We start from the raw sequence: 236660 nt of genomic DNA, 5'->3' as shown, positions 1-236660 counted from the left end.
TCACCAGTTAGCACTTGGAGAGCTGAGCACCCAGGTCACCCAGTCACAGAGATGTACTGTATCTCTACTTACATTATGCCAATTATTTCTAGATTTCTTCTTATTTATTACATCTCTATACCGCCCCATAGCTGAAGCTCTCTGGGCGGTTCACAGCTATAGTGGGCCCACACCCCAGCAGGGGCCCACTGACAAGAGTCCCGAGGACATGCTCCTCCTCTTCATCACTGCAACCTGCTTCCCCCCTGCCTCTCACTCTGCCCCAGACAATGGCGGTGGTGAGACGAAGGAGCAGCTGGCACCGGTGTGACCTTTTGGAGGAGGGCCGAGAACCCTGGTGGGTCTGCGGACACAGTGGACCAAGCCCTGGGCTACAGCTCAGTTAGCCTATGCGTTAATCCAGCCTTGGAAACAGGGCAGAGCGCATGCTCTTATCCCTCCAGCAGCCTTCTGTGTAGGATGGGTGTCAGTGGAACAAATATTCTGCCACTCATAAGAACATCAGAGGAGCCCTGCTGGATCAGAGTGAGGGTCCATCTTGCCCAGCATTCTGTGCACACGGCGGCTAACCAGCTGCCCACGGAAACCCCCAAGCATAATACGAGTGCAGCAGCACCCTCCCGCCCATGTTCCCCAGCAACCGGTGTGTATAGGCATACTGCCTCTGATATTGGAGGTGGCAAACAGCCAACAGGACTAGTAGCTTTCGATAGCTTTCTCCTCCATGAATTTGTCTAATCCCTTTTTACAGCCATCCACTTTGGTGGCTATCACTACATCTTGTGGTAGCGAATTCCATAGTTTAACCATGCGCTGTGTGAAGAAGTCCTTCCTTTTATCTGTCCTGAATCTCCCACCAGTCAGCTTCAGGGGATGACCCCACTGGGTTTTAGTATTATGCAGGGGGGAGAGAGAGAGAGATGACTCCCTATCCCGTAAACCTTTCCTCAGAGGGAAGTTGCTCCAGCCCCTTGATCATTTTAGTTGCTCTTTTCTGCACTTTTCCCAACTCTACCCAGTCTGTGCAGGGCAGGCAGAAATCTAACTGGTAATACTTCCCTCCCAGCATTCCCCAGGTTTCCATATTGGGGAAAACAACATATATCTGCTGGTTTTTGCAGCAGAAAATGACAGCCCAACTCTAGGGTTCCCACTCCCCCACCCTTTGCCTTTTTGTGGGGTGGACATTGATCCGAGGGCCAAAACTGCACACATTACCCAGAAGATCTGTAACTTTTGTAAAGGCTTCAAAGCAGTGGTGGGCCAAAACAGACATTCCTTTAAATGTGTGTCTAGCATATCTTTTTTTAAAAAAAAATTAATTCCAGAATAAGCAGTGATGCAGCTGGGTAATTTTAGACCCTGGATGTAATCGTTTTATAGGGTGTGTATGTGTGTGTGTGGGGGGGCAGGGTTAAGGGGGGGCGTATTACAACTTCAGTTGTGAAGCAGTCAATTTCATTCATTTCACTGATTATTTCTATACTGCCCATAGCTGACGCTCTCTGGGTGGATCACAAAAATTAAAGACCATTAAAATACATTACATGAAGTACAAAAAAGCATTTGCATAAAAACATGTAGACAGATAACACACACACGGACAAGATATATCTAAAAACAGTTTTTAAACAATTGGCTAATTAAAACTCATTTTGTTGTTGTTGTTCAGCCCTTAAGTCGTGTCCAACTCTTCGTGACCCCATGGATCATAGCACGCCAGGCCTTCCTGTCCTCCGCTCTCTCCCGGAGTGTGCTCAAGTTCATATTCCTTGCATCAGTGATGCTGTCCAGCCCTCTCATCCTCTGTCGTTCCTTTCTCCTTTTGCCTTCAGTCTTTCCCAGCATCAGGGTCTTTTCCAGGGAGTTTTCTCTTCGCATTAGGTGGCCAAAATATTTGAGCTTCAGCTTCAGTCTCTGTCCTTCCAATGAGCAGTCGAGGTTGATTTCCTTGACTGATTGACGGATTTGACCTCCTTGCAGTCCAGGGGACTCGTAAGAGTCTTCTCCAGCACCACAGTTTGAAAGCATACATTCTTCGGTGCTCAGCCTTCCTTATAGTCCAGCTCTCACAGCCATACGTTACTACTGGGAAAACCATAGCTTTGATTAGACGGACCTTTGTCAGCAAGGTGTTTCTCTGCTTCTTACTATGCTGTCTAGGTTTGCCATAGCTTTCCTCCCAAGGAGCAAGCGTTTTTCACCCCAGGACTACTAGTCTCCAAACATTTTTTTGTTCCTGTATGGCAGGGGTTAGGGACTCCGGCCCTCAGGATGCCCCTTCTCTTGGTCCACCTCCCTTTCCCCCAACTACCAATTGTTTGGTAGTTTCCCCATGGGGCATGGGGGAGGGAGGCGCATAGTGCCAGCCAATCCCCCCGCTCACTAATGGAGGGGATGTGAAGGCCTGGCCAGGGGAAGGGAAAGGCGGTGGCCTCCCCCTCACTCCTTCTCCAGGCAGAGAGCATGTGAATGTACATAATGGGCTATGTAAAGGTCAAGTTAACAGAAAATGTAGTATGAACACCAGGAATGAAATGACTGGCATATTTTTTTGTGCTTCATAAGGAGAAAGGATATTAAGGATACAATGAACAAGGGGATACCAAAAGGTGTCAAACAGAACAAAATAGTTTATGCTGTAACTAAGAAGTTAAAAACTAGGGTGGAGCTTGTTTTCTCAAAAATTCAGTTTTAATCTTGTATCACAACAACCTCAATACAAAAAAAACCACACCAGGTTTAGAAACAGAATAAGAGCTACTATGATTGTGAGTAGAGAGAGAGTGCTTTAAAAAGAGTAAAGGGTAACTTAGGGTAGATTTTTTTCAGATCACCCTTTAGCAATTGGGTGCTTCTTGCTGTACTCATCATAACTGCAGTATAAACAAACTGCTACTTCTTACTGCAGGCAAACAAACATGCTTCTTTATTGCTGGCTGGGTAGAGAACATAACTGAAACTGAAAAGCAGAGCAAAGGAAAGTCCAAGGGGTGGATTCAAACTCTAGCCCATAATAAAAAGTTCTAATACTTAACTCTTCAAGGGTCATGTTACTATATAGGATGTTTTTCTTTCAGGAACACTTAAGTAATTGTGGGGTGACTGTGATCATGAAAAATCCACCGTCGGTCAGGGGAAGTCTTGAGTGAGCAGACTTCGGGGGGCTCTTCCAGATGAGGCTTTTAGTGTGCACTTGCCCTGCCTCATTCACTTAATTTTTCAGAGGGCCCTATTCTTAAATTGCTCCTGTTCTTAAAACAAGCTGTCATTCTTTAAATGGAGGCTGTCATTGTCTGTCATGTCACAAATTTAAAAAAAAATCTTGGGTGTGGGTGAAGCACGGCTCCGGGGGGGAGGGGAGCAGTGGCGGTGCACCCATTTGCCCCACCCTGGCTACAGGGCTGTTCCAGACTCTCCACCAAAGATATTTCCTAGAGACTAGAACCTAGACACTGCAGAAAACCCTGGAGTCTGTCCCCACCTTCAGAACTGATGGGCCAGGAGTGGGGGCCATTGTTTTACATAATCTACTGGAAAGGAAAAGACTGTGGTTGAAAGGACCACAGCAGTAATGGAAGCCCTCTAAAATGTCAGGAAAAGGTTGACGTTCCCCAGCCAAGTGTCACATGCGGTCAAACAACACAGGCCAGAAACTCTTACCGTGCTTTTGCAAACTGTGCTTGGTTCTCACAACATCCCTTCCAAATGCAGATATTCACATACAAAGGCGCACACAAAGGACCTCATGGGAGAGTGCCCCCCATTTTAAGAACCCTGCATGTTAAAATCCTTGCCCCAAATTCTACTGCCAACCCCAGATTTTAGCAGAGTTGAAGTTACTGCAAGCAACATCTTGTGCACGCTGCAAGTCACACTAGGGAGAGAGGAGCAAAAAGGCCCAGGGAGGTACTTCAACAAGCCATGTCAGGTGTGGAGCACTCTTGCTAGACTTTGTCCGGAGTGGATTCAGCACCAGCCTTCCTGGAGGAGAGGGACCGGTTGGCCTCCATCATCTTCTCTTCCTTGTAGAACCCTCTCTGCATGGTGGCTGCCAGGTATTGGAAGAGGCTCTTGGGGGGAAAGAGGAAAAGGGGGGGGGGGAGACAAAACATTTACCACTCTTTGCATCCCGCTTGGGTGAACCAAAATAGGGGAGGAGCAAGTTGCATTATGATCTAGGGCAGAGCTATGAGCCAAAAGGGTCCGACAGGCTGTTTCACACATTCCAAAGATGCACTCGCAACGTCCCACACACACTCGTCATTTGGCACAAGTCCAGAATTTGCTATAGCCTCGTTCACATAAACAACAGCTGTTTCTGGACCTCAGGTGGAAGGAATCACACCACCCAGTCTTCCCCAAGCTGGTGTCCTCCAGATGTGTTAGACTGCAACTGCTATGGCTGTTGGCCAAACTGTCCAGGAATGATGGGAGTTGCAGTCCAACACATCTGGACGGCCAGCATCACTGAACTCTCTTCCATCTTAAAAAAGACAAAACAAAGACACACCTCCCTGCATGCTATATATGTCAGGGAGAAGAGTGGAGCTGCTTCCTTCGCATTCTCACTCTGCCCCTGCTCCTCCAGTTCATCCTGTCTGGCCTGGCGGGGCAGGGGGGAGCCCTGCCGGCCTCCATCTGCAAAGGCTGCTGCTCCTGCTGAAGGTGCCAAGAGACCATCTTGTGAGTCCTGGGACACCTGGGCCCGGCTTCTCTGGCTTATTCTGTCTGGCTGCAAAGGGTCGGCTGCAACCATTGCTGCCCTGCTGCTGTTTTTTGCACCTTTAAAAAAAATCCGCCTCTGTTTGACTTTTGTATGAATAACGATTGGATTGTTTAATCCTAGTTCCTATTTGTTAATGTGAGATGTTTTCATGCATATGACTATTTAAACCTTGTTATGACTTGAAATGGTTAGATCATTATTTGGACATGTTGCTACATTTTAGTGTGATTTTTCATGTTGCCGAAAGCCGCTTTGAGCATTTTTTCCCCATGGAAAAGCGGCGTACAAATAAATGTATGAGGATGATTCTTTACACCAGGGATGGGGAATCTCAGGCCCAAGAGCCCACTCCAGCCCTCCTGGGTTCCCCAGCTGGCCACGCCTCCCCCCCAGTTGGTGGTTTCCTAGTTTCAGTGCAATTCTAAAAGGTCAAAATGCCTCTCCTCAGGCTTAGTTCCTGGCAGTAGGAGCCTTAAGATACAGCATGCTGGCATTTTTTGAATGTTGGGATCTGCCCGTTTGCCTTGGGCCCCACCCACCACTGGAATGCAGCCCCAGAGACCTTCTCTGAAATTGAATTTGGCCTGCGGGCTGAAAGAGATTCCCCACTCCTGCTTTACACTCATAGAGCGATATTACGCTGGGCAGAGGGGAGAATCTGTGACGTCATTTTCACCACTTCTTATTCCCTGCTGGCTCATTACAGTGGGGTGTGGGGAAGGTTGTTTGGCCTTTTCACTGCCTCAGCCGTTAAAAACACCCCCTCCTATTGACATCAATAGGGCTGAAGGGCAGGAGTATGGCGGGGGAATAGGAGTGGCTTGGTGATGGGATAATGAATGTACTATAACCTATTCATTCTTTGTAATGCAAAGGCACTGAGATAATACTGACACACGCTAGGCACATATGGATAAAAATGTTATTTGATTAATATTTTAAAATACAATGAAATAAATGTACCAGACCACCTATACTGTGGTGGTTCTGCACCCAGTCACACATTCTCTCTCTCTCTCTCTCTCTCCTTTGACCCCCCTAAGAAAAGATTTCTAGCTAGAGGCCCAGATGGCTAGAAGTTATGCTAGGGAATATTCTGGGAAAGGGGCCAGTAATCCTGCAAGACTTCCTTACCTCCCAGGCCGTCTCGACCTCTGGGGTCCACTCTTCTTTTAGAATGGGCTGGACCGCTTGGATGAACTGAGTGCCAACATACTGGGAAAAAATTAAGAGAAGGAAGAGTAATTCTGAAGCAGGAAGAGTGATAGACAGGTAGGCAAGATTATTAAAATGAAACCTTACAAAAGTCAACATGCTAACCTGGTTTGCACATAATATTAACCTAATTTAATCCATAGGTTGCTGAATTCTAGGTTGTTGTGATTTGTGAACTGAGCTGCAATAATAGACCATTGTTTGTTAATTATAAACAACCCAGAAGTGAACCCATGGACCCAGTTCAAACATTTCTTTTAGACTGTAGTTTTAAGCTTTTATATTATATCTTATGTTGTATTTTATGGTTTTAATTGTTGTGCACCATCCAGAGAGCTTTGGCTACTGCGTGGTATAGAAATGTAATAAATAAATACAATCATGACAGCAATTTCTGGGTTGTTCAATCCAGAAATTGTGGGGATGAGTGGAATGTGTGAGCCACGTGCAAGCCATTTTTGCTTTCAATTAACATTCCTGGGTTGTTTCATGACATGTGAACCTGGAAACTCTGGGTTCTTTATTATTAAACAACCTAGAGTTAATCCAACAACTACCCAGGAATTGCTGCTCTGACATGTGAACTGGATCATGGTTTGTCATTGGGTGTGAACTCTAGGCTGTTTAAACCATGTGTTATCATTATGTGTTAACCTGGAATCATGGGTTGTTCATGAGTTGTTTCACCAGACTACAGAGGTGAGTGGTAAGAAAAACCAGCCACTTCACATGCCAGTACTACAGTGCCTCAGAGGCATTTGGGATACAGGGAGGGAGCAGGAGGAGGAAACAACCAACCCAGGAATTGAGAAAACAAACCACAGTTCGTTTGATCGTCTGCCAGACAAACCCTGGGTAAGGCAACAAATCATGACTTAACAATGGGTTAAATAAATAATGGGTTAGTGCTATGTGTAAACCAGGTCAAGGAATTCCCCACCTAGTCCTCCCTTTGATTCTGAAGAGGAAATAAAAGCCATCCATCTTGGACAGAATTTGGGGATCAGTCATGGCTATTTTTCCTGGATCATTCAGCCACTGTTGTAAAGCCCCGTGGCTATCCTGCTATTGCAGGGGAAGACGTTGTCTTTCCTTGCCTTTCTCACCTCATAATACTTGGGGGGAGCTTTATAGCGGCAGTGACTCCTGCCCAACTCGAAGGCCAACTGCTCCAGCTTGTCCTCCTCGCCCAGCCGTGCCACGCTCTTCTCGATGAACGACATCACCCTGGCAACAGAGGGACAGTGTGGAAGAGAAAAAGAATAAATCTGGCTTTGAGAACAAAGAAAGATGTGCAGGAAACCAGCTGGCAGGACAGGTGTCAGGATTTTGGGGGGTCCTGGCTAAGGATGTATGGATTTTGTTAAACCTATTCCATCTTTGTTTCATGGATTGCAGGCATCTTTCATTCTGTCACCCACCCATTGATGGGATGAATTAATTAGCAATTAATTTGTAATTAGTTAATGCAAATTAACTAATGCAGATTGGCACATTAGAGCAAATGCGCATTAGCAATGCATCTCCCGATAGAGGGAAGACTGTGACCAGGTGTGAAGACCAGACAGAGGTGTATAAAATGATGCATGGTGTGGAGAAAGTGGATAGGGAGACATTTTTCTCCTTCTCTCATAATACTAGAACCCAATGGGGTCATTCATGAAGTATGAGATCCAGGACAGATCAAAGGAAGTCCTTCTTCACACAGCACATAGTCAAACTATGGAATCTGCTATCACAAGACGTAGTGATGGCCACCACTTTGGATGGCTTTGAAAGGGGATTGGACAAATTCCTGGAGGAGAAGGCCATCAATGGCTGTTAGTCCTGATGGATATATGCTAGCTCCAGAATCAGAGGCAGTATGCCTATGTACACCAGTTGCTGGGGAACATGGGTGGGAGGGTGCTGTTGTGCTCATGCCCTGCTTGTGAGTCCCTGGTCAACAGCTGGTTGGCCACTGTGTGAACAGAATGCTGGACTAGAGGGACCCTTGGTCTGATCCAGCAGGGCTCTTCTGATGTTCTTATGTGAGCTGTGTGCCGGCTCAGTCTGCTGCCCAGGATGGGAAACTTCAAGGTCCCTGCTCCGCTCTCCTTTCTTATGCTTCTTTATCTTTAAACCAGGCTTGAACTGAACAGCTCTTCAAACAGAGGACCATCCTCTGACCACTCTTCAAATAGAGGACTGTCCTCTGTAAAGTCAGAGGATTATGGGATTTTATTTGCTGTAGAGTTAAATTCAGCAGCGTGGCTAGAACAGATAAGGGCCAACAGCTGGCTATTGCCCTGTGGTTTTCGCCCTGTATCAGAAACAAGAAAACACAAGCTGGGGCACCATAATTTCAGAAGGATACCAAGTAACTGGGGTGTGTCTAGAGGATGGTGACAAAGATCGGGAGAGGCCTGGAGACCAAGTCCTATGAGGAAAGGTTGAAGGAGCTGAGAATGTTTAGGCTGGAGAAGAAGACACTTAAGAGGTAATATGAGAGCCATCTTCATATATTTGAAGGGGGCTTTGCATAGATGAGGGGGCAAATTTGTTCTCTGGTGCTCCAGGGGGTAGGATCCGAACCAACGGGTTTGGATTGCAAGAAGGTTTCTTTTGACTAAACATTATGAACTTCCTGGTGGTACGGGCTGCTGTTTGACAGTAGAGCAGATGGCCACAGGGAGGTGGGGGGTAGGGTGGCATCTCCTTCGTTAGAGGTTTTTAAGCAGAGGCTGGATGGCTACCTGCATTGGCAGGGGTTGGACTAAATGATCTTTGAGACCCCTTCCAACTCTGATTCTATAATTCATTTTTTAGAAATCTATTTAAAAATAGTCAAGGAAATGGCAATATTAGTATTGCCACTGAAACCAGAGATCCTGTTCTTAGGATTATATGAACAGAACGTAAAAAAGAAAAGATCATCAATGCTTTTTAAAATAATCTCTTGAGTACAGCACACATTTTGGTATCAAAGTTTTGAAAAAACAAGACGTATGGTTTGGTTAAGAGTCCATGGCAAAACCTAATTATATTATCTTCTATTTATATAAAAGTCAAAAATTGTGTGTGGGTCTGTGGCTGGCTGCAGGGCCGTCTGTAACGCAGGGGATAAGGGGGAGCTGCCCTGGGTGTAGTCGCGCTGCAGGGGCCCACTGAGCCTATCATTTGGGCCCTGCAGTTGCTGCCCCTTTTACTTCACATTCTCACTTGCCAGAGTGTATGACAAGAGTCACTGGGTTACATTATTACGTTGACTATACTTTCCCTTACTAACAGGTACACCCTCTCAGTCCTGGCGCAGGCCAGGTTTCTGATTTCAGCTACCGGCCATCCCATTGGCCATCTTTCATTCTATTGGTCTCTCTCCCAGTCACTCTGACTTCCTTCACCTTGGCTTGGCTGGCCACTTGCCCCCCCCTACTCATGGTTTCTTTTCTGACTGTGCAGACCATTTAGTTTCTCTCCCCTCTTCCTGCAATATCCAGCGAGCAAGCGAGTTGGTGTTAAATATCTTTACCCCTTTCAATGCCGGATGTATCTGTTGGTAGCGTGTGATTAACACTACTGTGAAATGTGGTGCGGTGTGCGCTCGCCTGTCTGAGGGGCTGGGATGACACACTGGAATGGAGACTTGGGGCTTTATTCTCCATGTTTCTCCCATGGGCAGTTATATGTTGCGTGTTCTAGGGTGGGTTCCCCGAATCAGTTGTATACCTTTGCTCCAACTGGAAAAACAACAAATGTTGTTTATAAACAAGCCTTACAATGAACTTCTGCTTTCCTAATATTTAACTTTAGGTCCATAGTTGTTGGTGCCATCGCCATCATGTCGCGCATCGTGCTGCTCGGGAATCTCCATGTTCTTCCCATGTACAGTTATACCTTCCAGAATTAGTTTGTAACAATAAGTGAAAATTGTGTTGTGTCCTCTTTATAAGAATTTTTAAAATATATATATATATAAACAAAAAATCTCCTCAATTTTCCTTTTCACCTTTCTTACGGAGCCTTTCCAAGAAGCGTAAACCTACCTTAATGTGTTTCTAACAAATAGTGCCTATGACAGTTTTACATCCCAGGCAACGCCAGGTCTATCAGCTAGTAATATCTATTATATAATATATCGGGAAAAAGTAAGGGAAAACAAGCCATCTTTATTATTGGATACCTGGAGCCTTTTCATGATATATTGGTACAATCTAAATTCATAGGAAGGGATCCAGAAAGACATCAGATATTGTGTAAATATCTCTTCTCACTATGGGGAAATATATACAAATTGCTCCTTCCCGTCATTTTGTTTTATTTGGGGATTTACCTCAGTCTTGGATGTTGTTTATGAAATTACTTTTTGTTTTATAAAAATAAAATTATGAATAAACATTTTTGACAGATGGCAATGTGGGCGATGTAACATGTTTGCAGAGAAAAGCACGGGCGGCACTCATGGAGAAAAGACAAGGGGCCAACCCGCACAAGGTGCTTAGGCAAATAGTATGTTTTATTTTCAAAAGCACTTCAATTTTATATTGTTATACACCTAATGCATTTTGAGTACAGGAAGGGTTCGTGAGAGTCAACAGTTCCTTTTTGTCTCCTGACTTAGGAGTTTCTTTGTCTCTCAGGAGAGCACATAACAGAATATTAAAGGTGGAGGAACTACAGGGAAAAGACTCTGAGCTTTTATCCTGCTATTGAGATGGCTCTCTCATGGAAGTTTGAGGGCTCTTTACATGACGCCGTGACCCTCCAGGGCGTCTCCTGCACTAAATGCCCTTTGTTCCATTTTTAAATAGACTGCAGATAATAAGCTATCAAATTACCCCATTGTGTTCCGCTTGAGTTCCCTCCGTGAAAAGAGGAAAAGCGTCAAGAAGAGGAGCGAGATCAATGAAAGATATGGAAGACTTGGATACGGGGAGAGGGAGGGGAAAGGGGGTGGGGGAAAAGGAAACACGTGAAAAAGGGAGTTGTTGTGATCCTGCATTTAAAACGAAAGCAGAAAGCCACATTTTAAATGCAGGATTTTAGGCTTTTGTAGAGGTGCCTGACTGGTGTCTTATGGATACAAAAGTGAGCGAATGAAGTGTGGCAATTCCACACTAAATGTTGAGTCTGAAAATACCTCAGGTTCTTTGGGGGCTGGGGAGTGGGTGTCATCATCAGTGAGGAGTATTTATTTATTTATTTATTTATTTCTATGCTGCCCCATAGCCGAAGCTCTCTGGGCGGTTCACAAAATTAAAACCACACAGCGCAGCATAAAACAAAAAATAGGAAAGCTTGAAACTACAATATAACAGTACAACCAAGAATTAAACCTAGCAGCAATGCTGAGATTTGAAATACAGATTTAAAACACCAAAGCTCAAAGACTAGGAAGCTAAAATGCTAAAATACTGGGAGAATGAAAAAGTCTTCACCTGATGCTGGAAGGAGAACAATGGAGGTGCCAGGCGAACCTCTCTAGGGAGCTCATTGCACAGGAGCTCATTTTGGGGAAGTATTTAAACAACCTGTCCTTAGTGTCTGCAGTGGTGGAGCGGAGGCAGGGCTCGCAGGGATGCAGCCCCCGCACTTTTCCATGAGCAGGGACTCTGATGTCATCTGCCACCCCCCTCAGAATTCCCTGCTCCCTCTGAGCATAGCTGCGATCTTCACTGTAGCTGAGGGGAGAATGAATTTTCCAAGCAACACTACATTGTTCCATGTTGGAACGCAAAGTATTTGGAATGACTTGGTCTGGAACGGGCAATTAAGACCTATCCACTTCACCAAAGACGTGCTCCTGGTGGAGATGAAAACTCCTAGACCTGGTTGGTTGATATGGATCGACACAGCTGCCTGAAATTTTTGGACTGCCCTTGGAGACTGTCACAAAGAGCTCCTGCATTTCCAAATTTACCACTACACCAGTGTGTGTGTGTGTGTGTGTGTGTGTGGTTCAATCCAGCTGGGTGTGTGGACGTTTCAGTTGGAGGGGAGCGGGGAGATATAATGAAGGAACTTAGGGAAGGCTAGTAGGTAATGTTGGGGTGCTACGGGAGTGTGCAAGGGGGCTGTTTAAATGACAAGGGATCTATCCATGAGGGCTGAGCTGAGAGGGTGAAGCTTCCAGAGGGTATCATATTTTGAAAACCTAAAGTGTTTGAGTGAGTGAGTGAGTGAGTGAGTGAGTGAGTGAGTGACAGGGTGGGTGGGTGAAAAATTTTAACACTCCGGCATTTTTTCTCAGACGTCCAATTGAAATACCCCTGCCTTACTCTGAGCTGCACTGTTTTTGGGTCCCAGTTGAAGGCTGTATATCTTACAAGGTTGTACAATCTTAGAAGGGGCGTGGCTGTGAGGGGGCGTGGCTGTGACTGTCACAGAGGGACCCTGCGCTTCTGGCTTCACCACTACGCTACTGAGTGTCTGTCTGCCATTTAGTGGGCATATTACACCTCCCCCAGAACAGCAGCAACAAAAAGGCAAAGGGGCCAATGCCACAAGCTGCTGAAGACTAGGACAAAAATGCAAGTTATGCAAGGGGAAGCTTATTTTCATCAACTGTTCAACTATGGGACAGACAGAATAGTTGATTTACATGTTGAAATAAAATCCCCAAGATTGTCTGAGACTAATCCATGACCTTGGCTTAAATGTAATCAAAGAACGTGACGTGGAGAAAGCGGCGCCAGTGGGGTCATGCTGACTTCATAGAATTTTCCAGTAACGTTCACTGACGGGCTCCTGTCTGAGCAAAGCTGTTCTTATATATAAACAACGTATGGAATGATTCCACCAGGTTAGGAGAGGCACGTGACTCTCCCAATAGAAGCAAAAGGACCCTAGTAATGATTGCTCATTGAGCCCATTAGACATTGCTTCTGAAGGTTATTCTTGGTTCTTATTAAACCAACTGGGAGAAGGGGCTACTCTCAACAATGCCTTTGCTGAAGAGCAGGATGGGTTTCAAAAGCAGTGGAACCATTGAACATTGTTACGTCCTTAATCACCTGATCAGAAAATAGCCAACAGGACAGTTATATGCAGCCTTTGTTGACCTGACTTCTGTTTGACTGGACTGATGGGCAAACTGTGGTTAAAATTATGGCATATTGTCAGGGGTGGCCAAAGCAATGGTTTGGACGTCACGACTACACGCTGCTTTTTAAAACATTGGGTAGTGGTGAATGAGTGGGAGGAAGTGTACTGGCTCCTGGCTGTCCGATCGCCCCTGCTGAGCTAAACAGTCCTGGGTTATCATGACATCTGAACCTGGAACACTGGGTTAGCTATGGGTTCTAACTAGCGCTGTGCCAAACATTTCTCCCACATTTTTTTGACCATTCTCATTAAACTTGATAGAAAAGAAATTGCTTTCAGACAGAAATCCAAAGGAGAAAAAACTTTGGAGAAATTATCTTGGGTTGGGTTTGGGGTTCTTGTGCTTACTTTACTTATGAGGTGGTTAAGTCGTGTGCATGAGTGTCCTGTCTGTCTTTGAACAAGAATCTCTGTGGCAATAATTGTGCAATAATCTCTTCCCACACTTCAGTTAATGCCATCATGAGGAAGACATCATGAGGTGATTCCTCCCATGGGGCTTTTTCAGTTCAGGAAGTGCAGGTGGCCTGGGAGGCTGCAGAGCAATGGAAAGATGTGTAATAGAGAGAGAAAACAGACACGGCACCCTCGGCCACCTCGCAGTAAGCTCAAAAATACCACCAAAAGAAATTCAAAATTCTGCCTCAGAAAAGTGGAAGCCTCAACACAGTTGAAGCTGTTGCCACCTACAGAAGCAGTGCAAGAAACCAAAAACCCCTAGGAGAAAAGAAAGCACATCAGCTACAACCCCTGCCAGTAGTGAGCCCTGTCTGTGAGAAACTGTTGGAGAATGTCTCTCCCCCATGAGAAATCCCCCCAATTCCAACTGGAGAATTTTGAGAGGCCATTTGTGCGTGGCTCTAGTTCTAACTCTGAGTTATCTCTCCCTGAACAACCCAGAGTTCAGGGTTTGGACATCTTAACAAACAACCTAAGGGCAGAGCACCTCTGGGTTGTTTAGCTCTTCCTGGTTGCAGTGGGAGCAATCACTTGCTCCAGCTCATTCACCACCACCAAGGGTTTTTTTGAAAAACACTGGACAGTGGCAGTGTGTGGCCCAAGTGGAGTTAACAGACAAGGATTAATTGGCTGCAGAAAATGACAAGCCAGGAATCAGGACTGAAGAGCAAGCCTAGAGACAGCACCAAAGCATACAGTGGCGCACCAGAGGAATGCACCAGCACTCAGGCAAGGCTTACGTTAAGCAGGAAGCCCTGCGAGAGCCATCCCGCCCAGGAGATCCAATGGCCAGCATCGGTCTGTGGGGCCAGTTGAGTGCTTGAGAGCCCTTCGTGGCCAGGTTGGTGCTCAGCTGCAAAGCGATTATGTATCTGTGGAGCCCAAGCTACGAAGACGGTTTGCTATGACAGACTTTCTTGGTCTATTTCCGTGAAGCCTCATCACAAATAAATTGAGACCTTGCTCATGGGAGGTGGATAACTTTGATCATTCTGTAAACATCTGTTTCCTTGTCAAACCAGGAGAAATGTGTTACTCGTAGGGCAGCAATATGTACAGCAGCTGTTCAGTGATCTAGGCAAAAGACTGTAAACACACGCATTCAAACTAGGCCTCCTTGTTTGTTTGCTTATATGTGTACCTCTGTTCCTTGACATCTCCATGTTTCTATGTTTTGGTTAAACAATGCGGTGATCTGACCCAGGAGTCCTCTGCTAGATGACATGTGCAAGAATGTCAAGCCATGTGCCACATTCATTTTGAATGAATGCTGGGTGGCATTAACCACACGGAAGACTCACCCGTCATTAATGCATCCCTCCAGTTACATGGTATATGGTAAGACTAAATGGGAAGGAGAAATTGTGCAATGCCTTTGGTGGAAAGATATCCCCAGTCAGGCCCCTGGCAGCCTCAGAAACCCAGTCTCGCCTCCACCTTGTTGCTCTCTGGAACTGGGCATGCAGCCAAATTCAAGCCATGGGGGAGGAACCCCCTGGGTGACTGGGGGAAAATCCTCCAAAACATGGCCTAGCTCAGCCTTCCCCAACCTGTTGCCCTCCAGATGTGCTGGACTGCAAAACTGGAAAACCCTCCTAATTGGGGGAAAAAACCCTGGAAAAAATTACTGGGAAAAAACGAATGGATAAAAACTAAAAACTAAAATGAAAAACGAAAACTAAAAAGCTAATGGAAAAAACTACTGGAAAAAACCACTGGAAAAAACCTGGAAAACCCTCCAGATGTGCTAGACTGCAAAACTGGAAAACCTTCCTAATGGGAAAAAAAACTGGAAAAAAACCTAATGGAAAAAAACTAAAACTAAAAATGAAAAACTAATGGGAAAAAACTGGAAAACCCTCCAGATGTGCTGGACTGCAAAACTGGAAAACCCTCCTAAGCAACCCAACATGATGTAGCTCAGCCTTCCCCAACCCGGTACCCTCTAGATGTGCTGGACTACAACTCCCATCATTCCCAGCCAGCATGGTCAACGTTCATGAGAGGCTGTCCGAAGGAAACTGTGGTCCACCGAAGATGATGCTGTAATAATTCCGTTAGTCTGTAAGGTGCCACCAGGGTCTTTGTTGCTTTTGCTGCAGCAGACGAACACGGCTACTTTGCTGGAAACCATCTTCTGAAGCAAGCCTGCCTCTTTGGGGACTAGCTCCTGCATTTCAGCGCAGCGTGGGCGAATGGGGCATTAGCCCGCCTGTGAAGGGAAAAAGAAGCCGAGCAGAACCCAGACAGATGGGGAAGGCCTCGCGTACCCACAAAAAGCCACTGAACGGTGGATAAACACGAGGCCACCACCAGGCAGCCTTTCTGTGTGGGTCCCACAGGCCGTTCTGTTTGTTTCTTCCCTGGACACCAACAGATCAGCTGTTGCACTTTGGAAGAGGCTGGCAATGGAGCCAGTGGGAGCAGCAGATAAGTGAACATAATAATATAAGAAGAGACATGCAGTACTATTTCCCATAGTTTGGAAAATAGTTTAACTATGCGCTGTGTGAAGATAAACTTCCTTTCATCTGTCCTGAATCTTCCACCATTAATGGATGATGCCAGTTCTAGTATTGTGAGAATCTACTTCCTCCACACCACACATAATTCTATACACTTTTACGATGCCCCCTCCCACCACCAAGGCATTTGAGGGCAATGTCCTTTGGTCCATCCACCCGTGAGGAAGCCCTGACTGCTAATACAGATATTTAAACATCTTAAAGAAGTGTGAGGAAGCCCTTTCTTTTGTCTCTCCTGAAACTCCCCCCACTTAGCTTCATTGGATGACTTCACGGGGTTCTAGAATTAAGAGAGGAACTATCCACTTTCTCCACACCATGCACAAATTTATAAACCTCTATCATCTCTCCCCTTACTCAACTTTTTCTGCAAAGCTAAACAAACCTAAGGGTGCCGCATGTTAAGTTACTGAGTGTACGTGTGTGTGTGTGTGTGCGCGCGCACCTACTGGGGGGGGTGTTAATTAATGGAACCAAGGATTACCATTTGGATTCTCCTAAGAAGTTGTATTTTATTTCAAAATAAAGTTAACAAAACAAAGCCAACAAAAAGAAGAACATCATCATTATTATTATTATTATTAAATTTATTAATCGCCCATCTGGCTGGTCACCCAGCCACTCTGGGCGATGTACAGCATACAATAAAACAGTTTAAAACAATAAAATTCTACAGTAAAAACATTTTCTAAAATACCCTAACCCACCCCAAATGCCTGCCTGAACAACCACGTTTTTAATGCACGGCGGAAGCTCATTAAAGAGGGGGCATGGTGGAGTTCCCTAGGGAGGGAGTTCCACAGAGTGGGGGCCACCACAGAGAAGGCCCTCTCCCTTGTCCCCACCAGTCTAGCTGTCCTGGCTGATGGGACAGAGAGAAGGCCATCCGAGGCTGATCTTGTTAAGCGGCCTGTCTGGTGCTGCTGGAGGCGCTCCTTAAGATAGGCTGGGCCGGAACCATACAGGGTTTTAAAGGTCAAAACCAACACCTTGAATTTGGCCCGGAAAACAACTGGTAACCAGTGCAACTCCTTCAGCACTGGAGTGATGTGATCTCGCCGGCGGCTGCCTTTAATCAGGCGAGCTGCCACGTTCTGTACCAGCTGCAGCTTCCGAACCATCTTCAAGAGTAACCCCACGTAGAGCACATTACAGTAGTCTAAACGAGAGGAGACCAGGGCACGTACTACCAATGGGAGCAGATGGTCGGGAAGGAAGGGGCGCAGTCGCCGTATCAGATGGAGTTGACATACCTCATAATATAATAAGACCACTAAAGAAATAAATTAATTCACTAATTATAATTCTTAGTCTGTAATTGATTGCTTGTGGAACATCTACATTAAAATGGCCTAAGTAGGAGCTCTGAATGTAATGAAATAAAAATACAAGTTATACAGCATATAGAAGGAGTGTGTGTGAGTGTGTGATATTTTGTGTGTAGGTATTTGCATGTGTGTAGGGGGGTGCAATCCTATGTCCCCCAGACTGTGTCTGAGGGACGTAGGATTTTTCAGTATCTGGGCTCCGAAGCAGGAACCAGGGCTTTGACCTCAGAGCCCAGAAACAGTGCCCCTCCACCTCCTAGCCAGCGCGGTTCTCTCCGTGCTGGCTACACCTCTGTGTGTGGAAACGGAGCACAGAGATGGGGAAAACGGGGCGGTCCCGGGGGAGGGGAGGAGATTGTAGAAGCCATGGTACGCAGCTCCCTATGCGCCTCACAGCCTACCCCACCCCCCGAAGCTCTCTGGCTAGACAGGCAAAATTTCCTGTCTAGCCAGAAATGCGGGGCAAGGATCGCCTCTGTGTTCCAGCCACTTGGAATTGGATAGTCGTCAGCCTCCGAGTCTGACAATGATCTCCATAGAATTGCACCCTTAGTCAAACAAAATATAGGCAACTGTACTTGGTTGGAATTTGATCAAAAGTTTGAAGGACTTTAACATAGGAAATATATAGAAACCGTGATGCCATAATATCTTCAGTAAAGTTGGGATTCCTTGTGTGCTGCACTTTCTGAGTAAGTTTTTACATAATCATAGTCTCCCCAATTTTATCAATCTGCTGCTCTTTAGTTGCTTGCTTTGGAGACTTCCCTTTGCATGCTATGCATGACACTGCAGCTGTATACAATTGCTTAAGAAGGTCTTCCTGCAGGAATCCAGGGTCATTAGGTTCAAAAAGATGAAGAAGCATAGCTTTAAGGGGGGTGGATTTTATCAAAATGTTTTGGGCTGGCCTAGCAATTCCCAGTACAGGGGGACTAAGCTTCATGCACTGCCTCACACCTACCCATGGAAGGCCACAGAATTTGTTGCAGGAGAAGGCGGTGGGGGGGGGGGGATAGGAAGCACTATGTGTTTCCTAGCAGCCCCCAGGAGAGGAACACAGAGCAGCATCCAGCTGGGGCCTAGCAACTGCAGCAGCATTAAGCCAGCCTTGCTGGTGACACCAGAAACTCTGTTAGCCATCCAAGGTAGGGCTAACATAACTGGCGAGAAGTCAGACACGTGACTTGGACCAAGAAAAGATGGTTCTTAGGCCTACCTGAGGCCATGAGCTTGCAGTTCTTTGCTCATCCTCAGCTGTTGCAGGTCATCGATGTCACGGAAGAGGAAGAAGGCATCTTTGCACTCAGGGTGGGTCTCGAAGAGCCTGGAGAAGGAACAGGAGGCAGTCAAGACGACAAGCAGAGCGTTTGATTCTTGGGATAAGACCCAAGTCTCCACCCCCTTTAGCAAAACACTCTTTATTCAGGGCAGCTGTCCCCAGGCAGGCTCCTTGCAGATCACTGGGAGTTGCAGTCCAACACATCTGGAGGGCATCTGGTTGGGGAAGGCCAAATTAGGGCATTTATATACCACTCTTCATAACAGCTGTCCCAGGGCAGTTTACCATGCAGTTAAAACAAAACCCACAGCAATAAAATCTCAAACATCTCAAGTAAAGCCAAACAATGATTAACAGTCATTAAAACAGTAGAGTTTAAACACAGCATCTTTTGAATATTAAAAATACAAGCCACTGAAATAAAAATGCTGCCGCATGACACCTAAAGGGTAACATGATGGGTGCCAGGAGGGCCTCTGTGAGGAGGGAGGTCCAAATGGGGTGCCATGGATGATCCCTCGTGATCCTTTATTGCCACCCGTTGGTCTGTGATGTTGGGGGCACCCTGAGGAGGCCTCAGTGGTGGATCTCGGTGTTTGAGGAGGTCGATATAGAAGGAGGCAGTCCGTAAGAGGCCCGGGTTCCAAGCAACAAAGGGCTTTAAAAATGAAAACTAGCTCCTTGAATTGGGCTCGGAAGCAGTGGAGGCTGGTGGCTCCAATGTCAGTGGGCCTCCACTGCTCGGAAGCAAACCGGCCACTGGTACAGATCTCTCAAAACGGGAAAGATATTCAAATGCCCCCCTCTAGCAAAGAGCTCACAGGGCAGCTCATAACATAAAAACAACAGATGAAAAACAATAGCAATGGAATATGCAATACAATAAGTATAATGTCGCATTAAAACACCAGAAAGGGTTGAAGTGCCAATAATGTTGAACATGAGCATTCCTAGTGACTCGGCCTTTGGCATGTCCCCCCACTCCCGGAAAAAAAAAATCAGGTTCAAATGCAGCCTTTGGAATTGGGTGTTTTGTTTAGTTATTGCACCTAAGGACTAGCGACCTACTAATCATGTTAATCAATGTATGGCTCCTGAGAGTAATATCTTGACTGGGTTTTGTAGGCTGGTGTAGAGCACAGTAATTAACCCAGCAATCCTATGGTCACTGGGAGAGCATCCCAAGGACTATAGGATATGCTGCATTCCCCCTCCAGAGGCCATAGACGCTCATACGACCTCAGCAAGGCGAAGAGGACGTCAGGCCATTGTCCCGCTGCAGCCACCGTGGAAAGCCCTGCGCTGGCTGCTCCACTGAAGTTGTAAGAGCGACCTTGGAAGACCTCGGGGAGATGAAAAGGGGGTTGGGAGAGTGAGCGGGGAGGGGAGGGGAGAGGCAAGGAACTAGAGGATCCTGTCAGGAATTAATCTGAGCATGTGGAGATAGTTAGCAGCTCAGACTCAGGATGGGAACAGCCAGAACCGGGGGGAGGCTCCCTCCCTCGTTCTTCTCTAGACTTTGGCATACAGATGGCTCAGCCTGAAGGCCCCCCCCCCCTCCATGAGAACCCAGGTCTCGGTGGAGGAGGAGAGCAAGGTGCATGACTTGAGGGATGCCAGGGTCTGTCACAGAGTGAAGCGGGAAAAGTTAGAGGCGGAGCTCAGATGCTCGTCCAGGGTGGCTATGCATGATAGCCTATGTAGGAGGGAGCCACTGTAAGGGAGGGGCGTCCCCCCTAAGCTAGGCTGGCCGGGAAGCTCTTGTTCAAACTGCAGGTAACGTCTCTAACTTCCACTTCTGCTCCTCTCTTGGCATTCATAGTTAGGTGGAATAGCTGTTTCCTTTGTAGCCTGAGAGTTTCCTAGAATTTGCATTTGTAAAGAACCTGGTTGTTAACTAATAAAGTAGGGAGCCTAAAGCCTGGTATCTTGGAGTGTGTTGATTGTGAAGAGAGAAAGGACGAAAGAACTTGACAGATCCTACCGAGAGAGGCCTGTCTAGCTGACATTTTTATTTCAAAGAGGAATGGGGAGTGAGATCACCTCTGGCCTCCTCCCGCCCTGCCTGGCTCCTGCCGGCAGGGCACAGGATAGACAGAAGGCTCCAAGATCGGCACAGCAATCCATGGGATGTTTTTAATGTTGGCCAGTCCTAATGAATGAAAAATGTGTAAGCAATGAGATTGCTTTGAGAGTGATTGTGCAATTGACTTGGGGCTCTGTTCATGTGATAGAATGTAGCCTGAGGCTAGTTCATGGGAAATGTGCAAAAAACATGTGCAGTCCTCAAATATTTGGAAGTGTGCCATTAACCAATTTGATTTCATGAGCCTCGCTGCTTCTGACCAAAAGTCTATGTAGTCCAGCATGCTGTTGTCCATAGTGATGAACCAGATGAGTCTGGGAGGTCCAGAAACAGGACAATGTCTCTCTCCCACTCTTGTTCCCTAGCAACTGGTATTCAGAGACATGTTGCTTCTGATCCTGATGGCGGCAGAATAACTCATCATAATTGTAGCCATTGATAGCCATATCCTCCATGAATCGGTATAATACTCATTTAAAGCCATGCAAGTTGGTGGCCATTGCTACATCTTGTGGTAGTGAATGCCATAGTTTAACTATGCTCTGTGTGAAGATGAACTTCCTTTTATCTCTCCTGAATCTTCTGCCATTATTCGACGATCCCAGGTTCTAGTATTTTGAGAATCCACTTCCTCCACACCATACATAATTCTATGCACTTTTACGATGCCCACTCCCACTACCAAGGCATTTGAGGGCAATGTCTTTTGGTCCCTTCAGCTGTGAGCAAACCCTAACTGCTGATATGGATATTTAAAATTTTATCAAGCAATTGTCCAGCACCTTAGACCCTTTTTGGTCTAAGCTAAGCAATTTAGGGCTCAATCCTATGCATGTTTAGACAGAAAAAAGTCCTACAAGTCCCAGCATTCCCCAGCCAGCCATGCATAGGATTAAGCCTTTCATCTAATTCAAGCCACATTGAATGGTGAGTATATGATCATGAATGTAGAAACACCAAGACAATTCCCAGCATCTGCATAATGATGGGATGGAAAACTCTTTTCGATCCTCTGCTGTTTTTGCACTCGTCTTGTAAGATGTTGTGAAATAAACAAAAGAATTTGCTGAACAGCAATGGAAAGAATTCAGGCTAGCTTTTCTAGAGAAGAAAGGCCCGTTTTGCAGATTTATCAGACTCCTAGCTGGTGCAGAGATTGGTACAAACATTACAGACATTTTTGAGGTTTCTGTTGTCCCCTTCGGAATGTGGACAGACTTCCTTTTCAAATAACAAATATACTCCCATGGCCACTGTTCCAGTAGGTGAGATAGAGAGCTTCTTACTTCCCCAGGCACTGAGCTTCCCCAGGTACAGAGCCAGCTGTGCTGCTCCACCTGCCCCTCCCTGGAGGGGCTACATAAGCTGGCTGGCTGAAGTGGCCTGGGAGAGCCAGGGCCTGCAGGAGAAGCCACCACCACCACCACCGGGGAAGAGGCGTGCCTGCTGCTGCTGGGCCTGCTGCCGCCGCCGCCGCCACCACCACCACCAGGCTTCCCTGTGGACTCCTGCCTGGCATTATTTTTAAGGGGATTTTTAATTGTTTTTGTTTTGTTTGTTTTATTTTGTTGGGGGGGATTTTGTTGTGTTTTTAGGGGTGGGTAGCCTGCCTGATAGGCGGGAGCGAGGGGGCATGTGTCCACCTGATGGAGGCAGTGGGGGGAGTGTTGGGGGCCAGAACATACCGAGGCTGGGCGGCAGGCACTGGCGGAGCGCTAGGGGCAGGCCATGCCAGGTAAGGGGTACAAGGGAGAGTTGTGTAATATCTGTCCCCTGCTCCGGGCCTGTCCAGAGCCAAAGGATGGCTGCGGGAGGCGTGACCCCATCTTCTGGCCTTCGTTTGCTGCTCTGCAATGCCAGGTCCGTTACCCAGAAAACCTCCCTCATCCATGACATGATCCTGGATGAGGGTGCAGACCTGGCATGTGTTACGGAGACCTGGCTGGCCGAGGCTGCTGCTCCAACCCTTGCAGCCATGTGTCGAGCCGGATTTTCGTATGCACAGCAGCCGAGGGCTGGGGATCGGGGAGGGGGAGTGGATGTTATCTACCAAGAGTCCTTGGTCTTCACCAGACCCCCTGTCCGGGAGACCAAGGATGCTGAGTGCATGTACTGGAGGTTGGGCCTGAAGGGCAGTCTGGGGATTCTGCTCGTGTACCGCCCACCCCGCTGCACGACTGACTCCCTGGCCGAGGTGCTTGAGGTGGTCTCTGATGTGCGTGTACAGTCCCCTAACTTATTGGTGTTGGGGAACTTCAACGTACATTCGGAGGCCATCCTCACAGGAGCACCTCGGGACTTCATGGAGACCATGGCCTCCTGGGAGCTGCACCATATTCTAACTGGGCCCACCCATGTAGCCGGTCATGCGCTAGACCTTGTGTTTGTTTCTGGAGAAGCAGGGAGTGATCTGGAAGTCGGGGTATATCCACCACCCCCTTGTCATGGTCAGATCACTATCTGGTGATGTTGGACTTCTCGGTTCCACAACCCCTCCGCAGGGGTGGAGGACCCATTAAAATGGTCCGCCCCAGGCGTCTTATGGATCCAAATGGATTCCTGAACGCGCTTGGGGATTCTCTGGGGCACGCCAACACTCTGTCAAGACCCTGGTGGGTGGCTGGAATGCCGTAATCACTGGGGCATTAGATCGGGTGGCTCAGAAACGCCCTCTCCCCCTGAACAGGGCTCAGACTGCACCATGGTTCAATCCGCGGTTACGAGCTCTGAAACAGGAGGTGAGATGGCTAGAGCGCCGGTGGCGGAAGTCTCGCTTCAAAGACGATCAGACACGGGCTAGAGCTGTATCTTCAGCCTATCACGTGGCGGTGAAGGCAGCAAAAAAGGAATATTATGCTGCCTCCATCGTGTCTGCAGAGTGCTGTCCCAGGAGGCTGTTCCAAGTGGTCCGGAGCCTGGTCGGTCCTGTGGCTCCAGAACCACTGGAGCATTCTAAGGCCTCCTGTGAGGCCTTGGCAAGGCACTTTGCAGATAAAATTGATCAGATTAGGTGTGTTACTCTGCACGCTGTGGATACAGTTAGTGAGCAAGAGGCGGCCTGTGGCAAACCGGTTTTGTGGGATCGGTTCCAGCTTCTTCCTCCTGATGAAGTGGACAAGGTGCTTTCATCTGTACGGCCGACCACCTGCTTACTTGATCCTTGCCCATCTTGGCTCATTATGGGCTGCAGAGAGAGACTGGGTGAGGGGATCAGGGCGGTGGTGAACGCCTCCCTTGAGGAGGGGGTGATGCCATCAGCCCTCAAGGAGGCAGTGATAAGACCACTCTTAAAGAAGCCCTCCTTGGATCCCCAAGTTCTGAACAACTTTCGCCCAGTCTCAAATCTGCCATTTTGGGGCGAGGTGATTGAGCGGGTGGTGGCGGTGCAGTTGAAGGCACACTTGGAAGAAACTGATTATCTAGACCCATTTCAGTCGGGCTTCAGACTTGGGCATGGGACAGAAACGGCCTTGGTCGCCTTGGTAGATGATATGTGGAGGGCTCTGGATAGGGGTGAATGCTCCTTCCTTGTTCTCCTCGACCTCTCAGCGGCTTTTGATACCGTTGACCACGGTATCCTCCTGGACCGCTTGGAGGGGTTGGGCATTGGAGACACTGTATTGCGGTGGTTCCGGTCCTTCCTCTCCGGCAGGTACCAGAGGGTAGCACTGGAAGAGGAGGTTTCGGACCCATGGCCACTTACTTGTGGGGTGCCACAGGGTTCCATCCTCTCCCCGATGCTATTTAACATCTATGTGAAGCCGCTGGGGGCTATCATCAGGAGGTTTGGGGTGCAGTGTCATCAATATGGGGATGACACGCAGCTCTACCTCTTGTTTAAATCTTCACCAAGGTTGGCCGTAGAATCCCTGTCCAAATGTCTGGAGACGGTGAGTGGCTGGATGGGGAGGAATAAGCTGAACCCTCACCACACCGAGGTACTTTTGGTGGGAGACAAGACTAGGTTGGGGGATGTTGACCTGGTGTTAAATGGGGTACGGCTACCCTTGAAAGACCAGGTCCGCAGCCTGGGGGTCATTTTGGACTCCCAGCTGTCCATGGAGGCTCAGGTGTCAGCTGTGAGCCGGACAGCGCTGTATCAACTCCATCTGATACAGCGGCTGCGCCCCTTCCTTCCCGACCATCTGCTCCCATTGGTAGTACGTGCCCTGGTCTCCTCTTGTTTAGACTACTGTAATGCGCTCTACGTGGGGTTACCCTTGAAGACGGTTCGGAAGCTGCAGCTGGTACAGAACGCGGCGGCTCGCCTGATTAAAGGCAGCCGCCGGCGAGATCACATCACTCCAGTGCTGAAGGAGTTGCACTGGTTACCAGTTGTTTTCCAGGCCAAATTCAAGGTGTTGGTTTTGACCTTTAAAACCCTATATGGTTCCGGCCCAGCCTATCTTAAGGAGCGCCTCCAGCAGCACCAGACAGGCCGCTTCACAAGATCAGCCTCGGATGGCCTTCTCTCTGTCCCATCAGCCAGGACAGCTAGACTGGTGGGGACGAGGGAGAGGGCCTTTTCTGTGGTGGCCCCCACTCTGTGGTACTCCCTCCCTAGGGAACTCCGCCATGCCCCCTCTTTAATGAGCTTCCGCCATGCATTAAAAACGTGGTTGTTCAGGCAGGCATTTGGGGTGGGTTAGGGTATTTTAGAAAATGTTTTTATTGTAGAATTTTATTGTTTTAAACTGTTTTATTGTGTGTTGTACATCGCCCAGAGTGGCTGGGTGACCAGCCAGATGGGCGATTAATAAATTTAATAATAAATTTAATAATAAATACTCCATCAAGCCATCCGAGGTACTTCCAGACAGGGCTTTTATCATTCCTCTGCTGTGCCTCATTCATAGAATTTTGCAGGGGAGCCAGACATTGTCACCTTCTTCTGGTAACCCTCCTGTCTTTTCCCACTGCTTCTTTCATCTCTCCCCTCCCCGAAAATCCATTACAGAGAGGAAGACAATAGCTGTATAATGATTGGTAATGTCAGGAACCCACGGTCTGGAAGCCCATTCAGTGAAGACATGAAGCCTCCAGAACCATATGAACAATGTCCTGACTGGTGGCTGAACTGTTTTCACAGATTAGAAGGGCGGGTGTGATCCCAGTTGGTTGGAAAACAATGTATAGTCCTTCCAATATTTAAAAAGTGCCGCGAACAGAACAAAAAAATTATTAGTATTTTGTGTGTCATGGCGTTTCTAAGTTATATGGCAAGTTGGAAGAACTTAATCATATTATCTGCTCTGAAGACACTGACTTATGAAGGGGCCGGTGTAAAATTGACCAATGTATAGCCTAGGGGTGCAGAACCTCTTTCAGCTCAAGGGCCAAATTCCATTTCAGAGGAACTCTGGCGGGCTGCATTCCAGTGGTGGGCAGGGCCAAAGGCAAAAGGGGCAGGATCAAAATACAAAAAACACACACCAGAAATACCAGCATATGTTCACTTAAAGCTCTAGTTGCCAGTAAGCAAGCAAGCATTAGGGGAGGCCTTTAGAATGCAGGGCAAATATGCACAAAAGCCAGGAAATCCCCAAACAATTGGTCATTGGGGGGAAAGGCTGTGAGGCCAGGGAAAGGGGGAGTGGCCTTCGGGGGACCCCTGGAGGGCCCAGTTTGGCCCCCGTGGCTGAGGTTCTGCTCCTCTGGTATGACCCTTTGCTATCTTGCCCTGCAGTACAACAAGGCAAATATTTATACTTTTCTTTCATAGACTTGGCCACAGCTTTTGATTGTCAATAGAAACCGTCTCCAGCATAAATGAGCCAATAGCAGTATCAGCAAGTATTGTTTATTCTTGCTTCAAGAACTCCTTAATAACACAACTGCCAAAGTGAAACTAGGGGTTTCCAGCTCTTGGATCGACAGTTACAGTATTCCTACCAGTTGGACGCCCTCTAGCTCCATTCCCCTTCCAGCCCTATCTGAAGGATGGAATTCTGAGATTATCTGGTTGAGAATTTCTTCCACCCTCAGTCAGTTTTTGTCATGTCTCTATTCTTTTGTACACTGTTGATATGATCTTATGACTCTAACCTGTGTAGGTCTAAAAAAGTGGTTATCCAAACTCTGTGAATACTGTAAAGAGGAAAATTTAATAGCAAATGACTAAACAAACTCCCAAAGTGACTGTCTGTGAAAAAAAGCTCTTCAAATGTCATTGATTAATAGATAACTATCCATTCAATACTAAGTCTTAAATATTTTGGGACATATTTTTACAAGATGTTTTCTTGGAAGGATCATGTGGAAATAATAAAAGTCCCCAGTCTTTAGAACTACAGGCGCCATACTGCAAATTTACTGCACTAAGGGCTGGCGATTTGATTGATCCAGCCTCAAGATGCTTTCAGAGTATAGCAGTAGCTCAAATTCTCTACCGAGCACAAATATTGGGCTGGGATGATTCTCTGATGGCAAAAATGGAAACGTTGCAAAATTATTTTAGGCTCCATTGGCTGGGTAGGGAAATAACACAAACGTCCCAATTTTTGTCTTTGTTTTAGCACAGGGGCCAGAAGGTACATGGCAAGTTGTATTGCATTTCTATTTAAATTATAGTAGTTATTTCTAAGTTTCCATCTCTCTCTCTCTCTCTAGATAGACAGACAGACAGACAGGCAAGCAGACAGACAGATATAACCATATGCAAATTGTATCCTCTCTTATCCTCTTTTTTGGGTGAGGCATTTAGGCAGTGTGTCAGTGGTCACCCTAGATATCATCATTTTGGCTACATAAGGGTCCCCACTTGCTCCTGATGATAGACCAAGAACAGGAACAGAATGGTTCCTGAAAAGCAACATAGATTTTGGATGTGGTTACAAAGAAACTGGGCCTCCAAGGACACAACAGAAATGGAAACATCTTTGGCCTTTGTACAACTGAAACTCAAATTAGTAGTAAATCTTAGGCTGGTTAGGAAGAAATAAGGAATGGCTAATCCATCTAATAAGAACAAGAGATAGAGTCCTGAACAATAATCATGATAACATTATGAGGGATTTTTGTGTGTGTGCAAAATTAACAAAGTTTCTGCACCAAATAAGTATTTTTCTCATGAGTTACAGCTGCCATGGATCTCAGGGAGAAACTGAGTGCTACAGTTAGCAGTGATGAAGTTTCAGACAAAGAAAAGACCTTGGAGCAGGGGCTCCCCATCCTTTTTGGAATTTTGGGGAAGTGTTCTGGGCACTGTCACAAAATGGCTGTAACAGGGCAGGCACTGCCACACAATGGCTGCTGTGGTGTGTGTGGGTAGGCACATACCACCCATTTCACAGAAGGCAAGCTGGCGACCCTAAGAGACAAGTAACTTGCACCAGACCCTGTGCAAGGCAGAGGTAAGGTCTGATCCCCAACATTCAAAACCACTCTTCTGAACCCACAGTTCTCCACTTTCAGGATGACTACCCCAAAATGTTCACTCTCTCTCAAACACACAACCAACACATGAATCCACTCAGTTCATGCCCTTAACTCACAAAATCCACTCAGCACTCTCTCTCTCTCTCTTTTTCTCTCTCTCTCTCACACACACACACACTTTCTCCCCCCCACATACCACTTCCACCCCCTTTTCAGGTCACCTCACACACCCTCACCTCTCCTCTTGCTCTCCTCAGTCCTCCCCACCCTGGTCGACACGTGTACTCCCCCTGTCCTGTCACGTCCAGCTTTCCTCCTCCTCCTCCCACCACCACGAGGTTGTATGCAGCTTCCTCCCGCAATCAAGGCACTCTCAGCCCCCCACCCTCCAATGGATCACCCCTTCCCTCCCCTGTTTGCCCTGCTGCTAAGGCACTGGCCTACAACCACAGAGAAAGACTCAAAGCTCAGTGGTGGAGCCCCTGCTTTGCCTGCACATGGCCCCAGGTTTGATCACCAACATCTCCAGGTAGGGCTGGAAGAATCCCTGCCTGAAACCCTGGAGAGCCGCTGCTGCCGGTCAGTGTCGACAGTTCTAGATGGACCCAGGGTCTGACTCAGGACAATGGAGCTTCCGATGTTCCTTGGTGCTGCTGAGACAAAAATCAGGACACTGGACAGAGGCTTCAGTTCAGAGGCCAGGGGCTACTTACAGGACCATGGGCAGCAATCCTGCAGCTGGGACAAAAGAAACAAGTTGCCTCTGGCACTGGCCTGCAGCAATCGCAGGAGCGCTCTAGTCCAGTCTGCAGAGTCAAAGCAAAGACTTGCCCGGCTCAGAGTGCTGCATCCGGCCAGGTTGAGCTCCAGTGCCTATCAATGCAGCCATTGGCTTCTTCCAGGCACTGGTGCTTTGAGTTGTGGCAACTTATTTGTTGCTCATCAGGACTTTCCTGATTCCCCAAGGTCCATTTATCAGAGCCCAATAGCAGAGGCACCTCATCAGGTGCCTGAACCTCGTGGTTCAGGGTGCGCAGTTTGGTGCTGGCAGATCTACTCGGGAAGGGCCAGGGAGCAGGCCTGTCTCCCCGGAGCGGCTATTATCTGATGACTCTTGATCCAGCCCAATGTCAGAGTGCTGCCATCTGTTTGAAGTCATGGGGAGGTTTGGTTTGGATGGGCCTTTTTGTAGATGGATGCAGTCTTTTGAATGAAAGTCATATAAGCCAAAATCCTGCAGTCAATCCCTTGGCAGGGGGGAATCAGTATCTGCCCATGCTTCAGATTCCATATGTCTCTGAGGATGAAGCATCTTAACAAGGTCTGCTACCTCTGCAGATGGGAAAAGCCAGTGTAAACCTCACCAGGGAATGCTCTGGCCAAGGGAACAGGGCTGTAGACCTCCCTCACCATCAATTCCAGGCCACCATCGTCTCACCCACTCAGGAATATTAGGTCTTAGAGTGTGTCCTGCAGAATGTGTAGGGACAGAGATATATTGAGACAGCCCCATGGTTGTCAGTGCTGGGCAAAGCTCATTAAAACAGCCTCTGTGCAAATATTGAAGTTTTCCAAGACAAGTACCTTATCTGGAGTACTGCGTCCAGTTCTGGGCACCACACTGTAAGAAGGATGCAGACAAGCTGGAGAGGGTTCAGAGGAGGGCAACAAAGATGATTAGGGGACTGGAAACAAAGCCCTCTGAGGAGAGACTGAAAGAACTGGGCATGTTTAGCCTTGAGAAGAGACTACTGAGGGGAGTTAGGATAGCGCTCTTCAAGTACTTGAAAGGCTGCCACAGAGAGGAAGGCCAGGATCTCTTCTCGATCATCCCAGAATGCAGGACATGGAATAATGGGCTCAAGTGACAGGAAGCCAGATTCTGGCTGAATATAAGGAAAACTTCCTGACTGTTAGAGCAATACGACAATGGAACCAATTACCTAGGGAGGTGATGGGCTCTCCCACACTGGAGGCATTCAAGATGAAGCTGGACAGCCATCTGTCAGGGATGTCTGACTTGGATTCCTGCACTGAGTGGGGGGTTGGACTCGATGGTCTTGAAGGCCCTTTCCAACCCTACTATTTTATGAATTTCTCAGAAATCAGGGGAGAGTCCAGAGGGCCAAATCTTTGCAGGATTTGCCTGTTCCCTCAAACAACTTCTGGGCCCTGGTTTCACCTTCAGGTACAGATAACTTCAGCTGGATTAGAGCCAAAGTAGATGAAGCTGCATTCTAAACCCTTCTCCAGGGACCATAATAATCTAATCACCTCCATGAACAGCAGGAAAAACTTCCTGACTATTAGAGCAATACGACAATGGGACCCATGACCTAGGGAGGTGGTGGGCTCTCTCACACTGGAGGCATTCAAAATGAGGCTGGACAGCCATCTGTCAAAGCATCCCTGACTGTCAAAGCATCCATCTCAGTGGATTCCTGCACTGAGCAGGGGGTTGGACTCGATGGTCTTATAGGCCCCTTCCATCCCTACTATTCTATGATTCTATAAGTATGCTGGGTTTTCCCCTGTAGCATTCTATGCTACAGGCCAGCTCAATGAGGACATCGGGTTTGTGGCAACTGCGAGAAATGCAAATTCCATGTTAGGGGTCATTAGCAAAGGGACTGAAAAACAGAACTGCCAAAATTGTGATGCCTTTATACAAGTCTGTGGTGTGACCACACTTAGAATACTGTGTATGGTTCTGGACACCCCACCTAAAAAGGTAGAGCTGGAGGAGGTGTAGAACAAGGCAACCAAAATGATCAAGGGGCTGGAGCAACTCCCCTAGTGGGAAAGGTTACATCAGTTTGGGCTTTTGAACTTAGAAAAAGGTGAGTAAGGGGAGAACAGGATAGAGGTGTATAACATTATGCATGGCATAGAGAAGTTGGATAGGAAGATATTTTTCTCCCTCTCTCAGATATACTAGAACCCAGTGGTGGGAGATTCAGGACAGACAAGAGGAAGTAGAGAAAAGGAAAGGGGCTGGGCCTTTGGTCTGACCCAACAAAGCTCTTCTTGTGTTCTTATAATCCATAACTGTCTGGGAGGGGCAGCAACCTTGAGCTCTATGTCTTGTTTTGATTTATAGGCCAATATCATTCTTGCCAAGTTGGTGGTTTGTTTGTTAGATTGTTTCTGGTGGAGTCTTGGTTCTTATTGTTCATATTGTTTCAATTCATTTTATTTGGTGTTTGAAGATATAGTTAAATTATTACTTTTTGCAACTGCTTTGGCAGCCTGTTTGGATCAAAAAGGATAAAATCTCTTCAATAAATAAAGGCATACTCAGTTCAAATATATGAAGTGACATGTATGTGGGTAGTTTATGAAATAATTTTGGTAAGAATGATTAAATATTGTTGTTTTGTAATAAAAAGGTAAAGGTGTCCCCAACCAGTCGTGTCCAACTCTAGGGTGCGGTGCTCATCCCCGTTTCAAAGCCGAAGAGCCAGCGCTGTCCAAAGACACTTCCGTGGTCATGTGGCCGGCATGACTGAACACCGAGGTGCACGGAACGCTGTTACCTTTCCCGCCGAAGCGGTACCTATTTATCTACTTGCAATTTCTTGCTTTCGAACTGCTAGGTTGGCAGGAGCTGGGACTGAAGACGGGAGCTCACTTCGTCACGCGGCACTCGGGTCTCGAACTGCTGACCTGCCGACCTTCCAGTCTGCAGTTCAGCGTCTTAACCACTAAGCCACTGCGGCCCCTTTAGCCACCACGGCCCCTTTAGCCACCGCGGCCCCTTTGTAATAGACAGCCTTTAAATTAATTCTACAAAGTCATAAAAAATATCATGCACAAAGTTCTTAACAAAAATCTGTTCGTAGTTGGCAAGAGGACAATTGCAAAAGATGGGCTATCTAATGCAAGGGTCCCCAACCCTTTGGGGCTGGTGGGCACATTTGGACTTTTGAAAGAGGGTGAGGCACTATCAAAAATTGCTGCAATGGGGGCCTTGCCCATTCACAAAAATGGCTGCCAGAGTGGGTGTGGCAAGTCCCAAGGTACCCATTTCCCAGAAGGCAAACTGGTGAGGCTAAACATAAAATAACTTGTTCAAGAACCCTAGAGGCCCTTCTCCGGGTTCCCCTGCCAAATTACGTGAGGTGGGTGGCTACTGCAGAGAGGGCCTTTGCAGTTGTGGCATCTCGGTTGTGGGATGCTCTCACCAGAGAGATTCACTGGGCACCTATGCTGTGGCCTTTTCGTCACCAGGTGAAGATCCTCGTATTCTCCCAGGCATTTCACGTTCTTCAGTTTGTATCATTTTAAATCTGTTATTATATTTTTAGATCTTTACATTGCTGCTGGTTTTTATTCTGGTTTTATACTGTAGTTTTAAACTTTTAAACGTTTTATATTCTGATTTATCATGTTGCTATATTGTATGCGTTTTAACTGTTGTGAACTGTCCAGAGAGTTGCCTATGGGTGGTACAGGAATGTAATTAATAAATAAAATAACTAAGAGTACAAGTCAAAAGTGGGGTCTGAGCTCCAAAACACAGAGCCACTCCTCTGAAACCCAAAGTATTCTGCTCCCGCACCCATTTCATAAAAGGCAAATGAATGAGGCTCGAAGACAAGTAACTTGGCCAAGAGACTGAGTAGAAGGCAGAGGGCATGTGTGCATGTGGGTGTGTCTCAGCTCCACATTCTCAGAAAAATACACACCCCACACAAAAATGCAGAACAAATTCTAGATGAAACACAGGCAAACACTACACTAAAAAAAATAATAAAAATGGCTCCCCACACCCCCAAAATACACCTCATGATAGGGATGTATGGGTTTTGTTAAATCTGTTCTGTTGTATTTCACAAATTGACAGGCATCTTTCATTCCAACATCTGCTCATTGACAGAATCAATTTTTTTAAATCTGAGTTTCGTTTTACTTGTGTGAATTCACATTAGCGCTAATGCGCACTTGTGCAAATCCCCTCCTCACAAGTTAAAAACCAGTCTGCAAGTCCGCGTGTCTCGGAAAAAGACACACACAGTTGAATCTGTGGCAGATTTCTCTGACAACCCTAGCTCTCTCTCTCTCTCTCTCTCTCTCTCACACACACACACAGTAAGATAGGCACGTGTGTGCACATGCACACACACACACACACCCCTCTACTCTCTGCAGTGTCTCAGCATTCTCCCCGCCACTGCCCCAAGACCTGCAGGATACTTCCTCCCGGCTGTCCCTCCTGCCCCAGGAAACTCACTGCAACCCCCTCAGCTTACCATTTTAATTCCCTTGTGGGCAGCTGGGTGCCCTTCAAAATGAAACATTTCCATTTTTTAAAGAATGCCTCTGGGAGTCTTGTGGGGCTTAGAGGTGTTCTTTTAAATAAAGAAGGTGCTGGGGGAGGTCAGCACTTTGCTTTGCAGCATACCAGCCTGCAGGTTTAAATAATAATAATAATAATAATAATAATAATATCAAGAGGGGTATGGGGGCTAGAAGGCACCAAGGGAGTCACCTGGAAGCACCCTGTTGGACACCCTAGATCCAAGGGATCACTGATAATTTTGGACGGCTTCAGTAAACCTCTTACTCTATCTGGAGTGGACACGTTAAGTGGATTGGTATGAATGCACCATGGAAAGGAGCCGAACTATTTGCAGAGAAGGGGGTCATTCTGTTCTAGCTTGGAATAATCACTTGCAAGGATCTCTGGCTGGAAGCACATCTGTTCGCTGTCTGATAATGTACAGTTTTAATACATTTTTATTTAGAAAAACAAATGAACCCGAGAACCAGTGAAGGAGTTAAAAACGTGAAACCACTTCCTTTCACCTCTTCCACAATCCATCCAGTTATGCTTGTTAATTAAAAAACAAATTAATAAGTAATCTACTACCATGCAAATCAGCTCAAACAATTGCGAGAGCAAGAGGATCGATCAAGTGCTGTTGCAGGGAGAGAAGCAGGAAAGAGAGGCCAGAATTAGGGGACAGCCATGCCACTGGTGCCTGTTGCAGCCAGGTGGCCCTGGGGTGAATCCCGAGGAGGTGCGCTTTGCGCAACAGCGCTTGTTCCAGATGCAGTGTGCTAATTGGGTGGAGGATGCATGCAATTGTCCTGGGGTGCCAAAAAGCTGAGGGTTGAAGAGGTGTTGATTGATATAAAGCAGGCACCGTGCACACCCAAGGGAGCATCAGCAGGGGGCAGAAAAGAGTCAACGAGGAAGATGCTTCTATATTATATGATTATTTGACCGCTATTTGCAGCCAGAAGAGTTTCGATCTCCCTCCCTCCCCATATCCCCTGCATTTTTCAACAAGGACTGTGTCCAGCAGATGGTTGAGCAAGCTTAGAATCCTATAAAGGGGACACAGAATTTGGCAACAGGAGGTTAATTTTTCCCCCCCATAAAAAACAAGTTTCTAACTCTGATATTTTGTAAGTTTCTCAATGCAACAGTTATCAAGTTTTGTAAGTTTAACAAGTTTTGTAAGTTTATCAATACAACAGGGCAACAGTTCCCCAAACCTCAGAGCAGTACATACTCTGTATCTGTGCTTATGTGCTTGGAAACAATTTGGCAGCCCTGGCTTTCCTCCAGAGAATCCTGGGAATCCTAGCCTGCCAAGGATGCCGAGAATTCCCTGGTGGAGGTCCTTCACACCCCCACTCAGAGAACTACAGGGGGAGAAATAACCATTAGCCCCAATAGAGACAGCCTAAGTGATTTCCTCACTTCACAACTGTTTGCATTTAAGGAGACGGACAGCTTTTCTACATGAGGCATTTATCATGCACTCATCATTCCCTCCTCACGGTTGTTTACGGGTTCTGTAAGTGATGTCGTGAACCTACAGTTCTGCTTCTGTTTACAAACAGCAATTTTGGCAATTTTTTTTAGAACACGGAAAATGGGGTATTATTTCTGATGGCAAAAGAAAGTGAGAATACCTCTTGTGTATCTGTGCTATTCTGCTGTACCACAGTGCCACCTAGAGGTTATGTAAGACAGAAAAGAAATGCTCCTCATGTTGAACGCTGTATCTACTTTTAGTTTCATCACAGAATTGAGATCTGAGCACTACATGGAAACCATTTCCTTTCCTGCTTTTCAGCTAGATAACCTATAGGTGGCACTGTGGTATAGTGGAATAGCACAAATACACAAGTGTAAAAAATATTTTCTTTCGCTTTCACAAATGATACTGCATTTTCCCTGCTCTAAAAAAAAATTGCCAGAAGTGCCATTTACAAACAGAAGCAAAACTGGAGAGTCATGATGTCATCTAAAGAACCCATAGACAACCGTGAGTAAGGAATGATGAGTGTACAATGAACACCTTGTGCAGAAATGCCAGTAATGCTTGGATCTCAATCCTGCGACGAAACTGAAAGTAGATGCAGCGGATTAACAGCCTTGTGCAGAAAAGTCCCGAAAAGCTCTGGTCTGCAATCTCTGGACATCTCCTATCTCATTTGATCTAAGCAAGGCCAGCCTAATGACACAGGTGGTCCAAGAGATCACTTAGGGATAGCAAAAAAGAAGCAGATGCCATCCAAGAGGTAAGCCTCCAGAAGACTATTTCCTCCCTCCTGTCGTCTAGTTATATAAACATATGAGGTTGTCCTATATCGGGGAAAGCCACATGTTCCCTATCTCTGTCCTATGTGGATCATATGAACCCTACGTGGCTCATTTAGGGCGCACAATCCTATGCATGTTTAGACAGAAAAAAGTCCTACAACTCCCAGCATTTCCCAGCCAGCACAGCTGGAAGTTGTAGGACTTTTTTCTGTCTAAACATGCATAGGATTGCACCTTTAGTCTGCCCTGACCAGCAGCGGTCATCCAGGTTCTCTGGGACAGGGAGGTCTTTTCCAGCGCCTGGTGCTCAAGTTCCTTTCAATTCGAGATCAGACTTTGCTGGTGCCTTATCCATGCAAAGCACGGGGAGAGACCTTAAATCAATGGCAGAGCAGATGTGTGCATGCAGAAGGCGGCAGGTTCTATCTTTGGCGTCTTCAGTGAAAAGGGTCATGCAGCAGCCAATGGAATTATACTTCCAAAGAACTTGGTGGAGCCAGTTTTCCCAGGAATAAATAAAGGGTTCGCTGCCATAAAAACAAATCGGGATCACCCCACCCTGCCTGAGCAAAGCAGAGGACAGGTCATGTTCCAGAAGACTGGGGCAGATTATTCTCTCCCTTCCCCCAACCGTCCTCCTTCAAAGCCACCTTGACTTAGCCAGACACAAAACAGACCCCCTGCAAAAACACGGTGCAGGTCAAAAGCAATTGCTCATGCCAAGAGACTCCTCAAAGAGAGAAGTTGGGGGGGGGGAGAAGGCAACTCATTTCAGCTCAGGATGTCTTGGTTCCTACCCAAACACGAGGCCATCTTCCCAGGGTTCCATCCAAGCCAGGATTCAGCCCTACAACCTGCTGCTGTGCAAGAATACCTCTGAGCATGTGCAAACTACACCACCCATCCACACTAATGAATCACTATAGCCTACTGCCAAACTCCCTGCATCTGGGACTAAAAGCTGTTTCTTTTAAGCTTCCTTCCTTCCTTAAGCCCTTCCTTCAGCCTGGCGCTGTTCCTCTTTAGAAGTTAAAATATAAGCAGTTTCAAAACAAAATCAAGAAGGGAGGGTGCGGTATTGGATGAGGTGGGAGCTGGCATTCCACCCGCAGCCTTTAATAACGTTCAAGAGACTATCTGTTTGGTGGCAATCTGTACAGTGCTCTCCCTAGCGCCCCCATGCTATGCAAGCACATTATCTTTATTCCTACTTTGCAAAAGGAAAACTGAAGCAGAAAGAGAGTGAAATGGTCCGAAGATGCACAGTGAGTCTATGGCACTGGTGGAACTTGAATTCAGGTCTCCTAAACCTGGCTTAGCCCACTGGACCACACTGCCTCTGCAAGAAAAATGAGACCCAAGAAACTGAGCTACACTCAGGAAGGCACGAGTTCAAATCTCACCTCTGCCATCAATTCGCCAAGGTAGGAAGCAACCCCCTCTCACCCTTTCTATCTGCAATCTGGGGATAATGTTACTGACCTACCTTGCATGGTTGTTGCAAGGACTACTGATGTTATGTATATGACGTGTTTTGAGCCCTTCTAAAATGCTAAGAATGACAGTTATTAACGGTTAGAACAAAAGGGTGGAGAGCGGCGGCTTGTTCTCTGCTGTACCAGAGGACAGGAGTACATCTCATGGGCTTAAGTTCCAGGAAGGCAGATTTCGGTGGGACATTAGGAAAAGCATCTCAATAATGGGAGCAGCTTGATGGTGGAACCGATGCCCAATCTCCCTTGCGGGAAGTCTGCAGGCAGCGGCTGGGCAGTCATCGGTTGGGTTACTTGGGCTCTGGATTTCCTACAAGGCTCTCTCCAGTTCAATGAAATGGGGAGGTTCAGATCTCTGCATATTGATAGTTTTGGGTGTAACTGCTCCCTTCTTGCACAAATGTGCCATGCCTCCTCACATCCTCCTAATTTCTTAGTTTGAGTTTCTTGATTTGAATGTGACAAATGCTTTCTCTTCAAGTAAATACAGGGGTCGAGCAATGCAGGGAGAAGCTATTTATTTAGGGGGTCTTAACTCCTTGTCTGACACTGACTCGGTTCACACAACACGCCAACATGAACTCAGTGGTCAAGGGTGGGTTGTTTGTTGAACTGTGGGTTAGCATGTTGTCTGAACCCAGGACATTTGCCTCAGGCTGGCTTGTGAACCATGCAGTGTGGCTTATTTTTCTCAAACAAGCCACCCTGAGAACCCATGGTTTGTTGTTGGGTTGTTCAGGGTGGTCAACAAGCCACACTGCATGGTTTGTTTGTTTGTTTGTTCATTCATTCATTCATTACATTTCTATACCGCCCAATAGCCAGAGCTCTGTGGGCAGTTTACAAAGATTAAAAACATTAAAAATACAATGTACAGAGATTAAAAATCGCTTACATAAAAAAGTGAACAGACAATATACACAAAAGAAACATATATCTAAAACAACTTCAATCAAACAATCTCAAAAGCAAACAACCAGAAACATAAGACATTCCAGGATCGATTAAAAACTTATCATATGCTGCCGAATGGTGGTTTACAAACCACCCTGTGGAAAATGTCCTGGGTTCAGACAACATGCCAACCCACGGTTCAACAAACTACCCACACTCTGAGTGTGGGTTAGTGTGTTGTGTGAACTGCCCATGCTAGGTATCTGGCAGGCGGGAAGGCCATTCAGAAAGAGGCTATAAGATGCTAGACAAGAGATGGCCTGAGGTTAGACAAGAATGTGGCAGGAGCTCTTGCAGATATTAAGAAGAGATAACTGGCCGGAAGAGAGATGTTTGCCTGTAGCCACATGCAATTTTGCACCAATGTGAAATCCTTCCCGGGTGTTCAAAAACTCAGATTTGAACAACACTTGAAGGTTACTTTTGTCAAATTTTGTCATCTTCAAAACTATTCACAATATTGTTAAAATGGTGAAGAACGATCTTGAAAAAAAAAACAGTATTTTATAACACAGGGGGCCAAATGAGAGGTGAAATGTATGTTTGCATTGGCAGGAAATTGCCCGCCCCTTGGTGCCCTCCTCCCCATGCAAAGAGTAGCTTCAAAGGAACAATTTTCATCAGGAGGGCAGCGCGGGAGGAAAGGGTTGAGCTCACTCCTCTCTGCTGAGATCCTGATAATTATCACCCCACCCCCAGCTGCTGCTATCTGCCTTTTTTTTTTTTTTAAGCGCACACATAAACTGTAAAAATGCATTTTCCACCTTAAGATCTAGCTTGGCCCCTCAGGCTGGAGAGAGACAAGGCAGAGGCTTGGAAAACATCTTGAAGGAGGGTAGGCAACTGCAGTGTGCATTTTTGCCTCCATCAACACATTTCTGTATTGTTTCAAGAGGCAAACCCTGGGGCAAAAGAAATCTAAGACACACACCATGGGAAGCAAAGCCTCTCCCAAGCCACTGTCAACCATCTCAGCCTCATTTCCTAAAAGCCCAGAACTTAACTGCTGCATTCCTGCAAGGTCAGAAGTGGTTGCAAGTCCATCCGTTTAGCAAGGACAGAAGGGTGCCTGTGAAAGTGCCCTTTGGCCTGGAGGAAGGTACCACCACTGCTTGGAAGGGAGCACCATTTCGCCCCTTGACTGGTTGCCCATTCTAATTCATTTGAGAGTTCTGCATTTCAAAGTGCATCCTACATTTGAAGTGTCAGACAAATGCACACGCCCCTCCACCCCCCCCCCTCCCGAGTGAAATCCAGACTCACAGATCTTTGGCTCTGACCGTTATACTCAGCAACCCAAGCATTGTTATCCATGCTTCCTGAGTGGTAACCACAGAAGTTCAATTTCCCCTGGAATCGATCCTTCTAATGCAAACACACACACACACACACACACACACACACACACAGGGAAGATCAATTCATCCCTGGCCAGAGGCCAGGAGGAGATTTCCCTTGCATTCTCAGCATCTCTGGATCTCTCAATGTGTGGCATTCGCACAGCGACTTCTGTGGAAGGTGAAGGGCCACTGCTTAATAGCAGACCATGGCATAGCAGTACATTTGCAGGCGCTCATCGTGACAGTCCCCCCAGCCACACCCTCAGGGAGAATAAAGACACGCAGGAGGGCCAGCCCATGACATTTTGCTGCCTGAGGCAAAGAACAAGGTGGCATCCCTTCCCATGTCATGTGCAAAAGGTGACTGGGCTGGCAGGTGAATCTTTCTTCAATACTGGCAATGGGACAACAGGTCACGTCCTCCATGTGGCATACAGCACCCTCTTCCAACACCTCGCTGCTGTCTCTCAGCATCTGCTGCTGCCTGAGGTGACTGCCTCACTCTGCCTAATGGCAGGGCCGGCCCTGAAATGCAGGCAGCTGGGTTGCTGCATCTCTCTCTCTCTCTCTCTCTCTCTCTCTGTGTTTTATTATCTATGTCTTTTGTGAAGCTAATGGGCCTTCCTTACCCATTCAGGACCCAGCCCACCCCAAAATACTTTGCATTGCAACAGGAAACAATGCAGTGTTGCTGGGGATATTCGTTTTCCCCTCCAGGTACTGTGAAGATTGCAGCTGAGCTCAGAGGGAGCGAGGAAGTCCGAGGAAGGGGGCAGAGGACTGCTAACACAAAAGCCCCAGGGCCTCAGCCCCCAAGCCCGGGCTCCTCTGCGCCCCTGGAGGCCGAGCACTTGCTTTGCCCGTGGAAGGTGCCAGGGGCTGACTCAGCGATCTCAAGGTCGGCCTGGGAAAGGCTGCCGGGGAACCACCACTGGTCTGTGCAGAGTGGACAATGCTCAGCTAGCCGGACTAAGGGTCTGACGTGGCCTAAGCCAGCTTCCCATGTTCCTAGCAGCTTCCATGCGGCCCCACGCTTGTTGCAGAGGCGCTTGCAGAACAACACCCGATGCCAGGCAAGCAGTCAGGAAAAGACATCTCGGGCAGACACGGCACCTGCCGCAGAGCCTCCGTCGGGCCCATCCCGCGGTGGACGTCCCTTGCAATCCTCCCGAAGGGATCCCAAGACACTGGGACTCCGCACAGCGGGCCTCGGGCCAGACACTGTGGATACTAGAGAAACCTCCTGAGCCAGGGCATCAGCGGAACCTGTGCAATTCCAACACACGCCAGGGCTGTCCGACTCTGAGCGCCGCCTCAGACTTTTGCCTGCAAAGAAAGCAAGAAACTGGCCCTTACCTGATGAAGACGATGATCCCGACTCGTGCAATGTCTTTGTGCAGGATTTTCCAGGACTCCTGGACCAGCTCCTTCTGAGCCTCTGAAAGCGGGAACAATTCAGGCATCTCCCTATGGCTCATGCACTCCGCTTCCACATTCAAATCCACACCGCCATCCAGAGACGAGCATCTCTTCTCTTCAGAGGCCGCGGGATCCGATGTGATGCCTGGGGTGGATAAGGCACACCCCATCTCTCTCCAAAGGCCGGGCACTCACAATTCTTCAGTGCCACCCAAAAGAGACACAACATTTTTTAAAAGACAGCTGGTTATGGAATGAACCAGAATCCAGCGGAGGTTGGTGGCTCTGATTTCGGTGAGGCTGCGAATCCATGCTGGGTTTCAGTCAGAACCAGCCAGAACTCTAAAGGAGCTCTCCAAAGTGCGGAACCCTGTCCCCAAAATGGGTTCAGCACCTTGGATAGCTCCTTTAGAGTTCTGGCTGGTTCTGGCTGAAACCCAGCATGGATTCACAACCTCACCAAAATCGGAGCCACCAGCCTCCACTGTCAGGATAACCAAAGAGAGCTCTCCTCATATCTTGGAGGGGAAAGGAGATGCAACAATAGCTATTGCTTGGCTGCATATATCAAGCATCTTTGAAATGTTTGCAAATTCAAAATGGTCCACAGAATGATTCCCAGCACCCCCCAGCAGGATTCGTTTTTATCCAGTCCTTTCCTTACAGAGCCGAGGGAAGCATACACAAATTTCTCTGTCTCCCCATGCCCACCCCATCCCCCTTAGAACTGTCAGCTTGAGAGATAAGCAGCTGAGCCAAGGATTGCCCAGCGAGCTTCATAGATGAGTGGGGGATTTGAACTCAGGACTTAAATTTTAAAAAAGAAATACAAAGAGAGAGAGAGAGAGAGAGAGAAAGAGAGAGGGGGGGAGAGAAATGGGGAAAGGAAATCTTCAGGCTGGTGGAGACCCTGGCATGCAACAGGTCAACATCAAGAAAGCAAATAATCCAGCCTTCTCCAATCCGGCGCCCTCCAGATTTGTTAGACTGAAACTCCCATCATTCCCAGAATGATGGGAGCTGCAGTCCAACACATCTGGAAAGCGTCAGATTGGAGAAGGCTGAATCCAATGAGGGGAGGACAAATTAACAGATCTCTGGATGCAAGGTGGCCTTCTCCTTCCTATGAAATGCGCACCCCAAAGAGGCCAGAAATGCCTACCGTGTCATCCTTTGGGCATCAGGGGAAGACCTTTCAAACATTTTTTCCAGGCCTAGTAATCCACTCCAACTCTAATCTGTTTTGAAGCTTTGCCACTTGTTTTTATGCTGCTTTTATAGTTTATTTTAATTTTTTATCATTGATCTGTTTTATTGCATGTATTTTTAATAGGCTTTATTGTAAGTCACCAGGTGCCCCATGAACCCAGTTGTAGGGCAGCATATGACTGTCTAAAACAAATGAATATTACAAATTAAAAGGTATTCTTACAGTTCCAAATTGTTTGAGATTTTGCAGTGGGTGGCTGGGAAATAGTTGGCTCCTGCAGGAGGTAACAATTTCTTGCCTTCCACCCACCACCTCTGCTGGTACATGCGGACATTGGAGGGATGCTTCTCGCCTGGGAACAGAAGCCTCTGTACCGCCGGGGGAAGATCTCTCCAACACCGGCAGTGTGTTAGGTTGAAGTGATGCCAGTTCCTGCCCCACATGGCGTGCAACATACACTGGGTAAAGACAAGGATGGATGGGAGATATCAGGGAATCTCCTGGATCAAGAAATAGCATGGAGGTGGAAACAGCGGGGGGGGGGGGGGAGAGAAAACAGTCCCAAAGATTGGAAAGAACAGAGAGAAGACAGCGTCATTTATCACTTTACACAGCAAAAAACCTTGGTTTGTCCCTGGGCATAAATGCAGTTATAGCTACAGTCAATGCCAGCTTTATTTAGCTATTTAAAGCTTGACATCGTGAGAACTCTAAGCAATTTACATTAAAAATACATAAAACATAAAAGTCAATGTAAAATAATACATGCATTAAGGGTGCAATATTCTGCATGTTTAGACAGAAAAGAGTCCTACAGCTCCCAGCATTCCCCTGCCAGCATGGAAGCTGTAGGAGTTTTTTCTGGCTAAATATGCATAAGATTGCACCCTAAAAACATTACAACAAGAACAGTAAAACAGAGCAATGTCATGGTAGATTACAAGTCAAGGAAAGCCGGAGTACCCAAATGCACCTTCAAGAGGCATTTGAAGCTTGCCACAGTTTCTGCCTTTTGAACCACATATGGGAGAGCACTCCAGAGGGTACTACTCTTGAGAAGGCCCACTTATGTGCCATTACCTGATGACACACTGTTAGTCATGGGACAACCAGTAAAGCCTTCTTTCCAGCAAGCATACCTGCAGGATACATGAGTTTTTGAACACCTGCCTGGCACATCCACAGTTTAAATATTTAGGTGTACACCAAATGTATGAAGAAGTTAGGTGGCAGCCAAAGGAGGAAATACTGTCACAGCCAGAAGTGCTCAATAAATTCAGACTGTTTTAAAAAGATACCTGTGCATGTTGTGGCTGCAGTTATTAGGGCTTCTCTACACAAGGCTGTTCATCCTCTGCATCTGCTTTCAGTTTCATTGCAGAATTGAGATCTGTGCACTACACTAGAAGCATTTGCTTTTCTGCCACATAACCTCTAGGTGGCACTGTGGTATATAGCAGAATAGTGGAAATACATAAGAGGAAATTGTGCTCTCTTTCACCATCAGAAATAATACCCTATTTTCTTTACTCTAAAAAACCTCATGGAAAGTGCTGTTTACAAACAGAAGTGAAACCGGAGGGTCCCAATGTCATCTAAAGAGCCTGTAAACTCATTCCATGAGTAGGGAATGATGAGTGCACAACAAATGCCTTGTGTAGAAAAGCTCTAATTGACAAATCAGACTACTAAATGCTTAGTTTATTAATAATTAGAAAGGCTGAGAATTGTGTTTTTTTAATGCTGTTTTGTTTCTAGTGTGTTGCTTTAAGGTCCCTTAAGTGCCATTTATTGGTGAGCTAAGAAGGAACCTATACTGAGACTTTGGTAGTGTGTAGGTGTATTTAATTGTAATTAATTAGTTTAAAAGATAGGTGATTTAATCAACTTCAGATCTCTTAACTGCTAGCCAAACCCTAGCAGGCACCCTCTGCTATTCAGCTAGCACCAATAGCATACAAGGCAGCGTATTGAGTCCGGGAGCAACTAAGTCCCTGTAGAGGGCTTACAAACTACATTAGGTAGACAGGACAGTTGACTTTGGTGGGGAATCAAGAAACTGACAACTGAGGACTGAGCTTGCAACAGAGCAGCACATGGTTTGAGACCATCCAGGTGAGGTTTGGCTTAACTGAGGGGACTTAAGAGGGCATATCCTGAAGGAAGAGAGGATGTTTAAGATGGCAGTCCCATGCACATTTACGCTGAACTCAGTGAGGCTTGCTTCTGAGAAAACATGCATAGGATGCATTTACCTGCGTCATAATGCAATCCTGAACAGGAATAAAATTTGGAAGCAGAAACAGCTTCACTCCATTTTTCTTACCCATTGTCAACATTTAGTTTGTAAAAAGCAAAGGTAGCTGGGTTCACCATAAGTAAAATTCCAAAATCCACATCAGTGTGATACCTTCATTAGGCCAAGCGAAAGATCACAAAAAAAAGGTCCAGTGCTCTTCATCAGGGACTTGATGGTGAAGTTACATTGTCTGCATGTTCACAGTCCCAAGATGGAATGCGGCAGAAGGGGTCTGTGGACATTCATTTTAGGCTCAGCAGGTTTGTAAGTTCTTTGGGGCAGAACGCTGTCCCACCCTTCCTTTGGCTGATTGTGCTCTATAGAGCACTATGCACATCGGTAGTGCTATAGAACTAGACCAATACCATATTAGAGTTACAGCCAACATTTGAGGAACCTCATCCCCCGGTGATGAAATGAGGACCGGACGGCCTACTTACCAGTGCAAGTTCTTCTATTCAATGAGAAAAGAAGAGATGCGCGATCCAGTGCTCCAGGTGGAAATTCCCACGTGGGGAGAAGCAGCAGTAGGTTTCTTTTGGGAGAAGCAAAAAGATTCTCCTCCTGCCGCTTGGATTCCTCGCCGAGACTCTTCCAAAGCAGGTGAATCTCATATGTAGACAGCAGCACACACAGGCATCCTCGGGGTCTTAGAGCCTGCCTCGTTTTGGCCTGCCTGTTCCTCCCCCTACCCCTGTTCCTCCACTTCCTGGAGACCTGGAAAACATCAGCTGCTGCTCCATTTGAAAACAGATAGATCATCCCTTTCATCTCTACCCGGTGCATGAAAGCCGCATTCAATTAATGGACTGAAGATGGGGGTGCATTTGTTAGTGCTCCTCTGTGGACAAAGGCCTTGGCTACACTCATAGCTGCCTGGGAGATAACGGTTTGCTGGCACCAGGAATGAGCGCCATAGGCGAGAGGCAGAAAGAAAAAGAAGCTTATGGAGGAACAGTAGCCATAAAGCTATTACACACTTGGCATTTGGACTGCATTTCTCCTAGTACTTTTGCATATTTTATCTTAGCACTCCTTACAATAGCCCTGTGCAGCAGGCCAGTATTATTATTCCCATACTGGGGTTTGTTGGTGGGGCGGGGATAGGTGTTGAGGTTGAGAAGACAGTAGCCTGCCTGAAGACACCTTAGTGCTGTTTGTGATGGAGGTGAGATGCGGACCAAGGATTTCCTGGCTCACACACATGCTGCCGGATGCTTTGCATGCTTACTCAGAAGAAAGACATCTGATTTCAACGGGACCTACTTCCAAGTGAGTGTGCATGGGATCATGCACACAACCGTATGCATCCCTGCTCAGAAATAAGTCTGTCGGGGCTCACTCTTAAGTAAATGTCAATGCGATTGCATTTTTTGCTGCTACAGAGAGCTGCTCAGTGGAGGGTGGTGTTCTGATATCAGTGGGGTGGTGAATCTGCTCTGGGTTTCAGTCAGAACCAGACAGAACTCTAAAGGAGCCAGCCAAGGTGCTTCTCCTTTAGAGTTCTGACTGAAACCCAGAGCGAATTCAACGCCCCATTGACATCGGAGCCACCAGCCTCCACTGGAGCTGCTGTAGCATAGATGGGGAGATTTTGAGCAGCGGCTCAGGAAATCCTCCAGCGCTAATCTATCTTCAGCCCCATTCCCACTGGGGATGGGTGGTGGGTGGAGCACAGACAAGGGACAGTTCTCTCAGCCCCAGCCTTCCACCTGCAATGGCAGGAAGAATGCCTGGACTACCTTGCAAGACTATTGTTAGGATTACTGAAATACTGTATGTGAAGTTCTTTGATCACTTAAATGAGGTATACAAAAAGCTTGGAGTAGACTGAATTATTCAGTAAAGCAGCATATGTCCCCTACTCACAAGATCTGTGTAATGATTCTCAGACATAAGGGTACAGGCCTAGGGATGCTGGAGAAATCCGCCACGGACTCCAGTGGATTCCAAAGTGGACTCCAGTGGATTCCAAAGAATCCAGCCCCCCAGAGTCTGTGGCGGAATGGACTACCTCCCCAAAATCCCCCCGGGACGGACCTACCTGGTGGTGGATGCAGCGGTGGCAGATGCGGCAGCGGCGGCTCCAGCTCATCTTCCGGCCACTGCCGGGCTGCTGCGGCCGCCATTTGCGTGCCTGCATTAGACCATGATAGGCTACGTATATACTTACGTAGCCTATCAGGGCAAAGAGCAGGGGTGCAATAGCGGCCATTTGCGTCCCTGCCTTTTGCCATGATAGGCTACGTAAATACTTAATGTAGCCTATCATGGCCTAATGTAAGGATGCAAATGGCGGCCGCTACGACAGCCGACATTTGTGGCCGCAGCAGCCCGGCAGTGGCTGAAATTCTGGCTGCAGTGGGCCCCAGCCGGTGGCTCCGCAGCCTTGCCGCGGAGCGGAGCTGGCTGGGGAGGATTCCGGGGGGAGGGACGGATTGCCTCCCCGACAACGCGGATGCCCCAGACCGGAACAAGGTAAGGGATTCGTACATCCCTAGGTGCAGCTTTGTGTGATGTGAGAAGCCCATGATGTGAGAAGCCCTTATCTTCACTGCAGACATATTGGAGTTTTCTGCTATTTCTCCATGTGTTCCTGTAAAGAATCCCCAGAACTGTGGTAAGGAGAGATCCTCAGCCCGCTCCCCAGATCACACAATTTCCAGGATCCCATATGAAGAAGCAATTATTTTTAGAAGAAGTTTACGTCTGTAGTGTGAGGCTTCGCCTTTCATCTCCTTTTTTTTTTTTTTTGGAAAAGTTAATTGTCCATGTGGGGACCCCCTGAATCAGATTTAGACCACTGTGCCACGGAGTGCGATGCTCATTCTGAGGGGAAAGCTTTTGCTGTGGAAGACACAATTTAGCAGATGTGTGCTCCCTTCGCCCTCTGCTTTCACACCTATTGTCTGTCTCTGTATTTTTACTCCCAGCTTTGGACTGTGGTCCTGCGTGGTTTGACATACTTACCCCCACACTGCAGCTATTAATCTTTTTAAAAACCACAGGAAATCCTGATGATGTCTCGGTAGGCCAAGTAATGATCATTGCTCTTTCTTTCTTTTCTTCCCTGTGTGTTGTTAGAAAATATTACTTTGAAGTGCCCAGACCTTAAGCACTTGACTGCTGCTCCCACTGGCTCCGTTCCTGGCCTCTTCTGAAGTGCAACAGCTGATCTGTTGGTGTCCAGGGAAGAAACAAACACAACGGCCTGTGGGACCCATGTGGAAAGGCTGCCTGGTGGAGGCCTTGTGTTTGTCCACCGTTCAGTGGCTTTTTGTGGGTACGCGAGGCCTTCCCCATCTGTCTGGGTTCTGCTCAACATCTCTCTCCTTTCACAGATGGACTAAGGCCCCATTCTCCCAAGCTGCACAGAAACGCAAGAGCTAGTCCCCAAAGAGGCAGGCTTGCCTCAGAAGATGGTTTCCAGCATTTCAGAGATGAAAATAGGAATGTACATGCGTCACCCCTATTCTCATACCAGACTGTGGTGCACCTGCCCCCCCAGCTCTTACATACACACAACTTATGTACTCCTGAGGTGCTATCCTGCCTGAATTCACTCCCACTGGGATAGCCTCCCCTCCTCTCCACTGATTTAAATGCCAAAATGGTGATTTGTTCTTTTGGTTCAAGGAATTTCAGAAAAACACGCTTCTCTGGCAATGTGCTCAAATAAATCTCAGCAGCTACAGTGCTTGCGAAAGGGCAGGCTGCACACTGCATGGGACCTTAGTGCTCATGTGCACACATTTATTTACTTACTTACTTACTTACTTACTTACTTACTTACTAATTAGATTTCTCAGCTGCCCATCTGGCCAGCTGCCTGGCCACCCTAGGCAGCATACAATACTAATAAATTTACATAATCAACTGAACAAAACAACATAACAAAACAAAACAACACTGCTCTAAAAAACCCTAACCCACCCCAAATGCCCTCCCAAACCACCATGTTTTCAACGCATGGCAGAAGCTCATTAAAGAGGGGGCATGGCGGAGGTCACTAGGGAGGGAATTACACAGAGTGGGGGCCACCACAGAAAAGGCCCTCTCCCTAGTCCTCACCAGCCTAGCTGTCCTGGCTGATGGGACAGATAGAAGGCCTACCAATGTCAATCTTGTTGAGAGGCATCCCTGGTGTTGTTGGAGGTGCTCCTTAAGATAGACTAGGCCAGAACCATATAGGGTTTTAATGGTCAATGCCAACACCTTGAATTGGGCCCAGAAAACAACTGGTAACCAGTGCAACTCCTTCAGCACTGGAGTGATGTGGTCTTGCTGATGGCTGCCTTTAATCAGGTGGGCTGCCACATTCTGCACCAGCTGCAACTTCCAAACCATCTTCAAGGATAGCCCCACATACAGCGTATTACAGTAGTCTAGGTGAGACGAGACCAGGGCATGAACTACTGATGGGAGCAGATGGTTAGGGAGATAGGGGCACAGCCGCCATATCAGATGGAGTTGGTACAGCACTGCCCAGCTCACGGCTGACACCTGAGCCTCCATGGACAGCTGGGAATCTAAAATGACCCCTAGACTGTAGACCTGGTCCTTCAGGGGTAGCCTCCCCCATTAAACACCAGGTCAACATCACCCAACCTCCCGTTGTCTCCCACAAAAAGTACTTAAGTTTAGTTGGGGTTCAGTTTCAGCGTAGTCCTTTCCATCCAGCCACTCACCATCTCCAGACACTTGGATGGGGTTTCTACAGCCAACCTTGGTGAGGATTTAAACGAGAGGTAGAGCTGCGTGTCATCTGCATATTGGTGACACCGCACCCCAAAACGCCTGATGACAGCCCCCAGAGGCTTCACATAGATGTTAAATAACATCGAGGAGAGAATGGAACCCTGTGGCACCCCGCAAGTGAGCAGCCAAGGGCCTGAAGTCTCCTCCCCCAGAGCTACCCTCCGGTACCTGCCAGAGAGGAAGGCACAGAACCACCACAATACGGTGTCCCCTATGCCCAACCCCTTCAGGCGGTCTAGGAGGATACTGTGGTCAATGGTATCAAAAGCCACTGAGAGGTTGAGGAGAACAAGGAAGGAGCATTCGCCCCTATCCAGAGCTCTCCCCGTATCATCCACCAAGGTGACCAAGGCTGTTTCTGTCCCATGTCCAGGCCTGAAGCCCAATTGAAATGGATCCAGAGAAGCGGCTTCTTCCAAGTGTGCCCGCAACTGCAAAGCCAGCAGCCACTCAATCACCTTGCCCCAAAACGGCAGATTCGAGACCTGGTGAAAGTTGTTCAAGTCTTGGGGATCCAAGGAGGGCTCCTTGTACCTACATGTGTGCTACAGACAAGGTGCATCCATTTCCCACTCAAGAGATTTCATGTTGGGAGACTCTGGGGAGGGAGGTGAGCCCTGAAGAATGACAACTCAAGCACCTTACACAAAGGCCTCTTCCACAGCACCCCCACGGCTTCCCGACTTCTGTTGTTACAGTGCGATGCCAAGGATAAAATCAGTACAAGGGCTTGGAAACCACAAATGCCTGTCTTGTCTTAGCCACTGCCAGAAGGCATGCAAAGGGCTCACCTAAATGGCAGAGCCATTGAGCCTGGAGACTTTGCAAAGGAAGAGTGACACCAAACACATTGATCAGAATTTGCATGTTTATTTGCTCTCTGATTCCCTGCACTTCCCTTTCCAGATCCACATTTCCTTTAAAAAGCACCATTATAAATTTATTTTATGTACATCCCATGAGGGAAAGACAATGGAAAGAAAGGCATTGATACAAAGCGGGAGGCTAACATTATCAAAGTTTATTTACAAGGGTGGAATGGGGATATTAAAAAGCAAACAAATCAATCAGTACCAATTCTGAGGAGGGTGAGAGAATCCCCTGCATTTAAATTAAAAAGCAACTGTGTCACTATAAATAGACAATTTTTAAAAACAAAAACACACCATGTGTTAAGTGAGCATGTTTACCTAGAAAAGGCAGCCTGTCCCGTAAAAAAAAAGTGCACACATTCATTTCCCAGCAAGGTATGGTTGGATTCAGGGGCCCCTTTCAGCCCCAGGGCCAAATTCCATTTCAGAGAAACTCTCAGGGACCATGTTCCAGTGGTGGGCATGGCTGAAGGCAAAAGGAGAAGGACCAAGATCCCAAAAATATCTGCATATTTTGGTTTAAAACTCTGACTGCCAGTAACCAAGCCTTAGGAGAGGCATTTCAACTTTATAGAACGGAGGGAAAACTTCACAAAAGCCAGGAAGCCACCAAACCATAGGTAGTTGGGGGAAAGGGGTGTGGCTTTGGGAAGGTGGCATGGTCACCTGGGGAACCTCAGAGGACCAGATGGTCCCCATCCAGCCCGAGGTTCTGCACCTCTGCTTTAATTAAAGGAACTCCACAGGCTTCTGGACAGTAATGTAGGAAGGTCAATGGTCGAGTCTTTTAACAGCAAAAACATATTCCAGAGCTGTGATTCCTGAGCCTAACAACGCATTGAAATGGCAGAAAATCTGAAGTATAACACACACATACCTGCCCCTCACACGCACACACTGAAGCAAGGCAGAATCCAGCAGGACATTCTCCTGTGCAAGCCCTCCCTTTACTCTAGACGAGGCTTGTGCAGGAAAACGTCCTGCTGGATTGTGTCCCATGGGCCAGATCTGTCGAGCTCCCACTCTGCAGCCCACTTCACGGCTCTCAGAGTTTGCTGCCCGAGACCGCTGTGTTGCTTTGCGCCACGGCCATAGACGCCTGATGTGCCCTGTCTGCACACGCAGCGTACGCCCATATCGCATCCCAGCACATCGACTTCCACCTCACCGCTCTCACACGTTCTCTCCCTTGCACTCAAATTGGAAATGTACCCAATCTGAACTCTTTCCCGCCCCGTAGCCTGGAAAACTCTCTCCCTCTCCACGAGAGAGACGCTCAAGCAGACTCGGACAAAGCTGGCTGGCCATCTTCATGGCATCCCTGAAATGCCGGACAAGCAACGCAGAAAGGCGGAGTTTCCCAGCCACATCACTGTCTCACAAACCAGTCCATGCACAGACAGCATTTTGCCAGTCCGCACTTCGAAGGCTGATGCTGCAAATTGGAGAAGGCCCATCACTCAGTGGAAGAGTACCAGCTTTTCACACAAAACACCTCAGGTGCAATCCCCAGCATTTCCAGGGAGGGCTGGAAAAGACTCCTGTGTGAGATCTGGGCAAGCTGCTGCCAGTGCCAGTCCGGCCTGTAGAACAGTGGTGGGCAGAAGGCAGATTTGGATCTACTGCAGTGGAAGCGGGTGGCTCCGACGTCGCTGGGGCGGTAAATCCACTCCGGGTTTCAGTCAGAACCAGTCAGCACTCTAAAGGAGCTATCCAAGGTGCTCTGCAGGATAGCTTCTTTAGAGTTCTGACTGAAACCCGGAGCAGATTCACCACCCCACTGATGTCGGAGCCACTGATCTATTGGTAGGTGTCTGTGCGATTTGTAGTAGATCGACAAGGATTTCAGACTCCCAGTTCTTTAACAATAGCAGCAGTGAGATCACTCCCTGCACCCAGTCATGCTGCTGAAAGAGCAGACGCTAGAGCTAGCCAGGAGTGAACTTTTGCATGGAAGCACGTCATGCTCGATTCAGTCCTGCAGCTCTAGACAAATCCCCGGACTCAGGGTTCTTTAATTCTACGTGTGCGTCCGCATGCATCTTTTGCGGCAGCTTTTCCTTTGGTGGACCTTGGAGTTCTAGTAAAGACCAAAGCAGATCCTGCACGCCCGAAGTCTGCCCACCCCTGCTGGAGGCAACACTGAGCTGGACGTATCAGCAGCCTGACACAGTCTAAGGCGGCTTCCGATGTTTCTAACCAGGTGGAAAGCTGGAGAAGGCACCACCCCGAAAGGCAGGGGAAGAAGGCCAGGCAATGGCCGCAGTCTCTTGAATGATCCCGGACACCTCACAGCTGTCAGGACTGGGAGGGGCTCCGTGGTCGAGCCCCTGCTTTGCACACAGAAGGCCCCACATTCGATCCCTGGCAGGATCTCCAGGCTAGGAAAGTTCCTGCCTGAGACCCTGGAGAGCCACGGCTGCCAGTCAGCGTCGACAATACCGGACTAGATGGACTCAGGATTATGCAGCTTCCTGTGTTCACCCTATGACCAATCAGCCGAACCTTGGGAGCTGCCTCCTACTGAGCCTGGCTATTGGTCCAGCAGGCCAGTACTGTCTGCTTGAACTGGCCATGAGAGAGGCCCTTCTGAGCTGTGCTTGCCAAGAACCTTAGGTGGGGATGTCAGGACTGAAGCGGGGAACTTCTGCCTGAAAAGCAGGTGCTCTGTGACTCCCCAAGTCATGGAGTTGCAGCTAACTCAGCCCCCTGGTTTTTGGAGTCGGTCTCACAGGTTTCAATGGGAATTACATTCACATATGCCTGCAAACCCCTTCATGGATCGCTGCCTTGTTGTGGCGAAGGGGCTTGCGTAACTCAGTGAAGCCATAAGCTATGCTGTGCAGGGCCGTCCAAGACGGACAGGTCATGGCGGAGAGTTCTGACAAAATGTGGTCCACTGGAGAAGGAAATGGCAACCCACTCCAGTATTCTTGCCAAGAAAACCCCATGGAACGTATCACAAGGCTAAAAGAGATGACACCGGAAGATGAGCCCCTCAGGTCGGAAGGTGTCCAATATACCACTGGGGAAGAGCAGAGGGAATTTCCAAGTAGCGCCAGAAAGAGTGAAGCGGTCGGGCCAAAGCCGAAAGGACACTCAGCTGTGGATGTGTCTGGTGGTGAAAAGAAAATCCGATGCTGTAAAGAACAATATTGTTTAGGAACTGGAATGTAAGATCAATGAATCAAGGTAAGCTGGAGGTGGTCAGACATGAGATGGCAAGATTGAACATCGACATCTTGGGAATCAGCGAACTAAAATGTACAAGCATGGGCGAATGTAATTCAGGTGACCATCATATCTACTACTGTGGGCAAGAATCCCTTAGAAGAAATGGAGTAGCACAAAAGGGTGGGAAAAGCAGTACTGGGGAACAATCTCAGAAACGATACAATGATCTCAGTACGAATCCAAGGCAAACCATTCAACATCACAGTAATTCAAGTCTATGCCCCAACCACTGAGGCCGAAGAAGCTGAGGTTGATGGGTTCTATGAAGACCTACAACACCTTCTAGAACTAACACCAAAAAAAGATGTCCTCTTCATCATAGGGGATTGGAATGCTAAAGTAGAAAGTCAAGAAATCACCGGGATAACAGGCAAGCATGGCCTTGGTGTACAAAATGAAGCAGGACAAAGGCTAATAGAGTTTTGCCAAGAGAACACGCTGATCAGAGCAAACACTCTTTTCCAACAACACAAGAGGCGACTCTACACATGGACATCACCAGATGGTCAATACCGAAATCAGATTGATTATGTCCTTTGCAGCCAAAGATGGAGAAGCTCTATACAGTCAGTAAAAACAAGACCTGGAGCTGACTGTGGCTCAGATCATGAGCTTCTTATTGCAAAATTTCAGCTTAAATTGAAGAATGTAGGGAAAATCACTAAACCATTCAGGTTTGACCTAAATCATATCCCTTATGAATATACAGTGGAGGTGACGAATAGATTTCAGGGATTAGACCTGATAGACAGAGTGCCTGAGGAACTATGGACGGAGGTCCGTAACATTGTTCAGGAGGCAGCAACTCAATCCATCCCAAAGAAAAAGAAATGCAAGAAAGCAAAGTGGCTGTCTGATGAGGCTTTACAAGTAGCTGAGGAAAGAAGGGAAGTGAAAAGCAAGGGAGAAAGGGGAAGATATACCCAACTGAATGCAGAGTTCCAGAGAATAGCAAGGAGAGACAAGAAGGCCTTCTTAAATGAACAATGCAAAGAAATGGAGGAAAACAATAGAATGGGAAAGACTAGAGATCTTTTCAAGAAAATCGGAGATCTCAAGGGAACGTTTTGTGCCAAGACGGGCATGATAAAGGACAAAGAAGGCAGGGACCTAACAGAAGCCGATGAGATTAAGAAGAGGTGGAAAGAATACACAGAAGAACTATACAGGAAAGATCTGAATGTCCCTGATAGCCATGATAGTGCTGTCACTGAACCTGAGCCGGACACCCTAGAGAGTGGGCCTTAGGAAGCATTACTAACAACAAAGCTAGTGGAGATGACAGTATTCCAGCTGAGCTATTTAAGATCCTAAAAGATGATGCTGTTAAAGTGCTGCACTCAATATGCCAACAAATTTGGAACACTCAACAGTGGCCACAAGACTGGAAAAGGTCAGTTTACATTCCAATTCCAAAGAAGGGCAATGCCAAAGAGTGTTCAAACTACCATACAATTGCGTTCATTTCACATGCCAGCAAGGTTATGCTCAAAATCATACAAGCTAGGCTTCAGCAGCATGTGAACCGAGAACTACCGGAAGTACAAGCTGGGTTTCGAAGAGGCAGAGGAACTAGAGATCAAATCGCCAACATTCGCTGGATCATGGAAAAAGCAAGAGAATTCCAGAAAAAGGTCTATTTCTGCTTTGTTGACTATGCTAAAGCCTTTGATTGTGTGGATCACAACAAACTGTGGCAAATTCTTCAAGAGATGGGAGTACCAGACCACCTTACCTGTCTCCTGAGAAACCTGTACGAGGGTCAAGAAGCAACAGTAAGAACCGGATATGGAACAACTGATTGGTTCAAAATTGGGAAAGGAGTACGACAAGGCTGTATATTGTCGCCCTGCTTATTTAATTTATATGCAGAGTACATCATGAGAAAAGCTGGGTTGGATGAATCGCAGGTCGGAATTAAGATTGCCAGGAGAATTATCAACAACCTCAGATATGCAGACGATACCACCCTAGCGGCAGAAAGCGAAGAGGATCTAAAGAGCCTCTTATTGAGGGTGAAAGTGGAGAGTGCAAAAGCTGGTCTGAAACTCAACATTAAAAAAGCTAAGATCATGGCATCTGGCCCCATCACTTCCTGGCATATAGAAGGGGAAGAAATGGAAGCAGTGACAGATTTTACTTTCTTGGGCTCCAAGATCACCGCAGACGGTGACTGTAGCCATGAAATTAAAAGACGCTTGCTCCTTGGGAGGAAAGCTATGGCAAACCTAGACAGCATTGTAAGAAGCAGAGACACCACCTTGCCGACAAAGGTCCGTATAATCAAAGCTATGGTTTTCCCAGTAGCAACGTATGGCTGTGAGAGCTGGACTATGAGGAAGGCTGAGCGCCGAAGAATCAATGCTTTCGAACTGTGGTGCTGGAGAAAACTCTTACGAGTCCCCTGGACTGCAAGGAGGTCAAATCTGTCCATCCTATAAGAAAACAACCCTGACTGCTCATTGGAAGGACAGATACTGAAGCTGAAGCTCCAATATTTTGGCCACCTAATGCGAGGAGAAAACTCCCTGGAAAAGACCCTGATGCTGGGAAAGATCGAAGGCCAAAGGAGGAGGGGACGGCAGACGATGAGATGGCTAGATAGCATCACCGATGCAATGAATATGAACTTGAGCACACTCTGGGAGAGAGCGGAGGACAGGAAGGCCTGGCGTGCTATGGTCCATGGGGTCACAAGGAGTCAGACACGACTGAACGACTGAACAACAGCAATGCCTGCAAAGGCTTGCCACCTTAGCCTGCCAGTAGCTCTGTAATCTGTTTGAGCAGCTGTACTGCCGTAATGTAGGAAGAGCCCAATAAAAGATATATGAGAGAAGATGAGATCATGTTCTAATCAAATGGCGGAAGACTTCCCAGTGCCTGACTTGTGAAGCAATCTTCCCCTTGAGAAGGCCAACATTCAGACACGTGTTGGAACTTGACAAAGCTGTTTCATCTACACAGCTGTGGCTGTTTTTTTCCTTGTACTTTTGCACAGCTGCTGGATCCCTTTTGCTGCTTCCAAACAGGCATTCCCACAACCTGAATTAACAGAGGTCATGTGCACACAAGGAGAGAAAAGCAGAGCAGGCAGGCGCGAGGGCTGCTTGACCTTCCCTCCTTCACAAACGCTATCCCCCAACCTGGTTTGCCATTTTACCCTCAGCTGGGATTACTTGATTTTGGAATCTGGCTGCAGGAAGAAATGATTTAAACTACGTTTCTAAGAAGGACCTGGTAAGGGAGGGGTGAAGTACCCCTCCCCTCCCCTCCCCTCCCCTCCCCTCCCCTCCCGCCCCGACGTCCTCCCTTCCGAGGGAGCGGGGGCAGGAGCCTCCTGCTTCCCTCGGAGTCTCTAGTTCCACCTTCAGGCACAGCTGACTTCAGCTGGCCTGGAGCCGCGTAGATGAAGGGCGGCTTCTAGGAGGCTTCTGGCCTGGAGACTCCCCCTTCGCGCTGGAAAGGGCCCCACAGCTGTTTTCACAACTGTGAAAGAAAATAAGAGTGATTCGGCTCATAAATGAAGACACTGGAATGTTTGCTTGGCTCCCTGCATGATAGGTAAGGGGCCAGATGATACAGATTACAGCAAAAGAAAGGGGTGGTGGGGAGACGTAAACTTAGGGAGACTGGGGCCTGTGAAACTTGCAATACATTTTTCAAAAAGGAAATACTCAAACCTGTTTCAAATGAGAAATTTCTCAAAAATCAGGGGACCAGTTGAAAGGGAGAGTCAAGAGGGCCAAATCTTTGCAGGATTCTTGGAGGTTATTAAAACTAAATAAATAGAAGCCCCACTAGAAAGTATACTGCCAATTAGGAAAGGAGCCAACAAGCCACAGAGGATGCCAGCAAGGTTAAGGAACACAGTCAAAGAAGCTTTAAAAGGTATGAAATGGAGCCCAAAGGAGAACAAACATGAGTACAAGTTCTGGCACAACAATGCCAGTTGACAATAAGACAGGGGGGAGGAGGAGGAGGAGGAGGAGGAGGAGGAGAATTATTATTATTATTATTATTATTATTTGAGGGGCATATTGCCAACACCACTGAAGTCAAGAATAAACATTTCTTTAAATAGATGAGAAGCAGGAAAATGGCCAAGTAGGTGGTTGGACTGTTAGATGCTAAAGGAGCAAAAGGTGTGCTAAAGGGAATGGGGAGACTGCAGCTGAATGAATCATTTGCATCCATCTTCCCAGTGGAAGAAGTTGGACAGACAGCCATGCATGAACTGATTTTTGCTGGGGGGGGGCAGGGGGAGTCTGAAGACCTAAGCCAAACAAGAGGTCACATTCCAGAGCTGAGAAATAAAAAAGTAACAAATCACCAGGTCCAGACAGAACACAGCTTATTGGTGTCAAGTGTGAATTTACTAATCTTTCGAAAATTATCAATAAAATTGGCCACTGAAAACATGTCACTAAAATTAGCCTGACAGGAGGATTGGAAAGTAGCCAATGTAATGCTGATTCTCTAAAATGTTTCTGGGGGGAGGGGGAAGGGAGGAACCTAGGAAATTATAACTCTGTTAGCTTAACAGAAGTCCTGCCTGACCAACCTTTTGGTGTTCTTTGACAGGGTCAAATAGTAGTGACAAGAGATGATGTTCTAGGCCAGGGGTCCCCAACCCCCAGGCTGCGGACTGGTACCAGTCCGTGGCCTGTTAGGAACTGGCCGTGAAGGGGTGTGCAAAACCCCCTTACCTTGGGTCTGTGGGGCTCTGCGGGGGAGGGGAGGTGATCCGTCCCTCCCCCCCGGAATCCTCGCCAGCCCCGGCTGGCTCCGCTCCGCAGCGAGTCCACAGAGCTGCCAGCCGCCCCGGCCGCTGGTGGACTTCCGGCCACTGGGATGCAAATGGTGTCCGCGTAGCAGACACCATTTGCGTCCCTGTTCTTCAAGTAATAGGCTACATAAATCTTTACGTAGCCTAATACTGCAAAGAACAGGGATGCCATTTGCGTCCTAGCGGCCAGAAGTCCGCCCGTGAAACCTCCCCCCTCCGGTCCATGGTGTAAAAAAGGTTGGGGACCGCTGTTCTAGGCCTTACTGACACATTTAAAATTAACACATCACCAGATCCAGATGGTATCCATCCAAGAGTTCTTAAAGAGCTCAAATGTGAAACTGCTGATCTGATCTCCTAACAAAAGTATGTAACTTGTCCCTAAGATCAGGTCTCTGTACCAGAAGACTCGGAAATGGCCAATGTAACACTAATTTTTAAAAAGGGATCTACGAAATTATAGGCTAATCAGCTTAATATCTATTCTGGATAATATGGTGAAAAGCATTATTCACCATTTAATCAAGCATACAGAAGAACAAGTCTTGCTGAAGAAGGATCAACATAGTTTCTGCAAAGAGAAGTCCTGTCTCTCATTAACCTTTCAGAGTTCAAGTGTCAACACGCGTGCAGATACAGGTTATCCGACACTGTATAGTTGGATTTTCAAAAAGCTTTTGACAAAGTCCCTCGCAAATGCCCATCAGTAAATGTAGCAGTCATGGGAGAAGAGGAGAGGTCCTCTTATGGATTGATAACTACTTAAAGAACAAGGAACAGAGGATAGTAGTAAACAGACAGTTCTCACCATGGAGGGAAGGAAGTAGCAAAATCCCCCAGGGATCTGTGCTGCGAGAGGGGGCCGCTTCGTAAATGATCTGGTGTCAGGAGTGAGCCGTGAGGAGGCCAAGTTTGTGGATGATATCGATATTCAGGATGTTAAAAACCAGGCAGACTGGAAACAGCTCCAAAGCGATCTCTCCAAACTGGGCGAGTGGGTAACAAAATAGCAAATACATAATGTGATGCATTTGGGGGCAATTGCCCCCACTTTGCATGTACACACACATGCTGATGAGGTCTAAACTGGTAGTGCCCATCCCGGGGTGAGATCTTGGGGGCACGGTGCATAGCTCAGTGAAAGTGCTGACTCAGTCAGCGGCAGCTGCAAAAAAGGCAAATTCCATTTTAGGGATAATTACGGAAGTGACTGAAAATAAAACTGCCTGTATCGTAATGCCTTTATAGAAATCTATGGTGCAGCTGTATTTGGAATACCGTGCACAGCCCTGGTGCCGCATCTCAAGAAAAATATCAGAGCTGGAGGATGTGCAGAAAAGAGCAACCAAAATGTGGAAAGGCTGAAGTGTTGGGGACTTTTTAGTTTAGAAAAATGATGATTAATGGTGTGTGTTAGAGAGAAATTGGGATTTATAAAATTATGCAAGTTGTAGAGAAAGCGGATAGAAGGACATGGTTGTCTCTGTCTCTTAACAGTAGAACTGTTGATCTACTAATGAAAATGAACAGTAGATTCAGGACAAAAGAAAGGAGCTTTTCACACAATGTATAATTAAGGTCTGGGATTTACTGCTGCAGGAGCTGGGGATTAGAAACGTTCAAGGAGGATGAGGAGAGGTCTATTAATGGGTATTAGCTAGGGCAGTTTTCTCTCAACCTGGCATCCCCCAGATGTGTTGAACTACAACTCCCAAAATCCCCACTGGTAGTGCTGATTGGGGTTGATGGGCATTATTGTCCAAGCAACCCATTCAGAGGGAGCAAGGTTGGGGAAGGCTGGGCTAGGGTAGCTCAATGGAACCTCCAGTCCAGAGGCAATTACCCCTGGAGAGCAGATGCCGAGGCTGAACGCCAAGGGAAAGTGTCCCCCATGGCCTGCTTGCAAGCCAACCAGACACAGTTGGCTATCTGCTGTTGGAAGCAGAATGCTGGACCTGATGGACCCGATCCAGCAAAGGCTGTGCTTCTGTGACTCTCAGATTGTGCACATCAGCCTCTCACTCTCACCCGTTTGATGGAGGCGGGGGGGTCAGCTGGTTCCTCACCTCATTCGTGACCGGGGAGCATAAGGAAGACAAAGAGTCACATGGCAAGGGTCCTAATGCCATGTTCACATATAAAAGACAGTGGAATCAGTAATGTATTCCTGGTGCATTTCAAGGGGGGAAAGGGAAATTGTTCACTTGCTTCTAGACCTTCCCACTCAGAACTACCTCACTTCTGGATGACCCAGGGAACTCTTGAGTAGCTTTTTAGGAAGCTTGAGAAGCAAGTGGAGAATTTCACCTGAGAAAGAGAGAGACATCTCAAGATGTGTCAGGAACGGTACGTTGGCATGGTGGCCTTTTTTGTTTGTTTGTGGCTTTTACTGCTATGCGTGTGTTTTAAAATCCATCTCATTGTTTCGAATGCCAAGTTCCAAACTCAGCCAGTGACCCAGAGCCCAGAGCTAGACTACGTTACCGGAAAATGGCCCAACCGCGCAATGGGGAGCAGAGTGGTCTGGCTTTGGTAAGGATCCCCTGCTGAGCATCTGGACCAGCTGTAAGGCTGGGGGCCAAGTCCTTCAGGAGTATTGGCCCCTTCAGTGTCTTCACACACACCCCTGTTCCATTGCAAATGCTTTACTATTTCGTTTCAGTGCCTCCCACTGCGTTCTGTGGGGCAATGTTGGTGCATGGGGTGGAACCAGGGACACGGTTGCGGGGGGCCCAAATCTAGTTCCTGCCTCAGAAGCTGTGATCACAATGGGTAAAAAGAGCAAGTTTAGCTCTTGCTCACCTGAGAATGGTGCCTGGGTTCAGGTATGATCTCAGAAGCCTTCAGCCCTGAAGTCATGATGACCGCTGAGCATAGAGAGAGCATCCTCTTCAAACCAAGGAGAAACCAAGTTGTTCTCAGTTCACCACAAGTGCAGTGAACACCAGGAATGTGGAACCTGTGTCTCCTAATGGGACTATCAGAAAAATGTTGCTTTGTGACCTGGCTGTGTTACATACAGGGGTGTGTGTGTGTGCTGCGGTAGCTTTCCCTCTTGGGACGGCTACATCCCTGTAACATCCACTCAACACATTGATTTATAAACAGAATTTACAAAGATGCCCTTAGTCTTCATGGCTCCCTCTTCTAAAAGAAACTGGAACCTGTTTGAAATGGGGGCTGGGGGAGAGAAACACTATAGGATTTTAAAATCCCAACAGCGTCCTCTGATTGCATGTTGGCTTTGGTTAACATTCCTCCCTCCTGTGCCAAACACACCTCCCCCTGCTGCCACCAATTCACTGAGATGGACTCAAACCAGCCTTCTTACTCTCTCCTGGCAGAGTGAGACCAAAAGATGCTACATTTGGGGCAGGGGGTAGCAGGAGGGGAGCTGATCTTTCCCTTGGCATATTGGATATATGTAAATTCACTCGCTCTCTGTTTTCATCCACCTCCAACCCAAAATGAGACTTCTATGCACAGCCAGCCTCTCTCATCTCAACTGAAACCCTCCCACACTTCCTGCCTTTTCACCCCTCTCTGAGTGCAGTGTTAGGATTGATCCCAGGTCTGGACAAGACCTGGAAGGTAGGGCCCGCTAGTACCTTGAGCCACTGATGCTGCCGCTTCACGTTTTCGGTGGCGTCTCCAAGGCACTGCAGTTGACCTTCCTGATGCTCAGTTGCTCCGGCGTGGCCAGGAGGGGATGAGTCAAGCTGACCTGGGCATTACTAAAGGAGGAGATCCTACCGCTCCCACCAATTTGGATGTTGACCGTAGTCGAGTAACTGGCCCTCTGCTGGCTCTTGTCTGTGGACTGAGCTGCGTCCAGAGTGACGGGGGACTCTGGCTTTTGGCAGCCCTCCCCACCAAGTTGCCCCCTCTGGGGACTTGACTTACGTCCTCTGCTCACATACTTCAGACACAGGCCGGGCACATTGGGCCACTTGATGCTGCCGAGGTCATGAGAACCAGGGTAACCGCCGAGGGCTGGGCCAGAGTTATTGTGGGGAGGCCCCAGGACACACCCTGATGACGCCTGCTCCCCGTTTGCGGCCAGGCTCTCCGTCGGGCCGCTGTTGGGTGGGCTGTTGCCGCGGGGCCTCAACCGAGCAAGGTGAGGTAACGCAGTCGCCTCTCTGACGGAGTTTGGCATCAGCGGCACTGGGGCTGCGATGCGGGCAGGCGGTTGCCCGGGAGGGTGGATGCACAAGGGAGTGAAGGTGGACGCACGGGACCCAGCTGGAGGAGGGGAGCAGACCCTGGGCCTGACAGGAGAGGGCGACTGCACTCGGGAGTTGGGCTCCGAGGCGGACGAGAAGGGAGTGTGGTGTTCAAAGGCTTGTGCTGCACATGACGCAGCCCTCTGGCGGGTCGGTGAGAGAGGCCCGGAGCCGAAGCCCGGGGAACCGGAACCAGCCGTGGAAGAGTCTCTCGGGAGCAAGGCTTCCGGGTTCCCCATGTTGCTGCGGGCCTTGGGTGCCGCCTTGGGGAGCAGAGCCAAAGGGTTTGCCGGGGCTCTTGTGAGGGCCCGGCTGGGGGAGAGGGGCCTGCATGGCACGTGCAGCTCCTCGTGCGGAGGCGTGCCGTTCTTCTTGGCCAAGCTCTGGCTGATGCAGGAGGCTGCGATGTACCTGGAAATCGCTGCGGCACTGGAGGAGAGGCACCTGCGGACTGGCGAGGGGGGAAGGAGCTTTGGGAGAGGTGCTGCTGGGCACTGCTCTTGGGCCGACGGTGGAGGCTCTGCTGCTGCCGGGGCCTGGAAATTGGGATGGCTTGTGGCAGGAGATTCCTGGGCGGGTGCCCCCACACCGGGGGGCGAGAGGGGCACAACCCCAGAGGAAGCAAGGGGCAAGGGAGTGGCGGCCTTCAACAGCTCCGGGACAGGGCTCGAATTTGGGGTCACCCAGCTGCAAACCCTGGACCGTGTTCTGGAGGCTTCCTGGCTCAAAACCAGCACCTCTTTGTCCGCTTTGCTGCTCTCGGCCCTCTCCAGGAAAGGAGAGGAATCTTTGCTCTTTGAGGTGCTTTCTGCCAGCTTCTCGGGGGCTGCGCTTCCCAGGGAAGGACACTCTTCCTGCATCTGCGGCGAGGCCCACGCTGCTGTAGGCACAGGCGAGGAGCCGGCTATCCTGGGCTTTGGGTCCTCTCTGGGCCCAGACAAGGTGGAGGGCTTTTCGGCCTCCGTGTCACTGAGACTCTGCTGCGACTCCAGGAGTAGGCCGGACATCCCTGTTTCTGCAGCTACCTCTGGCCGGATCCCAGGCCCACAAGAAGGCCGTGCCACTGCCTCCTCCACCTCCCTGCATGGCTTGGACGGACACGTGCTGCCCTCTGCTTCTGGGGCACCAAGCGCCATCCCAGTTGTAAATCTGGGGTACAGAGGAGGATCCCCCCTGCTGGCAGGGGCTGTTGGATCTGTGGTGCATTCAGGCGACAGGGAACGCTGGGGGCCTCCTGGGACTTCTCCACCTTGGGTGGGTGGAACCTCCTCAGTGCCGAGGGGCAGCGGACAGCCTGACCCCACGCTCACGGGATGCGGAAGGGGGCAGGGCAATTCCTGCCGCAGAGGACCCAGGAGATCTGGAGAAAGGAGCGGGCGGGGCCTTTCGCTGTGCAGCTCGAGGGCGGTCCCCCAGGTGGCGGCAACAAGCGGCGTGTTCTCCTGCACCCCGAGGACGTGCTGAAGGGGCTCGTGGATGAGGACGTGGCCGTAGATTCGAGGCTCACCTGTGAGGAGAGGGAGGCAAGAGGCAGCATGAAAAGCCCAGCTCCTCAGGGGGCAGAAAAACAACCAGGCCTGCGAGCTGTCATCCATTTAATCCACAGCTTAATCAACTAAAGCTAAAGTTGATTAATCTGTGGGGCAATTCTAACTGAGGATGTTGATGATAGCTAAGGGAACCCAGGTCTATTCGCAGAAGCTATTGTGGTCCTGATGTGTTGCTGTAATAAGGAACAAAGCCCATTTGAAAATGGCCCTTCCTTCTAACATGCGGTGGCTTTTTCAAAATTAGATTGTGAATCTCATACGTCTTTCAGTAGCTTAAGGAGGTGCCTGAGGTTCTAGTAATACGTGCACTGATGAAAATCTAGTGGGATAAAAGGCAAACCATTAGTCAACTAACGTCGCAATCCTATACGCACGTGTCTGGGAGTAAGTGGCATTGAACTTAATTGCTTTTGAGTAGAACGGCACGGTGTGTTCAAGACTAGACTGATCCCATCCTGACCTGGTCCTCTGCTAGGACAGAGATCCAAGAGAGAAGGCCTGTTCTGAAACGTTCCCAGAGGCCTTTCGTTCCACCTCTGAATCCCCTCGCCCACATCTGAACTCGCTCTCCACCATGGCCCACGCACCACCCTATGCATTTCAGGCCCCAGGGAAAGTGCAGGTGTCTCACCAAACCGCGCACTGTAGGGGGAGCCAGCCACTAAGCGGCAGCGTTGCAGATGTGTCCCTCCAGTCAGCTCCTGAGCATGAGCAAAAGTCTCCACCCACCCGGTGGGACTTTATGAGTTGAGAATCTCAGCCCCAAAATTTAGGAGCTCAAACCTCTCCCCAGGGCCAGAGGCTCAGCCCTGGTCCTATATGAAGCAATAAGGAGATAGTTCCTCTGGGCACATGCAGATTGCATTTCCTTTAGCACTGAGTAACCCTACCACCACACAAATAGGACACCAAGCCAGAAAGTATAAACTCCCGGCAGGCATTATTTGGGAGTGCCCTGGAAGTACCACATCCATCTCCCCTTCTCACTGTAGAGAGGGCCCTGGTGATGGGCAACATAGGTCCCGAACAGTGCTGAGTTCCTACTCTGATATTCATCAGTGGTGCAGCCATGGCATCTTCTGACAGGTTTGGTCTGCTCCTGTTTGTGAGATGCTTTTTCCAGAATTTTAGCATTCTAGTCTTTCAGCTCTGCATTGCTGCTAGGCTTTATTCTGGTTGCACTTTTATATTGTAGTTTTAAGCTTTTGTATTTTATATTGTTTTATGCCTTGTGGTTTTAATTTTTGTGAACCACCCAGAGAACTTTGGCTATGGGGCAGTATAGAAATGAAATGAATGAATCAATCAATACATATTTGTGATTAAGTTCTGCATCTCCATCCCCTGACCCCACCCCTGCTCTCATGTAAGATCACAAAATGTGCAAGAAAGCCAGAAAGCCGAGGAGACGGGGAGCACCCAGCTAGGTTTGTGTTGCAGATGTTTCTTGCACAGCTGCATAGAGGGGACGTGGTCAGCAACAGAGGCGGCAAAAACCAAGCTCACCACAGCCCAGCAGCATTGCATGTGTGTGCGGCGGGGGGAGCGCTCTTTCAAAACACCCAGCCTTTCCTGCTTGACTCAAAACGGCCTCCTCCAACAAGGGGTGAGGAACAGGGAGAAAAAATGGTTCAGGGGTGGGGGCGGCGTGACAAGACATGGGAGGCCAGGGAAAGAGTTAGATTTCCAGATTTATTTAATAAATTAAAAGGATCCCCAGATTGTAGAAGCAGGCTAAATTGTGCAGACTCAGAAGGAACATAAGAACAGTTCAAACTGCTGCAGCTAAGAGTGGTAGTGACGGGGTGGGGTGGGGTGGGGAACGAAGTCTGGCTGGGAGAACCGGATGGTAAGTCACACTGAGCTCCTTCGAGGAAGAGCAAAGCTATAAAATGGTAGTAAATAAATTAAACTGAGAGTTGCTCTCCAGACCGCAGCCAGTTACGAGAACTTATACTTGGAATACTCTGGAGACCAACAGAGAGTTAGTAACAAGCCAGAGCAATTAGGGTACCACTGCGAGAGTGGAAATGAATAGGCAAATATCCTGCCTCTGAGCATGTGCAGAGTGCCTTTCCTTTCCTCCCATTTGGGAAACCATAACCAGCCCCAATACATGTGGGGTCACCGGTGGCTACTTTTTAAGCTCAACCGTCTTTGACCTGGAGCGCTCCCAGATGGAGGCTTCACTCTGCCTCACTCATGGAATTTTGCAGGGAGTCCATTTTTAACCCTCCTGTGTTTTCCCACGGCTGCTTCCGACGTTTTTCTTACCAGAAAAAAAAAGTGTTCAGGAGGAAAAGTCAGAAGAGCTGCATGGTGCCTTCCGACAGATAGTGTTGAGAGCCTCCTGTCTGGAAGCCTCCCTGATCCCAGTTGCATGGAGAGGGGCACTACTGTGTGTTTGCCCACCTCCCCTTCGTTGTGCAAGAGAACGTCCCCACGGATCAGCTCTGTCTGACGCCCAAAATCCAGCACCTTGCCTTGTGATAGGGCTGCTTCTAAGTAGGGTAGGCAGAAGCCAGTACGGGGAACTGGTCTGAGACTCACAAGAATCAAAGATGGTTTCAAACCCGAGTGCGAATTCTGGCAGGAAAATGAATTTTAACCCCAGAAAAGGAATTCCTCCTCAACCTCCCAGATGTGACGAAGCCTCCAGAGGTCTCAAATGATTCCTCCTGTTTCTCTCTCACCATTTAGCTCCTGCATTTTAATGACGGTTTTGCTATCATGAGAGGCTGCAGCCCTCAAGTGCGTTATGTGACTGGCTGTGCTCACTTCAGTCAGGGCCACCACCCAGGCGCCTGTTGAGTGGCGCATCTCCCAACCAGGTGACAGACAGAGAGAGCTCTCTTGAGATGCTGCCACTGGGCGACACAGGCAGGTGGGGGCTCTGACAGCTCCCCATGACGCCCTGGCGGCCAGAGGGCTTCTTCTTGACTGCTTTGCGCTCCCCATGGCGAAGACAGGCACATGGCTGCATGTGCCCCCACAGAACCAGGAGGAGCGTTGAGGTCAGTGGAAAAGCAGGCGGGGGGCACTCTTGGAGAGGCTGCTGGAGAACATCTGAACACCGGAAGCTGCCTTATATGGAGTCAGACCATCCGTCCATCTAGCTCAGTGCTGTCGACCCGGGCTGGCAGCGGCTGTCCGAGATTTCCCAAAGGGGACTTTCCCAGTCCTACAGAGGGATGCCAAGGCCAGAACCTGGGTTCTTTTGCATGCAAAACCGGGGTTCTACCGCTCAGCTACAACCCACCTTCTAAGTTGATCACCAGCAACTTTGAATCTGCCCCCCTTTAACAGTCGATTGCTCCTCACGCTGTGCCCCCAGAAGGCATGGATACCCTCTGTTTTCCAGCACCAGGTCAAGATTTTGCTCGCAGGCATTTGACAGCATATGATAAGGTTGATTTTTTAAGGGGACCTGGGATTATTTTATTATTTCTGTAAAATTGTTTTATATATTTGTATATGAATGATTTTATATTATGTTACTATTTTGCATTTTAATGGTTTTAATCTTTGCAAACTGCCAAGAGAACTCTGGCTGCTGGGAGGTAGAGAAATGTAATCAATGTGAGTTTTTTCATACAAGCAGAAATACTCCCCCACCACCCGGCCCTGAAGAGTGATGGGAGAAAAAGCCCAGGAGTCCCTGGGGGGCAAGAGGGAGCAGTGGTGGGGCTTGCTAGGAAAGAGTTCCACCACGTGCCCGGGCCGTGTGTGGGTTCACTCACAGTGGGGTATGCTGGCTCCTTGCCTCCCCTCCTGCAGCCCGACCAGGCTCCGGCCAGGGATCCTCCGGTGGGGGCCCCGGGGTCGCATCCCTGGCCCCTCCAGCCCCCTCTTCTGCGCTTTCAGCCTGCTAATCTTCTCGCTGTACATCTTCGCCAGGGCTTGCACTTTGCTGATGATGCGTTCCGAGTTCTCCAGAAGACACGGGTCCCCGTTGTTCTCGTAAAGGTCCAAGGAGGGGAGGTAGCCAGGAGACCCATTGGCAACCTCAGTCCCCTGCTTCTCCTTTGCCTTGGCACTTCGGGCTCCACCCTCTGGATCTCTTTCTGGAACCAAAGGGGGTTCCTCCAGGTCTGAATCCTCCACAATGCACAGAGGTTCGGCGTACACTGGCATCTCAGGGGAGAGGTACAATCCCCTGTTCACCCCTTTACCCCCTTTTTGGGGGGTGTCCATGGTGCTCCGTTCCTTCTCCTGCCAAGCCCTCCGGATCTCTGCACAGGATTTGAACTCGGACTCCGCTGGCTCCTCCTCCAAGCCATGCCCACTTCTAGACCCTGGAGGGCTCCTTTCTCTCCCAGGATCTTCCGGGGTAGCACCTGACCGGATGGCATCAGACTGGCTCCACCCCTTATCAGGATTCTCACAGCAGGCATGGGTCTCGCTGCTGCTGGAATGTTCGGTGCTACCTAGCGCCTGGCCGCCGCCAGAACGGCTCCGCCCCCTCTTGGCCTGTTCCGGGCTCGTGGGCCGCTGGCTCTGCCCCTCCTCGGAGTCCTCCTGGCAGGAAGGCTGTTGGGCGTTGCATGACTGGGTCCGGCTCCTGCTGGAGTGTCCGTGGCGGGTGGCGTCATGCTGCAGGCGGGGCGTCCGATATTTGGCCCCGCCCACTTCCCAATCCGGAGCACTGTTCTGCCTCCAGATGCTATTGAACCGAAGGACGGACTCTCGCACCACGCCAGCGGGCACAGGGGGGGCACAGCCCTTCCTGCCCGGCTCTGGCGCCTCCCTCAGCACCTCCACCCCTTCGTAGTAGCTTCTGATCTCCTCGAGCAGGAGCCAACCAGTGCTGGTCAGCATGGAGTCCCGCCGGGTCCCGCCCGCCGCCTCGACCCTCGCCTCGTCTCCACTCAGGCCAGCTGCTGAGCTCCGGAGGCACGGGTCTGGCTGGCCGGACTGCTCGGGGGGCGGGCTCTCCCCGGCCATGGCCCCCTGCTCCACGCAGGCAGCGCCGCTGACCTCCTCTGGCCTCCCCTGGGCTTCCTCCGAGGCCAAGTCCTCCAGGACATGGAGAGGGGACGGGCCGCTCAGCTCCAGCTGTGGCTGCTGCTGCTCCTCCTCTTCCGAAGAGTCGCTGGCAAAAGGGTGGCGGCGCATTGGCGGGGGCTGCTCCTGGAGGGCGTCTCCTTTGGACGGGACGTGGCTGGCGCCCAAGGGCGTGTCCGCCCGGAAGTCCTCCTCCGCTTTCTCCTCCAGTTCTTCCAAGATATTGCTTCGCAGAGGTTGGTCCTGAAGGAGGACAAGAACACAAATGGAAGCGCTGAAGGGCAGCCCGAGGAACTCCACACGGCCCTACGCCAGCCTTCCCCAACTTGGCGCCCTCCAGATGTGTAGACCAATGCTTCCATCATTCCCAGCCAGGGTTGATAGCAGCTGAAGTCCAATACAGTTGGAGGGCGTCAGGCAGTGGAGGCGGGCGGCTCCAATGCCAGGGGGCGCCGAATCCACTCTGGGTCTCAGTCAGAGCCAGCCAGAACTCTAAAGGAGCTCCCCACGGGGCCCTAATCCATCAGCCAGTAGCTTGCTACAGTGACTGGGGCACTCCACCCCGCCCCCTGCCCAGGCATCAGTGCAGGCTGGTGCCTCGGATGTCATTGGGGGCTGTGCGTGTGCGCGTGTGAGATTCTGCTCCGGGTTTCAGCCAGAACTCCAGAGGAGCTATCCAAGATGCTTTGCAAGTCCACCTGGTTCACACCTGGGAGAGCTCCTTTAGAGTTCTGGCTGGTTCTGACTGAAGCCTAGAGCGGGTTCACCGCCCCACTGACAGCGGAGCCACCCGCCTCCACTGGCGCCACCCGGGGAAGACTGCCCCGGATGCTGTGGCAAGCTACTGGCTGTGCGCTGGGCCACGCTCCATGCAAACGGTAACTCTAGTTCGGGCTTCCCAACCCGGTGCCCTCCAGATGCTTGGGACTACAACTCCCATCAGCCTCGGTCAGCATGGCCAATGGCCAGGAATTATGGGAGTTACAGTCCGAAGCACCCGGAGGGCACCTGGTTGGAGAAGGCTTTTTCAGTTCAACAAACTCTTAGTCAGCGGTGCATGCTGGGAAAAAAACATCTTTCACAGTCACCTGTTGGTCTCGGCAGCCCTCCTCCTCTAGCCACAGCCCTTTGGTACCACCCACTCCCAGGCTGGCAACACCCCTTCTTTAAAGGAACTTATTAGGTAAGTGCCCCGAGCATGTGTGGGGTGCCTTTGCAGGATCCAAGAATTATGGAGCAGGGCTTCTGCCGAGGCCCTAAGTCAGGCTTCCTACATAGGTCTGAGCCTCTCTTGAGAAATGAAGGCCCATACCTGCCTTGATGGCGCTCTGGGAGCGCAGGCGCCCCCCTGCCCACCAGCACAGGGAGAACCTCCCATCCTGCCCCTCGACCTCAACCTTATGTCGACCCCCTGAGCCTGACCACACTGCTCACTTGCACATCTCCCCGTAACATGCTTTAACCAGGGCCAGGCCTGAGGTGTTTTACTGCCCCCTGATGGAAGCTTTGGGCTATCCAACAGCCACTTCCAGATGTGCATTTTCCAGCTCCTTTTTGTAAAGCTGGTCATCAAAAGATCTGGTGGCCAGGTGTTCCACGGGAAAGGAACCATGGCTCCTTCTGCCACCTGCAGTGATAGATCTGCTCCCATGGCTTTGGACAGGATCCACGGATCCTCCCCCACCGCACCCCACCCTGGAGTTGAGCCCGCACACCCTCGTGCCTTCTCCTTGGTTACCTGCGTTGGCAGACTGCTTGGCTCCAGGCTCCCTTCTCCCAGAAACGTCCCTTCCCTTCTGCCTTCCTTGTCCAGGCCCCGCTGGCTGAGCAGTTCCAGGATCTCTTCAGTGATGGACAGATTGGTGGGGATTGGCTCTTCGGCCAGAGAGAACTCCGCCTCCCCTTCATCCTGGTCGGACTCTTCAGCCTCTGCCCTGCTGGAGGCCAGAGTGCAGGAGCTGCCGGAGGGCCGGAGGGACTCAGTGGCTGGGAACAGCTCGCCGTCGCTGTCAGCGTGCTGCAAGGAGGCAATGCAGCATTACTGCTGGAGCGTTCGATGAGCTGCACAGCGTTATTTATTTTATTTGCATGTATTTATTTAGGGAGCAATCCTATCAGAATAGGTGGCTGCCTCCAAACCCAGAGGCGACCGCCTATCCAATGCAGGGCAGGCGGAGCGTGGAGGGGATCTTCTCTGCGCTCTGGCCACCCTGCATTCGTGGCTAGACGTCCGATTTCAGCTGTTTAGCTGTGGGACTTCAGAGCGGGGATGGGAGGTTGGGGGAAGGCTGGATGATGCATAGGAAGAGTCGTACCGGCACTTCCGCACTCCCCTCGGGCTCCAAGGTCGGTTCCCCAAAAAGGAACAATCCTATGGCCATCTAACCGCTGTCTAACAGCCATAGGATTGTGCCCTTAAAATATTTCTAGGTCAGCTTTCAGGACAGACGCCCTCCCAATGGAGCTTACAACATTCAAATTCATAAGATAAAAAAGCCAATACAATGATAAGGCAGCAAACACTCATAAAACAACAGACAGCAGCAACAAAACATGACTAGAACACTACAGTATAATTGCAGCTACAGAGCAGAACAGTCCAGTAAGGATAGAGTAAAGAAGTAGGTATTCAGGGCCACCCTAAAACCTTGCAATGATGGGGGCCTGGTGGATTCCCAGTGGCCACCCATTCCAGAGGAGTGAGGCCACTGCAGAAAAGGCCCTCTCTTGTGCTCCTAACTGCCCTCAAAGGTAGGCAAGTGAGAAGGGCCTCTATTGCTGATCTTAATGCATTGTTGATATCCATGGCACATCAGCAAAAACAAGATGTTCCTGCCCCGAGGAGCTTACTACTGACATCAGGGGACCTGAGCCTCCTTCAGCCTAAGGGACTGAATTCTATTTCAGAGGAGCTCTTGGGGGCCGCATTCCAGTGGTGGGCGGGGCCAAAGGCAAAAGGTCAAAATACCAAACATGCCAGGATATTGTAGTTTAAAGTTCTTACTGCCAGTAGCTAAGAGCTTTTCTGCATGAGGCTGTTTCAGTTTCGTTGCATAATTGAGGTCCGAGCTTGACACAAAGAGATGTTCATTTCCTGATTTTCTGCTACATAACCTCTAGGTGGCGCTGTGCTATAGTAGAATAGTGCAAATACACAAGGAGAAACAGCAGCATTTTCCCCATTCTAAAAAAAAAAGGGAAAGTACTCTGAAAAAACAGAAGTGAAACTGGAGGATCATGACGTCACTGAAAAAGCCCATGAACAACCATGAATAAGGAATCATGAGTGCACAGAAATGCCTCATGTAGAAAAGCTCTAAGCTTCCAACCTTTGGGAAGTGGCGGGGGGACTGCACAAAAGCTGGGAAAACACCAAATGATTGGTGGATGGGGGGAAGGGGGCGGGGCCATCTGGCAAACCCCACATGGTTAGATTGGGACCCTAGGTGGGCCGAATTTGGCCCTTGGTCTGGAGGTTCTGCACCCTGATCTACATTTGACAGTGAGGTGGGGAGGGAGAGACCAGGGCGACACAACAGACAGTGGGTTCTTAGCACTAACTATCTCAAAGCATTGTGCAGCTCTTCCTTTTTTTCTTCCTTAATGGATATTTTTCTGGTTTAAAAAAAAAAAGATGGGAAAATGGTGGGAAAACACCGGAAGGCTACAAATGGAAGGCAATGCTGTCTGGATCTCCTGTCAAATTTCACGGACAAGGCAGAGCAATGACACAATAAAAGCCCTGTCCTGAAGCGTAAAAGATGAATGCCAGCACATGCAGCTTTACACACTACACACGTTGGTTTTGTTTCAGCTGGGGGTAAGGATCCAGCCAAATGCTTTGAAGGATGGGTTTTGAGGAGGGGAAGGAGGAAGGGAAGGGGCATCCGGGGAAACTGCACCCGTTGGCTGCCTGCAGCCCACGACCCAACTGCATGTGGGGTGGCACACAGAGAGAATAAGAGACACGAGACTTCCCCAACCTGGCTCCCACCAGAGCTGCTGGACTAAGATAAAGCAGCTTTCCCTACTCCATTGGCCATGAGGCACGCTGGGAGTTGTGGTCCAACACATCTGGAGGGTCCCAGGAAGGGAAAGGCTGAGCTATGCAATCTTGCGGTGCTGCAAGCCCAGCCCACTTTTGGCTCTGGCTCCACCCACCACTGCCTGAAGCCCCCAATCAATTATTCCCACAGGTCAATGGCCCTCTGCAGGAAAAAGGTGCCTCCCATCGCGGTCCATGGTCCAAGAGTTCTGGGCATAAGGGATAGTAAGTGACAAAGGCTGGAGCTCCTCCAGCATGCAGGAGACGTCCTGGCACTTGAAGGTGGCGGGAGTAGAGATAAGCCAGCAAACCCTGGATCACCCCATCTTCTGCCACCTTATGGGGATGGCTCTAGCTTTCAGGCCCTCCCATTTCTGGGGAGGGCCATGGGTCAGTGGCAGAGCCCCTGCTTTGCGCACAGAAGGTTCCAGGCTCAATCCCGGGCAGCATCTCCGGGTAGGGCTGGAAACCCCTACCCGCTGCTGCCAGTTGGTGTCAACAACACTGAGCTAGAAGGACCCAGGGCCTGACTCAGTACGAGGCAGCTTCTGATGTTCTGATGTTTCCTGTGTTCCTATGACATCTGTTGGTCTTCTCCCAAGATGGCCTCCTGTGGGAGAACATCCAGACTAACTTCCTGGCCAGATCTAATCCAGACCTAGTGACTCAGTAATCTGGATTCTTTCGCTGTGGTTTGCCACACTGTGTTTTATAGCTGTTTTAAGCCATTGAAATTATATCTATGTCAAGGTATTAAGATTGTCTTTAGCTCTTTGCTAACATTTGAGAAAGTGTCAAGTCTTTGAAATTACAATGTTTTCTATTCCTGTTTGGTTTTATTATATGTTTTAGGTCCGCTACATAGTCTTCCTTTATACTTCCTAATAAATTGCATGTATACGGACATTTCTGGATTGTTCCTTTCTTTGGCAAAAGCACAAGGACTAAAAGCTTAGAAGGAAAAACAAATATTTTTCTCTGGCAAAGCTCCTTCCCACAAGTTACACCCAGGGATCCAAGATGTCATGCCCAAGTAACCTACCTTTAATGTAGTCATGTCTGAGAACATCCCCAATAGGGAACAGAAGAGGTGGCGGGGGGGGGGGTGAAGAAGAAAGAAAACCATGATCAGAGACTGTGATACAATAGGCAAATTTTCTTAAACATTTAAAATTCATGGGATCAGTTCTCAAGGTGTAGCAGCATCAATGTGTTGCAGGAAAAATCACCAAGAGATGTATTGTGGCAGAAGCTTTTAGGGACTGGCCCCGTTCCTCGGGGTATATAACTATGCCAGTGTATACAGATACTCCTGTCAGCTGAGGATAACACTTCACGCATCTGAAGACGTGGGCTCTGCCACAATAACGGCACAATCCTATGCATGTTTAGACAGGAAAAAGTATTTTTTCCTGTCTAAATATGCATAGGATTCCACCGTAAATGTGCTAGTCTTTAAGACCACCCTTTTTAATGGAATCAAGAGGCTAGATCTGCAGGAGGTGAAAAACCAGGAGGTGGGGTTGGTAGTCTTGAGCAAAGCCCCTTTATTGCAAATGATTTTTGCAATATCCATGATTTCTAAGAGAGCTGAAAGTGCTTCCAGAGGAGACTGCTTCCCAGGGGGTGGACGCCTTTAGGCCCACGCCATCTCCGGTCATGTTTTGGAGGCAAGGCAGAAACCTGAAAAACTTTTCATGAAATTGGACAAATAGATACACCATGAACAGTGATTCCCTCTTTCACGCTGCCTTCAGCCATCTGAAAAACACTGTCTCTTCTTCATCTCAGTTCCCTCATCAGGGAAAAGATTTTGTGCAAGTTATTCTTATTTCAACACAGGGAAAGCTAGGTGGGTAGGTGTGTTATACTCTTTGGAATACCTTGGCAAGGATCATGTCTGTGGGGGAAATTTGGGGTAATCAGGGCTAAGATAAGCTTTCCCTCTTCACAACAACATTGCAAGGTGGGACACTAAATATTCTCATTTGACAGATGGTGGCAGTGAGAGGGGTGGGGAATGTAAACTGAGGCTAACAGAAAGTGAGTCACCCAAGACTACCCAGTGAATCCTTGGCAGAGCAGAAACTCCAGGCATGGTCTGCAAGTCCGGCCTTGGACCATGGTGGATGCCAGGGTGCAATCCAAGGGACATGTGAAAAGCGAATCAGAGTTTACTTTACCACCCCTTCCCCACCAAACACACAGAACGGGGAGTGAGAGGGACTTACTCGCCTGATGAAATAGGACCTGCAACTCCTTGGCTGGCTCTGTGGAGAGGCAACAGAAGGAGAAATATTAATTTAGATCTAAGTGTGGGTGAAAGCAGAGGGAGAGATGGAAGATAAGGAAGATTACATTTATAATTGAATGGAAGCTTTCTCGAGTTGTTAAGAGTTTTATTCATCTGATGGGGAATAACCTGAGGTAACAGTTGTTTGAGTAAATCCAGACATGATGGTAAAGGCAGCTGACAGGGCAGAAGTCAAGAGGCAGGGCTTGCAGTATTTTTCATGCGTTCACAGATGGAAGAAAAATAATTCCCTTCCATTTCTGGCATTCCCTCCCTTGTGCTCTTGGCTACTCCCATCCAACCCTCCAGCATGCCCCTGAAATGCCCATTTTCTGATGCCTTCCATGGGGGCTTATGGGGAAACAGAATACTTCAAGGCAGTGTTCCTGTGAGGCTACGTACGCCTTGAAAGGTTATTCCGGAGCTGATTATCCACAGAGGTTTTCTGAGTTAAAATCTGGGAAGAGAACCACAGAGCCCTCTCCAGGCTCACCCCTGAAAACATTATATAACGGACCAATTTCCATGTACCTTTTCCAAGGGATCATTTCAAAGAGCATTATGTGCTGCGATGCCCTACATAATGCGGAAGGCGTTTGCGCTTGTAGCACAATGCCCTCTAGTGTCACAGCACCCTTTGGAAATGTTGACCACACAGTGAGCTCCCAGAGGAGGCATTTGTCCTGCAATTGCCATGCCTCATTCAGGGAATCTACAGGGTGTGGTGGGGGTGTCCGAACAACAACGTCTTCAACTTATAACCTTTCCATATTCTTCCACGACTACTTCCGTCTTTTGTCTTCCCCACAAATATCCGTTAAGGAGGAAAAGACGGAATGGAGGCACAATGTCTTTAGATTGGGAGCAGCGGGAGTCCCCCGTCTGGAAGTGCGCAAGCTGGCCAGAGGCTTGGATCCACGCCCTTCCCCACATATCTATGTGCTTGCTGTGTGCCCTCACCAGACTGCCTGCGGCCACGACGATAAGAACCACTCTTCTCCAGCTGCAAGATGGGGCAGCTTCGCCGGGCCCTCTCGGGACTATACATGTATTCTGGAGGCTCTGGAAGAGGACAAGGAAGTCTGACCATATATGAGGTTGGCTTGGCTACCCAGCCCACGTGGACTCTGCTGTGATGACACTCCCACCCTTAAAAACCCATCCATTGAATATTGTCATTAATGGAGAAAGTAAATCTGGTATATACCGGTAGGTAAAGTAATTCATGTAATATTTACAGCCTTGTAAATCAGGAATTTTCCTGGTTACCTGTGGTGAGTAACAGTTGCCTCAAGGTGACTAGGCACTTCCTTATCCCCATGATAATTCTCCTCTCCCCCCACATCTGAGAATAGGGATGGGAGGAGGGGAATCAGGAGCAGTGAATTCAACTTCAGATTGTAAGAACTGGCACTTGGTCCCTGCTCTCTCTGCGTTCAGGAAGGGGGTCAAGCCACATCTTTTTAACTTGGTTTTTTAAATTATTGTCATTTTAAGGTTGTTGTTAAATGGTTTACTAGGTTTTTATTTGATTATGGTTTTTATTTTCTGAACTTTTTGGTTGCCTTTAGAAAGGTGGCATAGAAATACAATGCGATGTTGATGATGACAACAACAACTGCCTATACTGGATCAGGCCAAAGGGCCGTGAAGTTCAGTGCTCACAAGAAAGGCATGATAATAATAGACCTTCTCTTCTGTTTGTCCTCCCAGCATCTGGAACCCAGAGGTAAACTGCCTTTGAGAGCTTTACTACACGAGGCATTTATTGTATGCTCATCATTTCTTATTCATGATTATTTATGGGTTCTTTAGATGATGCCGTTACCTTCCAGTTTAGCTTCTGTTTTTTAAGAGCACTTTCACAGGGGGAGGGGGTGTTTAGAGCAGGAAAATGGAGTATTGAGCTTTTCTTCATGAGATTGTTAATCTGCTGTATCTACTTTCAGTTTCATCGCAGGATTGATACACAAAGAGCTTTTCTTTCCTGCTTTTCTGATGCGTAACCTTTAGGGGACGCTGTGCTATATAGCAGGATAATGCAATCACACAAGTAAGAAAATACATTTTCTTTTGCTTTTAGAAATAATACTTGATTTTTTCTGCTCTACCCCCCCCCCCCCCCCCCGGAAAGTGATCTTAAAAAACAGGAGCAAAACTCAAGGGTCACCACATGTCTAAAGAACCCATAAACAACTGTGAATAAGGAGGAAACCAACGGTAGATACAATGGATTAACAGTCTGATGTAGAAAAGTTCTGAAAGTGGAGCCTCCCTTCAGCTATCATGACTAGTAGCACCAAGATACCTCTCCACTTCCATGAAAGTGCCTGTTTTAATCCATTTCAGAAGCCATCTAAGCCAGTGGCTCTCACCATTTCTTGCAGCAGTGAATTTCTGACTGGACAGAACAAAGGGGATTTCTGTCCCTTCCCACGGGGCGCTGTATGCAACCCTCTGAACTGCCCGGCTCTTTCTCACCCGATTGCCGTCTGCTGTGAGTGCATGCCCTGGATGCATCCGGCCGTGGAGAAGGCAGGGGCTTCTTTGGGGACTCTGAGCTGAAGAAGACCTCTGGGGAACCTGCAGGGAGCAAACAAGCAAAACACCCTGGATGTGAACTGCGGCAGCCTTTGGCACAGAGTGCAGCCTGAGCACCAGAAATAGGTTCCGGGCCAGGGTCCTGTTGAAAATTCAGTCACTTACTCTGGAAGCTGTTCTCCAGCAGGACTTGCTTAGCCTATAACAAAAAGTGATAGAGAAAGAGCATCAGACAAGAGAAAGTGCGGCCATTCTGGGCTGGTGTATGACCACAGTTTCAAATGCCTTCCCTTTTTAAAAGATAACGTCTGAGAACTAAACAAGCAAAGTTAGCCTGTAAACAGGAACAAATCAGTGTGGTGTAGCAGTTAGAGTGTTGGACTGGGATTTGGAAGATCCAGGCTGTGGTTCTCACTCGACCATGAAGCTCACTGGGTGACTCTGGGCCAGCCGCTGACTCTCAGACTAACCTACCTCACAGGGTTGTTGTGAGGATAAAATGGAGACAAGGAGAACCAGGTAAGCTGCCCTGGACTCCTTTCAAGAGGAAAAAAGGCAGGATATAAACGTAATAAAAATTAAAATAAAATAAAGTCCTGGAATAGGCAACTATTTCAGTGGATATGTTGCTGGCACCCATGGATGAAATTGGCAGTTATCTTGAAAGTGGCAGCCATCTTGGATTTTCTGCTTTTCTTGAAAAAATGAGTCTCTGATGATAATGAAGTCAAGTCCCATGCCTGGGTTGAACTATTTACCCTTGGTAAAGTCCTTTATCTAATCCATGAAAAGACAAAACCTGATCTCTCACTCCCAGCTCCCCAAGCCATCTTGGTACCTCCACAGAGTCCTATAAGCCTCCAGACCCAATCCAACCAGCTGGTAAGACCTGAAACCACCACTTCTGAGTTACCTTCTGAGGAATGGATGCTGGGTGATTCTCCACTATTGACCGCTTCAGGTAATGGATCCAGAGTCGTTTTTCTTCCTGGGTTTTCACCTGCAGCACAGAATGCAAGTATTTGGGTGGATTTCCACGGGAGGAAATCCCAGAAGATATATTTTGTGTGGCCATTCCCCAACATAACATACATTTATAACTCTCTTATTATATTCTGCCAGAAACACTGCTGCCATTTTTTCCCAATTAACATTTCTCATAATCCCATCCCCTGCAGGCTTTTCCCTGTAGGATTATTAGCGCATGTGGGTGCCCTCTGCTGGCTACAAACGAATGTGCTACGGAGCAGGATAAAATTTCAATTTTTTGCTGCTGTGAAATAATAAGGAACAAAACCAGGGAACTGGAAGGCTGTTGTGAAAGTCTGCATTCTTTCAAACTTCGGTGAACATTCAAAATTTCAACCCAGGAATGTCAGGCTTTGGTATGTTCAAATTTCTACTGTCCATCTAATTTGAATATGTGGGCAACCCAAACTTAAGCACATTTACTCAGGTGTCTGAATGGCGCTTACTCCAAGATAATAAGGCTTCAATCCCTTGTGCACTTACTGGGGAGTAAGCCCCATTGCAGTCAGTGGGATTTGCTTCTGTGTAAACATTTATAGGATTGGGCAGCAAATCACGTTACTGGTGATCGGGGGTGGGAAGGCGATCATGCCATTTTACTAAACTGTAAAGATTATGCCCCATCTGTGGCCTCTCCCTGCACTCTCCCCTCCTGATCACTGCTCAACTCTTTTCCTGTTGCTCAGTTGAGCAGCACAGGAGCAGGGGGGAAGAGAGATCATGGGGAGGGGGCATTTAAATCTCTCCTCCCTGTGGTCTTCCCATGCTGTTCAGCTGATCATACACACGTGTGTGCATCCATGTGCACGAAAGGCAGGGGGGTGTATGTGTGAATGGGTGTATGTGTATGGAAGACGGCTGCGACAACTCCTTTGTAAGCAAGACTGCTTTGAAAGGGGTGGCGACAGAGATACTTTTTCACCTTCTCTCACAACACTAGAACTGGGGAGGTTAGCAGGAAGAAGAGGACAAGCTCTTGCAGCCGAGGCTGGTGGCTCAGATGTCAACGGGGTGGTAAATCCACTCCAGGTTTCAGTCAGAACCAGTCTGAACTGTAAAGGAGCCATCCAAGGTGTGAAGCGCCAGCCTCCGCTGAGTTCTTGCTCACACAACACAGCATTAACCTATGGAACTCCCTGCCACAAGAAGTGATGGGGGCCGCTGCCTTAGATGGCTTTAAAAATGGGAGCAGACCAATTCATGGGGGAAGGGTGTGTGTGTGGGGGTAGCATTTGATGGTTATTAGCCATGATGGCTAAGTGGAGATTCCATGCTCACAGGCAGTCTACCTCAGTGCCAGATTCTGATTGGGGGGGCCTCCATGCTCTGCTTTGGGGTTTCCCAGAGCCAAATGGTTGTCCGCTATTGGAAACAGGATGCTGGACGTGATGGATTTGTGGTGGTCTGATCCAGTAGAGGTGCAAGGGTGCAGAACCTCTTCCAGCCGGAGGGCCGAATCCCATTTCGGAGAAGGTTGCAGGGGCAACATTCCAGTGGTGGGTGGCACCAAAGGCAAAAGGGGGGAGGGGCAAAATATGAAAGATACCAGCCTATTTTAGCTTAGAGCTCTTGCTGCCAGGACCTGAACCTCCGGAGAGGCATTTCAACCTTTTAGAACGGGGGAAGAACTGCACAAAACCGGGAAGCCACCCAGGGGCTGGGGGAAAGGTGGTGGGGTCAGCACTATCCCTGCCCTGATTTAGAATGCTGTAAAAAAACCACCCCAAGCCATTTCACATTCTAAACAAATTCAGACTAGGCCTATGAACTGCCACTTCCTGCAAATCAGGTTCAGTTCTCTAAACCTCCCCTGCTACACCTGGTGCCTGGAGTCCGTACAGGCTGCCATTTGCAAAGCACAAGTGTGTGTGAGTTTCAATTGTGACACCCAACGTGGCCAGTGGAGGCTGGTGGCTCCGTTGTCAGCGGGGTGGTGAAGCCGCTCCGGGTTTCAGTCAGAACTCTGGTTCTACACCTTGGATGGCTCCTTTTGAGTTCTTATTGGTGCTGACTGAAACCTGGGGCAGATTTACCATCCTGCCGACGCGGAAGCCAGCAGCCTCTGCTGCACTCAGCTCAGTGTAGCTTTGATCCCGCTGGGATTCAAACTCAGCGGCTCACCTGGACCACGTGCTGCTGCTTGGGGATGGAAAGGTCGGAGATTCTGAAGCTCATTGGGTCCTTTGTGTTCTCCTGCAGGGCCAGATTGCAGCACTGTGGAGCCAGAGGCAAAAACAACAACAGGAAATGGCAGCATCTCATTCAGTCGCTACCCAATTCTCGGGGCGAAGGCAGACGTAACGTTTTTAGAGCCACTCTGGAAGCTTCCTCACTGCCTTCAGTCCAAAGGTACATTTTGTTCTCCAGGACTGAGTTCTGACTGGGTTTTTAAAAGAAACAGATGGAGATCTATGAAGCATGGGTGTGGGAGTGGAGGAACTGGTGGCTCAGTAGGCATCCGCTTCCCTGAGAATCACAGATCATAGAATAGCAGGGTTGGAAGAGGCCTACAAGGCCATCGAGTCCAACCCCTGCTCAGTGCAGAAATCCAAGTCAGATTGGATTCTTGTGCCTTGCTTGCACATCTGTCACTACGGGTGCAAGGCTGGGCGGAAGCCTTCATTGCACTTTCTATATTATGTCTGTCTTCAGCCTTGCACAGCACTTTTCCATTTGCAAAATGCTTCGCTATCCTTGTTATGCCCATCCACACAACAATCCTGTTCACATGTTACAAACAGGGGGAGCGGAGGCTGGGAGACTGGCTTGCCCCAGGCCACGCAACAAGTCCATGCCAGAGGTGGGACTTGAACCCAGAGCCCCTCTCTGGATCCAAGGCTGCTGTGTGATCTCCTAGACCAGAAATGGGGACCCTGTGGCCCTCCAGACACTGGGCATTTCTACATGAGGCTTATATCCTGCACCTTTACCAAGGCTTTTGCTTCCAGATTCTTTGCGGGATTAAGCTCAGTTCCTTTACATGTGCTTTTTTCTAGGGTTTTTCTTCCTCTGCCTTTCTATACGTTTCTCTATACAACCACTGGATGGCACTGTGGTATAGCAGAATCGCACAATTAAACAAGATTCTCATTCCGCTATTTCTAAATAATACCATTTCTAAATACCAGACTTTCCTCATCAGGAAAAAACCATCATAACAGTTGTAAAGCACAGGAAAGGCCTTGGAGGATGACGAAGTCATGTAAAGGACCCACAAACTACCATGTGTGAGCAATTGCGAGTGCACAATAAAAACCTCGTGTAGAAAGGCTCATGGTTACACTACATCTCCCGCACCATCCCTGACCATTGGCCATGCCTGCTGGGGCTGATGGGAATTGGTGTCCAACAACTTCTGGAGCACAACAGGTTCTCCAATCATATCCTAGTCCATGCTGGCTTATTTATAGGTAAATGCTTGGCTCCAAAGTTCCCTATGGAAGTATCGAAGGCATGTGTGGGCATGGGGCTTAAGAGCGTTGAGACCCAAACTATGGCAATTACTTTGAATCCCCCGCTACATGCCATAGGTTCAGTAGCCACTGGATCTACAACGATATACCTTCCTGGTGTTATGCGATTCGGGGCACTCCAAAAGTTCAGGGATCCAAGTCCCTCCGTGTCTCCTGCCCACCCATTCCGCCACCCCCCTGCCCCACGCATTCAACCCCTCTTACAAAGATGTGGCTCTTGTAGATGAAGGCTTCGCCACGCCGCTTGGCAATCAGGATCACCTTGCTGAGGAGGAAGACGACCCTCTCCTTGCGTGCACGCGGCACCCGGAACTGCCCTTCGAGGATCAGCTCCCCGAAAGCCCCCAGCTCTGGGCCAGTCCAGCCTACCAACAGCCCCTGGATCTCCTAGAAAGGACGGGGGGTGGAAGACAGGAGACAGATTGCAGCTCACAAGGAGGAAAGAGAAGAGCTACTGTTATTATTATTTATAGAGGCCTATCAAGCCTGTGTCCTCGGTGTCATACAAAATCTATTAAAATCAGAGCAGTAATACAATTAAAAGAAGCCCAGCAACAAAATTTGAAAATGCAACGTGGCATAAAAACCCAACGACACAAATACCAACACAATAAAATAGCGGGAGCTAAAAACAGCCAGTCAATACAGGAGCTAAAACCACCATAAACATCCAAGGGACGAAAGTAACAAGATTTTAAACAGCCTGGGAGAACACAGAAGTCTTAGCCTGGCAGTGAAAGGACAGTGGCGTGGGCACCAGGCAAGCTTCCCCAAAGAGAGCATTTCACAGCCAGGGGGCACCACCAAAGAGGCCCTCTCATCAGCCCTGTGCAGGCATTTTCATAGGGGGCTGCTGGCTTAGAAATCAAGGTAGCTGGAAATGATAGCATGGCTGGATCTAATGTTGAGTGACCTAGGCTCCTGGGAGGGACCAGATAATTTTGTATATATTCTAAAGTGCTGTGTACATTGATAGTACTGTATAAAGGACTCTCTCCTCCCACTTGCCCCAGGTCCCACATGCTCCATGTCTCATGGCCAACAGAGATGTGTCTGGCAAGAACCCAGGAGAGGGTCTTCTCTGTTGTAACACTCTGGCTATAGAACCCCTGCCCTGGGAGGTCCGGCCGGCCCCCTCCTTGATGGCATTTAGATACCAAATCTAAACCACTTAGAGATATTTGTAAATATGGTCAGCGGAATATAAACCTTAAATGAAGAAAAAAATAAAAATAAAGGTTGTTCATTTCATGTGTAAGGTATGACCAGCTCTTTGTGCGTGTCTGTTGTGTGTGTGAGTTTAATCCCCTGGCTTTTAAAATGTATGCTATTTGCTGTTTTTATCTATTTATTTGCTCTTTAAAAGTAGTATTATTGTTTCTTAATTGTTGCTCTTACCTGCCTTGGGCTTCCCAGTGATGGGATGGGAAGGTGGGATAGAAATATTTTAAATGAAATAAATAATATTAATGCTAATATTACATATTCTTATTTTTTCATTTTCTGCTCCTGAAGTTCCACAAAATAAAAACGCGAACGCTTCCCCAGGATAAAAGCCAGCCTTTCTGATTCAGGCAGATGTCTGGTGGCGGAGCATACACGGAGCTGTGAGTGTATCCCACAGTTTTACGAATCTACCATGCAAGTGCAGAAGTAGATATTGGGTGCGGAAGTCAGCAAGCTGGCCCTCCGTCTCCTTAAAAGAAGAGAAAGAAGTGCTTTTCTAGCCCTCATGGTTGCTTAGGTATGCTTGAAAGACGTGGATCTGGTGATATCTCAGAAGCCAAAGGAATTCCTGGATACAGTTCTTGGTGATCAGGACCCAGTACTCTTCGAGGGCCTTTCCCCCTTCCCCTGACCAGCAGGGGCAGAATAAATTATGCAAATAAGCAGACAGAGATACATTCACACAATTTATGCAGGGCAGAGAATCTAGGCTCCCTGGGCAGAAGCTGAATCACCCTGGTGCAGAATGCTGGCTTCCGTCAGGGGCCCCAGGCGGCCCCGTACCTGCAGCCGAGCGGCGTGTTCCTGCTTGCGCTTCATGTCGTTGATGTACCAAGCCACAGCTGTCATGGTGATGCTGGCCTCTTCCACGGCATCGTAGCCCGGGCTGTCCTTGTCATAATGTTTCACTAGTTCCTGGGGAAGAAAGGAAAGTTGGGGGAGGTTATGCACAGAGAGGAGAGCTGCTTACTGGGAGCTTCCTATGAATCTCAGTTTAGCTTAAAGTAAACAATGTGATGCTTCTAGTCCTCCTGGGGGGTGGAATCTGAAAAGAAGCTGGAATTTTCTGCAAAAACCCTTATTATTAAAAAAAACCCTTATAGTACTTTATAACAGATTTAGAGTATTTATTTATTTATTAAATTTCTTAATCCCCTGTCTGGCCGGTCACCCGGCCACTCCGGGCGATGTACAATGGTACAATTTCAAACAGTAAAATTATACATTAAAACATTATTTCATAGAATCATAGAATAGTAGGGTTGGAAGGGGCCTACAAGGCCATCGAGCCCAACCCCCGGCTCAATGCAGGAATCCAAGTCAGAGCATCCCCGACAGATGGCTGTCCAGCCTCGTCTTGAACGTCTCCAGTGTGGGACAGCCCACCACCTCCCGAGGTCATTGGTTCCATTGTCGTATTGCTGTAACAGACAGGACGTTTTTCCTGATGTTCAGCTGAAATCTGGCTTCCTGTCACTTGAGCCCATTCTTCCATGTCCTGCACTCTGGGATGATCCAGAAGAGATCCTGGCCTTTCTCTCTGTGACAACCTTTCAAGGACTTGAAGAGCGCTATCATATCTCCCCTCAGTCTTCTCTTCTCAAGGCTAAACATGCCCAGTTCTTTCAGCCTCTCTTCATAGGGCTTTGTTTCCGGTCCCCTGATCATCTTTGTTGCCCTCCTCTGAACCCTCTCCAGCTTGTCTGCATCCTTCTTCAAGTGTGGTGCCCAGAACTGGACACAGTACTCCAGATGGGGCCTAACCAGAGCTGAGCAGAGGGGAACTAGTACTTCCCGGGATTTGGAAGCTATGCTTCCATTAATGCAGCCCAAAATAGCATTGGCCTTTTTTGCAGCCACATCACATGGTTGGCTCATATTCAGCTTGTGATCGACAAGAATTCCAAGATCCTTCTCGCTTGTAGTGTTGTTCAGCCACGTATCCCCCATCTTGTAACTGTGCATTTGGTTTCTTTTTCGTAGGTGCAGAACTTGGCATTTATCCCTATGAAATGTCATTCTGTTGTTTTCTGCCCAGCGCTCCAGTCTATCAAGATCACTTTGAATTCTGTTTCTGTCTTCCAAAGTCTTAGTTATCCCGCCCAATTTTGTATCATCTGCAAATTTGATCAGCGTTCCCTGCACCTGCTCCTCCAAGTCATTAATACAAATGTTGAAGAGCACTGGGCCCAGGACTGAGCCCTGAGGTATCCCACTCGTTACCTCTCCCCAGTTTGAGAAGGTCCCAATGACAAGCACTCTTTGAGTCCGATTCTGTAGCCAACTGTGGACCCACTGGATCATTGTTTCATCTAGCCTACTTTGAGCTGGTTTGCTCATCAGGATATCGTGGGGCACTTTGTCGAAAGCTTTGCTGAAGTCAAGGTATATTATGTCTACAGCATTCCCACGGTCCACAGGGGAGGTGACTTGATCAAAAAATGAGATCAGATTTGTCTGGGAGGACTTGTTCTTGACAAATCCATGTTGGCTTCGCGTAATCACGGCATTGTTGTCAAGGTGCTTACAGATGGATTGCTTTATCATCTGCTCCAGAATTTTCCCAGGGATTGATGTCAGACTGACTGGTCTGTAGTTCCCAGGTTCCTCCTTTTTACCCTTTTTGAAGATATGGACAACATAGCCCTCCTCCAGTCATCTGGCACTTCCCCCGTCCTCCATGATTTCTCAAAGAGAATAGACAACGGTTCTGAGAGTTCTTCTGCCAGTTCCTTTATTCCTCTAGGATGCAGTTCATCTGGCCCTGGAGATCTGAACTCATTCCAAGTCATTAGGTGTTCCTTGACCATATACCTATCGATGTCAAGCTGCAATCCTGCCCCTTCAGCCTGTACTTTGCATTTGCCAGGGGGGTCATAGACCCTCTTTTGGGAGAAGACTGAGCCAAAGTAGGAATTGAGCACCTCTGCCTTTTCTTGGTCATCTGTTATCGTTTTGCTATCCTTATTTAACAGCTGAACAACCATTTCTTTCCTCTGCCTTTTACTATGCACGTAGCTGAAGAAAGCCTTTTTGTTGTTTTTAGCCTCCCATACTAACCTCAGCTCGTTCTCAGCTTTAGCCTTCCTGATGCCATCCCTGCAATTCTGTGCTACCTGCCTGTACTCTTCCTTTGTTGCTTGGCCTTCTTTCCACTTCCTATATGTGTCCTGTTTTGTTTTCAGGTCATCTCTAAGCTTTTTGTGAAGCCACATTGGCTTCTTCTGTTGTCTTCCACCTTTTTTCTTGTTGGAATTGTTTGTAATTGTGCCTTGAGAATTTCCTTTTTTAAAAGCTCCCACCCATCTTGGACTCCTTTTCTCGTTAGCGTCGCTTGCCATGGGACCTTACTGATCATTGTTCTGAGTTTATGAAAATCAGCTTTCCTAAAATCCAGGGTACGCGTTTGACTACACTTGGCTTTTGCTTCCCTTAGAACCAAGAACTCAAGTGCAACATGGTCGCTTTCCCCCAGAGTTCCTGTAACTGCTACTTTCTCCACTAAGTCATCTCTGTTGGTTAGGATCAAGTCAAGGATAGCCGATCTTCTAGTTCCTTCCTCTACTTGCTGTAGGAGGAAGTTATCCGCCACACAAGTCAGGAATTTCCTGGAGGGGCCATGTTTTGCAGAATGTGTCTCCCAACAAATATCGGGGAAATTGAAGTCCCCCATTACTACTACATCATGCTTCCTTGAAACACTGGCAATTTGCTTTTCAAAAGTTTCATCCTCGTCTTCTCCTTGATTGGGTGGCCGGTAGTAGACTCTGACCATCAGGTTCCTTTTATGCTTTGCTCCATTTATTTTGATCCAGATGCTCTCGATGGGGCTACCAAGCTCCTCCTCCTGTATTTCTGTGCAGAGATATGTATTTTTCACATACAGTGCAACCCCACCTCCCTTTCTGTTCCTTCTGTTCTTTTTGAACAAGTTATATCCTTCAATTGCTGTATTCCAGTCATGAGAGTCATCCCACCAAGTCTCAGTTATACCTATCAAGTCATAATTTCCCTCTTGTATTAAGAGTTCAAGTTGGTTCTGTTTGTTTCCCATACTCTGGGCATTAGTATATAGACATCGAAGACCATGTGCTTCATAGTCTGGCTTTCTTCCTACATGTGTCTGAAGACTATTATTGGGCGCTATTAGAGCTGTTCCCTCCGTTGCAGTGCCTGAGCCTATGTCCATTGTTACCCCCAACTTTACATCTCCCTTCCCCGTAGGATTCAGTTTAAAGCCCTCCTGATGAAGTTCTTCATGCTGTGGCCAAACACATTCTTCCCATCCTTTGTGAGGTGCAACCCGTCCCTTGCCAACAGCCCATCTTCCAGGAAGTATCGCCTGTGGTCCCAGAATCCAAATCTCTCTTGTCGGCACCACCTTCATAGACAGTCGTTCACCTGGAGTATTTTTCGTTCCCTTTCTATTCCTCTTCTAACTACTGGAAGGATGGATGAGAAAACTATCTGGGCCCCAAAGTCCTTGAGTTTCCTTCCCAAAGCTTCAAAGTCTGACGTGATCTCTTCGTAGCTCCGCTTGGCGGTATCATTTGTTCCCACATGGATGAGAAGAAAGGGATCCCTGTCAGTGGGCTTTATGAGTGCAGGCAACCTTTCAGTCACGTCTCTAATCCGTCCTCCCGGGAGACAACATACCTGGCGAGTCCATGGGTCTTCACAACATACTTGGATCTCGATCCCACGCAGCAAGGAGTCTCCCACTACTACCACTCTTCTCTTCTTCTTGTTGTAGGCCTGGGTTTCATCACCTCTGTCTGACTGACCTTCAGCCTCTTGCTCACTCTCATGTAGGTTCCCCTGTGATTCTTCCTCTGCAGGCTGTCCTCCAGTCTCATCCGCAAGTACCTGGAATTGGTTCCACAGCTCCACTGCTTCCACTGGTGCACAGTGGCGTCTAGTTCTTCTTCTCCTGTCACCCTTTTCCAAGGAGTATTCTCTACTCCATTTTTCTTCTCCTCAGCATTTCCCACTTCTGCCTCATCTTGCTGTTGCTCTTCAAGCTTCTGGTCTTCCCTTTGCTGCTGTAGTTCCCCCATTCTGTCCAAGAACTCTTCGTGTTCTCTTATTCCCTGGAGGGTCGACAGTCGCCGCTCCAGTCCACTTACTTTTTCTTCCAGAAGCGTGATCAGCTTGCACTTGTTGCAGGTGTAGGCCATGTTGTTTTCAGGCAAGAAAACAAACACTGCACACACCATGCAGGTCACCACCACTGGAGAGTCTTGTCCTTCCATAGCCTCTTTTCCCTTTTTGTGTCTAGCTTTGTGATTGTTCTAGACTAGCCTGTGCCTGCTCCTCTACTCAGTAGAGGTTAAGAGCAGAGTCCCACTAGTGTGGAAGTCTGTGTTACAAGACAAATAAATGAAAAAAAAAGTTAGTTAAAAAAGAAAAAATGTTAGGGGCCTCCCCCTTGACCTCCCCTGCCGAACTCCCCTGGCCAACTCCTGTTTGCTCCCCCTGTCTGCTCGCTCTGTTCGCTCGCTCACTCGCTCTCTGGGAGCTTGCTTGCTTCTGTAGTCCCTGGACCAGCTGGAGCAGCTTCCTCTGCTCCGCTCTGCTATGCTCAGCTGGGAGGCAGGAAACAGACTGAAGCTTCCCACCCACTCAGCTGCTGGGAGTACTCAGCCCCCCCCCCCCAATTCAGCTGGAGCTCTCAGAAGCACCTGGTGAGCTCACAGCCACTCAGTAGGATAAAGGGCAGCCCCCTGGGCTTCCTGCAGCCCACTTACCTCTTAGCCTCTGTCTCCTTTGTCTCCTTTGTCTCTTCTACCACTCTTCTACCATTTAAAATACTCTAACCCACCCCAAATGCCTGCTTGAATAATCAAGTTTTCAGTGCATGGCAGAAGCTCATTAAAGGGGGGGGGCATGGCGGAGTAATTATCTGAGGGCCAAACTAGACATCCCTGTGATGGTTTATTGTAATTTTGTTGCTTTACTCTAGTGAGCTTTGGTGCGGAGCAACTAATAAGCACTTTAAACAAGCATACACATAAAATAATGCACGAGAGCTGTGAGTGGATCTTTCAATGCTTTTGCTTTTACTGTAAAGCAACCACAAGAAGCTTGGAATTTTATCGGAGCAGAGGCGCTGGGAGAGGGGGTCCTTAACCCTGTTTGTTCCCTTGATCCATTTTTTTCTTAACTAAATCTCCATCCAAAAAGCATGCTCTTTGCCCCATGACTGCTTTAAAGTAAACATAAAAACCATCCCGTGTTCCAGTCACGGATCTCTTGTGTGATGTGTAGTTTGACCCTTAGTCATCTTCACAATAACCCTGCGAGGTAGGTCACTCATATTTACTTTTTTACAGGTGGTGCAGCAAGGCTGAGGGAAGCGTTTGACTCTTTCAAGGCCCTCCAGACAGTTTTGTGGCAGAGAAAAGATCTGACCAGCTTTCCCTGGCCCACATGGGATGCCATCTGCCTAACTTATTTGAGGAAGAATTTAAAAGCCACCTTTTTAAAGCGGCTGTTCCTTCACCTTCTTTGATCCCTTCTCCTCCTTTGTCTCCTAAGTGTCTGGCAGTGAAAGGCAACTGACAGCTTATGTGGCGAAGCCATCTTATTTATTTGCTGACTTATTCATTCATTCATTCACTCATTCAGTAAAAGCATTTTTACCCCACTCTTCAGATGAAAACATTCCCAGAAAGACTCACAAATTAAAAAAGCAACAACAGTTCCTGTCTTAAGGCATAATGATCTAATTTTGATGACCTCACAGTCTACTCGGAAGTAAGTCCCATTGAGGTCAACGGACATTAGGCTGTAATCCTATGCACACTGACCTGCCCTACTGGATACCATGGGAGTTACTCCCCGTGTATGTGCATAGGGCTGCGCTGTACATTACTTCTGCTAGGGCTGTGGCAAGCTGCCTAGAGGACCAATGGGCTGAAAATCCTCAGCCTAGCAAATAATAAAATACGATTCATTGACATTTGGAAATTTATTCATGTATTAGGATTTTTATCCCACTATTCCAATGGCTCAGAGTGGATCACCATACAAGTTACCCCACAAAAGGAACCTATAGTCAGACATTTTGTGGTGAGGGGATCAGGAACAATGGATGTGTTTACAGGATTGCATTGTTAATTAATTTTTATTGTTACAGATGAGTTTTAGCATTGATTCTAAGCTTTGAGGGCCATCTGCTGGCAGAAAAGTGACAAACAAATGCCAAAATAAGTAAGTAAATAAACACTACAGCTAGAACATAATTACAGGTAGCCCAATATGTTTAAAGTTATTTAATTGTAATAAATGTTAATGAAAGAAAGTGGAATTGCATCAAATGAAAAAATTAATAAAGGCAGAGTGCTTGTCAGTTATCCCACTGCTTTCGTATTTGTTGGCCAGAGTATTAGAAGGCAGGAACAAATTTACTCCTTAGTAAGCAGTGGGGCAGAACGCTCCCTTCTAGATCCACAAGTCAAAGGGACTAGAGACTTACTTAAAAAAAAAAAGTAAGCTGGAAATTGAGGAAGAGGACTGGAATCTGGGGAGGCCTGGCCCCTAGATGTTCCCTGTGGCTTCAGCCTGGCCCCCAAACCATATCAATGAACAACATTTAGGCTGCAATCCTACATGCACTTACCTATGAGTAAGACCCCAGTAGGATTTTGTTGCATGTAAACAGGCCTAGGTGTGTGCAGCTGTGCAGTGCAACCCCATGCCTGTTTTGTCAGAAGTATATTTCATTATATCTAACGGGGCCAATTCTCGAGTAAGTGTGTAAAGTCCTTTAGGCTTATAGCTTAGAATATTCCAAAAGATTCACAGTTCCAGAGCAGAAAACTGCAAGAGCAATTCAAAACTGCCACCGCCTTCCTCCCCATCACCTTCTCGCCCCTCCCACAAATTAGGAACATCCCACCCCCCACCCCACCCGGAAATAACAGGGGATGTTGCTAACCTGCAGCAGCAGATGGTACTTCAGGATCCGCTGGACGGGCTTCAACAGATATGTCTCCAGGGGCAGCGAATGTGACAGCGTGGCTTGCCTCTCGCGGAAGAATTTGGCCAGAGAGTCGTTCTCCATGCATTCTCGCAGCACTGAGACAGAGCTTGGGGAGGGGAAAGGGGAAGGGGGGGGTATGGTTACTTTTCTTCAAAAAGCAGTAGGGGCGGCAGGAAAGAAGGGGACAAAGTGGGGAAGGAGAGAGAGAGAAGGGGGTACGAGGAAGGTAGAGAATTTCCATGCCCATCTAGGATTTTGCTGAGCAAAAGTCCTCTTGACTTCGAATCGTTTTCACTTTTAAGGGGGGAATGGAAGTTTCTAGTCCTCAGGGATATAGTGAAGAAGACAAAGCTACTCCCAGGCATTTCACATGTGCAAAGCTGCAGCACAGCCTCTTGTTGCTGCTGCGTGATGTGCCTTCGGTGCAAATAGTGGGCTAGGTGCTGTTTGTAAAGCAGAAAACAGAAAATGTGGTCCAGCCTCTGCACAGAGAGCTTTAGGCAGAAAAAAACTGGGGATGGAGGAGAGCTCAGGAACTGGCAAGTGAGGGGTGGAGATTGAATAGAGGGAAGATGGATGGTGAGCAACAAATACAGTGGAATGAGGGTGGTTTGGGCAAAGTTTTGCCAAAGAACTAGTTCTTGAGGGGCAGGCAACCTGGTGCCCTCCAAATGTTTTGGACTACAATTCTCATATTCCCTGACCATTGGCCATACTGTCGGGGTCTGATGGGAGTTGTTGTACAAAGAAGGCTGCATTATGCCCTTGGTATCCAGGCCAGCATGGTTGGGCACCTCCAAGGGCCCCCACCTCAGCAGAGGGGCCACGGACAAGAACCCCCTGGGCTAGGCAGGGCTGGGAGTTCATTCTTACTTGGGGTAGTTCATGCAGTACAAGGTGTAGATATCAAATTCTTCACTCTGCAAGATGTAATTAAACAACAACACAATTGACTTAATAATTGATTTAGCTGAACAACACAACTGAACAACATTCAAGTGCACTGAAATGCATCTGGGTTGTCATTTTTTTAACTGCCAGAAGGCGGCACCCTAGCTTGTCTTATCACTTGGGATATATATATATAGGGACCATCAGGCTTGCTTCCCAGTGTACTTACACAGTGCTTCTGCTAGGAAGGACCTTGGCTCCAGGAGAAGTTGTGGGTTTGCTCTTTCCCTGTTCCCACGATAAGGAGGCTGTTATGCTCTCGTAAGAGGGCCAATCCAAAAAAACTATGTTTAATTCTGTGAAGCCACAGAAGATTAAGGGTGTAATTCTCTGACTGTGTGGGACAGAAATATGTCCTGGACCAGTTCCAGACACACCAGACAGTTATCTATTCTAGAATACTATTATTTATTTACTTATGAGGTCTTTACCCTGCCTTCTCACTAGAAAGCCCTCCCAGGGGCTTACAAGACCAATTAAAAGATGCAGGACTGATGTCAAGGTCAGGCACCTGCGGAGGGCCCACACCCCAGCAGGGGCCCCCTGACCAGAGCCCCCTGAACTTGCTCCTCCTCTTCCCCGCTGCAGCCTGCTTGCTCCCCTGCCTTCTGCTCTGGCCCAGACAACGGAGGTGGCGAGAAGGAGGCGCAGGAGACGCCCCGGCCCACTTGCGCCCTGGCGCTCTGCCTGGCAAGCCAGCAGTGATGAGACGGAGGAGGAGGAGCAGCTGGGGGCATTGGGGTGGGAGGGCGGACTCGCTGAGGGAGGAGGGGGCTCACTGAGGGTGTCTTGCCCAAGGCCCCTCCAACGCCTGGAGTCCCCACTGAAAACATGATAAAATACCGACCAAAGTCAAAACCAACGGACACACTGATCAAAACTCAAGAGGGAGGGCAGCACTGTTTCAAGCAAGGAAAGTGAGTCAATCTCAGTTTTAGATGCCAGGATGGAATTAACCTGGGATCTAAAAATGAATCAAGGAGGAGCCAGGCGAATCTGCCCAGGGAGGGAGTTCCACGGTTTGGGAGCCACCACAGAAAAAGCCCTCTCTCCAGAACCCACCTGCCAAACCCTTAAAAGTGGGAGCACTCAGAGGAGCGATTCAGTTGAATCTATGGGAGCCACAGGAAGGGCTGTAGATCAGTGGCTGAGCACCTGTTCTGCAGGTTCTCAGGTTTGATCCCCGGCATCTCCAGGTAGGGCTAGGAAAGAATCCTGCCTGAAAACCTGGAGAGATGCTGCCAGTCAGTGTCAAAAGTACTGGCGTAGATGGACCCGGGGTCTGACTTGGTATAAGGCAGCCTCCTGTGTTCCTAAGATCTCAATTGGCAGGCATGTTCTCATTGGAGAACCTAAGAAAAGTCCTGCTGGATCAGGCCAAAGGTCCAGCTAGTGCAGTATTTTCCTTCCCATGGTGAGCAACAAGATGCCTTTGAAGTTAGTGGCTATCACCAAAAGTTGATCCTTTAGATAGGATGGTGATGGTTCCAGCGTGTTTAAGGGCCTTGCAGGTTAAAACCCAGCACTTCGCATTATTTCCAGAAACAAAAGTGGAAGCTAATGAAGATCGTTTAAGTCCTGGGGCAATATGTGCTTCCATGGTGACTTCTGGTTAACAACCTGGCTACAATATTCTGGACCTGCCAAAGTTTCTGCACCCTCTGCCTGACATATGAGGGGATGCCCAAAAGCTGGAAGAAGTTAGCGTATTGCAAATGGAACTGGAAAGGTGCAGAAGAGCATTGAAGTACAAACAGAATGAAGCGAGACACTTACTCTTTGAACAAAGCACTCTGCCACAGCATGGGCACTGGTGTTTCGCTCCATGTCTTCCAGCAGTTCGCTGCTCAGGGAGAGAAACACAACACATGACAAACATGAAGGTTTCCTGGTCACATTCTCAGCTCCTACCTCCCCTGCCATCAACCCTGCCTTGCCCATGTAACTGGACTACCTTACAGGGCTGTTGTAAGGATTGACACCCATTTGCAGGTGAAGCATTTTGAGAACATAGGTGTGCACATAGGCACATTACAGTATTATCATTCATGATTAATTGCGATGGCAAGCGCATCAAGTGGCTACTCGTGACATAGCAGGGGTGGTCCTTTCCCTAAAGGGTTAACTGTGCTACATTGTAAGGGGTGGGTGGGCTCCGTCTGAGCAGAAGACCAGTCAATCCACTCTTTTCCTCCACCCTTCTCCGGGTATTCCATCTGTACCCCCCACTGGGCTTTGCTTAAGCTCTTAAACAGACCCAGATGGAAAAGCAGGTTGGTTGATGGAGAAATTGGCAGCAAACCAGCTTTTAAAGAAGCAAAAAAGCAGCAGGGGGTGGAGTGAGCGAAGAGGAAAGAAGAGAGGGACCGGTGCGAGACACTACAAGAAAAAGGGGAAACGTGGCTATTAGCCAAGAACCCCTGTTAAGGAACAATGCTTTCGCATTTTTAATGGCCATCTTCTACTGTAGGGTCACAGAGATCTTCCTTTCCTGATGGGGAATAAAAACTAAAACAACAAAAAAAGAATGAAAAAATGCGACTGTTCAATCTGTACATTTCCAAAGTTGTTTTGGAACACAGTTGAGGGTTGCGCACCCATTCTCACACACAGGAAAACTGAATCACAGAAGCCCCACTTCACCTAAGGCCAGTGGCTACTTCAAGCTGGACATGGGCACTCTCCTGCTCACCCATGACGAGTGAGAACTGTTTGCAGGCAACCAGAAGGGGCGTTTTTGTAAACTGGAGGAGTTACTTCCCTTTTCTCCCCTTTTTATATACCTCAAGTGATCTGCCATCAGGTTCGGTGGAGGCTGGGGGCTTCGATGTCAGTGGGGCAGTGAATCTGCTCCGAGTTTCAGTCAGAACCAGTTCTGACTGCTTCTGACTGAAACCTGGAGCAGATTCGTGCCCCACTGACATCAGAGCCACCAGCCTCCACTGATCAGGATATGTGGACTGATGGGCCAGTAAAAAGCTTTCTGGCTTGCACTGAGCAGGTGGTTGGAGTAGATAATCTTCTAGGTTCCTTCCAAGTCTATGATTCTATGATTCTTGTAACATTAGTGGATTTCTTTGCAACACTGGACCTAAACTGAGAGGTGTCAGATTTTGACTTGTCCTTACTGTCCAACCTTCTTGAACCTGGAAAGATAAGACCTATACCAGCCTTCCCCAACCTGATGTGTGCTGGATTACAACTCCCAGCATCCACCAGCCAGCATACCTGATGGGGCATGCTGAGAGTTGTAGTCCAACACGTATGGAGGGCACCAGGCTGGGGAAGGACGGCCTATATACATAGGACTTGGTAGTGGTTACTCAGTTGTGGAGGAAACACACTTAGTGCATGCCCAGAGGCATACTTCACATGTCCTAGTTCTGAATCTTGGCACTCCCAATGGTTTATGGGGGCTGACACAAATTAAGGCCTGGCTATAGTCCATAAATTAGTGAACTGGCAAAGTTGAAGGCAGAACCCAAGAAGGCATGCCATGAACCCCGTGATGATGGACACTCACCGGATGTGCTCAGGAGTGCTCTCTCTCTCTCTCATCTTTGCCGCTCTTTTACATGCAAAGTCTGGGATTAGGAATCAGGGGGGTCAGGAGGAGTAGAGAGATGAGCCTTTGCATCTCTCTTTCTAGAGAACTGAGGACCAATCCCCCCCCCCCCGACACTTTGGGTCTAGGGGTGTGCCCTTTCTGCAAAGACGATGCTCCTCCGAAAGCTACACACTCTTATGTCGCTTTCAGATGTCCATCGCCTCAAAAACACACATCCCCCTTCTAAGCCCCTCACATCCCCCCAAGCCCCGCTCAAATTACAGGCTCAGCAAATTCCAGGGCTAAAAGTATTTCCTTTTTGAGAAACCCACCATCCTCCTCTACTACGTTAATTGCTGCAAAAACAGATCCCGGATCACACAGAGTCCGGGAAAACAAACTCTGGGGCTAAATGGAGGGCTTCTACTGGGCCAGTTTAACATCGGTGTTACCATGACACCGCTCAACCCTGCCCTGGTATTGACTATTTAGGCAAGATGAGAAGAGTGGACTCATCCATTCACATTGATGGGTGAAACAGGAGTTCTAAGCCACTCTAGTGAGTGTGAACAATAACACAGGACTGGTTCACATGTGCCACGCTTATCACTCGATGACTGTGGCATCACATGGTGGCAGGAATGTGTGAATAAGTCTTTGCAGGCCGATGTCCATAGTGGGATTATTCATATACTTTGTGGCTAATCTAACTGATTAAGAGTGCATTCCTATGCATGTTTAGACAGAAAAAAGTCCTACAACTCCCAGTATGCTGGCTGGGGCATGCTGGGAGTTGTAGGACTTTTTTCTTTCTAAACATGCATAGGATTGCACCCTAATTGACTGAACATTGCAGCCCCAAGCCTACGTTTGAATTGCAGAGTACGAGAGTGGGATCTTATGTATGTAATGTAAGAGGAGTCTGTATTTATTTGTTTTCCCTAGGGATGTCTTGCATCTTGATTATACTAGCAACTGAACTTGCCATCTAACTACACTTATCCACTTGCCTATGCAATTTCCTTGCAATGTTCTCCAGATCTGAAATGGTCCAGGAGCAAGCTCTGAGAATGTGCAACAGTACACAAGACAGTAAGTGCTATGGGGGGACTTATCCTGATAACCAGTCAAATGCTCGTTCAGAGCAAGTATATCTCTGAATACTTGGGATTTGTTACTTCAACACCCTTCAGCTATTCCCTTGTACTGACAATTGTCGACAGCTGGTTGGCCACTGCGTGAACAGAATGTTGGACTAGATGGACCCTCGGTCTGATCCAGCAGGGCTCTCCTGATATTCTTATGTGCAATCCCTAAAAAGAGTAGACCCTGTTACCTACAGAAGTACCAGTATGTATTGGAAGGCTGCAGGAATAAGATATGGGGGTATCCACATTTTAGGAACTACTGGTTGGAAATCTGACCTGTAATGCAGGGCTGGGCAACTTGTGACCTGCCAGGTGTTTTGGCCTACAATGTCTATCATCCCTCACCACTGGCTATGTTGGCTTGGGCTGCTTGGATGTGTAGTCCAAAACCTCTGGAGGGTCACAAGTTTCCCACCTCAGCTGTAGTGGGGAGCATCATGGGGGTGAGTTACCAAATGGTCCAGAAGTATTGCTATTGTCCCAGACAATGTCAAGGGGCCAGCATCACAGTGTGATGCAACAAGAGAGCTTCGGCTATTGGGCAGTATAGAAATAAACAAACAAACAAACATGCTGGCAGCACCAAAGGTTTGTGCAGCCCAGATGCTGTTGGACTGCAGTTCCCATTAGCCCTTGCCAGCATAGCCAATGGTGAGGGATGATGGGAGCTGCTGTGCAAGAACATCTGGAGGGCCACATGTTCCCCATCCCTGTGTTAAAGTGAGAGTAGATGGTAATCAGATACATATGCTTCAAAATAAATAGCATTCTTCCCTTTAATTTTGGAGAATCTATGGGGCACAGCGCAGTGCTAGAGTACATACTTTGCACGCAGAAGGCTCCTGTTTCAACCTCTGGCTGGAAAAGACCCCTGTCTGAAACCCTGGACAAATGCTGCCCATCGGAGGAGGCGATCCTGAGCTATACGGATTGATGCTCTGACTTGGTAGAAGGCGGCTTCTGATGTCCCTAACTATATGGCTTAGGAAATACTCTCGCAGGAGTGGATAAATAATTTGCTATGATGTAATATTCTTTGCTTCTTTGTGATTTTTTAAAATATATATTGTAAAAAGAATACACAACAATCTCCTAAGACATATGGAACTCTATGGTGTGATCTATTAGGATAGGGAGTGATAACTTTTATCAGATCATCTTGCTTGTACCAAATAGAGATCTGGAGTGATCAGAAATACAGGTCTGCAACTGAGCAATGTTCAAGCGTGGCAAGATTCTCTGAACATCTGCTCACTGCTTGTCTCTCCTCGATTTGCACTTGCATTTGCGGTCACTGTTCATTTTGTGTGAACAGGAAAATTGCACAAAATGAACAGCTATTGAACATGAAAGTTGTACAAACAATTCACACATTTGCACAAATTTCCAAAAATGCACAACATTCCCCCATAGACGAAAGTGTGGATGATCTAAAATGTGTGCAGTTGTGCATTTTGAGAAATCTGCATATTTTGAGAATGTTGTGCATTTGGAGAAAGCTGTGCATTTGGAGAAAGCTGTGCATTTTCAAGTACACATTTGGTGAATATGAAGGCAAGTTTGTGAATTTGCAAACATTTTCAGAGAAAATGCTCCCCCATTCATGTTCAGGATTGTGAACAGGGCATTTTCAAGAGATTTGCAAACAGAAACAAAATTCTCTACATCCCTAATCAGAAAGACTGTAAAGAAATTGACTCACATGTAGTCTACTTAAATTTGTTAATGTTCATTGTTACTTTGAAAAACTTGCTAAAAAACAAACAAAAATATATTAAAACAAAAAGAGTAAAATCACCTACTCTCCTTCAATGCATGTTTATGAGTGAAATGGGGACTCTAACCAGCTCTAGTCACTACTGAACTTGGACTTACATTCCTAGATTCAGGCTGTTCTTAAAGGTGTTTAATTCATCAAGGTCACCTGGTCCTCCATCCCTTTAGGCTGGAAACCTTTTTTGAATTATTTTGGCTGCACATCATAGGAACATCGGAACATTTCTCGTCTTGGCCACAGCAGGCCTACAGCCCCACAAGCTCCCAGCCTACCTCAGGCGACTCCAAGTCCACAAAAGCTTCTGCCATCATAATAAATCTGTCCATTTTTTACGCGACCCAAGACTCTTTGGCTGCAGTCCTAAACTCACTCGCTCGGGAGTAAATCCCGTAGAACACATTGCAATGACTGCCTTCAGAGATTAGGACTGATTTCATTTCATGTTAAACATATATATGTATGCAAACACACCGCCCTTCATTTCTCAAGTCTAGGGCAGTTTACAATGAATTAAAAACACAAGAAGAAAATCCACTACCATAAAAGCATGAATTAAAAGAGCAGCTGTGGCAATTAAAAAATGTTGCTAGTGAGATTTTAAATGCCTGGGTGAATAAAAAGATCCTGGCACGTTGTCTCTAACAGCAAATACATTGAAATGTTATTTCAGCTATTAAAGATTTGTACATAACTTGATTTATGTTTGGAATCCCTGGCATGCACTATTAGAAAGAACAGTAATATTCACAGTTTTGTGCATGATTGTTCAGAATTTAAAATTATTATTTATGCTGATGATCTTTTATTGTTTACTTCGAAACTCCAGTCATCTGTATGTTGATTAATGAGATCTCACTGGGCATAGATAGATGGGTATCTTTAAGGCTGAGTTTGTGGGGTAAGGTAAATAAATTTAAGATGAATATTATACCTCAGATTGTTTATGTTATACATGGGATTATTTTATTTATACCTGGCAATATTAGGATGCGAAGAAATACCCAGCAATTTTTTTTTTTAATTTAATGCTTTGTTTTGTAAATGCGGGGGGGGGGGTCCTCCCCACCATGAATTGCAACTTCCAATTTAAAAAGTTGGGTTTGGCTTTCTGCATCTTGCTTTATATCATCAGGCCTATTTGTTGACCTGTACTAAATTTTGGTCTTTTCCACTAAGATTAGATTTTCCACCTTGATCAGTTTTGGAAACTTCCTGCCTGGACCCTCTCTCTAAGTGGGTGGCATTAGGTTCTCGGCACATTAAAATAGATAGGGTTCCTTCCACAGTTACAGCTGTTAAGAGACATGTGGCATATAATGTCATGTCAATTCCATGGATCCATTTTCTCATGCTTAATTGACTCTACAGGGAAATTTGGGGTGGGCTTGGGAAATTTTAGAAAATTATGTTTTAATGGGTAATTTTATTGTTTTTAAGCTGTTTGTACTATTGTACAACATCCAGAGTGGCCGGGTAACTGGCCAGATGGGCAATTAAGAAATTTAATTAATAAATAAATATCCAGATTTAAAAATTGGTCAGAAAGTGTTTTTGTGGCAGACTTGTACCAATAAGTTGATTTTTGCCTTTTGCCATCAGTGGGTGCGGATGATGAGCGTTTGTCATTCTCGGCTTTTTTGGCTTTGCATGCCAAATATGATTTGCCTGCTACATCTGAATGGGAATATTTGCAGTTGAAACATTTGCTAGAATCTAGGTTTGGCCCTGCGGCTTTTACAGCTTCAGGATATGCCACGACTTACCTGTTGAACTCATAAATGTCTTCGATGTTGCAAAACAAGGTGCTGACTTGTTCAGGTTTGAGGGGAAGCTGCCCGCAGTCAATGATGCAGCCCAGGTAATCCTGTGAGGGAGGGAAACACGGGGTGTCTGTGCATGTGGAACCAGCCGAATGACCCTGCATGATTAACACCCGCCCTACACCAGCCACCCCCAACCTGGTACCCTCCAGATGTGCTGGATTGCAATGGGGCTGATGGACGTTGCTGTCCAACACATCTGGGGGCATCAGGCTAGAGAAGGCTGCCCTACACCGCCACGATTATGATACAGAGAAGTAAGACAGCAGCAACAATTCCTTCGTAAGCAAGACTGCTTTGAAAGGGGTGGCGACAGAGATACTTTTTCACCTTCTCTCACAACACTAGAACTGGGGAGGTTAGCAGGAAGAAGAGGACAAGCTCTTGCAGCCGAGGCTGGTGGTTCCGATGTCAGCGGGGTGGTAAATCCACTCCAGGCTTCAGTCACAACCAGTCTGAACTGTAAAGGAGCCATCCAAGGTGCGAAGCGCCAGCCTCCGCTGAGTTCTTGCTCACACAACACAGCATTAACCTATGGAACTCCCTGCCACAAGAAGTGATGGGGGCCGCTGCCTTAGATGGCTTTAAAAATGGGAGCAGACCAATTCATGGGGGAAGGGTGTGTGTGTGTGGGGGTAGCATTCGATGGTTATTAGCCATGATGGCTAAGTGGAGATTCCATGCTCACAGGCAGTCTACCTCAGTGCCAGATTCTGATGGGGGGGGCCCTCCATGCTCTGCTTTGGGGTTTCCCAGAGCCAAATGGTTGTCCGCTATTGGAAACAGGATGCTGGACGTGATGGATCTGTGGTGGTCTGATCCAGTAGAGGTGCAGCGGTGCAGAAATGAATCCCATTTCGGATAAACTCTTGGGGGCAACATTCCGGTGGTGCGCGGGGCGGAAGGCAAAAGGGGCGGAGCCAAAAATACCAGCATGTTTTAGCTTAAGGGTGCAATCCTGTGCATGTTTAGACAGGTAGAAGTCCTACAACTTCCAGCATTCGCCAGCCAGCTATGCTGGCTGGGGAATGCTGGAAGTTGTAGGACTTCTGTCTGTCCAAATATGCATAGGATTGCAGTTTAAAGCTGTTACTGCCAGAAACTAAGCCTTAGAGAGGCATTTCAACCTTTCAGAATGGGGAAAAAGCTGCACAAAAGCCGGAAAACCCCAAATAGTCAAAGGTGGGGGCGAGCTGAAGTTCTGCAGCAGAGCTCTTCCGTTATTTGCTTAAATAACATTTGCATACGGATGCTTCTATTTTCCACAGTATTTTCAATTTGCAAATTGCCTGTGCTTTTGCAGGGACCCTGTGAGGAAGAGCGCTTCCCATTATTCTCGGAACAACAGTCGCTTCTGCCTGACAGGGTTGGGGCCGATTTAGTGTCATGGTTAGCATCCTGAACCCGAGGAGACATGTTCAACTCCCTGCTCTGCCACCAAGGGCCATTCACTCACTCATTGCTTAACCTTCCTCACAGGGTTTTTGTGAATGTAGGCGGTACACACTGCTACTCTACGCTCCTGGAAAGAAAGGTGAGACGAAAACGAAATAATTCTGCAGATGTGAAATTGGGAGACAGGGGCATGGCTGAAGTGTACCTATCAGAGGAACAGGTCAAGGTTCAGGGGGCATGGACGAGGATAGGGTGGCCTGGCAGGGCCTATTTTAGAGAAGCAGAAGAACGAGATGCCATCGCTCCGGCCAGACAGAGCCCAGTCTGCTTTGCCTTCCTGCTCTGTGGTCCCCGGAGAGACCAAAGAATTCCAGGAATTCTAACAGCAGGGAAGGCCGGACTGGCAGAGCGGGCCGGAAGGGAGAAAAAGGGCGGAGGACTTTCCCTGACAGCAGCAGAGGCTGGTGGCTTCAAGACCAGTGGGGTGATTAATCTGTTCCGTGTTTCAGCCAGAGCCAGTCCGAACTCTAAAGGAGCTCTCCAAGGTGGAGAGCTCCTTTAGGGTTCGGACTGGCTCTGGCTGAAACCCAGAGCAGGTCACCGCCCCGCTGACCTCGGAGCCACCAGCCTCCCCTGCCTGACCGTTCTTTCCATCCTCAGGGGTTGCGGAGTTAAAGGCTGACTACAGATACAGTGCTGCTGTGTGTGGAGAAGTTGGGTGCAGAGAGAACAGCAGCCTTTCCCAACCTGGTGCCCACTGGATATGTTGGACTCCAGCTTCTGTCATCCTCAGCCAGCATAGCTAAGCAGCCTCCTCCAACCTGGGCCCTCTAGGTCTGTTGGGCTATAATTCCCATCATCCTCAGCCAGCACAGTCATTGGGGGGGGCAGGTTGCGGGAGGCTGGATCAGAGCCTCTCCGCTCACCACCCCAGCTCGAAAAGAAGCACACGCACATGAGCACAGGGCTTGCGTGAACTGACACACAATCGGACCTTTAAACTAAATTTGGCTGTGCTGCTGCTGCTAACTGTAAGGCCACTGAGGAAAACATGCAGCCCAGTCCTCAGCTGAAGAATTTAGGAAGATCCCTGCTGGCTGAGGGCAAAGGTCCATTTCGGCTAGCATCCAGTTTCCGACAGTGGACAGCCAGATGCCTTCAGGAAGCCCACCAGGAGGGCCTGCGGAGGCAACCATCAGGCCTCTCTGGTTGTTTACAGGAGCGGGTATTCAGAGGCACACTGCGGTTGCAGAACCCCGCCACAGCAAAACTCAGCAAACCTCGCGAGTGGACTGGAAAACGGGAACCATCTGTTCGTCCTTTCTCAAGTATGAAAACCAAGAGCTGCCCGACTAATTTATGACACTGCTGCAGACTGAGAAGCAAATGCTGGATTTCAAACCCCGCCGAGGGAGGGGGGCGCATCTGACTGGCGCGAACGGGACAAGTCTTACTGCAGGCGTTAACTCTCGCTCTTCTGAAATGGCACATGCACACCGAATGGTTGGGAAACAAAAATAGCCCTTTTCCCAAGACTGTGGATTCCAGCACAGAAAACGAGGCCTGCGCAGCATCGCCGCCCGCTGGCTTTGTGGGAGCAGCACCATCAGGCCAGTGTGGCGTGAGCAGCATGCCGGAGTCGATCCGGGTTCAAATCCCCCTCAGCCACGCCGCTAAACCTAACTGTCTTTCAACCTTGCCTGCCTCGCAGGGTTGGTGTGCGGATATCAATGGGGAGAAAGACATGCTCCGTGGAGGGAGGGAGGGAGGGAGGGAGGGAGGGAGGGAGGTCAGGATTCAGAGACACAAGCCAGCCACAGACACGCACGCCTCTCACGCGGCCCTTCCCGCCTTACCTCCACGATACTCCGGAGGTCCCTGACGTAGGTCTGCTCGGTTTCCACGATCTCCAGCACCACCCAGTCCAGGTGGGAAAGCTTCATCCGGCGTCCCCTGGCCGACCAGCCGCAGGGCGCCATGCTGCCCCGCGGGGCTCCTCCCGGCCCACCCAGAAGGGCCACCGGCATGAGATCCAGGCTGATGTCGCTGCCATTTTGGTGGGGGTAGGACGGGGCGCAGCCCCCCAGCCCGCTGCTGCTGCCGAAAGCACTCTGGCTGTCCTGCAGGGAGGCCGAGGAGGCCGAGGAGCTGAGGCTGATGGGGCGGTCGCTGTCCGAACACACGGTGTTCACAGACGTACAGCTGCCCAAGATGGGGTCGGATGCCATGTCGGAGCCGATCCCACCCAGCGAGGAGACGGACGAAGGCCTGGGTGCTGCTGGGGGGGGGCAGAGGAGGAGACGAGGGGGGCGGGGAGACCAACAGGTTCTGCAATAAATTCACCCACTCGTTCCAACAAGGACACCCATCCCACACATCTCTGGCAGTATTCGGCTTCACAGCCGAAGAACCAATTCTACAGGGGCGGCTGTGCTGATCGCTCCCCCCCGCCTCACCTTCTGCTTCAGCCCTCCCCGCTCTTTCTGTTCTTTAAACCCCGCTTCCCTCCCTCTTCGACATCCTTTTGTGGCTTTTTCTCACCTTTTGAAGCTGTGGTTTCTCATGCAATGCATTCTGGGAGGAGGCAGTGTGCAAAGAAAGGGCCGCGCACCTTCTCCGGTCTCCCGCTCCCTCCCCCCATCTCAAGCTTACATCTAAAGCATTGCAGCTTGCAGGAGGGGTGTGTGTGCGGGGTGGGGGGAGGTGGAAGAAAGGGTTGACAAAAACTGGCCAGCAAACTTCAAAACTGAAACCAGATTCAAACCTTCCGAATTGGAGGGCTTCCTGCTGGGCCACGTTTCACACACAGGCGCACCGAAATCTGTTATGGGTACGGGAGCTGTGCAAGCTCCGAACACGATATTGGTGGCTTTCTTGTCTTTGGGGGTTTGGCGGTGGGGGTGGGAAAACACTGACCTGACTTGCCTCCTTTCTTGGTGCTGCCCCTGCGGGCTCCCTCGGGCATGATGATGTGGTCTTTGGCACCTGTCCTGCAAAGGATGGAATGGTTTATTGATTGATTGGCTGATTTATGTGCTGCCCCAGACCAGAGTTCTCTGGGCAGCTTACAATTAGATATTAAAAACAAGACCCCCAAACCAGAAAAACAAAAAACAAATAGAGCAGCCTTCCTCTATCTGGTGGGCTCCAGATGTGGTGGGACTGCAATTCCCATCCTCCCCAGCCACCTGGAGGGCACCAGGTTGGGGAAAGCTGAAACAGACCACAAAAACATTAGGCAGCAAAGAGTAAATCAAGGAGATTAGTCAGCACAGGAAAACTGACACGCCGGCCTTTAAAATGTCAGTTACAGAATTCTCCAAAAGCATTGAAAAGCCCTTAAAAAGCCTTTGAAAAGGCCCAGGCATTTTCAGCTGGCACTCCAAAGAGTACAGAAAGGAGGATGGGTGTCGGTAGCAGCTACAGATACCTCGCAAAGCACTGTTGGCAAATGACAATTGCCAAGGTGCTCTCGGGCAGCCTGCCCCAACCTGGTGCCCTCCAGTTGTGTTGGACTACAACTCCCAGCATGCCCCAGGCACCAGGTTGGGGCAGGCTGCTCTTGGGGAAGCCATCATGGATAAACTGTTATTAAATCGACAGACATTGCAATGCTGGTGAACTGAAGGTCATCTTTCTTCTTCTTCCTTTTGAAAGCTAAAACATGCTGGTATATTTGGCATATGGCCCTGCCCCTTTGCCTTTGGCACCACCCCTTTTGCTTTAGGCCCCGCCTGCCACTGGAATGCAGCCTCCGAGAGCTTGTCTGAAATTTAACGTCTCCTTAGGGTTGAAAGAGGTTCAACACCTAAAGGAAAAAGGAAATGGCGGCGGCGTTGTTGACCCAGCCTAGGTCCAGGCGCGACCCGCGTGTGCATGTCAACCCCAACAGCGGACGACCAGTGAACCAGAATCGGCTTGGTGACTGCTGCTGCGAGGGGCCGAGGAAGCTAGTGCCATAACAGCAATGGGAAGGGGAAGATGTGAACGCTCAGCAGGCTGGTTGCAGGAACACAGAGGGTGCACTGCTTCCCAAAGGCATCAACGGAGGACGCAGGGCCCTGACGTTTCTCCCAGGCACTGGTCTACTGTCTGTGCCTGGAACGGACAACTTTTCTCTCCTATCCAGCCCCCAAACGTACTTTCGTGCAGCCTGCAAAGCTCCCGTTCACAGTGTGAGAAAAACGGCTTCCACTTCAAAAAGTTTCTAGCCCTCATGACTAGGGCTGGAGTTGTTTTTGAAAATGCCATGGCAAAGTTCTGAAAACAGGTGTTGGAGGCCTGTGGTACATCATCGGACTGGTACATGAGTATATGACAGAAACCACCCAGTAAGACGCAGCCTGGGCCCAAATTTCTGCTAGATACACCATGGAGAAGCTTAAGACCTGAGCAGCAAAAAACAAAAGTAACAACAGCAAGACAGCCATTTCTCCAGCAATTCTGTGTTTAACGCCCTTTCTCAGAACAACCTGTGGACCTTAATGCCATCTGCGGTTGAAGTCCGCCATGCCCCCTCTTTAATGAGCTTCTGCTGCGCATTAAAAACATGGTTGTTCAGGCAGTCATTTGGGGTGGGTTAGGGTATTTTAGAAAATGATGTTTTTATTGTACAATTTTTTATTGTACAATTTATAAAATAAACAATTTTATTGTTTTAAACTGTTCAATTATATACTTTGTACATCACCCAGAGTGGCTGTGTGACCAGCCAGATGGGTGATTAATAAATTAACTAACTAACTAACTAACTAACTGTCCATACATTGCTGGGCTTGCGATGCTATTTGCAGAACACAAAGAGAAACTACTCAAAAAATGCAGACATTTGAAAAATGCATATGAAAAATGCGTTCTTTTGAAAAATGCACACAAAACATGCTTTAATCAATGGGATACAAATGTGTGCATTTTAAAAATGCTCACAATGGATGCGTACATGTGGGAAAATGTGCATGAAAATATGCACGGATTCTCGTGTGATAAGAAAAAAAACCCAATACTTCCAAGTTGATACAGACACAAGTCAGAATGAGCTTCCAGGTAGAATTCGGAAACCTCGACGATCTCACGCTTTGCTGATTCGCACATTTCTAGTGATTTCTCGCCCTTCCCCCTGTGCCATGAGGCCCACCAGTCCAGATCAGGATCCCTGGAGCTGCTGTTAGCCATGGAGAGGGAAACTGGCAGGCTTAACCCTTTAGAGGGCTCTCGAAAAGTTTGGCCCAGAGACGGCTTTCAAAAAACATGCATGGGAAAAGAGATCTATTAGCAGTGGTGTAGTGGAACCAGGGCTTGCAGGGACGCGGTGCCAGGATGCTTTTATCAGCAGGGGCACTGATGTCATCTGCCACCCTCTGAGGACTCCCTGTTCCCTCTGAGCTTAGCTGCAATCCTCACAGTAGCTGGGGGGGAATGAATTTTCCCAGCAACAATGTATTGTTCCTTGCTGTAATGTAAAGTATTTGGGGGCAGCTCAGTCTTAGCAGGGCAATTAAGACCCACTGGCTTTACAAAAGGCCTGCTCCTTGCAGGGGAAAACTCCTAGAACTGGTTTGTTGATATGGGTCAACCCCACTGCCTGCAATTTTGGACCCTCCCTGGGGGTGCAGTGACGGGGACTGTCGTGGCGAGCTCCTGCACGTCTAAATTTACCAGTACGCCACTGTCTGTTAGCCATGATGGCTAAACAGAACTTAATGTTGGGGGCAAATAGCAGGAAGCAGGATGTTGGGTTAGACAGACCTTTAGCCTGATGCAGTGTGGTAATTCTGGTGTTTTGACCAAGAGGGACCCTTGCATCACACATCGGAAGTTCTTATGGGCTTTGTCAACCGGGGCGAACGCCCAGCTGCTCTCTCTCTCTCTCTCTCTCTCTCTCTCTCTCTCTCTCACCAGTGGTTCTTGACTAAACAGCCAGCTCCTTGGATCTGCTCACTGGTCCTCCCCACACAAAGGCCTTTCTTTTGGCCCTGTCCCCCTGGAAGTCTTGTAAAAACCATAGCGGGTCGTCGGGTAAACGAACGGGATGTGTCACTCTATCCTGGAGCGGGGAGGGCAAAAGGTTGCTCCGTCTGGGAAACAATGAATTCATTCAAGAGAGGTGGCAGGTCAGGGAAAAAAGCAGAGCCCCCCCCCGCCCCCCTACCATATGAGAAGTTTTAACCATGCCGCAGGGAAGGGCAGGGGGCGCAGAACATGGAAGGAAAGCTGGTGCTTGTAAACAGAACCAAAGAGAAGGACTGGATGAAGGAAGAGGCTACGGACACTATGGAACTGGAGACCAATCCCCTCTCCACTCACTTCTGTCAAGACTTAATTTGTGTACAATCCATGTGATAGTATTCCATGATATATTTATTCTTTTTATTAGGGACCACTTGGGTCATTTACTGGAGGGCAGCATTTAAGCCCAGGGCCCAGCTGACTTTCGAACGCAGCTCTGGAACCCATTTCCAAAACAAGAGTTCAGTGCTGGAAGAGATGAAGCAATGACCAAAAAGAGAGCATCTCACTCTGAGCATATGCAGACAGCATGAGTGCGTCATCGCTGCCCTCCCACGCACCTTTGGGATTGGGACATGAGTCTACTCGGCCAGAGGGTGCTGTTTCTGGACAAGCTGGAGCCCCAGTACATCTTTTTCTAACGATATATTATTTTTTTTAGATATTACAAATTTGTTCCTGGGAAGACTTCCTCACAGCTCAGGACACACTGGCCACTCCCTTGTTATAAAGGCAGCCTTCCCCAACCTGGTGCCCTCCAGATATGTTGGACTACAACTCCTATGCACAATGCAGATGCTGGGATATGTAGTACAATACATCTGGCGGGTGCCCGGTTGGGGAAGGGGAGTGAAGCCAGATGCACAATTTCATTTAGGGTGCAATCCTACGCACATTTAGACAGAAAAAAGTCCTACAACTGCCACCATGCCCCAGCCAGCTGGGAGTTGTAGGACCATTTTTCTGTCTAAACCTGCATAGGACTGTGCCCTTAACGACTTTGAAAACACACACCCCTGCCACTGAGCCGATAGTTCCTGACTATGTGGCAGGGATGACAACTGAACCAACCCAACCATCCTCCATCAATGTCCAGTCCCCTTTAAAAGCCATCCAGGTTGGTGGCCGTCGCTACCCTACCAACTCCATCCCGGGGCAGACTCCATCCATGCAAAGTTAGCGCAAACGCCGTCCACTCCGGTGTTCCTGTCCGCTTTCAGCTTGTGCTTTGCTCTTGGACAGAAGTGAGAGCACTGCGCTTTGCAAGCAAACTGCTTCCCTTTGCCTTCACAGCCCATTGCGCAAAGCGGCCAGGAGGCCTGCTCGAGGGGGTGGGGAGCCGGCACAACCAGGTGTGGGTGACAGCAGCACACCCGTTTCTGGGTTTAGCAAGTCCAGGTAGCAGAGGGGAAAGGACGGGGTGGCTGCGGAGAGAGCTGGTGCAGGACAGCCAGCTTTTGAACTCCCCCCTGTGGTTGGATCTTGGGCAGCTGTCTCACCTGCAGCACTCCACCAACATTTCATCTTTGCTCCATGAAATCATCGCCCTGCTCATGCATGCAACAGAAGCAGCTGTTGAAGCCACAGTGGCAGGGCAGGCCTTTTGGGGGGCCAGCTGGCAACCCCAGGTGTAGTTGTTGGCTAGCAGGAGGCTGGGAAAGGACACGTTTTGTCCCAGATACAGGAAAAAAGACATGTACAACCCAGGAGCACTGGAACGCCTGAATCGCACACCCCACGTGGAGATGTGGCTCTTCCACTGCAGACTCGCCAAAACCCGCGTTCGGGAATCTCCTGAAAACGCTGCAATGTGTTCCTGCTTGGGTTGTCTTTTAATGGCTGGGGCTAAGCAGGTATGAGATCCTTTTAAATCGATAGAGCATTTTAATAGTTTAGAAATTTATAGATGTTTTATTTGTTTGCTTGGTTGTTTCCCCTGTGTTCGGTTTTAGACTGTATGTTCCTCAGGGCAGAGATCTGTACTCTGCAAACCATCATGCAGACTGACAACCCTATATGTTTAATAAATCACGATTAACAATTATTTGGTTATTGTCTTAGTAGCATGACCTGTTCTGAGCCCTTGGGATGCAGTGGGTTGTATTTATTAATTACTGCTACTACAATAATAATAATAATACGGGCCCAAAGTCACCAGTGAGCCATATGGCTGAATCGACCACATATTCAATAGGACACTAAGATAGAGCCCACCCTAAGGTGAGATGGGATCCCTTCCCGTTACCACCCACATATGTCCAACATCTGAAAAAACAAAAGAGGTAAGCAGGCTCCAGCCCCTATTAAGGTTAACTCGGAAAATATGGCAGGAATGCAAAACGAATTTCTAAACATATGTTAAAAGCAGAAACATAGCAGCTATATTTTAGCGAAAGAAGTACAATTAAATTTGGGGAGGGGGCGTACACTCTTCAGTTCTTCGTTTGCAAAGCTTATGTTTCTGATGTTAATGCATTTTGATGACCGGGCTGCAGAGGAGCGGAATTCTTGCAAGGAGCTTTCTAATCCAGCTTCTGAGCCTATCCTGCTTATTTTACAAGGAAGTTTGCTTTCAGAGGAGCAGAGTTCTCGGAAGGAGCTCTGCTTTAATCTACCAGAGCCCTAGCAAAGTTAATTATGCTGATATTTCATAGGTTACGGGAATTTGCTTGCAGAAGAACTGCACTGTTGCAAGGTGCTCTGCTTTAACGTAGTACCTCTTGTAAAGGAGCTCTGGCAAAGCCTATCTTGCTTATTCTAACAGCCAGCGCCCTTGTTTAGGGAGCCTCAAGGAACAAATCAACAAGGTGCTATATAAATAATAATAATAATAATAATAGTACATCAGTGTACATGGCACTTTACAGAATGTAAAAGTCCAGGTCCCTGCCCCAAGGAGATTACAATCAAAAATTTGACACAGGGGAAACAGAGGAAGGGGAGAGAAATGACGGCAGGGATAAACAAGGAAGCAAAATGAACATTCTGTTGCTTCAGTTGCATGTGCTTAGGCTGAGCTACTGGAGGGAATGGAATCTACAGGGCTGTGCCAAAACATTCGTGAAAAAGGTGTGTTTGAGGAGGGATGTGAAGGAAGTAAGGGTGCTGTTCAGGCAGGTGTTCTATGAGGCCACAAACTGTGTTCCTGGCAAGGTCTTTATCTTGTGCTAGAGGCTGCACATCAGGGGCTCCACACCTCTTTCTGCGGGGTCACAATACCCAAAATACCAGCCTATTTTAGCCTCAAGCTCTTCCTGCCAGGAACGAAGCCCCAGGAGAGGCATTTCAAGCTTTTAAAATGGGTGAAAAATATGCAAAAGCCGGGAAACCATCAAACGATGGGTGGTGAATGAGGAAGAGGGTGTGGGTCTCTGGGGGACCTCTGAAGGCAGGACTTTCCCCCGAGGCGGGCCAGATTTGCCCTGCAGGCCTGAACTTCAACACCCCTGCTGCACATCTGGGATCTTTGTTTGTTTGTTTATTTCATTTCATTTCTATACTGCCCCATAGCTGAAGCTCTCTGTGTGGTTCACAAAAATTAAAACCACAGAGTGCAGGATAAAACAATATAAAATATGAAAGCTTAAAACCACAATATAACAGTACAACCAGAATAAAACCTAGCAGCAATGCAGAGATTTAAAATACAGATTTAAAGCACCAGCGCTAAATGGCTAGGAAGCTACAATGCTAACATACTGGGAGGATGAAAAGGCCTTCACCTGGGGCCAGAAGGAGAACAACGTAGGCGCCAGGCGAACCGCCCTAGGGAGCTCACGTTAGCCTGACTGTGCCCAGACCCATCCAGCGAGGGGCAATGGGAGCGCCAAATCTGATGGAGGAGGCTGGCCCAGCAGTCTCCCTTCCACTAGCTCCGGTCGAGACAGGCCTGGAGGAAGCTGGCACTGGAGACGAGGAAGTCTGGCAGCGCTGCTGCTGGTGACAGGCCGGCAGGAGCCAGGCTGGGGAGAAAGAGGAGAGGGCTTTGATCCACCAACTGGCTTCCATTTCCCTCAATTCATCTCAGCCGGAGGGGACAGACCCAGCAACACCGGCCAGACACTCACCCTTCTCCTGCTTGCTGCAGGTTGAAGGAGGGGGCATTTCAGAGCCCTGGAAACGTAGCTGTGATACGGGCTGCAAGCATCGATTTGCTGGTCCAAATTGGTCCTTGATTCATTGGGGGGGGGGGCGGTGCTCACAACAGACAAAAACCTGAGTCTCCAAAGTCACTACTGAACCCTCAGCCTCCTGTGCTACTGGTGTCCCGGCATAAATCATGGGCCGCTGCACCCAGGCGGGTTCAGCTAAAATTAACGCAGTAGCTAAAAAACAGAAACAGAAGAACTCAAGAGATCGCCCCGTCCATTCAGACAATTGTGACCATAAAAAGGGTCATTTGGGGCCATCTGCAAGTGGATCTGGAAGTCATGTCAGTCTGTCTGACTTTGGGACAGTGGAGGCTGGTGGTTCCGATGTCAGTGGGGTGGTGAATCCGCACTGGGTTTCACTCTGAACTCCAAAGGTGCTCTCCTGCCCCACTGACATCGGAGCCACCAGCCTCCACTGCTTTGAGGATCACAAAGCAGGGCTGGCTTTGAGGCAAGGAGCCCCCCTCCTCTAAAACACTTATTTTAAAATGGGAAGGGAATTGTCAAGAAGACAGCCTTATATGGAGCATGTTGAGAATGTCGTCCTTTCGCAGATACAAAGCTGCGTTGTCGATCCATGCAGTGAAGGCCCTGGAGTCTCAGAGCCGCTTCCGTAACGAAAGAAGCTAGCCAGCACCCAGCCATTCACTGGTAGCGTCTCTCGAGGCTTCTTTCTTCATCTAAAGTAGAATATTCCCTCTACGCCAAAGCCAAAATGATTGTGGAAAAAGATGATCCAGGATTTACATGATGCATTACTTTTAACTGAGCACTAGCGGCCAGAGTTGCCTGTGATGTTTCATGAGTTGGCCACTGTGCTAAGAGAATGCTGGAAGACACAGACATTTGGTCTGATCCAGCACTGCTCTTCTTACGTTTTATCTTGCTGTCATGTCAGCTGTTCCGAGTATGGGAAACGCAGCAGATTAGTGATTTATATAAAATAAACAAATTGTACCTCCATGCACACATCAGGAGTTCCCTATTTTTCCCCAACATGGAAAACAGATCTTTAGTTCCCTTATCTCTTGGGATCTCTTCCTGCTCATTTTCTTAACTCTCATCCTCCCCATTTCTGACTTCATCTCCCACAAATACCACAACATCCTTCATGTTTCCATGCTCTGTGAGAGGTTCTTCCCCACAGTCAAAAACGAACCTTCCTGTTTTGTTTTACTGAGAGCTCTTCTCCATGAGGCATTTATTGTGCACTCTGATTCCTTACTCATAATTGTTTACAGGATCTATAGACGACGTCATGATGCTCCAGTTTCACTTCTGTTTTTTTAAGACTACTTTCCCAGGGGGGGTTTACAGCCGGGAAAATAGGGCATTATTTCTGAAAGCAAAAGAAAATTACCCACTTGAGTAATTGCAATATTCTGCTATAGCACAGCACCACCTAGAAGTTATGTGGCAGAAAAGCAGGAAAGGAGAAGCCTTTTGGGTCAAGCTCGGAGCTCAATTCTGCAACGAAAGCGAAAGTAGGTGCAGCGATCAACAGCCCTGTGCAGAAAAGCTCTGACACTGCCCTGTTTTTGTCAGCATTCTGTTGTTGTCACTTGCACTCAGAGCAGTTAGAGCAGTACAGACACTTCATGGCATTACAGCAGCTCAGCTACTGGCTCTCTGAGGGGAAAAGGAACTCCAGGGCAACTGCTGATAGGCCACAGCTATGTTACAGCGCAATATATAAACTACAGCAAAATTGCCCTCTACCAGCAAACTTGGGTGGTGAGTGCCGATGGAAATGGAACCAAAGCAGCCCCAGAGGGAAACAAGAGGGAGGTATCAACAGGCTCAGGGGAATCCTGTGGTTTGCAAATATCTTTGTGGGGGGGGGGTGCACCAAGGGGGATCCCCCCCAAACAGCCCAATGAGCACTGAGCATGCTCAGTAGCCATGGAATGAGTATAAGTTGGAAAAGAAAAGCCAAGGGGTGGGGCGGGGCGATGGAGTATCCTGCCAGGAGGCTGGTGAGGGTATACTGGTGAGGATATACCAGGCATGGCTGGTGAGGATATACTGAAACAGTTGTTTCATCTATTGCTTACGGTTAAGAACTTCGGTTATTGGGCAGTAGAGAAATGTAATAAATAAATAAAAATAAGGTTCCCCAGCAGCATGAATGACCCTATACGAGATTGCAGTCAGGGGAAGCTGGTGGCATGGATGTCAGTGCAATGATAAATCTGCTCCGGGTTTCAGCCAGAACCAGTCAGAACTCTAAAGGAGCTCCCCAAGGTGCTTTCTGACTGGTTCTGTCTGGAACCCAGAGTGGACGCACTGCCCCACTGACATCAGCGCCACCAGCCTCCGCTGATAGGTACCTATGCTTTTTTGGATAGGGAGATCCTTCCGTCAGTTCAGGCGGTAACTCAGCCTTGGCATGAAGTTAATTCCACTAACAATGGAATCTGATGAGTGCACTTTAAAAGACAACAGCACCCTCTGAAGGCAGCGGGGGGGGGGGGGGGCGGACAGGGTGTGAAACGTGCAAAGAGCCGGAGGTTTGCTTTTCAAACTCCCATCTGGCGTGTGTTGGGCAAATGCTACATTCCGGAACCCGGGAGGCAGCGAGGCAGCTGGTCCCTCGAGACGGCTTGCCAAATCAACATGTCAGAAATACGGGGGCACGATGGAGCTGCCACCGCCGGAATCAAAGAGGCAACCGTGACGCTTCCAGGCAATTAAAAGCTCCAGAAGAAGGAATTTGCGCTCCCTTAAAGCACAAGAGACCTGCAGGGGCTCTGCTCCCCAGGAACACCATCAAGCCAGTGCAGGCGGGTGGCTCTGATGTCAGTGGGGTGGTGCATCTGCTCCGGGTTTCGGTCAGAACCAGTCAGAACTCCTACAGAGCTCTCCAAGGTGCACTCCAGAGTTCTGACTGGTTCTGACCGAAACCTGGAGTGGATTCACTGCCCCACTGACATTGGAGCCACTCGCCTCCACTGCATCACGCTAAGGGGGAAACCAACTTGGCCCATCCATCAGCCAGAGAAGGAGAAGCTGCAGGGAGCTCGCTTCTCCCACCCTGCCAGAAAGAACACTCATCTCCAACTGCCTGTAGCCCTGGAACTTCTGAAGGAAGGGGAAGAAACGCTCTGGTCCGAATAGCCACCGGCTGTGATTCAAGCAAGAACCCTGGCCAGGGAAGAACTGGCTGGCGCGAGGGGCTTTTAAACGCCTGCTTCTTGTTCTTGTCGCCTCCTTGTTCTGGCTGCAAAAAAAGGGTGTCCCTCCCCTTCCTTTCCCCTCCCCTTCCCTTGTGCACCTTGTCATTTTAGTTTGTAAGCCTGATGCCAGGGTCTCTCCCACATTTTTTTTATGTATGTGAGCTGCTTTGGGAGACAGTACTCTCGGGATCCTAGAACCCGATGGGGTCGTCCCATGAAGCCGATTGGTGGGAGATAAAGGGCATCTTCACACAGCACAGAGCTGAACTATGGAATTCACTACCACAAAACGAAGTGATTGTCACCACTTTGGATGGCTTTAAAAGGGGGTTGGACAAATCCCTGGAGGAGAAGGCTATCCACAGCTGCTAGTCCTGATGCCCCTATGCTACCTCCAGTATCAGAGGCAGTCTGCCTGTTGCTGGGGAACATGGGCAGGAGGGTGCTGTTGCACTCATGTCCTGCCTGTGGCTCTCCGTGGGCAGCTGGTTGGCCAACGGCTGAACAGAGTGCTGGACTTGATGGACCCTTGGTTCTTATGTAATACGAGTCTGAAAAGCAGGATAAAATTACAGTAAGTAAATAAAGAGGTTCTGGGCTCATGTCTGCATGGTCAATGCAAACAGTTGACCAGGTGGAGGATGTGCATCCAGAGACCAAGAAGGGCCCCCAGAAAGTTGGACACAGTTTCTCTCTCCTGCACCTGAATCTACTGCCTTGCATTTTTTAAAAAAACATGCTTTTTAACATCAGCGCTGAAGCTTCTGGATTGACCCAGATCTTTTGTGGATGGTGGCCTAAGCGTCCCATGGAGTGGGCGACGGTGAATACAGAAACTCAAATCCAGAGGTGCCGCTGGGGCTCCCGCCCCCACTTAAGGGGCAGCTCTGGAGCTCTCCTGGCCCTGGCCATAGAATCATAGAATAGTAGGGTTGGAAGGGGCCTACAAGGCCATCGAGTCCAGTGCTGGACTCGATGGCGCTGCCTTTTGATACCCAAATGACTCCTGTCCAGGACTGTTCTTCTTTTGGTGTTCTCTGGTTCGTCAGCTTCCTCCTTTTTCTGGATGCTTTCTGAGCACCGTCAGCCCCTTGCGTGCTTTCCAAGAGTTTCCAGAGTGGCGGCTGTGTGAAGCCCCATGGCAGCAAAACCAGCAGAGGGTCTTGCGGCACCTCTGTGTCGGTGCCACAGCACTCTTGGTTGTTTTTGCAGGCCCTGGGAGCCTCTGGCCTTGGCTGCTGTGTCACGCGCGGTTCGTAGGGTGCCTCTGCTGGCCCAGATTCCAGCATGGGGCAGCTGCGCTTTTGGGTGAGACTCGCTCGGGGACCCTGTGGCACCCGGTGTTTAGGAAGTTCACCAGTGACCACTTTCCTTCTGGGCACAATCCAAGGTGCTGGTTTGGATCTTTTAAAGCCCTAAATGGCCTGGAGGCTATGAAATCCCAGGGAGTGTCTTCTTCAGCAGTCCCATCATTGGTGCAGCTAACGCCCACAGACGGCATCTGATGCGTGCCTGGTTAACTTGCTCTGGGCAAAAGAGGCTGTGGAAGGCACTGACTAATCGGCTTGCTAAGCCTTCCCCTGGGAAGCTCTCGTGCTCCCTTGCTCATTTCACCAGAATGCCGTCTGGGCAGCTTTGGGCTGTCTCTGCTCTACGTATGTATCTTCTTCTGGGCAGTTTGCCCAAGATCTGCTTAATCCAGCATCTTGTCCCAGGCCCCCTCAACATCTGGAAAGAGGCACAGAGTGGGCGCAACGTGTAAACGTGTCTTCTTTCCACCCCTCTGGAGAAAGGGTGATGTGCCACCGGATTATGCAAACGGACATTTCTGTTGCATTGGGAACACCTGGGGGTCCACCCATGGCTTAAGCACGGGGAAAGCATCACACTGGAGGCAATGTGGAAGTTTTATCTCTGGTTTCACAATCTGTGCCTCTTCTGTCTGCAGCTTCCTTTGGGGTTCTATGCAGAGCATAGCTGGCCCACCTGTCAGGGATGCTGTAGAAGTGGATTGTGGGGGTGGAATAGATGACTTTTGAGGTCCCTTCCAACTCTATGATTTTTTGATTCACACAGGCAAGCTGCCCCTTGAGGTTGCAGTCATCAAGTGACAAATGGGCCCATGTGCACCAGCCTTGACCTTTTCAACCCACAGACCCTTGGTGAGGGCAGTTAAAAAGTCTTCCAGCTTGCACCTTCTAAGAGGCTGTATTTCCGTGGGCAGAGTAATAAGAAGGAGATGGCATTATTTTGTTTCCAAATGCAAACAAAAGATCAGGAAATAATAATAGTAATAATACTTTTTATTATTGTTATTATTAGTATTACTACTTTTTAGTAGCATTTATAGAGAGAGCTTTGGTGGGTTCAAAGTGCTTCACATACATTCTTAATCCTCCTTAGGACAACCCTAAAAAGTAGGTCAAGTATTACCATCCTCATATTTTATAACTCTCCCATTATTCAAGTCCTTCCTCAAAACTCCCCTTTTCCATGAAGCCTTTGGCTCATCCCATAATCTCCTTACTCCGCTGTCACTAAGCCTAGATACAGGTCACTGAAAAAAATGCATATTCTTCCCCTATGTAACCCCTCCCCCACATCCATTTCTTTCCCAGTCCCCCCACTGTCTCCCTTCTGTTGGATTTTGCATCGTAAGCCCCACGGGGCAGAGACTGGTCCTCTTGCACACAGGTGGGGCTCCATAAATAACAAGAGTCGTGTTTGGATTTTCTGCAGTGGGCCAGCCTGAGCCATCCTTGGCTTCGGTGCCACCAAAGGCAGGCCGGTGGGTGAGGCTGGAGGAGGGAGCGGGCCAGGGCTGGCAGCTGGATTGCGTCCCCCTTTGATCCAGCTCCATAAACATTTACTCCGGCTGGCCAGCTGGGATCTTCCCCTCCCTTTTGTTCATATGGCCTCCCAGCAGGAGAGTTGCACAGCAGCTAAGATGTCTGTGGCTTCACTTCTCTAAACAGGAGCAGGAGAGGGGTGGGGTGACGAACGCCCCCTCAACAGACAGGGGATGACGTCAAGTCTCCACTTTCTTCCTGGGGGCTGTGGAGGGCCCCCTGACCAAACGTAGAGGGCATTCCTGGGGAAACTGCATCTGCTTCTGCAGTAATGCCTTAGATTGTGTTGTGATGCATTGGCTGCTGCTAATACAAAAAAAACCAGTCTCCGTTTGCCCAGCGTTCTCCTCCCTGGGATCAGTACTCCCGCAGCAGCCTCCACAGCCACGATGGAGCTGATAAGGGACAGTCTAGCCAACTCTTGCTGTCCTGGAGGACTGAAGGAGTTACGCCAAATTTCTAAAGCACTGAAGTGGGCCATTTAATGGAGGTAGCTCACAACGATCCCGACTTTAGAGAGTGAGAACTGGATGGGGACTGTGACTGGTCCAAAGCCATTGACAGAGGCCATGACTGACCTAATAACACTTAGCAGTCATGCAACATGTGATCCCAGGTGATGTAGTGGTTAGAACGTTGAGCTGGGGAGATGCAGGTTCTAGGCCCCACTCAGCCATGAAGCTCACTGGGTGACTTTGGGCCAGTCACCAACTCTCAGCCTAACCTACCTCACAGGGTTGTTGTGAGGATAAAGTGGAGAGAAAAGGGATCATGTAAGCCTCACTGGGTTCCTTGAAAGAGGAAAAAAAGGAGGGAGGTAAGTGTAATAATAAACAAACAAATATAAACACATAATCCCTGCAAAAGCCCTGTAAAAGTAAGCCAGAATTATTAGCATCCCCTGACTGCAGACATGGGATGCAGGCTGAGAAAGAGAGAGACATCTCATCTGCTGAGCTTATGGCCGTGGTGAAATTTGAACTGGGGATGTCCACACCCTTAGGGGGGAGGGAAGAAGAGAGAGGGAGAAAGTCCAGCAGGAAGAAAAGACAGACACAGCAAGAGAAGGAAAAAGATGGACACCTACTATAAGCTTTTAAAACGTGAGTCTCCTGTTGCTAGCCAAAGTATGATGTGGAAAGATTGATGGGTCAAAGGTTGTTTATTGTGGGGCGGGGAGGAATCTAAGAGCTGTTCAGATTCTAGCTTTGGGTCCTACACTGGCTGTGACGTCCTTATTTTTCTATCCCAACCTGTTCCTTAAAAAAGAAGACCGCCACCTAAGTCTCCTATGCCAGCACTCTGCCCTGGAGTTTCCACTGCTCAAGGAAGAAGAAGGCCGACAGCAGCTCACAGATGGTGTCATCGCTGGGGGAAGAAAAAAGATTTTGAAGACAGATTTCACAAGGCAAGAGCTCCCCTTTCCTTCTGCACTGGGCCGCTGTTGCAAAGAAGGCGCAACCTGGGACGAACCTGGCCTGTTTTGGAACACACAGGAAACTCTCAGCGCAATGCAGGTGATGTGCTCCAAGAAGCCAATCCTTCTCCTCTCTCTGCTGCATCCATCTCCCCAGCGTTTAAGTTGAGCCAGACCTCAGCCCCAGGATCTGTTTTTAAATTCTGGAAAAAAACACCTCTAAGCATGTACAAAGTACATTTTCTTCCACCATTAAGTAACCGCAGCTGGTATTTGGGACCAGAGAGTTGGTCTTCCACATCAGACAGCATTGCCTTTGAGACCCATTTGGGGGGAGGTGGCGGCTAGACATTAACCACTGGAGGAGGCAAGGGGGCACTCCTGAACACATCATTGTTCGGGGAGGCAGGAGGCAGGCCCTCTGCCAACCTGAGGTTTCGCACATGGCTCAGCCAAGGAATGATGTTCTGGGTGTCGCAAGGTAAGGTGCCAGTTGTGCTTCACAACCCAAAGGCTGCCGATGAAATGAGCAAAAATGCAGCCTGTGCCGGCCAAGTCAACAATTTGTTTTGCAGCCCAGTTTTGCTAGCCTGACCACAACGTCCATGGCAGCACCACAGATCTGCAGCAGCTGTTACACAAACCAGATGCCAACAGGTCTAAAGGAAGCAACAGTTAATTCTGAAACTACATCCAGGTTTATGTTTTAATAATAACAACAACAACAATAGGAAGAGGAGGACGACGACGAGGGATGTGGGAATCAGCAAAACTCAAGTTCGCCAAAGTTCTCCGAATTCCATCTTAAAGCTTGTTCCAACTTGAGTCTGTATCAGATGGTGAGCTTGGTTTTTTTCTTTCCGCATGAAAATCCATGCATATTTTTTGCGCATCGTTCCAAATGTACGCATCAATTGTGCGTATATTTGAAATGTACTCATTCTTCTTCCATTGATTAAAGCGTCTTTGTGTGCATCTTTCAAAAGTACGCATTTTTAATGCATGTTTTTCAAACGTACACATACCACAGAACTCTTTTTTGTTGATCCGCGAATCACACTGCAAGTTCGGAAATGTCCGGACTTTGATGGCAGATTGCATCCAAGTCCCTTTTGGTCCGGAAGGTATGAACTGGGTAAATCCTGATCAAAAACCAACTGAAACGAATTCCTCATACATCCCTAATGATAGTAATACATAGCTTTGAGGATTATTTCCTGCCAACTGCCATGCTCTCATTTTCCTAGCGCCTGCATCCTGGCTTCTCTTTATTCTTCCATCTTGCTCGATCACATCCAGGCCCAGCTAGTCCAGCGTTCAGCTTCCTACATTGCCAGCCAGATGACTGCAGAAGCTCACAAGGAAGTCATGAAGGTGGCAGTCCTCGTCTGTCATCTATTTACAGCATCTGGTATTCAGAGGTATACTTTCCCTCCACCTGGAGGTTCCGCTCTTTTGTGCCTGTCAGCCCAGCTCCAGCAAGGAGCAGTGGAGGCTGGTGGCTCCAATGTCAGTGGGGCAGTGAATACACTCTGGGTTTCAGTCAGAACTCTAAAGGAGCTGTCCAAGGTGCAGAACATGTTGGATAGCTCCTTTAGAGTTGTGACTGGTTCTGACTGAAATCTGGAGTGACATCGAAGCCACCAACCCCCACTGGCAAGTAAATTGAGCAACTCTGAGCTCACTAGAGCTCAAAACCTGTTTGAGCTGATGGGGCTTAGAGCTGAATTATCAATTAAGGGTGTGTGTGTGTGTGTGTGTGTGTGTGAGGATGTACAGAGGGCCTCTTCCTTACACTGAGTAAATATAGCCAGTGCCTGCACATCTCGGATTGCAGGGTGAGGAAATGGTGGGACATCCGTGTTACAGTATGCAACTTCCAAGCAGGTAGCACCTTTAGACATTCAACATTTGATTCTGGACGAAGATGAATGCCTCTAGGTACACACGGAGTGCCACGGCTCACTCTGTACTACCCAGTGTTAGGGGAAGTGGTTCAGCAAGGCATCCCCAGCAGGTGCAAATTCCTGTAAACTCATGTTGAAAATTAAGGCTGCAATCCTACGCACACAGACTTCTGAGTAAATGTGCACAGGCTGCATGTACTGACTGAGACACAGAACGTGGTGACAGGAGGGCAAGCTGGGTGGGCAGGATGGAGACAGAAGGAGAATGGGAGGCTGTCTCACTCCTCTCAGCTTCCTACCCAGCACCAGTTGTAAACCGCCCCTCCAAATTCCAGGTTTTGCCACACCCTTCCTAGCCCACTTCCTCTTCGCTCCACACCCCTTCCTTAACTCCAGAAACAAGCCATTTTCTTGTCCCTTTTGTTTCCAGATCCCTCTTTCTCTTTCCACCCCCTCCACTCGCTCAAATGTAATCGCCTTTACAATGCAGACCCCAACCAAGCCAGAAAGACCACACACACACACGCAGCTGATTGACAAATAACAATTTCCTATAGCGTATTCTCCACCCTCTATATATACGGACACACGATGCTTTTTTCTCCCTCCATTGAAAATCCCCCAAATGAAGAATGACTTTCCACACCCAGTGCCTTGAACAGAGTCCTTTTCCCATTGTCAGGATTGTTCCAAACTAGAGACTTTCCCACTCGCTGTTCAATCCTAGAAACTGATCCCAAGCGCCCTTTTAGGTACTCGATCTCCCCATTCCCGTCATTAAAACAACAGCAACAACAACACACAGCCTAGCAACCTTACAAGCCACGGATCTTCAGGGACTTCCCTAGAATGGATTCTTGGAGGTTCAGCCAAACCAATGAGCCAATCCTCCTACTTCCTGTACAAAGTCCAAAAATGATACCCCCCATCATTATTTAAGGTGCACCTAATCTCTGCCCGTGTAGAGGCCAAAATCCAAGCCCAGGGTGATAACACTAGGCCCTTTTCATCTGATTTTTTAACCGGATGCTCCCATGGGAAACGAAGGAGCAACGTGGGAGTGTCAGTACTTCACACTTGCCCCTTGGAGTAAGTGCTCCATCGGAAATGGAGGGTCATGACCCTGGTGTAATGCTCAAAGGATTAATTAATCCAGAAAAAAATGACGGATCCCTCGGTTTTGTATTCAAGAGCATGAAACATGGATCAGAAACCCCGCTTGACCTAGAGGCATGTATGCGAATGCAAAAATCTGCCTTTTCACCACCACTCCGATGGCAAGAACAGCTGGGAAATTCAACAGCCCCAACCATTGCTCAGAAGTAAGCCCCGCTGAGTTCAATGGAACCTCCTTGCAGCTACTATGCAGAGGATTGTAGACAAAAACTGTTGCAGAGAAACTAACCCAACCTGAGGGGTACACTGATGTAAATGGAATTGAATGGGGAGAGGTACCATCCTTCAAAATCCTTTCTCAGGGCCAAGAGTTAAGCTCAACCCCAGAATCCATTTCCAGCAGCAAAGCTCAGCTTTGGAATACAGGAGGTAGCAACAGGGTGCCTCTGACTGTGTGCAGAGTGCTGTTTCCCTACCAGTGGGCTAACAAAAGCCAGACCTCAGAAATCTGCGGTGAAAGGTTATGAGCTTCTAGAGGAAGGGAATGTGACGTCAAGGCAGTCTGGTGGTGTCCTGGCCCCAGAAATGAAGCAATATTGAGGATTAAAGCCCTGTGGCCCAGGAATATGTCCCAGGAGGGGCTCTTCCTGTGAGGAACAGCCCTCCGTCCCAAGGCACAGCACAGCCACCACACTGGCGCCCAGTATGTTTTACAACCCTTTCTCACATTTTTCCCGGGGTGCATGGCCCTGACAGTCTGTCCCTGCCCTGTCCCTGGCAATGTGCCACAGCCAGCTGCATGCTTCTTGGAGCATGTGCAGAGTGCCTTTTCCTCACCAGGTCTGAGACCAAAACTCTAGCAGCCCAAGCCATGATGTTCCAGTTGAGTTCGTCCACTCCAAGCTATTGCTGGAAATGTCCGACCGTCGTTTTGTTTAAAATAATAAGAAAAAAGGGAGGTCCAAGACTTTGAATCTACGTGGAAGACACAGTCTTTGATCTGGAAGCTCTTTTGCCCTAATGAAGCCCAGAGGTGTAGCGTGCGTGCGTGCGTGCGTGCGTGAGAGAGAGTGAACAGCGTTCTGGATATGCTCTAAAACTTCTCTGTTTCATCACTCATCTGTGCCAGGATTAAAACTGGACCCCTCCAGCGGAGGCTACGGTCCTGCGCACGCTTACTCGCAAGTCAGCTCTGTCGACCTCAGGGGGGCTTCCTTCTGAGTAAGCAATGCGCGGGTTCGGTCTGTAGAACCCGGCTTGGATTAGGCCCTGGAAAATGTGGATCGGGCATTTCTGAAACGGATCAATGAACTCACCCGTCCAGATTGCGCTGGGGCAGAAATCTTGGCGCCTCCTCGCGCCCTTAGCGAGCCCGGCGCTGGCGGGTGGGAGTCAGCAGAATGGAGCGCCCCGGCCCCCGGCCCGAGCCGCCTTCATCGCTGCCCTCCTCCCGGGGGCGACGCCAGCCAGCATCTGGGCGGCGAGAGGAGCGGTCGGGTCTGAACGCCAGCCCGCGGCAAATCCCAGGTCTGTATCGCCGGATCTCTCCTTCTCCCCCCCCCCGCGCCCCCAGCGCGTCTTCCCAGCCAAAGCTGGCGGGGAAGGGGCTTCGCGAGCCCCCCTCCGCGGCTCGCGGGCTCGGAGCTTGCAGAGTTTCCCCTTCCTTTCCGGGGCGGGGGCGAAGAGGTAAAAATGTAGCCGCGGAGACAAGACGAGCAGCAGATCGGAGGGAGAGACTCGGGGATGGAAGGGGGGGGGAGAAAGAGAAAGGGGGCGGGCAGAGGTGGGGAGGGGGGATAAGAACAAGCAAATGGATGGAAAGGGGAAATGTTACAAGCAGGGGAGGAGGAGGGAGAAGAATTCTCTCACACTCAGTTCTGCGGGAGAGTTTCCTGTTCGTAGGCAGATGCTCCTGCCGCGGGGGGGGGGGCTTTTAACTCCTTGCTCTCCGTATTTAGGAACCTGCTCCACTTTTTCTGATCAAAGACAAAAATCAAATACAATCCGATTCATTCCCCACCCCCGCCCCCGTTCTCCCAGATTGCAAGCTGGGATTTAAACCTCGGCTTCCAGCCAAAGTGAGCAATCGGTCCCTCCGGCAGACAGATCTTTAAACAGTTTGCTGGGGTACTGCTGGTCTGGCTGGGGCTACACGCATGGATTTATTTTGCTGCCACAGCTAAGTCCTGGGACGTGTGGAAAAACATGACAAGATCTTCTCTGAGCATGTTCAAAGTGCATCTTCCAGCAACACCCCCCCCCCCTTCACCTTCTCCACTGAAGAACCACCACGCCTGCCCTGACATGTCAGGGATGAAAGGCCAGTTCAGAGAAGGACAGACTTGACCCCCCCCCAATTCTTTGAAATTAAGCACTGCCTGGAATGAATAGAGTCTCCAGAAACGTTCACACAATCCTGCATGTTTGAGGACTTGCTGCTGTTTATGAGGAGTGAAATGCTCTCTGCTTGTGGTCAGAGGCCCTCTCTTCTTTATTATTATTTTCAGATATTCCAGGGCTGAAATTCAGAATGGGAAACAGGTAGCCCAAACAATTTTGGGCTCCCTAATCCACTTTCTCGAGTCTTAGTGTGAGCCCTAAAAGTTCCTTTAATGCTCAAATCTCCACCCCTGAACTGGGTGAATAATGATAAAGACAAATGTGTCTCTGACTGTGTACAAAGTGCCCTGTATTCACCACCGACAGCCAGCTCTCATGCTACTGTAATTCAGAGGCAGGGCTCCCAGGTCCATGTGGTTGCCAAGCAGGTGTGAGCCCCAGTACCTATCTTTTTAGAAATTCAGCACTGCTCTGACAGACAGGTAGATTATTCCCACATGTACAAAGGAAGGTGGGAGAAGGGGAGGGGGATAATCTGCCCTCATAAACAGCCCATGCGTGCCCCTGGCATTTAGCCTACATTCCTGACTGTCTCCCTAGGTGGGTTTGTACTTTATATTATTCTTGCTAGAAAACCAGGGAGCTACAGTTGTCCCGGACTCAGTGCCAGCACTGCCTGCCAGACGTGAGGCAGTAATGAAAAGGGGACATTAAAAAAGCTCTGCTGAAGGTTCAGTCAGCCCAGCATCCTGTTTCCGACAGTGGACAGCCAGATGCCTCTGGGAAGCTGACAAGAAGGACTTGGAAGGGGACAGCCTTTCTCGGTTGCTTATTCCCAGCAAATGGTATTCTGAGCAGTGGAGGCTCGTGGCTCCGATGTCAGTGGGGCGGTGAATCCAATCCAGGTTTCAGTCAGAACCAGTCAGGACTCTAAAGCTTCACACCTTGGATAGCTCCTTTAGAGTTCTGACTGAAACCCAGAGTGGATTCACCAACCCAATGACATCGGAGCCACTAGCCTCTGCTGATTCTGAGCTATACTTCTTCTGCCTGTGAAGGTTCCATCTGGTTATCATGCCTATTAGCCACTGACACAGCCTTCATCAAATTGGTGCCCATAGCTGTCTAGGGGATTATGGGAGTTGTAGTTCAACACACAGGGGGAGGCTGTACTAGCAGACCTCTCCTCCTCCTCCTCCTCTAATGTGTCCATCCCCTTGTAAAGCTATCGACACCCATGGCGGCCACCGCTGACCACAAATCCCACAAGGTCATCATGCACGTTGTGAAGAAAGACTTCCTTTGATCTGCCTTGAATCTACTGCACATCGGTTTCATCAGGGACCCCGCCCCACAGTGCCTCTGAGAAAGTGCAGAGCGATTTCCCTTCACCATGGGAAACCAGACGCAGGCAGCCTGACAAGCGACTTGACTGGAAATCACCTCTGAGACCGAGGGGCAGCTTGGACGCTCGACAAAAAATTATTACACTGTTGGGCAGAAGGAGAATGGAGAGACCTGGGCAGGGGGCTGCAGTGCCCTCCCCGTCTTTCGCTGCTGAGTTTGGGGCCGTGGAGGAATAATTCCAGGTTGCTTAATCAACAACATTTCTGAAGCACACAGGACGACTTCTCTTGGCCCCCTAACTTCCATTTTATTAGTTCTTATCACCCACCTAAATGCCGCTCCCCAGTCCCTCTCTCAAGGCTACCCTGATAACAGCATTTGCATGGCCGATTATTCAACTGACTGATGCCAGCTCTCAGGATAACCAGCTGGGACACCTGGGTCTTGTCTCCAGGAGGGAAGCCAGTTGTCGTGAAACAGAGTAAATTAACCGAGACAACAAGAGGAGTCCAGGCTGGCAACAGACTCAAGGGGCTCAGAGTATTCCTGCTTAGGAAAGGACCCCAGTGGCTTCAGCAGGCTAGCACAAGCCACTTAGCATGAGGACAAGCAGCAATTTGGGCCCTGGCCGTTGGTCTTTGGCACGGCAATGCCAAAGTGACGTTTGGCTAACTAGCTCCTGTACCCGGAGTTCTCTGCGAGGCGATGGCTGTTACAGGCCTCTGTAGCGGAAGAAAAAATAAATACGTTCCAGATGGACCAGAGAATGCGCAGCACTGGGCCTATCTCTTTCGCTTGCTTGTGCGCACGCACACACACACAGGCACACTGTGTGGGAGAAGCCCGACTTAAACGGAGCCACAGCAGACAAAGCAACTGAGAGTGGAGGCCAGGGCTTGAGGCTTCTCTCCCTAGCCAAACAGGCCAAGGGAAAGAAAGGAAGTTAGGTTTCTTAGAACTAGTGGTCATTTCGCATCTGTCTATCAGTTTCAACATTGCTTTGCTGATTGTGTAGTTTCCCTGCCCCTTCCTGACGACTCTGAAGCAGTGGATCTGGCCCACCCCCACCCCTTGCCCTCCAAACACCCCACCCCACAACAAATGTATTTGCTTGCCTGGTGTGGTGCCACAGGCATCTTCAGTTGCTTTTTTGCTGCTCTCCTAGAATTTGCTCCATGGCTGTGGCTGCACTACTGCCCAGGAGACATCCATGGCTGTGGCTGCACTACTGCCTAGGAGAGGGTACGGCAAGCTGAGGGTCCTGATCCGCTCCCTTGCTCTTGTTAGTGCTCACACACTTGGAACAGGCAGAGGCAGCAGGGAGGAAAAGGAGTATCAGCAGAGGGATGGCTCTGGGCCCCCATCTGAGATATGGGCCTCAGGAAGTGCCCCATGGTGCTGACCCTGGATCTGAGCCAAAGCTGGAACGTAGGTCAATGAGCACAGAAGAGGGTGCCTCTGAGCATGTGTAGAACACCTTTCCTTCATTGCTGAATGTTCCTTCTAGGACACTTGCAGTAACTGAGTGCTGTAGATACTACACAGGCCCAGGAAAGAACAGCTGTGAGCTTCGTAACTGGGATCTAGTGCCTGGGTTTGCTTTTTCCTCCGCCCTCCCAAACCATTTTCCTTTTGTGTTGTGTCTTTTAGATTGTGAGCCTGAGGGCAGGGGCTGTCATTGCTGATCTTTGTAAGATGCTTTGGAAGCCTTTTTTTGGCTGAAGAGTCTGGGTAAAAATGCATTATTAATTGTTATTGTTGTTGTTGTTATCACAGGATATTGAAGGCCTTCGAGGACAGCACTTGCAGTGGATCCAGTTCCCTTGCAAGCAGAGCATGCTCTCATGCCACCTCGGAGTTTCTTGGTGTCCCGTGCAAAGTGCAAACGGGGCTTCAGTGAGACCCTTGCAAATACTTGACCTCACCAGCCCAGGCGCCGGCTGCAAGGGAAGGAAAAGGAAGAGGAGGGAGATCGCTGTGAGGAGGCCAGAACAGACAGAGGTCTTTTCAGAGAGAGCCATTCCAGCACAGCATTACTGGAAGCGGCCAGGCAGATGCTGGGAGGGAAGCAGCTGCCGGGATGGGAGCAGCAGCAAGGGAGAACAGCTCACACACCGGCTTGCGTGTGTGTGGGAGGCGGGGGGCGGGCGGGGTGTCCCCCAAAAGCAGAATGCTACCGGTGGCGATGCCTGCACATGATTGGCTGGCTGCAGGGTGGGCACCAGGCTGTACATGAACTTCAAGCACTCTCCTGCACTACCAGCTACCGGAGGGTGGGGGGATGGTGCACTAGGTGGGTCCTGCTTCTTTCAACAGCAGCAGTGAGCTCCCCTGAGGGTGCTGGGTTCAAAGGCAGCCTGCACCTTTCCTGGGAGGACATAGAGCTGGCAGAGGAAGCGAAGAATCCTGGTCTAGATGGACCGATGCCTTGAGTCAGTCCATATTGGGCATCTCTGTATGTTCCCAAGTCTACAGTGTGCTACCCAGTAGGGCAGGGGTTCAGAACTGCTTTCAGCCTGAGGGCCAGATACCATTTTGGAGAAGCTTTCGGGGCGCGTTCCTGTGGTGGGCGGGGCCAGAGGCAAAAGGGGCGGGCCCCCAAGAGGCAGGCGTATTGTAGCTGCAAGCTCTTCCTGCGAGTAACGAAGCCCGAAGCCTCGGGAGCGGCATCCCAGCCTTTCAGAAGGGGAAGAAACTGCACAAAAGCCAGGAAATCCCCGAAGGATCAGCGGTCAGAAGAAAAGGGCGAGGCCCAGGGAAGGGGGCGGGGCCTTCTGGGGAACCCTGGAGGGCAGGATTTGGACCCAGGTCCGGAGATTCTGCACCCCTAGAAGTAAGGCAACGGTCAACCTGGCATCTTTGAGATTTGTTGGACTACAACCCCCATTATTGGTCATACTGGTTGGGGATGCTGGGAGTTGTAGTCCAACACATCTGGAGGGTGCCAGCTTGGGGAAGGCTGAATTGTAGGGCAGGACGCCAGCCCTATACAGACTCTGGCCCCCTGAGGCCTCTGAATGGGGGGCTTATTTATGTATTATTTCATTTATATCCCACCTTTTTTCCTCTAGCAAGGAGCCCAAGGCTGCATACCTCCTCTCCCTTTGATCCTCACAACAACCCTGTGAGGTAGGTTAGGCTGAGAGTCAGTGACTGGCCCGAAGTCACCCAGTGAGCTTCATGACCGAGTGGGAACTAGCACCCGGGTGTTCTGAGTCCTAGCCCAGCACTCTAACCAGTAACCACTACTCTGTGGTTGCTGGGGATGGCCCTCCATTGTTTCTCCAGATGCCAGGCGCTCCTTGCCTCTCCACACGCCGGCCGCTGCTGCCCCACCACAGATCCACGCCAGTCAGCCTCGCTCAGAACTCTGTGGCAAGTGGGCCGGTCTTCGAGGGCGGTCCGGGATGGCCTCCGATTTCTCACACAGCAGCAGCCTTCCTCCGTCGCCTAGCAACGCCTCGGTGCTTCCCGGCTGGCACTGCCGCTCCCTGAAGAGGCACAAAAGCCCCATTGATGGCTCTATTCCCCCTTTTCCACCAGAGAGGAAGAGGAGGAGAGTCTCTGCAAGTGTCGCTGGCCAACACACAGATGGGTCCCTCTTGCCACTTTGGGGAAGGAAGAACCCCAGGATCCACCGGCCGGGGTGAGCTGCAAAAGGCACATGCTGAGAATTAAAGCATTATGAGAGCAGGAAGCTGTTCTGGGTAGCAGAACGGAACAGAGCTGACAGTCCATCCACTCCTGGGTACCCCACGCCGCCTTCATTTCAGCAGTAGAATTGTTTCGGCAGGAGTAATTGTTTCGGTGCCATTCTTAGACAATTGGGAATCCGATACCCTTGCTGACTTACTGAGAATCATCCAGAGATTTGTCAGGGGGTTGTGAACTTCTCCCCACCTGGTGCAGTGGTTAGAGCAGAGGAAGTTGTTAAGCTTCTGTATTCTGAGACTGTTCCTAGTTTTGCAAAGAAAGAAAGAAAGAAAGAAAGAAAGAAAGAAAGAAAGAAAGAAAGAAAGAAAGGAAAGCCAGGGTTCTAATATTCCGTTCATAGCTGCAGAAGGGGAACGCCAAAAATTATGTCACAGAGCTCGGAAAGGTACAGAAAAGGGGAACCAAAACAATCAAGGGGTCAAAACTAAAGCTTCTTAGGGCGCAATCCTATGCAGGTTCAGACAGAAAAAAGTCCTACAACTCCCAGCATGCCACAGCCAGCCATGGCTGATTGGGGAATGCTGGGAGTTGTAGGATTTTTTTCTGTCTAAACATGCATAGGATTGCGCCTTCTGTTTAGGGAAAAGAGACACACATGGTGGAGGTGTATCAAGTTAGAAATGGTGTGGAGAGAATGGAGAGAGCGTTTTTCTCACCCTCTCTCGTAATATTCGAGCTTCGAATCTCCCAGTGATGTTGGCTGGTGCTGCCTCAGGGGCAGACAAAAGAACGTTCATTCTTCACACAACACCATAGTGAATCTGGTAGAATTCACCACCTCAGGCAGTGCTGATAGGCAGCCCCTGGGCTTGGACAGCTTTAAGAAAAAAGAACAATGAGAATAATTGTGGCGGAAGAGGTCTTATTGATGCCTATGAGTCGTGATGGCTGAATGGAACTTCCATGTTCAGAAGCACTCTATCTCTGAATACCAAATGTTGGGAACAAAGAACAGAGGAAGGCCATCTGATGTTCAGGTCCTGGTTGTGAGCTTCCCCAGGACATCTCCTTGGTGGTGGCTGCACACAGCAGACTGATCTGACCCAGCAGAGTTCTTACATGTGATCTAAAAGCAAGAGCCAGGAGAGTCTGTGACAAGAGCATGCATGCTATGGAAGGGAAGGAGCATTGCTAGGACGGGGCACATGGGTCCCCAGATCCCTGCATGTCTATTGGTGCCAATGCACTGTATTTTTCTTAGCTTAAGGACCATGCAAGGGGCAATTTTCAAGGGGCATTGCAGCTGGGGAGGGAAGGATTAACTCCACTCCCCACATGCTGCAACATGCCCCCCCCCCCCGATCTCCCTGCATGGCAATTAAACTTAAAAAAAACCCTCTTTCCATTGGTTTGGGATGATCCGGACCAGGGCACAAGTAAATTGAAGAATTTATTCTATTTGAGATTTGGATGCGAAATCAACTGGTGGACTTTGCCTCCTATGAACGTTAAATAAATCCCACTCATTATTTCTACATTGGTAGATACAGATATAAATCACCATATCCGAATTTTATGCAGATTTGTGTCCTCTGGGCCTGGGCGCCCACTTTGGGATCTCCGGCCGGGCAGCTTATGTTCCCATTGGCCTTTGGGATCTCTGGCCGGGCAGCTTTGGGATCTCTGGCCGGGCAGCTTATGTTCCCATTGGGATCTTTGGGATCTCCGGCCGGGCAGCTTATGTTCCCATTGGCCTTGGGATCTTTGGGATCTCCTTGGGAACTTTGGGATCTCCTTTGGGAACTTTGGGATCTCCTTTGGGATCCTTGGGAACTTTGGGATATCCGGCCGGGCAGCTTATGTTCCCATTGGCCTTGGGGAGGGGGCCAACATGTTCCTGCAACTATCATGCAGAGCCCTGGTTGTGGGTTGCCCTACTTGGTATATATATTTTTAGAATGAGGAGGACAGCAACGAAAGGCCAAGAACCGAGAGAACTTTCCTCCACTGGAGGCGTTGAATCCCAGGGCAGAAAAGGAAAGTCTGAGCTCGTGGCAACACCAGCACTGCAAAGCTATTTATAAACCATTTGGGAACAATTAACAAATTGGCTGGAACAACCTCAGTTTCTCGCTTAAGGACGTCGGAGAAGCTCAGAGCTGGCTCCAAGGTGGGGCTAGGCGGACAAGTGCTGCAATTCTTCACCAACGTCCTTGCCGAATTGCGCAGGACAAGAAGAAACACTTGAGCGAGTGTGGAAGGTGCGCTTACGTTTCTCTGGTTCAAGTTCTCTGCAGGATCCAAACTTTTGAGTTATGCAGAGATTTCCCTTCATGCTGGAATTTCGGGCTGGATGGGGGCAGAAGAGGAAGAAAGAGAGGCTTCTGCTATGGTTGCCTGCTTGTTTTTGTTTGTGGTTTGTCCCAAACTGAAGCGAGGATGTCAGACAAGGCACTTATGGTAGATTCTTATGTAAACCTTAAGACAGAACCTGGGGAGCTGGAAGAAGTGCAGAGGAGGGCAACTAAAATGATCCAGGGGCTGGAGCATCTCCCCTATGAGAGAAGGTTACGACAGCTGGACTTGCTTAGCTTGGGAAAAAGGAGGGACGGGGAGACGTGATGGAGGTGTACAAATCAATGGCTACTAGTCCTAAGGGCCATGTGCTACCTCCAGCACCAGAGGCAGTGAGCCTATGTAAACCAGTTGCTGGGGAACATGGTTGGGCAGGTGCTGTTGCACTCATGTCCTGCTTCTGGGTTTCCTGTGGGCAGCTGGATGGCCACTGTGTGAACAGAGTGCTGGACTAGATGGACCCTTGGTCTGATCCAGCAGGGCTCTTCTTATGATCTTAAGGAGAAGATACTACTCTCTTGACCAGCCAAGGATGGAAGGCCAGGTTCCCATATTCGTATCAGGCCTGGCTAATTCAGAGGCTTCATACAGCCAGCCAGTCACCGGGGCTGAATGTGGCATACCCCTATAATTCCCTCTAATAGCAATCTTGGGTAGTTGAGTGCCGATCCTTTTGGAAGCAAAACAGGGCTCCCCAAATATAAGGAAATGGTTTCTATCTACTCATGTGAATGTACATGGAGTATATGAAGAATGTAAGTTTGCAAATTAAAAGAAAAAGAAATGCTTTTTGGCCAAGGGGCCAAATCTGGCCCACCAGGGCTGTTGCTGGCAGGAAGAGCTTGTCGCTACAATGTGTTAGTGGCTTTTTGTATTTTTGGCCTCGCCTCTTTTGCCTCTTGCCTCACCCACCACTGGAATACTGCCCTAAGCTGCATTTCGTGTTTTTGCTTTCTGCAATCACAGGGCACTATGGGTTTTCCAACGCTAGGAACGTTGCACTGCAAACACCGACGAGGTCTCTTCACAGTGTTCTGTTACTGCCACCCAAAAATCTACCATTGCATAGGCAAAAAAACGAGCATATGTGGAACCCTGGGTTTCCGGCCCATTTTCCAGTCTCGAGCAAAACATTGCTGTGCAAACCCTGGCTCATTCTTTCAATGCTATTACTTCTTTGCTAAAAGTTCTGGGTTATCTGGGCTTTTTTTTAATGTTCTTTAAAACATTCTTGTTCCTCTCAAAACTGCACTGCACCATGGGTCTTGTGGTATTAAAGGTTCACAAACTGTGTGCCATACCGCCGCAGAGGCGTTTCTTGAACAAGAGGGTTAAAACAGCATGAGAATGAAGAGCATTTGACGTAGAAGGGTTAAAATATCATTAGAGCAGACTGCTTGGTGCAAAGAAAAGCTGAGATGATCTTCAGAACTGCAGCTGTGTTTGGCATGAATGTGTCTTGAAATAACTTGCGGCGCACACCACATGATCCTGATTGTTTTCCATCAAGTCTTGCACAGGACAGAGATTCCGGGTGAAATTTGCTGTACCTTCTGATGAATGATCTAAATTTACTCCTGGCTGTCCTCTCCCTAAACCCCCCACTCCCGGCTCAGAGAGAGTCAGAATTTCATCTGAGAATGCACCAGCCCACACCTGGTGCTCTTCAAGGATTTCAAGCAATGTGTCATGAGCAAAAACCTTTCCTAAAGCGGGTCTACTGAGCTTCGCTGCTTGGGAATAAAGAACAGAACAAGACAAATCCTTGCTGGTCGGCAACCTCAAAAATGGGATCCTGCTGTCTCTCGCACACTTCTCTTGTGTTTTATTGTGAAGTCACCCCTCAGGAATGTGCTGGGGCCAGTTTTTTAAAGTAATTATTCTCTTGAAAGAAAACACGTGTTGGCTAAATCCTCAGGAGCCAAAAGGGAGGGGAAGGAGAAGTGGCTGGGAAGAGAGGGAGAGGGGAAGGGGCACGCACAGTTCCGCTTCTGCTGTACGTGGATGTCCCCCTCCCCCAAAGCCCCAGATGTGCTCCTGTGCACATGAGCAGGCCCCATCATTTCAGTAGAGGAAGCAGAGCTGTGCATGCAAAGAAAAGTGTGCACGCTGAAATCAGCCCTTAGCACGTAGGAGCTGGCATGCCTGGAAGAAAAGGATGGATTGGGGGAAAGCTGGTCTTCTGACTTTGAGGAACTGTGCAAGAGGTGGAAAGAACATTAATCGAGCTCTACTGGGCCAGACTGTTTAGTTCAGCATCTTGCTTCCCACAGCAGCACCTCCAGAAAGCCTCTGGGGAGCAGGACGTGAAGGCATCAGTCCTTCCTTGCTATTCCTTCCCTGCAACTTCTGCACCTGTGTCCTGCTTCTGGGTTTCCCGTGGGCAGCTGGTCTGCCACCGTGTGAACAGAATTCTGGATTAGATGGACTCTTAGTCTGATCCAGCAAGGCTCTTCTTATGTTCTTATGGTAGTCAGAGACAGAGTGCCTGTAACCCTGGAGGTTCTCCTAAGCCACCATGACTAAGAGCCACTGGGCGATGTATCCTCCTTGTGGCAGTGAAAGGAATGCCTGCACTAGAGCCTCTTCCCAGGAGCCGATTTCCCCAGGTGCATCTCTACATTTGAAGCATGCACTTCACTTTGGGAGCAAATCATTGGCAAGCAGACTGCTGCTTCTGGTAAGCTTTTGCTCTGTCAGCCTACAAAAGCCGGTGCAAAGCCCTCCCTACACTCACCAGGCAGCGTGTTTAAATACACACGTGTACAACCAACCAAACTGCTTCATGGAATTTTGCTCTTAAGCATTTTTAGTGCTATGCTGTTTAGCCAATTAGGTTCAGCAATCAAAAACACTTGGACTGATGAATAAGGTGCTCTTGAATGATTGCTGCAACAAATTTTTTTTTAAAAAATGAACAATTGCTATCGATACAATCACTCACAAAGGAACACTGCTGATAAGCACCATCTCAGAAGATGCCCCCTGCCCTTCTCACGACGCGCACATGCCAAAGCGCATCTGCCAAGAAAGCCTCCCCCAACCTGGCGCCCTCCAGTTGTGTTGGATTCCCATCAGCCATGGTGGGAGCTGTAGCTCAAGACATCTGGAGGGCTCCAGGTTGGGGAACGTTGCCCTAGAAGGAGTTGCTTTCAAGTGAACGCACCCTCTACGAAATGTAAAGTCTCTCCTTTGAAAGAGAACTGTCTTGATTTTACGAGCCGCCTTACGGGAATTCCTTAAGTACGGCCTCCCCGTCTGCTGAAAAAAGAATTATGAGTTTTCATGTCTATTTCAGCTTCTGCTCTTGGTTCTGCTGTCTTTTCCTTTTTTTAAAATAATCAGACCACCACCAAGAGCCAGAAATCAGCCTGGTTCAACCCCCCCCCCCAAAAAAAACGGGGGTGGGGGGGGAGGCATTCTCCAACCCTCACATATTTTCACGCGCCTCTAACATGTCACAAAAGGGTCAAGATTTTTTCACATTTCCTGAATGCAAGTCCTGAAAACTTCAGAGTCTGAATTTTCTCCTCTCTCCTCCCCGCACCCCACCAGCTTCACTATTTTAGTTTTTTCTTTGCCCAAAGTTAGAAAAAAAATCCCCCAGGTTCCTACCCTGCTAGCGATAAAACAATTTTCCAGCCACCAGGATTTCCCTAAATCTCCCCTTCTCCTTTTGGGGCCAAAGGCATATTTTGCCTTTTAAAGGCACAGCTCCGAGAGGCGACCCGTGGTCAGATTACTCACTCTCAGCCCCGATGTCATGGGAACGAAAGTCTCAGCTGCTGTTCCCCCAGCCTTGCTGCCCCCTCACCCTCTTCTGCTCGTCCCTTGGAGGGTTCACACGAGTGCAGGCCCAGGACAAACCAGGCCTCAACCAAGGGACCTGTTTCCATTATGCAGAAACTTGCAGAATAATTAAGTCATGAAGAGTGCCTCTGAGTGTGTGCAGAGAGCTTTGCCTGCAGTGAAGGAAGGAAGGAGCTGTAACTCAGCGGCAGGGAACTTGGGCTGTGTTTCCACCAGCGATTTACTCCAACCTGGTTGCATGGTTGTGTTTCCATGATGTTGTGGCCATTCAGCCCCAGCCCTGCATTTTATCGTGGAAAAACCGCTTCTTCTGAGACTGGTTATAGTCCGACTTTTCCAGCTTCCTTCGGCTCCATTACTGACCTGTTTCCACAACCACACTGGGTTCGGTATCATAGTTCTGCCCATGGGGCGTGAAGCCTAGCCTTTGTGAGTCTGGCCTCAGTGACCCAACCCTTTCCCTCCCTGTTTTCTAGAAGTTTCAACGTCGTTTTGGAGCAGGATGCCAAGTGACCAACTTTTAAAACATTATTGAAAATAAGCACTGAAACACTAGCGCGTATAAGCCTGCTATCGTGGACAAGCAAGTACTCCCACTACAACTTGAAAATCAGGTTTATCTCAGGTTTTTTCCCCAGAACTACATGTGGGGAGGATCCACGGCTAATATTCCTTTGTGTCGTTTCGACCAGGGAAACGATGACGCAAGCTTCATGGTCTAGTTTTCATATTACACGCTAAGTCGCTATCTCATTATCACAGTATTGCGCAGGTCTTCAATCAATATGCACACCCTCTACGTCAGCATCTTCCTATGACTCTATCACTCAATCGCGAAATAGCACTAACACGCATTTGTGCTATCGTGCAATAGCGCATTTTCTGGAACAAGCCCCCTTGACCTCAACAGAAGTCAGCAGGCACCCCTGGAGTAATGCACTATCGTGTAATAGTGCTATCGCGCAATAGCGCAAAAGAGCGTTACTGCTATTTCATGATAGAGTCATAGAGTCATAGGAAGATACTGACATAGAGGGTGTGCATACTGATTGAAGACCTGCACAAGAGTGTGAAAATGAGATAGCGAGTGTGTGCCTGCTAATGCGGTAGCCTGCTATTTAGAAGGAAAGGGAGAAAAAATGGGTGGAATCGGGCATACGTCTGGGAAGTCTACTCAGAAGTAACTCCTGTTGTGGTCAACGAGGCTTGTTCCTGAGATTGCCAACAAGGGGAGTAGAGCCTGGAGTGGGGAGCCTCTCTGATTGGTTCAGCAGCCCCTGCCAGGGTGACGACTTTCACTTCCAATCCCCTCACCCCACCCGGAAGTATGTTTCTGTCAGCTAGGGGGACAGGGAGGGGGGACTCAGCAAGAGGAGGAGGAGGGAACACCGAGGAGGTAATCAGACCCAACCCAGACTCCACCCAGACTCCACCCAGCCATCAAGAAAATAATTCAATTAGAGCCCCAAGCTACAGCGATGATACGCCAGGACTTTAAGCACTGTGGAAACTGGAAAAGGAGCAGATGCGATTGGGGAAACATCGCAACAATTCCAGGTGACACCGATAGTGTGGAAACATGCCCTTGGTTTGCATCCTGGGTTCAGTCCCTGGCATCTCCAGATACTGGGGAAGTAGAGTGCCGCTGCTGCCGGTCGGAACAGGCCAGCCCTCCCCAACCCTGCCCTCTCCAGGCATGTTGGACTATAACTCCCATCATCCCCAGCCAGCATGGTGGTCCCAATCCACCAGATGAAGATCAGCAGAATAATACACACACGTCTTTTTATAGGTAATTTGAGGCGCCAAGGACACACTCCTATGCATGTTTAGATGAAGAAAAAGTCCTAAAATTCCCAGCATTCCCCAGACAGCTTGTAGGACTTTTTTCCTTGTCTCAACATGCATAGGATTGCATCTTAAATCTCTCTAGGAAAGCTAGGCCTCTAGCAATAAGCAACTGCATTACAGCAAGATTATTAATTATCATTATTATTTAAGAGTATTTATGTCTTAAGACCTTCTAATTAGCTTGGGGTGATGTACAGGGGTTTACCTCTCTCCTTTTATCTGCACACCCACCCTGCGAGGTAGCTTAGGCTGACAGTTAGACAGTAATTGACAGAGTAAGGATTTGTACCTGGGCTCCAGTATGTACTTAGAGGTCATTTTAGATTCTGGCTTTAATGGTTTTATTGGGCGTGTGCGACTCCTTAAATGGGAATGCGTATTACTTCCCTTACTTCAAAATGTGGTAAACCAGCCCTGCTGCATTTGGGGCCCTTCTGCCCTGATGGCACCACTGCCTGCACCTCCCGTGTCCAAATCTAACCTTCTAACCATTGCACCATACTGGCTTTGCAGAGTTTCACAAGCAAAAGATGGTAGCTCCCTGCCCCAAGGAGGTTACAACTTAACTCAAAGCAATGGGTGGACAGGAGGTCCACCAAGATCTACCAACAGGCCACCAGCCAATTTCTGGCAGGCCACCAACCACTAGCCAGCTGCTGCCTGCTGGGATTCTAGCAAACTGCATGGGACTAGGTGAACTTTGGTCTGATCCAGCCAAGCCTTTCTTACGGTCAGTGCATCCTTCATTATGATCACTCCGTACAGATGAATTATTCATTAGGGTCAGGGGTGCTAAACCTCTTTCCGCCCAAGAGCCAAATTCCACTTCAGAGAAGCTCTCCGGGGCCACATCCCAGGTGGGTGGGGCCAGAGGCAAAAGGGGCGGGGCTGAAAATACCCACATATTTTAGCGTCAAGCTGCCTGTAACTAAGCCTTAGAAGACATGTTTCAACTGTGTAGAATGGGGGTGGGGGGGACTGCACAAAAGCTGTGGAACCACCAAATGACTGGTGATTGGGGGGAAGGGTGGGGCCAGGGGAAGGGGGTGTGACTATATGGGCAACCCCAGATTGCCAGATTGGGATTCCAGGTGGGCTGGATTTGTCCCCCACGCCTGAGGGTCTGCACCCCCGCGTTAGGGTCTCTTAAACAGGGCGGCATCACGAATCTTTGTTAAGTGATCCCGAGCATTCACGCATGCTGGCTTTGTAAATTTCTCACATGTTGGAGGGCAAGAATTCTAAACAAAGAAATGAGTAGACTGCATAAGACTACGGTCAGCCCACCTCTACCCGAATGAGTCGGCTGCTGATCAAGGAGCCAAACGTTCTCTCCTCCGCTCTCCAACACTGGGTGGTTTTCTGTGGCTCTTGGATTGCACACATGTGCACTTGTGGGAAGGGGAATTTCTTGGAGTTGGGGAGATATTCCTGTCCAGCCCTGCTGCTGCTGCTTCCCCTGCCCCCCAGATACCCTCCCATACAGCTAATCTCTCGTTTCCATCTCTGCTCCTGCAGCCCTCCCCCCATTCTGGCCAGTGGAGGCACAACGCCGTTCTGTAAAACCCCCCGGGCATAACAAGGCCACTTGGGCCAGATTTGCCCAATGCAGAAAACCGCCATGGGGAGTTTGAAATTCAAACTGGCAGTCTAAGCACAACAGTGGCACGCTCCTCAGGGGGGAGTTCACACAGAACCATAACGCCGTTGAGAGTCACAGCGGCCAACTTTCCATTTTGAAAATCCAGCAGGCCCCGTTGGCAGGTCTTGTCCTGGCGGAGCCAGGGGAGAAAGTGGCAGATAAAGGCCAAAGTCTGGGGGACTCTAGCAGAAAGACCAGACCGAGAAAACCCTAGATGACTGTCAACCCAGGTTCCAGTTTTTGCTGTTGTTATTGTCATCATCAGCATTTGTATCGCACCTTTCCACCACAGAACTGCAGGCAATTATATAGAGGTAGCCAGTTCCCCCCTCACAACAACCCTGTGAGGTAGGTTAGGCTGAGGGAGAGGAACTGGCCCAGGTTTACTCCCCGTGCTTCATGCCCATGTAAGGAATTTGAAAGCCACTGTAAGAAGACAGAAAGCTGGCTTCTCCCAGGTCGGACTATTTGTCCCGCAACCAGTATGGTCTACTCCAGTGGTGTTGAACCACAGGCCTGTGGAATCCAGGCTCCCTGCGGGCCCAATCCGAACCTTCCTCTGGCCATACCCCTTCCTCTGGCCACGTCCCCTTTCCCCCAACCACTGATTGCTTGTGCAGTTTCCCCCCATTCTAGAATGTGGAAATGCCTCTCCCAACCAAGGCCTAGGGGCTTGGCACTAGGGGCTTTAAGCAGAAGTATGTGGGTACTTTTATGATTGCCCCACCCGCTTTTGCTTTCAGCCACACCCACTGCTGGAATGCGGCCCCGAGAACTTCTCCAAAATGGGATTTGGCCTGCGGCCTAAAGAGCGGCAGCACCCCTGGACTCCTCTGCCTGCCAGCAACTCCCCAGGTTCCCCGGCAGAGAAGGCCTTTTCCCGTTATCCACTACCGAATCCTTTTAACTGGAGATACTGGGATTGAACCTGGGACCTTCTGCACCTCTGCATCTACACGTCAGCGCCCCAAAATACCTTTGGTGAATTCTTCCATCAATCAGGCAGAGGACCAAGGGCTGCTGGGAGGTGGCACCACCTGCCTGCAGGGAAGACGTCTTGGGAAAGGGGAGCCCGACCTCGCCCCACACACGGCCGGAGAAGGAACAGCCCCAGGGAACCTGCTTCACTCGTCCCTGCCAGAAAGGGCTGGGAATATTGCAACCTCGACTGCGAGTTACAGGACGGGGGCAGTGTTGCAGCTAGCTAGTTCACACAGGGGAATTTGGGGCACAGCTAGCCTAAGATGCCTATAGCCTACAGAGTGGTTTCCTGCCCCAGCCCTTCCTCCCCGCCCCGACCTCCTCCACTACTGGGAGCGTGACTGCTTGCTCTTGCTCACTCCTGCTGGTGTTATAGAATACGGATAAACGGACTAAAGGAACTTCATCTGCAACGATATGCTGTACCTGCATTTTTATACAAGAAACTCTGAGTAAATCATTTTACCTTTTCTTCACTGAAGAAGGGTGTGGTTTCTCTTTTTTAGCCTTGTGTGCTTGTGGGATTGGTAAATGCTCATTCTTTTCTGCCTTTTGTTTTTTCTCTGCTAACTGCCTTTTTAACAGGAGGCAGCAATACCAAATAATTCCCAACAGAAAAAGCACCTAGAAGAACTTGGTAAGTAAAGGCTAGCTTTTGAGTTTCATTTTCTTCCTCCTCCCTCCCAATCCCTTTTCCTTTTGTGTTGTGTCTTTAGATTGTAAGCCAGAGGGCAGGGCCTGTCTTATCACTGATCTTTGTAGGCTCCTCTGGGAGCTGGTAAAAATGCTTGAAATGAAATAATAAATACAAGAACCAAGCTGTGGAATGACAGCAAATTATGCAATGCAACGCACTTTTGAAAAAAATGAAACGGCTTAGATGATGATGAAGACGACGACCTTTGAAAGCATTGCAGAAACCGTGGCTTGGCTAGCTGTTTCCAAACCTCGTGTAGCCCTCATCTGGTTTGTTTTTTTATGGCATTAGTAATGCATTACCTGTTTGTTCCAATGACTTTTCTCGAATGAGGTCAAAGTTACTGGCCTGAGAAAAACTGGGAAAGGGGCAGAACAAGGGAAACTTCCTCCTTGAGGCCCGCTTGCCATTTCCAATTTTGGTATGGAAAAAAAAAAAAAACAGTTTACAAGCCGAGAAACTACAGGGCTCAAAGAAACATATAAATACAATAATTATTTTGGTCCCAGACTTGGCTCAGAGATATTGACACAAAGCACGGGCTAGAATAACTGAGGCTCATGGGAAAGGGGCCAGCTGCTTCCGCCGAGGCTGCTGGGCTCTTAAAAGAGGGCTTTTCTACATGAGGCTTTTAACCCGCTACTTTACTGAGGCTTCTGTTTCCAAATTCTTTGCAGGATTAAGTTTGGCTTTTTTGCATGTGTTTTTTCCAGGTTTTCTTTCTCTTCCTTTCCTTATGTTCCATTACACAAGCACTAGGTGGCACTGTGGTATAGCAGAATTGCGCACTTACACTAGGCTTTATCCCGCCATTCACAAATAATACCAGACTTTTCTCGTTAGAATCCCCCCCCCCCTAAAATGTGTTGCAAAGCATGGGAGAGGTACTGGAGGATGACAGCATCATGTAAAGGACCCGCAAACTAGCATAAGCTAGGAATCATTAGCACACAAAAAAGGCCTTGTTTAGAAAGGCTCAGAGTTAGCATCCCCAGTTGGGTTTGCCTTGAACTGGAAGGAGCCTCAGAGGTCATTTAGCCTGACCACGTGCAATGGCTGTCTAAGAAACATCAGAAGACACCTCCCGAATCAGACCAAAATGGGTCCATCTAGTCCAGGGATATAGAACTTCTGGCCCACTTAAGAGTCCCAATCTGGCCCTCCCGGCCTTCCCCAAATGGCCACACCCCTTTCACTGGCCCACCCCTTCCCTCCAACCACCAATTGTTTGGTGGTTTCTGGCATTTGTGCAGCCCCCCCATCCCATTTTTAAAGATCGGAATGCCTCTCCAAGGCTTAGTAACTGGCAGTAAGGGCTTTGAGGTACAATATGCTGGTATTTTTTTTGTAATTTGGCCCCTCCCCTTTTGCCTTTGGTCCCACTCACCACTGGAATGCAGCCCCCAAGGGCTTCTCCAAAGTGGAGTTTGGCCCTTGGGCTGAAATAAGTTCTACGATCTAGTCTAACATCCGGTTTCTGCGAGCAGCCAGGCAGATGCCTCCAGCCCACAAGCAGGGCACAGTGGAAACATCCCTCCATTGTCAATTGTCCCCAAGGTCACAGCTTTCCCGGATACACTGCCTCAAATCATGGAAGCTCATTTAGCCACTGTGGATCACTTATTGAGAGTGCCTCTGAATAGCCACAGTGACACTTTTCTCATGACGTGTCCAGGGGCTGATCTACACAGGTGTTGTTTTTTAACCAGCCCTGTAATGCATGGATCACTGGCGTGTCATGCGCTGCACACTCTAAAGTGTCCTCCTCATGCTATTTCTCCTTTGTGATTCTGTTGTTTTCCAAACTGCTTTTATCATGGGTTTTCTGGTGCTTGAAATTTCCATGCTCTACAAAGGCACCTGTGTTCCAATTTAACAGTATTATAACTCTTGTCTGTTGGCAGGCACAGGCATTCAGAAAGTGGTCTTAGGCACATCAGTTCCTCACCTGCCTTGCAGAGTGGATAAGACAGGGGTGCAGAAACACTTTCAGCTCGAGGGCTGAATCCATTTTGCAGAAGCTCTCGGGGGCTGCATTCCAGTGATGGACAGAGCTGAAGGCAAAATGGGACTGGGACAACACCGAAACCCCAGCATATGTTAGCGTAAGGGTGCAATCCTATGCATGTTTAGATAGAAAAATGTCATAGGGCATGCAGATAAGATCAATTTAAACAGTGTAAAAAAATGTGACCAATACAGCCATAACTGGTTCTTATCATCACTAAATATTTTAGATCTTGCTGCTAAATAACATAACAAGATGGAGGAAAGAATAAATTATATACAGTAGTAGCAAACTCATTTCTCCCAGTGCTAGTCCGCATGTAGCCAAAATTACACCATCCACACACAAGTAGACTTGGGGGAAACCCACAGTGTGGAAAAGCACAAAATATATTAAGGAACAACCCACCCCCACCCAGCCCATTGAGGACTGAGAATACTGGATGGCCACAGAATACTGGCTGATTCTTGTGGGGAGAGGAGACAGGAAACTGAGGAAGGGGAAATGCAGGGGCGGTGTCTGCAGGAGGCATGGCTGGGCGCCCGGTGAGGGCCCACACCCCAGCAGGGACCCATTGGCGGGAGCCCCCTGGAGTTCCTCCTCCTCTTCACCATGGCCACCTGCTTGTTCACCTGGCTCTCACTCCGCCCAACCCAGGATGGTGCCAGTGAGCAGGAGGAGGAGTGAGATGCCGCGGCCTCCTTGCTCCCTGGCTCTCTGCCTGCGAAGCACGCCAGGGGCAGCCGTGATGAGACCGAGGCAGAGGAGCTGGCGACAATGGTGGCGAGAAAGCGAAGGAGGGGGCCCACAGAGTGTGTCTTGCCCAAGGGCCCACAGAAACCTGGAGTCAGCACTGTGGGAATGAAACGGGCTACCCGGAACGAAGATATGACTGGCTGGTGCCCTGAACAAGAGCACGTCGTCCTGCAACATTTTCTGGCAGCTCCCACTTATAATTAATATCATTATTTTTAATGATGAACTTACATCTGTTGGAATGTCTCCTGGAGACCAAATTGAAGCCTATTTATTCCTTCCATCTGTTGCTTCCCTTTGAATCTGTAAAAGTAAATATTTTTAGTAATAAAAAGTTTTTTTAAACAAAAAAAACCCCTTTGAAAAATATTAAAGCCTCCATGGGCTTTTCTAGTTTAAACAGAAAGGCAGAATACAGCATATTTATAATAAATGATATAACACGGTTTTAAAAACACATACACACACACACTGGAAAATGACATCCAAAAGCAAGAATTGATATTTTAGTTTGAGGGTCCTGAAACACAATCCAGCAGGAGTCAGTGCCGGCACAAGCCTCCCTCTCATGGAAATGATAGACCTGTGCCTGGCCTGCACCACTTCAGAGGATTGGGGGAGGAGGGGTTACATGATGGCTTGATCTTTCACATGCAAGCATTCCCCCCGCACAGAAAGCTAATGTGTCAGAAAGATTCACGCCTAGCTTTCTCCCTTGGCATGCAAGTTCTGTGTTTGCAAGGAAGCTTCTGGCATGGAGGAGCCTTCAGTCTTGTGAGCTCCGCCCATAGTCTGAACTGGTTCCAGCAGACACAGCTATACTGCTTCCCAATAAGAAAAAACATGCTTAAGGCTGTAACACTAAACACCCTTCCTAAGAAAGGACATCCCATTGAAGTTAGGGGTACTTCTTTCCTAGTAAACATACCTATGCTCAGGCCACACGTCCCTCCGAAGCCAACAGGACTAACCGCACAGTCTTATGCATATAGGATCTCCTCTGCCCTATTTGTCCTCACAACAGCCCTGTGAGGTAGGTTAGGCTGAGATCGTATGACTCTGGATTTCTTCACATGGAGCTTTTATCCTGCTATTGAGATTGCTCACTCACTGACATTGTCGGGCCCTTTAGATGACGTCGTGAACCTCCAGGGTGTCTTCTGCACTAAATAATTTGATACCGCATTATCTCCGATCTATTTAAAAATGGAATAAAGGTCATGTAGTGCGGGAGATGCCCTGGAGGTTCACAACATCATGTAAACGGCCCGCAAACGTTCGTGAGTGAGCAATCTCAATAGCAGGATAAAAGCTCTGTGTGAAGAAGCCCAATGAGGTATCAAATTACCCTGCTTGTGTTCTGCTTGAGTTCCTTCCATGAAAAAGGAAAAGCCTCAAGAAGAGGAGCGAGATCAGTGAAACATATGGAAGACTTAGATACGGGGGAGAAGGAGGGGGAAAGGGATCATGTGTAGAGGGAGTCTGTTGTGATCCTGCATTTAAAACAGAAGCAGAAAGCCTAATTTTAAATGCGGGATTTTAGGCTGGTGTAGAGATGCTCTCCAACTAGCCCAGAGTCACCAGACAACTTCGGGGCTGAGGGAGAATTTGAACTTGAGTCTTCCTGGGCCTAGTCTGACACTCTGCAGCGGGGATGTTCAATGCTTTTCAGCCGGAGGGCCAAATTCCATTCTGGAGAAGCTCTTGGGAGCTGCATCCCAGGGGTGGGCAGGGCAGAAGGCAAAAGGGGTGGGACCAAAAATACTTCCATAGTTTAGCGTAAAGCTACTACTGCCAGTAAGTGAGGCTTTAGGAGAGGCCCTCCAACCTTTCCGAATGGGGAAAAACCTGTGCAAAAGCCAGGAAACCACCAAATGACAAGTGATCAGGGGACCACATGGACCTATAGCCTGATTGGAGTCCACCAGGAGAAAAGCCTTCAGCGACATGGCCCCCTTTCTTTGGAACTCCCTGCCCCTAGAGGTTAGGCAGGCACCAACACTGTGCTGTTTCCAGCACCTCCTGAAAACAGTACTGTTCCAGGAGGCATTCCTTAATTGACCAGTCACAGTTCCTATTGGTATTCTGTTTTTTAAAATAGCATAATTTTAATCTGGTTTTTAATCTTTTTATCCTTTTACTGTTGTGTTCTCTTGTGTTCACCACTCCGAAATCTGTTCTAGATGTGGAGCGGTATTTAAATATTGCAAATAAATAAATGAATAAATAAATAAATGGAGGTGGGGCCAGGGAAAGGGGCGTGGTCATCTGGGGAACCTTCCAGATTCGAACCTTCAGATCCACCGCAAGATTAAACATCTCTAATCAAAAACGAAAACAAAATAGTCAAGAGTCAGTTTGCTAACATCCTTGGCTTTAGACGCTAGTGCATAACAAACTACTGAAGAATCGGCGACAAGGATGCACAACCTTTTGGCCCCGAGGCAGCAACACCACACACACACACGCACACACACACACACACAAACACACGCCTGGGGTTTCTTCTGCTAGCATTAGCAGTTAATTAGCAGTTGAGATAAGGAAGGGATTCCCTTACTAGCACTCGCATGGGAAACCCCAGGCAGTGATACCACCGTTTTTGTGGTGGGGATAGCAGATGTAGGGAGCCTTCGGGCATGTGAGCCACACTTTTTGCACCCCTGCTCAGTGACCACAACATATGCTATGGGTGTGTGTGTGTGGTTTGTGCCACATATAGTGGAGATGGGGCAAGGAGGTCGCCTTATGATCCTTTTGGGGAGAATGCCAGGATGGCAGAAATGTACCAAAAGCTGCAATCCCCTTTTTCCCCATCTGGAGGGTGAGGCATGGACTAAGAAGCAGGGGGCTGGGGGAGGGCCACGCCCCTCATGGCCTGCATGTGAGCTTCACCTGGCAATTCAGGGGTACAAGGGGGCCAGGAGATGAACGCTACTCCCTCCCCAACTCTGGTGGGTGACGAGGCCTTGCACTGGCTCATAATTGAAGGCCCAGCTGCTCAGCGTGGGGGCGTTGGGCTCAGGTCAAAAATATTTTGAGTTTTAAAACAAACAAACAAACAACTCAGTGGTTTGTTTGCCTTCCCCCGAAACAGGTGCCCCCTGCCCCCCGAAACAGCGGCATGGCGTTTCGCCGTTCCTGATGGCGGGTGCGGCCAAGACACAGTCCGAGGGCTTGCTGCCACCTAGCGGAGAGTGCTGGAACTGGCATCAGACCCCACCCTGGGCTGCTCAAGCGGATCTACGCCACGGATTGGTTTAAATGTCTCCCCTAGGAACCGTACCTCTGTGCGCAGGGCTGGGGATCCCCATTGCATCGTGCCTGGCACCCCTGCCCAACTACAAATCCCAGGATTCTTTGGGGGAAGCCTGAAGAGTAGGCTGGCCAGGTGTCCTACTTTACAGTGGACAGCCCTCTATTATGGAGAGCAGGCAAAGGACCATCCGCTCTTTGAAGAGCTGTCCTCTCTTTGAAGAGCTGTCCTATCCAACCCCCGTCGAAAGATAAAAAACCATCCGAACTGTTGCCCATCAACCCTGAGCACCTGGGCAGCAGACTGCACTCGTAGGCACACAGGCTACCTGGTCACAGCCTTCCCCACTAAGATGAGATGTACGTACATGATAGCCATTATTTCTGGTTTTGCATCTACACGTATAAATTAGCACATGCAACTGTTGTGCAAATCAGTGTTTTCTTTTTTGGCAGTGCATAAGTGGGCAGCCCACAGGACTGTCAGCCTGTGGTTTGGACTGAGCATTGTCAGAACTGAGCAGACCCACGTTTTCTCTGCCAAAATGTCAGATACAGAGTGATTGAGGCTGCAACCCTATACCCACTTACCTGGGAGTAAGCCCCACCGAAGTCAGTGGGACTTGCTTCTGAGCAGACATGTATAGGATTGTGTTGTAAACTTGGCAACTGTGAGATAGGAGGAGAGGTTCTATTATGGATCAGTAACCGGTTAAAGAACAGGAAGCAGAAATAAATGGGCAGTTCTCACAGTGGAGGGAAGTAAAAAACGGGGTGCCTCAAGGATGGGGGCATAGCTCAGTGAGATAGCACCCCTGCTTTGCATGCAGAAGGTCTCAGGTTCAACCTCCAGCATCTCCAGGTAGGGTGAGGAAAGAATCCTGCCTGAAACCCTGGAGAGCCGCTGCTGCCAGTCAGTGTTGACAGTACTGGGCTAGATGGAGGGATGGTCTAGCTCTGTGTAAAGCAGCTTCCTGTGTTCCTAAGGGTCTGTATTGGGACCAGTACTTGTTCATAAACAGTCTGGCGTTTGGGAGGAGCAGCAAAGTGGTCATGTTTGCAGAAAACATCAAATTATTCAGGGTGCTAAAAAGAAAAAGGTGAAGGGAGGGATGTGAAAAGCTCCAAAAGCATCTCTCCAAAGAGGGTGAATGGGCAATAAAACAGCAAATGAAGTTTGGTGTAAAGTGATTCACTTTGGGTCAAAAAAGCCAAACTTCACATCTATATAGCAATGTGGTCTGAGTTGGTCGCCTGTGACTGGCTAAGATCTTGGGATTGTGTGGACAACTGTTACAGCAAGGTCAACAAAAAGCCTTGGTAGGGGCCCAAATGTCTTCTTTTACAGAGGACAGTTCTCTGTTGAAGGACATCCTCTGCTTTAAAGGCTGTCCGGTCTAGTTCTGGTTTAAGGCACAATCCTATGCATGTTTAGACAGAGAAAAGGCATTGCTGGCTGGGGCATGCTGGGAGTTGTAGGGCATTTCTCTGTCTAAACATGCTTAGGACTGCGCCCTTAAAGATCAAGAACCATCCGAACTGTGGCCCATCCATAGCTGGCGCTTGAACAGCAGACTGAACAGGCAGGCACATGGGCCACCTGGTCACAATCTTCCCCAGTGTGGTGAGATGCACTTTCTTTCCATTTAAATTATATTAATTATTTATAAATTTGCATCTATATCTGTTGTTGTTGTTCAGTCGTTCAGTCGTGTCCGACTCTTCGTGACCCCGTGGACCATAGCACGCCAGGCCTTCCTGTCCTGCGCTCTCTCCCGGAGCGTGCTCAAGTCCATATACATTGCATCCGTGATGCTATCTAGCCATCTCATCCTCATCTATATAGCATCTATATCTACCCATTAACATCTATAATGCATCTATATCTACCCATCTATATAGTGGGTAGCATCTATATCTACCCATTAACATATGCAAATGTCATGCAAATCACTGCCTCCCCCCCCTTTTGGTGAAGTATTTCCTCTTTGGGGGTTGATTTGTAAGCAGCCATCGGAATCTTGTGGCACCTTAAAGACAAAGCACATTTTCTATGGCATAAGCTGCATTGAGTGGGTACAAATAATTAAATAAATAAACAAACAAACCTTTCCCTGGACACTGTCCTCTTCATCAGAAGCACCATCAAAAAAGGTTAACCTCAGGCTGGAAGATTTATATGCACAATACACATGCTTCACAGGGTGGGCGGAGGGGATTGTAAAGTGTGAGGTCAGAGGGAATTGAAATGCAGAACGTGCGTGATAATGACCCTGTTTACCTTTCACAAAATTGTTGTTGGGTCACCCAGATATTGTTGCACTGGGGAACTGATTAACACTCGTAGGGGCTGCTCCTACATAAGGGTGTCAAATTGTGGGTTAGTTAACCCAGGATTTGCTGTGATGCAATGCCTGGCGCATTCCTCAGCCTTTTTGAATATTCAACTCCTGCTCAGGGGTTGTGACATGACATCCGAACCCAGACACTATGGGCTCCTTCACACTGCGCTTTTGTCAGGCAACTGAAATGGCTCCTTCACCGAAGTATGTGGGCTCTTTACATGATGCTGTGACCCTCCTGGGTATCTCCTGCACTAAATGCCCTTTGTTCCATTTTTAAATAGATCGCAGATCATGAGCTATCAAATTACCCTGTTGTGTTCCGCTTGAGTTCCCTCGTGAAAAGAGGAAAAGTGGCAAGAAGAGGAGTGAGATCAATGAAAGATAATGGAAGACTCAGATACGGGGGAGATGGAGGGGGGAAGGGGAGGGGGAAAGGAAGTGTGTGTAAAGGGAGTCAGTTGTGATCCTGCATTTAAAACGGAAGCAGAATTTTAAATGCAGGATTTTAGGCTGGTGTAGAGATGCCCTATGACTTGGTTTGCACATAATGACAACCCAAAGTATGGGTTGAATATGGGTTGGCGGTGAATCATGGTTTGTCATTATATGCAGTCCCTGTACTATGGTTTAACTATAGATTGTTAACTACGAACAACTCAGAGATCACAACCCATCACCAAACCATGGGTCCTCTTCCTAGGATAATTCGTTGTTTAACCCACAATTAATCCGTAGTATCTGGGTTCAAGAATGACCACCTTCAGGTCATTGACAGAGTGTTCTGGGAGGGGGAGGGGGAGAACATTTTCAGAGGGCAACACACAGCAAAGGGTGTATTTTGTCCAGTCCCCTTTTAAAGCCACCTGAAGGCCAAACTAGACGTGGTGGGTTAAATGCCTCTTTGCTTTTAACAGTGAAGTTTCTGTTTTTAAAGATGCAAATAGGGTTAGCTGGCTATGGGATGATGGGAGATGTATCCAACACATCTGAAGGCTACAGGGTTGGGAAAGGCTGCTTTAATGTGCCACAAGACTCTCTGTTGCTTATGAAAGAGCCGACACACTGTGCAACATCAACACATGACACGGTGCTGATTAAGGTTAATTTAGGCAACTTGTCAGGTGAGCATCAGTGAGCCAGCAGGAAAGAGGCCTAGGAAGAACAACTGTAGTTGGGTGGCACTGCCCCACATGGAACCTTACAAACATACACTGTGGTTTGTTCATTTTATTTTTTAAAAAATCAAGTTGCTAGATCTCATCATTCCTGGAGAAATGCTTAAACATTTGTGTGGTATTTCCGTGAAAGGCTCAGCAGCCAGGAAGAGCTTCTTCAGAATCCCAGATAGCAGAGCACCTGGCAGGCCGGTAACCAAAACGGTGATGGTAGTGGTGTGGGAGATCTCAAGGTATGCTTTTATTTCCTTGTACATTAGGGTGATGAAGGGGTGTTAAGCAGGAACTAGTTTGCACTGAATATTCTTGAAAAAAGAAGCACCTTTAAAGTCTGTGACAGCTGTGTTCCCTTGGTGGATTTCTCAATCTCAGCATTTCACAATGGGGGCTGAACGCTCACCTCATTGACTCTCACACGGCTCCCTTAGCTGCTTTGCAAGCAAATGCTTCAGCCTCCTTGTCCAAACTTGACACTCCTTAATGTTCAACTGTTTCCCCTGTTGGCACCCTGCTCAAATAGTGCCCACAAGGAGCCCTCTTCAGCCTGTTCCCTGTGGCCAAGAGGCATCACGAGATCTTGAATAAGAACAAGCTCAAGAGGGAAAGAAAACTAAAACCCGAATTTCAGAAAGCCGTTAATGCAGCCCCATTTATGTGCACAGCACTTTACAGAGGACAGGTCCCTGCCCCAGGGGGGCTTACAATCTACAAGTCAGCACAAGGGAGACAACAGAGGAAGGAGAGGCACTAGATTAACAGGGGAAGGATATTTTTAAAGACATTTTAAGAATTCCCTGATATTTGAGATTCTTGGCCTGTTCTTAGTGTGTGTGTGTGTGTGTGTGTGCGCGCGCGCGCCTCTGGTTCTTATTGTATTCTTTTTATTGCTATTAGCTTTGTAATTATCCCAACCATTTTTTAAAAATGTGAAAGCCATCTTGAGCATATTAATTCACAGGCGGGATATAAAGGCCTTAAATCAGTCAATACACAAATAAGAATCTGCATTTATTTCAGTATAAGGGGACGGGTCTCTGCCCAGTTGGGCTTAAATGTAAAACCCAACGCAGGGGTGACCACGGGGGAAAGGAAGGGGAGGGAAATGGGGGAGGGCAGTAAACAGGGATAAGAATATGCATGTATTTTGCTTGCACACACTTCAGCTTAGCCTCAGCATTGAGGATTTGGGGGCGGTGCCAAGGGTGTTGCAGGAAAGGCAGATTTTGAAGGAAGAGCGCTGTACTGGTTGCCACCTTTGTTTGCTGACCTTGCAGCTGCGCCTTTACGAGCAAACTGTCAAGCTGAACTGGAGGGGGTGACTGCTCTCAGTCTCTATGCCAGGAGAGACTGAGAAATGGGGAAAAGGCCTCTCCTGCTCACCCTGGGTGTGCCAAGCAGCTACTGTGACCACAAGCAGGAAAGGTGGAGACTTGCCTTTTGGGTTAATGGCCTCCAACCAAGTCCAGATGTGTGGCAGTTGTGAGACCATGATTATGCAGCAGTGAGAGAACTGGCACTCTGGATATGCCCAGAAGCAAGGTTCCCATATCCTTCCCTCCCATTCAGTCTTCTTTTCCATTAGCAGCAGTATGAGGAAAACATTCAACATCCTTCTTTTCCCAGCATGGAGATGCAGGGATGGAAGAGAACTTCACCTGCTGAATTCCTACCTGTCGTGCCACTCTTCAAAACACAGAGCTATTTTCCCAGCAAGAATAGCAGTAATTCTAGCCAAGGGCTATTCCTTTCATGTTCCAAGGCTGAGCTGAGCAATGAAAGCCTGAAACGATTTGGTACCAGGTCTCCTGAAGGACTGCCTATATCTCTATGAGCCTGCCCACGCCTTGGACCCAGCATCGGAGGCCCTGCTGTCTGGCTTGCTAGTCAGAACCATTAGGCTGGCTAGCACTAGAAAAAGAGCTTTCTCAGTGGTGGTCCTACAACTTTGGAACTCCCTGCCAAGGGAAACATGAATGGCCTCATTACTGCTAGCTTTCTGAAAAATCCGGAAGACACATTTATTCCAGCCAATATTTGGTACTTGAGAACATCTTAAGCTGCTCCTTAAAAAAAAATAAAAAATCTAAGTGTATTTTCATGTGTTTTATAGTCATGGAAGCTGCCTTGTGAGGGCAGTGCGCAAGCCCTGATGCGCACAAGCGCGCCCTGAAAGGGAGATTAAAAATCTTTTAAATAAACAAATAAAACAGGTTGGGGGGCTCAGACCAGGTGTGGCTCATTGTCTAAGCAAACAGACACTGCAAAAACCAAGAGCCTGCCATTGCAACTACGCAACCTCCTAATACAATCTGCATGGATTATTATAGCCTGTCCCCGCCAATTGCTGAATGTGAGGACAGAAATTAAAGGAACAGAAGATTTTTAAAACACAAACACACACAAAATGGGGGGGGGGAGAAAAAACAGCTAAAAATACACATCATATAAAAGGGTGGGCAACTTTTTTGCCCCCCAAGGGTCGTATGTGGCAATGGGCAGCAAGTCAATGGCCACATTTAGAACATAGGGAGAGCCCTGCTGGATCAGACCAAGGGTCCATCTAGTCTTGCATTCTGTTCACGCAGTGGCCGACCCGATGGCCATGGGAAACCCACAAAAAGGACATTTGTTTGCACGTGTGTACGCTGGGGGGAGGGGGAGCTTGCCCCCTATGACTGATGCTCATCAAAATCTGTTTCCTGCCGTCGATCAAGCAGGGAAAGTGGGTGGGGCACCCAGAGGTTCTGCAGGCTGCAGGGATATGGCCCGCAGGTTGCCCATTACCACAATAGAAGAAAGCCAAGTGAAAAATAATATTAAGGTGAACAAAAATTTCCAAGAGATGCCTGTCTTTGTCATTCACTCTTGCATACCACTCCTGCCTTTCCAAAGATGCCACCAGGCCAGGTAACTGGATGTACATGCATCGTAATGTTGTAAAATGGGTGTGGCATTCCTTGAAAAATAAGAGGACCTATGCTAACAGCTAGAAGAATGAACAGCACTGTGCAACACAACATTAGAGCATCGCCTGATACCTGGGGAAGGTAAGCAGCTGCTGAGGGCAAGAATAGGGCAGGATGCACCAGGCAGGCAGGGCATGAGCATGTATGTGCATGTGAGAACATGAAGTATGACACAGTTGATATTGCATGATGTAGGAGTGTGTGAACGTGCGTGCAAGGAATATGATGCACAGCCAGGCAGAAGATGCCCAGTGGGTGTGCAAGAAAAGTGACCCTCTCATATGACTCCAAGCAGAAGGGGGGCGTGTGTTTCTCACATTGAGCGTGCGAGGAAGAGAAGCAACAGCTGTCCTCCAAGTTGTAGGAGGAAGCATGTGTGTATGTATGAAGGATGCATCATTGCACACAGCAACCCACATGCACACCAGGTACAATGGACAGAGATGCCAATCGCTAGCCATAAATGCTGAATGAAGAGGTCTGTATTCGATAAGTGTATGACAAATAAGAACAAAAGCTAGGTGATGAGTGTGCAAGTGAATGCAACTCACTAGTTGTGTGTGTGTGTGTGTGTGTGTGCATGCACACACATACCCCTGCATGAAAGAGCTGCTGTATAGGATACCTGTGACACCACCGGGTAAAAGATGTACAGTGGGAGCAAGAGCAAATGTAATGTGAAGGGAAAGAGTCTGGAGTGGACAACGTGGGACTTACACATGCATAGGTGGTTGGGTTGCACCTGGCCATAGGCAAGCCATGATTGTATCAGCCCAGATCTGAAAATGAGGGTAATAACAGTTACCTACCTTACTGAACAATTGTAAGCATTACTGAAATTAGGCTTTTTGAACCCTTGGGGAAAAAACACAGTGTAAATGTCATGTTTTATTACACTTATTTAAAATAAACACATTCCTGTACACACACATACCTATGATTTGCAGAGCTGGAAGGCAAACCGGCTAGCATCTTTGGGCCTCAGTTTTCATCACCTGTAAAGTCGGGACAAAAGGATTGACCTTCCAGGGAGACCCCAGCCCAGGCACACAACTCGACCAGGTAGCAGATCCATCTCCTCCCAGGTTCCTCCTCCATTGTCCCCTTCCTTTTGCCCTCATCACCTCTTGAAACTCCTGAACAGCCCTGGCTAAGCTGTCTTGCCACACAGAGCACCATCCCACACCCTTGACATTCAAGTGTGGCAGGCAAGCTTAAGAAAAAGAAACATTTCTCGCAGAGGAGCCTCCCATCTGGAAGCGGGCTGCCACCTTTCCCGGGGCAGTGCCAACCTGGCAGAGTTTTCCCCAGAGCAAACTGAAAGCCCCATTTTGGCTCTCTGAGGTACCAGGTGAGTTCGATGGAGCACAGCGGTATCCGGACAAGTTGATACGAGCTGTTGTTTGGGGCTAGAACTCATTTCTGTGGTGTCTGCCTCGGAGCTGGGGAACGTAGAAAGGTACAATGCCAATCAGAAGCTCTTGGAGGAGGGGATTTCCAAGTTCACACACACACACACACACACACACACACACACACACCAATGATAACCACACGGGGAAATGCCAACCCTTCTAGGCCAGGGGTGGAGAAGGCAGATGGGGATCTCCTGGTAGATCTCTGGGTGACTGGCAGTAGATCTGCAAGGGGTTCCAACTTTCAGTTGTTTAACCATAGCAACAAGAAAATGATTTTTACATTGAAACTAAGCTGCTCTGCTTACTGCGCTTACCCTCTGTGCTTACTGTTGCATTTTTAATGTCGCATGGTGCTGAAAGCAACGCATTTAATGTAGGAATGTATAGATTTTGTTGAATTCTTTCCTTCAGTGTGGATTCTCAGGCATCTTTCTTTTCATTGTCTGCTCCTGATGGAATATTTTTTTTTACCAGAACTTTGTTCCACTTGTGCTAATTCACATTATCACAATGGTGCATTTGTGCCAGCATGCATTAGTACTAATGTTTACTGGTGCCAATGCGCATTAGCTAATGTGAATTAATGCTAATGTGAATTAGGGCAAATCTTCCCCCCAAAGTGAAAAACCAGTCTGCATGTCTGCAGGATCTGCGTGACTCGAAAAAAGCTGGTCCACTATGGAATCTGCCAGTGAGATTCACAGAATTCCAAACTCATCTGAACCTGTTGCAGATTTCTCTGACAGCCCTAATTTAATGTCACGCATAGTTAGGCCCAAAGTCCAAGCCTTAGTCCATGAAGTTTCTGGACCATCCCAGAATCTCCAACCCCAGAGGGATTTTTGTTGTAGCTAGTTTCCACACCTGAACATGGCCCACCTGACTACCTAGGAGTGGCAATGGAAGAGTCTGAGGTCTTTGCAGTCAGTCCTGGTGGACTGCACACCTGGCCACATACCTCAGCATCATCTGCTATGCTGCAAGGCATGGTGGGACACACCTCTCTGAACCACATGCTGCAGCTGCCTTGAGCAAGAAAAGGCCTCGAGAAGACCTTTATTGTTTTGCATGCTTATGTGATGGGAAGAGGATCAGTTCTCAAATGAAGTTTTTAAAAATATGCTTGTGAATCATTTTAATTCTGTTCACTACTTACAGTTGCTATGAAATGCTGATAAAAAGAAACACACACACAGAGTAAGAAATATTTAAATTGGTGGATCGAGTAGAGGCTGGTGGCTCCAATGTCAGTGGGGCGGTGAAAGGCGTTCTGACTGATTCTGAATGAAACCCGGACCGGATTCACCGCCCCACTGACATCAGAGCCACCATCCTCCACTGGATGGATCAATACCTAATGTTATTGTCTCAAAATTCACCATCAAGACATTGGGTGGTCAAGATGGGGTAGAAGAAAAGGGGAGAGACTGACAAGGGACGGGTGCTGCAGTGCACAACTCCAGAAAGACAGACAGACAGAGAAATAATCTTTTCCTGTTGCTAAGAGCATCCTTTCACTTTGCAGTATGCCACCCCCCCTCCCCCCAAGTTTTTTTTTTTAATTAAATCATAAGAAATAAAATTCAGGCGGGGCAGGGAGGCTGGCAGGGACCAAGATAAGCCCCATGTTAGAGAACCCAAGGGTAGAGCGATATTAAAGGTAAAGGTAAAGGTGTCCCCAGCCAGTCATGTCCGACTCTAGGGTGTGGTGCTCATCTCCATTTCTAAGCTGAAGAGCCACCGCTGTCCGAAGATGCTTCCGTGGTCATGTGGCCGGCATGACTGAACACCGAGGTGTACGGAACGCTGTTACCTTTCCCGCTGAAGCGGTACCTATTTATCTACTTGCAATTTCTTGCTTTCGAACTGCTAGGTTGGCAGGAGCTGGGACTGAAGATGGGAGCTCACTCCATCACGCAGCACTCAGGTCTTGAACTGCTGTCCTGCCGACCTTCCAGTCTGCAGTTCAGCGTCTTAACCACTTAGAAAGGTAAAATTTAGATGCCGAATGGGAATTATTCTACTCCAACCCAAGAATGTCCTTTACTGGTTCCCTGCCACGCTGGTTTTGTGTTACCTGTTGGTAGTCTTTTTAGACAGTCTTCTGCACTTTATCAAGTATGCAAACACAAAATAGCCACATTCAAATATTGTAATAAGACCCAACCAAATCCTTCTTAAACCATTCTTTTTAAATTAAAAAGAGTAAGGCATGCAATAAAACAAGACGGAAAAAATAGAATTAAAAAACACTCCATAATTGCAGCCACAGCCTTTTCTTAAGTCTCCGTTCCTCCAGCAGTAGCTGCAGTCCAACTCATTGCCCTGGGCCATCCTTGCAGGAGCAGGAACCTTGCAGAACACACCCTGGGCCTGTCCCCATGAGTGATTTACTCCAAGCTGGCTGCGTGTGGAGGTTGTTAGGGATACATGACATCGTGGCCCTCCAGCAGCTGCCCCGGAGCTTATCAGGAAAAAACGGATTTCCGGAGACTGCTTGAAGCCCAATTCTTTTCCTCGAGTCAGGTTCTCCCCAGTATAGTTGCTGTGTGCCCAACCCCTCGGATATGCTAGCTCTGCCCAGGGGTGCCTTTCATCATGACCCTGGTGAAGGGGTGTTCCCTGTCTCCCGTCCCTGTGATTCCCAGCACAGACCAATTAGTGTCTCCTCAGAAGTAACTCCCACTGTGCTGAAAGTGGCTTGCCCTCTGAATGCCCACAGAACTTACAGAGATCCCCCTCAATTGAAATGGCACGGTTTAACACCCAATTCCCTAAGTGCTGTAAAGCGCAATCTTGAGGCTCTGATTCTCTGTTTGCTTTATTGCCTTAGGAAGTAACTACTTCACACCTTCGTTATACAGATCCTCTGCAGCATTGGTTTGGTTAGAAAGGGGGCTGGTTTCCCATCCCTGTGTTCTCCCACCCTCTTTCCCAGCACAAGCATATGTGTGTCTACTCAGAAGTAACACCCATTGTGTTCAATGAGGCTTGGGGCTCATTGGGGGGCTTGTCTTACAAATGTGCACAAGGGGAAGTAACTACTTCACACCTTCCTTACGCAGCCTGGGGGGGGAGCCTCTCTTATTGGTTGAGCAGCCCCTGCCACTCAGGTGACGTTCACTCCAGCCCACCCACCTCCGGACGTAAGTTATGTGAAGCCACGTAGAATGGTGCGATGCACACCCTTGCGGAGCCCTGCCTGGACCAAAAGCAGCTACGAAAATGCGGGTGAGCCACTCCTCCCGTCTCCTTCTGTTGTCATGGAAACAGGCCCTGGCTGGTTTGTGAAGATGAGCAAGGGCTTAGTTTACCTGGCACAGGTGAAGTTTGCTTCCCCCTCACAGGCTGAAGCAACCTCCCTGCAGGTGACAGTGTGCATTGCTGGGGCCAAACTAGACTCATAATTAACTCCCGATAGGTGTGTGTGTGTGGGGGGGTTAATGAAAGGCAACCCTAGAAGGCTGTGGTTTGGGGTGGAGAATTCATGTGCAGAAAGAGGGCGCTTAACCTTTCCCACGCCAGTTGCTTTTCCACTAAAAAATCACACGCATGCTCCTAGGAACATAAGAAGAGCCTCTCTAGTCCAGCCTTCTGCTCATACAGTGGCCAGCCTGATGCCCCAGCTGGGAGCCTACAAGGAGGACGGGAGAGCAGCAGCAGCTCCCAGGCACGTTCCCAGCAACTGGCGTACGCAGGCACGGTGCTTCTAATACTAGGGAAAAAACATCGCCCTCATGCCTGGTAGCAATTATTTATTCATTCCCAGCATTTTTACACAACTCTTCATTTTTTAAAAAAATGCTCCTGGAGCAGCTTGGAAAGATTAATAATAAGACGGCTCCTGCTCTCAGCTTAAAACCTAAAAGACACAACAGAAAAGGCAAAGGGATTGGGAGGGAGGAGGAAAAGAACAAAACTCTGGCAACAGTCTTAGTGATAGTTTCACAGTTCTTATAGGTGTTCTTTCTGGCAGGGAAGGGCGAAACAGGCTCCCCTGCTGCTGTTCCTCCTCTGGCTGATATACAGGGCCAAGTTGGCCTTGCCTTGCCACGATGTCCCTCCTGAGAGGCAGAGGGTGCAGCCTCCCATGGGCCTTGGTTCTCTGGCTGCTGGATGAGGCCAGAGCCTGCAGTCCCACGGAGCTGTCAGTACTGAGAGCCTTTTCCGCCATGCACCCCCCTCCACTGTATGGGATGCCAGCTGCCTGTTCATTTGTTATCAGGCCAGTGTACCCCAGTTTCTGAACTGCCATGCAAAAGAGGCTGAAAAGAGCCCAGTCAACCGATCAGCCAAGTCCCACGGCTGCCCTCTTTCTTGTGCATCTTGTGCATCTCCCCTTCCATCACGTCAGTGGGGCTTGCACAGGAGAACTTCCCAGTGAATTGCACCCACGATGGATTAAATCTATCTGGCTTTCAGTCCTCCGCCTTTAAAGAGGCCTGCAATCAACGCCTCTAAGTAGGGCTGAGTATAAAACCCACATCCCCTCCGGAAGTGCTGTTCTGTTCTGTTCAATGTCATTGCGTTGACAACCAGTCATTTGCAAAACAGTGAACCAGTCCATAAAGCGAAAACATATTTGACCAAAATACAGCCACTGGTTACATCTAGAAATACAACCTCCTTATTTAAAACCTAAGGCCAAACCAATTTGGCTTGTCTTTCATTGAGCTTTACATTGAGCTGACTTGGATTCCTGCACTGAGCAGGGGGTTGGACTCGACGGTCTTATAGGCACCTTCCATCCCTACAATTCTATGATTCTATGAACATTTGAAGGTTTGAATTCAAAGCCCCTTGTCTCACTTTCAGAGCAGAATTAATATATTTCACCATTGTGAAAGCAGCATAATAATCCAATCCATTTAATAGCATAAGCACCGATCCCTTGATGTTTCCAACCTCTTCTTCTTCAGGAGTAGAAAAATATATTTGAGTCTTGGCACACTCTAGCAGAAAGTGAATTCAATTTTCTACTGTCTTGCAACCATAGAACAGAATCATAGAATCACAGAATAGTAGGGTTGGAAGGGGCCTACAAGGCCATCGAGTCCAAGCCCCTGCTCAATGCAGGAATCCAAGTCAGAGCATCCCTGACAGGTGGCTGTCCAGCCTCATCTTGAACACCTCCAGTGTGGGAGAGCCCACCACCTCCCTAGGTCATTGGTTCCATTGTCGTATTGCTCTAATGGTCAGGATGTTTTTCCTGATGTTCAGCCGGAACCGAATGGACATAGCAGACAGGGCCTGAGCACATTATGAAATCTTCCCTCAACTTTCCTCAAGGCAATACAGTTCAGTCGACATTTAGTCGTAAGAACCCATAATGGGTGGGGGCTTGGGTGTGCTGGTGTTCCTGCCCTCCCCGCTCAAGGTGTCCCCGTTGTTGTTGTTGTTGTTCAGTCGTTCAGTCGTGTCCGACTCTTCGTGACCCCATGGACCATAGCACGCCAGGCCTTCCTGTCCTGCGCTCTCTCCCGGAGCGTGCTCAAGTTCATATTCATTGCATCCGTGATGCTATCTAGCCATCTCATCCTCTGCTGTCCCCTTCTCCTTTTGCCTTCAGTCTTTCCCAGCATCAGGGTCTTTTCCAGAGAGTTTTCTCTTCGCATTAGGTGGCCAAAATATTGGAGCTTCAGCTTCAGCATCTGTCCTTCCACTGAGCACTCAGGGCTGATTTCCTTTAGGACTGACTGATTTGACCTCCTTGCAGTCCAGGGGACTCGTAAGAGTCTTCTCCAGCACCACAGTTCGAAAGCATCAATTCTTCGGCGCTCAGCCTTCCTTATAGTCCAGCTCTCACAGCCATACATTACTACTGGGAAAACCATAGCTTTGATTAGACGGACCTTTGTCGGCAAGGTGATGTCTCTGCTTCTTACTATGCTGTCTAGGTTGGCCATAGCTTTCCTCCCAAGGAGCAAGCGTCTTTTAATTTCATGGCTACAGTCACCGTCTGCGGTGATCTTGGAGCCCAAGAAAGTAAAATCTGTCACTGCTTCCATTTCTTCCCCTTCTATATGCCAGGAAGTGATGGGGCCAGATGCCATGATCTGAGTTTTTTTAATGTTGAGTTTCAAACCAGCTTTTGCACTCTCCTCTTTCACCCTCAACAAAAGGCTCTTGAGATCCTCTTCGCTTTCTGCCATTAGGGTGGTATTGTCTGCATATCGGAGGTTGTTGATAATTCTCCCGGCAATCTTAATTCCGACCTCTGATTCATCCAACCCAGCATTTCTCATGATGTACTCTGCATATAAGTTAAATAAGCAGGGTGACAATATGCAGCCTTGTCGTACTCCTTTCCCAATTTTGAACCAATCGGTTGTTCCATGTCTGGTTCTTACTGTTGCTTCTTGACCCTCGTACAGGTTTCTCAGGAGACAGGTAAGGTGGTCTGGTACTCCCATCACTTTCAGAATTTGCCACAGTTTGTTGTGATCCACACAATCAAAGGCTTTAGCGTAGTCAATGAAGCAGAAATAGACGTTTTTCTGGAATTCTCTTGCTTTCTCCATGATGCAGCGAATGTTGGCGATTTGATCTCTAGTTCCTCTGCCTCTTCTAAACCCAGCTTGTACTTCCGGTAGTTCTCGGTTCGTATACTGCTGAAGCCTAGCTTGTAGGATTTTGAGCATCACCTTGCTGGCATGTGAAATGAGTGCAATGGTGCGGTAGTTTGAACACTCTTTGGCATTGCCCTTCTTTGGAATTGGAATGTAAACTGACCTTTTCCAGTCTTGTGGCCACTGTTGAGTGTTCCAGATTTGTTGGCATATTGAATGCAGCACTTTAACAGCATCATCTTTTAGGATTTTAAATAGCTCAGCTGGAATACTGTCATCTCCGCTAGCTTTGTTGTTACTAATGCTTCCTAAGGCCCACTTGACTTCACTTTCTAGGATGTCCGGCTCAAGTTCAGTGACCGCACTATCATGGCTATCAGGGACATTCAGATCTTTCCTGTATAGTTCTTCTGTGTATTCTTGCCACCTCTTCTTAATCTCATCTGCTTCTGTTAGGTCCCTGCCTTCTTTGTCCTTTATCATGCCCGTCTTTGCACAAAACGTTCCCTTAAGATCTCCAATTTTCTTGAAGAGATCTCTAGTCAAGAAGCAAGAAGCCAAATCTTGAGGATGGCCATCTAGATTAACTCCTGACCCCATGGCAGCAAGTGACCACTGTACAATCATTCTCTCTGCATGGAAAACAATTTGGCTGCCCCTTGTGAGAAATGGCTTCTGCAAGGGATGGCTGCGTGCCTCGGTCCGAGTCAGACGCCTCCTTCTGCTGCTGCTCATGTACCAATCGGGGCCCAAGTGGTGGGAAGGAACTTGCTAGAGGCTTGCAGGAGCTGGCTAGGGCAAGTCCTGGCCCAGTGGTGAAGCTCAGGGGAATCCCCAGCTGAGATAACAAAGGGATTCTGCTTTGTGCTGCTTTGATATCTCCAACTGGTGATAACATGGGGATTCCTCTCTCCAGGGGACGGGGTTTGGGGAGGGCACAGGGCGTGAACCGCGGAGCATTCTCAACCCTCCTTGGCTGCATTGGGCCCGAAAGCCAGAGCTTGCCCTCGCCAGATTTATGTGACGTTTTTCTAGTGGTCAAAGTGCTTCACATTCATACTCCTTACAACAGTCCTGTAGGGTAGCCCAGTATTCAATGGAAACAAGTTGCACAGATCCACCCTGGCTCAGGCCCTTGCATTGCGTAATGCAATGACTGGGTTGCATCCTGCCAAATTCCAACATTAAGGAAGATGCGTGGAAACTCCCACGGAAGAAGCACTTTTTAATTAGGCTGCTGCTGACAACATATCCTGGAGGATGTGTGAGGCATCCTTCTTGACTCACAGGTTGATAAACAGTCACCTTACCTTTGGGTTGCACCAACCAAGGGCATTTTCAGAGCAAGCGCATGGTGGAAGTCTTGATTTCCTTCTATGAAAACAGGAGCCCATGGGAAATTCTAGACCACCATAACCTAGATTCCATTATATGCTTATAACCTTAAAATGTGGTTGGCATTCTTCACTCTAAAATGCTTTGGGTTTTCTTCAAACACTTTAATCTTCTTCTTCTTCTTCTTCTTCTTCTTCGAATCATAGAATAGCAGGATTGGAAGGGGCCTATAAGACCATCAAGTCCAACCCCGTGCTCAATACAGCAATCCAAGTCAAAGCATCCCTGACAAGTGGTTGTCCAGCCTCATCTTGAATGCCTCCAGTGTGGGAGAGCCCACCACCGCCCTAAGTCATTGGTTCCACTGTCGTATTGCTCTAACAGTCAGGGAATTTTTCCTGATGTTCAGTCGGAATCTGACTTCCTGTAACTTGAGCCCATTCCAGGTCCTGCCCTCTGGGATGATCAAGAAGAGATCCTGGCCTTCCTCTCTGTGACAACCTTTCTAGTACTTGAAGAGCGCTAGCATGTCTCAATCTTCTCATCTCAAAGCTAAACATGCCCAGTTCTTTCAGTCTCTCCTCAGAGGGCTTTATTTCCAGTCCCTTGATCATCTTCGTTGCCCTCCTCTGAACCCTCTCCAGCTTGTCTGCATCCTTCTTAAACTGTGGTACCCAGAACAGGACACAATACTCCAGATGGGGCCTAACTAGTGCTGAGTAGAGGGGAACTAGTACTTCATGGAGTTTGGAAGCTATACTTCTATTATCGCAACCCAAAATAGCATTTGCCTTTTTTCAGCCACATCACGTTGTTGGCTCATATTCAGCTTGTGATCTACAACAGTTCCAAGATCCTTCTCCCTTGTAGTACTGTTGAGCCAAGTATCCCCCATCTTGTAACTGTGCATTTGGTTTCTTTTTCCTAGGTGCAGAACTTGGCATTTATCCCTGTTAAATGTCATTCTGTTGTTTTCAGCCCAGCACTCCAGCCTATCAAGATCACTTTGAATTTTGTTTCTGTCTTCCTGGGTATTAGCTATCCCACCCAATATTGTGTCATCTGCAAATCTGATAAGTATTCCCTGCACCTCCTCCTCCAAGTCAGAACGAACTTGAACTCTTAATACAAGAGGGAAATTATGACCTGATAGGTATAACTGAGACTTGGTGGGATGACTCTCATGACTGGAATACAGCAATTGAAGGATATAACTTGTTCAAAAAGAACAGGAGGAACAGAAAGGGAGGTGGGGTTGCACTGTATGTGAAAAAGACATATCTCTGCACAGAAATACAGGAGGAGGAACTTGGTAGCCCAATCAAGAGCATCTGGGTTGAAATAAATGGAGCAAAGAATAAAAGGAACCTGGTGGTCGGAGTCTACTACCGGCCACCCAATCAAGGAGAAGACAAGGATGAAACTTTTGAAAAGCAAATAGCCAATGTTTTAAGGAAGCATGATGTAGTAGTAATGGGGGACTTCAATTTCCCCGATATTTGTTGGGAGACAAATTCTGCAAAACATGGCCCCTCCAGGAAATTCCTGACTTGTGTGGCGGATAACTTCCTCCTACAGAAAGTAGAGGAAGGAACTAGAGGATTGGCTATCCTTGACTTGATCCTAACCAATAGAGATGACGGAGAAAGTAGCAGTTACAGGAACTCTGGGGGAAAGCGACCATGTTGCACTTGAGTTCTTGGTTCTAAGGGAAGCAAAAGCCGAGTGTAGTCAAATGCGTACCCTGGATTTTAGGAAAGCTGATTTTAATAAACTCAGAACAATGATCAGTAAGGTCCCATGGCAAGCGACGCTAACGAGAAAAGGAGTCCAAGATGGGTGGGAACTTTTAAAAAAGGAAATTCTCAAGGCACAATCACAAACAATTCCAACAAGAAGAAAAGGTGGAAGACAACAGAAGAAGCCAATGTGGCTTCACAAAAAGCTTAGGGATGACCTGAAAACAAAAAAGGACACATCTAGGAAGTGGAAAGAAGGCCAAGTAACAAAGGAAGAGTACAGGCAGATAGCACAGAATTGCAGGGATGGCGTCAGGAAGGCTAAAGCTGAGAATGAGCTGAGGTTAGCAAGGGATGCTAAAAACAACAAAAAGGCTTTCTTCAGCTACGTGCATAGTAAAAGGCAGAGGAAAGAAATGGTGGTTCAGCTGTTAAATAAGGATGGCAAAACGATAACAGATGACAAAGGAAAGGCAGAGGTGCTCAGTTCCTACTTTGGCTCAGTCTTCTCCCAAAAGAGGGTCTATGACCCCCCTGGCAAAGGCGAAGTACAGGCTGAAGGGGCAGGATTGCAGCTTGAGATTGATAGGCATATGGTCAAGGAACACCTAATTACTTTGAATGAGTTCAAATCTCCAGGGCCAGATGAACTGCATCCTAGAGTCATAAAGGAACTGGCAGAAGAACTCTCAGAACCGCTGTCTATTCTCTTTGAGAAATCATGGAGGACGGGGGAAGTGCCAGATGACTGGAGGAGGGCTAATGTTGTCCCTATCTTCAAAAAGGATAAAAAGGAGGAACCTGGGAACTACAGACCAGTCAGTCTGACATCAATCCCTGGGAAAATTCTGGAGCAGATGATAAAGGAATCCATCTGGAAGCACCTTGACAACAATGCCGTGATTACTCGAAGCCAACATGGATTTGTCAAAAACAAGTCCTGCCAGACAAATCTGTCAAGGGCTCCTTGGAGGCCTCTCTCAGTCTAATCTAGTAGCCAAGTCCAGACACAGACAAAGGGATTCTTTTCAAAGCTTTATTCTTCTTTTACAACTTAACAACTCTACCGTTAGCAACTAGATCTGAGCACCACAGTACCTATGCCCTAAGTGGGAACAGTTGGTCCCCGTTTGAAAGGGAATTACTGGCAGCCCCCTGAACTTAAGGGCTAGGGAGAGTCCCTCCCCTTTTCTCTTGGATCCTCTGGGCGCAGCCGTTGTTTGCGCGCCAACCGGGCACTACACCTCCTTTCTGCGCCCTCCATTTGGCGCCGCTCTCTGTGTCGGCGTCGCGCATCCACCAAGTCTGCTACCCGCGCTCTGTCACTCCCTGGACTGCTATCTAAGCTAGGAATGCTGGTGGGAGGAATCTCCGCCAGCTGTTGGCCCTGGGAAAGAGGAGTGCGCTTCTCTCCCAAGAGTGACTGCTCTTCCTCAGAATCAGAACTACTCTGGGATTCTATGGGCTCAGTGTCCACCCTGACAAAATCTGATCTCAGTTTTTGATCAAGTAACCTCCCTTGTAGACCATGGGAATGCTGTAGACATCATATACCTCGACTTCAGCAAAGCTTTCGACAAAGTGCCCCATGATCTCCTGATGAGCAAACTAGCTCAAAGTGGGCTAGATGAAACAACGATCCGGTGGATCCACAGTTGGCTACAGAATCGGACTCAAAGAGTGCTTATCAATGGGACCTTCTCAAACTGGGGAGAGGTAACGAGTGGGGTACCGCAGGGCTCAGTCCTGGGCCCAGTGTTCTTCAACATTTTTATTAATGACTTGGAGGAGGAGGTGCAGGGAATGCTGATCAAATTTGCAGATGACACAAAATTGGGAGGGATAGCTTATACTTTGGAAGACAGAAACAAAATTCAAAGTGATCTGGATAGACTGGAGCGCTGGGCAGAAAACAACAGAATGACATTTAATAGGGATAAATGCCAAGTTCTGCACCTAGGAAATAGAAACCAAATGCATAGTTACAAGATGGGGGATATGTGGGTCAACCACACTACAAGCGAGAAGGATCTTGGAATTGTTGTAGATCACAAGCTGAATATGAGCCAACCATGTGATGTGGCTGCAAAAAAGGCAAATGCTATTTTGGGCTGCATTCATAGAAGCATCGCTTCCAAATCCCGGGAAGTACTAGTTCCCCTCTACTCAGCACTGGTTAGGCCTCATCTGGAGTACTGTGTCCAGTTCTGGGCACCACACTTTAAGAAGGATGCAGACAAACTGGAGAGGGTTCAGAGGAGGGCAACAAAAATGATCAGGGTACTGGAAACAAAGCCCTATGAAGACAGACTGAAAGAACTGGGCATGTTTAGCCTTGAGAAGAGAAGACTGAGGGGAGATATGATAGCGCTCTTCAAGTCCTTGAAAGGTTGTCACAGAGAGGAAGGCCAGGATCTCTTCTTGATCATCCCAGAGTGCAGGACACGGAATAATGGGCTCAAGTTACAGGAAGCCAGGTTCCGGGCTTCTGTAGGACTTTTTGAATGCTTAAAGCACTTCACATAAAGCAGGCTAGTATTATCCCCAGATTGCAGCCAGGGGTTCAGGTTGAGACAATAGTGACTGAAAAGGCCTTTATGCCAGGGAAACCCACCCATTATATTTCCAGCACTGTGTGCGGCAAGGGGTTGGGGTGAGGGTGAAGCAGGGTGTCAGAAGATGCATACTGTTTTCTAGTAGTGTCAAATTTCAGAAAAAAAACAAATTTCAGAGTTACATTTGTACCTGCATTTTGTCTTTCCCTCCCCACAACAATTTATTTTCATTGTTAACGACAATCAGAATATACATGTAGGAAGGAAAGCAAAGAGAACCACAGCCACCGTAGAGGCAATCGATCTATTTCTAGTATATTCCCCACAGCAAGGAGAAGCAGCCTTGTCTAATGCCTGACACGAGGCTTGTTTTCTTGCTGTGGCCCCCTGTTTGCGCTCTGTGACTGCAAAAGCTCAAGCCGCTGGACCCTAATTAGCTGGGGAGAAAGTGGTGATCTCTAGGAAAGTTTCCCCATTGGAACAGGCTGCCCTGTTTACCAGCCTGGCATCGGAGAAATCAAAAAGCAGATCCAAGTGCCAAGCCAGCCAGCCTAGAGACTACCCAGCTGCTGCTAAAGAACCAGCAAAGAAAAGAAATAAAACATCCCCGCCATCATGGGATGGGTTCTAAAGAGATGCAGGGCCTTGATGGGAGCATTATCCACTGACCTGTTTTTATTGGGATTTTAGTCTGTCAAATGTTTATAAGGCTGCAATAAAAGGTAAAACGGAAATTAATCTTCTTGCAATGGCATTCCAGCCTGAAAAGGTCATTAGCATGCCTTAAACAGATGGGGAAACCTGGATCTCTGACAACAAGGGGTGACTCACCTGCAAAACAGGGAGCTTGGCCTGCATTTTGGAATGCAGAGTGCCCACTGAAGAATGCTCCTCCCCCCAGGGCTGGAAATACACTCCAAGGATTTGCTCCATGCTGCTCCAACCACTAGGCACATCCTCTTCCAGAGTTAGGAAGAGGTTCCAGGAGTTCTTCCCTGCCTCCCTGCTCTTTTTGGCTTCCTCTGTTATTTCTTGGTCCGCATATACATGAACAAAAGGTGCAGTGAGGAAGAAAACTGTAGTGGTAATTCAGGGGTAAGTACCTCAATTTCATACTGTTTCAGTGGGAGGTAGCCCCATATGTTCCTGCCCAAATGCTAAGACTGTCTTCAGAGGTTCTTCTCTGGGTGCCACTGTCCACAATGATGCGATAGGGGGCTACCAGAGATAGAGCCTTCTCTGTAGTGGCCCCCCATCTGTGGAATGCACTTCCCAGAGAGATCCACCAGGCGTCCCCACTGTGTATACATTTAGATGCTGGGCTAAAGCCTTCCTCTTCCAGCAGGCATTTGATTTCTAATCTGGTGCTCTGATGATTACGCTGGCCCTTTACTGTTTTAACATTGTCATATTCTGGTATTTTCATTGTTGTATTTATTCTTTTGTTATTTTTTAGGGGGGGTGTTTTATTTTTATGATTGTAAACTGCCCCGTGGGCATCTGTCAGTTGGTCAGTATATACATTAATCATTAAGCAGGGAACAAGGTTTTAACAGCCCTCCAGTTGCAACACAGCAGCATATTCCACCTCTGGGTCTGGATGCATAATTAATGTGTGGAACTCTCTGCCACAGGATGTGGTGATGATCTTAGCCCAATTCATGGAGCAGAAAATAGCTATCAAAGGCTACTAATCATCATGATAGCTATGATAGCAAATCTTCCAGATTCAGAAACAGTGTAGATTTATTATTTATTTATTTTCTTAATTTATAAACCTGCTTCTAAGACTAAAACAGTTTACAAAAAGTCCAAAATATAAAAGCCATAATCAGATAAAAACATAGTAAAACAACATTAACAACCATAACAGAAATTTAAAAAGACATTTCTTGACTCCCTTCCTGAGCGCGGACAGTTTGGAGACCAGGGTTGTACAAGAATTTTGTTTCAAATTGCAAATCATCAGAACTTGCCCCATTTGAAACCGTGAATGCAAACAGGAGTGTATGGGGTGGGGTGGGGGGACACTCACACATTCCTGAACTTGTGTTCATGTTAGAAAAATGTGTATTTTTTTTTTAAAGCTCTAAAATGTGATTTAAAAAAAAAAATTCACGCTTTAGTCAATGGGGAGAAAGTGCACCCTTCTGCAAAATGCACACAGAAATGCACACTTCTCTGGTTCGAAACACGCATGTTCCCCTTTCAAACAAAAAGAAAAACAGGCCACGGACAAAAACAGGAGCGAGGCAAACCAAAGTTCAAAGTGGAGTTTGGAAAATCTTGGCAAGCTTCAGCATTCCTAGTTCTCCCATCTCTAGTGGCGACCCGCGGCAACCGCAAAGGAAGTGTGTTCCAGAGCTCTGGAGCAACCCAGGAGAAAGCCGCTCCGCGCATGCCTGACAAACGGGCCTCTGCAAATGAGGGAGGGTGTCTTCAAAAGGGCCTCTCCAGCTGTTCTTAGTAACTGAGCAGGTTCATGCTGAGATAGGGTCTGGCTATCTGAGGGGCAGCCTTAGCTGTTAAGCGCTTTAAGGGTGCAATCCCTGGGAGTTATAGGAGCTTCCTGTCTCAACATGCATAGGATTGTGCCCCTAAAGGTTAACACCAACACAGTAGCTGGGAAGGAACATGGGAGAGGGCTTGGGCTGTGCAAATATCCTACTTCTGGGCTTCCCAGAGGCATCTGCCTGACCTCGGGGGGGATTTTATTTTTATTTATTCATTTCATTTCTATACCGCCCAACAGCCGAAGCTCTCTGGAATCCAGATACTGAGATAGATAGACTTTTAGCGGGACCCTGTGGGGCTCTTCTTATACTCAGCCCTCACATGCTCCACATCCTGATGGTGCCCACACCGTTTTCTACCCCACTTCTAACTCTGTTGTGGTGACAGGAGAGAAGTCTGTACACGGGCAGAGGCCCTCTTCCGTATTATGAATCCAAACGGCACTTCTCCCACTTGCTGGCTTAACAGGCAGAGTCCCAGGGAGCAAGGAGGCCGCGGCGTCTCCTGCTCCTCCTTCTCACCACTGCCCTTGTCTGGGCTGGAGCGAGAGGCAGGTGAGCAAGCAGTTGCCATGGTGAGGAGGAGGCGGAGGAGCAACTCCAGGGGGGCCTTGTCAGTGGGCCCCTGCAGGGGTGTGGGCCCTCAGCGGGTGCCCAACCATGCCTGCCCTTGGCGTGGGCCCTGGGGTCCTTGCCACAGCAGCATTTAAGGCTTTAAAGAACAGGCCAGGAGATCCAATTGGAGCTCTCCTGAGTTGTGCATAGCTGGCACTTTGTCACTGTATATGACAGACAGAGAAGGGGGAAATGTAGAAGTTGTACAGCAGTACCCTTACAGAGCCTAAATCCGTCTTAATTTGCCCCAGATTTTACTTGGGGTGCCAGGTCCCAAGGTGGGGGTGGGGCGGGGCAAAGCACAGGACTGGGAGCCTGCCTCAGACAGGAAGACTCCTAGTTTGGGTTGTAGTTGGCCATCTCGCAGGGGTGTCGCTGAAGCACGGCGGGGAGCAATACACGAGTCCCCCTTGCCCTTGCTGCCAGAGACCCAGGTTTGAGACCCATGGCGCCTTACAGGCACAAAATGAATATCCCCAGGAATGAATCCTGTCATGGTGGTTGGACGAGGATCGGGGAGACCGACCTTCAGATTCTCACTCAGCCCTGAAGCTCATTGGGCCAGTCACCCTCTTTCCGCCCTAACCTATCCCATGGGGTCGTTGTTAAGCTAAAAGGAAGGGGAAGGGAGAACTCTTGGAGAGAGGGAGGGATTAGAAACGTCATCATTGAACACTTTGGGATATTATTTCCAAGCTCGAAGGAACATGTTACTCACAGACTCGACCACCCTTCTTCCTGCATGCAGGTCACGGGACATGGGGAGTGCTGGGAAGCCCCTGAGCCCACTGTGTCGATGGTACATCTATGCCATCCATGGTTATTTCTCGGAGGTGATGTTCACGGCCACGTGGACCTTCATCAAGGACCAGGACTGGAAGTTCCAGGGGGTCACCAGCGTCTGGGCCCTCTTCATCTACGGTACCTGCAGCTTCGCCTTAGAACGCCTCTATCTCCTGCTGAGGGCCAATTGTGGCCTGGTGACCCGCTGCACCCTCTACACCCTCTGCATCTACCTCTGGGAGTTCTCCACGGGCTACGTCCTTCGCCACTTCAACGCCTGCCCCTGGGACTACAGCGAATTCCCCTACAACTTCATGGGCCTCGTGACCCTGGAGTATTGCCTCTTCTGGTTCTTTGGCTCCCTCTTACTGGAGAAGGTCGTCATTTACAACACACTGCGGCTCAGGTTGGATGCAGCCTCAAAGAAGCCCAAAGAAGCCCCCGTCCCCAGATTTGAACTTAAAGACGATTGATCTTGCACTATCTCTGGAAGGAGAAAGAGCGTGAGACGACAGACTCCACCCGCCGCCTTCTCTTCAACCCATCCTGCTGCTGCCAACCCCTCCGCTGCTTGGATGAATTCCCAAAGCCCCTGCTCTGTCTTGCCTAACAATGCTTTGGGAGAGAAAGCAGGGATCCACTCACGCAGCTTCCCATTTCTATGAACCACAGTGGCCTAATGGACAGAGCGTGGGGCTTGATCCAGGAGGACAGGGGTTCAAATCTGCACTAGCCAGCAAGTGTATTGGGCTAGTCATGATCTTGCACCCTTGCCTACCTCACAGGACTGTTGTGAGGATAAAATGCGGGGGGTGGGGGAGTCCATGTTTACCACACTAAGCTCCAAGGAGCCAAGATGTGTTACAGAGCCAAAGTAACAGCTGACTCTGGTGGGGTTGGGCTCCGTTAGCCAAAATCATGTGTGTTCAACCACAACTTACTCCCCGGCTTTATTATGCTCCCACTCTGTTCTGTGGATAGCTTCTATTTCCTCTCAAAGTGAAAGGAGCCCTTGAAGGGTTGTTTAAGGGAGGGTAGATTCTTGGAGTGGCTTTGACACCTGATCTCTATGGCTGCTCCATCCTCTGAGAGCAATAACATCACCAAATAGGCAAGCACAGGTTGAGGTTTTGGTCCTTGCTGATTCATGCCAGCTTAGAAAACTCAGACAAGGGAAAGTATTGTTATAGACTACACACAGGAGAGAGATAGGAAAACATCAGTGAATGGAAGCAATGGCTGACAAGAAATCAAACACCAAAACAAAGCGCACAGTGAGGGACAGGCTCTGACGTCTTACCTGAGCACTACGCAAACATAGTCACATCGTCAGATGGATCAAACATTCCCCCAGGCCTGGGCAGGGCAGAAGGATGAATTCTGTAAACATTTAAGTAGGGCTGTGAACGGACCCTCCGCTTCGCCTTGGATGCCGCTTCAGACCTTCTGAAGCAGCCCTGCTTCACTTCGGATCGATTCGGACCCCATCCGCTTCAACTTGGATGCGAATCCTAAGCGAGATTTGGACATCCAAATCACTCGTTTTTGGGGTTTTCCCATTAACCTGCATGGGAAAAACACAAATGGCCATAACATTTTCAGTTTTCATGATACATGCATGAAATCAGGGGACCTCTCAGCTCCCTTGGAGGGGTGTCCATCTGCCAGATTTCAGGCAATGTGGCCCAGTAGTTTTTGTGACAGGCGCAGGTGAAATTTGACGTTTGTCAAGGAAATATCTCAAAGCAAAGAGCTATAACTTTTCACTGCTTGCACAGAAGTGCAGGAAAGCTGGGGAAGGCACAGTCCCCCTGGAGCACATCCCACCTGCCAAATTTCAGACAGTTTGGCCCAGGTGTTTTTGTGCACAGGTAAAATGTGTTCTCAGAAACTCAAACCAAAGTTCATAAAGAGATCAAGTTAGGTGTTGAAGCAGTGAAGAGGTCACTATCCCTAAACTCTGCTGTAGGTTTCTTTGAAGTGCAAATAACCCCTCTCCCCTAGTACTACTTTCCTATTCACAGTCAATAACCTCAGGGTCTCTTTGGCCGAATTGCCTGAGAAAAAACTGGCTGGTAGGCAGGAAGCAAACCAAGACAGCAACCCTGTCAGGCGGGCACAGTGACTTGAATGAAGAGCAACAACAGTTCTCTGCTGGACTGACAGAGGCAGGAAGCAACACAGCAGCCCTGCCAGGAGGGCACCGCAGCACCTCGCCCCCCTCCGTGCTTGCCAAGACCCCAAAGATGCCATTTTGGGGGCTTGTTTGCTTTGCAACACACAGTATAGTATTACATTATTTAAATAATAGCCGTTAATGTGTGTAGTGCTTTGCCCACTGTTTTTGGAACGGTGGACTGTGTGTTCTCTTTGACACACACTGTTTGCTTGTCCACACAGCACAACCACACACACACACACACACACACACGAGCAAAAGAAAAGCAAACACTAAACTACAAGCAAAGGGGGGAGGGGATTTTCTGTAACCCTAACAGAAGAGAAAGGGGTTTTATTTGTATTTTTTAGGGAAAAGAGATCAAAAATGGGAAGGGAAGAAATACAGGAATTGAGAAGGGGAGGTGGAGGGGAGCCAAGAACAAGGAAAGGGAAATACTATATTTATAGATATATTTTAAAAAAATCTAGGCAGAATCAAAATAAAGGCAAATTAATGGTTAAGAGAAAATTGAAAAGTGGGGGGGATAAGCAACTACAGTGAGATTTTCTGGATTCTTAAATGAACAAACAACAAGAATGAACGGTAAACCTATTACAGAAGGGTGAGGTGGGGAGAGATGAACATAGCTGCCTCAGCACATGATTTCTTCTCGGCTTCGTTCTGCCAAAGGAGAGGGAGAAGGGCTAATCTCCTTCCCGCTCCCCTTTGGCAGGATGCCAGCTGCCCCAGTGCCGTGGCTTCCTCTGCCGCGCCTGGCAGAGACTGGCAAAGTTGCTCTCGCTGGCCGCAGCAGAGGCAGGACTGGAGCCAAGAGACAAATGCCATGGAGCTTCCCTCTCGGCTCCCGTCCCATCCTGCTGCTGCCGCTGCCACCACCATTGCACAGAATGGCAGCTTGTCAGGGCAGCGGGAGGCTGCTCAATTATCAGGTGGCTCACGCACCCCAATGGACTGTCTTGCACACCCCCTGGGGTTCGTGCACCTTTCTTGGGAAACCACTGCTCTAGCCAAATAATGTTCAGACTTCTCCTCTCCAGTAACACCACCTCCTTCGCAATGAGTAAACGGAGGTTGATTCACTAAGCCCCCTTCCTCCTTTGCCTCCTCTCCCCTTTCCTCCTCTCTCCCCTTCCTCTCCCTCCACATGATCTTTCACAAGCTGGTACGTTTTCGAGACCACCTGTCTGGGCTGCTCTGAAGGCATAAGAAGAGCTACGAATCTCCGAGGCGGATAAGGCACCTTGTTGATGAGCTGCTTCACTTTGGGGCGCCTCATTGCTATTCTGATCTGCTTCTGATTGCGACGAGGCACCTCCAAATCAGCCTGCTTTGCCTTATTATTTGGGCTTTGGACCAAAGCGGTGCACAGCCCTACTTTTAAGCATCAGTGTAGCTCAACTTTCCCCTCCAGATGTGTTGGACTGCAACTCCTAACATTCCCAGCCAGCAAGGCCAATGGTTGGGAATAATGGGAGTTGGAAACCAATGCATCTGGAGGGCACCAGGTTGGGGAAGGATGGTATATCTTCCCTGCCCCCCCACCCCCCAGGCTAGGTTGATGGACATGCTCTTCCTTTAACAATCAGATGGGTTGACCTATCACTTGCAGATTAAGATTCTACAATACTACACCTGGGAAGGATCTTGGAATTATTGTAGGTCACAAGCTGAATATGACCCAACAATGTGATGTGGCTGCAAAAAAGGCAAATGCTATTTGGGGCTGCATTAATAGAAGCATAGCTTCCAAATCCCGGGAAGTACTAGTTCCCCTCTACTCAGCACTGGTCAGGCCTCATCTGGAGTACTGTGTCCAGTTCTGGGCACCACACTTTAAGAAGGATTCAGACGAGCTGGAGAGGGTTCAGAGGAGGGCAATGAAGATGATCAGAGGACTGGAAACAAAGCCCTCTGAGGAGATACTGAAAGAACTGGTTTTTTTATTTTCTTAATATGAGCACACCCCTGTGCCTGTTTGGGAAAAAAAAAAATCTGCTGGCTGTGGAATGCTGGGAGTTGTAGGACTTTTTTCTGTCCAAACATGCTGTCAGGAGTGCCCTAGCTGCCTCTTGCAGTCCCCACCAATAGCCAACTCAGGACACAGATGACGAGGAATTCTTTCCGAGACTTTATTCCTTTATTCCTTTATGACTCTTTCAGAATACTAATCACTAGCGCCAAAGCAAAGAACAGCACTGGGGAAAGATAGCAGAGGAGCCTAAGCTCCAGGTAAGGCAGTTGGTTTTATTTGAAGGAGAACGACGGGAAAACTCTGAACTTATGGGCTAGGGAGAGATCCTCCCTCTTTCCCTTGGGTCCTCGGGACACGACCGTTGTTTGCACGCCAAACGAGCGCTACACCTCCTTTCCGCGCCCTCCATCTGGCGCCGCTCCCTGCGTCTGTGCCGAGCGTCCAGCAAGCCCCCCTCCAGCGCGCTCTCGCTGCCAGGGTCACTCTCTATCCCAGGAATGCCGGCAGGAGGAATCTCTGCCAGCTGCTGTGCCTGCGAGGGATGAGCGAGCTCCTCTCCCACCGATTGCTGCTCCTCCTCAGAATCAGAACTGCTCTGGGGCTCTATTGGCTCAGTTTCCACTGAAACTGGAACCCTGACACATGCACAGGGGCGTGCCCTAAAACAGGGCAGGAGCACTGTGTGTTTCTGGATTAAGCTAATCCAAAATTAAAGACAGACTGTAGGTAGGGCCTAGCTGTTGCCGCTGCTTCTGCTGGGCAGCAATTGGAACAACCTGGTGCACACATGGAGTTGCAAGGCCATGAAATGGACAGAGGCAGTGGGCCTCAGACCAGCTGGCTTACTCCAAAATGCCCCACTGGGGGTTAGACAGCCGGGGTTTCAACTGAGCCACAATTCAGCCCTGGAAGCTGTGATGTGGGACACTTCCTCCTTTTGCACAGATCTCTGCAGATGAGCTTGAGAAGATGTGCAGGGTTGGACTCGATGGTCTTGTAGGTCCCTTCCAACCCTACTATTCTATGATAGGGCGAGGGCTAAGGGGGCTGGCTGAAGTGGGGCATAGAAATCTCCACAAGAAACAAAACACGTGAGATCGGTTCCCTGTACAGCAGTCTAGCCATCTCTCATTGGCCAGTACAAGCCTGGCATTGCCGGCTGTGGCGCACAGCAATTGGCCCCTGTCCAAAAGGGGGCTGGTCTCCCCCTCTCCATCTGCGACTGAATCCTATCTATTAAAAAGGAGACTCAAAGAAAGCTTTTCAGTGCCTAAGAAAAGACCTTCCTCTTGGCTTAGAGCAGGGGTGAGGGGACATCTGTTTGAGCGCAAGGGGGGCACATTCCTGCAGTGGGTGGGGCAGGAGGGGAAAATGGGTGGGACATTCACACACAGGTGTGTATATGTATATATATATATATAAATAATATATTATGTATTAATAATACTTATATACCGTTTAAAATTTAAAAAAACCTCTACGTGGATCACATATAAATATTTAAAATCACATTTAAATACACAATGAAAAACTATTTCAATTACAAGAACAATACAAATACATTTAAAATACACTATTAAAAACAACCCCTTCATGGATCACTGCCTTGTTGTGGCAAAGGGGCTTGCGTAACTCAGTGAAGCCATATTTATTTATTTATTTATTTATTCATTCATTCATTCATTCATTTCATTTCTATACCGCCCAATAGCCGAAGCTCTCTGGGCGGTTCACAAAAATTAAAGCCAAACAACACACAATAAAACAGTTTAAAATATATAGAACATTAAAACCACAATATAACAATACAACCACAATAAAACCTAGCAGCAGTGCAGGAGTTTAAAATACAGACTTAAAACAGCAAAGCTAAAAATTTAGAAAGCTAAAATGCTGAAATGCCTGGGAAAATAAAAAGGTCTTCACCTGGCGCCGAAAGGAATACAATGTAGGTGTAGCCATAAGCTATGCCGTGCAGGGCCACCCGAGACGGACAGGTCATGGCGGAGAGTTCTGACAAAATGTGGTCCACTGGAGAAGGAAATGGCAACCCACTCCAGTATTCTTGCCAAGAAAACCCCATGGAACGTATCACAAGGCTAAAAGAGATGACGCCGGAAGATGAGCCCCTCAGGTCGGAAGGTGTCCAATATACTACTGGGGAGGAGCAGAGGGAATTTCCAAGTAGCGCCAGAAAGAGTGAAGCGGCTGGGCCAAAGCTGAAAGGACACTCAGCTGTGGATGTGTCTGGTGGTGAAAAGAAAGTCCGATGCTGTAAAGAACAATATTGTTTAGGAACCTGGAATGTAAGATCAATGAATCCAGGTAAGCTGGAGGTGGTCAAACATGAGAAGGCAAGATTGAACATCGACATCTTGGGAATCAGCAAACTAAAATGGACAAGCAGGGGCAAATTTAATTCAGGTGACCATTGTATCTACTACTGTGGGCAAGAATCCCTTAGAAGAAATGGAGTAGCACCCATAGTCAACAAAAGGGTGGGAAAAGCAGTACTGGGATACAATCTCAAAAACAATAGAATGATCTCAGTACGAATCCAAGGCAAACCATTCAACATCACAGTAATTCAAGTCTATGCCCCAACCACTGAGGCCGAAGAAGCTGAGGTTGATCAGTTCTGTGAAGACCTACCACACCTTCTAGAACTAACAGCAAAAAAAGATGTCCTCTCCGTCATGGGGGATTGGAATGCTAAAGTAGGAAGTCAAGAAATAACCAGGATAACAGGCAAGCATGGCCTTGGTGTACAAAATGAAGCAGGACAAAGACTAATAGAGTTTTGCCAAGAGAACATGCTGATCATAGCAAACACGCTTTTCCAACAGCACAAGAAGTGACTCTACACATGGACATCACCAGATGGTCAATATCTATCGAAACCAGATTGATTATGTCCTTTGCAGCCAAAGATGGAGAAGCTCTATACAGTCAGTAAAAACAAGACCTGGAGCTGACTGTGGCTCAGATCATGAGCTTCTTCTTGCAAAATTTCGACTTAAATTGAAGAACGTAGGGAAAACCACTAAACCACTCAGGTATGATCTCAATCATATCCCTTATGAATATACAGTGGAGGTGAGGAATAGATTTCAAGGATTAGACCTGATAGACAGAGTGCCTGAGGAACTATGGACGGAGGTCTGTAACATTGTTCAGGAGGCAGCAACTCAATCCATCCCAAAGAAAAAGAAATGCAAGAAAGCAAAGTGGCTGTCTGATGAGGCTTTACAAGTAGCTGAGGAAAGAAGGGAAGCGAAAAGCAAGGGAGAAAGGGGAAGATATACCCAACTGAATGCAGAGTTCCAGAGAATAGCAAGGAGAGACAAGAAGGCCTTCTTAAATGAGCAATGCAAAGAAATCGAGGAAAACAATAGAATGGGAAAGACTAGAGATCTCTTCAAGAAAATCGGAGATCTCAAGGGAACGTTTTGTGCAAAGACAGGCATGATAAAGGACAAAGAAGGCAGGGACCTAACAGAAGCAGATGAGATTAAGAAGAGGTGGAAAGAATACACAGAAGAACTGTACAGGAAAGATCTTAATGTCCCTGATAGCCATGATAGTGTGGTCACTGAACTTGAGCCGGACATCCTCGAGAGTGAAGTCAAGTGGGCCTTAGGAAACATTACTAACAACAAAGCTAGCAGAGATGACAGTATTCCAGCTGAGCTATTTAAAATCCTAAAAGATGATGCTGTTAAAGTGCTGCACTCAATATGTCAACAAATTTGGAACACTCAACAGTGGCCACAAGACTGGAAAAGGTCAGTTTACATTCCAATCCCAAAGAAGGGCAATGCCAAAGAGTGTTCAAACTACCGTACAATTGCGTTCATTTCACATGCCAGCAAGGTGATGCTCAAAATCCTACAAGCTAGGCTTTAGCAGTATATGAACCGAGAACTACCGGAAGTACAAGCTGGGTTTCGAAGAGGCAAAGGAACTAGAGATCAAATTGCCAACATTCGCTGGATCATGGAGAAAGCAAGAGAATTCCAGAAAAATGTCTATTTCTGCTTCATTGACTACGCTAAAGCCTTTGATTGTGTGGATCACAACAAACTGGCAAATTCTGAAAGAGATGGGAGTACCAGACCACCTTACCTGTCTCCTGTGAAACCTGTACGAGGGTCAAGAAGCAACAGTAAGAACCGGACACGGAACAACCGATTGGTTCAAAATTGGGAAAGGAGTACGACAAGGCTGTATCTTGTTGCCCTGCTTATTTAATTTATATGCAGAGTACATCATGAGAAACGCCAGGTTGGATGAATCACAGGTCAGAATTAAGATTGCTGGGAGAATTATCAACAACCTCAGACGATACCACCCTAATGGCAGAAAGCGAAGAGGATCTAAAGTGCCTCTTATTGAGGGTGAAAGTGGAGAGTGCAAAAGCTGGTTTGAAACTCAGCATTAAAAAACGAAGATCATATAATCTGGCCCCATCACTTCCTGGCATATGGAAAGGGAAGAAATGGAAGCAGTGACAGATTTTACTTTCTTGGGCTCCAAGATCACCACAGACGGTGACTGTAGCCATGAAATTCAAAGATGCTTGCTCCTTGGGAGGAAAGCTATGGCAAACCTAGACAGCATAGTAAGAAGCAGAGACATCACCTTGCCGACAAAGGTCCGTCTAATCAAAGCTATGGTTTTCCCATTAGCAACGTATGGCTGTGAGAGCTGGACTATAAGGAAGGCTGAGCGCCAAAGAATCGATGCTTTCGAACTGTGGTGCTGGAGAAGACTCTTACGAGTCCCCTGGACTGCAAGGAGGTCAAATCAGTCCATCCTAAAGGAAATCAACCCTGAGTGCTCATTGGAAGGACAGATACTGAAGCTGAAGCTCAAATACTTTGGCCACCTAATGCGAAGAGAAAAGTCACTGGAAAAGACCCTGATGCTGGGAAAGATTGAAGGCAAAAGGAGAAGGGGACAGCAGAGGATGAGATGGCTAGATAGCATCACCGATGCAATGAATATGGACTTGAGCATGCTCCGGGAGAGAGAGCAGGACAGGAAGGCCAGGCGTGCTATGGTCCATGGGGTCACGAAGAGTCGGACATGACTGAATGACTGAACAAATTAAAAACAATTGCAGACTATAATGACAAGAAACGCATGTGACACCCCTTCCCAGTGCTCTCCTCCACCCTGTGCTGCTCACCTGTTTTCTAATGATATGGGGAAGGTGGTGAGAACGTAAGGAGGGGGCGGAGCTTGGCAGGAGGCTAGCAGGCCAGGTGGGGAAGATCCCCACACCTGGCCTAGAGAGGTGACCTGGTCTTCATCTTTAGAGACAGGTAGGCGGCAGTATTGCAACCGAAACTCTCCCCACGACCTGAGTTCAATCCCAGCGGAAGCTGGGTCCCAGGTAGCCGGCTCAGGTCGACTCAGCCTTCCATCCATCCGAGGTCAGTAACATGAGTATGCAGCTTGCTGGGGGAAAGGTAGTCACCACTGGGGAAGGCAATGGCAAACCAGCCCGCTACAGTCTGCCATGAAAACGCCAGCAAAAGCGGCGTCCCTCTAGGAGTCAGCAATGACTTGGTGCTTGCACAGGAGGAAACTTTCCTTTCCTAAATAAAGGCTCATTTTCTGCAACCAAACACATGACGGTCCTTTGGGTCAGCCAACATCATAAGGCAGGTGTGTAGCATCTTTAATTGTGATTCTGAATTTCTTATGGTTTTGCCATCATCTTTTGAACTTCGTTTTCCTTTAAAAAAACCAAACCCTGTAAATGCCGTGTAAACTCTGATTTCCTTGAATAAATCCAATGTTACTTTTTCACTTTGAGTTTCTGCTTTATGGGTTTCTACTCCATCTAACCATCATGTCATGGATGTGGGACAGTCACATTACCAGGAAACAGCTTTACTTCCCAGACCAGTTTGGGGGTTCCATTCGAATCTTTCTAAGAGGTTTTCATAAAGTGACTCCGGATACCTATTCAAATATCACAGTGGTGGCAGCTGAACTCAGGTTTTGATCAGATTTGGGGATCCCTCTCCCTATGCCTTCACTTTGTCCCCAGTCTGATCCAGATGTGCAACGGGGCGCTTAGCAATGAGTATTATTGCAGTGTTTCGGATGTGCCAAAACATGATCCAAGGCCATGTTCGGGTTGGATATACTGCGAGAACACACACGCTGCCAGGGGAGATTATAGTCCTGCCATAACTGGTTGGTCCAGTTTATTGCTTCCTTAGTTTGTCCTCGACTTCTGCAACACCGTTTTGACACCCATTGTCAGCAAAGACTTCTTACATGGCGTCAGCTCCGGGCCCCTCCCTCTGTGCGTCTCCCTTCTCGCCGCCATTGTCGCCAGCTGCTCTTGCTCATCCTCCCCTTTCGCCTCACTGCCCCCACTTGCTGGCTTGACAGGCAGAGCCAGGGCATGCGCTGGCTGTGGCATCTACCTCTTCTCCTTTTTGCCCCCACCGCTGTCTGGGCCAGAGTGAGAGGCAGGGGGACAAGCCGGTTGCAATGGAGAAGAGGAGGCGCAGCTCCAGGGCGCTCTTGCCAGGGGGCCCCTGCTGGGTGTGGGCCCTTGGCAGGTGCCCAACCATGCCAGCCCTTGGCACCGGGCCTGCGGGTGCCAGACAGGTTGCAGGATACAGTCCACCTGGTCTGCCGACACCTTGCAGCCACCCACATGAGCAGAGCAGCGCAGTGCATGGGCACGCACCATGGGAGAAGACGCCGGAGTGAGGCAGGCCATTGACAGATCGGATTGGCAACAAGGAAGCATCACCACCACCGAGGCACTGGCTCGGCAGGATGGAAATACCGGTGGGGGGGAGCTCAGGAGAATTGGGGGGGGGCTACCATCCCACCCCGCAACATCTGCCCCATCAGGGGGCCACCTCATGTTGCATGCCTTGGAGATATTCCAACGTACGATGTTCATTTGACAGGAGATCGGGCGGCTGAGGAGACAGTTATGTCACAGCGCTCTTCAGAATGAGGACATCATGTCTGTTTATGGGCTCTGGAGAGGCTCTGCTTTAGAGGTTACCTGCAACTTTTCCCATCTCCTGCATTTCATCTGCTGGCTACCAGAGGGTGCTGTAGCTGCAGTTGGAGAACAGAAGGTGGGTGGACCGGGTTGTTCAAGGCTGGAGAACCAGGACTTTTTGCGAGAACATCAGAGGAAAGGGGGAGTCCAGCCTTCCTCAACCTGGTGCCCTCCAGAGCTGCTGGCTGGGGATGATGGGACCTGCAGTCCAACATCTCCGGAGGGTACCAAGTTGAAGAAGGCTGACTCAGTCTGTATGATTTCATCCAGCTGGCATTCTGCTCAGTCAAAAGCGGGGCTTGGATTTTAGCTTCCATACATCCCCTTTGCAAGGAAAAAAACAAAAAACAGGCGGCAGCAACCCCGCCCCCCACCAACCCGGCCTGTTTTTCAGCCTCTTCTCAGCCACTTGCCAGAACTGTGTGTATAAAACCAGAATTTCTGGAGCAGCAGTGGCATCTTCACTGTTTAGTACACACATGTGCAGCAAGACATGCTCAGCCCTGGAACGCTTCACACACTGGTGCAGGAGAGATTGCCGCCTGTATGTGTAGTCTTCATCTGTAGCCCGGTAGTTCAAAGCAGAACTTAATCGGGGTGGGGTGGGGTGCATGCGCATGCATGAGGTCAGCTTTAGACTCTGGCATGAACATTCAGGTGATGCGCCACACCTATTTGTTCCAGTCCATGTTCAGCCTGATCTCTGAGCATGTGCAATCCAACTCTAGGGCTGGGTTGTGTATTTCAGCACACACTCATCTATGCACGCATAAATGTTAGAATATATAACAACAAAAACAACAATGAAAATAGAGATTTGTGCCTGTCTGACCCAGTGCCAAGACCATGATACCTAGACCCCTGAATCTTGGCCTACATACTACGGACACCCTAGGCGTGTGCACCTCTAGGTTGTTCTGTTTTAAAAATGCATTGATTAATTTTAATTCATTTTAATGTGCCAGTGTGGTTGAAGCCTTCAGCAACATCTCCAGCCACTTAGACTTCCCCAAGCAGCACCTTGCTTTTCAGTCCAGTTTGGAGTCAGCGGAGATTAGTAGGCCGAGGGATAGAGGCGTAGGCCTGCCCCCTCCCCTCTCCTATGGGGCAGCCCCCCTCAAGGCAAAGGTGTGGACAGAGCCCTCCCTCAGGGGGCCACAGGGGTGCGCCGTGCCAGGGGGCCCCAGCAGGCGTGGCTTCACTCAGGCGGGGCGGGAACAATGTCTCCAGTTCCTACAGCGGTGTAGGCTTGCTTGAAATATTTTTTTAGATATGGAGTGGCATACAAGTACTGTAAATAAAATAAATAAATAAAAGACGTTGCTGTACCAAATTAAGGGCTATTCCAACCCATGTGAAGCCGGGTCCATTCGCTAGTGTATGGACAGATGCACATAAAACAGTGTGTGCACAGCCATGCACACGCACACACGCTGCAAGACACTGTGCACCTTGTCTAAGCTTGCATGGAGGTTTCTCAGATCTACCACAGATGCTATAGAGAGAAAGGGGTGGGAGGGTTGAGATTCTCATTCATCGTGTTGGAGCCCCTCCCACTCCCTTTTGCACTGACAAAAGGAGGGGGGTTAGAAAAACGAAAAGAAAAAGAAAGGGGAGATAAATCCCCCCCATGCGTTGTAAGACTGCTGAGAGATTCTCCATCTACCCTGCCCCCTTTCCCTGCCCCCCCTCCTTTCCCAGGGCATAATTTCATGGGAAGAGGCTCAAATCACAAAGCTCCACTAGCAGCCTGGGAGAGGAGGGGTAAAACGGCTCCCACCCCAGAGAATGTGTCCCCTCAAGCAAGACCCGATCGCCTGGGCTCTGCAAGAACAAACAAGGGGATCCAAAGTGCATGAAAAACAGTGTCATTTGTGGAAGGGCAGTAAAAAGCAGAAAGGGATACCTCAAGGTCACCCAGCCTGACCCCTGATGTGAAAACAAGCGGTTCCATTACTAGTCCCCCGCCATGCTCTCCCTGTCGCCCTGCTCCTCTCTTTAGCCCCTCCAGCTTACCAGAGAAAAGTGACAAGGGTCCCTTTTCTTTTCCCTGGTGGCTGGGTTCTCTGCAGAGGAAAACGTCGTCCTGCAGCTGCCTGCCGTCTTCATTTCCTAACAATGTCTCTGAGCCCCACATGTGGCCCAGAGGCATTCATGGAAAATGAAGATGGCAGGAGCTGGAGGCCTCACATGGCTGTGAAGCAAGCCCAGAAGCTGGTAAGAAAATGTGCTAATTAAAATAAAAAGCAGGCGGGGTCGGACACCTTGGCAGGCACCAAGAACGGTGCCTGGGGGCACATTGGGGGCCAAGGGCACCATGTTGCCTACCACTGGTCTAAGGTGACCTGGTATTGTGATGGGTTTCCTATCAGGTTTCTGTGAGTTGGGCCATCCATGTGGCAGGCCCCCAAAGGCAATACGGGGACTTGACCCGGGAGAGTTAATGGCCAGTGCTGTTCCAGTGAGGAGTTTCCATAGCAGCTTAGAAGGCCAGGTCCTGGCCAGAAGAGAAGATGCCTCTGCACTTGCTCATTGTAAACAAATGCAAATACTGCAAAGCACCAATGAGCTTCCAGTGACCTCCTTCCAGAGGAAACCAAAGCTGGGATCGTCTTGCCACTTGGAGAAGGGGGATGAGCATAATGGCATGACAGATTCCAATTTCAGAATTTGGATTTTGCATTCCCCTGCCCCCCATGGGTTATTTTCATTTAAAAAGAAAAGAAAACAATGATCAAGATACAGAAGCAGGGCATGGGGAAGGAAATGAAACCAAAGATAGAAACTTTTTTTTTCTTTTTTGTTTTTGATGTTTTTTGGTTGGTTGGTTGGTTGGTTTGGTTAAAATCCACAATAAAAAAATTGAAAAAGAAGAAGATAGAAACCAAAGACATTTCCAGTTCTGCCCCAGCTTCAGCTCTTGTTGTTCAGTCGTTCAGTCGTGTCCGACTCTTCGTGACCCCATGGACCATAGCACGCCAGGCCTTCCTGTCCTGCGCTCTCTCCCGGAGTGTGCTCAAGTTCATATTCATTGCATCCGTGATGCTATCTAGCCATCTCATCCTCTGCCGTCCCCTTCTCCTTTTGCCTTCAGTCTTTCCCAGCATCAGGGTCTTTTCCAGTGACTTTTCTCTTCGCATTAGGTGGCCAAAATATTGGAGCTTCAGCTTCATTATCTGTCCTTCCAATGAGCACTCAGGGTTGATTTCCTTTAGGATGGACTGATTTGACCTCCTTGCAGTCCAGGGGACTCGTAAGAGTCTTCTCCAGCACCACAGTTCGAAAGCATCAATTCTTCGGCGCTCAGCCTTCCTTATAGTCCAGCTCTTACAGCCATACATTACTACTGGGAAAACCATAGCTTTGATTAGACGGACCTTTGTCGGCAAGGTGATGTCTCTGCTTCTTACTATGCTGTCTAGGTTGGCCATAGCTTTCCTCCCAAGGAGCAAGCGTCTTTTAATTTCATGGCTACAGTCACCGTCTGCGGTGATCTTGGAGCCCAAGAAAGTAAAATCTGTCACTGCTTCCATTTCTTCCCCTTCTATATGCCAGGAAGTGATGGGGCCAGATGCCATGATCTTCGTTTTTTTAATGTTGAGTTTCAAACCAGCTTTTGCACTCTCCTCTTTCACCCTCAACAAGAGGCTCTTGAGATCCTCTTCGCTTTCTGCCATTAGGGTGGTATCGTCTGCATATCGGAGGTTGTTGATAATTCTCCCAGCAATCTTAATTCCGACCTCTGATTCATCCAACCCGGCATTTCTCATGATGTACTCTGCATATAAGTTAAATAAGCAGGGTGACAATATGCAGCCTTGTCGTACTCCTTTCCCAATTTTGAACCAATCGGTTGTTCCATGTCTGGTTCTTACTGTTGCTTCTTGACCCTCGTACAGGTTTCTCAGGAGACAGGTAAGGTGGTCTGGTACTCCCATCTCTTTAAGAATTTGCCAGAGTTTGTTGTGATCCACACAATCAAAGGCTTTAGCGTAGTCAATGAAGCAGAAATAGACGTTTTTCTGGAATTCTCTTGCTTTCTCCATGATCCAGCGAATGTTGGCGATTTGATCTCTAGTTCCTCTGCCTCTTCGAAACCCAGCTTGTACTTCCGGTAGTTCTCGGTTCGCATACTGCTGAAGCCTAGCTTGTAGGATTTTGAGCATCACCTTGCTCTGCTCACTTGTAAAAAAAGAACTTAAGAAGAGCTGTGCTGGATCAGGCCAAGGGTCCATCTAGTCCAGCATTCTGTTCACACGGTGGCCAACCAGCTGCCCACGGGAACCCACAACAAGGACATGAGTGCAGCAGCACCCTCCGGCCCATGTTCCTCAGCAACTGGTGTACCTAGGCACAATGTCCCTGATACTGGAGGGAGCATAGAGCCATCAGGGCTAGTAGCCATTGATAGCCTTCTCCTCCAAGAATTTGTCTAACCCCCTTTTAAAGCCCTCCAAATTGGCCATCACTGTGCCTTGTGACAGTGAATTCCATAGTTTAACTATGCACTGTGTGAAGAAGGACTTCCTTTTATATGTCCTGAATCTCCTACTAATCAGCTTCATGGGATGAACCCACTGGGTTCTAGCATCATGAGAGAGGGAGAAAAAACCTGCAGCGATGTAAAAATGGCACCCTCTCCCTGGCATGTGAGCAGTCAGAAGGGACAAAATTCTAGAATAACCCTTCTTGGATTAACAGCCACCAGGGTTTCACTTCCATACTCCACTTACAATGCCAGGGATCTACCCTGGAAAACCTGAATTAAGGCAGGGGAGAGTACCTCTGAGCAGGTACAGAGTGCTTTCCCCTTACCAATGACAGATTAAGCAGGCTTGAGCTCAGTGCCTGTGTCCAAGCAGTGGCTGATTTCTAAAGCGAGGCACCGCGGGAGCCATGTCCCAGAAGCTGGGGCTTTCACTGGGGTTTGGTTTGTGTGTTAAATGTTGATAAGGATGCAACAAACAAAAGGGGAGTAGGATGGAAATTGTTTTATCTGCAACACCATGTCATTATCTCAGCCTCAAAAGGCTGGCAGTCTTTGTAATTAACATGGGGAAACGGAGGCCTCAGAAGGTGGCAGTGACTCACATCAAAACAGGGAGTGGTACCAGCAGTGCCCTCCTTCATGCTCCAACCACTAGACACCATTCCCTTCCAGACCTGGGAAGAGGCCCCAAGGGTTCTCAGCCTTCCAGTCCTCTTAGCTTCAGCCACCAGGTCATTCCTTTCACCCAAGGCTACTGTGGTCCCTATATATGAACAAAAGGCAGATTGGGGGGAAATTGTAGCAGTAATTCTGGGGTAAGTACCTCACTTTTATACTGTTTGTATGAGAAGGTAGCACAGAGACAGGTTTGAAATGGTTTTGAGGGGGAGGGGGTTCAAATGCAGCACACCATCTTCACACACATGACACTGATTAAAAGCACCTTTGAGCCTCTCGCTTGGTGTTGTTGGGTGCACATGTGTGAATATTGTTAATCGCAATAGAAAGAGGGATGCTTTCAAATGTGAGTGTACCACTCCAGGCAATGCCACATGGGCATTAATTTGAACCATGCCCCACCAATTGAAAATGATTGGCACAAGGTTGAGGACAAGCAAAAGAAAGTACTCAGCCCTTATTAACTTGAAGAATGCACCACCAGAAAACATGGTCGTGTTTGCTCCCTGGCTCCCTTTTAAAACAGGATTTGACAAATTTGTAGAGAGTTATCAGCCGCTATTAGCCATGATGGTTAAATGGACCCTCCATGTTCCAAAGCAGTCCACCTCTGAATACCACTTTCTGGGGGACAAACAGCAGAGAGGGTTGTTGTTTTCTTGCCCTGCTCATGAGCTTCGGAGAAGCATCTGGCTAGCCTGTGTTGGAAACAGGGTGCTGGGCTAGATTAACTCTTGACCTGATCCAGCAGAGCTCTTCTTACATTCTTATGAATTACAATTGGAGGAAATTGTAGAGAAACCTGCTTAAGCACACCAAAATCCTAAACTGGTTAAACCAATATACTTTCCAGTTTAACAGGTCTGCAGTCACAGTCACGCAAACTCAATATTTCCGCATGCTTAAGAACTTCACGGGTGTTTTTTTAAATATAACAGTAGTATGTTTCTAGCCCTCAAGGTTTCAAAAATAAGCTTGCAGGTGATAATATGCTGAGAAGCAGGGCATGGGGGGGGGGAAGCAAGATTTGCACTTCTTTTTCTTCTCCCATGGGTATCAGAAGCAAAATAAAATTATACAAACCAAACCAAACTTGCATCATGTATCTATGCCACACGGAATCCAGTTTTTAATCACTGCAAAAATGTGTCCTCTGCTCCTATGTGGATGGACCTTGGTAGGCTTAAGTAGCAACAGTGATTAGAGCCAGAGCTGGGCCTAGGATAAATAGCACCCTGGGCAAGGAGTGCCTTTGGGGCCTGCACCCCACCCCATGGAGTCAGTGTTGCAGGGCCACCCAGAGGATCTATGGGGCCTGGAGCGGTGCAGGTGTGATGTCCAACGACATTGCTCAAAACTTTGATCTCTCCGGCACTGTGCCACAGTTTGCACAAGCCAACATTCAAAAAGCCACATTCTTAGCAGTGGCAGTGATCTAAGCAACACAGCAGAACTATCACAGGTTTTATTTATTTTGTTGTTGTTGTTGTTTTCTAGCGGTTCCTACCTTTTGGTAAGCAGTCTTTATTTTAGAACATCCATTATTTTTACCTTTAGAAAAGTATAAATAAAAAAGGTATCCACCTGACCTCTTGCAGCTTACGGCTTTATTTTATTAGTATTTATGTAGTGCTTATAGTGTTTACAGTATTTGAAGTGCTAAGTGCTCAGCAATGCTGCCTCAAAGTAAAGCTGTGTCCCACTGATTTTTACCTAGCGCAAATGACATCAAAGTGGAAACTGAAAAAGAAACAGGCTGTAAAGCTAACTGAAGCTCATATTTGTAGTTGGTACCCAAACAACCTGTAGAACCTTGAAAGAAAGGCAACAGACAGTGCCGCAGACAGTAGCTCAGCTTGGCACCCCCGGTGACCGCCCAGCTCACCCACCCATGATCAGAGCACCTAAGGCCGGCCCTGATCAGAGCACCAGATACACATTTTTTAAAATAGTCCCTGGGAAGGCATAATCTGTCAGCCACCCAAGGGTCCTGGATGCCTGTCTCTGCTCTGAAAAGACCCTGGACCATCTTCCTAGCTGAGCGAAGGAAGATAGATGCTTTTGAACTGTGGTGCTGGAGGAAAATTCTGAGAGTGCCTTGGACTGCAAGAAGATCAAACCAGTCCATACTCCAGGAAACAAAGCCAGACTGCTCACTTGAGGGAAGGATATTAAAGGCAAAACTGAAGTACTTTGGCCACATCATGAGAAGACAGGAGACCCTGGAGAAGATGCTGATGCTGGGGAAAGTGGAAGGCCAAAGGAAGAGGGTCCGACCAAGGGCAAGGTGGATGGATGATATTCTGGAGGTGACGGACTTGACCTTGGGGGAGCTGGGGGTGGCGACGGCCGACAGGAAGTTCTGGCGTGGGCTGGTCCATGAAGTCATGAAGAGTCGGAAGTGACTGAGCGAATAAACAACAACAGTCTCGCTTAATGCTAGGTTCAATGTGAAAGGCGGTCAAGTAAAAGGTACAAGAGCCCAGAGCCATACAGTGAAACTTGATTAGACATGTTTGGCTTTCGCAATTCCATTCCAGAGCCTCAGAAACGCGGCTCCTTTAAAAACAAAGCAGAAGTAGGCGTCCTGGCTCTCATGACAGCTGGGAAACATTTGGGCTGGACTCGCAAAAGGCTGCAGCGCCTTAAATCATCCTGAACTCACCCCCATTTTCACGCGTGGTGCCAGGTTCCCAGGTCAGGTGGAGGGCAAGGAAATGAGAACCTGATCTGGTGAGCAGCGTGGAGGTAAGCCAGGAAGGAGGCAATTGAGCAGCGGTGCAGGAGCGGGCAGCCTGTGGCGTGCAGCGTGTCGCTCAGACTGAGACAGCGTTGGGCGGTCAGTGTGCAGCTCTACAGGGCCAGCTAAATCCCGAGTGGCCCCTCGTGGCATCTGGCCCATGCTGAGCTGATCGCTGCAATACCTCCCCTGACCATCTTGCGGTGGTGGCGCTGATGCGCAGCGGAGAGCAGAGGAGTCTCTTTTGGCAAGCTGGGACCTGATTCTTAAGTCCATTCAGGGTGTGACTTTTGGTCAATTCCTCCAGTATTATTTATTTTTATTTTATGTTTTTAATTTCTATACAGCCCAATAGCCAAAGCTCCTTGGGAGTTTCATGAAAATTAAAACCAAAAAGCACACAGTAAAACAATATAAAATATTAAAGCATTAAAACCACAACATAGCAATACAACCAGAATAAAACCAGAATAAAACCTAGCAGCAATGCATTAAACCTGCATACATCTGTGCATGAGAAAAACTATTGTTCTAAAGGGTAGGGGTGGGAGGAAACACACTTTTCTTTCTTCTTAGACGACAGACACCTGTCTTATTCTCTTTAGGGTATTTCCGCCTTCTCTTTCACAGAGGAAGGGTGGCCTCTTCCATGCTGGTGCTGCCCCCGCCTGTTTTTATAACTGCTTCTGTTCAGAATAATTCCAAGAATCCACTATCCGGTCAATGAGGGGTGCCTTTCGGGTTGATTAACATATTGAAAGTTGATTAATTGACTGAACGTTGCAACTCTTGACCACAGCGGTACAAACATTAATGCAGCCTTCCCTACCTGGGAGCCCCCCCAATGTGATTGATTGATTGATTGAATATTGTGCTGAGGCTACGATTCCCAGCATCCCCCGGCCAGCCATATTGTAGTCCCAACACACTGAGAGGACTTCAGGTTTGGGAAGGCCGCATTATGGCATGCAATTGAGTCCTACTGCCAGTGATGGAATGTCCGGCTAGAAACCTTCAACACCTTAGCCGCCGCTGATTATATCTCCCGCAGCCAAACCCTTGGATGCTCTCGCTGATGGTCATCCCTTATGGTACTTCCAAGCATGGGGGGTTCTATTCCACGTGACCGTCCTACCCTCTCTGCCTTCACACAGGTCCCAAGCCATGGGGAGCGCTGGCGAGGCCCTGCGCCCGCTGTGCCGGGCCTACATCTATGCCATCCACGGGTACTTCTCTGAGATCCTGTTTGTAGCGGTCATCCTGGACCAGGACTGGACATTCCAGGGGGCCACCAGCTTGTGGTCGCTCTTTGTCTACGGCAGCTGCGGCCTGGCCCTAGAGCGTGTCCACCTCCTGCTGAGGGCGGACTGCTGCCTCCTGACCCGCTGCACCCTCTACACCCTCTGCATCTACCTCTGGCAGTTGTGCACGGGTGCCGCCCTTCGCCTCTTCGGCGTCTGCCCCTGGGACTACAGCGAATTTCACTACAACTTCAGGGGCCTCATTGCCCTGGAGCACAGCCTCATCTGGTTTGTGAGCTCCCTGTTGCTGGAGAAGGCCATCATCTGCAACGTGCTGAGACTCAGGCTGGATCCAGCCTGGAAGAAGCCCCCGAAGGCTCCCATCCCGAGATTTGAACTTAAAGACGACTGATCTGGCACTGGTGTAGGGAGGAGAGAGAAAGAGCATGAGATGAGGGACTCCATCTGCCTCCTTCTCTTGAACCCATCCTGCTCATGCCAACATCTCCTCTGCTTGGATTAATTCCTAGGTGTCCTTGGCTGTTTCTACATGAGATTTGTATTGTGTGCTCCTGATTGCTCACTCATGGGTAATTTGCCAGTGCTTTACACAACAGAGGCCTCTCCTGTGCTTTGCGACATAATTGCGGGTTTTTTCCTAACAAGGAAAGTCTGGCATTTTTTTCTGAATGGTGTTATAAAGCCCTGTGTATTTGTGCAATTCTGCTTTACCACAGCACCACCCAGTGGTTGTGTAATGGAACATATAGAAAGGCAGAGAAAGAAACCCCCCAGAAAAAAATACATGCAAAGGAGCCGATCCTAATCCCGCAAAGAATCTGGAAGCAGAAGGTACCGGATAAAACCCTCATGTAGAAGTGCCCCTTCTCTCCCTCCCCAGGGTCAGCTTAATTTCTGGGGGACCCAGGTTCAAATCCCTACTTGCCACGAAGCTCACTGAGTGATATTGGGCCTGGTTCTAGTCCCCAGTGAGTCATGGAGCTCACTGGGTGATTTTCGTCCAGTCACTGACTCTCAGCCTAACCTACCTTACAGGGTTGTTGTGAAGATAAACTGGAAAAAGCCCATGTATACCACCACCTTGAGCTCCATGGAGGAAGGGTGGGATACAAATGTGAATAACAACAATAACAATAACAGTAACAAATGGCTCTAGTAGCCTCCATGTAAAGTGATGTGTTACCCTCCAGTTTGTTGGCCTGCCTTTGTGCCTCCACTAGCATGCCTCCATTATTATGAAGATTTTCTTTTCCTTTTTTTAAATAGCAAGATAGTGCTATTTTGGTATATAAAGTAAAAAAGAATAATGAGAGGAAATCAGTAGTTAGAGCCTCCCCCACCCATCCAGAAAGGAACAGAAGCTGACAATGGCACAAGTGAGAGCAAAGGGTCATTAATGGCCCTTTATTCATCACTGATCCCCCCCCCCCTCAGGAAGCAATAAAATGGGCTCAGCTGGCAAGGCAGGCTGGCCTCCTTGCGGTATGGCTAGGAAACTCTGCTGTATTGGACTTACTCATGAGTAAATATGACCAGAGGATCTTTGGCTTGGGGAAGGGCATTGCTGGATAACAAAGTGCAGCCTTCCCCAACTGGCGGGGGGTGGGGTGGGGACACTCCATAAATTAAGGGAGTCCAAGACCAGCAAGGAGACATTTTTAGTCCAAGACCGGCAGGGAGACATTTTTCTCCCCCTCTCATCAAGCTAGAACTCAATGTGGTCATCCCATGAAGGTGATGGGGAGATTCAAGAAAAAGAAAAGGGAGGACTTCTTCTCACAGCCCAGAGTTAAACTGTGGAATTGACTTCCACAAGGTGTAGTGACGGCTACTAATTTCAGTGGCTTTAAAAGGGGCTTTAAAATTCATGGAGGAGAAGGCTACTAGTCCTGATGGCTCTATACTACCTCAGGTATCAGAGGCAGCATGCCTAGGTACACCAGCTGCTGGGGAACATGGGTAGGAGAGTGCTATTGCACTCATGTCTTGCTTGTAGGTTTCCTGTGGGCAGCTGGTTGGCCACTCTGTGAACAGAATGCTGGATCAGATGTGTCAGGGTGGACACTGAGCCCATAGAATCCCAGAGGAGTTCTGATTCTGAGGAAGAGGAGCTGCTCCTGGGAGAGGAGCGCGCTCATCTTTCCCAGGGCCAACAGCTGACAGAGATTCCTCCCTCCGGCATTCCTAGCTTAGATAACAGTCCTGGGAGTGACAGAGTGCGGGAAGCAGACTTGCTGGACGCGTGACGCCAACGCAGGGAGCGGCGCCAAATGGAGGGCGCAGAAAGGAGGCGTAGTGCCCGGTTGGCGCGCAAACAACGGCTGCACCCAGAGGATCCAAGGGAAAAGGGGAGGGACTCTCCCTAGCCCATAAGTTCAGGGTCTGCCAGTGATTCCCTTTCAAACGGGGACCAACTGTTCCCACTTAGGGCATGGGTACTCTGCTGCTCATATCTAGTTGCTAACAGCAGAGTTGTTAAGTTGTAAACGAGGAATAAAGCTTTGAAAAGAATCCCTTCATCTGTGTCTGGACTTGGCTACTGGATTAGACTGAGAGAGGCCTCCAAGGAGTCCTTGACAAGATGGACCCTTAGTCTGATCCAGCGTGGTTCTCCTTATGTTCTTAGGGAGAAGATACTACTCTCTTGACCAGCCAAGGATGGAAGGCCAGGTTCCCATATTCATACCAGGCCTGGCTAATCCAGAGGCTTCATACAGCCAGCCAGTCACAGGGGCTGAATGTGGCATACCCCTATTATTCCCTCTAATAGCAACCTCGGGTAGTTGAGTGCCGATCCATTTGGAAGCAAAATGAGGCTCCCCCAAAACAAGGCAATGGTTTCTATCTACTCAGGTGAATGTATGCAGAGTATATGAAGTATATATGTTTGCAAATTAAAAGAAAAAGTAATGTTTAAATCATGCCTCCCCCTGCCCCCGCCCCCCGCATGTCTGGGCCTGCAAGATGTATAGGATGGCCACTAACTTGGATGGCTTTAAAAGGGGATTAGACAAATGAATGGAGGAGAAGGCTGACAATGGCAACAAGTCTAAAATGCTTTAGTCTGATCCAGCGTGGCTCTTTTTATTTTTAGCCCCTCCGGTTTATTTTTTTAATACTTTTTCTTTTTACATTTGAGAAGAGGTAAAAGATGGAGATCTGGAGGGGGGAGGAAGAGGGGATTGGCTTCTCTGAGAACCTCTAACAATGTATAGCAGGGGTCCCCAACCCCTGGGCTGCAGACCGGGACCGGTCAGTGGCCTGTCAGCAACTGGGCCACAGGGGTGTGTGAAACCCCCTCACCTTGGGTCCGTGGGGGTCCATGGGGGAGAAGCGATCTGTCCCTCCCCCCTGAATCCTCACCGGCCCTGGCCGGCTCTGTTCCGTGGTGAGTCTGTGGAGCTGCTGGCTGGCTCCGGCAGCTGGTGGACTTCCAGCTGCTGGGACGCAAATGGCATCCGCATAGCGGACGCCATTTACGTCCCAGTGGCCGCAAGTCCGCCAGCGGACCCCCCCCCCCGGTCCGTGGAAAAATTGGACTGGTCCCTGGCGCCAAAAAGGTTGGGGACCGCTGATGTATAGTACATATCCTGGAGGTGGAGATGGGGGTGGGGATGTGTGTCAAGAGTAGGGATGTTGGAGAAATCTGCAACAGTTCCAAATGAGTTTGGACTTCTATGAACCCGACCTGTAGATTTCCGCAGGGGACAGGCTTTTTTCCAGGTCATGCAGATTCCACAGACTTATAGACCGTGTTTTCACTTTTGGGGTGTGTGGGGGATTTGCACAACTTCAGAGCAGTGCTAATGCACGCTATTGCCCATGCACATTAGCACAAACAGCACATACTTCTGGTTTAAAAAAATCCAATTCTGTCAATGAGCAGATGACGGAATGAAAGATGCCTGATGTTCCTCAAAACACAGACAGTACAGGTTTAACCAAAATCTGTACCTACTTAGCCATGACTGAGGTTTACCACCCCCACCACCACTCTGGCCAGTGCTATACATGGATATTTCAGGAGACAGGAAAGGAAAAGGGAATAACCATGCTAGCAGCCAGACCCAACCCTGAGCTCTCTAGTGCAGGGATAGTCAAGCTGGTGCTCTCCAGATGTTGTGGACTACAACTCCCATAATCCATGACCATGGGCTGTGCTGGCTGGGGAATGCTGGGAATTGTACTCCACCACAATTGTAGACCGCCTTGAGTGCCATATTTCTTGATAGAAAGGCAGGGCGCAAATCAAAAACATCTGGAGGGCACCAGGTTGGGGAAGGCTGGTCCCAGGACATGGTCTGAAGGCTCATGAGGCAGCTCCCTTGCTGAAGCTAAGCAGGTCTGGGGCTGGTCAGGACCTGGAGGGGAGAGAATCGCATGTAGCCACCTTGAGTTCCATGATGGAAGAAAGGGGGGATATAAATAAATAAAGGCTGCCCTTTCTGTTCATGAGCTGTGTGCTGCCTATATATTTTTATGCTTTACACTTTGTATAATGCATTTTTAATGGTTTTTAACCTTTGTAAACAGCCCAGAGAGCTTCGGCTATGCAGCAGTATAAATGCAAATAATAATCATAATATGATTATTATCATAATCATATTATGTATAGAAATGTAAATAATAGAATAGAATAGAATAGAATAGAATATATTTTAGAATAGACAGAATTGAATAGATGTCTAGAATGGTATAGGTGCCGCGGTGGCTTAGTGGTTAAGACGCTGAACTGCAGACCGGAAGGTCGGCCGGTCAGCAGTTCGAGACCCGAGTGCCGCGTGACGGAGTGAGCTCCCGTCTTCAGTCCCAGCTCCTGCCAACCTAGCAGTTCGAAAGCAAGAAATTGCAAGTAGATAAATAGGTACCGCCTCGGCGGGAAAGGTAACAGCGTTCTGTGCACCTCGGTGTTCAGTCATGCCGGCCACATGACCACGGAAGCGTCTTCGGACAGCGCTGGCTCTTCGGCTTAGAAACGGGGATGAGCACCGCACCCTGGAGTCGGACACGACTGGTTGGGGACGCCTTTACCTGTTTACCTTTTCATAGAATGGTATAGAAATGTAAATCATCATCATCATCAGAACGACAACAGCCGCAGTCGGACTAAAGCTGTTTTTTTATTCTGGCCTCAAGCAACTTTCTGCTTTCCCCATTAGACACTTTCCACGTGGCTGGCAATACTCGGGGTGGGAGGGAAAGCGGGCCTGAGCAGGCAAAGGGAATGGACTCTTGCAGACAGGATCTGCAACAGCTTAGAAAGACATGGGTGGTGTGTACCATGTCTGCAAAACCAGCCCTTCCCAAGGAGGGAGAGTTCTGTGTGAGCGCTGGGTGGCAATTCTCAGTCCTCCACACCTGGGATTTATCAAGAAGGCACCTTTGTCATGAGTGTGGGCTGGGAGCCTGGGGAACCCGTGTCTCAATGAAACGGCACACTCCTCTGGACAGATTCATTGCTGTTTCCTTTAACAGGTCAACGCTTCTTCCCGGGGACAGTCGGTGTTGGACTGCACCCTCAGACATGCTTCACATTTGTTGGTGAGAGCTGGTGTGAAGAGGGTGGTGGCTAAAAGACTGCGCTATGGATCAGGAATTCCCTGGTGTTCAGATCTTGCCTCTGCCATTAACTTGCTAGGGGGAAGCCCCTCTCTCAGCCTCCGTCCTCCCATCTGCAATATGGAGATAAGAATACCGACATACAGTACCTTGCAGGGTTGTGTATGGATTGCAGCTAGGGAACGCATGTCCAGTGCTTTGGACAACTGGAAAAGCTACACAAATATGATGATGATGATAGCAGCCATGTTGGCTGGGGAATGCTGGGAGCTGTAGGACGTTTTTCTGTCTAAACATGCATAGGACAGTAGGAATTTTTTCTGTCTAAACGTGCATAGGATTGTAGGACTTTTTTGTCTAAACGTGCATAGGATTGTAGGGCTTTTTTTGTCTAAACATGCATAGGATTGCACCCTTAAAGGCTAACAGATTCCACCACAACTCCTGCATTTCAGCCACAGATGCAATTGGATGGCAGATAGGCGATGAATAAAAGGATGCGACGAACCATTTTAGAGAATGAGAAGTTTGGCAAGAAGTTCAAACTAAATGATTAATCTCTTTTCCCAGGAGTGGGGAGGCGGTGGCCCGCTGGATGCTGTTGGACTACAACTTCCATAATCCCTGACCACAGGTCATGCTGGCTGTGTCCCCCTGATAGGTCTTCCACCAGCAGGGGGAGCCAGCTCTCTGTCAATAGCACTTCCATGATGGAGCCGAGGCAGCATTTCCTACAAGGGACCCAAACTGATTCTTTCTTAGCCTCCGGGGCAGCCCCCGGAAAGGTGCATGTAAAAGCCAGACGCAACAGGGTTATTGTGCTCAGCCCCAGCTGACCATTTCACATGCTGAACTGTTAAAGGCTGCTTGCTGTGCGTCTCTGCGCACATGCTCAAACAGGGCTGACTCTAGGCTAGCAGCAGCCCACATTTTCTCCTCTCACAAAACACAACCCCTGTACTGCTGCCCTGTGCCAATTTGCTACAGCTCTGCATACCCACATCCTCCACCAGCAAAACCCAGACTGCATGTTTCAGCACATCCCCCATTCCTGCATATATGCCACTCTCCTTCTAATAATTCCTTTCACTAATCAACTCAAGTGGTTGAGTGCCTATTGTTTTGGAAGTGAAACAGGGCCGCCCCATCCCCCAAATATGGCACTGTCTTCTGTATACTTAAGGTATATCCTAGGTATGCTGAAATACAGATGTTTGTGGATTAAAGGAGTATTAAATTTGTAAAAATCCCCAAACTGCCTGACAGGAACCTGTGAGCTTTCAAAGTGTAGGGAGCAACTGAATAGAGTATTTGTGCTTCCACTGAAGAAAATGGAGGGCAGATGGAGAGGGAATTGACCTGCTCAGACCTGTGACAGATTATAGTAAGTATTCTGGAGAGGGGAGGATTAGGATTAGGGGATGCCTTTCTCATCTCCAGATCTGTGTGTTCCCCTCATAAAGCACTCTGGTTTGGGGCTGGCAGTCCTCCAGCACTACATAGCACAGCAGAGGAAGGTTGGAAGGGGGGTGGGAGAAAAACATGTCTTCTATCCCTTCCCCACTCCCGACACTCACCCCCTGCCCACCATGAACAGGAGGAGTCCTTCTTCAGAGATGGGCATACACTGCAACATTCTAATGCAGGCCCAATAGCTCCCTCTAATAACAAACACAGATGGTTCAGTCCCTTTCAGCTGGAAAGTGAACAGGGCCACCCAGGAAGAAGATTGTGGTGTCTAGGAATGCAGAAGTATGGAGCTTTTGTGAATTAAGACAAAAAGACATTTTTATAACCTCCAGAAATAGCCTGATAGGAACCTATGAGGTTGCAGAATGTAGATGGGAACAGAGAGAGGTCAAACAGTGCAATGACAGACATATCTACTCAAAAAGTAAACCCCACTGCATTCTATGGAAGCTCCTCCTAGTTACTTGAGTATAGGATTGTAGCCTAAAGAAATAAGAACACAGAAGTCTTAAAGCAGAAGCTGTTGCACTCATGCCCTGCTTGCAGGTTCCCAGTCGACAGCTGGTTGGCCACTGTGTGAACAGAATGCTGGACTAGATGGACCCTGGGTCTGATCCACTGTGCTCTCCTGATGTTCTTAAGTCGGGAAGAGAGTGTATGAGTCTGCCAATCAGTGGAGGCTGGTGGCTCTGATGTCAGTGGGGCAATGAACCCACTCTGGGTTTCAGTCAGAACTCACACACAGGCCTCCATTCCCATGCTCTGATGAATAAAGAGCAGAAGCAGCCATGTTAGTCTATCAGGGGGAAAAATAGCGTTTGAGTTCATCAGGACTCATCACAGGGGCTCCTGTCTCATGAAACCATCTTTAAACAATTATTTATTTATTTATTTCATTTCTATACCACCCAATAGCCGAAGCTCTCTGGGCAGTTCACAAAAATTAAAACCAAACAACACACAATAAAACAATTTAAAATATATAGAACATTAAAACCACAATATAACCATACAACCACAACAAAACCTAGCAGCAGTACAGGAGTTTAAAATACAGATTTAAAACAGCAAAGATAAAAATTTAGAAAGCTAAAATGCTAAAATGCCAGGGAAAACAAAAAGGTCTTCACCTGGCGCCGAAAGGAGTACAATGTAGGCGCCAGGCGAACCTCACTAGGGAGCTCATTCCAGAGCTGGGGTGTCACAACAGAAAAAGCCATCCTCCTAGTAGCCACCCGCCTCACTTCCTTTGGCAGGGGCTCATGGAGAAGGGCCGCTGATGACGATCTTAAGGTCCGGGCAGGCACATATGGGAGGCGGCGATATTAGATCCCATAAATACCGGGACAGCCGTTGGCCATCCTTGTCCATGAAAAAGAATATTCACTTTTTTGTGTCAAATCCCAGGCTGTGATCAGGTCTTGTTTTAAGGCAGCCTGGTGCCCAAACCTGGTGCCCAAACCTGGTGCCCTCTGGATGCTTTGGACTACAATTCCTAGCATTCCTGACCATTGACCTTAAGGGCTGGGGCAGAAGGGAATTGAAGTCCAAAACATCCCAAAGGCACCAGGCTGAGGACAGCTATTAGAGGGTAACTCAAGAGATCATCTCTTACACACAGCAATTTCAGCAATATGTATCTGCCTGTGTGCATCTGTAAACGCACTCCACCCACCCACCCCAAACACATCACATGAGACTCCCCACATTTTGTCCAAGCTTGAACAGCAGCTTCTTTGAAACGACAGATGCTCTGGGTACAGATGGGGTGGTTGCATTCCCATCCATCCATCTTAGAGCCCTCCCACCTTCCTTTTGCAGTAACAAAAGGGCTTTTTTTCTTCAAGAAAGGAGAGAAAAGGCTGCAGAGAGGCAGGGGTCGGTGGGTGGGTCGGAAATCCCATCCCCTGTGATGTGTTTGTAAGGCTGCTAGAGATTCTCCATCCACCTTGGACCCTTTCTTTCCCCTTCCCTCCTTGCATAACTTCATGGGAACAGGGCAAAAATCACAAAGCTTCACAGGCAGCCTGGGAGGAGAGAGGAGGGGGTTAAACAGCTCGTCCTCCCTCCTCTCCAGACAACTTATCCCCGTAAGCAGGGCTGGATTGCCTGACTTTACAAGGACAAAATGTGGAAGCAAAAACAGAAGGAGTTTCATTTGTGGAAGGGCAGTAAAAAGCAGAACGGCATACCTCAAGGTCATCTAATCTCCCCTCTGATGTGATGGCAAGCTGTTCCTGTCTAAATGCTAAAAGCTCAGCACACAATACCATAGGGCCCAAGTTTTCCTCAGAGACTTAAAACCTTTGCCACTGTTTAAGGTTCAGAGCCTCCCTCATATCTCAGCACCAGACATCAAGGTTGAAAGATTTCCAACCCTCCACTTTGTTTTAAATATTATTCACCACTTCTTCAGGACAGGGAGAAATCCTAACCAAAAGAGCAGCCTTCCCAAATGGGTGCCTTCCAGATGTGTTGGACTGCAATTCCCATCATTCACAGCCAGCATGGCCTACAGCATTCCCTACAGCTTTCCCTTAAGATGCTGCAAGGACCTGGATCTCTTTCTTCTGGTTCTGTTAAGGGCCAGAAGCTTCAGGGAAGATGTTAGCATTGGCTTGCATTCTTTGTGGGCATTCATTCACACTTGCCACCAAGAGCTGACAAGCTTATTTGCTCCAGCCTCAGCTGCCCATTTGTAAAATGGGTTTAACAATTACCACTTTTGCAGTACTTGTCACAAAGACACAAGGAAAAAACATCCATGGTTTAAAATTAGACAAAGGCAAAAAAAAGGGGGGAAAAGAACTTTATTACACTTGGACCAAGCTGAAATACAGACAAATCTATTTTAAAAAATCATACTTATTAGCTTTGAGATCCATTAATAAACAAGACACCTATAAATACAGACAAAACCAGCAATAAGTTAATACAGAATATCCCTCCCCCTCCCTCCACAGCAAATTAAGGCAGATGTTGGCTTTTAAATTTTAAAGTAAGCTAATAAACTAAGAACAGTTTATATACTTCTATTAAAAGAAAAACATATTTGGTTCCAAATATCAGAAATAAAAGTTATTTTTAAAGTCACAATAAATAGCTTAAAATATATTAAGAATTCAGGCTGGAATCTGCAGAGCTTCGTTAAAAATATTATGCTCACACAGTTTCACCCAGAAGATCCTACTTTTGTCACACTGCAGGACCCTACTGCATTTTATGTATTTTGTGTAAGGGCACTGACACAATCAGTGTTATTATAACCACACAGATCAATTCTGAGGTTCCTTCCCTGGACATCCACTTTTTGAAGACACTGTGTAAATGCACAGAGTGTGTGTGTGTGCACGAGTGTGTGTGTGCGCGCATGTGTGTGTGTGGGCGTGCACACACATACAGAGAGAGAGAGACAGACAGACAGACAGACAGACTAAAGCAACAAGGAAACGCTGGATCAAATATGGAAGTAGTCAGTCTTAAGTAAAAATAGAGACAGACTGACAGAGTAATTTCAAAAGATATTTTGTGCTAAACGTTTCGGCTCCCATCCTCATCAGTAGCTGCGATGTTAAATGGATACCGAGAGTAGCAGTTTGCAATGCTGGGAGATGAAAATCCCTAAGAAGAAAAAAACTAAGGTATGAGTGATCGAAAGCTTATGAGTTGTCCAGAAGTTTTCCTTTCTGTCAAAGACACTGACATGCTTGACAGAAAGGAAAATGTTTTGATCTACAGACTTAGAACTCTTAGGGCACAAGCCCATGCGTGTTTAGACAGAAAAAAGTCCTACAAAAGTTGTAGGACTTTTTCCTGACTAAACACACATAGGTTTGCAGCCACAGCCTGTATGCCCTTAACCTGGAGGTCAATTCATAAGCTTTTGACCCCTTGCACTTTCGGTTTTTTCTTCTTTGGAATACTGGGAGTTGAAAATTCCTAGCTGCCTCTCTTGACAATCATTTCACATCGCACCTACTGATGAGGGCGGAAGCTGAAACCCCAACTCAGTGTCTTCCAGATGTGTTGGGCTTTAACTCCCACCATTCTCAGACAGCATGGCTAGGGATGATGGGATGTGTAGTCCAACACACATATGGAGGGTGCCAGCTCGGGGAAGAATGTACAATATCTTAACCTGCAAAAACTGCCATTTATGATTTTGAAAGGGAAAAGGAAGAATTTTCTGAAAAAATACACCTTCTTCAAAACAACTGAAGATAATTTACTTTTTAAAAAAACACACTCCCCCCCCCTGCACAAAACACCAGGTGGTAATCCAGTCCTAACGAGAGAAGGGAGAAGTATTATTATCCCATAGAAGAGGCTGTTTGGGGGCACAGGTGGTCTGGCTGTTTATCAAGACAGGCAGTGAAATAAGGAGATGAGACTGATTAACGCAGGAGACAGACAATAGCTTTTACTTGGTGTCCCGTCCCCTCCACCCCCCGCCGAGAGTTGAAGGCTATTTGAAAGATGGATCTCTGCTTGTGCTGCATACATGCATCCCACTTTTGCCACTGGAAAACATGTTTGTGTAGGTTTTGCCACACAGTGCAAAAGCTGTTTGACCAGAGAAGACAGCGGAACACAAGAAACGTGTGCAAACATCATGGGGAGGGAACTTCCTCAAACCACTCTTTGACTTTGCAACAGCCTGTCATCCATTCTCCAGACAGATTTCCACTTCTGTCCATTGACTTGCGCCAAGAACCAGGAGCAAGTCCACTCAGCAAACTTCAACGGTCTGCATTACTGGAGTGTGCAGCCTGTGTGTTTCAGAACAAGCCACATGCTTGCCATAGCAAGACAAAGAAAGTCCCCAAATAGGTTATTGCCATTACAAAACAGGCAGCTGCATCCAGTCCAGTCCCACAAGCAGTGGAGGCTGGTGGCTTGGACATCAGTGGGGTGGTGAATCTGCTCTGGGTTAAAGTCAGAACCAGGCAGAACGGCCATCGCAGCCCCCAGCCTCCCCTGCCCACAAGAGACACTCCAGCAGTCTCTTGTATCATGCTCTAGCACAGTGTTCCCCAATCTGGTGCCCTCTACACCTGTCCAACAGATCTGGTGGGCACCAGCTTGGGGGAGGCGGCTCTTTGATCCTCCCCGCCTGTTCCCCATGACCAGTGGCTTCTAGAAGATTCCGACATTAGCAGCTGCCACATGGTGGCCCGTTGTCCTCCCTCCCCCACAAAAATTAAGTAGCACTTGGGTGTTCGGCCTTAGAAAATGCAACCCACCATTCATAGTATCTCTGTCTCCCACCTGTGCAGAATGGAAGCCGCCCTCAACAGTCCAGAAAAGATTCCCAGACATTCAAAAAAGTTCCTGTCAAACGGAATACGCACAATTGCTCCTATAGCGAGTGCCCCAAATGCAATGCTTAATTGGAAGCTTCACTCCATTAAAAAAAAAAGAAAAAAAAAGCTTTTGACCTCTGGTCAGTTTTCCATTTCTTCCTCCCCCAGTTCTTACAAAGAATCTGGGTGAGGGAGGGTTCAGTCAGTTTCAATTTCTCTCTTTGTCAGTTTCACTTTCTAGCTCGGCTGCCAGCAGACCAAACTATTTCTAACCCTTAATTTCTTCCTTCTTTGACAGAAAAGAAAAGCTTTGCACTAGGTTATGTCCAAAGGAGTTCCTTTGCTTACTGCTTTAAAAAAAGAGGACACACACACAAACCCCTCTATATGATGCTGCAACTTTGAAAAAACAAGCGTCAGGGCCATTCATCCCCTACACAGAAAGGGATGACATTGGAAAGGCTCAATCCTGTATATCTTTTAGGGTTGCATATAGATGGGTTAGAATAATTAAACATGTGTCTTTTTATTTGCTAAGCCCCTGAGCTTAGCCTGAAGCCCAGCCCGAAACACCAGCATCTATTATATTCACACAGGGCAGCCTTCAGATGCGTTATCTACAACTCCCATTATCCCCACCAGTATGGCCAATGGTTGTCTCTATTTATCCCTCAAATGGATGTGACAGCAACAGCTTAGAGGTTGTTCATTTCATTTAGCTGCCTGGGAATTTTTTTTTCTAATCCAGTATTCGCCAGATACAAATGTGTCCTGGAAAAAACTATCATTCATTCTCTCAGCAGAAACTCAAGATATTCAAATAGGCTGGAGACAAACAACCATTTTTAAGAGTTGGAAGTGGTTTGAGAGAGGTTTTACTTCCCATGCTGTGTACACATGTAAATATACACTTTCCCCACCCCGTCACTATTGCCTCTGGGCAAAGAGGTGCAGGTTTTGTGGAAACAGTACAAAAACCTACACCACCTGTTTAGCAGAGACAGAAGTGGGCTGAGCGTACACGCCATCAGCAGCTGTTCCTCTTTCAAACTGCCTTCCACTCTCTGGAGAAAGGTTCTCACCTGTCTCCTTGTCTTAGCTGCCTCCGCTTCGCCCAACCTCAAAATGCCCCATCAGTCATCAGAGACTGACATCTGGCTGAAGATAGGGAGTCTACGGCCCAGCGGGCCCAGGCCTGGTGACTCTGAGCCGCTGCTGCCTTCCGAACTCCCGGAGTCTTCCTGGTCCGAGAGGGAGTCAGTGGAGAAGCTCTCCTGAAGCGTCCAGAGGCTCGGGAAGGTGAGAGGGCCAGAGGGTGCCGGAGCAGTCTGGCTGGGGCCGAGGGGGCGGCCAGACAGGGGCTGGCTCAGGCCATCAGAAGGGAAGAAAGGCTCGGGGAGGCAGAGGCTGCCAGAGGCTGCCAAAGAGGGCAGTGCAGAGGGCAGGCCTTCCGCGGCACAGCCCCTGGAGCCGTGGCTGAGGCGGATCGGCCGGGGGTTCCGCGGCGGGGGGTGGCGCTCGTCGGCGTTGTGGATGAAGTGGCAGCGAGCCCCGTAGGGGCAGAACCCAGCGGTGTGGAAAGTGCGGCAGGGCTCCGTCTTGTACTTGGGGTGGCGGCTGAGCTCCCGCAGCTCTCCAGCGCCATGGGCATACTGGCACTTGGCAGCATACTTGCAGGCACCGCTCTCCTCAAAGGTGCGGCAGAGCTCCGTCTTGTAGCGCGACGAGGCTGCCTTGACCTCGCCCCAGCTACCCTCACTCAGGCTCCCAGAGCGATCCGTTCGGAAGGGGATGTGCTGCAGGCTGGGGTGAGGCAGCCCAGGGCCCTGGGACCACTGGCCCTGGAGGGGCCGCGCCAGGTCGCTCTGATCAGGGACGGCATGGGGAGAAATGGCTTCATCCCAGCAATCAGAGCCATCCCCTCCGGAAGCAGGGAGGGTGATGGGGCAAGCCGCGTAGGTGTGCTGGAATCCAGGAGGGATCTTGGCTTCTGCGCTGCTGTCTTCATTCACATTCAGGCCCCGGAAAGTCTACAAGGAAGGGACAAGCACATGAATTTGGCAAGCATTCTTATTTTAAACAAGGGGGCTGAACACAAACTGGATCACTTTAACTAAGCGGTTCGCTATTTTAAGACAACCAAATTTAGCCAATGCTGTTTAAAAGACTTCTTGGTTCATATCAAGTTCAGCCACAGTGATTGCGTTTTTTCCAGTGACAACATTCCACAAACGTATAGTCAGAATTTTGTGAAAGCAGTGGGGAAGACTTTGGCAGTGATTGGCTGTCCCTGATGTCAGAGCAGAGTGGGGGCATGCAGATGGTCTTTTGGCCTGCAATTGGCTGAGCTGCTCATCCTAGAAAATGCCAGGGCAGGCAGAAGGGCCTAGGAAAGGAGGAGACGAGGACACAAGATGGCAGCAAAGTGATGGGGCTGATGAATTTCCAAAACTTTTTTTATGATAAAATTTCAACAAAAGAAAAGAACGAAAACAAACTGATAGTGCTGTTGATGGTGGTGGTGGCCAGAAAATTAGAGAGGCCTCTTTTACAGAGGAGAGCCCTCTCTTTGAAGCCCTCTATTTGAAAGGCTTTCTGATCCAAGGCTGGTTTAAAGAACCATCGGAAGAGAAGGCAGGGGCCGTGAAGCGGCCCATCACCGTTAGCACCTGGATGACAGGCTGATCCGGCAGGCATACCAGTCCCCAGGTCATGGCCTTCCCCACTGTGGTGAGATATATTGTACTTCTATTAAAATTATAGTAATCATTGCAAAATTTGCTTCTATATACTTATAAATTAACACACACAAAGTTTGTGCAAGCCAGCATCCTCTTTTTTGGTTATCCATAAGTGGCTGTCTTAGCCAGAATGAGAAGGCTCAAAGAAGGAACCATCTGAAGAATGTAAGACCAATGGGAGTGGCCTCAAAGGAAAGAAAAAACGAGGGAGCGAATGGGGATGGCAGAAAGGAGAGACAAACATGGTCAGGAGCTTCAGGGGAAAGGGATGCTGACGTTTCTTCCCTTCTTCCTTGACCTTCTGCCGCCTGTTGAAGATATGGGAACGTCAAAAGGGGCCTTATATTCAGGCCCTACCTGGGATTGAACCTGCGACCTTCTGCAGGCAAACCCTGCACTCTCCCACTGAACCACAGCCCTATTTTTGTTCCAGCAGGTGCTTGGCCAGCTGGACTGAGTTATTTCAAGGCAATTTTAAGATGCTAATCTTTGTTAGGTACTTTTCTCTGCTGCACTAAAAGGTGCGCTGTTTTGTTTGTTCCTTGACATCATGGCATTTGTTCATAATATTGGTGCTGTGAGCCGCCCATGTCTTGAGATGGCAATAGAAAGGTGGGGCATAAGCAATCCTAACTAATAAATCAATATGTCAATTTGAAATAAATGAATACGTTGGGCCTGAAATAGCCAGCCAAATCTTCAGCAGAAGACATCTTCTCAGGTCATCTTCTCAGGCCCAATGCAATTGACAAAGATCTCACTTCAGCTTCAAAATGGAACCGTCTCCCGCTCAGGGGAGAGCAGCTCTCCGAACTACGAGGAGAGAAAGCCATCGCTGCAGGGGCTGTGAACCTCTTTCAGCCCAAGGGCTGAATCCCATTTTGGAGAAGGGGGCTGCATTCCAGTGGTGGGTGGGGCCAAAGGCAAAGGAGGCGGGGCCAACTGCAAAAGGGCTGTGGCCAAATAAAAAATACCAGCCTATTGTAGCTTGAAGCTCTTCCTGCCAGTAAGTCTTTGGAGAGACACTGGAACCTCTTAGATTGGGTGGGTGGGGTGCCAGGGTCACCTGGGGAACACTGGAAGCCTGGATTAGGGCCCCAGGCAGGCCTGATTTGGCCCCCCGGATGAGGCCCTGCATCCCTGCACTCTTGGTCTAGGACTGTCCCACAGGCATGCCCAAATGGCGGGAAAGATCGCAATGGGGCAGGAATGTATGCAAGCAAAGCCCCCTGCTTTATCATAATTTCCCCTCCTTGTGGTGAGACATAGGTTTTCCTGACCTTACAAATTCAGTCTCCAGATATCCCCAGCACAACTCTGATTCGACAGCATTTCCCCGCCCTCCCCGTGCTTTTCTCAATTATCCAGCTTTGATCTGCTGGAGCCAGCAATGGTCTCTTGTGAAGTAATCCAGAGGGGGAAGCCACGTGCAGACCGGCCAGCCCTCCCCACGGCATAGCTCTCTGCACTGCACCATCCAGGGCAAACCCTGGGCGTCGCCTAAGCAGAGGCAAGCTGTCCAAGGCCCCTCCGGGGCCTCCAGCATGGGGGACTGGCTTATAGCAGTAGGGACTGGTGCAAATCCCAGGGCGGAGAGGGCAGCTCACCCAAGAGGGTGAATAAAGGCCATGCCATACGGTCAATGGGGGTTGGAGACTCGGCTGGCCAGCCAGCATCTTCCAGACTGGGCCACAGGCCGATGGGCAGCTGTGGAGCTACTCAGAAGACCAGTCAGAGAAGGGGCCTTTAACGCTGCAAGGGACTGGTGGAAGGTGCCAGAAACGTCTATTCCACTTAGGTCCTCCACCACCCTTTTCATCAATTCTCCTCTTCTGTCTGCTGTGGGCCAAAACTGCAACTCCTTCCCAGAACACCTCTGCAGCAGCTTCTCCTTCCCTCCCTCCCTCTAGGGTGACCACTTATATAAAATTAAAATTACAATTTTATGTTCCGCAGGGAAGAGACCTTGTCTCCATTGAGACTTACTGCTGTATGAAGCACTAACAAAGAACAATAAACTGGAGCCTTGCTGCTTACAGAAGTGAAGGAAGGAGAGTGGTCACGACAACTGGCGCATTTCAGCGTGCATACATATCTGCTTGGAGACTCCCCAGTGTATGCAGACGAGGGATCAAAGCCCCTGCGCCAACATCCGCCCCCTAGCTGCTGTCCAGAGGCAAAAGTAGTATCGCAACAATGGAATCAGCCCACTTTATGGGGGAGGGAGTTGAAGGGCCAGTCCACCAGCCCTCAACTCAGGTGGCCCCCAGGTAAATAAATTGCTTGCTCATGACTTTGGGAGGTTTCAGCTGGCTCTAATAAAGGTATGATTCTGCTGGGGTTGTGAGCTTTTTGTCCCTTCTAACAGACCAACATCTTTCTATGGATTGTGTATAACCAGGGATAAGCAGCCCATGAAAGAGGCCACTTGCTGGAGTGTCATGTGCAAGTGACTGCAGGCAGGTCCATGACACTCCTGCGCAGAAAAGGCTTTGGCTTGGGACTCAGCTTCGGTGTGCTGGGTAGCAGGGAAAAACCCTCCCAATGACACCCAGGGGTAAATGTTGCACCGCCATGGCTTCATCCCGCCATAGGGGACCATATGTTGAAGGTCAATACGCTGGTTGCCAAGGAAACAGACAGACAGCAGGAACAAAAGGAAGTAGTAGGGTTGTGCCCCCCCCAACCATCACCAATTCTGATGGAAATTTCCACACTTGATGCTGAATGCCAACACATGCAGAAGCCTGCAACCCACACCCCAAACGCAGCAGCCTATGAGGGCTTCCTTCCTACCTTGCTAGTATTTCCTGTACGTTAAGAACTCCTTTGATTAAGTTACAAGGCAACTTTTCTGTTTGGTTTGGTTCTGAAACCAAGTCCTTGGTTATCACTACAGCTCTGGCTTTATCTTGTGTACAACTCAGGCAACAACGCAAAGCCACGTGGCCAGAGTTGGGTCCCAGGCTAAACCCAACACATCAAAACTTCCAACCACATGCTGTGACCAATACTGCACATGCAACCCCTTTATTTCTGCATGTGCCCCACAGGTTAAGCAGGACTATGATGTCTCAAACAGTCTCAGGTGGCTGCACCCATTCTGGGGACTTGTAAATCTCTAATTAGAAGCTGTCTTAAAGGAGAAGGAAAAGTTCCAACTTTCTACTATTATGTCAAAGTTACTTAGGGTGCAATCCTATGCATGTTTAGGCAGAGAAAAGGCCTACAACTCCCAGTATGCCCCAGCCAGCATAGAACTGTACCGTTAATTTATTATTTTTTTCATACATGTAAAAATTAGACTTACGGGTGCAACCTTGGATACTTGGTTTAAGCAGTGTATAAACAAAACACTTCAAGCAGTTCAATTAACTTCTGTTTCAGGGGTTGGCAACCTGGTGGCTCCCCATGTTTGGGATGACCACTCCCATACTCCCTTACCATTGCCTATGCTGGCTGGGGCTGATGGAAGTTGTAGTCTAACACATCTCTCGGGCACCTGGTTGGGGAAGGCTGGAGTTTTGCCCCTGGGGTGAATGAAGCGTTTCTCCATTCAGCAACACACCCACCTTTACCCGCCCCCTCCATAATCATGCAGGTTAATTTTACACTTACGGACACCCCGCACCCCACCCCACCGGCCTCAATCCAAGCAGCAATATTCGAGATACAGAATCAAGAACTACTTGGAGGTCACCAGCCATGTGGATAGGATGCTTAAAGGACTGAGAAAGATTTGGGTGAGGATGCAAGGTGCCAGGAGTGTGTGTGTTGGCTCAAGTATGGAGAATAACAGATGGATCAGAAACTAGAGCAAAAATTCCTCAATAGAAAGCCAAGGAACACTTGTTCAACCTCTACCCCCCCCACCCCCCAAGTGCAAGTGTGTCTGTCTTTTTGCAACCTGTATTTGGCAGAAAGCCAGTACAGAGGAGAGATCCCTGTTTGGATTGCTCCCTTACTTACACACACTTCACATCACTATGCTTATCCCACCCCCTACACCCATGACTCCAGGAAGTCTGCCCCCCCTCACATTATCAGCAAAATCCAGAACAGTGAAAACGAAATCAGAAAACTGTGATAACCCTTTTTGCTTCCACATTAAGGAGTTGGATGAGACATTTTGCAATAAAAGTTATAGTTGGGGGAGAGGGAGAGGGTAAAGCTTGAAATGAATTAAATGCCTTTAAAAACCGATTTGGACTCTCATCCTTCAATAGTATAAAAAAATAGGCCAGTGGGGCAGAATCCCTTGGCCCAGCATACACAGACACCCCCAGGCTTCACACACAAACACAGTACGACTTCAGGAAAGGCCTGTTTCTAAGATCAAGCAGCCGACAGGCAGAATTTACGACCCAGGAATATTCCGAGCTACATCGTGCCCCCCAGGAAAGGCTCCTGTGCTGCTACCCCCCCCCCCCGCATTGATCAGATGAGGGGCTGGGAGAAATTCAAGCAAGCTCGAGAAAGGAGGGGGAAAGGCACAAGTTGAACGTAAAAGACACGAGAAGCGCTGCCTCCAAAACTTTCCGGGAAAGTTTCAGAGGAACTCAGCAGGCGACGTCTGCCTCGTGTGCACCAACTTGCCTTGCAAAGGGCATAATCCAGATCAGCAAGCGGGCTGTGGAAACCGGAGGGCATCTTCCTTCCTTCCTCCCGAGGCGTCTTGCTCTACCTGGGCCCCCCTCACCTCTTCGCTGGGGAGAGCCACCGACTAAGCCCGGAGGCCGTCGAGCGGCGCTTTAGAGACCCGCACCGGCAGCGCCGCATCCTCCGAGCCCGTTTTGAGGCCGCGCCCCTGGTCCAAAGTTTTCGGGTGGGGAGGGCGGAGCCAGGCCGGCGCGGGGCGGGGAAGGGGAGTTCGATGAAGGGACCGGGCGCGGGGGAGGCAGGTGCTATGTCCTTATTATCACATTTCTACCTCAGCTCCCCCAGCCCAGGAGCCCAAGGCAGCTAACACAGCCCCCCCCCCAGTTTATCCTCACAACAACCTGGGTTGAGAGCCAGGGACTGGCCCACAGCCTCCCAGGGAGCTCCGTGCCCGAGTAGGACCCAGGACCCAGATTTCCTGAGCCCCAGGCCAACGCTCGAGCCGCTGCGCTACGCTGGTTCTCACAAAAGGCTGTGTGGGCTTTGGAGTGATGCAGAACTCTTGGCTGGGCAGAATGGGTTGGTATGAATAGGCAGCTATACAGAAAGCGAGGTGGGGTGAGCTTCTGAGAGAGAACTGCCGGTGGATCAGGTTTTCCAAAACCACAGCTATTTTTCTCTCCACAAAGACATGTCACATATTGGCAATAAAAAGATCCCTGGAATTTCCTAAGATCAAACGAATGTAAGAACAGCGAGGGGGAACAGCATCCTTCCCTCCCACTCATGTTTGTCCCACCATCCGGCGCTCACTCCCAGGTACACTGCCTCTGAGTAGGGAGGATCCATTTAGCCAGCCTACCCTAACCTTGCACTACAACTCCCAGGACCCTTCAGCCAGCCATGTTGTAGTCCAGGGCTGCAGCAACTCAGGCTTGGGAGCTGAATCCTCCCCTCTGGGGTTCCCCAATGGTAGGCTGACTGTACGTACCGTTTTAAATGGGCCAGTACCGTTTTTTTCATATTTCCCGACCGTCCTATCGTTTTAATATAAATGTCAATTTTGTCCCGTTTTTAATTTTTTGTAAATTAAACATGTGCACAGGATTGCTCCCTAAAGGTGGTTTTTTGTTTTTGTTTTCCAGGGGGAAGAATGGGGTTTGCAGATTTAGGGGCAGTATTCAAGTTGAGACTAGAGTAGCACTAAATTATGTTGCGCTAGCATAAGTGGCCTCTAGCACACTATGCCCAGTTCACACGTAATGGCAACCTGTGGGTTCTTTGAACCATGGGTTGTTGGGGTTAATTCTGGGTTGCTTAACCCATAAACAACCCAGAGTTTGCAGGTGCAGATGTCACAACAACAAGCCAGAAAGAGGGCACTCCTGAGTTGATAATTGAAAGCGGAAGCAGCAAACACATGAACAGCAGTGCGGCTGGGGATCGCAGTTCCTGGGTTAAACAACCCAAGGATCGCCATGGTGTGTGAACAGGTCATTGTGTTAGCTGGCATGATGGATTTCCCTGGAAAACCCATTGCCTGCTAATGTGATTGGCACTGTGCTAGAGGGCATTTCTGTGAGCAAATGTAATTTGCATGACTGCTAGTGTCGATTTGGATACTGCCCTAGGATTCCTTTCTGAGTTTGTTTTCTAGTCCTGATGCAGGAGTGGGAGCCAGGATTCTCTTGCCAGTGATGTCAGGGAATGCTTCCAGTCACGTAATTGCACTGCCTCGCTCACAGATTTTTACGGTGCAGGGGTATGTGTGTGTGTGTGTGTCCAGACAGCAGCGCCTTTCACTCGTAACCCTCCTATGTTTTCCCACCATTTCTTCTGTCTTTTTTTACCAGGAAAAAACCTGTTAAGGAAGAAAAGATGGAATAGCTGTACAATGCCTTTGGATTGTTACTGCTAGGAGCCCTCCATCTGGAAGCACCCAGGGAGTGCAGGCTAGTGGTTAGAGGAGGTAGAAGTTGAGCGTTAGGACTCCTGAGGTGGATACCCAGCTAGCAATTCAGTTGAGAGGGGCTGTGAGTTGGAGCCCCCTTAGTTCTATTTCCAAGAGAGTAGCCACTTTTATTTTCCCACTGGCCTTCCTGTGCCCTTAGCAGCAGCCTGAGAGACAGAAATTCAGTGGGTGAAGCTTGTCCCACCACTTCTCTCCATGCCAGCAAAATCTTCACCCACTAAGATTCAGCACGCCATTGCTGCCCTTAAAGATACAGCAGGAGGGCCAGTAAAAACTCTGTGTGCGCGCGTGTTGCAGGGGGGCATGCTGAAATTCCCAGTGGTGCAGGCAAGCAAGCCTGGATGCATATACAGTCCTAACAGACCATTTCAGTGGGTTCCATCACTGAACTGGTAAGAAAGAGTACCAGAAAGGCTTCCATCAGTGGTTATTAGACTAAAGGCCAATAGTACCCAGTGGCTGGATCAGAAACGCCTTGGAGGACTTCTGGGTTCTATTTCCAGCTCTGGAGAGGACTTTTACCCCACCACAACCCCGTCTGCAATGTCTTCTTCGCTCTCACATTTTCCCCTTGTGGCTCACACAGCCACAGACCTTCTCATCCCACGACACAACCGCAGAAGTGAAGTTATATAACACTCTGAACAACGGTTGCAACCCTTCCTGTCTACCACACACGGGCACTCTCTCCAGAGATGACAGACTTCCGGCACCACGCATGTGCTGCTTTCACACTGACACTCCCACGCACTCTGCAAACATCTGTACAACATGCGCAAGATCGCTCCCTCTTTTATTCCAGGTTAGTTGACCTGGAATAATATATATCTCCTGGGTTCAAGGCTGAGCCAACACATTTGGATGCCCCGGCAGAAAATGTAATTGGCTTTCCCCCCCACAGATTACGTACACATTTATGTTTTAATCCAGCCTTCCGAAACAGCAGCAGGAATGCACTCCAACCTGAAAGGAAAAGCAAGTGACTGAGTCGCAAAAGTACCTGTTTTATTGTGCGCTTGGCTAGCATTTTGGCGAGCAGCTCTCCTTCTTCGGTGGCCACCTGCAACATAACAAAGGATGGGAATTTAATTTAAAAATATGCTTGCATAAAAGCCAAATGGCATATAACACAACACTGTGGACAAAATACAAATAAATACATTCACATCTACATATTCAAATAAGAATAACATTCTATCATCAAAAACATAAAACCACCCTCCAACATTAGAAAACCAAACTTTTTTAGCTGCACAAGCCATCACTGGTAAGTGTTCCCAGGTCCGTCTTTATATCTCACTCCCACAGGGCCATACAATCAATAACCAGGGCTCTTCTCAAAAGTCAAACCACCAAATTGTTCATGCACAGTTTCCCAGGACCTAAATTCTCTCAACGCTATTTAAACAAAAATGCTGGCTGGAAATTATGGGAGTGGCCCTCCAACAAATCTGGAGGGCACCAGGGGTGGGGGAGAGGCTTTTTAAATCCCTGTCATAAATGCTTTGAGTCTCTTTCCTGAGAAAGGTGCCCAAGAAGTTTAATAAATGATACATAAAATGGAGAAGCGACAATCACATGTGGGATCTCTCTTGTCAGGGGCACAATAGAACTGGGGATGTGTGAGAGGGCTGTAGTAATAGTCAATTGCAGTAGCCTTCTAAAACAGTCGCTAAGGGCCTGGTGCCCCACCCCCTCTAATTCAAGCAGTGGGCTCAGTGGTTAGAGCACGTGCTTTTCCTGCAGGAAGTCCCAGGTTCAAATCCTGGCATCTCCACATAAAAAAAACAGAGTAGAAGGTGATTGGAGAGCACCCCCCAATATATGTATAATTTATTTATAAATTATATACATCTACTTTGTTGTTTATTCAGTCAATCACTTCTGACTCTTCGTGACTTCATGGACCAGCCTACGCCAGAGCTTCCTGTCGGCTGTCGCCACCCCTAGCTCCCCCAAGGTCGAGTCTGTCACCTCCAGAATATCATCCATCCATCTTGCCCTTGGTCGGACCCTCTTCCTTTTGCCTTCCACTTTCCCCAGCATCAGCGTCTTCTCCAGGGTATCCTGTCTTCTTGTGATGTGGCCAAAGTACTTCAGTTTTGCCTTTAATATCCTTCCCTCAAGTGAGCAGTCTGGCTTTATTTCCTGGAGTATGGACTGGTTTGATCTTCTTGCAGTCCAAGGCACTCTCAGAATTTTCCTCCAGCACCACAGTTCAAAAGCATCTATCTTCCTTCGCTCAGCCTCCCTTATGGTCCAGCTCTTGCAGCCATAGGTTACTACGGGGAATACCATTGCTTGAACTATGCGGACCTTTGTTGTCAGTGTGATGTCTCTGCTCTTCACTATTTTATCAAGATTCGTCATTGCTCTCCTCCCAAGAAGTAAACATCTTCTGATTTCCTGGCTGCAGTCAGCGTCTGCAGTAATCTTTGTGCCTAGAAAGACAAAGTCTGTCACTGCCTCCACGTTTTCTCCCTCTATTTGCCAGTTATCAATCAAGCTGGTTGCCATAATCTTGGTTTTTTTGAGGTTTAACTGCAACCCAACTTTTGCACTTTCTTCTTTCACCTTTGTCATGAGGTTCCTCAGCTCCTCCTCGCTTTCAGCCATCAAAGTGGTATCATCTGCATATCTGAGATTGTTAATGTTTCTTCCAGCGATTTTAACTCCAGCCTTGGCTTCATCAAGCCCAGCATGTCGCATGATGTGTTCTGCATACAGGTTGAATAGGTAGGGTGAGAGTATACAACCCTGCCGTACTCCTTTCCCAATCTTAAACCAGTCCGTTGTTCCATGGTCTGTTCTTACCGTTGCTACTTGGTCATCATACAGATTCCTCAGGAGGCAGACAAGATGACTTGGTATCCCCATACCACCAAGAACTTGCCACAATTTGTTATGATCCACTCAGTCAAAGGCTTTAGAATAGTCAATAAAACAGAAATAGATATTTTTCTGAAACTCCCTGGCTTTCTCCATTATCCAGCGGATATTGGCAATTTGGTCTCTAGTTCCTCTGCCTTTTCTAAACCAAACTTTTGGTTTAACTTTTCTAAACCCAGCTTGTACATCTGGCAATTCTCGTTCCATGAATTGCTGGAGTCTACCTTGCAAGATCTTGAGCATTACCTTACTGGCATGTGAAATAAGTGCTATAAGTTTATAGGTTTATAAGTGCTATAAGTTCGATAGTTTGAACATTCTTTGGTGCTTCCCTTTTTTGGTATGGGGATATAGGTTGATTTTTTCCAATCTGTTGGCCATTTTTGTGTTTTCCAAATTTGCTGGCATATGGCATGCATCACCTTGACAGCATCATCTTGCAAGGTTTTAAACAGTTCGGCTGGGATACCATCGTCTCCTGCTGCCTTGTTATTAGCAATGCGTCTTAAGGCCCATTCAACCTCACTCTTCAGGATGTCTGGCTCTAGCTCACTGACCACACCGTCAAATCTATCCCCGATACATCTACTACTGTACTAATATATTATGTACATTATAGAACATGCACAAAAAATAAAAATTAAACAGGGTGAGATAAAGATGAAATAAACAATATTTTTTTAAAAAATTTTTATTTATTAATGGTACAAAACCCCTTTTTGCTCTCACTTAAAAAAATATTATTAATGTAATCTGTAAATCCACTTAACTGCGCACATGTCATTGTTATATGCTGACGATCGAGCAAAGGCACCACTGTCAACATGCAAGGAGGGGAAAAGTCTTCTTACAAGGAGGGGAACAGCATGCTTAGCCAAGCTTCTGCCCGCGCCAGAGCTAGGAGTCCTGGTTTCCAGCCCCACACCCTGTGCAGAGTCCCCACTCCTTGGCGGCTTCAATCTGCCAAAGAAGAGCAGAAAGGGTTCACCTCCTCCTGGGCAGTTAACCCTCCTCACTCTCCTTTGGCAGGATGGCAGCTGAGAGAAGAGTGCCCGCTTCCTTCTCGGCTTCATTCTGTGAAAGGAGAGTGGGAAGGGTTAATCTCCCTCCTGCTTTCCTTCACCCACCACCCTCCTTGCACACAAGGGCAGCTCGTAGGAGCAGCGGGAGGCAGCTTGCGCACCCAGTGGATCACCTTGCACCCCACCTTGGAGGCCACGGCTCTGAAGGAGCGATCCATGGAGTGAAGCTCTAGCTCCTTTAGAGTGCTGACCGGCTCGGAGTGAAACCCGGAGCGGATTCATTGCCCCACTGACATTGGAGCCTCCCGCCTCCACTGGCTCCTGCGTGCCTGTTGTTCATTTCAGTGGGGTGGGGGCAGCTGGTGCAAGACAGCCTTCTGGGCCCCAAGGGCCAAATTCCGTTTAGGAGAAGGTCTCGGGGCTTCAAGGCACTGGTGGGCGGGGCTGAAGACAAAAGGAGGAGGCTGAAAATACCAGCACATTTTAGCTTAAAGCAGGTCCTGCCAGTCACTGAACCTTAGGAGGGCCATCTCAACTAGTGCTGTGCCGAAACTGTATCCCACATTTTTCCCAACCATTCTCACACAATTGATAGGAAAGGAATTGCTTTCAAAAAGACATTCAAAGGAGAAGGAAATTCTGGAGAAATTCTCTTGGGTTTGGTTCAGGGTTCTTGTGCTTACCTTACTTATGAGGTGGCCAAGGAGTGTGTGGGAGTGTCCTGTCTGTCACTGTAGAACCATCTCTTTGGAAGCCTGTAGCCTCCTTGGCTTCCCACACTTCCTGCCCAGGGGAAGACATCATGAGGTGATTCCTCCCATAGGACTTTTTCAGATCAGGAGGCGCAGGCAGCCTGGGAGACTGCAGAGCAAAGGCGAGATGTGTAATAGAATGAAGAAAAACACACACAGTCCCCTCGGCCAACTCACAGTAATTCGGTAAGGTCAAAAACACCACCAAAAGAAATTCAAAATAAAGTACAACATGCCCTAAGAATGAGGCAGAAAAATAGAAGTCCCTTTCATGGGGGAAGAAAACTTTCAGGAAATTGGAGATCAGATTTTGGCACAGCAAAAAAAGATTTTTGGATGCAACACTGTCCCCTTCATCCCCACTACGGGGGTTTGCAGGAAAGGAGCAGCATTATCAGCACCTGCATTGGTGACAGTTAGGGATGGGCAAACATGCAATGTTTGAGTTTGTTGAGGTTCTCCAATTCCTTCCTTGAAGCTTGTTTCGCCTTGTTTGCATTCCTGAATGTATCTTTTTTTTCTGATCAGAAAAATGCACATTTTTAGATTGGGGGAATATGCGCAAGTGTGAAAACGAGTGCACGCTTGTGCATATGTGCACATGCACATTTTCAGAAGTGTGCGTTTGTGCAAGGGCACACTTTCAAACATGAATGCAAATTCAGGAAATTGTGAAAAGTTCCCAAGAATTACATTCCCACCCACCTTCATGTTTGGGGTTGCGAATTAGGCATGTTCTCATGATTTGCGAACAGTAATGCAATTCTTGTACATTCCTACACAAGATGTATCCACAATCACCCCTCAGAAATTTAAGATTTGGAAGACCCTAGGGAAGGTGCTGAACCCTGAAGAATGACAACTGGAGCTGAATCAAAACATTTTAGAAGATACTTTTCTCAGAAAAGTCCTGAGATTTTTCTTTCCTTACCCCCACCCCTAGAAATAAAAGGATACTTCGCAGAATTTTCTCCAAATTTTCTTCACCACTATTTTTTGTGGTGGCTACATGGCCAGCCCACCAGGGAAGAAGGATGGGGTGCCTGCATCAGGTGGTGGAGTGAGGGGAGCGGTGGATTGTGTCACTGCCTTCTGCTCAACCCCACCAGGAGGGCCTGCTGCTGAAGTCCCCAGCAGGGGCTCTGGAGAGCCCCACCAGCCGCTCTCCTGCCTTGGCATCTGCCACAGTTAGAGAGCGGCCAGCAGGGCTCTCTAGGTCAGCTGCCCGCTGTCTCCTTCCCTTGTTGCTCGTGGCAGAAGAGGGGGCTGGGGAGCTCTTGTGAGACCTGTGCAACCTCCCTGAAGAGCCCTCAGAATTTCTGTGAGATCCATGCGAACTCCTGTGAGAGCCCTGCAAGCTATCGCCAGAACCGCTTGAACTCCTGTGAGAGACCCACGGTGGCGAAGGTAAGAGGGTACGGGATTGGGGAAGGGGATTACAGGGGTATGATACAACAGCGGCGCATCTTCAGAGGCTACTAGTCCTGATGGCTACGTGCCACCTCCCGGCCCAAAGGCAGTGAGCCTCTGTACACCCATTGCTGGGGAACATGGGCGGGAGGGTGCTGTTGCACTCATGCCCTGCTTGTGGTTTCCCGGTCGACAGCTGCTTGGCTACTGTGTGAACAGAACGCTGGACTGGATGGGCCCTTGGTCTGATCCAGCAGGGCTCTTCTAATGTTCTTATATTCTTCTCTCTCATCTCAGGCAGCAAGAGAACTTGTGCCGGGTCCACCCAGTTGATGCTGTTGCCACTTGCCGTAACAGTACAAACAAACAAACAAACAAAACCTAGTAAAGAGAGAGAGAGAGAAAGAAAGAAAAAAGAAAGAAAGAAATTGTGCTACAACCCTTGCCAATGGAAAGCCCCACCTCTGAGAAATTGCTGGATAATTTGGAGAAATTTGGTGAGATTGCCCCCCCCCCCGCAACTTTTCTGCCCACAAGCAAGGTGGAGAATTTCAAGAGGCCATTTGTGCACAGCTCTAATTCCAACCTTTTAGAATGACAAAAAAACTGCACCAAAGACGAAAAACCACCAAACCATCAGTGTTTGGGGAAAGGGGGCAGGACCAGGGAAGGGGCGGGGCTCTCTGGGGAACCCTGGAGGGCCATCTTAGGGCGTCAGGTGGTCTGGGGTTTGCCTGGGGGTCTGAGTTCACCACCCCTATTCTAGGAGATGCTGCTCCTTGCCTACACAGATTTTTCTCCATTGGAAGCTTTTCCTCTGGGCAGGGAGAAAGCAAAAGACGTTCTGGATTGTACGGTACTGAATGGCCAAACTTGATATCCGTGGCAGCTAAATTTTGTTCTCCTTCTATTTTTGGCATTCAGTTCCAAGCTGGAAATAAAGGGGCTAATCAGCTAAAAACTATTTATGTTCATAAGCCTCGGATTGTGTTTCCTTTGGCCTATATGAATGTTCTACCATCTGCCATGTTAGAAGATTCAATAAGGGTGGAATCCTGTGCTTGTTTAGACATGCTGGCTGGGGAATGCTGGGAGTTGTAGGGCTGTTCTATGTCTACACATGCATAGGCATGTGCCCTAAGGGTTCTTTATTGCGGCCATATTGTCCTTGTCGGTGGTGCAGTGAGGTAATTCTACACCCTGGCTTTAAGTGTGAAAGGCTGTCACAGAGAGGAAGGTCAGGATCTCTTCTGGATGCTCCCAGAGTGCAGGACACGGAATCATGGGCTCAAGTGACAGGAAGCCAGATTCCGGCTGAACGTCAGGAAAAACTTCCTGACTGTTAGAGCAACACGACAGTGGAACCAATGACCCAGGGAGGCGGTGGGCTCTCCCACACTGGAGGCATTCAAGAGGCTTGGACAGCCACCTGTCGGGGATGCTCTGACTTGGATTCCTGCACTGGGCAGGGAGTTGGACTCGAGGGTCTTGTAGGCCCCTTCCAACCCGACTATTCTGATTCTATGATTCTATGTGAGGGGGGCCCTTTTGACGGCCATGTGTACTGCTTCATTTGTGAGGCATGCAATTAAGCTTTCTCTTCTCTCCCCTCCACCTGCCATTCCATTCCATGCTGTGCAACTGCTTCTACGTTCCAGATACGCTGGAATAATGCCAACCTGATTTTTTTTTTTTTTAATGCTCTGAGCCTGCGCAGTTTTGCATTTAGGCTCACTTAAATCATAGCACCATCCTGATTACAGGAACAAAATGCTGCCCTGCTTCCTTCATCCATGGGATCCACGTCCAAAGCTACACCTTGGTCCTTCTGGTTCACAGGCATTAGAGACCGTAAGACACATCTTATATTGCAATTTCTGTTGGGATATTAGAAGAGAACTGATTGCGCCTGTTTGTTTATCTAAGTTGCCTGGCAGAGACAAATCTCTTCTATGTATCTTATCATTCAGCTGACATCTTCCCTGTAGTTACTGGAAAAATGGCTAAGGTTGTTTCCTGCCTTCATTTGAGGACTGTCACCTGGCTAAAGGGGAGAGGGCCTTTTCCATAGGGTGGCCACTTACGAATCGCCAAAGAGGACAAAAGAGGGCAGTGATTTGTATAACATTTGCACCTGCCAATTTATATGTGTAGAAGCAAATGTAAAAATGATTATTATAGTTTAAATAGAAATACAGTACCCCTCACCCCAGTCTGGAAGACTGTGGCAAGGAGCTCCGTGTGCCTTGCTCCGTCTGTTCTTGATGGGGGCCGCCAAGGCCCTTCGGCTCTTCCTTCCGGTGGCTCTTTATCTTTACGCCGGATGCGGACTGGGCAGCTCTTGTAACGGAGGGCGCCTTCAAATAGAGGACAGTCCTCTGCCAGCCCTTCAAATAGAGGACTGTCCTCTGCAAAAGAGGCCACACAGCGACGTTGTGGCTCAGGTAGGCCTCTTTCATGCCGGCCACCTAGAGAGGCAGGACGACTGGGAGTTGTGCTCGATTTGGGGGGAAAGGCATTGCCCCCTTTCACGCCCTGCCACCTCAAATGGCGGCCCAAACAGCTGGGTTTTTGTCATGGCTTCGACCCCCCCCCCTACGGTCAATATGTCGTCGTGTGTCAGTCTGTGCTGACTCCCCCATGAGCAGCCTGTGAGCTGAGAACCCCACGTGCGCGCGCGCCACCAGCACCCTGTGACGCCCCACGGGAGCTGGAGCAGAGATGGGCCCTTGTTGCAATGACTCAGCAAACCGAATTCGTGCCCCCCGGAGGAAGGTTCCCAGTCCTGGCAGTTTATTATTTGGTTTCAGTACCATTTTGAGGCTTCCCCCACACCCTCTCTTGCAGGGGGGTGCCTTGCGCAGTCCGCCGTTGATGGGCAACTTCACGACCCTTTGGCTCTTCCTTCTGATGGGTCTTTATCTTTATACTGGACTAGAGCTGGACAGCTCTTCAGACAGAAAGGAAAGGTCCCTCCTGTGCAAGCACCGGGTCATTACTGACCCCTAGAGGGACGCCGCTTGCGCTGGCGTTCTCATGGCAGACTAGCGGGGTGGCTTGCCATTGCCTTCCCCAGTCAAATAGGAGACATCTTCAAAACAGTACAGTCCTCTGGCCGCCCTTCAAATAGAGGATCGTCCTCTGTAAAAGAGGGCACATGGCTACCCTATAATATTTTGTTGCTCTGTTTGTCCTCGTATATACATTTTGCATACCTTGTATTCACAGTCTTGTCATGGGTCGTGATAAACAGATTTGGATTTTATGCAACCATCCTGCATCTGTTCTGAGGGGAAGCTGCCTGAAGTGGTGGGTCTCCTGCAGTGCCCTAGCATCTTCGCATGTATGAATGGTTTGCCGCTCGATGGCTGCAATGTCAGGGAAGAGTAGCTACCAGTGGCTACTCGTCCATGGCTCTATGCGACCTCCAGTATCAGAGGCAGTATGCCTAGGTACACCAGTTGCTGGGAACATGAGTGGGAGGGTGCTGTTGCGCTCACGTCCTGTTTGTGGACTTTCCACAGGCATCTGGTTGGACACCATGTGAACAGAATGCGGGACTAGATGGGCCCTTGGTCTGATCCAGCAGGGCTCTTCTGATGTTCTTGTAGGTCTGTAAGTAATCCCCTCTAAAATTTATGGGACTTTCTGCCACACCAGTGTGGCTGGGATTTAGGCAAGAGACATGCATGCGCTGTAATCCAGGGGGCAGCCCACCCCCCAGACAAATAAACCCACACCCATTTCTGTCACCTAGTTTCTACCTTCTGTATCGAAAGTCAGAGAGAGCTCCAGCAGAACCAACAGGGACACACTCCTCCTATCCTGTTCCGGCGTGCTTCATCCACTAAGGCGACCAGTGCAGCCTCTGTCCCATAACCAGGTCTAAAGCCAGATTGAAATGGATCTACAAAATCTGCCCCACTCAGAAATTTAAATTTTATTAGGAATCTTGGGTCTGTCGCCGAGGATAGCTGTAAATATGCTGTTCAAGGCTGCTGTGAGGGATTTACTGGTGGAACCAGTGGAAACTGGTGGCTCTGATGTCAGTGGAGCAGTGGATCCACTCTGGGTTTCAGCTCCTTTAGAGTTCTGACTGGTTCTGACTGAAACCCAGAGTGGATTTACCACCCACTGACATTGGAGCTACCAGCCTCCACTGGATGGAACCCATAATGCAGCGCCCTCCAGCCAGCATGGGTCCAACACATCTGGAGGCAATCGGGTTGTGGAAGTAGATTGGATGTAGGAAGCTGCCCTACACCAAGAATGCTTCCAGGTGAGACTTTTATTGCCCCCTTGCCCTGCCTCATTCACGGCATTTTACAGTGGGTCTAGAAATGTCGTAACCTTCATCTCATAATCCTCCTGTGTTTTCCTGCAGTTTCTTCCATCTCTTTCCTTTCCGCAGAGAATCCATTACAGAAAAAAGGTGGGCTCCTTGACTCTCCCCACTTTTAGCCAAATCATCCCCCCCCCCCCCGCCAAGCCATCTAAAAATAGCAGCTAAGGGAGCTTGTCACAAGAGGAAACAATAGAGACTTGCTGAACCTTAAAGACTAACAAAATTATGATAGCAAAAGAATTTGTGGACTAGAGTCCAAAGCTTCTGCCATGATACATTTGTTCATCTTTTAAGGTGCCCCAAGACTGTGGTGTTTTTGTTGCAACATGGCCACCCCGTGTAAGTTAGCACAAAATGTTAGGGGGCCTGGGCCCCTCTGCCCCCTGAAACTCAAGCACTGCTGATAACCACTTTCAGTTCTTCCACAGTCATGGAATGATTGATCTCCAAACACAATTTTGTTAAGTGGTCATCAGCCTTCAGGTGACATGAAGATTCTTTCTGCAGGCTGATTTCCTCAAATGAGATTCTTGCAGATGGTCCCGCGTGCATATGGTACATATCAGCACCTTGCATTCACGCACATCACGGATCCTGATGTGGCCAAAATCTGGGTGTTCGGCTCGCCAAGGGGCCTTCTGTGATAAATGCCTAAACAAATGTGGTTTGTCACGGGCTCTAGAAAGAAGGACGAAATCCAGGGCGATGGAGGCATGTCCCGGGGTTCCCATCCACTTCCAAACATCGAAGAAGTGAACAGCTGGTCGCCCCTGGCATCTTTCCCCTGGCCCGCATCCCCTTTAGAAGTAGCTACAATAAGTCCTTTAACAGGCTCTGGTTCAGCGGTTGCCCAGGAAACCAATGGCAATTACTAGGAGGTGGGAGGGGGGGCAGCTGGGCTTTCTTTTGAACTTGCTGAGCACATGGCTTGTCTGCCCCTAATCCCTAATCTCTATCAAATGGGGAGGAAGGGGGAGGCCTTTCATGCTGGAGTAATCCACCCCTCTCTGCCACATCAGCCCCTCCTTCTCTCCCCCCTCCCAAATGCCTTAAGAGAGGCATTTCAACCTTTTAGAATGTGGGGAAAAACTGCACAAAAGTCAGGAAACCACCAAGAGACCGTTGTTCACAGGAAAGGGGGAGAGGCCAGGGGAAAGGGGCATGGCCGTCTGGGGAACTTATAAATTATAATTAAGTGTAAATTATATAATATTATAATATAAGGGGGAAAACAGTGTGTATACAAAAAAGACCACAGGAGTAACAGCACAATACATAGGAAGAGAATTATACAAAGTGTAAATGAAACTGGTTAAATGCTACACGGACACAGTAATTAAATGCGGCTGGAAGAAGTGAGCTATGGAGGTTGTGGCCTTCTGTTTTTGCAAGAATCTGGATGTACTCCAGTTTCACCATAGGCTTCCTCAGAAGTAAACATCATGCAAATGCCATGGCCGAGATAAAATGAAGGTTGTCAGGGTCCTACATTTCGACTAGGGGGGTGTCCATCACTGTTTGGATATACCCATGCACTTAAGTTGTCCTCCCCCACATCTCTTTCTTTGCTTATAAAGTTGTATTTAATCACGGACAGACAGGCTGGGGGAATAAATAGCACCTCACCCCTTTCCTAGGCCTACAGGTGACCCTGCTTGACCCCCAAAAGGACCCCTGCAGCACTGAAGAGTGTTGTGTTTCTGGAAGCCTCAGAGATCTGGAGCGCTCGCTCTCTCTCTCTCTCTCTCTCTCTGTGTGTGTGTGTGTGTGTGTAGGGGTGTTAATATAACCCAGCTGCTTGTTCTGCCAAAGCAAGCTTCAGTAGGATGGATTGAAAAGGACCACAAACCCCTTCCAGTCCCCGTAACCCTCCCCCAGCTTGCTCTTTGGGGCTGCCACTGTAAAAAAAACAAACAAACCAGGCAACTGTGTGATGGGTAGAATTTAAATTTTCCCATTTCTTAGGAACATCAGAAGCTGCCTTACACTGAGCTGGTCCCTTGGTCTATCTAGTCCACTATTGTCAACTCTGATTGGCAGCCATGGCTCTCCAGAGTTTCAGGCAGGAATATTTCCAGCCCTACGTGGAGATGCTGGGGACTGAACTGGAGACCTTGATGCAAGATGCTGTGCCCCTGAGCTACAGTCCTTCCTTCCTTGTAGCTCTGTGTTGACTTTTTGCCTGCCAGGAAGATATTAAAAGCACAGGAGCCCTGCTTCTTAAAAAAGAAAAAAGTTGGCAGCCACAGCGCTTGCAATTTGTGTTTTGGCCCAACCTTTTGGGATGCAAACTTCTCCTCTAGAAATTTGGCACTGTAGGCTAAAGTTTTTGATAGATAAGAGCTGCATGGCAGGCAGCGGAGGCTGGTGGCTCCAATGTCGGTGAGACAGTCAGAAGTCTAACGGAGCAATCCAAGGTGCAATAGCTCTTTTAGAGTTCTGACTGGTTCTGATTGAAACCCGGAGCAGATTCACCGCCCCACTGACATCAGAGCCATCAGCCTCCACTGATGGCAGGCTGAAGTCATCAGGAAGCATGGGGCATGACGTAATTGATAACAGGCTTCCTTTCTCACCATCAGAGGTTAATAGCTGGGCTTGGCATGGGAGGAGTGTTTTTCCTTTCTGGCCAGCCCTGGATGATTTTAGGATTTTTGACCAATGTGGTCAGTTGCTGTGTTCCAGGTCTTGAATGAACACTGTGCTTTACACAGCAATCTGTTTTGGGGAGATCTGATGCCACTCTCTATGAGCTTTGTGGAGGGGATGAAACAACAGACCAGGGGTCCCCAACACAGCATCCATGAAGGGGTCCCCAACATGGTTCCCGCGGGCACTCGCCAAACTTTGTTTAAAAATCAAAATCCATTTTTAACAAACGTTCATGGTTTTGTATATAGCAATGAATATATATGAAATGCCTACAACTTTCTAGCTATTATATAGCGGCTTCAACAAAAGTGGACCAAATATCCAAATAAATACCCATTTGAAGGTGGCATCTATATGCCATCTGTTCAAATACTGAAAGAGTTGTAATGTCCTCAATCCATTGCATTATAGGAGTTGAACGTTTATCTTTCCAATGTTGTAATATCAGTCTTTTAGCTGTCAAAAGGGCACAGAGAATCCATTGATGCTGACCATTCATTAATTTCCATGAAGGAGGTAATTTAAGAGTGTGTACAGGACCAAATACTAAAGACTGTTCCAGTACAAAATTTATCTGTGTAATAACCTCCTCCCCAAAAGGAGGAACTACTCAACATTGCCAAAACATGGTTTTAAAAGAAGCATTGGCTGCATTGCACCACCAGCAATTAGCCAAATTAGACAATCTCTTATTAAAAAGACACTGCAATGTCCAACAGACACAAAACAAAAACTATTCCTGAATAAGACGCAGCCTAAGATCCAGAGATGTGACAGGTAGACACCAAAGCGGCGATCCACTGATTAGGCATTTTGTGGTGGTGCCCACAGCAGTTTCTCAAATTCCTGGATGTCCAAAAGGGTTGGGGACCCCTGCAATAGACCATCTTCTCTATGATTATCTGCTGTATAGTACTGAATGGGACTTTCTTTTTAAGGAGCTTCAGAGCTTGGGTGCTGAAGGTTTTTCTTTGGGGTCAATTCTCCAGATTAAAGATCTTAACAGTGAGATCCTCAACGTGCTATAGAGATTTGTCAGGGTTACAGGCATCTGTGCCTACTTGTTAAAATTAGTTGTGGGTCCCCCCCTTTTCCCCTCCAGTAGGTGGTGGTCATGGGGCCTTTTTGGCCTTGATCTGCCATTAATTCCCAGAAGGAGGAGGAGGAGGAGAAGAAGTTTGTTAGCAGGTGAAGATTCCTCATCAAAGCATTTTTCCATGCTGGAGAAAATCACCTGTTTTTGGTTTCTGCCTGTCATACACCAATTAACCACTGAGCATCTACTGTTTGGGGGCTGTGAATAGGGACTTGAAAGCAACTGCATGCCGTGCTTCTTGGCTCTGGAGCCTGCACTGATTCTATCTGGACCGCCTGCTCTTGGCTGGTGCATGCCTCTTATTCCTTTTCAAACGGTGAAATTGGAAATAAACAGATATTTCATGTCAAGCAATGAATGCTCCAGAATGTCCCATTGCTTTGTGGGGGGAACAAATTGGAGCAGGGGGCCAAACAGCACATAACACCATGTAGACATCTCATGATTATCTCATACATACAGACATGGCTGTTTTCATATATTTTACATTGTTTTTCTGGTGCTGCTTGTTGTTTTTTTGTATTTTATGTTATTCTTTTAGGGTTATGTAGTACACCTGGAGAAAGCAAGAGAATTCCAGAAAAACGTCTATTTCTGCTTCATTGACTACGCTAAAGCCTTTGATTGTGTGGATCACAACAAACTGTGGCAAATTCTGAAAGAGATGGGAGTACCAGACCACCTTACCTGTCTCCTGAGAAACCTGTACGAGGGTCAAGAAGCAACAGTAAGAACCAGACATGGAACAACCGATTGGTTCAAAATTGGGAAAGGAGTATGACAAGGCTGCATATTGTCACCCTGCTTATTTAACTTATATGCAGAGTACATCATGAGAAATGCCGGGTTGGATGAATCAGAGGTCGGAATTAAGATTGCCGGGAGAATTATCAACAACCTCCGATATGCAGACGATACCACCCTAATGGCAGAAAGCGAAGAGGATCTCAAGAGCCTCTTGTTGAGGGTGAAAGAGGAGAGTGCAAAAGCTGGTTTGAAACTCAACATTAAAAAAACTAAGATCATGGCATCTGGCCCCATCACTTCCTGGCATATAGAAGGGGAAGAAATGGAAGCAGTGACAGATTTTACTTTCTTGGGCTCCAAGATCACCGCAGACGGTGACTGTAGCCATGAAATTAAAAGACGCTTGCTCCTTGGGAGGAAAGCTATGGCCAACCTAGACAGCATAGTAAGAAGCAGAGACATCCCCTTGCCGACAAAGGTCCGTCTAATCAAAGCTATGGTTTTCCCAGTAGTAATGTACGGCTGTGAGAGCTGGACTATAAGGAAGGCTGAGCGCCGAAGAATTGATGCTTTCGAACTGTGGTGCTGGAGAAGACTCTTACGAGTCCCCTGGACTGCAAGGAGGTCAAATCAGTCCATCCTAAAGGAAATCAACCCTGAGTGTTCATTGGAAGGACAGATAATGAAGCTGAAGCTCCAATATTTTGGCCACCTAATGCGAAGAGAAAACTCCCTGGAAAAGACCCTGATGCTGGGAAAGACTGAAGGCAAAAGGAGAAGGGGACGGCAGAGGATGAGATGGCTAGATAGCATCACGGATGCAATGAATATGAACTTGAGCACGCTCCGGGAGAGAGCGCAGGACAGGAAGGCCTGGCGTGCTATGGTCCATGGGGTCACGAAGAGTCGGACACGACTGAACGACTGAACAACAACAACAACAACAACAACAGTACACCTGGAGAACTTTTGTTACTGGTCAGCTCTAACATGAAATAAAATGAAATAAATGAATAACTAAATTTACAAACTTTATTGCTTATAGAAAAAGGCCACCAAAATCCAAAAGTATAAAAAGCAGGGCATTCAGTCTATACAAACCTCAACAGACACACATCGATTCTAGCAATGACTTCCCCTACAAATTAAAAGTAAATAAATGTTCTCCAGCCTATATATAAAAATGATAATAAAATTCTCAAGCCTATGGTCCTATACGCACTTACCCGGGCGTAAGGCCCATTAAACACAGCACAACTGACTTCTGAATATATGTGCATAGAATTGCATGCTATAACTCAAAATATGTCTCAAATATGAAGTATCAAGGAAGGTGACCAAGAATGCAAGACACTGTATGATCTTAGCCTTCCCCAAACTGGCAGCCTCCAGATGTCTTGCACTCTAATTTTATTTATTTATTTATTGCATTTCTAGCCCGCCTTTTTTCCTCCAAGGAGCATACACAATCCTCCTCCTCTCTATTTTATCCTCACAACAACAACCTTGTGAGGTAGGCTGGGCTGAGAGTCTGTGATGGGCCCACAGTCACTCAGTGAGCGTCATGGCCCAATGGGGACTAGAAACCGGTTCTCCCGGCTCCCAGTCCAGCACTCTAGCCACTGCACCATACTGGCTCCAGCCACTGTACCACAATTACTATCAACTCCAGCCAGCATGGCCATGCTGGCTGGGGATGATGAGAGTTGTAGTCCAGCACATCTAGAGGGTGCTCAGTTGGAGAAGGCTATTTTATATACTGGGCTCAAGTTGTTTTTGCTGCCCAAGCAAATTTTCCCAAGCTTGGCACCTGCAAGGAAGACACACACATCTGCTCTAAAGTAGGCCTGCTTGCAAAGGGCTGAAATGCATTAGAGAAATGCATGCTTTGTCTGGTTAGATAAGGGTCAAGAGGGAGGATTTCCCTCCCTTCCTAATGGAAGCCCCAGCAGGTGAAGGAGAGAGAGGGGCAGAGGCATCTTTGCACTGATGCCCAGGGAAAGCGAGGAGAGGAAAGCGCCCTGGGCAAACGAGGAAAAGGGGTGGGGGGGATCTTGTGCTCCAGGTGTCTCCTGTGGGCACAGCCCACAAAACAGCAGTTGGGCTGCGGGTTTTGCAGGAACCACCAAGGGGCCGTTTGGCTCTGCAGTTGGTCACCCGGCAGCCCCTCTTGCTTTCATCAGGAAATGCGGAGCTGCCGCCCCACCTCCTGGGCCACTTCTTCAGCATGGGGCGGGGGCGAAGGGATCGTGCAAGAGGGGCCAGGGCTCACTGGCAGAGCCCCTGCTTTGCCTGCAGAAGCCCCCAGGTTCAATCCCCGGCAGCATCTCCAGGTGGGTCCTGAACCCATGGAGAGCCACCGCCGGTCAGCGTCGGCAATACCGGGAGAGATGAGCCAGCGTTCTGAGCCACTATAAGGCAGCGTCCGAGGTACCCAAGAGGCTGCCCCCGACCGGTGTGGTGGATGGAGTGTGAAGGGTTAAAAGGAGATTGATGGCCGCCACCACTCTTCCCATAACTCAGCGGTGGGCGCAGCGGAGGCTGGTGGCTCCGACGTCAGTGGGGCAGTGAATCCGCTCCAGGTTTCAATCAGAACCAGTCAGAATGCTAAAGGAGCTCTCCAAGGTAGGATATCTCCCTTAGAGTTCTGCCTGGTTCCGACTGAATCCAGAGCAGATTCACTGCCCCGCTGACATCGGAGCCACCAGCCTCCGCTGCTGCCCATTAAGACTGCGTGATTAAGTCCATGGTTGGGAGCAGGGCTGGGGAGACGCAGGAAACAATCCCTCCCCGTTTAAAAAAACATTGAGAAAAGAGGGAGAGAGGGGGTTTGCCCTCAGAAATCCTCGGCAGCTTGGAGCTTTTCTTGCCTGGAGCTGCCCAGATGTGTTGGATGGCAACTACTTGCTGTCCAACACATCTGGGGCTGGGTACCACATTAGGTAAGGCTGGTTATAGCTCTAGCGTTAGGACCATTTTTCACCCATGAAATCAAAGGACTCTTCTCCTGAACCATACATTGCATTCCCCTCCTTGCTACATAGCTAAAAAATGCTCCAAGGCCGAACAGCACTACAAGGGTTTCTCTTCCAGGCTGGCTGGAGCCCTGAACAGGAGCATCCCCTGTTAGGGAAGGAGATGTGCACTGCATGGTTCATGGCACTGCAGGTGTCTCAAACGTCTCCCCTCGGGGCCAGTCCTGTCTCTTGCCTGTTTAATAAAGCAACTGTTCTCCAGAACTCTGCTGTGGTCCCTAGTCAACAGAGAGGTCTGCAGCCATGAGCGTAGTTGCACCAGGCCCCCATCTAAGAACACTGCATAGTGTCAGATCTGGACTTGTTCACTGATATCCCAGGAGTGCAGTGCTGGCACCAACAGAACCCCGGGGAAGCTAGTGCTTCAGGTAGCATGGTCACCAACTGGAGAAAGAGGAAGCCAGGCTTCAAGAACGTGCCCTGCATCCCCTGTGGTGCAGATGCAAAGGATGAACCATTCCAGACTGGTCCATTTCTGCTTGTGGTTGGATAACAGGCCAAGGAGGTTTTCAGTGCTTTTCAGTTTCCCGAAGAGGCTGATATGCAAAGGATCACAGTTGCTGTGAGCCAGTTTGAGGACTGCTGTGCTCCAAAACAGAATGCGACTTATGAAAGACACATATTCTTCCAGAGCCCGGAAGGAAGGGGAAAACACTGATCCCTAGGTTTCAGATTTGAAACTCCTGCTGCAAACGTGTGAGTGTGGAGACTTGTGTGACTCCCTTATTACTACTGAAGTGGTCTCCTGGCTCATAGACATAGAATCATAGGGTTGGAAGGGGCCTACAAGACCATCGGGTCAATGCATGGTCAATCATATCAAGTCAATGCCCCTGCTCCATGCAGGAAGCCTGATTCCCAGGCAGTCCCCCATCCAAGCACTAACCAGCGCTGACCCTGCATGGATGTCCACAGAAATTTTCCCAGGGGGTGCGGGGAGGGCAAAGCTGCAGTGCACAGCAATTTATGCTTGCAATTCACGCGCACAGTGTGCGCTGCTACAACACACCTGTGTGCCTTCCTTCTGTGTGCCCTTTGTTGCTTAGTATCACACTCTATGACATTTAGAAGCCTACACAGAGCAGTAGAAGATCCTGGGAACTGAACAGCAGTAATGCAGAAGAGCGCTATATTCAGGAAGCATCATGAACTCCAACAAAACTTTATTTGGACTAGGGGATAAAACATACACACCTAGGAACAAGAGACCCCCCACACACACACAAATGCAGGAACACAGTACAGCTATTAAGAATATCGTACTGGATATTGTATGGCATCACTGCCCTTATCATCACATTGACAACTTCACATGACTTGCCTGGAATGACTTCAATCATCTTGGAAACACTGGCGAACACTCTCTGGAGCAGTCTTCCCCAACCTGGTGCCCTCCAGATGTTTTGGACTGCGACCCCAGCATTCCAGACCATGGGCCATGCCAGCTGGGGGTGATTGGAGTTGAAGTCCAAAACATCTGGAGGGCACCAGGTTGGGGAAGGCAGCTCTAGAGTAGCAGTGGAGTCTGTGAGGAGCATCTTTAGCTGTGGAAGGAGAAATGGGGATGCTTGATCAAGGTTTAGAGTTCTAGAAGAGCCTGAACAACTCACTTTACTTTTCTCATTGTTTTCAGCCAGTTTTTACACCAGCTGACAATAAAACTTTTGCATGGCTAGAATTTTGAACTGCAGCAATGTTCTTTTGGAACTGCATATTTTTCTTGGAACTGCACATTTTGTACACGGTTGCAGATTAAAAACAAACAACCTCTGATGGCATCAGTGAACAGATCCAGCATTTCCGGTAGATTGGGTGACTGAGCAGTGACAAGACTGCCCGAATTCAGCTACACTAAACCCTTGGATTTCTAATTTTCTAATTTTTGTTTTTAATGAGGCTGCAATTACTTCCTAACAGGGAAGCCCCCCAAAGGCATAACACACCCAGAAGGGTGAACACATCCAGATAGTGGGTGTGTTAACCATTGCTATGACTTCATTCATTGACGAAAAACCCTGAAAGGTGGGAGTGGGTTTGTTTCTCACAAAATGAATAGGCAGAATAGTGGCTGCACATTTTGCCTCATATCTTGGGTTCTACAAGGGCTAGAAACTTGCTTCTTTTTTAAAATGAAAGCTGGGAATCTGGAGATTATGGCATAGCTAGGGGAGGCAACTGCACCCCCTTGCCATTCCTGAGGACACCCATGCCCTGGCTACACATTCTGATATTTTCACAGGGGTTGGGATGCTTTCCGGGTGTGCATCACATCTATGCGGACCTGGCAGGCCCCCTCTTGTTCATGGGTGTAGGAAGAGTCCCCACACCATAGTGGGCCAACTGAAGGCTCCCCTAAAGCACACCGAGTCCATAGGGGTCATCTCTCAAGTGGCCAAGCCCACAGCAGGGGTGAGCAGCCTTGTCATGCTGCAAAGGATGTTATCTTGGGAAGAATAACAGCGTTAGGAGGCTCCCTTATACTGAGACAGACCCTGGGTCCATCTAGCCCAGTACTGTCAACACTGGCTGGCAGCCACTCTCGAGGGTTTCAGGCAGGATTCTTTCCTAGCCCTACCTGGAGTAGCCGGGGATTGAACCTGGGACTTTCTGCATGCAAAGCAGGTGCTCTGTCACACTGAGCTATGGCTCCTATGGTTCCGCTTGCTAAGAAAAGGAGGTGAGAATGTGAAGAAACTGAGCTAACACTGAGCTAAAAGTGTAACTCTTATGTTTTGTTTCAGTGACTAAAGGACTGAATGGGCTAACGAGGGAAAGAAGGAGTGTTTGTGAGAGGCCAGGCTTCCGCCTTATATCTGGGAAGGAAGATGTGCCAGGAGAAGCCTGGCCTGTCAAGCCTTTGGGGGGGGCGCACCCATCAAGCTGCCTCTGGCAGGCCTGGGAAGGGGCTTGGAAAGTGGCCATTCGCATGAGCGAAAAATGCCAGCCCTCACTGGAATGACTTGGGGCAGCGTGTGGCTTCACTTGCGAGCATCACTGCTATCACACACAGATTTGGTGCATCTGCTACCCTGTTGTCAGCTGAGCCACTGTCCAAGGCAGAGGAGCTCTGATGGGGTGAGCAGCCGGCAACTTCACACCTTGAAGACAGTTTGGATGCTGCAGCTGGTACAGAACGCGGCGGCTCGCCTGATTAAAGGCAGCCGCCGGCGAGATCACATCACTCCAGTGCTGAAGGAGTTGCACTGGTTACCAGTTGTTTTCCCGGCCAAATTCAAGGTGTTGGTTTTGACCTTTAAAACCGTATATAGTTCTGGCCCAGCCTATCTCAAGGAGTGCCTCCAGCAACACCAGACAGGCTGCTTAACAAGATCAGCCTCGGATGGCCTTCTCTTTGTCCCATCAGCCAGGACAGCTAGACTGGTGGGGATGAGGGAGAGGGCCTTCTCTGTGGCGGCCCCCACTCTGTGGAACTCCCTCCCTAGGGAATTCTGTCATGCCCCCTCTTTAATGAGCTTCCGCCGTGCATTAAAAATGTGGTTGTTCAGGCAGGCATTCGGGGTGGGTTAGGGTATTTTAGAAAGTTTTTATTGTAGAATTTTATTGTTTTAAACTGTTTTATTATATGCTTTGTACATCGCCCAGAGTGGCTGGGTGACCAGCCAGATGGGCGATTAATTAATTTAATTTAATTAATAAATTTGTCTTTCCTTTTCAGGTTCTCCTAAACACAATGACTTTGCCATATGTGTCATTTCTTTGTTGCTAGGGAGCTATATCTATTAGGCTTCAGGCCTGGTTTCGAACTGGTTTCAGGCCTTGGTCACCCTGTAGGATGACCTTTACTGAGAAAGGGACAGGGAGAGTGGCATCTTCGTTCTCTTGGACCTCTTGGTGGCTTTCAGTACCATCAGCCATGGTATCCTTCTGGATCAGCTATCTAAAACATAAGAACATCAGGAGAGCCCTGCTGGACCAGACCCAGGGTCCCTCTAGTCCAGCATTCTGCTCACATAGCGGCCAGCCAGCTGTCGACTGGGAATCCACACGCAGGGCACGCGTGCAGCAGCACCCTCCCGCCCATGTTCCCCAGCAACTGCTGCACACAGGCCCACTGCCTCTGATGCTGGGCGTTGGGCATTGGAGGTGCTGCATTCATGACATCTACATGAAACTGCTGGGGGAGGCGATCCGGCGGTGTAGACTGAGGCGTTCCTGCCATGTGGATAAACCCAGCTCTATCATTCCTTCTCATCGAGTTCTGGTGAGGCAGTGGGCAGTGGGCCTCCATACCGCAGTGTAGTATTAGACTGGGTGAGGGTCATTAAACTGAGACTGAATCCAGACTAGATGGAGGTATTGTTCATGCTCCGCAGCTTGGATGGCTCCTTTAGAGTTCTGACTGGTTCTAACTCAGACCCGGAGTGGATTCACCGCCCCACTGACATCGGAGCGACCAGCTCCCACTGTTTCAAATGGTTTTTAGGCCACCTTTCAGGGTAAACCAATAAGGTATCAGGTGATGGGAACGACCCTGAAGAGCTGCTTGGACTCAGAGCAGACCCAGCCAGGCGCCTTCCAGATGTTTTGGACTTCAATTACCCTATGCTGCAGCCAGCATGGCCAACGGTCAGGAATGCTGGGAGTCATAGCGCCATGCATCTGGAGGGCACTGGGTTGGCCAAGACTGGAGCAGACCGCCGTCGGTCAGATGGACCAAAGTTGCAGTGGAAGGCAACATGCGTGAATGCAGGTGTAGTCTGCTCATGTCAGTCTTCCCCAACCCAGCGGCCTCCAGGTGTGTTGAACTGCAACACCCATCATCCCCATCCAGAAAGGCCAGGAGTGATGGGAGCTGTAGCCCAAAGTGTCTGGAGGGCGCCATGTTGGGGAAGGCTGGTTGCTGAGCATTCATCAAGTGGCGCGATGCCGCCGTGTCTCCAGAAGGGGGCAGGCGTGCCAAATTCTGCAGAAGGAGGGCACGGAACCGTGGCTGCTTTGCGCAGCTCTGGGCTGGGCGCTCAGGTCTTGCCAGGGCGTCCTCGACCGTTTGTTGCTTTGCTGCGCTCTAACCTTTTTTTTTTTAAGCAGAAGTTTTTTTAAAAAAAATCCTCGCAGGTCAGAACAGTTTGTTCCAGTCGCTGCTGAGTTCATCGAGAGATGCGAAGTTTGTGTGCCGATGAATCATGATGGCCCACAGAGAAGAGGTTTCCATCGATCTTTGTCGCTGATTTCTTGGAAACCAGAATCAAAGGCTAGCAAGTTCCAGTGTGTCAACCGCAAGGCCTAATGGGCGAAAATGCTTGCTGGAGGTGGACGGAGCCCTGAGTGACCACAACAGCTCCATGCTGTCAACTGCTGCACAACAGGCAGTAATTCAGTGGGTGA

At 48.5% G+C, this 236660-nt stretch overlaps 6 protein-coding genes and 1 long non-coding RNA gene across 8 annotated transcripts; 4 read left to right on the top strand and 3 right to left on the bottom strand.

Annotated features, from left to right (window-relative positions):
• Positions 1-2679: 2679 nt before the first annotated feature.
• On the bottom strand, positions 2680-41021 carry LOC146337483 (neuroglobin-like). Its single transcript, XM_084814682.1, has 5 exons — positions 40789-41021; positions 18559-18666; positions 7051-7171; positions 5864-5944; positions 2680-4073 (listed from the first exon to the last, which is right to left on the bottom strand). Exons 1-5 carry the CDS (start codon positions 41019-41021, stop codon positions 3948-3950), a joined length of 669 nt encoding a protein of 222 aa, XP_084670808.1. The 3' UTR covers positions 2680-3947.
• LOC146337482 (uncharacterized) lies at positions 36874-60173 on the top strand. Its single transcript, XM_084816282.1, has 5 exons — positions 36874-37069; positions 47445-47643; positions 49492-51627; positions 51801-54363; positions 60014-60173. The coding sequence occupies exons 4-5, from the start codon at positions 53387-53389 to the stop codon at positions 60171-60173; spliced, it is 1137 nt and encodes a 378-aa protein (XP_084672408.1). The 5' UTR covers positions 36874-37069; positions 47445-47643; positions 49492-51627; positions 51801-53386.
• Positions 57209-124265, bottom strand: PLEKHG2 (pleckstrin homology and RhoGEF domain containing G2). The gene is made up of 19 exons (XM_084814681.1): positions 123962-124265; positions 104940-105008; positions 103880-104301; positions 100572-100672; positions 94113-94179; positions 92259-92305; positions 91341-91491; positions 84185-84316; positions 82379-82561; positions 80823-80915; positions 78586-78672; positions 77838-77871; positions 77613-77714; positions 76092-76193; positions 75070-75108; positions 73881-73897; positions 70532-70810; positions 67530-69036; positions 57209-63746 (listed from the first exon to the last, which is right to left on the bottom strand). The coding sequence occupies exons 2-19, from the start codon at positions 104986-104988 to the stop codon at positions 61645-61647; spliced, it is 5514 nt and encodes a 1837-aa protein (XP_084670807.1). The 5' UTR covers positions 104989-105008; positions 123962-124265; the 3' UTR covers positions 57209-61644.
• A 23224-nt stretch (positions 124266-147489) lies between these two features.
• On the top strand, positions 147490-152927 carry LOC146337480 (uncharacterized). Its single transcript, XR_014784908.1, has 3 exons — positions 147490-147701; positions 150995-151094; positions 152485-152927. It is a non-coding gene; the product is annotated as an uncharacterized LOC146337480 (long non-coding RNA).
• An 8840-nt stretch (positions 152928-161767) lies between these two features.
• On the top strand, positions 161768-172467 carry LOC146337479 (transmembrane protein 229B-like). Of its 2 annotated transcripts, none has more exons than XM_084814309.1 (2): positions 161768-161778; positions 171338-172282. In XM_084814309.1, the coding sequence occupies exons 1-2, from the start codon at positions 161768-161770 to the stop codon at positions 171825-171827; spliced, it is 501 nt and encodes a 166-aa protein (XP_084670435.1). In that variant the 3' UTR covers positions 171828-172282. The 2 variants fall into 2 exon arrangements, with proteins under 2 accessions (XP_084670435.1, XP_084670436.1); XM_084814310.1 differs by lacking the exon at positions 161768-161778 and adding an exon at positions 170434-170511 and having other exon boundaries at positions 171320-172467.
• A 17858-nt stretch (positions 172468-190325) lies between these two features.
• LOC146337478 (transmembrane protein 229B-like) lies at positions 190326-194226 on the top strand. The gene is made up of 2 exons (XM_084814308.1): positions 190326-190468; positions 191615-194226. The coding sequence occupies exon 2, from the start codon at positions 191625-191627 to the stop codon at positions 192111-192113; it is 489 nt and encodes a 162-aa protein (XP_084670434.1). The 5' UTR covers positions 190326-190468; positions 191615-191624; the 3' UTR covers positions 192114-194226.
• A 10870-nt stretch (positions 194227-205096) lies between these two features.
• On the bottom strand, positions 205097-211582 carry LOC146337477 (mRNA decay activator protein ZFP36L1-like). The gene is made up of 2 exons (XM_084814307.1): positions 211392-211582; positions 205097-206084 (listed from the first exon to the last, which is right to left on the bottom strand). The coding sequence occupies exons 1-2, from the start codon at positions 211443-211445 to the stop codon at positions 205188-205190; spliced, it is 951 nt and encodes a 316-aa protein (XP_084670433.1). The 5' UTR covers positions 211446-211582; the 3' UTR covers positions 205097-205187.
• Positions 211583-236660: the final 25078 nt, after the last annotated feature.

Source organism: Heloderma suspectum, chromosome 10 (genome assembly GCF_057233095.1).
Source record: "Heloderma suspectum isolate Gila_16-S chromosome 10, 16-S_ref, whole genome shotgun sequence".
Lineage (NCBI taxonomy): Eukaryota > Metazoa > Chordata > Lepidosauria > Squamata > Helodermatidae > Heloderma > Heloderma suspectum.
This window is presented reverse-complemented; position numbering and strand designations above follow the sequence as displayed.

What these genes read in the sequence shown, in the direction of transcription:
- LOC146337477 (XM_084814307.1), bottom strand. Translation starts at nt 211,445, where the DNA reads ATGCCCTCCGGTTTCCACAGCCCGCTTGCTGATCTGGATTATGCCCTT. An exon ending in TGGATTATGCCCTTTGCAAG is followed by an intron (nt 206,085 to 211,391) that starts GCAAGTTGGTGC and finishes CCTTCCTTGTAG; the next exon opens with ACTTTCCGGGGCCTGAATGT.
- LOC146337478 (XM_084814308.1), top strand. Translation starts at nt 191,625, where the DNA reads ATGGGGAGCGCTGGCGAGGCCCTGCGCCCGCTGTGCCGGGCCTACATC.
- LOC146337482 (XM_084816282.1), top strand. Translation starts at nt 53,387, where the DNA reads ATGATCTCAGTACGAATCCAAGGCAAACCATTCAACATCACAGTAATT. An exon ending in GCCGATGAGATTAAGAAGAG is followed by an intron (nt 54,364 to 60,013) that starts GTGGAAAGAATA and finishes TGTGACTCTCAG; the next exon opens with ATTGTGCACATCAGCCTCTC.
- PLEKHG2 (XM_084814681.1), bottom strand. Translation starts at nt 104,988, where the DNA reads ATGCCCGAGGGAGCCCGCAGGGGCAGCACCAAGAAAGGAGGCAAGTCA. An exon ending in ACCTCCGGAGTATCGTGGAG is followed by an intron (nt 100,673 to 103,879) that starts GTAAGGCGGGAA and finishes CCTCCCTCACAG; the next exon opens with GATTACCTGGGCTGCATCAT. An exon ending in TCTACAAGAGCCACATCTTT is followed by an intron (nt 80,916 to 82,378) that starts GTAAGAGGGGTT and finishes CTGGCTCCACAG; the next exon opens with TGCTGCAATCTGGCCCTGCA.
- LOC146337483 (XM_084814682.1), bottom strand. Translation starts at nt 41,021, where the DNA reads ATGGGGTGTGCCTTATCCACCCCAGGCATCACATCGGATCCCGCGGCC. An exon ending in GGGATCATCGTCTTCATCAG is followed by an intron (nt 18,667 to 40,788) that starts GTAAGGGCCAGT and finishes TTCCTTCTCCAG; the next exon opens with GCTCTTCGAGACCCACCCTG. An exon ending in AGGTCGAGACGGCCTGGGAG is followed by an intron (nt 4,074 to 5,863) that starts GTAAGGAAGTCT and finishes TTTCCCCCCAAG; the next exon opens with AGCCTCTTCCAATACCTGGC.